The following is a 288358-nucleotide window of genomic DNA, read 5'->3' as shown; positions in this document are numbered from 1 at the left end:
GAATTGTAATGGCATTGCAATAAAAACCTGCTAGCTTCTGAAAATGTGCAAAGCCGTTACAATATTGTAATAAAAAAGAAGACAGTGACCCATAACAAATAAGTGCAACAATCAACCTACAAGTTTTTCCGTACAGATTCCCTCCTGATCAGAACCGAATTACTTTCCTTGCCAGCCAAGCCGCACTTTGAAGCAACTAGTTCATCTTAACTTGCTGCATACAAACAAAAAAGCTCTTCTAGGATGCAAGAATCTGTTGCGTTTCTTGCGCCAGGCGTGCCGAAAGTATCAGACAAGTTCCGGGCGAACGACGCTTATTAACCCATGCTTGTGGGTTGAGGCTCGGGCAAGAAAAACGGGGGCCGCTAGCGAGCGGCACTCTGCTTTTAACACTTAGTGGCACATGCGCCCCTCGCAGAGTGCTCTTATCAACATGAGCGCCAGCCGACAGAACAGAATCGAACTTACTTCAGCGGCTCACCTAAATCGACGCGAGAAATTCATTCATGGCGTGCTAGCGTGCAAGACGGGACGTCATTTATTCTCGTTAAATGCATGACAAGCGGAAAGTGAATGGGGCAGCCGGCGCACAATAAATGGCACCCTGTCAAGCCTCTCCCTCGTGCGCACGGCACATATTGGAACGCGCGCTTCCGCTGCGATGCTGCTGGCTTAATATAATGGTGGATAACACTGCATGGACAAATGCCGTTGCCTCGCTTCAGTTAATTTGCTCGGCGGACCGAGATAAGCTATTACCAGGAATTAAGCATCCAGTCACTCGCAGAACACCTCTCCCTCACAGCCTCTCCGCGCACCGATGTTGCGTCACAAGCTCTTAAACGTGAGCGTGGTACTACTCGTCCTCCTTTTCCTCCTCGTGCCGAAGCAAGCCCGGGAAGTGGTTCCAAAGTGGTGCCGAAATTACCTCCCACCTATGAAAACCGGCATGGCTCCATAACCACATTTTAGAGCGCAGCTCTTTGGCGTCCGTTCCTGGGTTTCGCGTCGGCGTTGTCGTCGGCCTCGTAACCAGCTCCGCCCCCCTTTCATCCCCCCAGCGCTAGCAGCGACCGACTGATACCGCTGGATGCCGCTGACGCCGCTAGAGATTCAAGATAACGTGACTGCATAGAACACCGTCGCCGCCATGCAGAAAGAGGACGAAAGGGTCCCCCCCCCCCCTGTTCTTGTGTGGCGGATAGGGGTTGAGTCACTATCGGCGTCAGCGGCATCAGTCAGTCGCTGCTATCTCTTCCCTCCTCCCTTTATCGTGTTGTCCGCTTGCTGCGCGCGCTTCTGCCCCCATCGTTCGCCGCTGGGTGTACACGCCGCCCCCCTCCCCCCTCTTCCTGCGAGCCTCGGGTTGTGGGAGAATGCGGGAGAACATCCCGTTCCTCTCGCTCGTAACGCGTCCCACGGCTGTGACAACCTCGCGAGGCACTTGTATAGATCTCGTCTTTGAGAATCAGCATTGGTGTACCAAGTCGAACATATATCAGCCTATTTCTCCGACCACAAAGCTTCCTTCATGACTGTCAAGAACTGTTAGTGGAGTCTTTGTTAAAGGAATACGTGTGAAAAATAAAAAAAAAATTCTGTGATAGCGCATACATGTGTTGCTCGATTTCTTTGCCTCAATCTATCGAAAAGGTGAAACAGCTTATTTGCTGCGCTCACATTTCGCATTAGGAAGTAACGTAATCGTCGGTAATTTTTTTATCCTTTCTTTTAATTGGAGGTGACTTCATAGGGGAGCTCCGCCTTTCAGAGTTTTGAATATTCACCATTAATGGCCCTGCTGACCGATATCGGCAGCGTGCTTCTTTGCAAATCGGCGATATTCTTTATTGTATTAAAATTTGTTAAGCGGTATTCACATATTACACTCTGAAGTCAGGGATGCCTCGTTTCCCGCGAAACCCGAAGGAAAAGCGCACATGCGGCGGAAATCGGTATGCTATCAAGAGTAAATCGACAACGTCACAACCCACGCTGAAGAGGACGAGCCTAAGGATGGTCGCCTATGTCTCGTTCAATTACTCATAAGCATCGCAAACTTTATATAAAGCTGCTGTAGCGGCCAGGATGGATTTTGCGAGAAATAGAAATGATGGGTAAATGATGTTACAAGCCATGCCCACGGTGTGTTTAAGGCTCAGTGTTTCGCAATTGATCAATTAAACACGATTTCTAAAAAAAAACTGTTTTTCTTTTATGAATCTACCGATTAAAAGCAGTACCAGCACCTCTAGTAGTGCCTTTTCAATAAGTAAGCTTCGGCAAGAGAAGACCTTGAGTTCGAGCAAAGACACATAGGTTGCCGTGCACTACTAGGCACCAGCCTGCTAGCCTGAGCAAGCGGACGAGGAGAAGCGGGTGAAGAGAAGAGACCAGTGATGTGAGGACAAGATTAGAGGGGTGCTATAGATTGCAGTCATATTAGAATTCAATCAACTGATATTTCAATTCAACTAATATTTCAATAATATTGTTGTTCCCTCAAACGCTGACACAGTGAAAAATATTTGCCAAAGGTTTCATTAATCTAGCAGCATTAACACTTTAAGATTTAAACGCTCGCTTATCGAAGTACAAAGGCAGGTACATATTTTTTATTATTATTTCCTTTTCTTGGAGGGGGGGAGGGGGAGGGAGGGGTATGGTTTAAGTGATAAAACTACGATCTGATTATAAGGCTCGGCGTAGTGGGAGAATTCGCCATCAGTTTGCGCACCTGAGGTTCTTCGACACGCACCTGTATCTAAGTACACGAGTGCTTTTTCAATACAACGACCCATCGAAATACAGCATTGCGAACCTGCGACCTCGAGTAGAATCTCCCAACTCCATAGCCACTAAGCTGCCGCGGTAGGGTTATTCGGTACCTAACTTAAACCTACTGTTTCTATATCATGCCAGAATTATCGGGAAAGGTTATCAAATATAGAATTCGCTGGCACGGCGGTTATGAAACTGAGGGAAAGTTAGAATTTTAAATCTATCATCAGACGCGTAACCACCGGGCAGTGGCCAACGTGAATGGCATTCCGCTTTGAGGATGGCGTAACGCCGGTTTGATTTCTGCCGTTTGATTTCTGCCACTCGTTTAATGATATTACTTCACACGCTCAAAAAACGAAAGTGGGCAAAATTCTTGCGATCCATCCTCTTCTCTGGGGAAAATATTTCTTTGTTAACTTCACGGTTTGCATATTCTGGTTTCAGAGACGTGGCGTTGTTTTGTCAATTAAAACTCGCTCAATGAAATGTCGCTGTGCGCTATTCTCGCAGGCCCACATTGCATAAGGATGCACTGCCAAATACTTTGATCTTAAAGCCGGAGACGGAAATGATGGCAAGAAAAAGTACTCATCGACAACGTCCGTACCAGATGCAACCAGCTCGATATTCATATAACAGCTTTATATCGTGGCATTACTGCCTGGATTCGAACTCCGTAACCTGCTTTGCTTCTTTGTTAACAAGACCCACTGAGCGCGCAAGTATTCATGCATGCAACAGAGGTTTTCCAAAGTAAGTGAATGATAAGTGTATGCGTACGACAAAGGCATAACGAAGCACGTACCACGTCAAAATTGACCATGAGCGTAGGCTTCGACGGAGATTCAGAGAAGCGTTGACAGCGTTTCAATCCACGAGGTAGAGCGAGCTTTGTTCCCGAAGCCACACTTTTCAGGATAATGTCAGAATTTCTTCTAAAGATGCCAAAGATTCCCACAAACAAAGTTTGGCTGTAAGGTAATTGCTTAGGATAGAACTATCCCGAGCCAACACGCATAGAACTTCCATGCAGCGGCAAACCTAATGAAAGTCTTAAGCAAGAACCAGGAATTTATTACTGACCATTTCCAATATTGATGTGCATGCGCTGCTCTTCGACTTACATACACTCAACATTTCTTTCTTCTTTTGCTTCAAACTGTGCTCCAACTTCTTGAACATGGCTGGAAATCAATCTGTGTAGCACAAAAGGCGTCAGATCATGCGCTAAAGCTTATTTTTTTGTTCAGCAAAGAAGCTGCTGTTGAAAATGACCGGCGTTCATTAGGTGCCTTCTATTTTTTTCTTTGTCCTTCAGTCTCCACTAAAGCAGGCGCACTGTATCGATCGACTTGATTTTGAGAAGGAGGAGGCATTTATTCAACTAGGAATCGCCATAGCCCTGCCATGACACAGATAAATAATTAACCCAGAGATGTCCAGTGAAATATCCAGGTTCATATCACATAGGTTCATATCATAAGCTCACAAGCATAGGTTCATATCGTGGTTAAGCTCGGATACGCTTTTCATCCTGCCTTTATTAGTTTTCTGTTGAGTTTCATGCGGCAACCTTTGGCATTAATCGCTTTATGCGTAAACGCATTAGCAACTAAAAATTGTTTACATAAAACGACAGTATTTTTTTAGGTGCCAAAACTTTTTCAATCTGTCGTCATAAGAAGGAGCACTTGAAGATAATAAAAACACTATTATACAAGACAGGCATAGTCATCTTCAGTATTTTGTTAATAAGCGTAAAAAGCATGTTCTGGCACGCTACACGGATAGTAAACATGTAAAAATCTGTTCATGTTCAATGAAAGCTGTTTGAGTGAATTACAGTTTTGTAATAGCGTTTGCTTCGTTTTCACGGAACAGTTTACAGGATTAGGTTTGCATAGTTCACCCTTCACATCAACTGCGTCACTCTGCATTAAAATAAATTTTAGAACAAGATGACAGTACCTATCAGCCACAATATTTCATGCATTCACTTGAATCGAAATTTCACAGATGCCCGAAGAAGTAAAACAGCCAACTTTTCTGATTTTTTTTTAACGCACGACAAATCAAAAATATCTTTTGAGCCGCATTCCTCACATGCTCCTCTCTTCCAAGCAATGTACAATCGGTGTGCTTTTGTTTCCCTAAAAAACCTTTCGCCTCGCACTATACTTGTGTTTTTTTTATCGATATGCATCCCTATGCGATCAACCCTAATGGAAGATGGCATATTGTCCGCTTGCTCTCCTAGGGATACCTTCCCTATGGCATCGAGAAATTCCGTTCAACTGATACATTCACTCGGTGCCGCGCCTTTTCGGACGCTGCTATATTCTGTGCACCCGTGAGGTCAAGGCGCCCTCGTCAATTAATCTTACTGCGCCCCTATATTCTGTCCTGGCCAAATAATGATCCTGGAAGAACGCCCCGCAATGATACTCGGCAGTGACCTGGTTTCATGACCGGAAGTTGAGAACTGCCCTGCTTAAAGACGCCGAAGGCAATCACACTGATGACTATAGAAAAGAAAAAAAAACTGCATTCATGACATAAGGAAAATCTGCCCCTATATACATATATATATACACACATATATATTCAACGCGCGAAATTGCTTACACGACCTTGTGACCCACTTCCATGTCTTTCGCACTTTTAGTTCCATTTCCAATACCATTCTTAGTTTCCTAGCGCCATGGTGAGCATCTCCCGCGTGGTGTCATTTTACATACTGAACGAGAAAAAGTGACGGGGCGGACAAGGGGAGTTTTATTATGCATGGATATAACTGAAATCAATGCTTCTTTCTTGTCGAAGAAAAACGTGAAGGAAAGAGAAAAGCAGAAGTGACGATATACGGGAACTTCAGGAAAAAGAACTGAATTCATGTTGTGCCCTAAAGAGAGGTGGATGGGGATGGAAATAATACTAGAAAAACGTAAAATTGAACAATAGGAGAAGAGAACAAAAAAAAGATAATTAGAGTGGCGGGAAGTCTGAATCACGGAAGTGATCGGTAAATAGAAGGAAGCGTTCCAAGTGCGGTCAAACGTAGAAGGCTGTGACGTGCGAGTGCAATCAGAGGAATTGAGGGGCAAGCCAAAAATGAGTTAGAATAAACAATATCAGCTGCTCGTTTACTGTACTCCTGCTGAAGCAACGTATTATTGATTCATTGATTTCACATAGAAATAAATACAGTAATTTGATATAGTTTACGTTACTGCCCGCTCTACATGCGAATATCTCCAAGGCGACGGGTGAATGCTCCATGGGCATCAACTCTCATCGAGACTTGAGACGTCAGACAGTAGGTTGTTGAGGGCCATCATTTCCTTTATATTACCCTTAACGCAATCGTGCCTTTAACGCTTTCTCTGTTCGATATCTGTGATGAACATTGTTAAATCGGGAACCGATGGAGCTGTCGCAGTCAAGTGTGGTAAGGCTAAAAGCAATCATATAAAGATGAACAATGACAAGCGTCGAGCATTGAGCAAACCACTGCCAAAATCGATGCACACGTATACAGCAATTCCACAGCGTAGCCTAATGATGGCGACGTACAATGTGCGTGGTCTCTTTGATTATCTTGCAGCGAGTGTCCGTAAATATTGTCCTCATAATTATTGCCCTAGCACCCAGCTCGTCAAAAACCCTGCAGGAATAAGCAACGCTTAGTATTTCGCGAGTGTCAGCATTATGCACTAGGTTAGAGCGCAAATATCAGTTCGTAGGTCAAGGACTCATGTGTAGGAGCCGCACACGATATTTTTGGCTTGATTCGCATCTTGGCAAGTGGTTGAGAAAATATATTTTTAGATATTTAGCTTTTAACTATTCCTTGATTGAACCTTACAAATTTTGCTTGCTGGGAATCTGCTTGATCGGCTTCAGGCAGCTAGGCTGCCATGCGATGCTCGGAGATAACATAGGTGCCTTTAAGGAGGCTCTTTATGCACTGCGAGGGCTAGTTCACACCCTTCTAAAATGACTGCTGCACAAATGATGCCGAATTTTTTTTTCTTACTCCGGTTTACATGCGTCCCCCCACCAACCGCTGATATTTATTAGTTTTCCAATGCATTTTCACGTTCCTTCCACCAGCGTTGCCTTCCGCGAAGCGAGCAGTGAGAGCTTCAGATTTGAAATTTTAACGGTACCTTTATTATTACGATTCTCGGTTTACAGTGTTACACGTTATATGCATAGAGTATCTTTTCTGTAAGGCATTTGCTGAAGACGAAAAACATAGTACAAGGGAAAAGCAAACGAACAGTTGCAGAAAAACAAGAACGTAAGCTACTGGAATTCTAAATCTTAGTGAAAAAATAACTGCCCAGTAGTTATGTATCCTTTTGCCGCAGAACTTCCTCGTGCACTTCTAGAAATAGCTTGAATATTTCGTCAAAAAGAGAGCAACACTAACTTCTATACCCCCCTGCCATTCTTCACGATTTCATTTCTCACCATACTGCACGACACCTGGATATTCAGGCGCATACGTAACGCTTCATGTCGGCTTTCGAGTAAGCAACAATTCAGTAGATTCAGCGAGTTAGCATCCATATACAGCGAATTTTTGTGTAGGTACATAGAGTCTAAACACTATTACCCGTACGCACGCGCACACGCACATAAACACAAACACGCAGGCTCGTGCGCACACTAATTATACCTCGAACGCATCACAGTTTCATAGGCGACATGCGCATACGATCGTATGACCGTTCGAATCCTTTCTATACAGAAGAATCATTTACTTCCTCGTTACCAGGTGGCTACGGATGTACGACAGTGAGTTTTCTGAAAATAAAATTGTGGGGCTTTACGTGCCAATACCACGGTCTGATTACAAGTGGAGGTCTGCGGCAATTCGGGCCACCTGCTGTTTTTTAACGTGCACCTAAATCTAAGTACATGGGTGTTTTTGAAACGAGGCGGGGACAAACCGTCACCTAGCCTGCTTGAGTTGCTCGTGTATGCTGTGAATGCTTTTCCTTCTCGCAGTCTTGTACACATCTCTTTAATCCTCTCTATGTACCTTGTAGATAGGCCTGTAATTTTTGTAACGCTTTTTTTTACGTATCTTGCATATCTTGACTGCTGGCTTGCTCTACTTCCGTATTTTTGAACTCGAAGCGCTTCTACAAGTTGTACATCACGTACTGGTCTCGCTGGGTGAATCCCATTGCATTCCATTAGGTGTGGTGAGTGATCTCCAAATTTTTGCTACAGCATGCACAAATGCAGCCTCAAATAGCTGCACGTCCCTTCGTGTTATCGTGCTGATTTTTCCTTCCAATTTCTTTTTTCTTATTCCTCTAAATTTTCATGAAATTTGTCGTTTCCATTCATTGCATCCAATTCGCTGTGTTTGTTTTTCTCACTTCATTTCTGATTACGCCTGGTTGTCCATCTAGACTTTCAATTACCCTGTAATTGGCTGCCAGCTTTCTTGAGCTCTTCCTCCATTCTGTGTTCACACTTTTCAGGTACGGATACTTGTGCACTTTAGACACCTATTTATTTTGATCCACGTTCCCGAGTGTTTCTCCAAACTAATTTTCCTATTCGCGTTTAGGACTTCAAATGGGGCCCAATCCAAGTCCCTTGCACTGCCTCATTTGTGGTTTTCTGTTGGCTCAGAAAGTGAACACGCCCACCGACCTTCGGTTACCTTCCAGCCCAGACAATATATCAGATTTTAGGCGCAGAATGGCATTTGCGAACGTCAGCAGTGAAACCATGACTTGTTTCCAGATTCGATGAACCACCTCATATTTATTGTGACCCAAAGATAGCTATGTTTCATTACTGCTGCATTCCACTTCCATTTTATTTTTAAATCATCCTGGTAGGTGCTTGATTAAGTCTTTCTTTGGTGTATGTATACGCAGACGTACTTATATTGCTTGACTTTTCGTATAACTTGCTGTTGAATCGACATGACGTAGTTACTCGACTCTTCATTACCGAACATAAATTTAAATTTCTCTGCGGTAAATTTAAGGTCTAGAATCGTCGTTACATTTGCCACACATATTGGCCAGTTTCTGGAAATCTCTTGCATTTCCCACTACTAGCACTGCGTCATCCGCGTACATCCGCGCGGGGACTTTGTTGCACCATTTGCCCATTACGCATGCATCATCAAATAAATCCTAATTGACTGTTCTCCAGTTGTCTTTCTATGCCCTTGGCAGATTTCTACTACTTCATTACAATTTCGACCTTCACATACAATTTTTACTCGGTTGTCTCTTAATACTACCTCAGTAGCTCGCCAAAATCGTCATCTATGCCTTCCTGCTTGAGAATATTCCATAACGACTCCCTGTCTACATTGTCGTACGCTCCCTTAGTATCTAGGAATGCTATTCATAAAGGTATAACCTGAGCTACTCAAATCTCTATGCACTAATTTAGAGCAAAAATATTATCCGCTCAGCGTCTGCCTGATCGGAATCCCTTCTGTAGTTCCCCCAGTACATCAAGTGTTTCCGCCCGTTTCGCGGACGTTACGACAGACTAAGTTAGGCCTTAAATCTGCGCCGTGGATGCGTGGAGGCTGGCGCCATCTGGTTGTGCTGGAAGAACGCCGGCGGCTTGCGTGCTCCGCTGCGATTGGTTGGCCTAATCGGCAAGGCAACAGCTAGGCCGCCGCACCCACGGGCACGGTACACAGCATGGTTCGCAAAGAAAAACCTTTTAAAAATGAGGTTAGCACAGGCGTCAGAGCCGAGCTACACGGTTACTGCGGTTTGCAATTGCGAGAACCAAAGCTCCTGAATAATGTAGGTTGAGCAGATGGAATGAAAAGAATTGTAAATTCGAAGAAGAAAGTAAATAAAAAATAGTAGTTACAAGTTTTCTCAGCTAACCACCAACCTTTAAAGAGGGAATATTGATCTACGAGACATCTGTACATTGAACGATGAGCTGAGGACAGCATCCTGAAGGCAAGGCACGCCATATCGACACACGAATAAGTGACTGATCAAGTCATCTAGATATCATACATGCACTGCTTTTTCGTGATGACCGGAATATTGTCGTATCATGTACATCTCACCGACTATCAGTGATACCCCTTGTTTGTTCAGCATACGCAGCTATTTTCAACATTGTTGGCTCTGTTATCACAGCGAGCAAAAAAAGAAGCGCGAGCTGACTTGTAATTTAGAAGTACGCGTCGGGACTTAATCTAAAGTTTTCTGCACTTGAGGTTCTGCTGATCTTTGGTAAGCGTCTGGAGTGTCGCGCACTTGATGAGATCATCACTGGAAGTGCGTCTAAAAGAAAACTTAGTCTAACACCAAATACATCGGCTCACTCTATATGAGTTCTCAAAATGAGTGATTATCGATTTGAAAGTTCAGTCAGACAAAAAGATAATTCCCATTTCTACGGATCGTCTGAACTTTCATAGAGTGTTCGCCATCAAAAAATTTGGCAATAAACGTTTTGTTCTGAGTGCATTTTCACTACCCGGTTACGAACCGATTTCTCATAATGAGGTCTCGGCGAAAGGAAAGTCTATCCTAGCCTATAACTAAGTGCGATCTCTTAGCCAACCTTCGCATGGTATTATCTTCGAAAGCTGAGCACATCAAGAAGCTGATCAATTCACTGCCCAAGCGGTACTCCACATACTTCGAGGGATAATTCACGCTGGTATCTTGGTTGATTCGTCTATTCAGGCTGGTTCTTGCATTCCGTTTTGCAGGCGTGGAAGTAGCGGGCGAAATTCAAACCAGAGATCTCTTCAGTTTAAGATTCTCTTTATAGTTTTGATATTCCTTTCGTTGATAGGAATATTCCTTCAATAACTACTATGTGCGCAAAATATAAAATTAAATTCTGTGCTTTTATATGTGAGAACGATGATCTGATTGGAGGCTCACGCCGTAGTTGGAGACTTCGGAATAATTTTGGCTACCTGGGGTTATTTATTGTGAACTCAACGCATGGTACACGAGCGTTCTTCTCTGCCCCCAACGGCTTGCGACCGTGGCAACGGGAATCGACCCTTCAACCATGAACTCAGCAACGAAATGCCGCATCCACTGCGCTACCACGGTGAGTAAACTGAATGTGAAGCTCACCACATGTGCGCCACGTAAATTTATGAGATCGCACATCTGGCTTTTCGTACTCCGCTACGAGAACGTGTCAGCTCGTGAGAAATTGCAACTTGAATGACACTGCACATTACTTTCACCTGAACTAGTGCTTCAACGTGCTGTTTACGTTTCTTATCGGTACTATATTAACCACCGCGCATTGCAAAGTTAGCTCTTGGAAGGTTCAGTAAGGTCTTGCAGAGGCAATCTGACAAATTGGTGCATTGTGCAATGCCGCGGTGCCATACACATGCACTACGCAAGTGGCTATAGAACGAGTGTCACCAGCAAGCCGTGCGATCTTAGTGATCTTATGCTAGCTGACATTTATAATAAGAATATTCACAAAAACTGCGCGAATTTCTAATCCTACTTTAACAACTATATCTTCTAATAATAGTAACTGTTAATAAATAAAGCAAGAGATTTAGTATTATGAAAAAGAGGAAGACGGACAACCCCGAAGAAACAGTATTTCGTGGTTCACTGGTCGCCCTATCCTCGGATCTAGGATGGAGTTACGCTTCTCGGTTATGCGTGACTTATTCACTTCATTTCTTCCGTTTTATTTTCGGAAAAACCATATATTTGTAAATTTCATGTTATATGGGTAGCAGCGTCCGTGAAAGCAAGCTAGCTAAAGATTGTCATTGATTTCGAGCATGACGTCCTCTTGGCTAAGCAGCGCAATTCCTTCTATTTCGCTGATTTGGCTAAGTAAAAACAAAAAAGCTGAATGTTGGCAGTCTTACAAATAGTTGTTGCTCAGTATCTCTGTACTTTCTTCTTCCTTATTCCTACTTCCACGTTCGCAGTCATTTTCTGATTTCCATATTCTCTGGCTGTATATGTCCAGTTTCCTAGTCCTGCTACTTAAAAAAAGACATTTGCCCAAATATCCGTTCTTAATGCACTATAGAGCATTTTGAGTGTGTTGGCCAACGTGGAGAGGCTTGCGAGCAGAGATCTTCGAGCAGTAGCTTGGATGCCCTCCAGTTAGTCGACCTGAAGTGCTTTGTGTTTTCTTAATTTCAAGCTTTGAGTGAGTGGCCGCATCCTGTCTGGGCAGCCCGGATAAAAATTCGCCAGAAATTGATTGACTCATTGAATAAATGATTGACTTAATTTAACCAGCCAAAACAACATGGTGGCTGAAAGCGACGGTGTAAAGGAAGGGCATGACATCGGCTAAAGATGCGTTGCCAACAAATATGCGGACTAAAAAAATATTTTAATGAACGCTTAACGATGGAGGCACAGTTCTTGGCGCTCTTTTTCATAATTTATGAAGAGACCTCCTACTATAAAAGCAACAAGGTTTATGCTGTCGACACTAAGGTATAAAGGCGATATGCTGCTGCACCTGATTTAAACAGTGGTGGGAAACACCTAATTTGAATATAGCACGCAAAGTAGCGAAGACTCACTCGCCATGACCCTTTCGAGTGCTTTCTCGTTCCTCGCAGAGTACTTCCGTTATAACTTGGATGACTTACGTTTCAGAAGCAGTACATTTACACATATCCAGTGTTAGAAGGAGTTGCTGGGACGAAACGTTGTAGTGGCACTTAAGAGACGTGGAGAAGAGGAGGAGACACACATAGCACCGATGCTCATCGATCACTTATAATTACCACACTCATGTTTTTCCATGCCGCCCTCTCTGAGATGGACACTCCTTACCAAAACCCTCCCATCATGTTCCTGATTATCTATGCATAGCTGCTAGTCTGCTGTTCCGCGCTCCCGTGCCAGCTACTGACACTTCTGCCATTGTGGGTGTTTTAGTTTCACACACGCGGACGCTTTGCGAAAGTAAAAATTAAAGCGTTTCCTGTGGTGAACGAGAGATGACAACGGCATTTAAAATGTGATGTTTGTAGAATTTGCCAGGTGAATACGCTGCATTTACCGTTATTCTCATTTTTCACGTTGCCTATATCGCCTCACACGGAGAAAAGTGAGCGCTGCATATACAAAAGCTCCTCACTCGCACGTGCAACTTACAGAACGCTCTTCTTGTCGACGTCGCGCAAAGCTAACGTCCAGCAGCGTAAACAGTAAGCACAGGCTAATTCATCTGGTAATTGTTAAATGAAAACTGATCTACAGCCATGGCCTTCAAGACAGAGCCATGCATGTAGCTCTTCATTCGCACCGAGCACGCAAGTTTGGGAGCACAGTAAACGAAGTGGTAAGGGATGCGCATAAACGCGTCTGAGCAGACAACAGCTCGACAACCGCGGCCACAAATTTGGCGAGGACACAACAACCAAGGCGAATAAGACGGATGACGTTCCAGATAACGATACCATAAATTCAAAGATGACATTAAAGATGATAGCGAGTTTAGTGCTGCATACGTAAGACGAGCTGGAACTGACAATTCAGAGCCGCTAGCTCAGAGTGGCAATTCTGAAATCTACGTTGTTCGGCAAGGTCTGCGATGCCCACCATCAGCCCTAAGACGTTCCAATACTATGAAGAGCTTATGAGGAAGCTTTAGCTCGGGTGTTCCTATCTATTCCTTTAAAAAAATGAAGCGCACACGGTAACGGCACACAAAGAAGGGACAAAAGACGGGACATGTCTTTTGTTCCTTCTTTGTGTGCCGTTACCGTTGGCGCTTCATTTTCTGAAAGCTATGCCCCAACTAGCCCCACAACGTGTTTTGATCCTATCTAAATACAGGTAAAAGGAGAATTCGTTTTTCTCGGCAACCACTCCACCAAATTTGACAAGGTTTGTTGCATTTAGAAGGAGAACTTCAAATCTAGTGACTGTTGGTTTCAGATTTTTTATTTACCGCGTTCATTTTTAATACAAATTGGCAAATGCCGAAACTATCAAGTTTACAACTCTGTAACTCAGCAACGAAAAATCGTGATACAATTCCGTGAATTGCGCCTAATAGTACATATAAAGCGTACAAAATTCATGTGTTACACATTAATCTCAAAAAATTTAACAATATGAAAATACAGCTTTTGCAGAACCCTTGTAAACAACGTAACAGATTCACGCAAGATATAAAATGACATATTAAATTTGTCCGCTTTCAATGATGTAATGGATGTCGTTTACAGAACCGCGATATCTATTTTTTTTTATGCAGAGCTATGAATCTAAACTTCGTGCTTCTATTCTTTTCGAACTTTCAATCTTTTGCGAATCGTTTTAACAAAATTCAGGCCCTAAATCGAAATCCCACTTCCAACAGTCACTAGAATGTAACTTTATCTCTAAAATGCAATGAATTTCATTAAACTTGGTCCAGGGCTTATCACAGAAAAAGGTTTCTCCGTTTTACATGTATTTGAATAGGCCACGTCGGAGTTGGGCCCGAGCTAAATCTTCCTCTTATAACAGCTCTTACTGGCATGCATGAAAGGTATTGTTGAGTGTACTCAAGGTTGGAGCTCACGTATACAGCGTCCGTCACACTCGGTGTATCGAACCGATTGAGTTCATGGGTTTCTGTGCAAAGTAGTACACGCATTGTACTAGCATTTTTTTCTGGGGAACTGAGCAGGCTATTCAAGATGGTGGTGGTGTAAATATAAACGTCGCTCTAGAGACGTTTTTAGAGCGACATTTACACTTACGCCGCCACCAAACCACGTTTCGCCAATTATATGTGTGCTGGACACTTTCTAGGAAGCTTCGTAGTTCCCGAATCCAATCAACGGCCCTCAGCAGGCTTCACGCCAAGAGTACTCGCGAGCGACCCGCCGGAGATCTCATCAGTTTATGACAACACCGTCCGCGTCGTACGGCTTGGTGGCAGATATCTAACTGGGATGCATTCTATACGGGTTTAGCTCTAGAGAAAACGTGCTCTGCGAACCTTACAGGAAACTAATTGGTTATGCGAAAGGGTTGCACTGAATAGAAGCCCATTACCTGCACTGTCAAAGCCCGTCCATTCATCTCGGACCCTCTGCCCTCCCTATATCCATCTTCGCCCGCGCAGAGCATTCACTGGTAGCGGCGGGAATTTCTCCACCCATCCTCTAGCACTATGGTCGAGTAATACGAACGTGCCTCATAGGGCTGTCCAACGTAAGTTTGCTTCGTTCAACTCCACCACCTTCGTTTTCCAACTATTCTTCAGAAGGCGACAGATATGTGAGGAAAGAGGCATTCTGGCGCCCTGCATCCTAATGGATTGCATCGCGCTCTGTAGGCTTCCCACTTCCCGCTTTCGGCCGAAGGCTTCGAGGTGTAGTGAAATTCTAAGGCCTCCGTCTCTCCATGGAATGGTCGGCTATATATGTTTTAAACCGCGCATATGGGATGCCGGCTCTCGTCTGCAATGTAAAAGACGACTATTTTTACGAGGTACTGATAATGAAGTAGATGAGATGTATTTTTTTAATAAAGAGTAATCAACTGTTTTGTATGTTTCTTTGCTCGAGGAACAGTCAACATATCTGAAGCAGTTCGGTGACTAAAAAGCGAGATTATAATTTTAAAAAATGCTTTGGCATTGCAATAAAGTTTCGTTACTGGCAATAAAGCTTTTATTTGATGCTTTTGTTACCGAGACATATACAAGGACGGCAACAATAAAATCAGAACTATTAAACGCAGCACAGTCTCCGAGTAATACTATAGAAAGAGGGAACTATGTACGTGAGACATATGGTATGGGTCGCCCCAGGGTCGCCCCTCCTTTCTTTAGGAATACGAATATAAAAAAAAGAATTCCTGCAGTCTCCAGGCAGTTTAAGACAACAATGTTCATTTCCACTTTTACTGGCTTTATATCATGGTTCGATAGATATACGACCCTTGAATTCTGAACGCTGTGAAGACTTCTATCTGACTACACTGCTTGCTTGCGTCTCTATCTATGCAGATTGGTACAACTGAAAGCTACTGCTTTTTAAAGACTCAGAGCACCCTAATTTTACTTAAACTGTGCCACAAAATTGAAAACATTACCGAAGTAATCTATGAATGATTTAGATACTTTCAGTGGTAGGCATGCGAATAATTTTGCAGTTTTCATAGTCTGCTGTAATAGAGACAAGCCTCCGTAGCTTCTCTTCTGCATAGACCTGGAACGCTGATGTCTGTTTTGTGTACAGAACGAGCAAATGTAATAGATGAACTTTAGTGGTGCAGCATCTTGTTCTGACCATGACGTGCCAAAAAAGTTTCATTGTGCTGTTTAAGACAAAGATTAGTTATCACGTGTGAAACATATAGGATCTGTCAGCGGTGCTGAAATGACTAAGGCTGATTAAGAATTCCTAATATTTGCGATTTAAGTTGGACAATCTAAAGTAAAAAGGAGAAAGAAATAAAGAAAATGATACTTCAACTTTATACGACACCTGGGGGTAGGTTGACAAGTGCATGAGCATAGCTTCAGCGATTATGTTGGCATGTGACCTACTGTGGAATCATAACGCAGACTGCACTTTGGTTCTTCAAGTGTTAGCAGGTGAGTGCGAGCATGGATACACCTGAAACCCTAAGTCAGAGCAAGGACGCAATCGCCTATCAATCCACCCATTTTTTTAGTTGTATAATAAAAGTTTGAAAAACCAATATTTTCTTCAAGTATCACGGTTAGATGCCAGCGGGTGCTACTCTATGTGCCTGGACAAAGTAACCGTTTCCTCACATTTCTCAAGTTGAGAACTACTTTCCTTTGTCTAAATATAGAGATAAAGATATAAAATTTTGTGTGCTACTAAGCTTAGGTTACGCCTTTAATTTTCATGCAATATTGCGGTATTCCAAATTCACCTCATGACGGCTTTCCGTCGTCGAGGATCATACCAAAGTCTAAAGAAAATTAGCGTTAATTTTATCAAAAGTCCACGGCGGGACTGTTGTTAAATCACATCCAGGCTTTTACGTATGCAGCCGACTTCATATATGGGATGATCATTTTGGAATCCCTTCCGAGTTAAAGTTGAAGAAAAAAAAAGAAATCGAAGCCTAGTGAAAAACAAGAGTCATCGGAGAACTTGGAAAAAAATTGACCATGCAGCTTAAAATTAGGTTTATTTTTCATGTATTTCTGATAAAACTTTTTTTGCAGAGCTCCCAAAGCGAGGTGACGAAGATTACATGCATTACTTCGTCACGAGACTCAGCTCACACGAATAACACCGTTGTTCAAAAGTCGGCAGATTTGTAAGAACGAGAGACAAACTGTGATTGAAGTACAGCTTCATCTCGGTCGAGAATAGCGGAAGACGAATTTATCCTCGAAAGTGTACTTTGTCCTGTCCCCCAGTTCTCCTGGCAGGGTGCCTGTTCCCTTCAGAGATCAACACAACAGCAGCAATCTTGCAAACAATATGCGAAACGTTTGACGTTACCCACATCGTGTGCTACTAACTTTTGACCCAGCATGCCTTTGTGCCTAGCGCATGTCAAATTGTGCTCGCGCGCACATCTTGCAGTGTTATTTGCGCCTTTGTGGGCGTGTTTACATTTGTCAAGGTCTTCCAAGATAATTGTCTTGCTGGAAAGGAAACATCAGCAGCCCTCCCGAAAAATGTGTTCTGTTGGGATCAGGGAATGGTGACGTCTTAACAGCATTGGTTTCTGAGCTTGTCATGTGTTATTCCGCTGTTTTGTTGGAGGAATTGGGACCTGAACAGCCAAAGAAGTCGTGCACAATTACTGCCTTCCTTTGTTTTTTTTTCCTTTCTTTTCCTTTCTTTTTTTTTCTTTCTTTCACTTGGAGACAACCATAGATTCCCTTCGCTGGCTCACTGGACAGGCGGCTTTATTATTCGAGTAATCTCCGGCGTCTGTGGCACTTCTTGCATGGTGGAAAATACAGAAGTTCTGGGGTCCTGTAAACTGTGGTCAACATGAGCGCAGACTACGACACTTGACGGGTGTTTTACTGTCCCCGAACTAAAGGCAAAGAATAAAGTTTGGCTCAGTAGTCAAAGGTAAGACAAATCTAGCGAATACATGTTGCCGGGGTAGTCTCTTCATACTCTAGCAAAACGAAAGGTGTTTTCGATAAACGTCGGTAAGCTTATTTTTTGTAGACTACTCTATTTTGGTATGGAACTGTTATCTATTCCACTGCAGTTACCCGCGGAGCGTTTCTTCATTATTATTCAGTTAATGTTTTCAAGACTTCGGTCACTTTCATTCCCATAACTCGGTGACTTCAAACAGCGCTTGTGAGCATCCGACAACTCCATAAGTCCAGAAAGTGCTTCGTGGTCTTGAAAATTCCAGAAGCCATGGAATACCAGAATAAAAACCTCTCTGTACAAACAAAACACACTCAGAAACAAATAATGTCATCCAAAATCAATGATTTGTACAGCCGCAACATGCAAGAGCAGTGCCAGACATCCCACTTTGAGGCTCCTCCCCACGATCCATTCAACCTAACCAACTTTAACAAAAGGCCTTAATTGCAGACAGCCTTTCGTTTCGCTTCAGGCGGTGCAAAAACTTCGAAATGGAGATGTTCTTCCTGTGCAAATAATGGACAAAAATTATCATTGACCAAGTGAATTCTGCCACAACCAATCGGGCTTAACCAACACATTGTTATAATATGAGAGTTTACCACACGTGTTGATGATTGTGAAAAATAAGTCACGAATATGCTTTAGGCACGAGCAATCACTTCAAAAAGATTGATTCTTAAAAGTAATAGCCAGTAATGTTGTCACAAAGGGTACTATTGAAACACTGAACGGACTAGTAGGACTAGTAGGACTAGTAGGACTAGTAGGACTAGAAGGACTAGTAGTAAGCGAAGCATTTCTGCACGAGTTAAATGGGATAGTGACAGGTGTTCAACGCATCTACAGGATAGCAAGGCCTAACAGGCCAAGAGCAGTCATATTGCTTCTTTCAACTTTTCTATAATAAAAAAAGGCGTGCTGCGCAACGCTGAGGAAACGAGAGGGAACGTACATTAATACTGAGGAAGATTTTTTTTCATTGACGTAAGAAAAAAGGCGAAATCTTTAGATAAGTGAGTTCGACAACAGAAGCAATGAAGAGAGTTCTGCACTTGTTTAGGCCAAAATTTAAATAGTGGCACATATGTTTGAGATGATGTCATGGACGATTTGCTTTTGCGGGCAAAGACACGAATGACAATTCTGCCACCGCCTGTGTACAGGCGCAAGAATAGCATGCGCTCCCAGAGAAATCTCGCTTATTAACGATCGCATTCCGGCGAATAAAACCGCAGATTTAGAACTTGAGCGAGATCCGAAAGGCAAGTCTTTAGTTCACATCACACAGCGAAACTGACAAATCAAGCAGGAATCACTTTGTTTGATATCTACAAATAATTAGGCAAAGTGAAGAGAAGGTGGACTAAAAGTTAACTTACCGCGAGTTGGCGATAACCGAACCAGCACCCTCGGCGATATGAGTGATGTGCTTTACCAATTCAGCTACCATGGTACAAACCCCCCGTTTTCTTGCGCATTTGCGTATGTGTACAAGGCTAGGCCTTGTAGTGTTAGCCAGCGCCATTCACGACGGCATGCAAAAAGGCCAGATACACATATGAAACAGGGTTGACTCGGAACAAATGCTTCATAACGAACATTTATGAGGAACCAAGCCCGGTTGCTATTTAAGAATGCGGTTAGAATGCTTTGGGAGGTGGTTAGTTGGGGTGCCATGTTGCTCTTTAAGTTAAGAGTGGCGCTCCGTTTTCTACCGTCCTTTACCCGTACGCGGGAGCCAAGCGGTACTGCGAGCTGAAGGACCAGTTCGGAAGCCCGTGCAGCGTCTGCGACCACCTCTGGTACCAGCACTTGGGACCAGAGGCACAGCGCCTCAATGACGGCGCCTCAACGACAGCATCTCGAAACACCAGCTGTCACTGGGAAATAATGTGACAAAGCTCCCCTTACCCCTATGCCACCAGTACCACAACTGGCACCAGTGGTGAACATCACATGGTGGCATACCACATGTTCCAGAACGCGGTGCTACAGTATACACCATGCGATTTTTACCGCTATATTAGGCAGCACTGTTTTCGTTATCAGCTCATGAAACTGGTTAGACACGCAAGAAATCTCGGTTAGTTCACAAAGGAAGTTGATTATTAAAAGACTTCCAATAGAGCTATCTCTTTATTACTTGGTTTCCACTCGGCACAATTTTAGAAGTCACATTGATGTTTGATGAATTGGTTCACACTATTTACTGCATAGCTAAACTTCGAGATCAAAGCATAAGAGACGAATTATAGGTGCCCTGCTGTGGTACAAACGCTCACAAGCCTGCGATAGCTTGCTGCTAATTAGGACGAAAAGAGAAAGTTGTGCTGAGCTCGTGCTTCATGCGCACTCTTTTCGCCAAGCGAGGCACCTATTCGAAAACGGAAGACTGCCGCAGAACGAAAAAAATCAGGAATCGCCGTCCTCCTTAACAATAGGCCAGCAGAATCTTGTAATGGCGAGGATATAGCTGCGGTTTATCCTGTTTGATTACCTGCACAAAAGATTCAAAGGAAGGAGACCGTCGTTGAAAAGGGAATCGGTAACCACAAAAAAAAAATGAGGAAGGCGTGCATCCTTCTATCCACACCGAAAGGATTTTTATGTTGCTTTAATTTGTGCAGTTTGCATGGTTCACTCTTAAAAAGGTACCTCACCGGAAGATTTAAGAAATATTTTCTGAAGCAAACAACATCTAGACTTGACAAAAGTAATCATCTTTTCCTTATTCTTCGCCACCAGAGGGTTTCAGACAGCGCCTTACGCCTATGCGGCACAACCTCCTTTCGCCTCTCTACGCTTTAACACGAGGAGTGTAATTTCCCAAACGAAAGTGACACGTCCACTGAGCATGACAATTTTATAGCCTTTATGAGCGCACTTTATTCTGCTAATAAAAAAATCGACAAAGGCCAATGCTAACTCCTTTGTCCCTAGAAACTTCGCTTTCGTAATTACATAATTTGAGTCCACATCCTCGTCCAATTCATACATTTTTACCCACTACGCTATCTCTAATATCTCGGCGCGCGCACCCACGTCATCACATCTTTTCCACTTAGTCATTTATTAGCGACAAAGAGGGGAGATTTAGAGCAGGTCTTACTGTTTACCGGAAATAATAACCGAACCATCCTTGAGCATATGCAGTGCCTGTCTTGATTACAATATTAAAGATAACCTTCGCTCTGTCGGGAGTATCGTGCCCACAACGCTCAACATCGACAAGTGATTATTAGCGAGACCGTTTGGGCATGCGCGTCTGCGCGTGCGTCGTGCCCACTACGCTCAACATCGAAGAACACGGTTTCTCGACAGATGGTTATTAGCGAGGCTGATTGATCATACGTGTGTGCATGTGCTTGTATGTGTGCGTGTGTGTGTGCGTGCATGCGTCAGCTGGTTTTTGTATTTTGAACATTTTCTGTGAACTTCATTTGGTCAGAAAGCTTACAAAATGTGATCTTACCTGTTTACACCGCATTTCGCCAAACATCACTTATACAAACTTGAACAAACTGCAGTCAATACGTTCACCGAAGTGTAGTGCACACAATGTGTGTCCACTGCACCCGTGTGCGTTACCCGTGTGCGTTATGAGTTATATTAGGAGTTATGAGCCTCCAACCCGTATGCCTTCTCAATGGCTACTCCAAAGATTCTTTACATTTACGTGGCAGTTCCGTTAAGTTCTACCGTATACTTGGACCTTGGAGTACAACTGCTATTGTACTGCGCGCTACGAAGGTGCTCTTACACTGTTGCAGAGACACAGACATGGCCCAGCTAATTCAGTTATTACCTTTTGTGCTTGTGTATGTTGTGTGGGCGTGTACTATGTATGAATACGCCATTCAATACGTGAGCTTCGTCATCTGGATGAGTGCTTGCAGCGTATGGCCAGATAGACACCTGAGCTTCTATTAAAAAATGTTTCTCTCTGTGCCCTTCTTTAATTTCTCACAACATCGTATATCACAGACCATGGGAGGAAAATCAGCCCTCTGAAGGGTTAATTTTTGTACACAACTTAAACAAATCAGTGTGGTGTCAGTGTAGCTACGGCAAAGATATGGCTTTCAGTGAAGTAAAAGACAACTTTGATGCAATGTTTTCACAGCTTTCTCGCTTCTATGCTTTTTCCCTTGAATTTCAGCTTTAACTAACACCTTTTTTAGCAATCGCCTGCTGTCAAATAATCGTTGCTTCGGCATTTCGTAGTTCATTATGCTGCTCTGATCATTACGCGCACTTTTCGACCATTTAATTTTACACCTGAATAATGGGTACCTCTTTTCACTTCTCATTTCAGCGCTCAGAAGCTGAGATTCTGGTCTTAAGCTTCTCCTGCTAGAGGAGCAGCTCGTCTGACATTAATGTACTGCTCGGGAGTTCAAGCTCCTTGCGAACCATTTTTCACCTTGTAGAGACTTAGAAAAGTACAAAAAATTAGAACGCAACAACACAAAGCACGAACATAATACTTCACTGCTTTATGTATATTTTCCATTCATTTATTTTTCTAGAGTATTGCTTAGATTCCTGCTTTTAGGTGATGTTATTTATTTTCTTTTTTTTGACGCCATGTTTCCTGTGCCTTGCTGACATTTCCTTGGGAGTTTTATATATGAAAGCTTCGAAAACTAGAACGCACAAGTCCTGATAGATTGGACCGAAACGTCTCCAGTGACTGCTTCGTCGAACGTCATCTGACTTCATTAAATCCTACAAATAGATTTCTTTCCGCCTTTTGTTTCCAATTTTCTTTCTTTCTTTAAGCTGCATCAGCAAATTGATTATGTACCAGAAGAGCTTTGTTAGAGCGAGCAATGTTTTTCTCCAGCTTACGTTCTAATCTCTGAAGTGCTTGTAATGTTATTCAGCATACAATTTATATTTCTTTTACTTCAGTAAAGCAAACCCAATTCATTTCACTGAAGCTAAACAGTATTTATTGAAAGAATTCACCGAAATGAAGAAAGGCAACCTTTACGCGAAGGCAAAGATAATCTTCCTGAGATAAAAGGAATATTCCGCCACTTCAGATCACTTAAAGATACCCTTTCCCAGATCATAACTACTTTTTCATCCATCAATATTTTTTTTTATTCGAGCTATGGCTTTGTGTCGCGCAGCATAGCAATCTCCATCGCTAAGAAGACATCAAGGAAAACTTTCTCATTAACCTCTTACGTTAAATATTAACTAGCCGTGCCTCTAACAGCCCGTCTAAGTAACGCTGCTGTGGCTACAAGAATATGCGGCTACAGTATTCTAAGGGTTAAAAAAGATGCCTTCCACCATGACAAACTATAGTGCTCCAGGGGATCTGGAATGATCAATATCGTTCCCAGTGGTTGCTTAGAACAATAATAACAATAATAATAGTATCAGTTTTCTAGTGGAAGGTTTATAATCAACCTCACTGAAAACCTTCCATGAATCTTTCTGAGAACATAAAACAGCCCCAAATGCCCTTCCCCACAAGCAGAAATTTCTATTCATTGCAATAAGAAATCCTCTTAATTGTATAATTTCACAAGCTTTAAATCTTGAAGCAGAAATAGATTATGCAATTGCCAACAGCCTCTGCATAATACACCATGGCCACGAGTTACCATGGTCTACCCCCTTGCTTGCGTCTCCCAAGACGCAAGCAGGGGTGTGGTATGTGCTTTCGTTTTTACCGTGTGCTTTTTTTTATGTGATACATAGTTACCTGCATTCCGAGAAAAGGCGCTACACTATGAGCAACCAAAATTTATCAGCATATCAACACACGGAAGGTACGTGCAGCATATATAGACTTCAAAGGAAGTCACAATCATGCACACACTACTACCATACCAGCTACTTCAGCCAACTTTAGCCGGAGTTAAATAATATGCAGATGCGCTCTAAGACGACGCGACCAAATGCATGTTGCTCACTTTTGTATGTAGTGTGTCACGCTATCATTAGATAATTATTCAAGATTTTTTAACGAACTTCTGAAGGAACAAAATTAGGAAAAAAATTCAAATTAGAAAGTTGCAGAGTGGTTCGCAAAACGACCGAATAAACAGTTTCTGTCCTTCTATTAGGCATTGGTGTTTTTCAGCTTATTGCGGATGCCCGAGAAATACAAAAGCACACCACGTGACATGCCCGCTTCCGCGTCGCGATTGCAGTGCTCCCATGCGTTCCGCGAACAAACGAACATAGCACTTAGCTGGGTGTGTCTGCTTACCGCTATCATGAACCGCCGCGAGGGAAGCACATCACTGGCGTAAATCGCACAGCCAACGCTTTCGTAACTATCCTGTCGACTTTTAAGCGGCAGCACTGCCTGCTAGATGCTGTGTTCGTTTGTACTGGGACAGTTTGGGGGTGATGCAATCACGGCACGCAAGCGGGTATGTCACGTGGCATTTTTTTTTTATTTCATGGGCATCCACAATAAGCTGAAGAACACGAATACTTGATAGAAAGTTCGAAACTGCCTAATCGAGCGTTTTGCATACCGCTCTACAACTTTCTAATTAGAATATTTTGCCTAACTTCGTTGCTTCAGAAGTTGGTTAATTATACTCTACTAATTATCTAATTAAGCAATATACAAAAAATGTCGGGAGACACTACATACAAAAGTAAGCAAGATGCATTCGGTCACGTCGTCTTAGAGTGCATCAGCACATTTTTTAAACTCTGGCTAAAGTTAGCTGAAACACTCTGTATAGTGCATGATATAGTGTTTACGTGAGTGTTTACAGCGAAGCAACAAATATTATGAAGCAAATACGCATGCGCTTGAAAGATCCGTTTTCGGAATGCGAGTACCTCATTGAAGCGTCAAGAGCTTCGGCAGTCTCCGCTTTGCGTTACTTTGGTTTCCACCGCGTTTTTCAAAGCTTTATATCGACATAAAATATGTTTTCAGTCGTCGAACAGTATTGGAAAGTCACTGAAAGCGTGTTGAAAGCGCGCATATTTCACAGCTGAAATCGTACGCACGCATTCGCTTTGCTCGCCCTTTTATATGCTACGAGCGAAACAAGCAGAACATTCGCGCTGAATAAATCATTCACCGTGCAGCCAGATTTCTGCTCGAAAACAAGTTTTGTATGCAGGTCTGTAAAACCGCATATGTGTATCCCGTGGTTTGCGCTGGTTCTCCGTTGCTGATCACGCATTCAAAAATACGCGCCAACGGGTCGCACGAAAACACGCTAACCGAATGCACTTTTGCAGCCACGTAGAGACGGCGAACGTGCGAGAACGGCGAACGTCCGCCTCCGTGTTAGAATTTTGAAAGGGCTTTTGCTATAGTTTGATTTTGCATGGATGCATGAAAGTTGCATATTTCATTTGTTTGTTTCCTTCTTTGCTTGTTTTTTTCCCTTGTGTTGTTGAACGACTAACCTATTTCCCTTTATTTGTTTTTTTTGTTTTTGTTTTTTGTTTTTGCCGAATCGCTTTCTCCACATGCTCCCCCATTCATTCGAAAGTTGGCTCACGTCAGGGCAAAGCGCTAGTCAAAGCAAACATGTTCCCTTATGCAAGTTCCAACAGTTCGTGTGAACAAAGTTGTTTGGAGATGTTTGGGACGCCGAAATCCTAGACATGAGAACAGTCATTCGGAAATCTTGCGTTTGAGAGATAAAGAAGGTAGGAAGGAAAGGCTTCGAGTTGGCCCGTGAATGTACGCAAAATTGCCACGCGACTGGCCGCTCAAGGCACTTTTCGTGTATTCGCGGGTTTCTTTCACACTCGGAAAAACACTTTTGTGTAGCCCGTATTCAGCAACAGAAAGCTCTATCAGAAGTTTTTGATGTTGCTCTACAATTTTATTAATGTCGCTTTTCATCTAATTGTAATATTTGAGAAGTTTCTTACATAATATAAATGTTGTAATTAGGTGGAATGCAAGAAAGAGTCCTCAGTGTCTCCAAGGGACGGCAAACAACCTGGTTCTGTCCAGCTACGTGGTATTTGAGTATTTTTAAGTCTTGGTGCATGACAGTTGGGACATCCTGTGAAATGCGATTCCAATGCGTAGCACTACTTCCTGACTGGAGTGATGACTCAACAGCCGATAAACGAAACCGCAGCCTGTTCGCTGAACCAAAACATCTTAGCCATTGGACCACAGCCATGCTTCGCACGTTCCCATATAATTCATGAACTTAAGAGTTGACAGAAGCGATCACTGCGCTAGTTTGTTTACTTGCATATTGAAACTGTAAAGGCGCACAAAGACGAGAAGGAAAAGAGTGGACAGGACGAGGGGTTATAAGTGAAACATTTTATTGAAAGAAAACATATATGCAAACAAAAACTGAGTAGGACGGCTGAGCATGCGTGTCAAGGTTCACGAATTAAATCAGTTGAAAGGCATTGTTAAAAGTAAGAAAAATGTAAAAAAAAAGGTCTTGAATTCTTTATCATGCAGCAAGGGTGAGTGGTGGAGGACGCAGTTATCTCTTCTTTTCTTTATGTGGAAGGCCTCTGCCATTTCACGGGTTAGTTGGCTAGTGCTTTTGAAGATAATCTGGGTATGCTCGAAAACCGGATAACAGCCGCAATGCCTACAGTGGGCAGTGGGCGCTGCTACTTTCAATTAAAACTTGGCGTTTTCTTTGTGGTCATCCTCGTATGCGTTTATAACAGCATTGCGAAAATTCCAGAACACCTGATGGCCTACCTAACTAGGGTCTTTCAGCTGCTGATTCGACAGTTATAACAGGATACCTTTAACATCTTAACCTAGTTGACCATTAATTATATTCCAGGGTTTCACGTACCAAAACCACTACCTGTTTATAAGGCACGGCATAGCGGTGAGCTCCGTATTAACTCTGACAACCTCGGGTTCTTTTAATGTGAACCTAAATCTAAGCGCATTAGCTTTTTTGCATTTTGACCCCTTCCTTCATGTCTTCATATAGTTAGAGAAAGGGGTCACTCCTTGTCACATGCACGAGCCATAGAGAGCACCACGATGAACTACGACATAAAACACGTGTGTTCAATACTTTTATCTAAACGCGAACCATCGTGGACAGCTCCACTTAGCATTCCGGACGTGGCGAGAGCATCTTAATTCACTGCATGTATACGAGTTTCAGTAGAGCATAAGCAACAATGTCTGCAAACGTTCCTTTAAACTTAAAGAGCAATGCAGTTTTACGCTTCCTTATTCCCTTCCATTCACCCGGTGACGAAACACCTTCAAGTCGTGGTGTTGTGCCTCACGCCTCTCCAGGGAGCCTAGTCTGATGAGAAAACTTACACCGCAACTGTGAGCCACAGCATGTGGTTGTCTCTGGCACCTTAACGGCGGCGCTCGTTTGAAGTGGCAAGTCGGAGAGGGGTCTCAGTCCATTTGGAAGTCGTCCGATGTGCTCGTCGCGCCACCGCGCTATTCTTTTTTTTTTACGTTTTCTTCTGGAACCACTAGGTGCTTGTGATCGTTTTTTTTTTTTTAGTCACACGACGCCCATTGTTTCCACTAATGGACGAAAGCCTCGTCGCCGGTTATTTTTTTTTTTTTACAATACTGTCTTCTGCTTTCTTTCTTTGCGAGAAACGTTTCTCTTGTGATAGCGTCGTCCTCTAGCATGTATTTTTTCATAAAGCTTTGTCAATCTTGCCGCATTTGCCACGCATTTCAAACGCTTTCAAATTGTCGTCCCCGAAAATGCCTGCGAGGTCACGTATTTAACCGCAGTTTGGGCACATTTCGGCAGCTTGCTTTTGCGATGTCAGAAACTGTGCCCTCTGAACAGGCTGCATGGAAAAAAAAACCTAAGCAATCTTTTTGAAAAGGCCGTGCAGACCTTGCGAAATCCCATTTTGTTCATCCTAGTCCCCTTCGAACGGGAAGTCGACTCAGGGCAGCCGGTAGAGATTGTTAAGCATTCAATGCAGGCGATCAGCAGGTACGATCTCCTTTTAACATCGCCTTACAGAAAACAGCATATATTGCTAAGAAATGCCCACTGAAACTTTTTGGCGGTGGTCATCATTCTCGCTATGTGGGTACGCTACTGGCTAATAAGCTGGATGAGCGCAAAAAAAAAAGAAGGCAATTGTGCAGAACCCTGAAAACCGATATGGGCGAGTACCTAACGTTATTTCTTTCCCATTCTTCATGGTTCTTCGTCCCTTTATCTTTCTCTCCTTGCAGGGTAGCAAACTGGATGTGCGTTGGTCAAACCTTCCTGCTCTTATTTTTTTCTCTCTCTCGAGGGCATTTTCTCATCAGTAGCTGGAAAAATGCGTAACGCCACTGAAAAAAAATTTAATTTCCGTTTGCGTCAAGTTGTTTACTTATTTACAGCCCCACCGAAGGATCAATAGAACAGCACAGCGCTCTGGAAAGAAAACTAGAAAAATTAGCTTTGACCTAAAGACGGCACAACTCAAGCGTGCTGTTTGCCTTCCAAATATTCTTTTTTCCTTGTTCACTTGCAAAAAAAATACATTATATTTTTGGGCCACAAATATTATTCTTCTAGGGTAGAAACTCATTAACACTTTCCTGAACCAAAACGACGCATTACAACATCAGCGCAAAGCGTGCTCGGCCAATATCAGAAGCAAGCCCGTGAAAAAGAGACTCGCCTGCCATAGCCCCGACAGACTCCAAATATTTGAGCTCACTTCCCATATTTTCTGCAATTAATTACGGTTAGCTTGTAGTTCTAAAACAGTTTCTAGCATTACGACACTCTCGGGAACAGACAAATACTGAGACATGGGCCCTAACACTGGATTAGGTTTCACATTTTTATAATGATTTACAAAGTTCTCGAATTCTCAATACTACAGTTCAATTTTACACCATCTAACTGGTTCATTGTACTCGCTGTCTTTAGCTGAGAAGCTTCCAAGAGGGCCATTTACCCATTGTCGGGTAAAACAAGTTCACGGGCAGTGAACCGCAAATCATTTTGATAAAGTTATACATCATTGATACTGATGTATCGTTTTTTACGTTTAATGTCACTTAGTTTAGTGATTGAGTTATTAGAATATCTTCCATGATCCCGAACAGTTTCGCAGCATTCGATGATCCAATGTTGGTCCAGTCATGGCAATCAGCCGAAGAACAGGATGGCTGAACAGGTTCCCAGGCTCCGCATCATTGCGTCAACATGTAAATCTTCAGGTGAAAAACGGCGAAATTACTACAAGATGGTCAATGTTTCATTGCTTACCTGTATTAGATGAGATGCTGGCACGGGAACAGGCAACTTCAAAAAAGCACAGCTCAGTGAAAGCGAAACAATGTGCGTGGACATGCATGCAGAGACGAAGTCGGTCGCCGCGAACCCGTGCGATCGCTGCATGCATTGAAGCTTCGTTCTGTTATGCATGATTTGGTTATGCAGACCACCCACTATATGAACATATTTCGCATAGTTTGCGCTCAGCGATTGCCGACCTTTCCCGCAAGCCGGTTTGAGAGACTCCATCGCGGCGATCGCGCGCAGTAGCTTTCACTGTACGTATTCGGTAAAGAGATGTCTTCTGTAAACCATTGTGATTTCAGTGTGCCCAAGAGAATCGTTTCGACTGTAATAAACTTCCCTCGTTTTGAGAGTACTTACAGAAATGTGTACAAGAGGTCTGCCGCGTGGCGTTCTCATTAAGCGCCGTAAGCGAAACCTATGAGGAGCGTGCCGCGTGATCCCTCATACTACGCAAGGGAGGTGCTTCCGACACATGGCGGCTCCGTAAGTCCTCATCCCCAATAGAAAGAGGAACTAACGTGGCGAGCATTCGTATGCGTATCTTACCTGGACATCGTTATACCGGACCAGGAAATGACCTTAACAGCGGAGCAACTGTTGACGCCGACGACCCTATCAGCAGACGGCACGACATCGATTACGAGTACGCCATCAGAGGTGGAACCAAGGATATAGCCAGAGAAGCCGACTGGCAATACGTTCAAGAATCGCCGACAGTAAGTTCAATCTCTCCGCATGCTTTACTAGGAGCAGCTAGCATTGAGGCAAGATGTTTGAAAGTATTGCTAGTGTTCAATATCCAAGAATAAAACGAGCACATCCAGACGACGTTGATGGAAAGCAAGAACAAACCATGAAGGCAGGTTAATCGGCAACTATAGTACAACCGACCGATCGACCGTGTCTCAAACCGTTTTTCGCCAACTAGTGTCACTGCGTATTTATCACTGGGTACGCGCCGCTCTTGGATCACAAAAAATAAAGAAAATAAAACTAATGTTCCTCTGGTGCTGAGTGAAATCAAACCCGCGACATATGCATTGAGACAATCTTGCCTGATTCTGTATTCAGGCACGCAGTACGCGTAAACTTCGCCGCGGCGCCGCTAGATCGCGCCACCTGTTCAGTGGGAAACCCGAGAGAACAACCGCCCTCATACATGACGCGTCTCGGTAGTGACTGTACTGTGTGACAATACGTTACTTCAGTACCAATTGTATTATAGTCATCATTCCCCGGAATTATTTGTATCACTGTATGATGATCACCGCCGTCGGTAAAAATATATTCTCTGCTGGACACAGGTCTCTCTCAGCGTCGTTAGAGGGAGACTAAAAAGAAATTCTAGTTAATTTTACTCTAATTCGTTGAAACTATTTTATCAAACTAGTATTTTTTCGAAACTATATGCACGGTAATGTCACAGTAAAAGCATGTGTCGTGGATCAGCAAATGAACAAGCTTACATTTCCTGACTTAGAAGGGTTTGGGTGCGAGCTAGTTGGTACGGATGATTCATTTTAAACAGCGCCAAAAAAATACAAGGACAACGAAGAGCAAAGGACCAATAAGAGCACAATAATGGCAGGGAATACATCTACTTAGGGCAGGTAGTGACCACGGATCCGGATCATGCGACTGAAATAACCAGAAGAATAAGAATGGGCTGGGGTGCATTTGGCAGGCATTCTCAAATCATGAACAGCAGGTTGCCACTATCCCTCAAAAGGAAAGTGTATAACAGCTGTGTGTTACCAGTACTCACATATGGGGCAGAAACCTGGAGGCTTACGAAAAGGGTTCTGCTGAAATTGAGGACGACGCAACGAGCAATGGAAAGAAGAATGATCGGTGTAACGTTAAGGGATAAGAAAAGAGCAGATTGGGTGAGGCAACAAACGCGGGTAAATGACATCTTAGTTGAAATCAAGAAAAAGAAATGGGCATCGGACATGTAATGAGGAGGGAAGATAACCGATGGTCATTAAGGGTTACGGACTGGATTCCAAGGGAAGGGAAGCGTAGCAGGGGGCGGCAGAAAGTTAGGTGGGCGGATGACATTAAGACGTTTGCAGGGACAACATGGCCACAATTAGTACATGACTGAGTTGGAGAAGTATGGGAGAGGCCTTTGCCCTGCAGTGGGCGTAACTAGGCTGATGATGATGATGATGAATGGCAGTCAGTGCTGTTCCTGTGATCTTCCTTGTACGTGGTCGGTGAATTTCCGGAATTTCACGCTGGAACCTCAGGTACGATGTACAGTGCTCGCGGAATGAAAAAAAAATATGGGGTTTTACGTGCCAAAGCCACTTTGTGATTATGAGGCACGCCGTAGTGGATGACTCCGGAAATTTTGACTACCTGGGGTTCTTTAACGCGCACCTAAATCTAAGTACACGGGTGTTTTCGCATTTCGCCCCCATCGAAATGCGGCCGCCGTGGCCGGGATTCGATCCCGCGACTTCGTGCTCAGCAGTCCAACACCATAGCCACTGAGCAACCACAGCGGGTGCTCACGGAATGAAACGCGTCAATTTAGGGCAAACTAATGCCCATACTTTCGTTTCCACCGGCTGCAGTTCGTGTCACAACGACACCTGTCGTCATTGCATATCAGCTCTACTTCGAGGGGGAAATACTTTGCCTTTGCTTAAGTTACTCTAAAAAAAAATAATCGCCAATACCTTGGTAATTTATGTATTTATTATTAACTTGGGGACATTTGCTTATATGAAAAGCTTTTAAGGCATCACAATTTATGGCATACCCATTGCTTATGTGTTTGAAAAATCGCACGTAATCGTCGATATTCTTGATCTAATTCAGAGGCTAAATCCAGTCAATATCGAGACAGAGTACGTTCCACTGCGCCTCATGCGGCAAGGCCCGGTAAAGAAATGTGGGGAGAAATTTGAATGATAGCATACCACGGCCAATCGTGACTCTCCCAACATCTGCACATGCTTGCCAGGCAAAGCGTGCCGTATCAATAGCTGCCGCGACTGGCCGAGATATTCAGTTTCCAACTTCCACGCGCTTGTCAGCAGGGGGTGTTTCGGTCTGATATGATAGCTGGGCCGCGTCACCGGCGCTCCCGCGGTGCTCGATTTCGATATTATATAGATTTCCCGTTGAAATTGAATGATTGATACATTTTGCGAATTATTCTTTTGAAGGGCCCACTGTTAGCGGCAAAGTGTGAACATCTCGCCTAGGAACTGCTCCTCAAGAATGCCATGTTCGCTACGCTTAGAGCCTTTTTATAAAAAAATTGTGTTGTCGGAAATGTAGACCCTGTATATGCCAAATATTATGTAACTACGGCTTCCGTCACACAATATAATACTCAATTTCCGAGCGCGCACCGTGAAACGCTGTAATTGCTCTTCTTGGCATATTTTATTGGACCCTTGAAAGATGGCGTGCGCTGCGCTCTAAATTGAAACAAAAGGTAACTGCATAAACTTGGACCACCAACCTCAACGTTCATTTCTCTTACTTCCTGCGCTCTGTCTGCAAGAGACTCAAGTCACAAATGCCTCGCCGGTGAAATCGAAATTAGTCATTCTGTACAGGGCATCAATACAGTACAAGTGTGCCGGCCGTAGGTATTCTACCTATAGATATTAATTATATCTTACGGATGGCAGTGAATCATCTTTTTTTAACTTCTCTAAGTACCTCTCGTATTTCTTCTACGAACTTATTTGCCTTAATGCTCGTGGTATCTTTGTTTCCACGAGGCTAATATTCTGATCGGTGTATTTTCTAAAAAGCTCTTATTTGTGTATGATTTGCGAAGACTAACAGTGCCACTATAAGAATTATTAGCCATTCACCCAAAAGTGTGTGCATTGGGGTGATTAAGCTTGCAGAACATACCGTTCTTTACACGTTTAGCCTTCTCGAGTCCAAAACAATAACATCCCCTCCAAATGTTCGTTTTGAAAACAACAGCGCCTACTACAAAAGATGTCAGAGCGGCTGTCAAATGACAACGTAACGTTCCCCAATTGAATATGATTTTATGCCTCTTTTTCAATATATAAATACTCAAGCAAAAATGCATGTGTAGCTACCCGAACACATACCTGGTTGCAGGTAGAAAACACCAAATCTAAATAAAAAGTGAAATTCTGACTTTTTTACCGATCTCAACACGTACGCTTATATTGCGCTGTAGTGAGGCATCATTTATCTGAAGGATCTTGTAAACTGATTGCGTATTCATACACTTATCGAACTTGAATAGCTGATGCTGCAACCAGCATGCTTAACAAAAGCTCACAAGTTTTTTTCATTTATTTATCACATACATCACCAGGCGTATTGTTTCATGGCGAGTATGGCATCTTAAAAACGCTGAAGTTCATAACAACACCCACCTGCGTGAAGCGATTTTATTGATTATGTTATATGTAATAGAGTCATTGCTAAAATCTAGAAGCAAGCACTTGCGAAGGCTAGCAGATGAGGCAGCAACCGAAACTAGGCACTGTAGCACAGCGTTGGAGTGGTTTATGAAAAAGCACGAGATGCTAGAATGTCCCACGTGCATTTAATTTCGTCTGGTGGTTTTAAACTCTGAGCCGTGCCTGCCTTTCCCGCACATAAACTGATCACCCCCTCCAGAATCTTCCGGAAGTGTAGTGGAAAAGAACGCTACGAGAGTGACTTTTACTCGGGTTAATTGCAGAAACTAATTACGTTCAGTCAACGTGAGCACAATTGTGTCAATGGGCAAGTGCTCCACTCTCTGTTACTCGAACACCATTTCTTGCTTTGTCTTCCCTGCATTTTCATGATTCTCTTTTGTTTACTCGTTCGAAGCTACGCTGTTTAAGGCAAAACAAAGAACTTGAACGCGTAAATGTGCTTCCGTACTTAGCTGTCAGTTACTCCGTGTGACAGCAGGGAAAGAAAACTCATTAGCCAGACGGTTCTCTGCTCTCGAATCGAGCAGCGCGCTCGCATTCAGAAAGCTTCAAAACTGGGCGGGAAATTCTCGAAGCTCCGATTTCCCGGCTTCCGTGTCGACTTTCAGAGGGATCAGCGCTTGAGTTCAGTAAATGAAAAGCTATGCTACTTGCTTAAGGCATGCGCTTCCCGTGCTTGCTTGCGAGTGTGCTTACTCGCTTAATTTCGACACCTTTGAATGGACTACTAGCGAGAAAAGCAAGTTCTCTTTTGTTGCGATCTAATACTGTGACACGCGTCTCGTTACAGTCAGACTGTGTCAGACGAGCATGCGCTGCGAGTCGACAGGTGGGACGCGCTGTTAGAGAAATCTCGAAATTAAGAATCTCATGTTTGCATATTCTTTCGCAGCCTGCAATGCTACTCGCAGACTTTTGAAACTCGTCTGCGTTGTGTTGAACGGGGAAGCCAACGTTTTTCACGGCCGCTGTCAAACATTAAGCCCATCCCGTAGCGTTGTATTGTGCGCGGCCGTAATCTGATAAACAGGAATACTAGTCATAAGATTACTACAAAAAAAAGTACCTTGCTCGGGGTGCCCTGTCACCCTCCCAAGTAAAAAATTTGCCCTGCTCAGCGAATGGGGAAGGTATCCCAAATAGTTTGTTGACATTCCCAAACTGAATTCTGGCAAGAGATTTCTTCAGCTCTTAACCAACAACTTTTTCGCCAGATGCACGTTCAGTCTAAACACGCTAGTGTGTGAACCATATGCGCAATTGCCGCATTCAGCAACGAGCAACGCGATAAATATATCGGAACGCGAACTTTCTCAAAATACAAACAAAATAAAATTGCCTCCAGTTAATGATCATCCTCATCGTTAGCCTATTTCCACCGCAGGGCGAAGGCATCTTCTCGTTGTTTCCAATTAACTCTGCTTCACTCCAGCTGACACCACCTTACGCCTATAAATTTCCCCATTTCATTAAGTCCTAAATTTTTCAAGGAAACGGAACATCAAATGTCGAAATAGCTGTTTCAATGCCGATTTATGCTACACTGTCAGTAAATGCGGCGAACTTACCCGCCGTGGTGGCTTAGCGGCTGCGGTGTTGTACTGCTCAGCAGTGCCGGAAAACGCCCCTGCCCCGTGCGAAACAAAACTAGGGGACACGTCAAAGTCCCCTCGTGGTCAAAACTAATCTGAGGGGGGAGGGAAGAGAAAAGTAGAAGGCAGGGAGGTTAACCAGAAAAACGTTCGGTTGGCTACCCTACACCGGGGGAATGGGAAAGGGGAAAACAAAGATCACAGGGGGAGAGAGGAGGGAAGGAAAGAAGGAAATTGCGGCGAGTTCGCTGACGCGTGTGGTCTTACAGGAATTGCACTAAAAGTCACAGATGGTCACCCAAACCCGTCGTCCTTAAGAAGCACAAAAGCGCCTTCACCGCTTTATGGGCCGACGGGCGATGGGGGTGATGTTCCAGCAGCACTTGCACAGAAAGTGGCCGATTGTCTAGTTTTTGGAAAGCTTTGACAAGTTCTTGTCTCTCTGGGGCATATCTTGGACAGTGGCACAGCAGGTGGTCGATGTTTTCTTCAGTGCCACAGACCTCGCATGCTGCGCTTTCAGTCATTGCAATGAATGTAGAGTATACCTTTGTGAAGGCCACTCCTAACCAAAGGTGGCAGAGAAGCGTAGCTTCACGTCGAGGAAGTCCGACTGGAGGTCGGAGTTGCAGGGAGGGGTTTAGTCGATGCAGTCGCGTAAGTCGTAAGTTTGGCGAGTTCTACTCGGTCACTGTGAGACTGCGTGCCATGTGTCTAAGCTGCCTTGCAGCGTCAGTCCTCGAAAGCGGAATTGGGACGCTGTGCTCTTCTTGATGTGCTGTGCGAGCAGCGTTATCGGCAGAATCATTGCCATTGATGCCCCAGTGATCAGGTACCCATTGAAAAATGACCTCTTGACTTTTTTGTTGGACATCATGGTAAAGTTTCACGACTTCGTATGTCAATTGGTCATGACATCCGTGTCGGAGAACTGACTGCGTGCACTGTAATGCTGGTTTTGAATCACAGAACAACACCCATTTTCTAGGTCTTTCAGAATCAATGAATTCCAGTGCTCGACGCAGGGACGTTAGTTCTGCCACCGTTGAGGTCATGACATGCGATGTCTTGAACCGCAGTGTCATTCCTCGCGTTGGTATAACCACGGCACCAGAAGAACTGCACGACGTAGTCGATCCATCGGTATCGATGTGCACGTGGTTGCTGTACTTTTCATGCAGAAGTAAGTTCAGCTGTTTTAGAGCAGGTGCCGGTAGATCTACCTTCTTCTGTAGTCCCGGAATCATGATATGTACTTGTGGACGGCTCAAACACCACGGAGGAAACGCTAGCTTGGTTGCAGGTGCGTACCCTGAAGTAAGCGACGCACGATGTGCACTGACAATACCACTAAATGTCGAGCAGGGCCTTGCAGCAGTGAGGCTTGCCAAGTGGTGGGAAGGGGTCCTAGCATGATGCCTGCGATGCATACGCATTGTCTCAACGGTAATGTGCGTTGTGATTGGGTAATCTTGCGCAAGGGCAATGGTTTCAGCCGTTGATGCACTGCGTGGTAAGCCAAGACATATCTTAAGGGCTTGGGCTTGAATACTCTGAATCATACGCAGGTTAGTCTTGCAGGTGTTGGATATTGCAGGCAGGCTGTATCGCAGGAATCCAACGAACAACGCCATGTACAGCTGTAACATAGCGTGTATAGATACTCCCCAACTTTTTCCTGCAAGGAACCTGAACAGGTGACAGATGGCAGTCAGCCGCTTTTTCACGTAATTGACGTGCGGAGTCCAAGACAGGTCTCTGTCAATTACGACTCCCAGAATCTGTGACTTCTGCTGTATGGTATAAGTTGTCCGTTAATACATGCGCCGTAACCAGACATTGGCTTCCTCATGAATGCCACCATTGCGCACTTTCCGCATGAAATTTCAGGTCCTTGTTCACGAAGGTAGCAAGATGTCATTGTGGCTGCCTTCTGAAGCCGAGCACGAAGCTGAAGTCGTGTCACTCCTGATGCCCAAATGCAGATGTCGTCCGCATAGATGGAAAGTCGTACGGTGCTTTGCAGGTTGCAAACTAATCCGCTGAGGGTGAGATTGAAAAGAGTCGGGCTAAGCACTCCTCCTTGAGGGACTCCTCGGCTACCGTAATGCTCGGACGTCGGGCCATTTTTTGTGTGCACGTAGAATGGTCTCCTCTGTAAGTAGTTGCGCACCCACATATACATCTTACCACCCAGTCCGACTGCTTCTAACGTGCTAAGGATGGCTAATCTGTAGTCACTCACTACGGCGTGCCTCATGGTCAAATGTTGGTTTTGGCACATAAAAACCCAGAATTTATATGTGTCGAAGTTGTTTAACCTTTTAGGTGACTTATTTTATTTTTATTTTGACCAAGAGCCAACTTGTTTAACTTTCTCTATGGCTTATTTTCAACCTTTACTACATTGAAGCCCCTCCTAAATCTCTTCACTACGCATATATATGTACTTGTCCCTGCCACGAGCGGTACAGTAAGGAAAAAATGAGAAATGCACCATTTTACTTTATTTCAATATCGGCTATTCGGCGAACCAAACCTCTTAACCCAAGAAAGCTTTTCGTGCATCCTTGCGCAATGAAAAGCGGGGTGGGTACGGAGGGGCGCTGTCAGCGTCCACGTGCACCCCTGTCGAGTCAAGTCAATGTCTTCTTCGCTTTTCGAGTCATACTTTCAGTAGCAGTAACAATGACAGGAGTATCATCCTCTTCGCTCGAAGAAGAAAGCTACTGCATCGCTTTCACTCTGACCTTCACTGTCAGAGTCGAGAAGCGGCTTTTTTTTTTTTGCCCACTCGACTCACGTGTGAGCTGTCAGTGGCAGACACCATTGTTCCAAATCTGCCAAAAGGCGTAAAAAGCGCGCAATTTCCTAAACGCGACCTTTAAACGCTGACAAAGTGCTGCCATCTGTGTAGTATAAAACAAAGACTACAATAAACTTACCCCTCCAGAGCTGTCGAAACGGCTGCAATCTATAGTGTATAACACAAAGAGTGCATTGAACGGGCCTTCGAACCGCTGAAAAAGAAGTGCTGACATCTGTGCAGTAATAAAAAAAGCGAAATAACCGCGCATTTCGAACGCTAGCACTGCAACCGCCACTATGTAGTAGAAAAAACACTATTTGGACTTGCTGAGTTTGTCCAAATCGCTTTGAAAAAGGGTACATTGTCGTTGACGACCTGAGCTCATCCAAAGCCTTTAAGGGGTGACTTTTATCGAAAGGAATGCAGACACGAATGAAGATGATGGGGTAACCCTCCGGGCCTATGCAGGGATGTCCTCGTCTTAACGGAGCAGAGTAACTAAATTTTGCATCACTGTTCATTCAGTCATGTCGTGTTTGTTTTAGAACGCACCTCTTAATGGTCCGTTCCTGCATCGAGCGGTGGTGGCTGCGGCGGGGTAACCGAGCGAACGAGCACAACAGCAAAATATGAAAGAGCGAATGCGGAGCGGCAGATGAAAGATGCGGGGCGCGAACGGCTGAGACCAATGCGAGCGGTCCCTTCGTGATGTGCGCGGGCGAAACTGGTTTCGTGCGGACCCGCCAGACCGCTCGATGCGTACTGGTATCTGGTCTCAGCCGGACCGTTCGTTTCGTACTATCGTCTGCTCACGTCAGCTCATGCTCGCTAGTGTTTGGTTTGCTTGGTTTCGTCTAGTTCGCGCTTGTTTCGATTGTCATGGTTTACGATTTTTTTCTAGTATGATTTTATGCGCGACACGAATCCTGTAGTACTATCTGGAAGCCAAGCAGAACCAGTGATTACACTGGAACCTTCGACGAGTCGTGCAGAAAAGCAGATGCCCTTGACCTGCAGATTGAATTTTCGACTATCGTCGCCTCTGGAGCTGGCGATGTAATGAGATAATCGGTGATCTATTTGGATGACAGGGTGGATGCTAAGAGCAAGGAGGCGTATTCTAGGGCTGCGATAATAAGGCTTTGTGACGCAATTGCAAACTTTGCAGACATAGTAGGAGAACTGGCCAACACAGAACGGAGGTATGTGGATATCACTGACAAAGACCTTCGTTCAGCATTGGACAAAAATCGGGGCAAAGGAGTGCTTATTTGAGCTAGTTGGCTGATAATCTATATGCTGATGAATCTGACGTTTTCTGGTGCAAGGGCCAAGTATGATCAAATAGCGCTAGGTCAATGTTAATTAGTTGGCAATGGAGCAATGAATTACTAGAGGTAGATGTGACGTGGCTGTAAAGGGACCTAAAAAGTCGTTGTAAACTGCATAAAGTAAGTTTGTAGTAAGAGAGTGACAATTAATGGTAAGGCGTAACAAGAGCATAAAACATGTGCTTTGAAAGGATGATATACTAAGAAAGACAGTGGCACTACTGCCGCATCAAGCCCTAGAATGCGAAGGCCTGGAGACACGTGCTCTACTAGGTGTACCTAACGCAGTAGCAGCCTTTGGTAAGAGGCTGTCGTACGTAACGTTTGGACTGATAATTTTCACTAACGATGTCATTGATTAAATTGAATTGGTAAAACGTTTATTTGAGCCGGCAGTAAAACGCGCGTTTGTGCGGATAATGTGATTGAAAAAAAATTTAACATTACACCCAGCACAGTGTCTTGGCACAAAGCCATTATCCAACTCCAAATCTGTCAATGTAATTGAAAAAGAAATTACGAGGAAGCTTTAGCTCGGGCCCAACTCTGACGCGGCCTATTCAAGTACATGTAAAACGCAAAAACGTTTTTCTGAGATAACCCCTGGACCAATTTTAATAAAATTTGTTGTATTTGAGAGGGAAAGTTAAAATCTAGTGACTGTTGGAAGCAGAATTTTGATTTAGGGCTTGAATTTTGTTAAAAAGATTTTCAAATATTCGATCGTGTGAAAAAAATAGAAGCACGAAGTTTACAAATTCATAGCTCTGCATCAAAAACAGATATCGCGGTTCTGTGAACGGCATCCATTAATTCATTCAAAGCGGACAAATTCGATATGTCCTTTTACATCTTACGTGAATTTGTTACGTTGATTACAAGGGTTCTGAAAAAGCTGTGTTTACATATTACTTTATCTTTATATTCATGTGTAACACATCAATTTTGTTCGCTTTATATGTACTATTAGATGCCATTCACATAATTGTATTATTATTTTTTGTTGTTGAGTTACAGAGTTGCAAAATTGATAGTCTCGTTTCTTGAAAATTTTTGGCTATTGGCAATTTTTAATGAAATATTGACAACCTAACTCAAAAATTCGAAACCAACAGTCACCAGATTTTAAGTTTTTCTTTTAAATGCAATAAACTTCGTCAGATTTAGTGCAGTAGTTGCCGAGAAAAACGAATTCTTCTTTTACATATATTTATATAGGAGCACCGGAGCTAAAGCTTCCGCTTAACAGATTTGGTGTCGAATAATGGCTTTGTGCCAAGAAACTGTGCTTGGTGTAATAAGATGCGTGTAATAAATGCTAAAGGAAATGGTTTTTTACTCTCGATTTCTGCTTCGCGACACTCCACAAGGACGTGGACGATGGTCAGCCTTTCACCACATCTGCCATATGTGGGAGGTTGATCACTAGTCAACAAGAAGTTTTGTGTACTGTATGTGTGCCCTATTCTTAGTCTACATAACAGCACATTGGTTTGCCGTGATTTTATTACTGAAGGGAAAGTGCTTATCTGTGGCTTAATAAAATTAAGTTTATTCGAAGTTTGGGCGTCCCACAAATATTGCCAATAGCGTCTTAATTTTTTTTAATGAGATGTTACGGCGGGAACAGTTATGGAAGAGTTGAACCATTTCATTGTTGTGCATGTGGCGATTTAGTCGGCGAATATATTACCCTCGATTCCCCGTGCCCAGACACCCAGCATATTATGAATCGTTGCTTACATGCATAAACAGAGCACATGAGTGTATAAAGGTGAATAATTCCAAAATGTTTATGCTTTTCGGCGACACTAAAGCATTGACAGCGCTTAGAAAGTCTGTAAATATAATTGCCTTTTGTTGCTTTAATGGTTTGATGTGTTTCACAGCCGATAAATGTGCACAGGATTCGGCCGTAGAAATATTTGTTCGCGCATGCTGAATCCTGGACTCCGAAAAGGATGGGCCGAATAATGCATAAGAGAACGTCTACGGGTTCAACAATGAGCGCAGACAAACAGGGCTTACCTAAGACAACATGTCGCTCATATGCAGCGTTCTTGTTGCAGTCTTCCGTAAGCAAAATTGGAGCGAAACATGATGACGAAGAAAGAAGCATGATTTTTAAACCGTTGACAAGGCCGATCAAGCAAGGAAGAGGTAGGTCTAAGTGTTTCTGCATTTGCACAAGAAATCGTGATAGTGACGTGAACACCACAACTACGCCGGCGCAGTTCACAACTTAGGTTGTTTGTTTGACTCACGCCTCCAACATCACCCCAAATACCGGCACATCGACTACTAAAATAAAAATTTTCTCCGCACATCTTTTTTTTTCATCTGTGAGCGGCCACTCACTAAGTTTTTAGCCACCTAACTCAGCTACATATCTTGAAACACCTTCAACCAACAACACAAGCGCAACACCCATGATTTCAGAGAAAACGTGAACGTTAAAAAAAAGCTGCAGAGACAGCACGTCAGCAACATAATCTGAACTCCACAAGTAATCTCCTTTGCGATAAACACCATTGAATCTTAGCGTTGAAGCCTCGATCCTGACACGACAGGTTGAACTGATCGGTCGTTATGAATTGTAGGCTGCTAGCGTGAAAATAAAGGGTCTACGTAACAAAAAAAAATTAAATTATGGGGTTTTACGTGCCAAAACCACTTTCTGATTATGAGGCACGCCGTAGTGGGAGACTCCGGACATTTCGACTACCTGGGGTTCTTTAACGTGCACCTAAATCTAAGTACACGGGTGTTTTCGCATTTCGCACCCATCGATATGCGGCCGCCGTGGCCGGGATTCAATCCCGCGACCTCGTGCTCAGCAGCCTAACACTATAGCCACTGAGCAACTACGGCGGGTGGGTCTACGTAACAGAGTGGAACAAAAGCCTGTTTTTCTTTATGCAAATCTTAGCTTTCTTTATATCAAATAGAGGGACGATTCACTCTGTAGTTAGAGACCAGCTCGCCAGCGATCACGTAACAGTTGTAAGCGCTTAACAAGTTCACTTATTGTTTGTACCTTGAAGCGGACACAATTAGCTTCTTAGTAACAAATTACCACGCAATTTTTAATTTGGTAGAGTACGCGTTCATCAAATGTCGACCTACTGTGGTGCCTTAGCGGCAATGGCGTCTTACTTCGGAGCACAGAACATATGCACCCCCGCACAAGTCACTACCTAGAGAGCAGGAGCGCTTGCTCCGAGCTCTACAGGTTAATACATTCCCCCACCCAACCAGATATCACCTCATGACCCGTACACAATTCTCTCCGCAATGCCACCTCTGCGCAGAGCCCAGGTGCCTCGGGTACCTAGTAGGGGACTGCAGAGCGGCACCATTAAATCCTCCGAACCCTTACCGCACCAACGAGCTTTGGGAAAGAGCCTTGGCCAGCTCCGACCTCGAGGATCAGCAACGGCTGATTGTGAGAGCCCAGGACGCGGCCCGAGTTCAAGGCATGCTGGAATGAGGACGCCTCTCCAAAGCTGTTCACCCAATAAAAAATTTTTATTCTCCCTCTCTCGGAGCACAGGCTTTGACTCTCCGTTGCGAAGAGCGCATTCTAATGGAGGCGCGAGAGTGACCGGAACCCCTAGCCAGAGCCTCTCTTACAGCGTGTAGTTGTATTGACACGCTAAACCTTACTGTTTATTTATTTATTCCTAATGAATTTCAACCCTGCCGAGTAAATAGAATATCAGCATGATTTAAAGAGACCGACAACCGACTTTATAGAATTCCCATTTTGTTGGAGCAATGGAAAGCCTAATATGCATGTATACCCGTAGCTGTTCACTTGGGAAGCCTCTGGAAATAGTAAAACATAATTTTCAGATGTGCAAAATTTATTCTACCTACTGCGTACGGCCGCTACAAACTGTGATAAGTGTGGACGACGGCGAACTTACGTGACAGAAGCTGAGCGACTCGAAACACGTGCGGAACAGAAAATCTGTTCTATCAAACTCTGCGATTGCGGCCTGAGGAAAAGGCGGAACAGCTTTTTTTATAGTGTAGTTAACTGAAGGACGTTTTTCTGCTTAGCTAGATTCTCTATCTGCCGGCAAGAGCATGAGACCGGCCGATGCATCAGTGGACGACCATGAAACTGCGTGACACCAGCGGAGAGATGTGGCCAGCCCCTCCCCCCCTCCACCCCTTAGGCCAGGCCGTCTCATACACTTCACCGCCGGCGATGAGATAAAAATCGGCTATTTGTAAGAACTTGTCTTCTCAAAAAAAAAAAAATTCCGATGGCACCACAGTACTTTTTTTTAAGTTGTGAATGCGAAAGCGTTAATGGAAAATCTGTTGGGCTGCTGAGCACGAGGTCGCGGGATCGAATCCTGGCCACGGCGGCCGCATTTCGATGGGGGCGAAATGCGAAAACACCCGTGTGCTTCGATTTAGGTGCACGTTAAAGAACCCCAGGTGGTCAAAATTTCCGGAGTCCCCCACTACGGCGTGCCTCATAATCAGAAAGTGGTTTTGGAACGTAAAACCCCATATATTAATGGCAAATCTAGCGCCGCTGAGTGGTCCTTCGAGTTTTGCGCAGCGCGCACCTTCATAGCGGTACGCGCTGCCCGAGCCAGCAAGCCTGCGGGGCCATCGCCGCGTGCCAACGACGCTGCGATGGCCTCTCCCCTAACACAAGACCTGTCGCGCAACTGAGGCAGCAGGTGTTCCCTTTCGCCCACGCTGCTCCGTCGAGGCGCGCGTGTTGTGACGTCGCAGCCAATGGGATTTTAGGTGCAGTTTTGCTGCTACACACGCCCGATTTTACAGCGTAAGCTGTCATGGGCTCATCCTAATCGCTGTTTGCGTTGGCGATGGTGTCCGCCGCCACCAGTTCCCGTAGGAGCTATCACCGGGATTGAGGAAAAAATTCCCAGGTCCCGCGGGAATCGAAAACGGGCCCACTGCGCGGGATTCAGTCTACCTCTGAGCCACGCCAGCTGGTAGCTGAAGAAATGCCCTACACACGCGTCCTAGCGCACCAGGAGACACGCGATGTGAGATGCACGCCGCCTGGCGTCGACGCGTGCACGCCTTATGTTGCAGTTGCAAATATATTACACCAGGTGGCCCGCTATGTAGCAGTTGCACAGGTAGCGGTACAAAGTAGATGGATAAGTCTTTACGAAGAAAAAGAGTAAGGACATGTATAAAAGTTCTAGAGTAAGAAACGTGAATCGCATACCTGAATAAATCAAGCAGGCCAGGCATGTGTTTATCCCCACCCCGTTCCAAAGGGGATGCCAATAAATCATCATCATTAGCATCATTTCATGTCACTCGTCAAAACCTTGTTTCTGCACGCCGCATAGCTTCGATGCGTGCGAATTTTGCATTGTAGTTGCGTTATATTCCACCAAATTTCCCGACATGTAGCAGTTGCATGTTGCGTGTAGCTGGACCTGGTCGTCTCCAGCAGGCAAGTTGACTATTTGTCACTTCCTCATTTCGAAAAGGATACAAATGAGTGATCTTCATCATCAGCAGCAGGATCATGTCGTGCCACGGGTCAAGAGATATTACATGTGCACCGCATAGTCTCGATACATGTATTGACTCTTCGATACATATTGTGGCACCTCCCCACAAGTTACGAACCCTCTAGTGTGTGCTGCAGAAAATGAAGCCCCTACGGAGGCGCTCATCCAGCTTACGTTGCCACCGTGCTGCGTGTGCCGCACAGGTCTGCGAGTTTTTTCGCTGAATGAGCCATTTGATGCTTTCGCATCAAAAATAATTGCAGTTGGTTTAAATCCTGGTGTGAAGTGAGTCTTTAGTGACGAGCCACGTCCCCTGAACCGTTCCAGCGCAAACACGAGATGCCGATACAAGTTTAACTCGAAACCAGCGTCACGACGTAGTAATGCGCTGTGAGGCCGCTTGCCGCGAATAGCGCCGCTGATTTCAGCTTGTTTTGTTCTTGTGTTTTTTACCTTAAAATTATGGCGAAAAGACGGTCAAGCAATCTCAAAAACATTTTGTGACCACCAGCAGTTGTTTTCGAAGCGTACTCCACTAGGTTTCCAAAACGAAATACTAAGGGCACCGTCGGTACCAAGACAGCCGGCAAAAGAAACCGTGCCTACAACTTGTTGTGCAGACAAAATATTGACCACTCCCGTAAACTGTTGTCTAGACTGTGCCTTTACCGAAATGTGACTACTATCAAATACGTCACACGAACTGAAGCTACGATACGGGCTCGGCTCTACGCAGAACCAGCATGCGACCGCTGTTGAACTGCAAACAGCGTTGCTGCGGGTTCGGCGCGAATATAAGCCTATGTTTCATTTGTACATGAAATTGTGACAAGGAGTAAGTCAAGCGATGTGAAATGCAAGCATTTTGTGGTCAGGAGCGGTTGTTGACACACCGTTAGCTACGGCTTGGCGGTACAGGTTTAGCGGGGCCTTCGCCAATGAGTGATGGAGTCCACTGTGGTGGTGCTCGTTGCACCGCCGATGTGCTCTTTCCGAAAACTCGCTGCAGGCTGGCGTGCAGACACGCGGCAAGACATTGGGGTAATGTTGGTAAAGTGGCTGCTTTTGTGGCTGCGGACAGCTTGCGATGCGGCGGCGCTCCGTCAATTAACGTCCACGCTTCCTTGCGCGCAGCCAGCGCCATTTCTTCAATAAATATATTTACAGATTACAAATAGATCGATAAATTGACCTAATTTGCAATATATAAAAAGAAAAAAATATGAATTTATAGCTATAGTATTTGAAGCTAAAAGATGTCGTCATATTTATTTAGAATTGCACGCGGTTTTCAGAGGCTCTGTGACGAGGTTTACCGCAGGGTCACCCTGCGTCATTTTTGCATGAGTTTCAATGTCGATAAAAAGGTATATCTTGCGACTTAAGGTATAAAAGCTCGCTTCTTGCTATCAATTTTAGTCACGATCTTTCGAGCACCGCGGTAGCCTCAAGACGAATTCTGGACATTGGTCGGACCCTTTAACGTAATGAACTCGGTAGGAGATTCACAATCACTGCATGAAACAGGGGCATGTAATTTACGAGAACATTGAAAAAGTTGGACCGGGCGTGCTGCCAGTCCTTTTCAATGCACTGGCATGTTTATTGACTGCTTTGAGCCTGAGTTCCCACTACAGTTCGCGAACGCGACGTCTAACTGTTCTACTGGTTGCTCTAAGCAAATTATGTGCAAAAGCGAACAAATGTATACGTGTAATAATTCCAAACTGTTCAAGACAAGCAATAGCCAGAAGCGTTTCTGTATTCTAAGATTTCCCTATTAGGGTAGTAATATAAATCCAGCTTTCATAATTTTATGTTTTCAACAGCCATTTCTCGTTCCCGAAGTCGCCGTTTCCCAGTATTTGTCGACTATTACCGTACCTCGTCTGCCATGTAACACAAATTTATTCGGTGCCCCGCTTTCTTTGCAGATTTTAGCGGTCGACCCAGCGTTCGTCGTAAACGGCCTGCCACACATCCTACACGCGATACGCTTCAATTAGTGCTCTGTAGAGTCTCTGTCGTTTTCCGTGCCATCGCCACTGCACTTTTTCTTTCCTGGCACTTTCGCCAAGAAGCTTTCGTTGAACGCGAGTCGCCATAAAAACTCTCGCTCCCGCCCAATGACCACGCGCCCAGAACATCGTGAAAGCGAAGCTCATCGCTGGCGCGAATGACGACCCACTTCTACGGCGGCCCACAAGCTTTTTGTTTGCATTTCCGGAGCTCATTCCCTCTCCAGCTCTCAGAATGCGCGGAAGTGTCGCATCCGCTGCTGTTAGATGCTTATGGGCCGCTAACATCATATCAAGCTAAGCGCATGCGACCAAACAAAAACGATACACTGTATCTTCAGTTTGCCTAGACTGTTACGCACTGCTATTTTGACTGGATGGGTTTGACGCTGGTGTTCAGTTCTGTTTTATGGTCGACTCTGTCTCAGTTATGACTTTCCTTTACAGTGAATCTGTTGTGCTACGATACATTTGATCGAAAACAGTATACTCCTGTTTTCATGGTGTCATGGACAAACGAAATATTTCAACAAGTATATATGTAAAGAAAATGTAGGACATCTCGCGAATGATTTACAGGGTAATTTTGAAGTGTGTGGAGTAATTAACGACTAAAAACATTCCTATATAAGTGTATTTACGAACCACATAGGAACATTGCTGAATAGAGATAGAGAGATAGATGTAAAAGGAAGGCAGGGATGTTAACCAGCCAAGAGTTCGCTTGGCTACCCTACGCTGGGCGAACATGAATAGAAGTAAGGGAGAGAGAAAGAGGCAGATGGGGGGGGGGGGGGGTCCGGAAAGAAGTAAACCGATGAACTGACATTTCAAGGGAAGGAGGGAAATATTATCAAAAAGCATGTGTGCAATGTTTCCGGCGCATCTGTTAGATATGGGCTTTGCAAAAATCTTTAGGCAAGTGCTCACACGTGCCATACGGTCATCAGTCGCAATATTTCCCAAAATTCTAAGAAAAATGTAGGTGACTTGGAATTGATATTCGGTGTTATTAGCTAAGGCTGAGTGTGGAGAAAGTTCTGGCCTAATTACAACCGTTATACATAATTATTCAACACCTCCTTGCTGCCTATTCGTATGCGCGTCACACAATGAAAGTAGGTAAACTAAATGACGGGCCTTGTTTATATTGGTCTATATAGTCGATGAAAATAAAGGAAACGTTGTGGGTTATATGTAGACAAAGTTAAAGATGTGGGGCTTAAATAGAAAATTTGCGACAAGCGACATATCTAGTTCTTCGGCGAGTTCTTCGAGGAGTAAAGGCGCAGAATTCATCCTGCAGTCTTATCAGTGCTATAACTGTTACTGGTTAACTATGACGGCCAAAATGCTTGTAAATAAACTACAGCCTTTGTAAAGAATTCCTTCAGCGAGTGCTCGAAAGCCTTACACGACCGCTTTCAACTACGATAACAGTGTTCAGGGAAAACCAGATCACACCAAGTTTTGAATTTGGTTAAAGGGAGCGGTGTTTTAATTGTAATGTATCGCGAAAAGTTTCGAGCTTGGCAAATATTTAGTGGACCCTCGTTTTCCACCTATTTTCATGAGTTAAACGATGTGCCCGTGGCATTTTCGGTGAACTAAACAAGCCGGCTAGTTTATAAGTCACTGAAATACGAAGCAGGTTGTAAGTGATGTGAATGTCGGCTAAGGCGAAAGTGTGTAGGTAAATTATGGCCTGTGTACTGAAGTACGCGGCCAAACTTTCCAGAGTGTTATAAATATGTTTCATAGGATGACGTAGAATTTAGCCATAGCAGTACTAGAATGCCCCGAGATCAAATTTCTTAAAAAAAGGGAGAAGCGAGGAGGGGAGGTAACCTTGTGACTTATGTACATGTAAGCTGAGATGTTTGTATGAATTTAAAAAAAATTAAAACAAGTGTTTAAAGGACTTATAATAGGAAATTTTCAAACAGGTTAGTCACATGCGGGAAACGTCTTAAAGTATGTGTAGCTTATTTTACCGGCAAAGTAAAATTATTCATAGGATTACGTTTAAACAGAGTATCACTCAAAATAGGGCTGCGGCTCTCCAAGATCCAATAAGAGTCCTGTCTTTCGCTCCCAAAGTTTCAACAGCGCATCGTCATTTCTTGTACCGGCGTTGTCTATATATTCTAGGCACGGAGAGGTATTGAAACGTCATTAGTTCTGTTATGCCTCTATCGAAGAAATAGTGCCCCTAACCAAAATGCACTGCAGAAAAGTCGCTCCGCAACTTGTATTGCTTGCGTTTCATTTGTTAGATTTCTATTTGGCCATTCGGCTTGCGTGTACTATGGGAACCCGCGAACACGTAGGAAATAGCTTCGCGCAAGATGAACAAGAGTGCCAACTCTCCTTATAAAGCCATCCAAGTCACGTTCTGGTAATCGAAGCTTCTTGGAAGAACATCTCGCTTTGAAATTTCATAACACCTTCAGCAATAACTCCAGCGCGGTGCTCATTCCCTCTCCCTACACCAACAAGGACGCGACCCCTCGATTTTTTTTTTTTTTTTGCAACTAGAGATAACGATCTGACACGGTATACCATGACATGTGTTTCACGCAGCCATTGCCACGTTTCGCGACGTCAGCACGGTCCATTTGACCCATTGGTATCGCATAGAGGTACCATTCCTTCTCGCGTCCGAAAAATATTTTACTCCTGCTGCTATGTCCATACGGTGCCTCGCACATTTAGCGAAAACAGCTAGCAAAATGAGGAAAAGGCGAGAGCACATTTTAAAGCCGGGAAGTAGAGAGAAGGTGAGCACTGCCAAAGAGCACTGTGAAAAGTTATACTTCGTACAGTCGAAAGCAAAAATTTGGGGACCAGAGTTTTTTTTTTCTGAGCAGCCTAGGTATAAAATCTGAAATCAAGTGGTAAACTACGTGCGCATGTTTGACCAACGACATGCATTAATACAATTTTACGTCGCACGGCTGTGCCTCATATCTTTCTTTTTTAAAGGTGCCGTGGTCTGTAGACTTTTGCTCTCGACTGTACATATCTGATGTATTAGTTTTTCGCCGTCAAATGCATTCCGAGATAGCTATGGTATTCCTTCCTACTACGCGTCATGGCGTGCCAGTGAAGAAGCCGTGCAGCCAAAAATTAAAGTTGAGGGAGACCACGGCTTGGTTAAGCGGACCACCGGCACACGCTGCAGCTGCCTTTCAAGAACTGGCCACCACGAAGCGAACCCACCACGATGTGCTGCCATGTTTCATGGACACTCCATGGTTTGCGTTTAAGGTAATGAAAGGCGATCTTGAAAACATGGACACAAGTAGCACAAACCGGAGGTATTAAAAGTCACGTTTGTGTTCATGTTTCGGTGAAGAACCAATCGTTGACTTCCATATGTTGCACCACGATGTTCGAGGAAGGAGTTGAGTCAAAGGTTGCCATTTGGTAGGGTTGCGCACGGCACACTGAAGCGAGCCATCAATCAGCGCGCCTACTACGTTTAGCGAGAAAAACGCGTAGAAAATAAAGTGGGGCAAAGGGGGTTTCTGCAAGCGAGCCACCTGCTAGTAAGAAAATCCATCGAGTCTGATTAGCTGAACAGCTTACGCAAGCTCGGCCCATTAAAGGCGGTGATAACGTATCTCGGGATCACACGCCGCTATCGTTTCGGTAAATTGTCTGGGCAGTCCGAGAAGGCTGATGGCAGAGCGCTCAGATCCAAATGTGTATATTTGATGGTGGTAACGGCATCACTGGTACATTCGTGCTTTGATTTGCGCAAAGCAGCGCCCTCATGGAAGTCAAGTTGTTGAGCACGAGACAAGTAAAACTACATAGGCGCATTTCGGTTCAAACATTACATTGTTTCGCTTAGAAGGCGCACAAAAAGGAAACGTGAGTCAAATAAAACTGAAGGCTAGTTAAATTTGTGAGGGCCTTCGCTAGAACGTGGCATAAGTAGGTCTGGCAAGCACATACACACGAGAGAACACAATAGACATCTTCAGCGTCTAACAGGCAGCATGACTGTGAGCGGAGTAACGCAAGCTGTCGACATAAGCTGTAAACAACGTTTCCGAACAACTGTAGACTGAATATGTCTCGCCGAGAAAAATTAGCATGGCGAGAGGACCACTCACCCTTGAATTGCTGGGTCACCGGTCACGCCGACATGGGAATGCGTTAACGCAGTTCTTTCGTTGGCTCTCTTTTCGTGGTAACCAGCGCACTTTCACTTTGGTCACTCCAATGTAATTTACGTCACACCACGGCACACAGCACGTACTGGACGTTATTAGCACTTCCACAACTCACCCTTAGCGCTTACGGATGGCGCTAGACGAGCATGTAAATTAGAGAGGCACGGGCAAACAGGGGCGATTGTCGAGGCCACGCTGGCACACAGCAGGCTCATTGCGTTGCGTAACTTCATTTGCCCTGGCTGCCAGACGTATACTGTCGAAAGTACCCGGCCAGGATCGCAAACGCGATACGCTCGACTTCCCAGTTAAGATATATGCTACTCGAATGCCGCAAGATGGCAGTTTTGACATGACAAACCGTCAAACTACGCAAATCGAGAAGTCAAGTCATTTCAGAAGCTACGGCGCGCTGAGGCTTGCTTGCTAAACGCGCCATATGAACTGTCTGGCCTTCGCCACGTCATTAATCTGGCGGTCACTGCGGTCACACCCTGCCGCATAAGGCTGCTCGCGGGAAAGTAGGAACGCGCAAGCAACGGGTTATCTGTGTTAACGGTGTTTCTTCAGTGACCAAGAATGCCGAGGCCAACTAAAACGACAACGCAGTGCTAATCATCATGCCGGCTTCTCTCAGCGACTTCTAGCGTTTTTAAAGGATTAAAAATTAAATTATGGGGTTTTACGTACCAAAACCACTTTCTTATTATGAGGCACGCCGTAGTGGGGGACTCCGGAAATTTAGACCACCTCGGGTTTTTTAACCTGCACCTAAAACGAAGTACACGGGTGTTTTTACATTTCGCCCCCATCGAAATGCGGCCGCCGTGGCCGGGATTTGATCCCGCGACCTCGTGCTTAGCAGCCGAACACCATAGCCGCTAAGCAACCACAGCGGGTTTTCAAAGGATTGCGCAACATTACTTGGAAAGAGGAGTCTTCATACAAACGCTCAAGCGTTGTGTGTAAGCGTGCCTACGAAGGTTTCCTAAGTTGGAACGGCTGACTGGGCTGCCTGCAATGTGATGCTGCGACGAAACCATTGACCTCCTATTGTGCCCCGCTCCTCATGTTAGTATACAAAGACACTTTGAAACTCATTGTGACGACCGGACGAAAGGCCGCTGTCCATGAATGCCTGACTGGAATACCCTTCCCCACGTTCGTCGGCCCAGAACTGGATCATACGGCGTTATTTGTCTGAAAACGTCGTCGAGGTCCCTTAGTGGCCCTTATTTATATTTTACTCGACAGAAAAATTTCCTTTAAGAAATGCAAAGTATTTCCCCTCTACAATCACTTAATGGGAGTAGATATGGAGCGAATAACAGCTGAATAAGAGAAGGGTGCAATTTACCTTAGTCTCTCAGGAATTAAGGAAAAATGAGACAGCCACCCAAATGTAGCAATTGCTACAAGGGAAGCCAATACGGGCTCCTGGAAAGAAAAGCCTCGCAAATGCAAGGCTTTTCTTTCGAGCAATTCGTATGGGTTTCCTTTGTAGCAATTGCTTCGAGTGGGTGGATGTCCCAATTTTCCTTTATTGTTTACTTCTCTGCACCTTGCGGGTTTCCGCAGAACTATTACGTCAAAACACCTGCCTTTGCTTCGAGTTCCTGATAAGTTCGACTTCGCCCTATCATCTGCTAGCCGCCTGGTTAGCTCAGATGGCACAGCGGTTACCCCGGAAAGGCAGTGGTCCCGGTCTCGAGTCCCGAACCAGGGCGAATTTTTCTTCAACTGCGAGGCTTTTCTTTCGAGGAACCCGTATGGGTTTCCTTTGTTGCAGTTGCTACGATTGGCTGGATATCTCATTTTCCCTTTATTAATTACTTCTCTACATCTTGCGGGTTTCCCCGGAACTATTCCGTCAAATCTCTTAAGAATTGTCGGATAGACGCTGCCGGAGTTAATAGAAGCAAAATAAAGATTTCTTGTGAATAATGTGGACACATGACAGAACAACCTACGGCCACAACAGCCTCTACCTTACTGGCACCTTATATTTTAGAGCGGCTTTAATCATCTTTAAAAAAATTCTGGGGCTTTACGTGCCAAACCCACGAACTGATTATGAGGTACGCCATAGTTGGGGGCTGCGGAATAATTGACCACTTCGAGTTCTTTAGCGTGCACTTAAATCTAAGTACACGGGTGTTCTCGCATTTCTCCCCCATCGAAATACGGTCCCCGTGGCCGAGATTCGATCCCGCGACCTCATGCTTAGCAGCCCAACACTGCAGCCACTAAGCAATCACGGCGCATAACGTCTTCTTTGGTGTCTCCGTATTGTTTTGTATATTGCTTTCAGGTATGTTTTTATGGTGCCTAGTAGTACAACCAGAAAACGGCTTCACGACGTAGTTGGTGCTTTCTGACAGACATCATTGCCGCAAATAGGGCATAAACAAGAAAAGTAGACACGTAGGCAATGACACGGGCGCTGGTATCATCACCTATGTGTCTACATTTTTGTCTTATCTGTCTACATATATGTCTTATTTTCTATGTCTACTTTCATCTATGTGTAGTAATAAATGATTACTCATTGGTTCATAATGTACTGTTCTATACCTCGGAATTCTCATCTCGGCGTTCTAAGTGCGGGCCCCTTGACCTTTCCGTTAAAGACGCAAGGCAATGCCCAAGGCGTCCAGCTTCGGGGACTGCCTCAAATCGGGAGCTTTTTTGATTCTGCTTAAGAGATCACTTGTTTCCAATGATCCAATATTTAAACGGTCGGTCGGTTGGTCGGTCGGTTACTGAGAGTGAGTGCTAACAACATGTGGTACTAGCATAGCGAATCAGCTTATATTGTTACAGATGCTGCCCCTACAAATGTTTCTTACACCGAGAAAGACGCAAAACGCCAGGGAAGAGACAGGCGAAAAGAAAGGGTGCCATGTTGTTTCAACAAATATGCCGGTGACAGACTCTAGTGCCAGCAGCAGGAGGCAGAATGCTGAACAGAATCCACCACCGAGCTGACTGGGCGGAGCGCCTGCGGTGTCGTTTTTGCAGGCAAACGCACTGGGCGTTTCGGTAGACCATCTAATCCTGCGCGTGCTTTTGCCATGCGCCGTCGACAGCGGCACAACGCGACGACGTCAACGGAACGAAAAGCGATATTATGGCTCTGTAAAGTGCACTTAATAATTTATATAAAGCGGACAAAATTGATGCATTGTTAAACACTCTGGAACAGTGAAATTAATTTGTGAGTAAAACTGCCATAAACAATGTAACAATTTTACGTACGCCGGAAATTGAATGCCAAATTTCTCCTCCTTACATTCTATAGGGTGTCCCAGCTAATGTCAACCAAGTGGTTCAATGAAAAAAAAATGCAATTAAGAAAACACTGTGCAAGATACAATTGTAGGACCTGCGGTGTACGGTCTTCAGAAGTGTGACGACCGAACACCGTCTGACGATCCGAACGCAGTCTTGTCCGACACGCTGAGTCATCCTGTGGCGCAGCCGCGAAACGCAAACGTGGAGCTTGTACGAACATACATTCAGAAACGTTTGTCTGGATATCTATGACTCGAGTTCTATTCCCCCCAAGCACCGAAAGAATCTGAAATGCTTTATTATTCTTTTTTTTGACGTTAAGTAGTGGCACATGCTAAGTGGTAGAGTCAACAGCAAAATTCAAAAGACTAGCGCAATATAGCAGGGACAAAGACAGAGAAGACGACTGGACGATAGATAGATAGATAGATAGATAGATAGATAGATAGATAGATAGATAGATAGATAGATAGATAGATAGATAGATAGATAGATAGATAGATAGATAGATAGATAGATAGATAGATAGATAGATAGATAGATAGATAGATAGATAGATAGATAGATAGATAGATAGATAGATAGATAGATAGATAGATAGATAGATAGATAGATAGATAGATAGATAGATAGATAGATAGATAGATAGATAGATAGATAGATAGATAGATAGATAGATAGATAGATAGATAGATAGATAGATAGATAGATAGATAGATAGATAGATAGATAGATAGATAGATAGATAGATAGATAGATAGATAGATAGATAGATAGATAGATAGATAGATAGATAGATAGATAGATAGATAGATAGATCCCAAAAGTGGGTGAAATATCCGGCGCGCAAGGAGGAAGCGCGGAAACATGGACGTTTGCAGTCTGGGAGGGACGCGCATGCGTGAAGGCGTCGGTCTCGACACCAGGGGTCTCCGCTAGAAGGGGAGGAGGGTCGCTTTGCCACGCGCTCGCGCATCCCGCAAACTTTTCCTGTCGACTGTACATACCCAGTGACTTGGCGACAAAGAGGTTCATTCAAGACCGGCGCATACTCATTGGGACACACCCAGTGATCCAAGTTGGCATTAAGGAGCCTCACTAAAGAGTGTCAAATAAGCAGTGGCACATACGCAGCAACACAAGTTGGCGTGGAACGGGTTAACTGATAAGCAGCACATACCAAGTGACCCAAGATACCTGGGCGGTTGGTTTCGAACCCGGTCCCTCAACACAACAGCCGGATGCTCTACACTCTTCCCAGATACCCAAGTTAGCGGGAAAATGATTTAGATAGATAGATAGATAGATAGATAGATAGATAGATAGATAGATAGATAGATAGATAGATAGATAGATAGATAGATAGATAGATAGATAGATAGATAGATAGATAGATAGATAGATAGATAGATAGATAGATAGATAGATAGATAGATAGATAGATAGATAGATAGATAGATAGATAGATAGATAGATAGATAGATAGATAGATAGATAGATAGATAGATAGATAGATAGATAGATAGATAGATAGATAGATAGATAGATAGATAGATAGATAGATAGATAGATAGATAGATAGATAGATAGATCCCGAAAAGTGGGTGAAATATCCTATGAACGGTAATAGCATTAAAACGTAGTGATTTCTTCCCGGAGCTGCATTGAGCGTGCACTGAGCTTTTTTAGATGCTGCTATTTTTTCTCACGGGAAAACAAGGTCACGTACGAAGAATGCCATCCGATGAAGGGGTCACGCACAGTTTGAAAGCTCTGACTTTTACATAAAACTAAAGCACTACTCGTGAGAAATGTCCAAACCAGAGTGCAGGAGGAGGGAGGGAGGGATAGAGATAAGAATGCAAATGCAAAATAGCACTGCTACTTCTCTGTTCATGTTACGGAAGCCGTGTAAAGCTGAATGGTTCTATTCTAGGCCACATGCGCTTCTTTTAGTTCTATTCACTCGGCATCATTACCTGTTACAGAAGTAAGCCAGCATCCTTCGCTCCCGTATCCACTCCACGTTTAATGCAATGAATCGTCCCTCCCTATTTACTTCAAACGCTCTTTACGAACGTTACGTCATGTTTTCAAATACCCTAGAACAAAACTCGATCGTACTTCCCTCTTTGATTATCCAGCCAACACTAATGGACAGGAAACGGCAGGTGGCGGTGTAATTGTATTACCCGAGTCATCAGCAGGGGTAAACCCTCTAGGAGCCTTCGCGGCTGGCTGACAGGCCAAGCCGGCTGGCATGCTTCGGCACTTAGCTTACCTACTGCGGAACGAAACTTTTTGTGCGGAGAAATGGGATCAGTCGGGCGTGCGGGTAGTCCTTTACAATGCGAACTAAGAGCGATCCAAGTTTTCGAGTTTCCTGCCTATTAGTGGTCTAAATAAATAAACAGTCGTTTGTAGTCCTTCGCTTTTGTCACTTACGAAAATGATTTTAGACAATATAGGCTCTTTACCTATGCTTGCTGTCTTTTTTTTTTCAGCATAAAAATATGCAGGTTTGCCTGCAAAAAAAAAAAAAGTTGACAATTTCTTCAAGTCAGTTTCCAGCCTATAGACTGCCTGTAGAAAAGGGGGCTAAATAATGTACGTTTACTATATAGACAGTTTACGGAGAAAAATTGATGAGGTGTTCTGTTGTTTTAGTCTACTCCTTTTCTATCCGCAGTCTATAGACTGCAGTTTTACGTGCTATATCCACTATCTGATTATGAGGCAAGCCGTAGTGGGCGACTCCGGGCTAATTTCGACCACCTGGGGTTCTTCAACGAGCACCCAAATGCACGGCACACGGGCGTTTTTGCTCCCTCGCGCCCTTCGAAATGTGGTCACTGCGGCCGGGATTCGATTGCCCGACCCCGAGGCATCCGCTACTGCTGCCACATCACTCATTCAAAAAAGCACGTCTTTAGATTTCAAGATGATATTCGAATCTTCTGTATATCTTTCGTAGTGCTTGCACGGCTATCACGATGGTGGCTAATGTGTTACTTAACTCACTCTTTGTTTAAGTTGGCACCCAATATAAGCATAATTGCTGAACATTGCATGATACGCCGGAGATCCCTTGTCGAGGTATTGCTTCGAGCTTCCATTGAAAATTATTATTATTATTATTATTATTATTATTATTATTATTATTATTATTATTATTATTATTATTATTATTATTATTATTATTATTATTATTATTATTATTATTATTATTATTATTATTATTATTATTATTATAAAGTTTCCACACATGGTAAGAGTCTTCAATACTTTATATTAATCAGCTGCAATTACGGTCCTCCATGTCTTCCTTCCCCTCGTGTTCTACACCTTTTTGTCTTTGTTGTCTATTCAGGCAGGATCACTACAATTATTATTGTACCATAAGAACGCGCACCTGCGAAAACACAAATAATGAGCAATAACGAATATGGTAGAGCACGTTCACAATACACACGCGCATATTATTCAAGTAACCCAAGTACGCCTCAAAACAATAAGGATAAAGACTTATTCAGTACCGGTATCAAAGCACTAGCCTCAATCCAGCGCCACATAAACTGTAGTACTGTAGGGACCCACACAGAGAAAAAAAATTTGTCGTAGACCCAAACGCGCGGATTTTTCTCGCCACCTGCCGTAAATAAAACGAAGCGGTGAGCACGCAGCATAGCCTCCAAGACTGCCATTTTAAGGTCTCGGAGGCTGTGTCTAAGAAACGTGACACCAGATCGGCGCCAGTAGATGGCGTCACCAATGCTACCAGCTAGGTGATTCGCGAACGTCAGGCTTCGGGCACTGGTTTTCGGTCACCTTGTGCTATCAGAATTCAAACGTAGTAGTCAACCGTTCAGCCGTTTGCAAACGCTCTTGAATGACAGAGCACAACCTTGGCTTGAGCTACTTGGTGGGTCATGTTGAGGGAAATTTATGGAGCAAACTAGACGAGGACAATGAACACAACCACAGGACGGACGCCATCATGACGTGTTCTTTGTCCTCGTCTAGATTGCGCCCGGTAATGTTCTGCGAAACGCTGACCTGCTTCGAGACTGTTCGTACACATCACATCGCTATTCGGTAGTTTCTGCACACGTTTTGATGACGAAAAGCAGCTTTAGAGAGCTGCCTTTCGCCGACTAGACTCCAGAGTGTTCATAGAAGAAAATATATGGAGACCATCGACTCGACCGTCACCTGCAGAAAAAGCTGCCACTCACCTGCTGCATATTTTAAAGAGTATTTGCAATGTGCGACTGCCTTTGATTGAACACTCAATGGCCTTACGTGTGCGTGCATGCGTGCGTCACTTTTCATCCTCTTTTTTTTTCGCCCAGCACCTCCCTCCATTAATGTAAGGCAGCAAATTTAGTCCTCCTCACTCATGTGGAGAATGTAAGGTCATCAGACAGGATGACCCGTTAGGCAAGGTTGTTTCCCAGTCAATAGAGAGTAGGCTAAACGATCTCTACATTTGCCTCGATTTACCACCACTGAGATGGGTACTTTTACGGTGACCTCGTGGCAATATAAATTGGACCGTAGTTACCGACTATCCCTCAAGACATTGTCAGAAACACCAGATCACATTGAAATATTACAAACCGCAAGATTTATTGCCGAGAGTGACGACAGATGACAATGAATGGTATATCCCGACTCTAAATTAAGGAACACTACGGAAGTGATTAAAATATTTTATCTTCATGCAGGTGACTCTTCAATCTGTGAAACTATTTTAAAAATTAAAGCAGAATCCCCTGATAGAGTTATCTGAGTGATGCGTAAGCATTCCGAAGTACTGACGCCGCGGTTCGTGGTATAGTACGCTGCTGTATTTCGTATAATTGCGAGAAAGACCGCGAAAGAATCGCGAAACGGAGGAGCGTGGTTGCAACACCGAAGTGTTAAGTCACACCTGCACGAGACGACGTAGAAGAGGCGAGTAGACACAATACTCACTGGTGATATAGATAGCCCGCAGCGGATGTGCACGTGGGATGAAATTACGAGGGAGATGTAGCAACTGAAGGAAATATATGCAACATTTATTAGGTACAGTGAACCGTGATGAGCTGGTATCAACCGTGCTCCGGCGGCGTCTACGTTTGGCGCGGCTGCGCGGCCCGTATGTTGAAAACGATGCGCGATGCCGACAGAGTGTGCCGACTGCTGATGTGTTCGCGCTCTGTATTCTCGCCACTTATACTTCGCATTGAAGAGAGACGCGCAGGCCCGTATCTTGAAAGCGATCTGCGAAAGTGGCAGTGCTGAGGGCTCCGTGAGAGTTGTGTTCGAGCCCGCTTCGGTGGCGCTGAAGCGAGAAGCACGCAGGTGAATTCGGTCGCTCGCTCGCTGCTTCGGGCGCCATGTTGAAAGCGATCGTCTTACGGGACGGACGGACGCACGTCTTTTTTTTTTCGTTAGCTAAACATGGAAATGCTTACAAATTTAAAACATTGAGATTCGCATCTCTTTCTCATCATGTGGTTCGTTTTATGTGTCTATCAAACCACGCTGGAATTGCAAGAAATGAGATTAGAGAGAGAGATGAGCTGCTGCGGCACACACAGAATGTCGACATTTGTGCCTGTGCCTTCCATTTCTTTCTTTTTTCTTTTTTTTTGTAATACGCCGAGAATATTCTTCGCACCCTGCAGCACCAGCCCCGCAAAGACACATAATCCGACGAACAGGCCGAGTCTTCCCTCCTGTATGGAGTTGACCCGTTACTGCGGTTTTCACTGAAACAAAGAGGTTATCGCTTCTTCGAAACGCTGCTCCATCGTTGCTAGACGTAACCCACACGTCTCACATCCTGTGTCGCTATAAAAAAAATAATGTCCCACATCGTAGTTACTACGGTAATCTCGACACTTCAGTGGAGCGCATTATTATAGAATGTCCTCGATATTATCAAAAGCAGGTTTGCCTTCGACACCGTTTGAACATTCTTGGCAAACGTTCATTCCCAGTGAGCGAAGTGTTTGGACCGTAGTGATGTCCTGCTAAGCCGTGGGCGCTCTTGGCAATATTTAGTGGACGCTAACATTACAGACTGCCTATAAGACACACTACGCGCTTTGTCTTTATGTTTTGCTTCTTTTTAACGATACTGACTTCGCGCCCATGTTGTCTTGATATACACTCTTTAAACTGTTGCACCCTTTGGGGTGTAAATTTGTCTCACAACAATAATCGTCATCTGCTTTGCTTGCGTTTCCTTTCCTGAAAACTCGGCGCTCGCTACTTTCCTGTCGAGAATGCTGCGTCACACTGATAACGCGCATGCCGTTCGTGACTGGGAAGTACCGGGCTTGCCGCATTAGAGAAAGGAAACGCGGGCAAGACGGATGACGATTATTGTTTTGGGACAAGATAAGCCCCAAAGGGTGTAAATTTTTCTAAGAGTGTAAGTATACACACTCTTAAAACAGTTGCACCCTTTGGGGCGCAAGTTTGTCCCACAACGATAATCGTCATCTGCCTCGCTTGCATTTCCTTTCTTGAAAACGCTGCGCTCGCTACTTTCCTGTCGAGAATGCTGCGTCAAGCTGATAACGCGCAAGCCGTTCGTGACTAGGAAGTACTGGGCTCGTAGCGTTAAAGAAAGAAAATGCGGGCAAGACAGATGACGAATATTGTTTGGAGACAAAGTACAATAAGGGTGTAAACTTTTTTTTAGAGTGTGACGATTATTGTTGTGGGACGAGATAAGCCCCAGAGGGTGTAAATATTTTAAAGAGTTCGTGAAAGGACTTGTGTAGACTATTTCACACCTATGTGATGGGTGACTGTACCATAACTACCATAAGCCACCATGGTTGATTGGTGGCTTTGACGTTGTGCTCTTAAGCCCGAGGGAGCGGTACGATATCGCGGAGACGCGCACTGGGCCAACCTCACCTTGGGCAGTGTAACAGATGGCCTCCGACCCAGTGGAGGACAAGACGCGAAATCGCGTGTAAGTGATGGTATACGCGAAAGCGATAGCTCGAGGATCCCTGCTCGCAGCGATCACATCGCCCACCGGCGACATTGATGAGTTGGCGTTGTGCGATCACAAGATATGAAAAGGAGGTTATCGGATACGTCTCATACGCATAAGATTTCCTGCCGACCTGCTTGGGCTTCGGTTTCAGAAAGCTTGTTGTGGCTGATGGTGCTTCTCATTTTGACCCTAAGGAGCTGGGGACGCGGCTGGCGCATGAAAATGCACGCCGTTTGTGACCTGCGAAACGTTTCACACGAAAAGCAACATTGGTCGCAATCATGAGAGCAATAAGCCAGCGTACGTGTGTCTAATATACCGAGTGCAATCATTGTATTCTTAGATCAACGGCCTGCAGTTCGAACACATATCGGTTTCGAGCTGCCACCTAAGCATACGATGGAGAGACGGAGCGAACACGGGCTAGCTGCAAAGCCTTCATTAACTGCAGAAAAAGGAGACATATACATACGCGCGATATGTGAAAAGGAGCGCCACCAGAGAAAGACGAACCAAAAATGTACCGCAATGTGTGAATGAGCGTCTACAACTTGCGTGGAACACGATGCAGATAACATGCACGCATGAGAGCGTGGCGCGCTGATCACCGCCGCGAAGAAGCCATCAGGGGACACACACACACAAAGGCGTCGAACGGTTCACCACGGCTCCTATCACACCGCTTCGAAATGCGGAAAGGAGCGTTAGCGCCTAAAAAGGTAACGCTAGAAGTAAGGAAATCCGAAGATGACCGTAGACAGCTGGCTGAGCGAGGTAAATTTAAGTCCTCAAGCGCCCGCGTTGCAATCCGTGAAGTCCCCGCAAAGATGGCGGCGAGCACCCATCGCCGCTTTTAGTCGTCTGCTAGCCAGAGAACTGCCATAGAGCAGCCAGACCAAAATTGTCCTGGCAGGTTCTGGCCGCCCGCGGGTAGCCAAAAGTGGAAAAATCGAAGAAGCCCACTGAAGGGGCCGCTCTCATTGGTCTCCGACGTTCGCTGCTCGCGTCTGTCATCTCGATCATGCTCCGCGTACGCTTTTTCATCTAGCGCTAAGCGGTTCGCTCGGTCACGCCACCAACACCGACGCTCGCCGCGGGAACGGGCGCCCAAGAGCTGCGCTTTAAAACAAGCTGCAGCTTATTTCTATGTCGCCATGAGCGGCGACAGAAGTGATCGCCTCGGCTGGTTGATGGGTCCGACGAGTTACCGGCACTAGGAGAACGCCTGCTGTGTAGGCCCGTACAGTCGCCCAAATCTTTAACTGGTGTGCGGGAGCGGCGACTTTTCCGGGCGTCGGTGCCGTATGACGCGGCGAGGCTGGAAACAGCCTAGTAGACGATGGGCCCAGCTGAGCGCGCTTTGTCCGCATGCGCTTAGCCTCAGACTGTTTCCAGCCTCGCCCCGTCAAACGGCGCTGACGCACGGAAAAGTCGCCGCTCCCGCACACCAGTTAAAGATTTGGGCGACTGTACATTTTAAGCTGTTGGTCATGGCAGTCCGATCTCCCCAACTCTTTACCAACACTGTACATTTCATTTCGCGCGCGGAAATTAGTTAACAGGTTTTCAGGCACGTTTATGTCTGCAAATACGCAGCTGTACGTCACTGTGCTGCGTGCGTATATATGAACGTGTGATAGGATATCTACCCTGCAGGTGGCCGAATTCCTTGAGATAAAAATTAATTTCAATGCGATGCGCTCTGAGGTGCCACTGCTCGCTAGACGTGCATTCAAGGCTAATGCTAATGTAGTTTTCCCACAGTGCGGAAAGAAATTGTAATGCTATTAATGCTATTAATTGCTACATGGTATTAATGATCCTAAGATCCTAAGTTGACTAATCCACGCCACGCAAAATAACAGAGAAGCAGATCTGTTATGAAATGTATTGCGCATAATGGACGATCTAGTATCCGAATCCAACTTTCGCTTTTTACCGCGGGGGCCCATTGCCTTCAACCGTTTTCATCAATAAGAAACCTACGAAAACTTGACCTTGCATATTTCGGCGCAACGCAGCTGGTCGGCATACTGCGTTTCCTTCGCTCCAACACACCACAGAATAAGGATCCCACACATAGAACCGCACACGCACCCGCAAAACTCAGCAGCTGCTGCGCCTGCCTCAGTACGCTATGTTTCAGGAAGAGTTGCGCCTAAGAAAGAACGAACACAGGAAAAAATGAGGTAGACGAAAAGAGCGCAAATTATCAAATGGGTTCATTTGTGTCGAAGATATAGGCTGTGTTCACACGTGACAAAAAAATGTCACACAAGCTGCGCAGTAAATCGTGTTCAGCGTGATATAAGGCAACAGAAGTATCACTTACGCAGTCATCGCCCGTTTCCTTGTTGTGAAAAGCTTGTAAAAGCTCACGGGCTGTTTTATACTTGCTTCTGCCTAGCATCTTAATTTTGTTCAACAGTGGTCTACATCCTTTGCATGCGATGCAATGAGGGGGCAAGTGTGCTCCTTTTCTTTTCCTAATTGATAATGCATGGTCCCCTGCGCGTTCATTCACGCAGCTCCCTGTTTGGCCCACATATACTCGTCCACATTTGAGCGGGATTTGATATACCACCCCCGTGGCACACTTCACGAAAGTTTCGGCATGCTTTATTCCGCAACCGCTTCGTCGGGTTCCTTCTCCGAATATCCTCGTACATAACCCACATTTCTTTCCTCGTGTTTGTTCTTTCTTAGGCGCAACTCTTCCTGAAACATAGCCATGCACCAACTCGCCCAGCAATAAAGTTATTCTAAGCTGAGTACGCTACTCGGCGGCGGACACCTGCCATGCGAAATTTACTTCCCACGACGGCGTCGCCGCATTTTATTGACGTAGCGCCGTGGTGTAGTTCTATAAACGCGTCCTAGCGCGAGAGGAGACACGTGATTTGACATGCCCGCCACGTAGCGTCTATACGTGAGCCCTTTGCATTGCAGTTGCATATTATTACATCAGGTGACGTGCCAAGTAGAAGTTGCACAGGTAGCGGTATAGGGTACATAGAGAAGTCTCAAGAAAGAAAGGGATGGTTATGGAGGAATACAAAAATTGCCAGAATGAAAAACATGTATGGCATACCTGATTAAACCAAGCAGGCTAGGTGACTGTTTGTCACCGCCCCGTTTCACAGGGGAGACCAGTAAATTCTCATCATCATCAACAACAGCATCGTATCGGGCCACGGGTCAAGGGGTGTGACAGGTGCGCCGCGTACTCTGTACACCTGTGTTTACTTTTAGGTATTCACGTTACGGCGCCTCCTTGCAAGGCGCGGACTATGGCTGAAGCAGCGAATCGTAGAACTACGCACGCGGCTACAACAAGGAAACACCGGGCTCAGAACGCTGCGCAGAGAGAAGCGTAAGCCACAGCTCACCATCGACACCGCACGGACAGTTGATATCATTCTCCTGAGAAAATGCGAAGATCCTTTAGTGCGTGCTGCCGGAAATGGCGGCAGCAGGCGGCCGTCGTGAGGTACTAGCGGCGCGTCAGCGACATGCTGGCAAACGGCGCCGCGAAGTGAACGGCAGAAGTCAGAGTACCGGCATGCACAGCAGAACTAGGAGCGAAGGCGTTCACGGTGCTTCCAGGGATTCCGTACTGCGGGCTTTAAGGCCTGACGTACAGGAAAACGCAATTTCAGGAGTCTGCTCTTGAGAAATGAATCTTCAAGCTTGTACGAAGCAGGCCACATTTCTAGCACAAGGTAATATATAAAGTAGAAAACTAGTGCAAATTGCGATGCAAGTGCACGCCCCCAACAGAGCTTACCGCTGTGAATAAAGACGTAGAGCTCCAGCATTTATATACCAGATGTTATTTTTCTGTGCACGTTAACATTGTGGCGCACTTAGTCATGTGAATAGGAGAAGACAAAAAAAAATAATTCCCCGGTGATGGAACAAAAATGTATAAAATACATAAATCTGGGTGGTATGTAGCCCACGGGGCCGGTGGGTTTGTGCCCCTGTGGCTGTACCCCAGGGGCCAAAAGCCATCTGCTGCTCTTCCATGGACGTTTTTTGACGTCAACTTGTGCCACCGCAAGTATCACATCACCCCACGTAATTTGATTTTCCTAGCAAGTGATGGTCGGCGTCATGTTCATTATTTAGGAGCTGAAAAACGGCGCTCTTGCCAAATTTGACCTTCAACATTGATTTTGTGCTCTTTAAGGGTTTTGCATGGGAAATCTTGAGCTAATAGACTTTTGCTGCTAATGAAGCAGTTTATAAAAACAATCTATTTTTTTTCGTTAACCATACAATGAGAATGTGATTGTCAGAATAATACAAATATTGGCAGAGTGACTGCAGTGGTTAGGAAAGACAGCACCTAGGCTTTTCTCTGGATTACTTGGCTTTAGTGGTAGTATCATGGTTGTATGGTATGTTAGCACACCCTGGTGCTCCATGTTTGAAGCGAAGCTTGTATTGGATCACAAATGTGCTCATGGTCACGCAAAAGAAACGAAAAACACCTCCTAGTAGAGCAGCTGCGGGAAAGGGCTGTTTGATGAGTTGACAGCTGTGCCGGAGCAGGAGTGTGAGTAATTAGAAAGGATTCCAGCTGCATAGGCGGTCACGGTGCACGCGCTGCGCGAGCTTCGTTACGATCAGTTCAGTGTCGGAAAACGAATGGAACGGCCACGCATTGTGTGTTCCCCCGAGGAACGGGCCACGTTCGACGAGCGCCGGCGAGAACTCGCCCATGAAAGGGCTCGCCATCGGTGCACCGACCCAGCCTTTAGAGCCGCCCGAGCCCAGGCAATTCGACAGCAACAAGAAGGTCCCGAGCATAAGGAGTGGGAAGCTGAAGCGATGCGGTACCTTAACCTATGGGATACGTAACTGTGACGAAGGTCAGGTGCACGCCGGACAAGCTCCGCTTACCCCCATTTTCCGGTAGGGGAAGGGATCGTCAGTTTTTTTTGTTTTTTTTTTCTCTATTGAACCCCTGACCAGGACCGTTGGATAAAAAGAAAAAAAATGTGCGGTCTGCCACGTCAGGCGTGCTGCAATAGAAGCGAATGTCTCAGCCATAGTTGCATATTCACCCGCTTGGCTGGGCCAAACGGTGCTAGCTCTCGGGGACGGCACACGTCGCCGCCATGAACGGCGCTAGCACTCAGGCACGGGGCGCATCGGTTTCCACGGGCGACGGCGTTCGAAGCGCATCCTCACGCATTTTCTATGCCCATCCCAGGCAACAGTCTCCGTCTGATGGCGCCGGGGCGGATCACAGCATTTTCGATGCACGCGGCAGGCCGTGTCTTTTACAGCGAAGCTGTATACCTGTACCGTCCAAGGCAATTTCCGTATCATAAGCAAGAAACTCCCCATACGTGGGCCGATCCCGAAAATAGTGCAATGCCGAGCCGACCCGCGGTGGAGGAGGGGCAGGCGTTAAGCACTCCCCCTGCGTGGGCCGATCCCAAAGATGCTGTAATACCGGCCCGACCCGCAGCGGAGGCGAAGCAGGCGTTAAGCACTCCCCATACGTGGGCCGATCCCGAAGCTACTGCAATACCGGCTCGGCATTGCGGTATATCTGACAAGCTGCGGCGCGGCAACGAGCATGTTGCTACGGAATGTATTATCGTCTACAAAGCCGAGTGATGCGAGACTCGCCGCCATCCTCGCGGCCCCCAGTACTCACTTCAAGACCAAAGTTTCCCAAGTAGTCGCAAGCCTCAAGTTTCTTTTTCAAGGAAAAGACAGGAAGGCGAGGCCGTCATTCACTACGTCGCTGCACTTAACAAGCCAGGAGATTATTGCAAGTTTGGCTCAGTGCGTGAACGGATGATGCGCGATCACATTGTGTGTGGAATTAACGACTCCGGAATGCAGACCCGCCTTTTGTAAAGCGCTGAATTGGACTTGAAAGCTTCGAAAAAGCTTTTTCTGCGGATTCTACGGATTCGGTGCAGTCGGCAAACTTCGCGCAACGACCACCAAAGGTGGTAACCAAAAAAATGTGCGTTCGTTGCAGTGGGAAGCACCAGATGTCATTTTCTTTCATTGTATGATATCGCTGGACGCGCTCTCCCCGTGCCATCGGTGTACAGACGACGGCGCGCCACTCTGGCGCCATCTCGTAGCGGTCTTCGCCGCAGAGCCCGTCTTGTGTTCCACTGCGCTTTTCTCCTCCGCTTTCCGCCTCGTGGTTCCGCTGCACCCTCCTTCTCCGCTTTTCTCCTCGCGCTTTCTTTGCTATCGCCGCATTTCATGCGCCTCGCGTTCGGTCTTTAATCCTTGGCTGTGCTCCTTCGCTCGGTTACACGGACGCCGACGCTCATCGCAGAAACTGGTTTAATAGCTGCGCTCTAAAAATATGGTCAGAAAAAGGAGACGTACGTGTTCCTTTTTTTGTTTCTTGAGCTGTTTCCCTGATCGCACGTGTGTCGGTAAGTTCCCGTTCTTGGCCCGATCTAATTATTTTTATTTGCGCAATGCTTCGTCATTCTTAATGTCTTATGAACTAGCCCATCTTCGGTCATGATCGATTTCATGGTCCATCATGGTCCAGTGTGAACACAACCGTGCGCTTGCGTTCGCCATCGATGCACAGCAAACAGTCATGTGCCGGACGCAAGTAGAGTTGAGAAGCGCAAGGAAGTAAAATATACCCTAAGCGCAAGAATGCATTGTTAAGACGCAAAAATGGCGACTACAAATCTGAGTGTTCGGCGTCGTAGCCCAAGCTCCAGAGCCGTTACAGCTGCGGAGGCGAAGACAGGCATGTTCCATGTAACAGGAAGCTCTTGGATATGGATAGTTCCTTTAATATTGTTAGAACTACTAGACCATAGCAAAGCAGCGTCGGAAGTGCATAGTGCCCATCAATTGAAACGCAATACTCAGAGCACGCGACTGTCAACGTCTTTTTTTGTTGTTGTTACGCCACCGCCGAGCTCTAGGTGAGCACCGAGGGATCAGATGCAGTCGCAGAGCATCACAAAGGTTCTCGCTTTCACTGTTTACCAAGATGCATCAGCTCAGTGGCCCCAGCGCTTACAGTCGGTGCAAAAAGCGCCGGTCACCATGCGTTTCGAGTATCGCGTTTTGATTGCTGAGCACTGCATTACATATACTGTTGCTTATAGACCACGCGTACCCAATATTTCCGCCGTTCCATCTGGTGAAGCTGAGATGAAAAATAATTAAAGCGAATGGCCTAACCAGCTTCAGTCTTGTTTCAGTAATTGTTCGTGCACCTAAAAAGGCAACATGTTTGACCACATTTCGTTTCATCCGGTATTTCAGCAACGCAAAACAGGAAACACTCCGGAGAATATTAAATGAATGTAGCTGGCGGCGGCGTCTGCTGAGCCCGGCTGTCGCATGCCATCACATTCGTGGCGCCGTCACATGGAGGCACAACCCGTGCAAACTCATCCCGCGTACGCTGCCTATGGAGCCACTCCTCCGGCTTACGCTGTGACTGTGATGCGTGTGCCGCGCAGTCCTGTCACTGATTTTTTAAGGAGGAATAAACAATTAGGCGGCTCTTTCTTTAATGCCGGTGCTTCATTACTCCGAGAAAATGATTCTGCAGCTTCTGCCTCGAAGATGTGCTCTGCACTTTGAAGATTCTGTTCAAGTTTCCTTGCGAGCCTCGACTATGTGATTCAGCAACCTGGATGTTCAATCCGCAATCCAGGAATTGTTCATTGAGTACACGTAGTTAACCTACTAAACTTGTCTCCTTTTTATGTTCTTCTTTGTGTCCCCCCGCCGTCCCCCTGCCTCGCCTGCACCGCAGGCATTTGCTTTCGATTCTTGCTACCTGTAATTCGCACCGGATAACATGCAATTTCCCCTTTCTGCATGCTTTACTTCTTTTTAGGTAATGAAGTTAACTCGCTGGTATTGTTATGAATATACGATTCGATTCTTGACGATCCCAATTGTGGGTACGAGCCGTGCGTTATATCCACAACAAAACAAGCGAACCTTGCGAAATGTGAGCGCAACCGAAGCTGACGACAAAGTTGCACAACCATCTTCTTACGCACATTTTTCTATAACCGTTTTCAGTTTAACCGGCGGGTTCTTGTCCAATCCCCCGTAGCTGGTATGCGCCATGGTATAGCAAGCAATCAAGCAAGCAAGCAAGCTTCCACATTGGGTAAAGCCACTAGAATGTTTGAACTGTTATGAAAAACTTCATCCGTGATTCCAAGGGCTGCCTTCCTTAACCAGTCAATTATAATAAATGATTAGAACACCGAGTGGAACACATATGCCCCTATTTTCTTTTTATTCGGCTAAGCTTTCTTCTTCTTCTTCTTCTTATTATTATTATTATTATTATTATTATTATTATTATTATTTATTTGTTTTGCTTTTGAATGTGTATAAATTATTATTATTATTAGTAGTATTAGAATTAGTATTCTCTCCAAACAGCCCAATTCTTGGCCGATCCCCCACCGTGAGTATCTGCCATTTGTGCAGAGGACGATCATCATCCTCATCATCATCATCGTGCTGGGCATTTGCAAGCGTGCTCCTCGCGCTCCTCCCGCTCCTCGGGCGCCAGCCGCATCAACAACGGTCAAGTGGATTCCTGAGCAGGACCCGAGCAACATCTGCCCCCTAACCCGCCTCCGTGCCGACAACCCCTGTCACCGCGGTACACGATGGCCGGCAAGGAAAGTGCGGCTCAGTCCGGAAAGCCCTCGGTGGCGCCGTCGGCTGCAAACGCGGAGATGGCTGCGGCGACTGCGGAGGCCGTCCGTGTGCCCGTCGGCGCGGCACCCGTCGTGCCGGCCTACGTGGCTCCAGCGAAGCAGTACGACGATGACGACGATGACGACGCTGATGATGCCGGGGGAAAGCCCCAGCACAGGTCCCTCTTGATGAAGGAGGCAAGTACAGAGCGTCCCTTAAGCCGACACTATGGTGTTTCTGGCATGCATTAGACAGTATGATGTTGCTGTAGACTCGAAAAAGAAAGTGCTGTCGAGTCAGAGGTGGTCCAAGTGCCAAGGCCGCGATTTATTGGTGAGGCACCTGAAGCCGCGAGCAAAACGGTTACTCAGGCGCAGTGTTACTTTTTTAAAAAATATACAACCTTTAGGGCTTATCTTGTACAGGAACAATTAATGTCCTCAATCTTGCATGCACTTGCTCTCTTGAAGACTGCACTCGCGATTTTACTGCCATGAAGGCTGGCTTATCTTGTACAGGAAGAATTAGTGTCCTCAATCTTGCATGCATCTGCTCTTTTGAAGACTGCACTCGCAATTTTACTGTCATGAAGGCTGTTTCACGATCAGTCGCTGATGCGGATGCTGTTAATTACCTGAAAGTTCTGCGCATAGAGCGTTAGTAGAAATAAAACGCACATGAGATAGACGACGATTGTGGTTTTGAGAAAAAAATGTCTCTTAAATATGGCTGCTCTTTTTGCACTACCTCTCGAAAGTGTTGTGTGCGAAACCACACCGTTTCTCATCGTGCAAATGCAGCGTGGCCCCTGCGGGCGTCATGACCCTCGCAGATCGAGGAGATAAGTGCAGTAACGAAATAGCTCTGCCGTATGCAGCAGGTGATTAAGCTTTCAAGAAAAGCGCACGTAGCAGATGGCATTTGGTTTTCGTTGGCGAAGAATGGCTAGCCCGGTAGTTCTATGCCTGTGGAGCCGAATGGCAGCCATGAATGCTATTTTTTTTTTGTCAGAAGAAGCGTTCCCGCAGGAAACCGTACGATCAAAAGCAATTTTCTGTACATGACAAACCTTTACAAAGCCATTCAGGCCTTTAACTTATATTTCACATCTATACACCAGTTACAAAGTAACTGCTGTAACCATTGCGAAAGACGTTTACGTCCGCAAACCTTGAATCAACTAGCCCTATCTCCAGGTCTTCAGCTACTGGGAGCTTATATGGCCCTTGCACTTCCTCTTCCTAGGTAGCAAGTGCAAGACTACCGTGAACATGTGCTCAAGCCGTATTGCACGATGTACAAAGGAAGAGCATGGTACAGGCGGCAGCGCATTGAGCTCTATAATCAAGTACAAAACAACTGAACTCCGTAAACTTACAGCAAATGATTAAGAGGCCAGGACAAGGCACCGCCGGACCGCTCCGCGGCTGTCTTCTTTCTTTCTTTTTTAGGGACAGAATTACATCATTAAAGCTCGAAGTACTGGCAAAGGCACTCTGAAGTGTAACGACAAACATTGGTATGGCATAATAGCAAGGACAAGTCCCACAATCTTTCCCTGTCAAATAACCGTTCAGCCTCGTATCGCATAATCGCACAGTAACAAATTGGCGCCCCATATAAAAACCCGTATGTTTCCATTTTTCATACCAGCGTGGTCCCATATCCAATTTGATACATGCTTCCATATATCATATGGAACATGCTCTCGTATGATATATGGGAAAATACGGGTGGGAACCGAACCCACGATCTTTGTGTTACTTAAGCACAGGTAATTAGGATAGAGTTTAATAAGGTACTCGAACCCACAGTTCAAGCCTACAGAGTCAAGCCTATGACCATCACTGTTAAGGCAATGTTAATTAAGGCACTAGAACCCTCGACCTTTGGTGGGACCACAATTCAATGGCACCAAAATTGTTGGTGCCACCATTGATGCTTGAACCCATGACCTTTGGTGGTAATTAAGGCAAAGTTAATTAATGTGCTCGAACGCACGACCTCTGATGGGAGTAGAACCCTCGACCTTTGGGGGGGACCAAAATTCAACGACACCAGAATCAATGGTGCCACCATTGATGGTGGAACCCAAGACGTTTGGCGTTAGTAAAGACGAAGTTATTTGAGAGATAGTTCATTAAGATGCAGTTAAATAAGGCACTCGAACCCTCTGCCTTTGGTGGGAGAAAACAATAGAAAGTAACAACGCATTCGAATGAGAATGTCAAGTAATTTAATTAACGTCTCGCGAGCGCATAGGCTTTCTCCTTCAGCCTGTTTAGCGTAGGCTAAAGTGACTCAACTTTTGTTATTGCTGGGCTGTCCCATGTTATCCCCTTGCGCCCGCTGTTGTTCAGTGCGTATAAAAGATCAAGAATCACTGCGACGTTACAACAGCATGCGGCGTGTTTAGTAATTGAGCCCACGGCAACTGCGCTCCTGCTAGCAGTTTCACGTAGATGGCGTAATAAAGCCTTCATTAATAAATATTCTGGAGCGCTAAGTTGCATCCAGCAAAACCTGCCGGTCGCGCCTCAAGGACAAATTCTTTTTGAAGTTGTGCACGGTTCTGTAGTGAAAAGTTGACGATCTTACCCGCTCGCATTTAGGGACAAGCTGTTGCATTGTAGTGAAATAGCTGTCTCCAGAGCCCTCCCCTTAAGAATACCTCATACCAGCCCTATAGGAGCACGGCATGCATTCTTCACCGCTTTTGCCATACGGAGCACCGCAGGATCTCTGCTTTACGAGCGATGCTGGAGCGCTTCTGAACGGTGTATTGCTGAGGTTTCTAACCTCACTTGACTTCCCTGAAAGCACAGCATCAACAAGATCGACACGAAATTTGTGACCAGATGACAGTTTATGATAGAATTGGTACTACACGCTCCATTTTCCCCGGCAAAAAATATCTTGAGACCGGTAAAGCGTGTTACCATGAATCGCGCGCATATGTAAGTGCTCCAGTCTGAATTGCTTACGCCAAGGGTTCCTGTACGCTTTGCGTTCGCGCAGGCGAGCACCCCCGGCCCCAACCCCGCCTGCATCTTCAGCGTGGCGCTGGTGGTCATCACGCTGTCCGCGGTGGCCAGCTTCTACGCCCTGGAGGCGATCAACAACTCGTCCGAGTCGCCGGCCGACACATCGAGCACAGTTCAGGGTGCGGCCAACGTGACCACCGATAATCCGGCGAGGCTGGACGACGCGGAGCCAGAGACCAGCAGTGGCGCTGACTTCCTCGACGAGCAGGAAACCATCGTCCCCGCAGGGACAACCTGACCATTCAATGCCGCGTGCACGGGGCATCAATGTTATCTTTTGTTCTTCTATTTTAACAACGTATGAACTGTGTTTTATGTCCGTAAATTCCTAAGTACCGTATTCTCTGGTTTCATTTGTCCAGGACGAGGGACGTTTCTACGCACAAACATGCGTTCTTGTAGCGCAAGAGTTATTACCAAAGTGGTGCATTCAGTGTGAAATGCGCACGACAGATTAAGGTCATCATCATCATCATCATCATCATCATCATCATCATCATCATCATCATCATAAACCTGGTTATGCCAAGTGCAGGTCAAAGGCCTCTCCCATACTTCTCCAACAACCCCGGTCATGTGCTAATTGAGGCCATGTTGTCCCTGCAAACTTATTAATCTCATCCGCCCACCTAACTTTCTGCCGCACCCTGCTACGCTTCCCTTCCCTTGGAATCCAGTCCGCAACCCTTAATGATCATCCGTTATCTTCCCTCCTCATTACATGTCCTGCCCATGCCCATTTATTTTTCTTGATTTCAACTAAGATGTCATTAACTCGGGTTTGTTCCCTCACCCAATCTGCTCTTTTCTTATCCCTTAACGTTACATTCTTTCCATAAATCGTTGCGTCGTCCTCAAGTAGAACCCTTTTCGTAAGCCTCCAGGTTTCTGCCCCGTACGTGAGTACTGGTAAGACACAGCAGTTATACACTTTTCTCTTGAGGGATAATGGCAACACGCTGTTCAGATTAAGGTAGCGCATCGTAAACGTGAGAGGGGGATCATCGTGTTCGCATTATTACCATGAAAGTTACTTACCTAACGAGAGAACGTTCAGGAAGCATACGAAGCTTATCCTGTCTGTTTTCAGGGCCATAGAAATAATTTCAGTTCTTCTCAATTTCCGGCCACACATTTAGTCACGCTGGCTTATTGCGATAGAATACCTTCAAGGCTCGCAATACAGTGTGGATGGACGTGACTCGCAGAGAGAGAGAGAGAGAGAGAAAAAAGATTCAGTTGCACCATCGAGGTCGTTGCTCTTGAGGTCGATTGGGTGGTGTCCTCATTCCAGGACACCACTGGCCATGGCTGCTCGACGTACTTCCTGGACGAGAGCTTCTTGTCCCGCTAGGGTATCGCCAGTCAGCTGTATCTACCACCGCTCAAATCACGTGCTAGGCGTCTTTAAGTGTTGAGGTTTGCCCCCGCACCCCCACGATATCTGAGAGTGGAGGGCATGTGTCGCCGCACCAGGGGCAGGTGCCGCGATATGCATGTGGGAACGTTTTGCTGTATCGGTGTAGGTTGAGGAATGTGGTGGTCTGAATTAGTCTGAGAGCTACTGCCTCTTCAGTGGTGAGCTTTCTGTGAGGGGGAGGATAAATCCTGTGGTTGAGTCGCTGAATCTCGAGTCGGTCGCAGTAATTGGATGGCAGGGGCACGAAAGCAAAGGATGGGGATTGATGAGAAGATTGGTTTTGCGCAGATCCACATAACGCTGAAGCAATTGCAAAGGGTGCGAAATCGAGCATCTCTGTCTGAGTAAACGCGTCTAGAGAAGGCATGATGTGAAAAGAGCGCCAAAAAAGACAAGGGCTAAAAAGAAAGTTTTAATCACCAACGTACGAGCCTGCGTGCGTACGTGCGTATTATGTTTATACGCTATATCCTGCTCACAAACTAGGCCGAAATCCAAGCACAAAATCAGCCGGATGCACAATGTGAGACAACGAAACAACGATGATTGAGCAAGCATAAGGGCGTCACTACTGCGGCATCACCGCGATGGCATGACAACGACTCTATGAAGACTTGTAAGCTTTAATCGTCATCTAGTCGTCACACAAATGACGATGGAATGACGGCATGATTACGTTGGCGTGGTGCCGACCGCACAATGAAGAAGGCATGATGAATTTCATGACAGCTTTCTGTGCGCATCAGAAAACGCGACTGGGTCAACATTAAATAGGGTAAAGCAAAGCCTTCGCTCTGGCTTTCCAACAAAGAAATTACTTACCCGGAAAAGAGCGCGCTCTGAAAGTGTGCATACCAGATCATGCCTTTCATATTAGCGCATGTCCTGTTTCAAAATAAATGAGTTGTAAGCAGCGATTCTTGTGTCTTGTACTCCCTCTCTTTCTCCACGTCTTCTAGCACAAGGAGCATGTCACAATGCATAACCAAATCATCCAAATCACCACTCTCACTGCTTTCACTGTGGGATATTTCACAGTACCTGTGTAGCTTTCCAACTTGGACGTCATTAGTTTAACCTTAACTATCATGAGGTGCGTAGCGGCAGAGCCGAAAGCGCAGTTTCTTTTAAAATGTTCAGTCGCAAATACCTGCAGTACGCAAAGCGATAGCGACGAGGTCACATAATTTCGAGATGCGAGGGAGCGAAAATGCTGCCGTACTTTCTTCTCCGATGACGTGTGACTTATTCCGTGAGTTCATGTTAGCGGTCAGCGCTTCCGCTACTTCTGCAATATATTTGTAACAATTAAACTTATTGTATCTAATTATTAAGCACGCTAGTGATGACAACGTGTTTCAACAATACTATTATGCATATTTTCACAGGCCACAAATTTTGCTAATCCAGTCGCTTCAGATCAGTAAGTTGCTGTTACATTCATTGGCTCGTGAACAATAGGTTATGTAAGCATGTTACATGAGATGGACTTCCACGATTTCATAAAAGATATCCGAAGCATATGGCCGAGGGAGAGATTATTAAAGAGAAAAATCGGTCACATGGTAAGTTTGCAAGAATAAAAAAGAGGACACAGAAGTTTGTGAGACATTGCATTCTAGAGGGAACATAGAGCAATGCTTCGCATCATGTGCAGACGAGGAAAGACACCAAGAAAAACGCGGCCCCTCAGTATTTCACGGTGAAGCTGTTAGCCTCTATAGTTAGCCGGGATTTGTCGTGGTCTACTCACCCAAAATACGGCAGCTGGAAAAGGTGCTTGTGTTTCAGTTTCCGCGTAATAGAATCACGTTGTCTCGTACATTCGAATTACAATCTTATGCAATCATGTCTGCAGGTTATGTTTAGGTCGTACTTTACGAATTTTCTGGCGCACTTTACTTTGAGTACTTCGATAAGTTTAATAATGTACTTGCGCTAGGCGGAAAGCCTACAAGCGCGAGGATGTATGCTGCGCTAACGGTACCGCCACCTAGCGACCGCGGCTGCGTCATCAAACGGCAGCTGGTAAAGGCTCTGTCTTTCACTTTCCGCGTAACAGATTTATGTTTTCTCGTATATTCGAAAAATGCGAAGCTATCATCTCTGCAGCTTGTGCACAGGTCGTACCTTACGCATTTTCTGACTCAATTCACTTTTAAACATGGATTTAGTTCAATAAGGTGCTTCAGCTTGGCAAATGGCCTAGAAGAAAGAGGATGTATGCTGCACCACCACATACGTGCGTGCGTGCGTTAAGTACGTCGCTTGTGGTGGTGGTGCTTGTGTAACTTCGTCTGACGTGGTACTTGTGTGACGTCCGCACCAGCTTCGCTGTACATTCACTTTCGCAGGACGGCATAAAGCTCGATTTTTTTTTTCTTTTTCGCACGAAATTCTAGTTTCAAGATTACTTCTATTGTTACTCATCGCACCTATGTGCCTCTCAAATTTTGAATTTGCTTTACCTTACTTTACTTATTTTTATACGCTTCAAATATCTATATTTATGTTTTATTACAAACTTTACCTTCAAGCAGATGTAGATGTAGATCCTTGTCATATACTGGCAAGTACCCACTCTGGGAGATCGGCCTAGAATAGGGTAGGTCAAAGTGCAAACTAAGAGATCCAAATTTTCTAATACCTAGGTTGGGATAGAAAGACAGAGATTGGACAGCCTGCATGATTTTATGAAAATGGAAATTCTACCAAGAGCATAAAAATAAAACAAGTCAATGGTGAAAGAAAAGTAGCCTTACAATTTTGCGTTGACAGTTTAAATTTCATTGATCCTAAGAGAAAATCCTAGATGGCAGCGCTAAATTTCCTGTAGCTATGTCCAAGTGTAGAGGGACGCAAAGATAGTTCATTTTGAACAGTTAAATATAATCCAAGAAGGTGGCGTGCTGTTTCTAAAGTTCGTTTTCTTAAGCTAATAAATCGTCGACAAGAAATTTAAGAAAGTTCTATAGTCTCATCTTCTCTACACCTATCACGGGAAGAGTGCTAGACCATTCCTGTATAAATAAAAATTTAAAGAAGGTAAACGACAGCGAAGCCTACTAGTGGTTACTTCAATTTTTCTAGATTGACATGAATTACTTTTCTAGGGGTACAATAACTGTGTAAAATTGGAGAAATTTGTTGTATATTGAAATGAGAATTCTCGCAGCACCATTTGCCACCGAAATCTTGCAGCCATGATCAAGGCTGATGTAGGGAGAATTTGAGTGACTGGGCCAACTATCAACGCCTTCATAGCGAATCTGCTGTTTCATTGAGACCAGGCGTGTATGCCCAGATATCCACACTAAATAGATGTTAGTTAAGTGTTGAGGTACGAATGAGTTAAACGCTTGCAAAACCCGAAATTCATTTAGGTGCTATGAGGGAAGTACACAAGGGCAAATAATCAGTTACAAAGACTACATATTCTATTGATGGCCTTAATTCATGAAGGGTCGGGACTAACATATTTCAAGCGGACAAGAAAGATTTGTACAAATTCCGGAAGCCGCAAGGAAAATCACTAATTGATGATAAGGCTAAATATACCAATACCATATTTTTCTTCGTTATTTGTTCTTCGTTGCACCAGTCGTTATGACCACATTTGTTTATTATTTCTATAAATAATCTGGTAGAGTAACACTTAACATGCGGTAACGTAGGTATTTTGCCTTACTTGGAGAAATATCGTCAAATTGTATGCGAAGAGAATTTTCCTCGTCGCAAATGCGCTTTACATCTCCTATTGTATCTTTAAACAGATCGACGAGAGTTTGTACAAAATTAACTTAAGGTGTAAGAAATCTGGCATAATTTATCTTCTCTTTCTTTTCTTTAGTGGTTTGACTGGCTTTTATTTACTCACTCATTCTTGTAGCATTGTAAACGTACCGCCAGATTCTTGGCCATTCCTCGCTGCGGGTATGTGCCTTAGTATGGAAATAATCCTCATCATCTACATACCACATGATTCTTGGCCTCTCCGCCATAGTGGATTGCACCCACTGATCTGTGCCCTTAAAGTAGAGATCAGTGTTTGCACCATTCGACCAAGGAGCAACCAACTAGCCCTTGCACCAGGTCAATGCAGGCACAGGACCCTCCGGCTGACGGCGCGATGCCGGACGGAGTGCGTGTGCAAGACATACGCGTCCAGGAGGCTGACCATGCCGAGGTTGTTCTGCAGGTGCCGAACCAGCAGGTGAGAGTAGCAAGCACTGCGCTGCCTTCTAATTTACCACATGTTGTTTGCAATGCTTTTAAACTCCCTGCCTATCTCACCCCATTTCTCTCTCTTTAATTTGCGATGCGTTTACCCATGATAATGTTTCTTGATTAAATCGAAGCTTTCTTTGCCTCCTCCTTCGACTTTCCCACTGCTGCTGCTGCTGCTGTGGTTGCTACTGTCTCATACACAGCGTCGGGAGGTGGTTCAGAGCGTGAGTATACATGGCATGAGCGAATCAGAGAGGAAAGGCGACGCGAGAAACTCGTTTGGACGCTACTGCGTCGAATATGCACAATGCCCTGTGGAGCACCTTGGGCGTCGCCCCATTAGCCTCTTGACAGCTGTAATTATCCGTGACTCCCTTCAAAGGCACTGCAGAAACTGCAGCGCTTTCCTTTCTGATAAAGTGCGAGTCCAGAGGGGACGTAGATAGATCTGTAGAGAGGAGGGAGGAGAAGAGGCAGTTCCCGTACAAGAGGGGTGGGAGGGAGGTGACGCGAGAAAGCAAGGAAATCCTACTACTATACGACAGCGGTTGCTGTGAAACTGGATAAGCTTAAGTTCAAGGTACGTTACAGTATGACCCTGGTAGTTCTGACAATGAAACGTTATGCAAATATTTCAAGCGGACAAATTACGCAGGGTGTGCAGAAGCAGAAGCCTCGGTAGCCTTTCGGCTTTGACATTGCTAGAGGTCGTGGATTTGATCCCAATCGCGGCAGCTGCATTTCGACGGGGATGAAATAGAAAACGCACGTGGACTTAGATTTTGGGACACATTAAAGAATATCACAGTTTCAAAATTAGTCCGGAGTGCGCCACTAGAGCGTGCGTTACAATCCAAAAGTGGTTTGAGCACGTATAGCCCCGTCATCCAATTCAAGCTTAAGGCTCGTACCGCGATGTCATGTGCCATGTGAGGCAATTACAATGCCCAGCCCTCTCAGAGGTCATGAAATATGGCGCACAACAACGCGTCAAGCAAACACCTCTCTCTGTGTGTTGTGTGTACTACGCAGACAAAGAGCAGGGCTGCATCAAGACGGCAAGTTGGACCAGTTGGTTAGGATTCATTGTAAGGTTTGTTATAGCGCAACACAAGACACGGACGAAAGGAAGGTACTATAAAGCGCCGTGCCGTCATTTCATACATTCCTTTTGTACGTGTCTTGCCTTGCGCTGTAACGAACCTTACTATGAACAGCAGTGCTGTACACAAGGTAAGGTTTAACATCAACTCATCACTCTCGCACTACACTAAACGTTAAAGAAATTAAGCTTTTGCCGTCAGCATCACCACTAATTATCATCAATCAAAGCAACCAGCACAAGAAACTTCGCTTACATCGATTCGCAACGTACGTGGGATCAGCATAATTATTTATGCTTAGGTTAAACATATAAGAAACGAAAGCATGACAAAATTGTGAGCACTCATCGCGAAGTTTAGTATGTGTTTGTGCTAAAGAAATACAGGCGGCGGAATGACTCTACAGATGCCGAGTTTATAAAGTGAAGGATTCAGTGAACATTCACGCTGCTTCTAAGCACAACCAACTTTTCCAGCTAAAATAGCGGGAATAAGTGTTTATCCTGACATAAAACGGGCAGCCACCCAACAATACGAAAATGAAGACGACAGATTATATATAGTTCTGACCAAGAAATGCAGATTCAATATAATGCATTTCAGTGCTCTTCAAGGTTGCATTCAGCACCCAGCTCCCTGCAATGAAAAGCGAAGCGTTTGTCCATATAATCGTTCTTGTTGATGACATCTTTGTCGTTCGCAAGTATGAAATGAACAATATATCGCGCTCGTTCACTGTAGCCGTTGACAGGTAACACATTTGCTTCTTCAAAGATGATGCGTGGGATTCACGTAGGAATTACACAGACTTTACACTTATAGGGCAACTCCGGCGTCTTTTTTAGCCATATTAAGATATTGTCGTTTTCAAATGGCATTGACAGTCCTGTCACCAGCAGTACGTTTCAATTTTCTGAGAAATTCATCCATAATTTTGAATAACTAATAAACGAGATACCGAAACCGAAACACGTAGCTGCTTCTTGTGAAGTCAGGATAAGTTGCTCACGTGAGATCCTACACTACCATATTGTAAACACGCAGAACGCATGCTAAACACGCTGTACACTTGACGCTAATGCCAAAAAAGGGACGCTGATGATGTCTCCTGACGACACAGGGAGCTTTTACAGATATTCCGAACTAGACAGCGGCGATTTCAGCGACGATTTCAGCGACAGTGGCGGTATAGTCTCCAACGTCACAAACACAGGGTGGTCAGTAAAAAGTAAGGAGTCGGGAACGCAACCAATCTTTGAACTTAATTTTCAGCAATATAAATGACTTGCAGCCATATTGTTTGGCGCAAATAGAGTGCAAAAGAGAACGTATATTCACAATTTTATTAAGATTACTGGACATCGAAAATTCGCTGGAGTCGTCCTTTAAAGGCTTCCTATACCGTAATATGAATTTCCCGTTCTGAGCCTATCTTTCACTCCCATAAATTTTGCATGGCACATATTGAACGGCTTAAATCACGTCCTTCAGAAAAATGCTGTCCATGTACAAATTAAAGCGTCTATTTAACTGGCCTATCTTTATTTGGTGCACAAGAAAGTTTTAGTTTACCCGCCATGGTAGCTCAGTGGCTATGATGCTGGACTGCTGAGCACAAGTTCGCGGGATCGAATCCCGGCCACGGCGGCCGCATTTCGATGGGGGCGAATGCGGAAACACCCGTGTACTTAGATTTAGGTGCATGTTAAAGAACGACAGGTGGTCGAAATTTCCGGAGCCCTCCACTACGTCGTGCCTCATAATCAGAAAGTGGTTTTGGCACGTAAAATCTGATAATTTAAAGTTTTAGTTCGATAACCGCGCATAGAACTTGCGCGCTGAGCAGTTGAAATTATCCGACACGTAATAGGTTTACAATCAGGAACTTAAGCTGAACCAGACAGTGGCACAGTAGTTTGGTCCTAATCAAGCTTTGTTCTCTGTAGACTCAAGGAATCTTGTAAGACAGGCATTTTAAACTGTATGACACGAATGGCTATTTCTTTACATGACTTTGCTTAGTACGCACACAATTCACAAAATCAAAGCTGTATTACTCACTTCCAAGGTACTTTAGAAAAGATCTCGTTAGTATTGTATGTTTGCTAAGGCGGCGCGTTAAGACAAATGTAAGCTCGACATGATACAGACAGTGAAAACACATGTCATAGAGATAAGTTCGGAGGCAGCTTGATGCAACGATACAGCACCGAACGTGATTGTGTACTAACAAATAAGCTACACACTTCGCGCGTCCAGTTTCTTCGTTCGTACTCAATGCAGACGCTTCGTATAGGCTACACACTATGCGTGACCTGTTTGCGCCGAGCCGGGATCAGTGCTGTATCACATCACACTACGCGAACCCATCCAAACGTAAACTGTGTTTAAAAGCAGCTGTAACTGTTACATCCTTCATATTCTTTCATTTAGCGCTATGGTTTCTTGACATTGTTTGAAACGCAGCACCTGCGCAGCTGCGCCCTAAAACGCAGCACACGCACAGTCAAGCTCTCAAAAAATGAAGTGCTGCCCATTATTTATGCCGGAATAACTGCTTGTCTGCGTGGAGCGTCGGCGACCTTTGGCTTAACTGCGCGAACGCGCTCGTGCCACTGCTCACGCATTCATGCCACTGCTCACCACCGATGGCTTCAATGCCGCTCATTGTGCCAGTGTTTCCATATGCCAGTGTTCCCATACTGCCCTTCGCGCTGGTGGCACTGCTCGCGCGTTCGTCATCGTCGTATTCCACAGCTGGCTATGATGCCGCTCATCACGCTAACGCTCCCATGCTGCCCCTCCCCCTGGGAATTAAGGCGCTGACGGCACTGGTCCACTGACAGCCGGATTTACGTGTCAAATTAGGCGCCTCAATATATCGTGAAATGAAAACACGTATCGAGCTACGCTGAAATTTCGCATTCGGGAGTATTGTAGCCATCGGACACTTTTTTGATCACACTCATACGACAAAATTTTATACATTTACTCTGGTTGTGTCCAATCATAACGATTGTACTTTGCATAATGCATAAAGGAATTATAACGCTCAACTTGTTCTGCGGTTTTGGGCAGAACCAACTTACATATTCAAAATATCATTGCCTCGTTAAATATAATTTTATTATCAAGAAATTTGCTGATAAAAGGACGAGGAAGCCTCTCCGGTGGATGCAATTCACGGGATGGAAACAGCGCCAAACTTATGGAATACAGCGAAGGAAAGGTGTGCATCTATCTTGGCTGCCACAGTTCATCTTGCGTGCCCTAATTTTTTAATATTTCATTTATGCTTTGTGGTTCACGTCAAATGTACGTCGCAAAACTGTGACTGACGCTCGGCGCACACACATTCATTACCTGACATTTTTTTTTGCAATGGGGCCTACTTCTCATACTACCACCTAACGTTATTACAGCCCCATAGTAGCTTTTCGGAACAGCGCCTGGGTTGTTCTTATTTATCGCGTAATTCCTTCAGTCAACCTATACTATAGCACTAGAAATTATACAGATATTTACATCCTTTCACAAGCACACATTGGACTGCTGACTGTTTATTCTAGCGCACTATTTGAAATATACGACAAGGAATTAAACTAGTAGTATTAAGGAGTGCGACGGGTCTAAGATGTTCCAGTGGCCACAGGCGATCTCTGTAAGCCGATACAGGACATAACCTGCAGAGATAACTGCACTGCGTTGCAAGGTCGCTGAAAGCAATTAATATCCAGTGTAGATGCCACTTGTTCTGACTGCAGATTAATTGCATTCTGTCGATGCCGCCTTCGCTGGAAACATTTATTCCCAGCAGCGCTCCCCGAGCGAAACGAGCCTGCGCGCTCGGTCCTCCAAGCTCTCAATTCTTGTTTGAAATGTTTGTTGCGTGCAGCGCCTTCCCCACCGGTTCAAGAGGAAGCTTGTCGTGTGCGTCATGTTCCTGGCCATCGTCGCAGCCGCCACGCTCACGCTGCACTCGTTCCCCGAGCGCGCGGAGCACACCGTGCACCACGCAGGCTCCTCCGACTCGGCAGCCACGCCGCAGACCGCGAGTAACGCCGAGCGTCACACCGACGCCGCCGTCGTTCCCGGTGCCGGTGCTGTGGTCGCGGCGGACAATGCTCCCGAGTCCGACGTGGTCACGCAGGGCCCGTTCGAGTGGCCTCCACTTCTACAGCCTCTCTGAGTGAACAGCTGCGCGAACAGCCTCTCTTCGTGCACGATGTGTCGTTACTTGTTCTGCTTCCGTGGCGTTCACTCCTCCGGTTTAAGTCTGTGGCTGTCTCGAATTTCTGTGTGTTATTGTCTTCGGTATTATTCCTAAAGAGCCGGTGATTGCCACCCAAATAACTGCCGTGGCTAATCATTCGATGAGAGGTCTGAAAGAAAGTATTTGAAGAATCGTACTCATGATTCTGCAAAAAAAAATATATAACAACCGAGGACACTTAAGCACTTCTTGTGAGCTGTGAAAGCGAAAGCATTAATTTTAAGTTGAACGCCGCTGAGCGCTCCTTCGAGACATGCACTTCTCGCGGGAGGTGAACGCATTGAGACGTTTTACCAACGCCTCCTAGATAGCACAAGGCCGGTGCATTTCAATACGTGACGTCATGCTGCCTTGCCCGACTGCCATAGAATCTAATAGGGACGCTCCCGAGTAAGCCTTGGTTATTTTGAAGCCGCCGCTTTCGTTACAAGGAGCTTGGAAATGGAATTTTCGGTCCAAGTAGCATGATGTCATGAAGCAGAGCGCACACGCCTGCTGTCTAGGAGACACTGGTTTAGCCAACGTTACTAGACTAGCTTAGTAACGTTGGGTTTAGCCCAGTGGGTGAGGCACTCGGTTCCTGAGCGTAGGACACAGGTTCAAAATTCACTAGCACCAACGTTTTACCTTTCGAATTTACTCCGTCTCTTTTTATACGTCATTTCTTGATAGCGATTGCCGAGGCGAAGTTACAGCGCAGGCGAGACCTTGCACGGACTAAGAACGCGAGTATAACAGAGGCTTCAGAGAATGACGGTCACGTGGCATAGCTGCGATGCTCTTTTCCCCGATGCACAACCCCTGGCGCTGGAGCACTTGTTTCCTTTGGCCTGCTCTGCACCGTCGAAGCGCACACGTGCCCTGGCGTCGCAGCCAGTGGCACTTTGGATGCCGTTTCGCTTGTACAGACGTCGGCTTTTTCGCTGAATGGGACGTTTGATGCTTTCACCTGAAGAACCGCTGCACTCAGTGCCATGGTTTATGCATGCTTTAGGCGTGCATAGTTTAGGTAACTTACCGCTGCGTTTCGTTAGGAGTTTGTGGACATTTAAAGGAAGACTGAAATGTTGGTGGTGTTCGCGACATATTTCTTTATGGTGCAATATTAGACGCGGTCTGGCAAGCACGGAAAACCATTTCATGGTTGGTGGGTGGGTTAGGCAGACGCAGATTTGTATTTTGCGCAAGCTCGTGCAGGCATAGCGCACTATTATAGCTATATCAAAGCTTCGCAGCAGATTTAGTATGTCAAAAATGGTATACCTTTATTGGACGCTGCGCTGCAACTCTTAACATGCGATGCCACTGTACAAATAAATACCCGCCGTGGCAGTCGCATTTCTATCGGGGCGAAATGCAAAAACGCCCCTGTCCTGCGCATTATGGGCACACTGAAGATCCCCTGGCGGTCAAAATTAATCCGGAATCCCTCACTGTGGCGTGCCTCCTAACGAAATAGTGGTTTTGGCACGTAAAAACCCAAGAATTCAGTTCACTTTACGAACACTACCCGCACTACAAACAATATGGGCACAAGCTTATTGGCAATATGGCTTAATAACTCAAACGGATGCAATGACAAAGAAGTGATTAAGGTACTAGCTAAAAATTGCACGCCTGATACTCGTGTCAAATTTAAATACGCCCGCGCATTTTCGTATATCTCTCATTTTAAAACATTTCTTACAATTCCGGTAATAACTTGAACATTTTAGCTCACTTTGATGTAGCTCTACTATCCTTGACACGATTATTCACACTTCCTTCACTGCCATCAATAAAGGACAAAATTAAAGGGGCCCTGAACCACTTTTCATCGAAGTGGTGAAAGACATTTGAAGTAAAGATAGGCTATTTCAGAACCACTTTGCCGCAAAAAGTACTTAAATGCGTTCAGCAGAAGCTCACTTTAATGCAGCTCTACTATACTTGACACGATTATTTAACACTACCTTCACTGCCATCAATAAAGGGTAAAATTAAAGGGGCCCTGAACCACTTTTTATCGAAGTGGTGAAAGACATTTGAAGTGAGCATAGGCTATTTCAGAACCACTTTGCCGCAAAAAGTACTTAAATGAGTTCAGCAGAAGCAGAGTTATCGGCGATCAAAGACGGGCTCAGCTGTGCTTCCCTCCTCCTCCAATGCCTTGCACTGCGAAGGCTGGAGACGTCACCGTGGCGCGCTGTTCAAATTTCGTCTTTGGTGCCTATGCCGCGCTAAACGTAAGCCAAACGCAGCTGTCCTCAGAGAGCTGCAGTGCGCTTAGCCAATGGACTCGTGGCGGCACCTCGCGGCGGCCGCGGTGTAGCCGAGCGCAGCGACCAATAGCAGCCGCGTATTGGAGTGTGCTTTATGAGGAAATAAAGCACACAGAAAAGAGCGAGGAGCATGGGATTTTTGAGACGACGGCGTTTGAGAAAAAGGTGACTTCACGCTCCGCTTGCGAGCTCCACGGACCGCGTACGACAGTAGAAGTTGGCTGAGATGTTCACAACAGCGTATGCTACCCGCGGACTATGTTATTTCACAAGCCCGAGGGCTTGTTCAGGGCCCCCTTAAGAGCCACGCAAGCCCGTTTTCATTGAACCGATGTGATCTTCTTACAAATACCCACTCACAATATGCTAAGTTGACTTCATGTAGTGGTTGATGTTCCACTAGAGAAAAAAATAACTCCGTCCTCAAGATGAATACATTGTATGATACTGAATCTCGCTGTAGCAAATCACCAAGAGCAAACATTCTGATTCCTTGCCCCGTTTATTACTCTAAAATTAAAAGAACTGGGCTATACTTGAACCAGCAAAGGTGAACCAAACTAAGCATTGTATTTTTAAATACAATGAAGTCAAAATTAGTATAATTAAGTGTTAACACTCAGTCATGATGGGTCACGGACGCGAGATCTTCGACGCCACGGTTCCGGGTCGCCGATCACCGAGCTGGTGTCGTTCCCTTGCGCGTTGTCGTCTGTGGAAGATAACATGCGAGCATCGAGAGTGTTGACGTGAGTTCCCCCGGTCACAGCTTCGGCGCCGCTCTCTGAAGTTTCGAGCGCCATCGCGGCACGGCTTCCCAACAGAGAGCCGAACAACAGCGAGGCCACGATGGACGAGACCATCAGGAACATCACTACCGCCGCCGGTACCAGGATGAGTCTGGACTGCGCAAAGCAAATAACATCACATAGGGAACCAGCGCTGAAACTTGGCTTGCCAACCTGATGATAATGATTATGTTTATTGGCATCTCCTTTAAAATGAGGCGACGACAAATAGTGACCTAGCCTGCTTGGTTTATTCAGGTTTCACTGCATCTATCGCGTCTAGTCGTTGGCATAACTGATCCAGATCTTTCGTGTTTCATATTTAAAAGATCTATATGACACCAAAATCAAAGAACAAATATTTATCAGGGAAACCGGGCTCTGAGTGAGATCACTCAACTGGAAGAAAAAACTGGTCGCGGGACGCATGGAAGTAGCTATTCCTGCAAAAATTACAGTTGCGAATACAAATTCTTCCGCGGCTCTGTTTATCGCCTACGGTGTCAGGTCATTACCCAGAAAGCACTAAAACAGGATACCAATGTGGTCACATGTTGGACCTACACTGGCTCTGATTCCTGCGGTGCTAGTGGGGGCGTGCATGGCTTGCTTCCCACGTATTTGCTATACGCAAGAGATGCCTTATGGTGAGTGTGTTGGTGCCGAACGAAAACAAAAACGAAAGAACAAAACAACATTTCTGACCGGAACGATAACATAACGGAAACGTCATTCATTATTCTGTTTCGGAGTGAAACCGAAATATTATTTTACTGGTTTTCAGTTCAATGGGAAAGTCGGCTATTCGAAATCACCGAAGTCAGGCTAAGTGAGTACTATAGCGTGTACCTCAGGGGTCCGAATGAGCGCGTATCTCAGGCAGGGATAGCCCGAGCGATAGCCGGCCGAACGCTCCTCTAAAGCAGGAGACACACGGTACGATTCGGCGTCCGATCCGACGTGCGGCGCCTCATGCTCCGACGTGCGGCATACGATGACTCGGGACACACGGGGCGTGCATCCGAAAAATTGAGCGGCGCGTAAGCTCCGCGCAGATCCAGCCCTCCAGCTTGACTTCAGAGCCACGTCGAGAAACGCAATAGAAACAACTCTGCACAACACTGCGTCGCTTTACGCGAACACTGCCAATAACGTTATGCCCCTGCGAGTGACAGAACACTTCACGACGGCGCGTCGTCCCCGCTAACAGCCAGCGATAGGGCCGGTAGGCCTAGCTAGGCAGACGCCGCGGCCGACGGCGCTTACGATCCAACCCGAGCTCGTTGAAGGGCGCTTATGTTTGCCAAAACAATTAACACTGTACACTTAGGTGGCCCGTAATTAAATACAATTGCTTTACTCGACGTAGTCGTTGCGAAGGGCAATCGTGCAAGCAAAGCGAGCAGCCTCGCTCAGACGGTCGGTGTGTGCTGTCTGCCCGCGAAATGCCCTCGCGTCGCGTTTCCTGATCTCGCCAGTAGATTAGTCCTAGTGTACTAGGCGTTGCTTTGAATAACAGGCACACGTCGAGATAATTTTACTGAACTGGTAACTATTTCGTGTCGGAAACGAACTGCAGCAGGCAAGGAAAAAAAAAAACACTGCGAGAAACCGGCCAGCCAGCGCCGCCTCCGTAGAGGGAACGTCACATGCCAGCCGCGCTGTCATTGGCTGCGGCCAGACGACGGTGCGGTTGTCGGACGCGTCGGAAGATGAAAATCTGCCCGGTTTGTCGCACGCCGGACGTCTGATCCGGCGCTTCGGCTCGGCAAAACACCTCGATTCCGGCTGCCGTTCCGGCGCGTCGGACGCCGGATCGGACACCAAATCGGACCGTGTGTCTCCCGCTTAAGCCTGTCGCTCGGTGCACTAGCAGATCGGCATCGTAGAAAAACCCAGGGCTTGCGCACTGAAGAGCTTATCTTTTCGTTTTCTACGGGTACATCGCTTTGCTACATAAGTTTTATCGTTCAATTGAGTTTGTTTTATCGGAACAGCCGACTCATATTTTGGCGAGTACACTCGATAAGGTGCTGCTTATCAGATCATCACCCGTACCTTGATTCGAGGCAATGAGCATCATCTCTGAATTCTCAATTCACTTATTGAGAAACATAACTACTATCTTTTTATTGTTGCTTTGCTTCGAAAATTTTTGCATGCGAAAGAAACCGTTATGAACCGTTACGGATCCTTTTTTTTTTCGTTCTGGAGCAGCACCCTAACGGAACTTTTTCAGTGGAACGAAACTAAAACAAGAACGAAAAGAAAAACATTTCGTTCCGACACGCTGCTAGTGGCACCGTTGTCGATAGTCCTAGTTCTGGCCTAAGATCTGCATATTTTGGGCTTTACAGACACCTCTGCTATACAAGGCAAGCATGTGACACTAATTACCGGAAATACTCTAGCATGGCGCCACTGATCGCACGCGTCCCATAATTGCTGTCGCATACCTGACGCCCTGGACGGTCTCGAGCTGCGTCACTTTCCGTGCGAGTTGGCAAGGCCTCGGCGCTAATGGGAAGCATCCCAGTCCAAGAATCCCAGGGGGGAGACCAACCGGAAGAAGTCGAAAACATTTGCCGGGAGTGTGTGCCCTCGGATGGACTCCGTACGAGAGGCCTTCCGCCTATGACGACAGGCCACAGTAGCGCGTTATTAAAAAAAAAAAATGATGGGGTTTTACGCGCCAAAACCACTTTCTGATTATGAGGCACACCGTAGAGGGGGACTCCAGAAATTTCGACCTCCAGGGGTTCGTTAACGTGCACCTAAATATAAACACACGGGCGTTTTGGCCCCCATCGATATGCTGCCGCCGTGGCCGGGACTCGATCCCGCGACCTCGTGCTCAGCAGCCCAACACCATAGCCACTGAGCAACCCCGGCGGGTAGCAGCGGGTTATGGAAATGTAAAACAGAAACTGGCGAAGCCCTAAAAGCCGAAAGCTTGCGCGTTCGGCAAAATGTGTAGTGAGTTATTCAAGGAAAGAAAGTAACGATGAGCAAGGAAATCAGTCATACAGGGGCCCACTCTTCAAAAAATTCAGTGTTTCCGCCATAAAAAAAAAATCCCCTTTACACACATCTCTGATAGCAGTATGTGGATCTGCGTCTCCTTATCCGCACATTCACAAATGTAAATCTAGTAATGAAATTTCTGAATACTTTGATGAAAGCCGAATTCCAATGCCAATGCGGCAACCTGAAAGGTGCTGGCCATGGGTGGCTATGGGCTATGGCCAAAGCTTTGTTTCTTGAAACTTTGATTTGGGCGAGTTGTATCACAGCTATTTAAAAGGCGCAGCGCGACTGAGACGCCGACAAAAAAAAAAAAAACCGTCGACGCTTGTGATGTTGTTTGTGTTTCTTTGTCTCTGTGCAAAACGCGCTGCACCTTTTGAATAGCTTTGTCTCATGGTCATCATCCTAGCCCTGTCAGAAAAAATTCGATAGTTGATGGTGTAAAATGAAACTTTTGGTGACATTTTGTGGCAAATAAAAATGACGACACGAAAACATTGCGAAACAGTAAACAGACGGCCCAGAAAACTGCGTTAAATAAACTTTCATATCTATCACTGTTGAACTCTCGCTTCAGATATTTCGGTACGCACCACCTGGTCAGAATTATTACACGGTTTTCAACTGTGCTTTCTATAATCACAGGTAGCTTGCTGTCGTGTGCAGCAAAAGGAAATAGAGCCTCAAATGTATGGCTGTTAGCAATAGGGGACAATTCCGCATTTAGAAGGCGCAAAATGTTTTTTCTGAGTAGTCTCAATCAAGAAATTTTCCCACACAGCCATCGAACGTTTGCCGTGCATTATGTTTCCCGCACGCAAACCGCTCTAAACTAGCCTACTTTTACGAGGAGTTCAGACTTTCTGCGGTTGTACCTTGTATTTCGCAGTCACGTGAAATCAGCATTCCGCCAACGTGGCCGAGGCTGCGTTGCCTACATAGCGAAACGACAATTTCGTGCACCACTGAAAATTGCGCCCGGAACAATTTCTGGTGCACTGCATTGCCTGGAGGCACATATATCATGCGTGAACGTTAGCGAATGCTCAGTGTGCTTACAGGATGCTATGCTGCAAAACTCGTACGACTATAAAATAGAATTTGAGTGACTTACTTTGCCGGTTGTTACTGAAATCCATATTCAGGCTGCAGGCGATCCAGGCAACACACAAGGAACGAGCGCTTCTTCTTCTTCTCGTCGAATTCATTCTCAACATGTGGTACCCCCATGTTTCACACCTAGCCAGAAGCACACAGTTTATGTTTTCTATGATGGCTTATTGAAACCTTTACTGGCGTTCCGCACGTGTTGACTGAAAAATTAACACCTTGGCTCTTAGTAAAAAATGGTAATAATAATTACCTTCTCTTCTACAAATGCCAGAGTATTCACAAACTTTTTTTTAAGAATAAACATTATGGACGTTTGCAATTTCGCTAACTTAGTCATAATTTTAACAATAATATTTCATACGCTCGGGTTTGGATTCCCATCAAGAGAGAAGCAGAGGACACGATAGCACGCACATATCTGTAGTGAAATGAATAAAAATATTAACTGTAAATACCTTTAACTTTATTAACAGCACCTAAAGAACCTACTTAAGAGTGAAAACACTATAGGCTTTATGCCAAAGGTTTATTACGATGCTGTACTAAAAGGTTACGATAATATCATAAAAGTAATGGTAATGTTTTGCAAAGTACTTAATGAAAAATATACTCGTAGCCTCAGGCTAACCGTTTTTGCAGCAAATGGATGTCGAACATGGATTAGCGCTAATCCCACTTATCGGACACGACGAAATTTAAGTGCAGGGCCTGATGAGTCGGCCTTCGCTTGCGCAGTGGGGTTTAATTACCCTCCCGAAACGATAGGGTTATTGGGGAAGCCGCAGTGGAGCGCTCCGGTTCAATTTTGACCAGTGACGTGATGTTCTTAAATCTGCATCTATATCTATGTATACCAGCGCTTTTGCATTCTAACCCTGTCGGAATCGATCCTGTGCACTGGGGAATTAAGTCTGCGACCTCGTGTGTTTGTGTGAGCGTGTGTACGGGGGTGGGAGTGGGGCGAATGCAAACATTCTCTTACGCTTACATTTCAGTGCACGATAAAGGCTCCTGGGTGGTCGAAATTATTCAGGAGTTCCCCACTACCACGCTTTACACCACCCGAGCCTGATGCAAAAAAAAAGGTTAGGAAGCATTCAAACGCCTATATGCACACGCGCGCTTAGGCGTGCGTATGAAGATTCCCTAAAAAAACATGGGAGTGCCGCGACATCTGTCCTAAGAGCGGAGAAACACTGATTCACAGAGAAGAAGAGCGGTGTTTCTCACATTTTGTTTGTCGAGACGGCTCTACACTTAGGGGAAGCCTGGTATTGGTATTGAATACAAGGTAGCCTGTACATTTTTTTTTTCTCTTTTAATGGTGAAAGTGTCTGCTGTGATGCCTATCGCATGTGTGTATTATTGAAATAATCACCTTTTCTTCTTCGTACTAAAACAAGGCTTCTATGAGTGCTTACATACCAGAAAAATGTTTTCTTGAATAAACGCGGCAGAGCCTCCATGTCGAATGTGACAAAGGAGGTCAATTAGATAGCAAGAACACACCCCTGCCAATCTTCAGCAGGTCTTATCATTCAGGTCTCATGCCAACATAATGACATACTGCTTAGCACTCATCTTCAAGAGAGAATTCAGCCAAGGCTCAAAGATGGCTTAATTTTAAGACCTAGTTCGACCCACTCTATTTAGATATGAGATAAACTTCACTGTTCTTTCGACTGCTTTAATTACACTGTCTTTCTGGTCAGGCTCCGTTTAATTTATGGAAGCATGAATATTGACACGTGTACTTATCTTTATCGGGCAACCACGTTTCGCCGCTTAACAACTGTAATCGCAGAGCGAGGGACGCGCCTGCATGTATCCGACGTTTCTGGAAAGTTATCGACGCTTCTATCCGCGTGTCTGTTGTCGCCGAACCTTGTGTTATCAGATTTCATCGCGTGACACGAATGGTGTAGAACTTTGTGGAAGACACGCGGGTCCCATCAGTTAATCTGGAACATTCGACGACTGATCTATAAAAGCCGACGCGCTTGACCCGCTGATCAGTTTTTCGACGATCGCCGAGCGTGTTCGCCGCTATCGTTGTGCTGTAAGTGTAGCCTGTTTTGTGGGCACAGGTTCGCCCAATAAAGGTTAGATTTGTCGTTCACAGTATTGCTACTGTGTTATTCAACGTCACCACCACGTGACAATATATTGTTCGAAGGATTAATGGTGCTCTGGACAGATTGCCTATGGGTGCACTTGGCAATTGGAGAAGTGTCAACTCTCCAATTTAACGATTATTAACGATTATTAACGATTTAACGATTATTAGTTTTAACGATTATTATCGTTAAAAGAAACAGTGTGTTTACCGTGCCTCCGTATAAATGGCCCCTTTTCACGCGCTGTGCTGGCGAAGAACATACGAAGATGTGCTTCAACATGAGTGCCTGCCGTGAAACGTGCCATGCTATGAGGACCGCCACAACTGGCCGTTAAAGGGTTCAAACTTGTCTGCTAGGCATCTTACGAGGACAGGTCGAAGCATAACACAAACGAAACACCAGTGTTTTGACCCCAGTGTTCTGGATCACCCTGCTGCTTTTACCTGTGGTAGCTTTGATGCGACGCCTTCGCTCGACACTCTGTATAAGTCCGGAAAAGCAAGAAATAAAAATGTCTGTGGTTCTCGTTTTTCTTTCATAACACTCGCAAGTATATCAATGCCCTCAGTGCTCTTGATCTCGTCCTTTAAAAGGATGATCTTTTCCCGCAACAAACGTACGCGCACAGACGACTGCTGAGGGAGTCTGCAGTTTATTGTCAGGGACGATTAAATGACTCTACAGCATGTTTTCTTGCTACGTCAAGATAAGAAACTTGTTATAATGCGCTAGCTATGTTTTCACCATCTGCGTTTCGTTTACATGTGCTGCGTGGCGACGAATATCCAGCAGTTCGCTTAAGCCGCAGAACACGGGTTACATGTCGCAATTGTGTCGTAAGAAAAGTAGAGGGCGAAAGTAAAAAAAAATATGCAAAATAAATAGCCAGTTCTGGAGACCAAGTATACGATTAATACAGTGACGAAAGCAAATTCTCGCAGTGCTTCGCTTTTTCACCTGTTGAACTTCTTAGACCATGGAAATGATTGTTTTTTTTTTCTTGTAGCCATCCGTTTATATTATAGTTATAGTCGTAATGGTCATTGGTTATACTTTCACGGCAAGTAGTTCTAAAAACATTAAGAATACCATTGCATTACCATTTGTGGTATTCTTAATTGTATTTGTCCCCTATATATGACCCACGTGCTCTGATCCCGTTGAGTCTGGCACTATATTGAAATAAGTAAATAAATAAATAAATAAATAAATAAATAAATAAATAAATAAATAAATAAATGAATTCAGCATAGTCACGGACTAGCCAAAGAGCGTACGCTTTCTCGCTCATTGTTCTCTCCCAATCATCCCACTGGTTACAGTGCACAGCAAAATCAGTTTTCACATGGAATAGTTGTTGATTGGGTATTCGAGAACCCAGAAAAAAATTGGCACTTTATAAATGCGTGCTTGCGAGATATTCTTTTATTATTAGCTCACGCGTGCTTCTGTTGTGGCTTCACAGTGTAACCAGCCGAAATGCCAGCTCGTTACTTGTTGCAGTCGAAAAGGCCATCTTACTTTCACCACGAACTTCTCAGTGATGAAACGGTGTCAAATTCCTACGGGAGCTATCTGTACGGTGGTGCTGTCTGAATGTTATCGGTTTCCTCAACTGCGTACCTCAGGCAGTGTTAAAAGTATTTGAATGGTCTTACTCCTCCAACAATCCCGCTCCTCCCTTCTCCCCAATAACAATTTTCATAATTAGAGAAATAACCGGCCATCGTGATCGGTTTTCTGTAGCAAATTGTGTCATTACTTGACACCAACCATCCAACCAACTGAAACGTGCATGCGTTTCGAGTCCCTACGCAACAATTCAGCGCAGAATATTACTCTGTCAGCGTTCTACAAATATTTCCCAACATTTTCTCTCTTTATCTACAATTTGTCTATTAAAGGATCATTCAATGCGAAGAAAAATACCGTCACACTAAAAATGAGCTGCAGCATGGTGACCGTTATCGTAGGTATACGAAAATTTGTAGAAGCAAACACTGTTCGACTTAGTGGTACTTAGTGAACCAATTTTTTGTCGGCGGCATCGTTCAGCCTTTTAGCCCTTCCGTCTATGGGCGCCGTTTTAACGCGATTGCGTTAAGGAGCTCGTGTCGCAGAAAAGCCGGTGTCGTCGGCGTCGGGTGTCGGCGTTTGCGGCGTTGACCGTGAGCGATAAATCACGGCAGGCGCTTCATAAATAAAAAGCAACTTCCAAGATTGGCCCGGTGGGAATCGAACCAGGGTCTCCGGAGTGTGAGACGGAGACGCTACCACTCAGCCAAGAGTTCGACGCTTCAAAGCGGTGCAAACGCGCCTCTAGTGAATGCGGTGTTGCCTTCGAAACGAGCCGTGGAAAGTTATACTGCTGTGTATATCGGTAATTATGAACATGTAACGTACAGAAGTCACAATTACACGAGTTGCGAAGTGCGTTTCCGCTGCATTTCTTCTGCGCTTTCCGCACACGCAGAGCCATCTTGCGGCAAACACAGAAGACCCCCTCCTCTCAATGTACGGCGCGGCCCCGACAGGAGGCGCGCCGCGCGCGCATTGGGACCGCTGCCAGGCGCGTCGCGGGACTCCCTCTCCCCTGACGACACTTCGCCGTGCTTCGCCGTGCTTAGATTACTATCTATCTCTCTGCCCGTGCCGATCACGACGTTTGGCTGGCGTAGATCGTTTCCCCTCCGAGACACCGAGTTCTTTGGTTCGTTCCGTTCGCTCAGGCGCACGTTTCGTTGCCGCGCCGAACGCTGCGTTGCTCACCGCGTGATAGGTGGGCGCTACGTCCGATGCGGGGCGCATCGTAAGTGATCGCTGTGCCGTAGCGCATTGTCTTATACCCCTTGGCGGGTCGACGGGAACGCTGTCGCGTCCCACTCTTGAAGGCGAAGCTTAAGCGTCCTCCAATTTTTGTAACTCGCATTGAACCCGATTGCACGTGTTGGAGGCTGTCATAGCTTGGGTGGTTAACTTGTGAGGCAAGTAGAAAAATTTCGCACCTGCCCTTCCGATAACCACTCGGCGACATTCGCGGCCTCTGTAGTTAGTGGCGATCGGGTGCAGCAACAGTTTTCTGTTCACACATGAAGATGGCGCTACATGGCTGACTTCGCTATTTTCCGAAACGATATTTTTTTCGCTTGACATGCGAAGACATCCGAGATTTCTTGCATGACACACTGGGGCGCCGCATTAATGGATGCCACAATCTCGACGGACATTAAAACGTTCACAAGCTGTCGCCGGAATTCCGTAGGCGGTGTGAGATAGAAAACTCGTTAACGAGCCTACATTAATTAGCTTCCTATTAGGTCGGGTGCGTTCTCCAGTTACTAGCATGCATAGCATATATTTCGCAACAGCTTGCAACTAAAATGAAAAGAGGCGGCACTGAGCTGTGGGTCACATATCACGTAGCCTAAGTGCTCCGTAAGCTTGGGAAGATGGACCACTGCATTATATTCAAGCAGTTATTGCAAGAGCTGTCAGTACTTGGAGAACGCGATGCTATGAGAAAAACACCGTAACGTTGCACTCTCTATTTAAGAAGTAGTAAATACAAATGGGCAAAGGTAAACTTTACACAATCTATTGTAACTTCAAACAAATGAAATTTCACTACGATGTACAAATCAAAATGCCTCAGGGTAGAGAGATCGCGTTTGTTTTGCTACACACAATAGGAGAGAAAGAAGTGTTAATACCGTTATGTATTACTTTGTGTGACCCATGACATCCGGCTAGTTCATTGTGACGTGTTAATTGTGAGAAAGTTGGACGCAGGTAAAATCATACATAACTTTTACAGATTACTGGCTCAACAGACAGCGGCAAGCAGGCGCCATCTACGTCTACCCACGATCAAACGTTCTCCAAGTCTTTGCCTTCCTACACATAGGTGCCGCTACGTGTTCGTCTGCCTCTGAGAATAAGGCCGTGGAACTGCCGTCGTGACGTCAAGGGGTGGCGGCGAACGCGCGGCAGGAATTTGGCGCCGTGCTGGAGAAACTACATGCATTTACCGTCGCAGTAACTTTGCTTAAAAAAGCATTTAGATTTCTTGATGTGAATAAATTTGTGGTGAAGGTTACTTCTAGAAAATTACAAAAGGACCGTGGAAGCGCATGGACGGCGTTACCATTTTTGTTTTCAGCAGGTGAGCTTTCGCGAGGGTAAATATTGCACAGATATTTAAACAAATGCAACGCAACATCTTCATTGCTAATGTTTTTTGGTAGTGCATGTTTTGTTTTTAATTTCCAGCTTTCTTGCCTTAGATTTAGCAGTGGCATTTAGAGTTCTTTGAATGTAACCTCCGAATTTCTTTTATTTATTTTTTACTGCGATGGAATATTTTAGCCAAGGGGCGTCATTTTCTGCCATGTGCAGAAAGATGAGACGCTTGTTGCTCTCAGCAGTGAGCCAGAATTTCGAATCCTTGCCTGTGTAGAAGAGAGCTAGGTCAGCGATGCACATAACCTCGTCTGCTTCATAGCACTCATTTTTTGGAGATCAGCTGCTTGTAACCGTGTTCGTCTCTATTCTGGGCTCTCTCTTTGAATGTGCATCGATGACAAGTACAGAGCCCAGCCCGGGAATATCGATGGAACTGCTTCAAGACGAATACGCGGACAGGGCAACGATGCAGTTACCATGCGCCCTCTTGACTTATCAATGCAATACCTCCTTGAATGATGTCCCCGGGAGCGAAGCGATGTTCGACAACAAGTCAGCACGTATGTAATGATTTCGTAAGAGTGTGCCTCTTCCGTACATCACACAGCCACAAAAAATTATTACTCTTCGAAAGCGAACATTTTGCCACAGATGACAAACATTTTCACGGGGCAGAAATGATGCTTGGCTTAAATGACTGGCCTTCGAACAAAAAAATTGTATTCCGTTGTCGTGAAGGTACTCTTGTGCGCCCAATTTATACTGTAGCTTTAAACGATATACAGGGTCTGTCCTGAAAGTAATGTCAGTGAATTTATTGTGACGTGACTGTACGTCGGAGGGTGGTCTAATCGGTTGAAACTGGTAGTGGGGAACTCAGCTAAGCAGCGCTCCGTCGCTCAGTGCGCTCCGTGCATCGGAGAGTTTAGGACGGGCCTGTCCGTGAGAGTTGTTTTTTATTCTTGTGCAAGTGAAAATGCAGCGCTCGTTGGAACAAAGATTTGTGATCAAGTTTTGCGTGAAACTTGGCAAGACCGCTGCGGAAACTGTTACTATGCTCAAGACTGCTGACAAAAAACGTATACCCTGTCAGATCGGCAAGTGTTTCGGTGGCACAAGGCCTTCTTGGAAGTACGGGAAGAGGTCGTTGACGACGACCATGCCGGACGGTTATCCACGACCACCACGGCTGACAATGTGAGGCGAGTGAAGGAACTGTTGAACTCAGACCGACGATTAAGTGTTCGTTTAATGGCCGACACGTTAAACATTCCGACAACTGAAGTTCATGAGATCGTTACAAACGATATCGGCATGCCGAAGGTGTGCGCAAAAATGGTTCCAAAAGTGCTCACTGATGATAAAAAGTCACGCCGCGTTAAAACGTGCCAAGAAAAGCTCGACATGTGCAAACGTGTTCAAAACTTTTTGGACACGACAGGTGTCGAGACTTGGGTATCTGAATATGACCCAGAGACCAAAAGGCAATCATCTGAGTGGCACACGAACTCGTCTCATCACCAGAAGAAAGCCAGGATGAGCAAATCAAAGATCAAAATCATGCTAATCGTTTTTTTTTACATCGATGGACTGGTGTATCACAAATTTGTAGAACCTGGAACCACTGTGAACACCAAATTTTATGTGGAAGTCCTCAAAAGACGGAAACGCAAGGTTCAATGCATTCGGCCGGACATTGCAGACAACTGGAAGTTGCACCACGATAATACGCCGGCCCATAGTGCCTTCATCGTCACCGACTACCTAGTTAAAGCAGCGGTGCCAAAGATCCCCCAGACCCCGCAGAGCCCGGACTTGGCTCCCCGCGACTTTCTTTCTCTTTCCATTCCTCAGCACACCCCTGAAAGGCAAGCATTTCGGGACAGTGGGCTGGATCAAAGCAGCTTGCACCGCAGCGTTAGAGACCACTGCGGAGGAGGACTATACCGCAACGCATTCGAGAGCTAGAAGTCTCGCTGAAGCCGGTGTATCGACGCAAAAGTAGAGCATTTTGACGATTTTTAAACACTTCTAACAATGAATTCAATAAATGATTTTTAATGGCTTTACTGGCATTACTTTCAGGACAGACCCTGTACAAGATGAACTTCATATATAGCTATCAGTCATACCCATCACTGCATCTCGGTGGAGCCGCACCAAGTGGCAGCGCCTAAATTCAGATCCCGGAGGAATGCAGGAACCCGTGTTACCGTGCTTTAGGAGCACGGTACGATAGCCCACGTGGTCAAAATTAACTCGGAGCCTTTCCCTAGTGTCCCCCATAAGCCGCAGTGCAGCTCAGGGACGTTGGACACCGCAGTCGTCGCTACGACATTTTGGCCGTGCGATCGTGGTCAATATCTCGTTTTCATCCGGTTGTCGTCATACAGTCGTCTTCACATCATTGTCGTCATCTCACGGTCCTCGTGTTGTCCTCGTCACGTTGTGCTCGTTATACCATCGTCATAATTTAAGGACTGATATGTCATTGTCGTCATCGTTCTACGCCTTTGCCGTTCCACGATATCATTCCTCCTTCCTTATTCTGTTGTCACTGTGTCAATGCCATACAGTTGTCGAAGTGCCTCCAAGCTCAGGGGTGACCTTAGCAAGCGAGTGCCATGGCAAAGTCTGATGATATCGGAGTATATAGCCTATAGCCGATTAAACGAAAGTCCCTGGATTAACACTGTACGCGTCAAATAAGCAGGACATCAGGGATATGGTCTGCCGCTACATTACTGCATTGCTATTCGCATTACCGTCGACAGCCATCATGAGACGTATTCTGCCACATTGTCTTTAAATTTTTCTTATTTTTCTCTCAACTTTCGCCCCCTTTCCCTGTTCTCCGGTACAGGTAGCCAACCGGAGATGTTCTCTGGTTATAACCTCCCTGCCTTTCCTTTGTCTTTCTCTCTCTCGCTCTTCCTCCTGGGGAAGCTCCCCTAGAGGGAGCACTTAACCACCAGAGGCCTCATCTGTCCAGTTTCCATGTGATGGGATTATTGACAAAAATACTGAAAGATATCTATAGCGCCTCCACAGCCACCGTAGTCCTCCATAAAGCAAGCAACAAAATCCCAGTAAAGAAAGGCGTCAGGCAGGGAGATACGATCTCTCCAATGCTATTCACAGCGTGTTTACACGAGGTATTCAGAGACCTGGATTGGAAAGAATTGGGGATAAAAGTTAATGGAGAATACCTTAGTAACTTGCGATTCGCTGATGATATCGCCTTGCTTAGTAACTCAGGGGACCAATTGCAATGCATGCTCACTGACCTGGAGAGGCAAAGCAGAAGAGTGGGTCTAAAATTAATCTGCAGAAAACTAAAGTAATGTTTAACAGCCTCGGAAAGGAGCAGCAATTTACAATAGGCAGCGAGGCACTGGAAGTCGTAAGGGAATACATCTACTTAGGGCAGGTAGTGACGGCGCATCCGAATCATGAGACGGAAATAATCAGAAAAATAAGAATGGGCTGGGGTGCGTTTGGCAGGCATTCTCAGATCATGAACAGCAGGTTGCCATTATCCCTCAAGAGAAAAGTATATAATAGCTGTGTCTTACCAGTACTCACCTACGGGGCTGAAACCTGGAGGCTTACGAAAAGGGTTCTACTCAAACTGAGGACGACGCAACGAGCTATGGAAAGAAGAATGATAGGTGTAACGTTAAGGGATAAGAGCAGATTGGATGAGGGAACAAACGCGAGTTAATGACATCTTAGTTGAAATCAAGAAAAAGAAATGGGCATGGGCAGGACATGTAATGAGGAGGAAAGATAACCGATGGTCTTTAAGGGTTACGGAGTGGATACCAAGGGAAGGGAAGCGTAGCAGGGGGCGGCAGAAAGTTAGGTGGGCGGATAAGATTAAGAAGTTTGCAGGGACGGCATGGCCACAATTACTACATGACCGGGATTGTTGGAGAAGTATGGGAGAGGCCTTTGCCCTCCAGTGGGCGTAACCAGGCTGATGATGATGATGATGACGGAGGACCAGTCTGTCTCATTTTGCCGAAAGTCGTGGGGGGGGGGACATTATTATTCATTTTGTAGGGGTGCAGGATCAAAATCAGAATGACATTTTATTACTCTAGCTATATAGAGTTATTACAAAACCCAATATACAAGGGGAGGCTCTAGAGTACGTCGGATACTCAATTGGGACCTCCTGTACATGGTTGGTATACACGTAAACAAAAGCAAACTTAGTTATAACACTGAAAGTGAAAATAAAACAATAACTATAAAACGATGTTTAAAGGGAGCAATCATAAAAAAACATGCTATAACACGAATTAAAACATTTAGGTGATGAAAATAATCAGCAACATATAGAAATATGGACAAACTGAACAGAAAATCGGCATGTTTAAACAGTTTCACACACGATTAATAAACACGACATAATAAGCTGTAGCATTTACCAATGAAAATGAAAATGCATGCATTACGTAGAATATTAGTACGTTACAGGGCAAAAAATCAATTCGAAAGCACAGAACTTATATATACCATAATGATTTACCAACCGCAGTGGACGATGTGTTGAGCAACGCTATCGGCTTCATACAGGAGGCTAATGCAGACATAGCATAGTGATTTTAAGCATAATAGAGTGTATATGAGGGAAAAAATCACGGTGGCTGACGCGAATACTCGTATGTTATAACTTTTGATGCTAAGATGTTTCGGGATTGCATTGGCTTGGGCGCACACGATCACTTGTGTTTTATTTCCCACGCAAAGCGATCAAATATCGAGTTACAATTCACGCAGGAAATTCACAGGCGCTGGTTCTCTTCATCGAGTGAAAACCGATGCAGCCAAAAATAGTTCACGGCACATACATACACTATGGCTGATGATGCACGTTGCATGTTTTCGTTGCCAAGAGAAATTTCCGCGTACTGTAGTTACTGCTGCACCGACCTTTTATGAACTAACATCACCTAAGTTTCACGGACAGCAAGCTAAAGCATCTCCAAGTCATTCCTCAGCACGCGACGGCAACACATTCGAGCAGCGCCACGGCGGCTCGCACAAGCCAGAGAGGTGGAAAGGCTCGCCGCCAACGCCCTTGTCGCCGGCCGCCCTTTCCTCCTCCCCCATGAGTATGTGAATGTAAAGAGCCGCACTTGGCTAGGCAGGGTGAGTTTTGCCCACTATCATGGGATTCCAGGCACACGCCCGTGGCGCGCTAGGGACATCAACCCGGTTAAACAGTCGCAACCCGATGCCTTGGCCCAATATTGTGAAGGTTCTGCTGTCTGCTTCCCTTGATAATAATTACTAACACTGTTGTCCATTAGCCTTGATCATTATTATCCACGATCAAGACAAATACTAAATTGAGCAGAGGAAAACATTACGCCATGGTTGAAGCTGTATGCCTCAGTAATGCTCTCTAGAGTCCTGAAGTCGGAATTAGACTAACGCCTTGTGGTTCATTTGAGGCGATCAGAAACGTTTTCTCGAGGCATCGGTAGACAAAAAGAATAGGAATGACTGCAGCTAAGTCGGCACGTAAGTCGCAATTATGTTGGAAACGCTCCCCTGATTGAACTCGAAGGAAGAGCGATGCCCTCTTGCAAACGTACCGTTGCGGCACATCTGTGGGCCAAGAAGAGAACAAAATAAGTGCCCAAAGCTGAGTCCGTCTCCTACTCAAGCACGCGTACATCCCGAGTGGCAACTCGGCAGGCACTTCGTTTCGTCTCGCTGCAACAAACTAATTTCCCTTCCTCTCTTGGGCCAAGTAGGGTAAACTCGTCCGTAATTAGACAGAATCCTTGTTTTCCCAGTCCCGACAGATTCGGTAGCAAAGAAATGCCCCGGCGCATTCTGAGAACACAGCTGCGTCCTTGACTCCTGACGCATAGTGCCCGCACGAAGACGTTCGGCTCTATCTTTGATTACTCGAGAGAAGCAATTAGAACGTCCACGCCCCCGCCATACGTGGAACAGCACGATGAACTTTCTAACGGCTGACGTCAGCCAATACCCGTCCGGAGAGGTACACAAAAGGCGAGGAAAAAAAGTAATTATGTGGGTGTTAGCTCGGGAATTGGTTAGTTCTGGCTAATCGCTGCTTAATGCCGAGAAGTCGGTAGAAACTAATTTCGAGCTCTCAGGGCTGCTTGTAAGTAACAGCCACTGGTTACTATAGGCTGTCAGAACATTGTAAGCGCAAATAACACGAGCGTATCGCTTGTGGACATTTGCTATTGGCATTTAATTGAAGAGCGAGGAAAAGAACAGAGACAGTCAGCAGCTCAAACAAGGGCCGTTTACTAAAGACTGCATGAGATGAATGATGGGAATGACAGATGGCGAGATAGAATAGGTTATAATTAGACGAAAGAAGGTTATTGCCGAAGTATTTGAGTTCTGAAGCGACCGGACCACAACCGGATGTTGACCTTATCCAGTGCGTAGATTGTGCCAAAAGGCACAATCTACGCACTGGATAAGGTCAACATCCGGTTGTGGCGGTCGCGTTCCGGTATAGGGATCAAACGCATAAACGCTTATGTATTTAGATTACCGTCCACGTTAAAACGCCCATGGCCACCATTATATTATGTTTTTACCTATTCAATTAATTTTAATTTGCATAATGAGGGAAATTAATCTGGATTCTCCAAATATGGGGCGTCTCATCAATAGATCGTGGTTTTGGTATACAAAACCTCAAAATTCAATTTTAGTTAGGGCATTGAAACACGTTAAGGCTACTCTATAGTAAATAATGCTCAAAGACGATGGTATATAGAGGTGTGCAATAGGTGGCGTATGAGTGACGTTACCGATGTTAGCAGGAAACGCCCGAAAGACGTAGCGATAAAGCCGTTTAGCGCTAAAAATGTTGCTTAGCGCAAGATTTGATGATCAAAACAGATGGCAAGGAAGAACAGTAGGCGTCTGGGATGTTGGTTTCAGGAACGGACGTGTTCAACTGGAACGCTCCATAAAATTGCAGTAAGAGGCTTCATGACCGAGGTAACACAACACTTGCGCTTCTCAGCCTACGAACGCGCTTGGCGGATATCTTGTACGATGTCTTGGCTCCTGATCTCCGTGCTCCTGATGCATAGTCCCCACACGAAGCTTTCATTACCCGAGAGAAGCAATAAGAACGTCCCCGCGCGCGCGCCATACGCGCAACAGGAGGATGGTACGGCACCGTGAAGGCAGTGACCAAGATTTACGAAACATTTGGAAGGAAACAGAGGGCGGAGTTTAAAAACAAATGATATTGCGTTAAAAATGAGCGAGCGAGATAAACTCGACGCGGAAATAATATAATAAATAAGAAAGAAAAGGCTTTCGTAGATATATTTTCAACGAGGTACAGATTATGGCCGAGCCTGCGCTTAATCTGGTTTTCTTTTTTAAATAGAATTATGGGGTTTTACGTGCCAAACCGCGAGTTCATTATGAGACACAGCGTAGTGGGGGACTCCGGAACAATTTGGACCATCTGGCGTTCTTTAACGTGCACCTAAATCTAAATACACGGGTGCCTTCGCATTTCACACCCATCGAAATGAGGCCGCCATGGCCAGGATTCAATCGCGCGACCTCCTTCAAAGCAGCCCAACACCATGACCACTAAGCAACCACGGTGGGTAACTAAATAATTAAGCAGCAGTAAGCACACGTTTGTAATACTGAAATTGGAATGATTAATTCAGTCAGCGAAACAGCAATCATTAGCGCTTCTTGTAAGGCTATTTAACTCCGTTTCGCTCACCCATATGCAGATTTACACAAACAAGACAATAACTGGCATGAAAGTTAATACCTATCGGTTCGCTACTATGATGCAACTCGTTTTATTGCGACAGCACTTATGCAGACGCTCGAGGCTTATTCCCACAGCCGGTGGTGCCGCCTTTGTGCTGCCCTACTATCGCCGGCGCGCGGCGGGTTAGGGGGCCTTGACAGTTGCTGATTTAGTTTCGCACTGGAAACGATGAGACGAAGTGTGCGCACCGTCAACGCTCCGCTCAGTCGGTTCGGTGGCGGAGCCAGGACAGGTTCTGCCAAGGTTCTGCTACTGGCGTGTTTATATAAAAGCACTTATGATGTCACTGCCAGGATTTGGCTTCATTGGTCTGCTCACCATCGATGCTGTTGGATAACGTCTAGCCACGCCGTCTTTGTGCTTGGTCTGCCACGATGTATCGGATGCACACTACACTGTGCAGGAAGCGAACGAAATAGATATCTGTGACTTTCACGATGCTATGCGACAGGGTGCGTCGCAGCTTTGTGAAAAACAGAACGGGAAACGAGTGTTTTCAAGGAAGCTTTCATGCCATAACAGTTATTTTTAAGGAGTAAAACAACATTATGTTTGATGCCGTCAATGCAAATCACGGCCCACAACAATGACCGAATAAGTTTTGTTGCACACGAACAAAGCAGGTATAGGAAAATGCTTAGCGGGCATAGTGCCCCCCAACTCCCTAAGATGTGTGTGCGTGTTTCGGGGGGGGGGGGGGGGGCTCTCTTCAACAAAGCTGCTGAAGGGATTGTGTTGCTCTGCGTAAACTGTGTGTTGATGTGTTGAAACACCGGTAACCTAAGCTTAGGCGAAAGCGATGATGATGGTGAATGTAGATGTTTTGTGGCGCAAGGGCCAAGTATGATCAAAGAGCGCCAGGCGAACTACAAGAACACCAGCCCACGCAACTATGTGATGACCGTGGCTAATATATGTTTCAAGAAATGTCAAAGAAGGCCACGGTTTCGGCAATAAGATAATCGCGAGCACGTGATGTTGGAGACAACTTTGTACAGTGAGCTCGCTGTGCGACTAACCTTTCCACTTGCATTTTTTTACACCCGCAATGGTAGCGGCTGCGGCATTCTGGAAGTGAGATCAAGTGCACAGGGAATCTGACTCTACGCTACATACACCCTTCGTGTCAGATGTAAAAGCCATTACGGCTGTTCAGATGTTATGGCGCTGTGCTGTCAATCGGGAGATCGCGGTCATGCAAAACGCGTTTCGGCTGGTGCGGAATGCGATAAACGCGTGTAGTTAGTTACGCGCTTGTATCAAAATCAATCCTGGTTATCAAAATCAATCTATTGCTCTGAAATATCGTCACAAATTCTTATTTTATTACAGCCGTAACGCAACTCCTCTTATTCAATATACAGTGAACTATATCACAATGGGAATTTGCTTTATTAAAGAGGAGAGGGTGTCTCGCCATAAACCTCAGTGCCGCAATTTTTTTTTTTTTTGTAATCAGAAGAAAACGGTTAACGTTCCGCGTTTCCACACTCTAGTTTCTTTAAATGTGCTGGTCACCACACGACCGCGACAAAAGATTGAATGGGAGGTTTTACACATCACTTCATTCCTATGGGCCGCAGGTGCACGTACGTCCTTCTCCGCAGACGCGCCGCATGCGAAGGCCGCCCACAGCGGGAGCTTTGCCCGACGAGTGGTGAGAAGGGTCCTCGTCTCGACGGCCAATACACGAGTCTAAGCTGTTCGGAGAAAGGAGAAACAGAGCCGGGCGAGAACGAGCTCCGCGAGGATGCTGGGGGAGGGAGAAGTGCGAGCGAAACCTGTCCAGCGGCGACGTGACCCAAATACACGAGCGCGGCAAAGGAGTCGGCCTCTCCCTTTTGGGGGTCAGCCCGCGCCGTCGTTTCCGCCCTGGCGGTCGCCCACGTCTCGGCTTCCCCCCGGCGCCACACGGAACGCGAAAGGCAAATCGGCCGCAACACAACACGACGGCGATGCCGAGCCAACGCAGGGAATCCACTCATCTGCCCCCGTCGACTCACGCTCGAGGAGACCCGAGCCGCCTCGGCAGCCACAACAATTCGGCCTCCGCGAGACCAGACCGGTCGTGACAGCCTGCTCGCAAACGACACCGTGCGCGAAAGAAAAAGGGCCAGGTGGCTGCTGGTGACAGTGTGGTCAACGCGACGGTTCAGTGCCACGTCGGGGCTTCGAAAGCGCGCGCACAAGCAGCAACAGCAGCCAGAGTAGCGACGAAGCTGGAGCGCCGCTGTGTTTTGCTGCATACTCGCCTGAATCCGAAAGCAGTAGGCGACTGCTTGGCGAAGAGATTGCGCGTGTTTCTCAGTGTGCTGATTGCAACAAGTGGCCTTGGGCAACGTGCGGCAAACACTGACGACACGCAGGCAAGCCGGTGTTAGATGTGTTTCCGTGTGTGAAGTCAAGACGCCATCGAAAGGTGTGGTTAGTGCAAAGCTTGTGAGTCCTTTTTTGTGTGTGACGGCGCCACGGCCAGATAATACCATTTGCGTGAAACACGATGGGTACTTGATGTAGGCTGTGTTGAGTGTGGCTTTCAGCGAAAGGATGCTTGCTTCAGGTACGTGACGTTTAACGAGGTTTTCTGGAAGCCTGCGTTGTACGCTGCAGTATAAGCGTCACATCATTGCGAAAGTGATTGCTAGTGAAACAGCAAGTGTGCCTTGGTGATTTTCGGGACATAAGGTGCATTTGAGGATCCTGCCATTGACAACTGTAACCGGTCTCTCATAAAGGATTAGCATCCGCTCAATGTTTGTGATCAAGAAGCAGTGAGCTACGTGGAGGAGCTTGCTACTAGACCAACGTTCTTGAAGGTGAGCATATTTTGGTACAAGTCCTATTGGCAAATACTTTGTTGCCTTTATGTTCGTTTTAGTGAACGGTACGTTGTTCAGTACCCCTAGTGTCTTCTTTGCGAAAGCGTAATACTAAGAGCATAGCAAAGTTTGACCAATACCGTAAAAATATAGTTGTGTATAAATTCTGTGGCAACCAAGGCAACGAAAGGCATAGAGAAAGCAGCAAATGCTGAAATATTGTAATTTCTAGTATACTAACAATTACAAATATGCATGCTGTTACTTGTAACGCACTCCAATGACCCTCCTTTTTTGTCGTTCTTTTAGTTATTTCTCAGAAGAGCTGAGATACATTGTACTAATGTTAAGTGTTACATAAAATTGCAATAGGAAGTTGTGCACTGGCGAATGAAGTTTATGACGTTCTACTTTCCATGCACTCATACAGTTCTCCCAGCTGGATTGTTGCTAGTTCAAATCTTCCTGTGTAGCTTGTTTTGTGTTTTTGTTACCTGAAGCGTTGGTAACTGAACAATTTTTTTTCCAATATTTCTCGCGCCTTCCTACTTATCGGGAGACCACGTTAACCCAGTGTGTTCTAATATTGCGTCGTCGTGAGCGTTGGAAAAAATCTCCCAGTTTCCAAAACCCCTTCGGGAAGTTATCGTGGTACCGCGGATGACGTGTTCTTTCATGTAAGACCTGTCAAACGGTCTGATCATGCCTTCGGTATAGCTATTTATTTTTTATCTTCCGACTTCCGCGACCGCAACACTATCGAAAAAAAAAAAGAAGCATGAACTGGCCCCGAGAATGAATTAAGAAACCGCGTGCCTTTCTGTGAAATTCTATCCCGAAACGCTGAGTCGACGGCAAGAAAAAATGATTCTGCCAATATACCGGAAAGCGAATCCCTTTTCCTCCCCAACGCGTCCGCAGAGTTCTGCGAAAGCTTGGCTTTCCCGCGGGCGGATTTCGGAGAACTCAGGTGCGTCCGGCGCCGAATAACACGCTCCGAATGAAACGCAAGAGCTCCAGCTTCTTCATAATAGCCCCGCGGCTTTTGCTTCGGCGAATCTCCGAAGGTACCTGGAAGCAAGAATATCGCCGTGCTCGCGGCACTGGTATAATTTCTTCGTTTTCTTAGCGTGCTGCTCCACGTTGGAGAATCCAACTGATAACCAAGACAGAGTGCTGCAGAAAGGCGAAGGCCACAAGTGAAGCCGTTTTCTTTTAAACTCCTTTGGACGGGTGAATGGATGTTTCGAGAATGCCGTTTCCACTAAAACGAGGCGCCAACCTTTCGCGGATTTTCGCCTAGTGGGAGCCGAGTCGCAGGGGGACCGCAACGCCGCATATACCCGGCTCTGCAACAAACCCCGTGCACTGTCGCCGCCCATCAACTTTCCTCGTTTCTTTTTTTCAATTTTTGGAAGGGCGTCTTTCGTGGCACGTTCCAGCTTTCGAAGCAACTCTAAAAAGGGATAAGACCTTACTGCAACTCCATCGTCCTCGTCAATCAAAATTTACACGCCGTGTCATGTTTAAAACAGGTTGACCCCTCCCAGTCTCAGCCAAAACGACCGCCTCCTACCTTTCGAAGCCCAACTGCATGTCAAAGAGAAAGTGAGGGAAATGAAGTGGGAGGTGGAAGGTAGGGGGTAGGGGTGCGGAAACCGGGTTGCAAACAAGCTTAGCGTGTCCTGTTTGAGTCGGCCTCCTGAGAAGAGCCAAGCAGGCACGCTGGTGAGCAGAGGCCACATTTTGAAGCGGAGACATAAAAAAAAAAGAAAGAAAACGTGCCCATGGAAAGCGATATACTAGTTTAGCGCCTTTCTCTGACATCTATTACTGACACATATTATTCATACGGCAAAGTTTCTCAGTTATTTGTACGTACTGCACCCCAAAACGGCTATAGCAGGCGTGGACAGAAAATACGCAGACAAAATAAGAATACATATGCCGTAACTTAGGGTAGTCAAGAAGGCGAAAGTTAGGCTGACGGCCTGTTAAATTATGTCAGCGCTGAAATGCTGACATTGCTCTAAGGCATTGTTCCCCACACTGCGGGTCATGGCCCCAAAATGGGTCACGAGTCCTTTTAGCAGGGTCAGGGAGGGTCCAATTATATTCAAAAGGCTTATGAAAGTGCCTATTCGTGCGTGTGGTGGTGGGGGGGGGGGGGGAGGTGAGGGGGTGTCATGGTTGGTTTGGCGCTACAGTAAAAGTGAAATGTGGGAAACATTGTTCTGGGAGCCGGAGGCGACAAGAATTTTCATGTCCATATCATTAATAAGAGGTTGCTCGACAGTCTATGCTTCCTGCTTATTCAGTTTAGTCATACTAACAGGCATAATACACTCAAAGAGAAGTTTACACCATTTGGAGTGCATATCTGCCACACAACGATAATCGTCATCTGTCTTGCTCGCACTTCCTTTCTTGAAAACGCTGCGCTCCTTACTTTCCTGTCGGGAGTGCTACGTCATGCTGATAACGCGCATGCCGTTAGTTACTGGAAAGCACCGGGCTCGCCGCGTTAAGGATAGGAAATGCGGGCAAGACAGATGACGATTATTGTTGTGTGCAAATATACGCCCTAAAGGGTGCAACTGTTTTATGCGAAGCATATTACTAGAGCTCAACCCAGCTCCTCAGGCGCGGCGGTGTCGCCTTCAATACCACGTGACACCGTGACGTCACGACAGAGGAGAAACGGGGCTCCAACTCGCGCCGTCGCTCGCGGCGTCGCCTTCAAGGCTGACCACGTGACACCGTGACGTCACGACAGAGGAGAAATGGGGCTCCAACTCGCGCCGTCGCTCGCGGCGTCGCGGCGGTATATAAGCAGCTGCGCTTGCCTCTGCTAGACACTCGCGAGATGAGATGCCTCCTGGAGACAGAGCCGCTCGTTGGAATGAGAAGCGAAGGTTGCGGCGTGCTACAGAGACTGTTTCTAGGTGGCTTTGCTACGGCGCAGCGACTACGCGCCCCGCATCGGACGCGGTGAGCGTCGAGCAACGCAGCGTTCGGCGCGACAACGAAATGTGCGCCTGAGCAAGCGCCGCACGCCTGAGCCGACGCCGACGACACCGGCTTTTCTGCGACACGAGCTCCTTAACGCTGTCGCGTTAAAATAAAGGCTAGTATGCTTCGCATCCTGGTCTTAACCTTAGCTAAGCCACAGCCATTTTTTTAGACTGTACATAGCTCAATGATTCAGTGTGTGAGTATAAGGTCTCAGATTATAACCTCAACTATTACGGGGACCACATAAAGATGGCCTACAGTTTTACTTACGCGTGCAATAAAAGTTTGTTTACTGTTCAACCACATCTTCAGTCCACAAACTAGCTTTCACGCTTTCCATCCCCATCAGAATGCGGGCACTGCGGCAGGGAAGCCCACTCTCTTAAAGGCCACTGACCGATATATTTTGAAGTTGTCGATAACATACCGCATGGTTCTTTGACGTAAAAACACATACACACACTTGGCGAACATGAAGGCAGTGAAAGGCTTATACGTTAATTAGGTATTAAGGTTCGTCACGAAGTGCCATGTAGGCATCATCGACAATATCGTGACGTCATGATATTAATGTGGTGTTGAAGTTTGTCTCCAGGCATCATATACATAATCATGACACATGGCAAAACTTTCTCACGCCGTGTAGCAATAAGCCTAGGTATGATGTCGTTGCTCATGCTGAAGTAAACGAGAGTTCCCTGCCCGCACGCTTTTTGGCTGAGATCACCTGTGTCAGTGCGGCCATCGCAGGAACGGAGCGAGACAAGGTATCGTGACGTCAAGGCCCCTTCACCTCCTTTGTGCTGAAACCGAAACTGGTTCAAAGAAACAAGTATTGTAGTAAATTATTTAGGAGGCTGTGATGACCCGTACTGGTTTTTCCTTCTATAGACCTTTCCATCGGGCGAGGAGGAAAGGGAGCGCGGCGTGCCTTTCCTTCTCTCTGGCTTGGGCGATCCGGCGCGGCGCTGCTTGAAAGTATTGCTGTCGCGTGCTGCGGAACGATTTCTAGATGTTTTAAATCGTACTGAGTGAAATTTACGCAATGTCCGTTCATATACGATTGTCAGGAAAGCCTTTCTATGTATCTTACCGATGCATAGTACGCGGAAATATCTCTTGGAGGCGCAAACATGTGACGTGCATTATGAGCATTATCAGCCGCGGTGTGTATGTGTCGTGAACCTTCTTGTTTATATCGATTTTAATTCAACTAAGAGAACCAGTGTCTCGGTATTACCAGCATGAACTGGTAAATCTGCTCACTATCTAATCGCTTGGTGTAGGGGCTAAAACATGAAACATAAGAGCGCATGCTAGTGTATGGCTAACCTAAGGCAACTACGAAACATCTAAGTGGCAGGCGCTATCAAATATTTTTTATACACCGGCATCGTTGTCACACATTGCAAGTCTAGTAGGCCTGAAATCACTATATGTCTACGCTAGCCTTCCTGCTTGAGGCCGATGGCGCTGCTCAACCCAGCGATCACTGTGGTTAGTGGACCAGCACGATACATATATATGCCATGTGATTCGCCATTGCCTTTTTGTCCTGTAAAGCCCTAATGTATGAGATGGATCGCATAAAAAGGATGTGATGGCTATTTTTGAAAACAAAATTTCCGTGATGCGTGAGTGCTTAGAAGAGAACCGCACGAACATAACCAAAAAGAAAATTCGGTTATCATACTCTTTCTCGAAAAAGAAGGAGAAAATGGGCTAACACTGCAATACGAGCTCGCATAGTCATGTCGCACAACGTTTATAGATCTATAAACGTTGATGCCGCATGCTTGGACCATGCGCTATATAGAACAAATATATCTGTAATCAAGAACCTACCACTGCTTAGGACGTAAACGGTCGCTTTGCTGGCCAAGTATAGTTCACACTGTAAGGTATGCCGTTTTTACTAACCAAAACTATTTTATTCATGGGTGGAAACGTCATCCACCGAACCAAGTAGTAATACAATGTAATCGGCAGCTAACAGTTTGAACGCTTGTAAAAGTATAACCGCACAGCTCATATCGTAGCAGAACGGTACCCACGCTGTTATGATCGTCGCGTATGTTTCATTGCTCCTAAACCACAGCTTAGAACTAGACGATAATACTGCGATAAGGTCACACTAAACATTCAAAAATGCAGACTTGATATACTGATTGTAGGCTCAAACATTCGCGCGCATATCGCGCTGCATGCTCCGTCCGCCTCAACGCCAGCAGAAACTTCGGCCATACCAACTTAAACCACTTCAGCAGGTCTCACAGAAGCGTTTACCACGTAGAAGATACACGACATACGAAATGGACCGCACGAGCGCGAAAAGAAACGTCATAAACTACCGCCGAACGCCATGCAAGACGGAGCGCTCGCCCAAGCCAGCATGCCGACTGCCCATAGGTGGCGCCACTGCGTAGCAATATGGTGGCGCCCAGGTGCACGTTAAAGAATCCTAGGCGGTCTGAATTTGCGCAGTCCCCCACTACGGCGTGTCTCATAATCAGATCGGGGTTTTGGCACGTAAAACCCCACAGTTATTTCTTCTTAATATTTGTCAATAGCGCCAACCGAGCTTGCTTGGCGGTAATAACGCTTTTCTTGTCCTTTTCTTTCCCGTCTACGTCCAGACGGCATTCAGGGAAAACGCCACTGGCGCTCGTTTTACTCGCGAAGCTTTAAGAACTAAAATTAAAAAAAAATGTAATAGGGTTCCGCATGACTTTATCCCTCAGTGCAGAGTGGCTGCTTTTATTTTACAGGGTATTTACATGAGCGGCAGAGACGGGACGCATTGTAGATAGCGCGCCACGTGCAAACAGCCATATGACCAGAAACTGTCGCCAACGCAGTGATGAAGCCTTTGGTATTTCTTTATGCATATTTACCACGGGTGTCGATGCCAACGAATCGTGCAATGACTCTAGATCCTTTTGACTACGCGACCATGCTCAGTGGAAACGACAGGGTGCAATGCGAGGAGAAGGTATACGCCACGCAGTAATCGACCCCTTCGTGCTGCGCGCAGGCGACTGCGTTAAGAACGCTAATGTTGCACCGCCTAAGACATTTACGAATTCCTCGTTATGAGAACAATATTTTTTTTTTTTTTGACGAAGAAGAACTAGTTGAAGTCGTGGAAAGTACTGGAGAGACGCAGCTTCCTGAGAAGCGGCTCGTTACGTGAGCCATGGTTGAATCAAGTATTAGCCGACGCCGACACCGTCGTCTTTCATGTAGACATGCAGTTTTCGAATTCGTGATTTTTTTTTCTTAACAACTTAAGCCGGTGTTTTTTTTATTGTGCTTTTTTATAATTTGGCTACCCACTACGGAATCTTTAACCGTTGCTGAGAGTTTTACGGCGCGTGCATTCAGCGCATACCACATGTGTCGTGACGGAGCGCATAGCCAAGTCACAGTTGATTCACGTACCTGGTAAGGAGTGCCGATAATTAATTTAAAATTTAGACTCTCATGAAGTCTGACTGGGCAAACCACGATGTGACGGAGGCACGGCGTATTGGTTGGGGGGCTGTGAATTAATGTTCAACAGCTGGAGTTTGTTAACGTGCACCTGAAATAAGTACACCAGCGTTTTCGCATTTCACGTGCCGAGCATGAACCCTTATTTACCTAAGTTCACAGCCGACCCGCACCTTCTGACAAGGGAGATCCAGTCGCATCGTCACCTTTCGCAAAGTTCCGCTTTTATCACATTCGAGTGCGCGCCCCTTGGCAACTAAAAAAAAAGAACACGTTTCTGCCGCTTCGTTTTCAGCTTATTAATGCGACAGCGTTAAGTGCCCCGTGAGGCCGAAAATCCGGTGTCGGCGGAATTATCCGTCACCAAGAAATGCCGTTTGTATTTAGGTATATGTATGCGCCACGCCTTGGTATATGACATGCGGTATATGCGGCTTATACTGTCACACCATTCTATCGCTGCAGTAGCTGACACCTTGCATTACATTCCTGAAAACGTACTCCTCACAGCCGAGAATCGAATGTTATGAAACAAAACAGCGACAGCGCATGTCTTTTAGTTGAATCTTCTTAGACTTGAGTGTTAAAAATGCGAAACAATACCAGAAACCTGAAAATTATGCAATTATGTTTTTGGCCCGGCTCTGCACTACCTCCGGGATCGGCCCACGCAAGAGGCCGCGTTTATACCAGAAAGCGCGCCTTCGTGATCAGCGTTCGCCGAAACCGTTTCCCTGTAAACGTTATACGGTTACATAACCTGCAGTTGGCGGGAAGCGTTTCTCTCTTAAAGGCGAAGCTCAGGCGTCCTCCAAATTTTTTTTCTTCGCTTCGGAACGATTGCTGCAACCCATGAGAGCGCATTAGAAAATTTATTCCACCTGCAGCTACAGCAGCACGTGGCCCTCTTCGCTGCGGAACGCACCAGAAAGACGCGCTACCAACAATTTGAGTAGGATTGTTGCCGCTCGTGCATACAATGATATGAAAGATTACCAAGTAAGATTGCTCAGATGTCATGTGCGCCCTCTGGCTGTTCTCACAGGCCCTTCTGGATGGACTATGCTTGCCTTTTGATTGCTAGTAAGGAACAAACGTTGCTGACATCAAAAGATTTACGCCTATAATGCAACCAATAAATTAACGTTTTAAGGCTATTTCAAATACTAGAATCTCTGCAGATATGGGGACGGTTATGGTGTAGGCGTCAGGTCGTGAAAGTACTTAAAAAATAAAGACATACTGCCGACATCCATCAGTTGTGCAGAAACCCTTAACCATGGTTTCATTTGACTGTTACACTTATCGCCTGATGACTTCCCGATGCCGAAATCGTTTTTATGTGCGGTTCATGGATGAAGGCGCAATTATGGGCTGAAACAACTCTATTTAAACAACAAATTTTCCTTCGTAGGTATTCCACGTTGTTGCGAGGCAAAGCTTACGTCACAAGAAACTGTCCTAAAATGGAGAAATCAGTCCAACTTGCTCAAGTATTCGATTATTAGGCCCCCTTACCAAGAAGCACAGCTTTCAAAGCACATCATTAAGCTTAATCTCTGCGGACTTCCTTTAGAAATAGCATCATGTATGCGATATTTGCTCTGGAAGCACAGCAAGGAATTTTTCTTTGAGAGAAAAGTACATAAAAATATTCCATTTTGCTTATAACCTTACTCACTGTCATGAACTTCTCGTAACTTTTGCATGCTATAGTGCCCGTCAACAACCTGTATTTAGGCAGGCGTCTATCAGGCGGCGCCGAAGTCGAAAGCATTACGCCACTAGATGAGCTCCCGCATTTTTAATCTCATGGCGTACGTATCACGGCTCAACACCGGACAAGCAAAATCCATTTTGCAGCCGTCAATCACGTATTATAGAGAGGCTGCCCGGCCGCCCCCCCCCCCCCCCCCCCTCCCCCTTTCGGAAGATCTGATCCTACAGCTTCCAATACACGAAAGCAAACGCTCAGAGTAATAGGAAAGAACATATCATATGTATAAAAAAAGAACAGAACAGGATAAGAAGGCGTGAGTAATGCAAACGAAAAGAAGAGTCTCTGCCTATGCGCCATTTTTGCAGGTTGTTGGCCTGCCGTCCCTTTCTTTACTTCCTACCTTGTACTTCCTTGTGGTCGTGAATTTTTTTTTCATCGTTTTTGAATGCGCGTACTAATCGAGGGTGCCGCCATGGAGGAGCTGACAGACTCGGTCATGGTGGGCTTCCCGACACCTGCCGGCGCGAGACACGGAGCAGTCGTGGTAGCCCCTCCACGCCCCCCCCCCCCCCCACCCGTTCCTCTCCCCACCCGGTTCAATGGCACTGCCTTGCTTCTCCACTCCATGCTCGCTTTTCGCTGCAATGTCTTGAGATGCTGGCCGCCGAGCGGCTTCCATTGGCGTCTCTTGTCCGCCTGGCTTGTCATTAGACGAGCGGGGTGGCACAGCGGCGGGGGGGAAAACGGATTGCGCATGCTCGGCCAGGGCATTAGCGTGATGAATGAGGCTGCCTGCCGGGAGCGGGACGTAACCCTGCACTGGCGCGCGTTCTCCTGCGTGCCACGCTAAGGCGAGCGTGAAGCATGAAGCCGCCCGACGACCTTCCTCGGAGGCTAGGTGCCGGCCGGAGGGGAGGGTGGAGGAGGTTCGGGTGCCGTAAGATGCGGCGACCCTGATGCGGTGGGGGGCGCGGGACACAACGCGCGGGGAAACGCAACAAGGTAAACGTCCTCCCCCCTTCCCCGGCCGTATACCGTCATCTCCTTCCGTCCTCTGGCCCCGTTTATCATCGCGACACCAGCCAAGCACCCGTGCATTTTCGTCGGCTAGCGTCGAGGCTCCTGCACCTCACGGGGAAGAAATATTCTCCAGTTGACTAATGTCGCACAGGGTATAGTTTCAAAGATGCACAAAAGAAATTACGTACAGGGTGTTTCGGCGAAAACTTTCACAAAATTTGCTAAGGTTGCTTGCGGCAGATAGCACAACTCTAGTTCATGAGCCGGTCAGCTCGAAGAGGCGGACATTACTTGCACAAAAATATTGAGTTGCATAATCGACTAAATTACAAGAAATCAATAATTAGGTTCTTAACTAATTACCTTATGGCCCATGTTGCAATTTACGAATTCTAGCAGTGGTGTTCCCAAGGCAGATCCTCTTAGAACTAATTCTTGGGATGACACCATTTTAGAGATATTAATTACCAAACTTTGCGGAAAAACGCATTGGCGTTCCAGTTACTTTTGTGGTTCAATGCATAAAACGATGTTTTGTTAAGAAAGTAACTAATAACGCCGATGCACAAAGTTGTTATTTTTTTTCTTGATGGAATTGCAGTGGCGTAAATTTTTTGCAACACTTTGTCGACGTTCGATCGTCGACAAAAGCAAACTTCTTTGAATATGAAAATTGCTGCGGCGCTTTTTTACGCGTCACCCAGTATGTCTAAATTTACCAACTGTGCAAAAAAGAAAATATTAGGAATGCTCCTACTAGTATTGCACAGCGCAGTGAAACATTGTGATTGATATATATCTCAACTTAATCTATCTCTTACCTTTTCCTCGCAGGTTTTCTTCAGAGCAGCGCCCAAAATGAGAGCTCTGCTGGTCATGTGCTTTTTCGTGGCGGCCTCATTTGCTGAGGCCCGCCCGAAGTGCCCAAGCGGAAACACTCAAATTTACCCGTGCAAGTGCGCTAGAAGCGAGGACGTTGGACTTCATATCGCATGCGACGGCGTGAACTTAGCCATGATGTCACGGGGTTTGGGCAACGTGCAGCACCCTGTAGCTAATCTTACTATCACCGGATCCTCGTTCAAAAGGTTGTTCGGAGACGTCTTCAGCGGATTGCAAGTCATAAACCTTACCGTAGCGCATGGATCTCTTGCCTCGGTTGCCACCGATGTTATGGACCACTTCAACGAATCGCTGAAGTTGCTCAGCTTTGAAGACAATGCCCTCACTGAGATTCCCGTCGAACTGATAAACAAGTTTAGGAACTTGACGACTTTGAATCTTGCGCATAACCGAATCGAGGTTATCCCGGCGAACGCATTCGGTGCCTTGAACATCCTGTTCGAATTGCGCCTTGATCACAACCTCATTTTTAAGGTCCACCCCTCTGCGTTCACAGGACTCAATAGGCTTGAAAGGCTAGAGATGCACCATAATAAGATGGAGAAGATAGAACGAAACACTTTCCGATTTGCTCGAAAAATCAAATACTTAGATTTGTCCTACAACAATTTCACGGCGTTCCAGAAGATTGACTTCAACCAGCTTACGAATATGTGGTTTTTAAACATATCAAATAACCGAGTGAAGACGTTTCCACGAGGCATGTTCGTCGCCAATGCCATCCTTCGTGTTATCAACATGTCTTACAATGAACTTCCTGAAGTTGATGCCAACACTGTGAAAGGCGTAAGGTTCCTTCGAGATGTTTACTTCAGAGGAAACAGGATAACAAAGGTACACAAGCAAGCATTCGTGTCTTCTAAACATATTCGTACTATTGATTTAGCCTATAACCTGATGGAAGATGTCGGTTATGAACAGTTCAAAGATTTTCAGTGGCTTGAAAAACTGGATCTGAGCTACAACAAGATTTCTAAGATTGCTAGCTCAGCCTTTTTAAAGATGTACCAAGTTCACATTGATTTGAGTCACAATAACATCAGCTTCATCGGAGACATGGCCTTCCAAGAGTTGTCTAATGTTACCTTGTTTGATCTCTCACATAACAACATTACCACCCTTCCAAAAAATGCATTCTACTTATCTGACGTCACTGTTCTTCTTCTCAACCACAACAACATAAGTGATTTTAATATGGTCCCGGTCGCTAACATTACTGGAATCAAGGTTCTTAACATGACTTTCAACAAGATCAACGAGCTAAATCGAAAGGCGTTCACGAAGAAGAGGTTGTACGAGCTGCACACCGTCGATTTCAGCTACAACAACATTAGTGAAATCTCTGGATCCGTTTTTGAGAAGTTGGCCGGCGTGCGATTTATAAACCTCAGTCACAATGTCATAAAGAAGATTGGCTACAGCACTTTTGGGTCGATTCCAACGTTGCTCGAACTGGATATAAGCCACAACAATATCAGTGACGTTAGCCACGGTGGGCTTTCGGCCATGGTCAGTGTTCGCCTGATAAAAGTAAATGACAACAAGATTAAGCGAATGTTCAATCTTCCAATAGCGCTGAATGAACTTCACCTACAAAACAACCAAATCTCTCATTTCGGCCCTGGAACATTCAGGTCGATGAATTCCTTGCTAAGGCTTTACCTAGATAGCAATAATCTCACTCGACTAGAAAGGGGATCCTTCTCTAATCTACTCACACTGCAAACGCTCTCTCTTTCCAACAACAGCATAGACCGGATACCTTGGGAAGCACTGCAAGATCTTAGTTCTCTTCAGTACTTATACCTGAATGACAATAAGATCAAAGCGCTCCCGAAGAAGGCGTTAGGACGCCTTCCTGTCGTGTTCGAGCTCCTGCTCCAGAACAATCAGATCAACAACGTCACTGAATACGCTTTTGAAGGCATGCTGCAACTCATTCGTCTCAACCTGAGCTACAACAACATCTCCTTCATCCCGCCAGAGGCGTTCAAGGGGCTCGTTTCGCTGCAGTATCTTGACCTCTCGCACAACTTGCTCAACAAACTTGAAAACAAAACCCACGGCCTGCTGGACGATCTACTGTCGCTTTCCTCCATCAACGTCTCTCACAACGAGGTTGCTTTCGTGACGGAAAAGACATTTCCTCGATCGCCTTACATTCCGTACAAGATTAAGCACGTCGATCTCAGCCACAACTTCATTTCGGTTCTTACGAACAGCTTCGACGACGGCCTTGGAAGAGCGGAGTATCTCGACTTACGCCATAATCTCATCAATGAAGTTTACCCCAACGTTTTGAGAAATCTTACCAGCCTAAAACATCTCGACATGTCGCATAATGACCTGAGACACATTGCTAATGGTGCTCTCGTACTGCCAGAGAACGTCAGCTGGGCAGACTTCAGCCATAACAAGATCTTCTCAGTTGACCTGCGGGACTTTCTGGCGTCTCAGCAGCTCAAGCACCTTGACCTGCGGTTCAACAACGTGACAATGTTTGAAGAGGAATACATGGCGAGAATCAAGAATGGCCTCCGCCTTTATTACGAAGGTGAGAATTACTAATGATTGAGCAGTTCCCTCAAATTGGTTGCCTTAAACGGGCCTTAAAGAGAGACAGTAAATTAGTTCAAACTTAATGTTTCAATTTTTTTTCAAAACTCTGTTCGTAAATTTTGTGGGGACAGGTTTACTACAAGTTGGAAAAAGTTTGAATAAACTTTATTTTTGTAAGTTTCGCGAAGAAACCCCGGCGCTGGAACTTCAGTGTGGCTTCACAGATTTCCATACATCTTTCCTTATGTGGGATGTGGCGGTGCAGTAGAAATTTTCACTACTTTATTATTCTAGTCTTTTGCTCCTTCTCAATACAATGAAGTCCATAGTCAAAAAAGCAAAAAAATCTAGACCCAAGCAAACACCGCCAAATTTATGACGTCAAGGCGAACTGGCGCGTAAATTTCAAGGCGGCGTCACTACCCGTCATTAGTTGCTGCGCCTTTTCTGGCTTATCAAGTCTTCTCCCTTAGTAAGAAGTCTTCTTTGGTATCTCAAATATGTAATATACTAATGCAGCTCAACTGAATTTCCAATTACACGTCAATTTAAGGAATACAATTTGTGGTCTCTTCCCCACTCTCTAGGTTAAGCTGGTTGGCTTAGCTGTACTAGCCCCTAAACAAACTTCGAGAAGGCGCTATATTGAGAATCAAGAGATGTCAGTTTGCAAAATATCGTCGAAGGTTTGCATAAACTTCCAACTAATAATGCTGTCGTTTGGTTCTCCTTTGTATGCTTTATTTACTGAATAGAGTCATGTGAGTCAATGAAAGATAAGGCCAAGAAAAACGTTCAGCCTAGTCAAGTTAACAACTACAGCAAAAAAAAAAACACTGCTTACAAAAGCATTGCGCATTGGAAGGTACGCTTAGTGATCAGCGGGCATGAAGGCGAAATAAATAGGAGAAAAACATAAGAGTGTTACTGTCAGCATTGCATGCTGTTTATTGTCATTTATAAACACCTCGATAGTTGAAAAAAATAACTGCTTTCCCATTGATTATCTGTTCTTTTATTTGTCTTGCTGCGCACTTGTTATAGTAAAAGCAGCACCAAAAATACCTTACTGTACCGCTTTATAAGCATACAATTAGGAATTTGAACATATTGTTCGAATAACGGACATTATGTTGTTCGTCGTTTAGCAAAATTCAATTTGCTTTGCTTATTCACTCTCCCTCATCACGCGTCGAGGTTCTGAGATGGAGTAATTGCAGTGCGCAATTCACTTTTAATTGCTCATTTATGAAGAAATGGTACATCAGAGCGTGGTCCTACGCATGCTTAGTGGCCACAGATAGGAAGATTATTAAAAATAGACTGTCACTTTACCGTGTACCGCCATAACTATGTGGTTTTGTATATGTTCACAATCGTGTGAATGATGAAATGTCAATGGCTTAATTTTAGTGCTAAATTACATCCTCAAAACAATGCCAAGGTCATTAGAGAAGCTATGTCAAACAAATGTAAGATTACAGCGTCGCATGTACGGAGGAGTTCAAAAAGGAACAGGCATAGTCATTGGGTTTCGTCATGCTATCAGAACAGATTGGAGCACAATGAAAACGTGTGTTCACATGCGCTGGATCAATCAATTGGATATACCTAGCGAGCATTGAATTATTTTGGGCTGTACTTTACGCGTCTGTCTTATGATAGGTGCACCATCGAACAGGTTTTAGTGCAGCAAGCTAGTAGACATGGCTTTTCTTTACCAGGTGTCAAAAATTGCGATTCGCTTGCAGGAAACCCACTGAACTGTGACTGTCGCGTCAAGTACCTGCGCCAGTGGCTGGGCCACAACCCTCAAGCGACCGAGTGGAACGACGTCGTCTGCCACTCTCCTCACCACTTACACAAGCGCCACCTTACGGACGTCAGCCCCGATGTCCTCGAATGTCTTACCGACGAGGAGCGTGCAATAAAGGGCGAGGAAGATGAGTCATTAGTCGACCTGAAATTCAGGCTTGTGGATTCACCATCCAAGAGAACCATACGGTTCGCCTGGTACGTGGCCACGAAGGAGGACGTGTCTGGTTTCCGGGCTATAGTGAGTGACGTGTCTACAAGCAGCCTCATGAGCGAAACGGACATTCCTTATCGGTACAGAGAGTACACTATCGATGGTCTCGAGTCGTCAGTGGAATACAGGCTATGCTTAGTCGCCCTAGACTCTACAGGAGAAGCCCGCGTTCTTCCCATGCGCCAGTGCAGGACAGTTACGCCAGTCGGTGCCGCAACACGGACAGTGAAAATTGTGCCTGTGTTGATTGTTCTACTTGCTGCAGTCGCCACTGCCATGTGTTCAGAGCTCTGGATCTCGAGCACATGAGCGCACGGGTTTTGGGGACATTGCCAGAGGGTTTATGTTTCACATTAGCTATGTCTCCACGTGTGGTACCTGGGACGTCATCAACTCAGTGGTTCAATGCATGCATGTGTAGCGAAAAACACTGCCACATTGCATGTCAAGGCGGATGAGCACAGAAATTTCAGGATGACTTACCACATTTTCGTGCGCATCGTCTTATGCACGAAACCTCACACTAACGTTACAGGACAAAAAAAGCCCACAAGATACCTTAACCCACATTACCGGGGTAACCCAAATGAAATATACTATCAAATACGTAAAAATGGTGTTGTGCAGCAAACGCATAATACTCACAACAGTTCACTGAGCATTCGCAAAATTTGCCAATATTTTGCAGTGTTAACTTCCATAAAATCTAATCAGAGATCGTCGTGGTAAGTGCCTTGTACGTGTGCTGGGGATGTTTTCTCATTCTTATCATCTCCACCACCATTGTCACGCTGTGTTCACATTGTCGAATTTTGATGTATATTTTGGAGGCATCATTGCCCTTGTGCGTTTCATCACCAACGTCATGTTAAGGGTGCTCTGGCTAGAACATGTTATCTTGTTGGCAACTGTTATCGTGGGCAAATAGTACATGGGCTTGACTCAGATTGGTAAAACAAAGAAAGAAATGTAACTTCGTTGAAAGTTTAAAAGTTTATTTGTCATCAATAAGCGTTAGTCTTACCCGCATGTAATCTAAGGGCTGAATGTGACTGTCGTCCCTGTATAGTTTAACATAAATGTTGAGATGATAAACTCCTATATACGGTGCGCAGGAAGAAACGAATGGTAACCATCGCCACACTTTCATCTACACATGAGAGCTAAATTCACCCTTGCTTCCCCAAGTTTCTTTCATTTAGCAAGACTACGTGTTAAGCTAGTCGGTATTTTAATCTTGTTCTCCCACTGGTAACTAAGCACGAAGTGGCTCAACCCCTAATCAGTTTATAGAACTGTTTTTCATTTTTATTTCAAAGCAAACGAGAATGCTAAACAAAGCAAAAGCGTCCGTTCGTCAAAATCTTCATCGGAATTGTTTATTTCACATCCATGACATACGCGAAAGTTTACGTCGGCCCGAGAGAGCAATGCGTTAATGACCGCATGAAGGAGCTGGCTCTTTAAGAGGAGTGTGAACACTTGTTTGTGCACGTTACTGGTTTTGCACGTTAAAGTTGTGAACTCTGTGAAGGACGTTACGGGAGACAAAGAGTTAAGGCAAGAGCAAAAATAGTGCGTCTCCGCTGGTCCAGGAGGCATATTTTTATCAACCTCGTGTCTGGGGGCATCAGCGAAGCGTCCACTATAGCCAGCACAATACCGGTTATGATTCTACAAACGCCGCTCTTTGACACGTGCAATTTTTCCGGCTCTGTTTGTTTGCGCAGTGATGTCGTGATGCATGCGCACAATATAGTACTTATGTGGGTGTTTTCATAAGAATAAAGAGTTTATATAAGCACTTGCCCTTCTCCGCTTTCTGTTTTTGTTTGTTTGTGTCCATTACATTGCCGTGACTTACCATTGTCACAATTCCTTAATTTATGCATGAACTTTCGTAACAGACTTAAAGTTCGGTAGAACGGCATTATCAGTGTTGCCTCCTCAATGATCAACATTTATATGGCCCGTTTGACGGAAGAAGACTGCAGTACTTGTCTACAGTGATGAAGCGCTGAAGTGAGACAACATTAGGGAACAAGCGGGAAAACACTGGTGCTACGATTATACTGTACTTCGGTCACTCTTAATTGTTTTTTTATTTATTTATTTAGTTGGTGAGTTATTTATTAAATACCTCAAGGACGCTCTATACACGAGCCATAACATGAGGGAGTGGGCAAGATATGTAGGGCAGCAGTACTTAGGTAGGATGACTTGAGCAATGGGTTTTTTCACTGGTTCTCCTGAAGCGAGAACCATTAGAGATAAGAACGGTATTGTATTTAGGGCATTCAAATCCTCGGTTGTGCGTAGGAAACAAGAAATTGTTTGTATGATGTACACACCTGAGCCGGTACACATTTGGTTAATTGCATGCTGCGTGATATAGAATGTGCTCTTAGATGACCTGTAAATATGAACTCAATGAAGAAAAAAAACCCAAGAGAAAGGCAGAGCCGGGCCCATTTAGGGCAAGAACCAAAGTTAGAAAGACAAAATTGTTCTTTTAATTCCGAGATTCTATTATTATATCAATAGTCATGAAGAGAGGCCACTCTGCTTTATCGCTTATGGCTAGGGGTGGCATTCGCGAAATCTTACTCATTTCGCATTGGAATGGCCGACAACGCTTTCGGCAATGCCTGTCTTTGCGAGGAGACGCCAGAACACATTCTGTGCGACTGTCCTGAATATGATGTTCAGCGAAAGTCCCTGACGTCCGTTCTAGCGCACCTGGACAATAGACCATTCTTACTTGAAACGATTTTATCATGTCGCCGACAAAAGACATCGCAGGTGAAGGCGACAAAACGACTACTTCGGTTTTTGAGAGAGACCGGATCGGACAAACGGCTGTGACAGTGATGTCACATACAACGCATAAGTGATGGACTCACTCATAACTGACGATGTGTGTGCTGTGCTATGTGCTCTCTCTCTTTCCTTTCCCCATCTTTCATCCCTCCCATCCCGCTCTCATGTGTAGGGTAGCAAACCGGTTGAGCTAAACTGGTTAACCTCCCTGCCTTTCGTTCTCCAATTTTTCGTTCCTTCCCTTGCACAGAAGAGCCGTTGCACAGTAAGGACGATCATCAACCGCCTCGTTCAGCCGACAACGCTGTCAGTACTGGCATCGGCGTTTCGGAGATAAAACTATGCGTTCTCTAAATGAACGATAATACGCGCAAATTCTTAATCGGTGTCTACATTATGAAACATATTTTGGGTATGAAGAGAATGCCAAGAGTGGCAAGCAGGCAGCATAACAAGGCTACTATACTGCGGTCTCCCGCTCGCTGTTTTCGAAGGTAAGCGATCGCTCATACCAGCGCGGTTCACACTGTAAAATAATTTACACCCCAAAAAGTGAAAAAGGGTGTAAATGTGTCTATAACTCACACCCTTCGGGTGTTATCTATATAACGGACACCCTAAGGGTGCGAGTTATAGACACATTTACACCCTTTTCCACTTTTTAGGGTGTGAATTATTTTACAGTGCAGAGTGATGCAACGGTGCTTACATGAACAAAATCTGTCCATCTTGATACGTTCTGGCTTTAATTGATGACAACGATGAGCGGCTACTGTAATGTATCTCAAGCGAACGACGAGTGGTAGTTGCACCTGCCGATGAAAAAAAATGCATGGCTCGGTGCTTTGTACTGTCAGTGGTGTTCTTGTGGGATACAAATGCGGAAAGTCTTACTCCGCATCTTGCATGCGAAGCGCTTCTCTGAGAAGTAGCAAAACACCTAAAATAGCAAGCAACACGTATAAAATCAATTGTTAGGGCTAGCCTTAGCCTTATGTTGTAGCACGATATGTAGCGCATGGGTGCTAGCTCCCGTGGTGGCGGGTCGTATGGGAATGGTGATTCGTGGATACTGAATTCGTGAGACTGATAACTGTCAATATTTGGCAGATCCGAAGAACTGGTGCACCTGACATTGTCCCGCGAAGAACCGGTGCGGACACTAATCGGCTGAATCTGCTCGTAGTCGGTTTCGTTCGCCCAACGGGTTAGACCGGCATGCCATGCGCGCCTTCCCCGTTGGAGACACTCGTAATGCCACACGAAGAGGTTCGCTCGGCTGCTTGGTCAGGTTTCGGCTTCATTATTGCGCTCTTTTTGCTTATTTAAAATTATTTTTCAACTGGAGGAACAATTATACTATCAGACGTGGGACATTGGGGTCTCGGGAACCTAAATATTCCTTTACCTTGACATGGTAAAAAAAATCGCCGGAGTTTAATTCCCTTTAAGTGGCACATGGTTGGTGTGAAAAAAAAAGAAAGCCCAAATTAGACAATTACCAGCCCCGCCTCTGTGCCAATATTACTATGATAGCATATGTGCTACTCATCAATAACCAACTGAGCCTAACTGAAATTTTGTTGCAGCTGGACTTTCCATTGGATATAAAGCGCCAGTTGGTTTTCAGTAGTTCGAAGCGATCTCGACACCCGCTCAGGCAGGACGGTGTGGGTGACACAACTGTCTACAGCCGCGCATTCAATGGCGGAAGTTTTCCGCAGGCAACCAGATGTAGGTATCATCAGGCAGGCACTGAACACTGAGTTGAGTTTTATGCTTGCTCTCACGGCTAATTAGCCTGACAATCAGCTGCATAAAATCGGTATGCCCCAAGCTCAAGCGGTGGCATTGCTTACTTTGGTGTGCGTCTCTATCCGTTTCTAACTGCTATAAACTTACTGCGAGCGCTCTCTATTCGGAACACACATTATACACCATTTTCACGTTCTTAACTCTCATGAATATATGATCAGCTTCAGTCGACTGCGGCGTTTCACTTAAGCTTGTAGGCGACATGTGTTCTCAGTTCACTCACATGGCTTATGGCACATGTGCATTGTATTAGGTTATATAAACGCGCGGTATTCGTCGTCACGGAGTCTTTCGGCAGTAGCAAGAGCAGTTGAGCTTCGCTACTGACCGGTGCTATGGGTGACGCGATGCATACGTTGAGATTCGGTGAATATATAGATCACCAGCTCAACAGTGGAATTAATACCTAAAATTTAATTATGTGTTCTTCCGCGCCAAAACCATCATGTGATTATGGGGCCCTCCATAGTGGAGCACTCCGGATTAATTTTGATCCCGAGGGTTTCTTTAGCGTGCATCCGATGCGTGGTACACCAGCATTCTTGCATTTCGTTCCAACAGAAGTGCGGCCGCCGTGGTCGGGATTCGATCTTGCAACCTCGGGCTTAGCTGCGCAACATTAAAGCCAGTGCGCCCGCCACCACGGTGGTTACACCCTCTCAAACACAACCAGCATAGCAAATGAGGTGGGCATGACACCGCAACGGTGCAGTATTTGCAGCGTATAGGAAAGCAATGCTAGTATTACTAATAAGTGCATCCATAGTCTAAACACTGTTATTAAGAAAATTGCTAGTCACACTGAAGGAGACCAGTGACGATTATGTCGGAGTCCCGGAAGGTAAAGAATAAAAGAAAACGCTGAAAATTAGGAAGCAGGTGCTCTAATCGAATTAAACGGCAAAATCAGTGCTGTTCTTTAGGAACTGAGACGTAAAATAGTGAAACGTCATCGATTTCGATGTTCTTGCACAATTACCCAACGACACTTCAATTTTTTTTAAGGAAAAGAGAGATACAGCCAAGATCAGCGTTTTGGTGTCTGCCTTTTCGTACATACCCACCTAATCAATTCGATCCTATTGTGTATGTAAAACATCAGGGCTAAAGATTAACTCTTTTTGATTGTTTGCGGTGTTTCTAATATATTGTTTCTTGAACGAGAACACTCAATCGACAATGATTGAAGCAGTAGTTTCTACAAAGTCTTAAAACAACAAGGATACGGAAATACTAGCCACAGTAGGCAGATATGGAACTGACGCAGTCGCTTACATGCCACAAAGACATGGGGAGCTGTACGTTGTACCGTTTTGCAAGCGTTTCATTGATGTTTTCAATGTCTAACTTTAAGAGCTGAAAGCAAAAAGAATTAAAAAGAACGTTCGTGCTTTTTTTTTCCATATACCGAAATCAAACTAAACGGAACATTTGGCGCGTTGTTTAGAAAAAGTCCTTCTTGCGCACGACTCCGCACTGAACAGAATAACAAATAAAAAGAAAGAATAAAATAAATGATAACGACGTGCACTTTGCACCGGATGTGAGAATAGAATCAGGCAATGTCCATTAATACGTTTTCTTCCCAACGTTCCATATGCAAGCGCCCTTAGACTGCCGTCATACGAAACGAGAAATGAATGCTTGCCAAACACGTTTTAAGCCTTGCGTCGCACTTAAAGAGCTGCAGTGCTGCTCACAGGTGTAACTGAAAGACTCGACATGCGCGAATGCGTACGGATTCCTTGTCAGCGAGGCAGGAACGAGACAACAGTGAACGTGCCCGCTCTTACGTTCGAACGAATAAGGCTAAATTTGTTCTTACTACAAACGAGTGTGACGACTGAAGGAGCTTTCTATAAGAGGAACGTGCAAATTTAAAAATACTTGATCCCCTTTTCGACGATACCTAACCCTTTGTCAAAGAAAGTTAAGTGTATTTAGGATGCAGATACGTCAGATACTCCGTGTAATATGTCGATTCCTCAATGATCAATCAACGACAACTATAGGCGAAGGGCAGCACAGATTAAGCTAGTTGCACTCTTATCAATTTTGCCTACGCACTAACCGTAGAAACATTGTGCTTGTGCTCAAATAATCCTTCACTAAAATTCAAGGCTGATCCACGAAGCTGACACCAGGTCGATGCATTGTCTCTCAACGGTACAGAAAACACACACACACACACACACACACACACACACACACACACACACACACACACACACACACACACACACACACACACACACACACACACACACACACACACACACACACACACACACACACACACACACACACACACACACACACACACACACACACACACACACACACACACACACACACACACACACACACACACACACACACACACACACACACACACACACACACACACACACACACACACACACACACACACACACACACACACACACACACACACACACACACACACACACACACACACACACACACACACACACACACACACACACACACACACACACACACACACACACACACACACACACACACACACACACACACACACACACACACACACACACACACACACACACACACACACACACACACACACACACACACACACACACACACACACACACACACACACACACACACACACACACACACACACACACACACACACACACACACACACACACACACACACACACACACACACACACACACACACACACACACACACACACACACACACACACACACACACACACACACACACACACACACACACACACACACACACACACACACACACACACACACACACACACACACACACACACACACACACACACACACACACACACACACACACACACACACACACACACACACACACACACACACACACACACACACACACACACACACACACACACACACACACACACACACACACACACACACACACACACACACACACACACACACACACACACACACACACACACACACACACACACACACACACAAACGCGCGCGCGCGCGCGCGCGCGCGAAGAAACGCACGCATTTTCACACAACTGCGGCTCTGCTTATCCAATTGCGAAAACATTACTGATTGACAAGTGTAGCGAAAGATCCTCAAAGGCTTTTATTGTCGACTGAGCTGAACCCACTCAGATTCTGGGCCAATGGCCCTAACTATTTGCCAGATTTAAGATTACTTCACAGATTTTACTCACTTTCCTTATTCTTCAACACCGACATCTTGCAGCAACACAAATGAAGAAACTAACAAAAGATGCTTGTTGGAATGTACTGGCAGTGCTAATAAGAATTAATGAGTGCGATACGAAGGCGAGTCCCTCAGTAAAAAGAAGTAGACATTGTGCTAATGTGGTCATCGACTTCTTTTAATCCTCATTATTTTTTAACAGCACAATATAAACCAACAATTCCAGGAATTACTAATCTTGACTTACAGTATGTTTCAAATGTGGTCTTAGTAAAGCTAGGAGGTGGAGGAAAGTGGCAAGGTCGTAATTGTGCTGATTTAATTATTTATATACAAAATCTGCTGTAATATATGCGGCAGTTCGATAAAGCATTGCCCGGTACGGCAGATGAAAGGCTTTTTCTAAAGTGTCAATTTGAACGTGAAATACATTTGTGGCAAGTTTGGCGCTGCATATCATGAGATTTAAGCTAGACTTGAAATATTGTATATCCGGACATGTTTAGTATGTAATGACCGGCTTAAATTCAGGAGATATGGCATGCATCTAGAACAATGTAATAAAAGTTTATTAGTGAGATGTACTCAATCAAAACAACGTTGGAATGATTATGGATCTTAAAAATTCAAGGTTCCGGATGCCAACGATGTCTTGAAACTTGGCAAAACAAAATTTGCCTTTTGCCTGAAATTCATTACACGTACATAATGACTAGAGACGGTCATCGCTTAAGGAATCGACAAACCTCAATTGATCTGCTTAGACACTCTCTGTCGGGATGACGGCAGTTAGTCGACAAGATAGCCGAGTGGCTATGATATTAAGCTGCTGTACCCAAAGTCAAGGATTCAACTGAACAACACGTGGGCACTGTACCGCATATGTTTTGAGTGAGCGCTGTCCACCAAGCACAAAGGTGAACAGCGTCAAAATGGTGGACGTTGAAGGATTGAAAAAAAAAAAGGCGGACAGAGGTGGAATCATTGAAATTCTATCACTAATATTTGCCGTAACCCATTTTACCACTTGTACCTATTCAAAAAAAGTTTGGTTTCAAACCCCGTCTCCTCAGCAAAGCTGCCCGATGCTCTTCTCATTAGACCTCGAACTTTCCAGTAACCCAGGTTGGTGGGAAAATGGTTGAAGAGACAGAATGTTAGAATGCTGGTCTGATAGAGACAGCCCCTGCAAAGGGGGTGAACTACCCTGAGCAAGCTAGTCGCAATAAAATAGCAAGTCAAAGCAAAATTTTCGGCGTCACACAAATGAACTAAAAGCTGTGCAACGAACACGAAGGGCCTCGATGAAAGCATTATAATTATGATGATAGTGTCGACTATTGTATGTCTTGCCACACGTTGCTTACACATGATTGAATCTCAAATGGTGACAAGTGAAACTCTCTGCCCCCCCCCCCCTTCTCTCCCCCTACTTCACCTTAAAATTATTTACCTTACCTATGACAAAATTCATGAAACTCACTAGATATACAATCTTTTTGATAGAATGAAAATAAATAGAATAGCATCTCAACTAATAAAAGAACAATAGATTTATTGTTCGGTTTACGGTTACCACTGACTTGCATGGCCGCATAGAGCTCAGAAATGTGAGTCTTATTTATATCCTGAACACTGAATCGAACGTATCTGTTCATTGCGCTTATGGGCCGCACTAAATGCTGGAAACGAAAATGTACCAAGTTGTTCGTTAGAAACGAAATTTTAATCAGTTTCTTCGTTTTTTCATGATGTGCTCCCCAATGTCCAAATATAGATCCCATCCCAGGCAGCTCTATATTTGTGCATCGCTAAGCATTGCGCCTACGTGCTTTCATTTTAGGTCGCCTATGCTTCAAGTATTGATGACCGCTGCGAGCCGATTTCTTTTCTCTGAGCACGTAGGTACGACTCACTTAACGAAATGACCCGTCCTCCGTAAAAAAACTGGGGAAAAAAGAGTTAAATTACAACTCTGCGGGCAATGCAGGAACAAGAGGAATTGATGGGATTCGGCTTAGTATTCAGTAATCAAGGATAAAGCGGTTCCACCCAAATTATAGCTTTCTATTCTTATCTCAAAAGGAGCCGATAGAAAGGGCTTCCTGAAGAAGCTCCTTTTTTTTTTTACAACGTCGCTTTTAGATTTCTAGAGAGCGCGGAAGTTTTATACATAGTTTCGTTTTCTTTTCCCGTTCCCAACACCAGCACGTTACGCGTTGTGTTCTGGTTGTCGCTTCCTCAAACCGAGTTCTATTGACTTTGCAATCGCTTTGCTGCTTGCAAAACGAGGCTGCTGAAGAGCGAGAGGAACCGGCAAACAAAGAAACACAAGCTGAACGAATAAAGCGATCTCGTTTTACTTCTTTCTAATTCTTATTGAAGTTTGTCTTCCTTTATTTTTCTTGTTATGATTTTTTTTCAACTAGGTAAAGGGAGAGGGAGCCGCGACTACGCAACCCGACCTCTCTTCTCATACCTTAGCATCGGCTTGGCTTGGGCCGACTTTGCTTGTTCGGGAGGCAGCAGCCGCGATATAAATGACTTTTTTTCGCCTCCCGCCCCGACCGTGTTTCCGCCGACATGATTCGTCGTTCCCTCTTTCTCTCTCTTTTTTTTTCTTTCTCACTTTCTCTCTAATGCAGTAGAATATATTGGCGAAGGTATAATGAACTCCAGGCACCGTGTCTTTCGCCCCACGTGCATTGACTAATTCAGCTCGCTCGATCTGTTTTCATCCGGGAACCAAGAGCTTGTCACCGACGCGCAGATCTAAATGCATTCCGGTGCTTGCTTATTTTGTTTCCATGGACGATTGGTTTTTTTTTTTCTTCAGCAAAAGGATAGTATAGCTGGCTCAACGATAAAAAAAAGAAGAAGAAAACTTGTAAAACACGCTGTATATTGATGCTGCGTGGCAGTTCAGGCTTTTTGCATGTGTTGAATGGAAGACATGAAAGTATCTCACAAAAGCTAAATATTACGCGTAACACCCGGATTCATGCTGCTTGCGTTATATGTCATCTCGAGTTCACTATCTTCGTGGTAGTATAAATGCAGAATGACATTGGATTTCAACTACATAACTATATACGTTCAATTGAAGTCAGGTCGCATTGTACTTAGGGTGTATGATAGCTTCGAGATATAAGCTAATCTGTTTTGGAGCTTAATCTAAGACAAATAAAGGCATAATTCGTGAAGTCTGCACAAAGGTACGTGCAGATCAGTCAACAGTTCTTCATTTGCGATTTTCTTCTTTGTTTTCTTTTCTTTTAGTGCCGAGACGCTGCGCAATGCTGAATTGTCAAATGAAATGAGCGAATACCACGGAAACTTTTTTCCCTTTATTGGTTCTTATGTCATATGCTGAAGAAACAACGCGATACCATTAACTCAGCTGGCAGAAATTGTGTTTCTGCACACAGGACTGCAGTACATGGCGCTTGATAACTTTGAAATTGGGCTGAACAGAAAACCTGTTTAATCACTGTCTTCGTGGTCCCTTTAAGCATTATAAGCTCTTTCTAGCTAATTTCCGATTTCTGCAGCGCTCATTTTTCTAATAGTTGTTTTTTTGAAATGCTAATAAAAGAAGGAGATGTAATCACCCAGTAATGATGACAGCTACTCCCTTTCACATGAATACACACACACACACACACACACACACACAAACACACACACACACACACACACACACTCACGCACTCTCACCCACACTCACATATATATATATATATATATATATATATATATATATATATATATATATATATATATATATATATATATATATATATATATATATATATATATATATATATATATGAGGAGCACGCAAGTCGCGCCGCTTTAAGTTAATAAATACAGTCTGCAATTAGCTGGCAATCAGATGAACAGATGAGAAATATACACTCATGAAATAATTCACGTACCAAGATATGACAGTCAAAGTGAGCTTCTTCATTCACTCATTCATTGTTGACTCATTCTTTTTAGTAGTCGTTGCGTATTATTTTATTTTTCATCACAATCATAATAGCGTGCCGCTGTGCCAACTTCTCTAGGATTCAATAAAGAACCATTTATCTCCCTCTCACTACTACGGTTAACCCATTGAGGGTCGAAGCCGTAAATATACGGCGCCGCGAACAGGTCCGAAAATGGTCGACGCCGTATATTTACGGCGCCGTCTGTACGTTTAAAACGCGCGCTAATTTCCTAACTTTTTCTTGCCTGGCATGTGGTGCTACTATGTGGGAATACATGAAATTTTTTTCTCGCGTCTCTCTCTTTCAGTTTTCGTTCTATACTTTTTTCTTGCTCCGGCGCGTCTGCTACCGCTCGCGCATTGGCGCGCTCGCGGGCGCGCGGCGGTTAGTTTCGGTTTTGTTCCGCACGCCGTTTCGGCTTCTTTTGCTCGCAAAACTGATGGCTATTTCGTTCTTGTCACTCAAAGGGTGACCGCCTGTTACCCGCTCGGTTGTTGCTCACAGGGGTCAGCATACGAAGGATGCCGCCGTGCATGCGTTTCCTTTTTTGGCCCTTTATTCCGAAGTTGCCTCCCACGTCTGCTGAGGGAAGCAGTACCCAGAGGAGGTGCCATGTCTGCGCCAACACCACTCGGCAGCAAAAACAGCGCGAGGACAGACTGATCCCTCAGGACCTAAATAAAGTCCTTCATACCATACAAGGTACATGCGCGCTGAGTGCAACAAACCGCTCTGCGTGGAGCCATGCTTCAAGAAATACCACACGCTGAAGAAGTATTAGTGCAAAAGGAACATTTGAGACTTGCAAAAAATTTTCGTGTGCGCATTCTTCTTGTGTATTTTTCTCGTGTGCACATTGTGTATAACAATGCGCCAATTTTTTGAAAATCTTATAACTTTATTTGCTATTTTTATTGTTTTTCTTGAATAAACAGTCCATATATGCCAACGCCAAACATTTTTTTCTCACTTAACGGTCACCCTAGAAAAATTACAGTAATTTTTTTCGAAATAGCTCCCTCTGAAGAATTTAAATGTGCAATAAAAAAAATCGACCCTGAGTGGTCGCATGTGGCGAAAAAAATCGACCCTCAAAGGGTTAAGTATCTGCTGTCGTCGACTAAACTTCGCTTTCTATAGCACCTATTCTGCTATCCTAGTAAACCATCGGTTATCTGCATGTCCCACTACATGGCATGCCCCACTACGCATTTTGATCGCAACCGTATAGTATGAGGTGCAGGCGCTTGGTCTTCAATGCATAATGTTTCCCAACCCTTCTGCTATTCTACAAATTTCGTCCACATATGATAGGGCTGGCTGAATGCATTGGCTATAGACTACTTTCCAGTAATTAGGGCCACGCATCGACAGGCCTAGTAATAGGCCGAGGTGGTCCTGCTTCAGCATTCGGTTATTCTGGTATTCTTCGTGCGGTATAATGAGGAGGAAATAGCGTCCGGAAGTGGGAAAGGAGATCTCCTGGCCATGGTGCCACCACAACTCTCTCGCTCAAGGCAGACACGTGATCTAGTACACAGAAGCTATAGCCTACACGTGCCCGTGATGGGGCTTGCGCAGGGTTCTAAGCCACCGGTTCGAGCTGCTTGAGAACTCTGGTTCATTATTTCATAATAGTTTTCAGTGGAATGCCGGCGAAAGGAGTGCAGCTGTAGAACTTGTCTAAGAATTATAGTCTATTACATCTTTGAGTGGAGGAAATGAGAATCTAAGAAAATATCTCGTTTACTTGCTGCGAGATTTGAAATTGCGGTTGAACAACCCGGCGCAACTATACTTTAGGGCATGGGATTTCTAAGCCCAGCAAACTGTCGAGATGCAAGGAGTAGGTAGCTCTCTGTGAAATTCTCACTTGTCTCGAGCTACACATACATGACATTCCGACGTAGAATCTGCAATATACCGGGAAGCTAAGGTTCGCTTTGTCTAAGGGTTTTGACACAACAGTGTAAGGATGCATGAAAGAGATAAACGTAGGCTTCTATTCCATGTAAATATTCGTCTAGTTGCAACATGCGCCACATAATGCTGAGTTAACTTTGCAGTGAATAAAGGCGGTGACCTGCTGCAAAGTGCTAGCTAGTGTCACCTAGCAACGACGTGATTAAGTTTTCATCAGTGCCTTCTCTGCTGGCACCGCCTTTTACCTTTTTTTTCATTTTTTTTTTCTCTTGACAATACAACACTGAAAGTGGGCAGTAGTGTCAGCATTTTTTCTAAAGGATGCAATAAGAGAGCATTTAATATCAAGGATGTATGAAAGAAATAGAAAAACGAAGGCTTCTATAAATATTTTTCTAATTGCAACAGCCGTCACAAAGCGTTGAGCTAACTTTGTAGTGAATGAAGAGGGTGACTTGCATTGACAAAGTGCCAGCTAGTGTCACCTGGCGCCGACGTGATTAAGGTTTCATCAATGCCTTTTCTGCTGCGTCCAGATTTTACCTTTTCTTTCTTTTCTTTCTTTAACAGTACAACTGCTTGCTAGCCGAAGCGGGCCGTAGTGTCAGCATTTTTTCTAAAGCATGCAATAAAAGAACATTTACTGTTAAGGAGACGAGGACCTGTGTAATTAGAAGCAACGTTAAAGCAGTACAGACGCAACATTTCGAAGACTAGTTAACGTGTGATATCGATTTATGTTGGCACACATACATCGTCTGCAAAGTATCAGCGGCGTATGTAACTTCGAACATATTTAAAATCAGTTTTAAAGTACGTGCGCGCAGCTAACCGCGAAGCGCAGCACCTCGCTACATCGACATCAAGAATGTATTGTAAAAAACCGGGAAAACACTTCGTCACGAGTTTGCGCTGCCATCCAACGTTACTAGATTCTAAAAGTATCTAGTAGCGATGCTGCCATCGGGGCGGGCAATGCGAGCAAGTTGCTCGCAGCTCCGATCAGCCCGGTGTTTTTTTTTTTGTTTTTCGCCGCTGACGGCCGCACAATAATCAGTTAAAATTTCTTTCTGGCATGAAATAACTCATAAAATGATATCGAAAGTGTGCGTGTTATAAAATGTTGCGCGAAATAGTAAATCGTTGGGGTGATTTCGACTCGGAAGCACTCAGCGCAGCTGCCGCTGCAATCGTCTCTTCGAAGCGGCTCGCCTGGCTAACGTGTTTTCTCATTGCTACCAACGGCGCCGGGAAAACTAATTGTATTGTCACTTATGGGTGACATAAATCTGCATACCTTGATTGTGTTGACGAATATAGGTGCTTTATTGTGAGCTGCGAACTGATCGCAAGGCCTGTCGGCCTCGGACATGACTGCAAGCGAACGATAGGCCTATACCGTTTCCCAGCGATTGCCAGCTCACCTGGCTTGCTCGTTCGCTACCGTTGGCATCGATAAGCGGCAGAATTGGTCCGAGTTTGTGCACGCCGCTGGACGCTTATATAGAATGGACCCCGCTCAAGAGCAGCCACATTTGCTCGTTTCATTTCGAGCTCGCTTGGTACAAACAAAACCCGGCGAGCTTAGAGCAGTCCGATTATCTCCCATCAAGACTACATACCCCGCAGCCTGATGCTGTACCGACTTTTAACCCGCCTTGTTTTCTGCTCCGGAATATGCTTCATTCCTAAAGCGCCCTCGACGAACGGTTCGTACTTCTTGTAGCGGTGCGCATCATGAGATTATAGAGGAGGTCGTGGTACGTATATTGATAGCTGTCACTGGCTGAACTTTGCGAGTCGCTGCTTTATAGTGGATCCATTCAAAAGTGGTTGGCTACATCTAAATACGGCGGCGACTCCCGCCTGGTGGAAACAGTCGCCGCTGATGGACGAAAACGAGGACGACGATGATGGCGAGGCCATCGCAAAGCACGCGCAGGCATAGCAGACGAACTAGCAACACGAAGCTCGCGTGCCGGCGAGAGCGCTGGCGTGCGCAAGTCACAGTATTGTGCGATCACGTGCCGCGCCATGTTTACATACCTTCTTTTTTCCCATATCGTTGCTCTCTAAAACGGAAACTAAGACTGGTTGCTACAAACAAGACTCCATATAATTACATGTCGCACTCTGCAGCGAATGATGTTTCGGGCCACGATCACTGGGCCACTAGTTACTTATTGCAGCAGAACGAGCAAGATCGAAAACTTTTGTGTCAGTACTCCTTTAAAGCCACAAAAACTTACAAAGGACAAATTCATACAGCCGTGTAAGATTTTCCCGGTTCTTTCCTGTCATGGTGTTCACTTTATTTTGCCTCCCGTTACGTCACAATAATGACCAAGGATAGTTGCAGCGGACAAGTCCTTTTATTGTGCTCGAGGAAAGTATGCTTTCGCATACTTTCCGTATCGAAACACTAACATCTCTCGCGTTCTTGCGTACTGAACACAGAAAACGACTGCACGAAAGTGGCGGGTGTTTGGAGCATCTACTGCTTCCCCTTCTTCCTTTTCTTTGTCCACAGTGAACGACAGACCGGGATAGGCCGAACAAGGGGTGGGGTCGGCAGGTCAATACCGGTAGGCGCCGAAGGAACAAGTCGGCCGGAAGAGGCGATTGAAATCTCCACGCACGCAATCACACAAATTCAAACTGGCACGCGCGAAAGCACGAGCCTAAACAATAAACTGAACTCCAAAACCGGACGGGAAGAAAGTACGCCCTGTTGAAAGCGAATCCCGAAGAACGACGAGGATGGAAAGAAGAGGGAAGCGAAAGGAAAATGGAATCCCATTCATGGGAGCTCATAACCCATTTGAGCCGCGGCTCGCGCCTTCCCCTCACACGCGAGCCGGATAAGGAACCCTTCGCCTCTCTCCTAACCCCCTTCTCAATTTCCTCGGCTGGCTCGAACGACCGGCCAGGGAGAGAGCACGCCAACCAAGGCGCTGCTCAAAGTCGGTAAAAGGAAAAAAAAAAAAACGGAAAGCTCAAAAGAAAATAAGGAACTACGCACATCGAATCAGCAAGTACACGAAATAAAACCTGCCCGCACAAGCCTAAGTCTTGAGCCAAGCCGAACAACGAACATAAGCGGCGAAAAAAGTAAAAAAAAAACATTAAGCTCGGGAGCTAAGACAGGAAAAGGTCGAATGGAACGGAAGCATGCGAACGCTATGGGAAGGGGGGGCGCATGTGAGCGGGGGAAGAAGGCGGGGGAGGGAAGGGTGGAACGAAGCTAAAGAAAGTAGAAAGAAAAGCGGCAAGAGGGAGGGGAGGGTCGACGACGATATCTGGGAGTTGAACGGGCGATGAAAGGGTCCAGATATTATACGAATTACGCTGAGGGAGAACAATGCGAACGCCACCATGGACGCTGTCCGACCCAAGCGGCGCGGTGGTCCTGCTACGCTATATACTACGGCAGCTCGAAGAGCCCTCCTCTCCCTCGTCTCCCCTCTTCTCCCCGCCGCCCTTCGGCATCCAGTCGCGGAGTAGGGCCCCTTCACATAGTGAAGGCTCTCAGTTCTGCTTTTGTGCGAGAGGGTCCCGTGTGTTTACGACGTGCCCGAGAGAAAGCGCCGTCGGCGATGGCCAGTCAGCGGGGAGGCAGGCGCTTGTCAACGACAAGGTGTATACGTCGGAGTGCTGCCACCGGAAGGAAAGCGAGACACAGATCGAATCCAGCTGGTCAACGCACAACGCGGAACCGATATTGAAAGTACAGTGACGGCTCGGGGCAGGTAGAAGAAACGAGTCGGGATACCTTAAGGGGATGCTATATTTAGCTTTCCGTATACAGAAACATTTACTACAATTCGCTTACATGTTTTCCGCACTGTGCTTATGGAATTTGACGTTCAACTCGTACGTTAGGCTTGAGAATAATTTTATTATGTTACGGCGCCCATATAGAAATGGAGGACGCCAAATTAAGGAAACATTTCAGCAATAATAATTTTACGTATTATATATATATATATATATCTGTGCGTGTGTGTGTGTGTGTCTGCGTGTCGAATTTCGTTAATTCGAAATGCTTCATTTTAACTTTCCGTTTATTAGAACTGATGCTGCGGTCCCGTCAAAGTTATGCGTATTCCAATGGGCGAAAACACCGGCTAATTTGAACGCGCAAGCATTTGTGACGGTTAATTCGAGTATACTGCACCCCGACAATATTCTCAGCAGCGCTCCAAATAACGCGGCGGCGCCACGGGCCATCAGATCCACTGGCACCCATAACCACACCGCGGCAACGATAGGCTTAGCTACTTGGGCGTTCGTTTCCACGCTTCTCGTTGTTCGGTGCCGTGTTTTTCATTCAAACAAATCGCCGCTGTTAGCAATGACGCCGACTCCGTCATTGTATTACTCGCCGATGGTTCTGGAGCGCGAAAAGTATGACGCGTTGCATTATTCCGATTTTTGAAAGTTGGCTTCACCCCAATACAATTTTGTGACGCGGTGAAGCGTACAAAAAGTTCGACGGGGCAATGGTCACGGGACATATGTTTCCTTTAACTATGCACGCGTGTACCCGCCGTCTCCTATCACAGTACAAGCGCCGATACGCCTAATGAGTGTACTGACAGACCTTTAGAGCTATTTCGGACGTGCCTGTGGCAATTTGAGCCCTTGGGGGCAGTAAAAGGCACTCATTCTCCCGGCGCCGCACACATCGGCTCGTGTAGATCATATGAAGAAGATTAAACCTATTTTCGCTCGAACAGAACGATTCAAATACTCACCTTTGATCCTGGCTATCGAAGAGTGGAATTCGCTTCCTTCTAGCATTGCGGCTATCGCTGAAACATCATCATTTCAGACAGCTCTTTGGTCATACTTAGAAAATTCCAACGTAAAATGATGTGCGTCGTTGTTTTATTCCTTTGTTTTTTTTTCTTTTTTTGTGCGTGCCGGCCGTATTGTTGCGTGAAATGTTGGATGCCATGTTTTAGAACTTCTGAAGGTGCTTTTTGTTCTTTTTCTTTTTTTTAGAATTTGCTACATGTGCAATTTTCCAGTTCCTGTTCCTAGCCATTGTTTCTTTCTTAATAACTTGTACCTGGCTTCTTAACTCGTTTATTTCAGTATTCAGCCATTTATAACCTGTGTTGTATATTTATAAGTTTTCTTTGATGAATCCCCCCCTATGTAATGCCCGCATTGGGCCTTTAGGGTATTGAAATAAATAAAATAAATAAATAAAATAAATTAAGTTTTTTCGGTCTTCCAGCTTTTCACACGCTTTCGCGGCCCCTATGGAGTCCGAAAAATCGAACATTGACTGTAATATGTAAACACATGCTAATAAATTTTCTAGAATTTTTCACTCATGTGTTCGCTACGTGGAGGTGCGTCACTGCAGGTAAGTATTCCTTTGAATTAGCTTTCTTTGATTCGAACTTCTTTTAAGTCGGACAATTTTTGGGCCCCTTCGACTTCGAATTACCGAGATTCGACTGCAAATATGTAAAAATCATAACGATGAATAAGGAGAACAGTAAAACAGAGCTAAAAAGATATGCAGGTCGCACGGCATTTTAAATCTATGTTATGAGAAAGAATATTAGTCACTGCACAAACGATATATATGCGTTTCCACGTTTCACCTGTATTTAGTGCTTCCATAACTCTGTTTTGAAACGTTTTCTTCATGTTTACACGCGGTGTTTTTTTTTGTATATATTTACTCACGCTTTCTTCATTGAGTCTCACGTTAGCGATGGTATCTAGCCCTCACCCTCCGCATGTTCATTACATATACATATGCGTGTTGTATATGCATAACGCATTAGCAGTAATACGCATGTGTGATGCGTACATCAAGGTACCTTTATCACATCTCCGCAGAATGCACCATGTGAATGCGCAATTCGTATATCGTTTCGCCGATCAATCCGTCCCTGCGGCGTAGTAGATATGAAGTTGCGATTCTAAGCACCGCGGGGTTGTTGGACAGACGGCACACCGATCGGCAGGCTGAGGTAAGTTTTGCTATAACGCAGAGAAACTACGCTTCACGAAAACCAAAACTATACCTGCACCATTTTTCCTAGCTGGGTTCTCTAACGTACAGTCATCGAGCTCGACTTCCCGAATATCTCGCTAACATAATTGCTTACATTTATGAATACACATTGAAATCTGAGTTTCCACATCTGTTTCAATTCACTCTGTTCGTGCATTTGCCTACTAGATTTGTTGCCACAGTCTCGCAACGCAATGTAAACGCTGCCCATATATCGCTGATCAGCTAAATTATCGAGGTTGGAAAGTATCGTAAACATGGGAAACCCGTTACAACCAGAACTACTGTCAAAAGCGTTAATGCGAAATAATTTATCACGTGTGAAAATTCGCAGCAAGTGCACAGAAGTTTGAATCACGCACTTTGTTCCCGCCCCTGGTTATAAGCGGCTTCAATTACCTCTCCTGAATAATGGTTCCTATGGATCTTATGAAGAAAAAGTACCGTAGTGTTTTCCGCGACACAATGCCGTCACGCCATTCGTAACCTGTCTCACTGTACTGTGTACACTTAGTTGTAAAGAAGTGCTGCCCGCATTTTGTGTATCGCAGTGTCGACGAACATGTGAACATACGGGAGTCTGGCCACTCGAACTCTGTTACATATCGGCCGCATATGGAATAGTGTAGAAAGTTAGAAGAGTGGGTAAGAGGGATCGTTTCGTATCGTATGACCTCGAAAATTCTTCAAAGTACTATGTGAACGTCGTCATCCCGGCACAGAAAAAGCTCGGTGGAACTTGTACTTGGGAAGAAAGGTTTCCAGCAAAAATCAGTGTCATGTACCGAAGGGAAGACACACCAGCGGTATGCCGTCTTCCCTTCAGTCCTTGCCAGGGTTTATTTATTTATTTTTTGGGAGGTGGGGGGATCTATCTAGATACATGTTCAACCAACGAGCTCAGGCGAGTTTTCTCAAGAAACTTGTTCTCTAGCTCAAAGGTACCCAAGCAGAAAACAACTTGGATAGCCGGGTTGTACGTTTAAACACGTCCTTAGCTTTGTTGCTTGCGTTAAAATCTGATAAAACAGGACTAGGTTATATGCGCCAAAGTATGAGTAATCCAGACTGACTGCTGTTTGAGCAACCATTATTGTAAACTGCAGATGTTGTTATCTGGCTTAGAACTTTCGCCACTGCGGGTGCAGCCATACCTTGGAAGACACTTGGAGAAATTCAGGGAGATAACGGAAGCCTCCTCATACATAGGCAGGGCGTCGCGTACGTGAGTCAAAATTCTCTAAATTTGCCGGACAACAAGACGGCTAGCTTAAACAAGCGATAACTTGTTGCACATTATCAGTTTTCGGCATGATTGTGGTTCTTGCTCGTGTTTGCGCTGCTGCTCGACGTTCGACCTTTATTATTTAAGCGCCCGCTAAGCAATTTGGTCGTCGTCCATAACTGGTTAAAACCTTTATTCGAAATTTTGACTTTTTACCTACGCTATGAACAACAGGGTGTGAGACCAGTCAAACATGCTGTATAAATTATTTGTGCCTTCTAGTAAACCTTGGGTTGAAGCCATACGCTCATCTTGTGCGTTTCCTCGTTGTTTCCACGCCCGTTTTTGGAATGTGTGTCAGGATCTAGCCCTGGGCCAACATGGTCAACTTGCCCGGTTTTCCTGTAATATTTTACTTGTAGTTTGTTGCTCCTCCATGGAAATTTGCCTTCCGTGTGTAATGCAGGCCAGTCTAGGCCAGCCTTCACCTTTTGTGCACATTCTTTCCGGTTTTCGCTTACCACTGTATGCAGCAAATTATGAGGTCCTACCAACTCGAACAGCTTTGCTGTTCCGCGGGATCTCCCTACCCACACGGTGTCGTGTTCTCCGTTTGCATGCGAGGGCTTATGAAAAGATGTGCTGTTTTCAACACTGGCGAATGGCTGCTGGAGCAGCAACCTCGACCTGGCACGCCTCTGATCCCGAATCTCACCACGCCCATTGCATGCAGGAACTGACGGCCGCACATTTTGGAGGCGCTAACGTCACGTAGCTCCGAGAGTAGAGCTGTGGCGAGCCCTTGAGTTTTGGGTTCGCCACACTGCCTACGCCCCTCGTAGCTCGAGGGCTGGGTTGCAAATGCCGTCAATCTTGGAAACTGTTTCCGGAACCCGGAAGTGAAGAGGCCCTTTTGTGGCTCCCATTAAGGGAGGCCTGCTCGCTTGCCGAAACGCCGCAGAGCGCAGGCGCACGAGAGCGAGAATGTGGAATTGTGTTTGTGCTATTCCGGCAGCCGCACTTCCTGCCGGCCGAAAGAGATCTCATAAGACCGGCGACAAAAGAGCGCCGGTTGATGTCAACGACTTCCGACCATCGACCGCCGTTGGGGCAGCCCCTGCAGGAGTACGCCGTCGCTGCGCCCTCATATTTACAAGCGCCGTCGGCGAGCAAAGCCCACTATCATCCTCGCGCCGGAAACGCCCAGAGCTGGAAGGGCTCATGTGGAACCTCACCCGCTGGAAACTCGGTGGTTCCTCGCGCTCCAGTGCCACACGTACTAAGTGACGCTTGCGGCTCAAAGCGTGACGCCCGAAGCTGTTTTCACTCATGCACCGGATAAGAATGTGTGGGAAACGCCCTTAAATTACATGGAGGGGAAAGTTTACCTCCGACAAGGCCGGTGCCATATCGCGCGAATTGTCCGTCTTGCTCGAAGATCCGGCGCAGTGATCTTTAAAAAAAAAGAAAAAGAAACAATGCCTCGCAGTTAAAAACGTCACAGCATCATTTTGCTCACAAAATTCATTGTCTCATTTTCCATACACGCGGCCGCCACCTAGCAGATATTCTCAGTAGCGATATTGGTTTAGGGTTACCCGGTTTAGGCCTTTTAAGTGGTTCCCTGTTTAAGCGGTTTGCAAGAACAGTTCGCAACAAACTGTCGGCAGACGAAAAATAACCACACGTTCATCATGCCACCACGCAAAAGTCGTGGAGTATAGACCTCTCCCTGATTTCAAACAGCGTGACGTAACTGGGAGTGCCCCTCCTATATGAGGCACCTCCGAAATGGGCGCTGGTTGGCAAAAAAACATTTAGCCGAGTGGTTCTTTGCATGGAAGGGCTGCCTGTAACTAAACGGCTGTGATCTGCAGCTTCGCGCTCGTGGCGAACGATAGGCGTCACGTTCTCATTGAAGGGGGGTGCAGTGTTAAAGTAGACGCAGGATGAGGTCGCAAGCGGCGGCTTTTGGCCAGCTCGAAGGGGTGGCTTTCCTTGAAAATGACATCGATGGTGCAAACGTTGTTGTGTATCAAAAGGTTGAATGCGCCTCCACGACCCCTTTGAGGGCATGGCCATCTTTGCCAACCTCGGCAATTTTCTCGTCGACTTAGCGACAAAGAGCGAGCTCATCTTGCATGTACGAGACATACGATTCAGTGGAAGACTGCACTCTGACAGCAAGCTCTTTTCCTGCAACCAGTTGGCGACCGGTCAGGTTTCCAGAGAAGTCACGAAGCTTCTCCTTGAAAGCACACCAGTGAGATAGCTCGTGGTCGTGTGTCCGGAACCAGACAGACACGCGGTGTTCCGCCCAAGTAGAATATGACATTTTCTAGCATTATGGTAATGTCCCAGTGGTTGTTTTAGCTGACGCACTCGTACATGCTCAGCCAGTACTCAAGGACTACATTATCTTGACCGGAGAATACGCCAGGATCATGCGGATTGGGAACCCTGACGTACGTTGTTATTCGAGTCACAGGTGTAGATGCAAACGCAGTGTCGTCACCGGGAGCCATGGTGGAAAGCTGGATGGCGCGGCTGCTGTGGAGCTCCGGGGCGAGGACGGAAAGTCCAACCTCCACAAGAATGTTACGCGAATGAAGGGTGAAAGACTGAATACAATTTACAATTTATATTTACAAAAACAACTGCAGCGCTGGCCAGTTCAGCCAACAGCTCGAGGCCCAGGAGCAGTTTGTCTTTTTCGTCTGGGCGCCCGCACGCATCGTCCAAAAGCAACAACGCAATATGCGCGTAGCAATATCACGAGTGAATAGGTATCGAAGAGCCACTGGTGCGCAGCGATATAGATCAAAAACAGATGTTATTGCTACATTATTGACGTATAAAGACGTGATGCAAAACTGAAGCTGTAGCAACTTTTATGGCTTTCGAAATGTTGTTTCCGAAATCCGAAAAAGGAATGTAATCAAGGCTCCGCTTGGGATTCGCTGCATGTTCAATTTTGAGCGGAAGCTAGGCAACCGTGACGAGGTATGATTGATCTTCCTTGCAATCTGCGTAGCCCGATTCCTGGGATTGCTCCATGCCAGCCGGAGATTGGAGACATTTTTCTTCTCTCAAGGACTCAGCGAAGGTCGCGTGCGATATGCATATTTGTCCAACTCCATGTCGTTTATATCCGCTATGATAACTCTTTGGCGTGCATTCCAAACATTGAAAATGTCACTCGGAGATTGCTTCAGTATACAACGTTTGATTCACCATAAGGCCCAGTGTTTTTCTTAAAAAACCTCGGCTCAGGTGCAAGCAAACGACGGAAAATATTTATTTCAGCGTAATTCAATGCAAAAAACTGCACTTAAGAAATAGTAGATGTTGTCAAGCACACGTTGCCTACGTAATTTTTTTTTCATGAATCTTCGCATACATTATTCTAAAACGGTGCGCTCGTCGTAGATTTGTGGAAAAAGGAAAACCAAAAATAATGTACGCGTAACAATATTAAAAATGCTTGAAGGAAGGAGAGTTTTCATGGTACTCATTTTTTTAGTTCAATGAAAAACTTACCGGTCACAGTGCCTATAGCGCGGAAAAGACCATGGAAAATTTTTTATCAGAATTTTTCGATCTGGAGTGAGGATGTACTTCATTGGAAACATGCTGCAAACGGTGATAGGTGAGCGTACGCCGACATTAGTGGGAGGCAGACAAGCGTGGCCATGCTGTAACAAAGTACGATATTGTTTATCAAGTCTATGCTCCTTTGATTCATGTTTTACGAACTGTTAAATAATTTCTGCGATAATAGCTACGCGTTTTCGTGGTTCTTGTCCAACTGCTTTGGTGTTTAAGCTGCCAAAACAAAACAAATCGGATCTCAAACGAAACGACGCCCTTACACGTGTTACGAAGTTCAGCGTGTCGCCGTAGCCACCCCTGCGTTTTCGATTTCTGAAGCATAGAATAATATACCAACTGAAATTTTAAGCAATAATTATGATGTACTTAATAACAGTCTACTTACGTACGGTAACCTGAAAGAATACATACGAAGTACCAAGATTGTGGTCTCTCCTCTTACTGGTTTTTATGCGAAGCATATTAACGTAGGTGTCGGGCCTTCGCGCGACGCCCGGCGGTGGCCACCATTGACCCTGAAGTGGGGTCACGTGACATGACGTCACGTGATGACGTCACACTGGTTGCAGATGGGGCCTCGTATCGCGCCGTCGGTCGCCTCCCGGCGGTGGCCACCATTGACCCTGAAGTGAGATTACATGATGTGACGTCACGTGATGACTTCACACCGGCTGCAGATGGGGCCTCATATCGCGCCGTCGGACGTCGCCTGGCGGAGGCCTCCACGCTTCGGTTCGCGCCGTCGCGCGCGACGCGGCGGCGGCGCCACCATCGCTGCATCACGTGATATGTGACGTCACGCCAGGCATGAAGCGGCGCGCGCCCGCTGTCGCGTCAGTCTCTGTGCCCGCAACCGCGCCAGCGTCTTTGCGCCACGCGTGTATGTGGTCAAGATGCCTCCAAACGCTAAGGATACGCTAAGGTTAAGCCCAGTGGATGCGAAGAAGCCTCCAATTTTTTAGAGTTTTTTTCCAATTTAAAATTATAATTCTTACTTAAATCGCGAACAGCGTGTTGGATTCTATATCACTATAAATCATGGTCATTTCATTTCCATCAAGGTCTCACAACACATTCTGGCCAGTTGTCAGTCCCTTTAAGAATGCGCATATTCATGTTTCGGGATTACGCCTTAGGCAAGAAGGCTGAAAGCATGCTGGGCAGTACGCCTTCATAATGTTTTCAGTGTTCAGTTTATAAACTTGTCAGTACAGTTATAGCGGTTTTTAAACTCGAGGATTTGTCGCAAGGCATAAAAATCAATGCAAGGTACATAAAAGCTTCCAACTCTGTATTCGCACCCAACTACACGAATTAAGGTTCATAGTTTCATTACAGTAAACGTTCGCTTACCAATTACATTAAGAAACATGTTGTCACGCAGGCACGGACAAACGTGAACTGTTATTCAAGGGCCGCGAACACTCCCTATCACAGCGCTGGCGTGGTGAAAAGGGCCGCGCTCGGAGAGTGAACATTTATTCATGCTGCGTATCTATTCAACCCGTATCCGAAGCGTGAGATTACACGACCTCAAACAACTGGCGCGCGGGAAGACAGTGCACATGAAGTGATCAGCCGTCTCGGCTTGATCCTATAAACCCGCCGTGGTTGCTCAGTGGCCATGGTGTTGGGCTGCTGAGCACGAGGTCGCGGGATCGAATCCCGGCCACGGCGGCCGCATTTCGATGGGGGCGAAATGCGAAAACACCCGTGTACTTAGATTTGGGTGCACGTTAAAGAACCCCAGGTGGTCGAAATTTCCGGAGTCCTATACTACGGCGTGCCTCATAATCAGAAAGTGGTTTTGGCACGTAAAACCCCATAATTAAATTAATTAATAATTGATCCTATAAGCACGAACTATTGGTTACCTCTAAGATGGAGTGCGCGGGTCGCGCATGCGCTCAGCAACGCGGACAGCTATATAGGTAGTCACGGCTAGGATAAAGGAAGAGACGCGAGCTCACCTGCCACCATAGCGCGCGCTTGGTCAGGTTACCATGCGCTCACGGCGACGCCGACAGCAGAAATACGCCTGAAGTGCCCATGTAATTGTTATCGCAATAAAATCTTACAGCAACGCCACTTCGAACTTGCTTTCAACTTTTATCGAACACGAAGCTAAATGACATCTACAGGCAATTTAACCGATTCTGTACAATTGTGATTGCGTAAGAACAAGGGCGCGTTTTCCTACCGGAATGAATAGGACAAGCAGCCATTGACGTTAAAGCTTTCCGGGAGCTGAAGTTACCGCAGTGAAGAGAGTAGGGCATGTTTGAAAAGCGAGAAAAAAAGAGAAATAAACGCTTTCCTTTGAGCTTTCGGAGTTCAGGAAACGAGATCGCCATTATGCCCTGGTAGCAGTGGCGCTGTGTTTAGGCGACCTTTTCAGCCGCTCATCAGGGGAAGGAAAGGAAGCGTCGCCTGTGTTACTTTCGCTTCGACAACACTGCAACACGATGGGCGTCGTAATAAAGCGCTGGGCAAAGTAGACGCGCGCACCTATTGACACGTACAACGCAAGCGGACTGCCCGAGCTATCGGTCGCGTGATCGTCATTATTCACGAACGACCCCGCAGCAGGCCCTCCTTGCCTTCCTCCCGCGCCATAGGCGTAAGAGCAGCTGTCACCAACACCACCTAGCGACGAAGTGAAGACCGACTGTAATTGTCCCCCGTACTCGCGCGGGCGGAGGGGGCTTTCGGCGTCAGTCTCCTATGTATTTAGTTCCATTATTTTCTCGGCAGAACCCGCGGGCCTCGACAGCAGGATAGGCGCGGGGAGAAAGATTACCGCTTCCACTCAGCGGACAACAGGAAGACGCGGCTAATGACGGTAATCAGGAGTGATACGTTTCCCAATTACGATAAAGAAAGTGCGCAAATCTGGGTCCAGAAAAAAAAAAAGGCAGGAGAGGTCTACCGAAAGTGCATAACGGTACAGGGCGCGTACGTTACTTCGCCAAGCCTAAGGGAATCAAGAAAACTATGGGAAGCTCGGTCGATAGTTACGGAAGGACAGCGCTCGTTTGAAAGGCAAAACCGAAATAAAAGAGGGCTCAGTCACACTGTACGAGCCGATCAAGTCATCTAGCCACCTGCAACGAAGCAAAAAGTGGTGCCCGCGTTCCCTCTATGGCCTAAAGATGAAATTAAAGGTCCCCTTCCCATTTTCGCTTTGGCTCAAACTCCGCTTTTTTTTTCTTTTTATGTCAATTACTTTCCGTTGCTACCCTCTATTTTTTACCTTTAGCCGGAAGTCTCGAATTGCACCCCACTTTAATGATTCCTACCGCGCTCGGCAGAAAACTGAATTCTAATGAAGTTTAATGACTTAAGTTCGCAAATTGGGGCTTTTATTCTTTTTTTTTCCGTGCGGAAAAGGCTTCTATTTTTATTTTTGCGCACGATCGCTTTGTGAGAATTACGTACCACTCGAGTGTCTCCCTAAGAATTATAACTTATACTCGTGTGACGAAACTTGTCAACTGCTCAAGTTTCATCTGAATGGTTATTTGTTCTGGGCAGTTGAACGCGGGTGGTGGAGAACCTGGCATTTTATTACGTATTTCTTGCAAATAATAATTAAGGGCGGCAAAAGCTTTGGTACAGACGTCACCTCCTTCCACTGTAGTTTCTTTGAATGCTTCGGCCGTTGTGTTTCTTCGTAGGAAGTAGGAAAGAAAGCTGCCTCATTATATTATGCAGTTGCATAACCTGCATTGAATTAACTCGTTGGGTATATAGCTTTGCAAGACTTCGGAAAGGTGGCCATTTTACGAACGACCTAACGTTGCTAACGTTAGTGATTCTATTAACAAAGTCTCTAACGATATCTCAGTTTTCTTTCCTAAATGCTTTCTTCTATCGCACATCGTGTCAAGCATTAAAAGTAGGCTCAAGGGAGTTTATGCATGATTCATTTTTGTGGGGTTTAATAGAGGGAGAAATAAGAAAATAAAGAGGCAGGGAAGCTAACTATGTGAGTTTCTCGAGTTCTACCCAGCACTGGTGTGGGAAAAATAGTAGTTGGAAAGTGTACAACGAAAAATGAAAAAAAAAGAAAGAAACGAGAGGATCACACTCATTTGAAGCGTTCCCACAGGCCGGTAAATCGCAATGATCCCTGTAATACCCCTGTCACACTGGGAGTTTTAGTTTCATTTGAATCGAATGGCATTCGGTGCAAGGAATGTCATTCGCCCGTGGAGGTGCTACGCTCGAAAAACTAATGTCATTCGGTGGCGATATCAATGGCGATAATTCCGAAAAAAAATACGCGGCAACTAAAGTAGAACAAGGTAGGTATAAAGTGCTTGCATAAGCAATCCATATATATAAGTATACTGTTGGGACGTCACTTCACTAAAAGAAATATTTTAGTAATGCATATAAAAGAAAAGTTGTCCTATTTCATACTATGTGGCCACTATAAGCCAAAACAAGGCTTAGCCACCTGAGTAGCCGATAAATTGAAAACAAACAAAATGGCTGACATGGCGACGCTGGAGGACGACGCTAAGCTGCAGGAGGTGAAGCGATTAGTTGCTGCGTACTTTGCATTACAAGCAAGGCGTAATAATCTGTGGAAGCGATTAGACGTTCTATGGCCGACGAGCAGAGTGGCGGCGGCATGGGCGGCTGCCAGCCGCTGCTGAGCTGGAGAGTAACAACCTTTTGCGACAGCCTACCGCACAGATTTTGTCTCCTAAAGTAACAAGTCCATTAAAACACGCAAACGTTTTTATTTCTATACGAGTACGGTTTTCAATTTGCAAATGCTCCGTCCTGTTTTGCTTTGTTTCTGCGGTTGAGAGTGCACATAAGCTCCAAGTGCGAAGCCGAATGAGTTTCTCGAACTCATTCGATTGCACAAGTCATTCGGTGCTAATGACATTAAATATCGCTGTGTAGCAATTGAGTAATGTCATTCGATGCTAATGCCATTCGGTTCGAATGACATTAAAACGCCCAGTGTGACAGGGGTATAAGATTTACACTGCCTTCTGACGCGGTAATTCTCGTCGATGCTGTCAGACTTTCTTCCGACCGAGGCCGGTGATCAAACCAGTCAAGCACATCGCAGAGGGACTCTTTCTCTACATTGTGCTATCAGCACTGGCACAGAACATGACACATTGTTTCCTAGTCGCCGCAGCGCTCACAGGCTGCGGAGTCGTAAGTACCTATAAGGAAAGCGTAGGCATTGATAAACGCGACGCCGGGCCATAACCTCTACACCAGAGGGTCGCGTTTCTTCGGGGATGTCTTGGCGGAAACGAAAGGCTTCATGTTTAAAGTCACCAAGCAACACTGGGATTGCGAGAAATGCCGTATGTAGTGAAGTGTTCCGGTTCAACTTTATCCACGTGGTGTTCCTTAATTTCCATCAAAATATGTGTGGAGGAGAGCTTTCGCTTTCCACGTCAAATCTAAATGCAGCCGCTGCGTTTGAGAATGACAGCCGCGACCCCGTGTTAAGCAGCATAACTCAAGAGCCCCTCATCCAACGAGGCGCGTGGCACATTCCCGGCTTTTCCATACGCGCAATAGCGTTTTCTCGCTGACCACGTTTCCACCCCTTAGAACGTCGTAAACAGTAACGTCGGGCCAAGAAAAGGGTTCAAAGAACGCCGTCTGCAGATTTGTTTCAGACAAGTTCACCGACGTGTCACTGCGGTGGATATTCGTAACTTATTCCTCGCTCAAAGGCGGCTGTTCTCGCTCGCATTGCGCGCGAAAAAAAAAAATGCTCACTGGGGTGCAGCGAGTAGAAACACGCAAGTCGGGCCATTCTTTTCTCTTCCCGTCCTGCCCCACGCCCACGCTCCATTCGTCGGCAAGGCCGACGCGTACGCAAGCTGGCCGTTATTTCGCAAACGGCGGAACGCGTGGCGTGCCCGCCCGAGGCTGGTGTTCGCACCGCCGGCTCCAACCGCGCGCGCGCTCTCACGCACGGGTGAGTCGTTCACGTGACGTGTTTTCTCTAACGAGAATGGCGCCGCCGGGGGACGTAACACGTCGCGCACGTTTCGTTGCCCCGGCCGAAACGCGCTGCCTACAGGCATGCCAACGGTGCAGCTGCCGGGGTGGCGCAGCGCTTCCGCTGCTGCCAAGAAAAGGCAGCCCGTTCCCCGTCTTCGTCCGGGGAAGAAGACACGTCCGTCGAATCATTCGCTCGTTCGTTGGCTCCTCGTTCGCGCCGATTCCGATTCCCACGAAAAAAAAAGAAAGAAAAGAAAAAGAAGAACACAACACAAAGAGGGAGATATAGAAAGAAAGCGACTGCACGCAGGGAGCGCAGAAGTAGAGGAACGTGCTTCGAATGGCGGCCGCACCGCGCTCGGGGCTTTGCGAGGCCACAATCTTCACGATGGACTTATTCGATCCTCGAAGAAGCGGCACCTTGCGTTCTCTCTAGAAGCGCTTGCGATGTGTGTACAGATCTTGCGATTGCGCCCGACGCCCTTTGCTGCCGAATTTTGGCGTCCACGCACAGCTTCGCCGTTCACGCCGTCTCCCGTCTTATCGAGGAGCTCCTCGGTGCCCGCTCGGTTCCCCCTGGCCTTGTTAAGACTGCTTTGCCTCATTGGGCAGCAGGAGGATGCCGTCATTTCCCACGCTCAGAAGTTCGTCGACAAGTTTTCCTGCGTCCCTTTCTTCTGACTTCCTGCACTGCCTTATTTTTTGGGTTTTCTTTGTTTGAAAACAAAATTTGGATGGATGGCATGTTTTTGTGTGTGCGGGGGGATAAAGAATTCGTGGAGCTCGGCAATTGCAGGCCCGCAATTGTTTTGGCGAGGCTCATTACATTTTCTACAATGGTGGCGTCAACTTGAAGCTTCGACACCCATAGCAGTGAGTCATTATTCACGGCCTCGTTAGAAGCGAAGCTTCGTTTCAATACTAAGGTCTGCCTGACCGCCTACAACACTTAGTCTTCTTTTTTTCGTTTTCTCTTTAAGAGGAAATTAGGGTCGTGGGAATTAGGCTCTTAAACACTTTGCACACCTCAAGTTGCTACCACAGAACAAAAGCAAGAAGACGTTCACATATCTTATCGTTAAGAAACAAGAAAATTTATATTTATGCCATCCAATTGACGCTCTTGCACGCACTGGATGTTGTGTGAAGAGCTAATCGCCAAGCAGAGAACTAGCTTGCGAACTAGCCGTGGCCTTTGAGATAAGGGCACCTCGGATGTTTCGGAGGCTACGTTTCCCCCAATTAACCAATACTGAAGCACGGAATGTTTGGCAGCAGGAGTACATCAACAGAATTACCAAAAACAGCACAAATGCATTCCTACTTTCCCACCGAATAAATTCTCTTAAACTTGTATCGAATTAATAGGTAATTGAATTCGTCATTCCTTCTATACAATACTTCTTAGGCTAGGGGCAGACCAAAAGTATGGTGCGCATAAGACAACACGCCTTCGCTTCTCTTTCACGCAGAAACGAATTAATCTGCGTCGCAGCCATTACTGGCTCGCTAATAATTTTAATTATGGAAGTTCCTGTTGTAATTAAAGTTATTGTCAGCGCACAGTCTCAACTAACTACTTAGAATAAATCAACTTGGACGGGTTGTACTCTATACGCCTTGGATCAAGATTCAACTGTATTAGGAACGTTAAGATGATTGTACCAAACAAAGCTGTGTCCAGGTCTCCGCGTGTATTGGCGTCGCGTAGTTTACGCCTTCTTGCAGCGCACAGATGACCGTGGGTGGGTATACAGTGAGACGTACAGCTGCCCGCGTGTTTGGCCGCCCACACTGCCCACCATCCTTCATGGTGCATTCAATATTTTGAACTAAAATGTGACCCACGTCATCAAATGAAACACAATTATACTTTTGTTCCCAACCCCGCGAATGCCTCCTAGCCGCGTTCAGTCACCCGCCACCCACCCGAACCACGAGAAAATGTTTCTCGCCGACATAGAATTTTGTGTATCGCGTTTTTAACTCACGGTGCATCCGGGAGACACCAAGGCTGAAAAAAACACGGTGCTGCAGGTTCACAAGATTTACGTTTGTATTTCTTGGAAATGAAGAAAGGCTAACCAATTGAATTTATCCGCAAGTTTCGTGCTGCTTATATACGTATAAACAGGGAGACATTGTCGAAGCATTTCTTGAACCTTCACTGCCTCATACCACGCATCATGCTAACAAGTGATTCTAAAAAAAAGCTCTCTGCCACTCGTATAGGCGCTATGGAACGTCAAAGGACCTCGTGGCGCTTGTCCTGTGCGTATGCGCCCTGTCCAATGAGCATCGCCTAAGACTGCGCCTTCCGTCCTTGTGCAAGCCGTACGGTAACTACGCTGCTATCAAACCTCGCTGTGACCCGCCGTGGTTGCTCAGTGGCTATAGCCTCGTTTACATGAATGCGACAGTGGCGCATCGCATTTCCAAGCGCATTTGGGAAAGGTGATGCGACGCCGCTTACATGCAGCGCCTTAACTCTCGCGAGAACGTAGCATCACATGGTGTCGTATAAGGGAAGTGCAACCGACTTCCGGTGTAACTGGTTTCTGATAGTAGGCCGAGTGCACGTTGGTGGTTGAGTGCCGAGAAATAGAGAGTTTTAGTTTAGCGTACGCAACTTATAGCGTACGCTATACGCTATAGTGTAGCGGACGCAAAGCCGCGCACGTGTTTTGCAGCTTTAGTTGGCCAGCGAGATTTTCGGATCTCAGAGGCCATATGCCGTCGTTGCGGCTATTTTCCGACTCCAGTGATAGGTAGCGCTGACATTTCGAATGTTCCTTTCGTTAGGCTTCGACTCGTTCGAAACGAGAAGCGATCTCGAAAACACCACAAGGGTATCCATAATACTCTGTCGTCGAAGCGGCCTGAGACTAAGCGAAAGCCGTTTACACAATCATTAGCTGCGAACGAAGTACATTTTACAAAAGCAACGCCAAATTCAATTCGAAGCGGGCAGCCGGGACCGCCGCCATGTTGATGGCTAATTCCTTCCCATCATTCCTAATGCGACGATGCTGCGTTTACATGCTCCGCGAGAGTCGACTCGCGCCCGTAAATCTACCCTCGCCTGGCGCATTAATGCGATGCGCCTTCCTAGCGCATTACTGCTGTTTACATGAATGTGATGCGCTAGAAATGTGATGCGATGCGAGACTGTCGCATTCATGTAAACGCGGATAGTGTTGGGCTGCTGAGCACGAGTTTGAGTGATCAAATCCCGGCCATGGCGGCCGCATTTCGAGGGGGGTGAAATGCAAAAACACCGTGTACTTTGTTTAGGTGCACGTTAAAGAACCCGAGGCGGTCGAAATTTCCGGAGTCCTCCACTACGGCACACCTCATAATCACAAATGATTTTGGCAAGTAAAACCCCATAATTTAATTTTTAACCTCGCTGTGTTATACGTATAACAGAGTTTACGATTTAATCGCCAACTACCACGTGGGACACAGTTCGGGGGGTATGACAACGCTGTTTTGTGCCGCGTAAATTGCCGCTTTCTGAAGTGCAGGGTGCACCACTATGTCAACACGCCAAGAACCCGTCCTATACGCAGTTGCCATTTACATTAGAACTCTCTGTTGAAAATACTAAAGTAATATTTTATAGCATATTAAATTTTCTAAAGGATGTTGCTTTAGTCAAGACGAGCCGAAACATTGTTCTCCAGTTGTTCGAATAGCGAATGAAGTACATGTCCTCGTAGCGTCATCTAACCACGCATTTTTATAGACTTGCAACAAATCGCATCCTGTTATCGAAAAAAAGTGATCGTTACGAATTAATTTAAACAGTGTTGCACTGTGTGTATCTGCTTTAGGCTGAAAATCTAATCCTCATGGACGAAAAAGAAAATATTACCGCTTCTAAATATTTTTGATTTTATAAAGAAAACGACGTTCGATTGGCTCAGCAGAAAGTGAAAGTTTTCCAGAATAAATTATAGTTTGGCTAGTTGGCAAAGATTCTTCGTGGCGCATTAAGTGCCTAAATGTGTGACGCAAAAGCTATTGTCCGTCTTCATTCTGTGTGCTCTTGTTTGGGGCCACGTACACGAAGACGAACATATCCAGACTCTTTCGGTATAAAAAATCAACTTAGCATTTCTATGGTTCAGCTCAAAAAGGAAGGAATTAACTAAGCAGGCAGTTCGTAACAAATCCGCCGGGCGGAGCTTCATTTATCGACTTTCCCACGCATGTGTTAATTATCAGGGGACTTAAGCAAAGGAAGGCGCTCCAAAATGATGGCTGAACTAGCACGCGGAACAGTCGTGATAATTAGGTGGTGCTGTTCATACCCACCTTAATTACTCCGCATTGTGAAGCACCGACGGGATAATGGGAAAATAATAGACTAGGCCAGGTGCTTTGCTATTCAGTTAATGAATAAGCTTAAAGAACACAAAAAAAAGTCAGCGTTGTCGGCAGAACGTTAATTACTTCATAAATATTATCTAAAGGAGAACACTATATTCTAAGAACTTTTTGTGCTGCATCACATGTCTTGTAGGAAGATAAATGAAGCACACAAAAGAATATTAGCCGTAGAAAGGTTATTGAGCGAAAAACGTAGGCAAAGTGGCGTGCCATCTCTGTGAATGCGCTTGAAGTTTTCTTTGAATGCTATAGTAAGCACCATTTAAGACCACATCGGGTCATTCTAATGCTAGCCCGGTGACGTCATAACGCCTAGATTTTAATGACTAGCACTCCACCGCTTATACTAAGTTAGTCATTGCATTGCGTTATAACACAAAAGCAATTCTATTCCACTAAAAAAAAAAAAAAAACTAACTGATTCGCGCACCCGCCGTGGTTGCTCAGTGGCTATGGTGTTGGGCTGCCGAGCACGAGGTCGCGGGATTGAATCCCGACCACGGCGGCCGCATTTAGATGGGGTGAAATGCGAAAACACCCGTGTTCTTAGATTTAGGTGCACGGTAAAGAACCCCAGGTGGTCAAAATTTCCGGAGTCCTCCGCGACGGCGTGCCTCATAATCAGAAAGTGGTTTTGGCACGTAAAACCCCAAATATTATTATTATAACTGATTCGCGCTACCCTTGACAATGAAGTGCTCAGAAGTTTAGTGTTCGACCCTTTTCACTCAGTCCACTTTTCCCTTTCTATAACATATTGCAATAAAGGCTTGCTTTAAGGCAGAACATATAGTTTGTATTATATGCATGCTTACTCAAGTTTGGTATCGGAGTTACCGCACAGTGCTGTTCTTACTTTTACAGCGCAGCTCTTATAAGGCGTCCGTTCCTGCGGCGAGCGTCACCGAACGAACGAGCGCAGCGAAAGATGAAAGATGCGAGACGCGAACGGCGGAGACGAGTTCGGTCACGGACGCGGCAGGAAACTGTTGTCACGTGGACCCGCCCAAACGCTCGATGCGTACTCGTATCTGGTCTCAGCCGGACCGCTCGTTTCGTACTATCGTCTGCCCAGGTCAGCTCTCGCTCGTCGCGCTTGTTTCGATTGTCATGGTTTGCGATCGTTTTGTAATCTGATTGCATGCGCGACGCGAATTGCGTAGTACGGTAACACTTTCAGGTAGCCACGCAGCACCAGCGATTGCACTGGAACTTTTGACGAGTCACAGATAAAAGCTGCACCCGCAGATGAGATTTTCGGCGATCGCCGACTGTGCGACATGTCTCTCTCAAATTCTTTGCCTCAATATATCGCGAAACGAAAACACGTATAGAGTTGCGCTCAAATTTGGCATTAGGGAGTACCGTAATCGTCGGTGAATTTTCTGGCTCGCGCAGCTCATACTAGGAAGGCACGCGCATGCACGATATCCAGGTGACGGCAACAAGCAACTCGAGAAACCCACACACGTCGCGCTGTCGCATCGGGGTGTGGGGACACCACATGGGTGCGACACCACGAAACAATGTAGCGACAAATGTTTGCTATTGTTCGAATAAATGCTGTCGTACGCCGGTGAAAAAAAAAATACGAACCGGCTGCGGGAGGCCATAGTTTTAACCAGAGGGTACGAGATGTAGTTTTAATGCGCCACAGTCGCCAGTAAAAAATTCATTCCATGTCGCCAGCGCAAAATTCTATGACGCCCCACCTCGTAGCTGCAAATGCAAGCGCTTTCGCGACTCTCGGTGGCGTCTCAGGCCATCAAAACGTCAGAACGTCGCCCATACTTTGCTCTCTGTGTGAGACGACAAAGGAAGGAAGGATTTCACCATTAATTTCTTGCGGCCATGTTGGAAAGCAAGTAGCAGGATTAAATGCAGACTGAAGCGGGCGGGCTGTTTGATGCCATGTCCCTGCGCAATCATGTGGTAACCGCTGAAAGTACACCGCAGAAGATACCGCGTCCATGTGATGGTTTGGGATGCTGTCGGTTCTGTCTTCGCTCGGCTTCTTGCTGTGCTTTCGCATTTTAGTAAGAAAACGTAGCGTGGGCTCTAGGGCACATTCTTACTTCCCGACATCAGTAATGGGCAATGGTGACGTCTGCGACATGACGCCGGCTAGCTCGTGGCGCATGATTTGAATGGTGCTTAAGGAATTCGGCCCTTTTAGTTGCGATTGACTCTGCGGCTAAGTTATTTCTTGGCACAGAAGAAGTGCAGCGAAGTTTCTGCAACGGTATTTTAAGAGTCATTGCTGACATAACACTTTCCTTTAGTATCTCTTCAAGCACTCGCGCTTTACAAAAACATAAGAAATCGTGCGCCAACAGCGTGAACATGGACGCTTTAATATTCGTCGCTAAAGCGGATTGCTATCGTATATTTGGCGGCCTTACCACACTTTGCAGTTAGTATATTGCCTTGCTGTATGAAAACAGCACGCTTTGTCAAACATTAACGAATCCAACGATGTACCCGGTGGAATCGGGATGGCAAGACTAACTAGAGAGCGCAATAAATTAAGTCAGCGAGAGTACCCCTATTAGAGCAGGCACGTGCCGCACCAATGATAAAAGAGGGCCTCTGAGTACTCGTCAAATTAATAGCGGGATGGTCGGTCAAAGCTCCACAGCAAAAGTGCGGCTTTCGCTCCGATCCCCCAGTATGTAACTGCGTAGTTTCGAACGCATTAGGCATTCAATCTCAACCTTCTCCAGTTCCGCAAAATCCTACGTCCACTCGTTTTCCTTCAATAAAGGACGACGTTACTTCTCTCCTCGGATTTCGTATATTATTTGTCGTTACGCTTCACCGGGTCCTTCTATCTTTTTTTTGTACACTCACATGGGGAAGACCATTCTTTTTCTCGCTTTCATTTTTATATCTCGCTCTATAAAGGATTAAAAGCTTAGAGCCCGAGCCCCCGCGAGAGCGAGAAAATGCCAAAATGTAGAAAAGACAAGATAATATAAAACACTGAAGGACGAGCTGGGGAAATAGATAAGTGGAAAGCGGCTCGTTGACGAGTAAGGGGAGGCCTCGATTAAACCGATAAAAAATGTCCAAGAGTCTCCCTCGAGAAAAAGTAATTCTTTCTTTTTTTTGCGCGGCAAAAAAGAAAACGAAGAGTAAGAGTTGACAAAAATGAACAAACAGATATAGAATACGAGAAATAAAAGTGAAATCACGGGAGCGCACAAAAGAGCACAGTCGCGAAAACTACCGCGTCTCTCACGTTGAAAGGAAGCGCGGAAGTAGAAGGTGAGGGTAGGTTTCGAGGAAGGCGTTCGGGCAAGCCAAAATCGCCAACCGCGCGTGAACAAGCCCACAGCGACGACTGAAGGTGCTTGCAAGCTGAATCAGCATGCAGTAGCGCAAAGAGGCTGAGAGAGAAGAAATATTACGCTCGAAAGTTATGGTGCGTTTTGTTGCGGGCTTATTCAAGAGGAGACTATCGGGCGTGGCACAAAAAAGCGGTTTCTCTTGACCCTTTCAACACGTTCTTAATAGTTCTCCCCGATGCCTGACATAATCTAAATTCGAAAGTAGGAAAACACTTGGCACTGCTGGTTTGAAAGGCTAAAATTCTATGCATAGCGAAATATGTGGCTTTATTCTGGCTGTCCTTAGCGCGAGAACGAAGCTCCACCTCGCACCGCCTGCTACCGCATCACGATGCGCACGCTTCGCGCCCTACACTACACGCGAGTAAAAAAGCACTTGACTATGGTGGTTTGCAGGCTAAATTTATATGCAGAGCACAACACGTGGCTTTATTCGGGCTGTCCTTAGCGTGAGAACGAAGCTCCACCTCACACCGCCTGCTACCACATCATGATGCGCACGCTTCGCGCCCTACACTACTCGCAAGTAAAAAAGTACTTGACTATAGTGGTTTGCAGGCTAAACTTGTATGCAGAGCACAACACATGGCTTTATTCGGGTTGTCGTTATCGCGAGAACGAAGCTGCAGCTCGCACCGCCTGCTAAAAAAATTATGGGGTTTTACGGGCCAAAACGACTATCTGATTATGAAGCACGCCTTAGTGGAGGACTCCGAAAATTTTTACCACCTGGGGTTCTTTAACGTGCACCTAAATCTAAGTACAGGCGCCCAAATCTTTAACTGGTGTGCGGGAGCGGCGACTTTTCCGTGCGTCAGCGCCGTTTGACGGGGCGAGGCTGGAAACAGTCTGAGGCTAAGCGCATGCGGACAAAGCGCGCTCAGCTGGGCCCATCGTCTACTAGGCTGTTTCCAGCCTCGCCGCGTCATACGGCGCTGACGCCCGGAAAAGTCGCCGCTCCCGCACACCAGTTAAAGATATGGGCGCCTGTACATGGGTGTTTTCGCGTGTCGCCCCCATCGAAATGCGTCCGCCGCACCCGGGATTCGATCCAGCGACCTCGTGGCACCACCTGCTACCACATCATGATGCGCACGCTGCGCGCATTGTATACTACACGCAAGTAAAGAAAGCACTTGAAATGGTGGCCTGCTGGCTAACCTTGTAAGCAAAGCATATTATATGACTTTATTCAGGCTGTTGTTAGCACGAGAACAAAGCTCTGCCTAACACCGTCTGCTACTACATCATCATGCTCACGTAGCATACATTTCAGCACGCAGTCTTATGCCTATATTTCCCGATAATTCCTATGGTTCTCTATTACGTGCAGTGAGTACAGCTGCCGTACAATTAATTTTACTGAATTTTTCAGATTTCCATACTAGAAAGACATTTATTTTAAAGGTGCATCAGTTAACAATGGGCTTCCATGCTCGCCGCACCATGCAATCTAAATTCAGAAAATTTTAACAAAGTGTAAAGTAGGTTGCCAGGTTTTGACCGTTGGGTGCAGCTTAACGTCTCAATGTAACCACTGCATAATGACTAGCACGCCATAGTGAAAATAGTCCTCTATTACTTTTAACACTTAATTTTCATCAACGCTAAGCAAAATACGAGCACATGGATCTCTTTGCAATCCGCTCACACTGCAATGAAGCCTTCAAAGGCTAGAATGGACTCCATGGTCTTGACCGAAAGAAATGAAAAGCCAGGGTGGCTGGTTGCTAGCTATGTTTTCTGTTTCGTACGAATTAGATAACTGGATGGACCGGCACATTTTTAGTATATTTACTGACAGTAAAGTACTTGAAAAAGTTCGCATTTTCGCGAGCATTAAACATAAACGCAATATACAGTGTGGCCCGGCTAACTTTAGCCAGAGTTGAAAAATATGCAAATTCCCCGTAGCTAGACAGAACAAACATGGTGTTTTTTCGTGTGGCCTGGAATTACTCAAACTAATCTTTTCATTCTGCCCAACTAGATAATTACCTCTAATTATTTATCGTCTTCTCAAATATTATAATTAGATGAAAAGTGTCAATTAGAATATTGTAGAGCGACATGAAAAAATCCCGATACAGCTTTCTGTTCTTCAATTCGCGTTACGTAAAAGAGGTTTTCTGAGCACGAAAGAAGCCCGCGAATACAGGCAAAGTGCCTAGAGCGTACAGTCGCGCGACAATTTTGCGTGCATTTGCGGGCTTCTTTCATGCTCGGAAAAACACTTTTATGTAGCACCTATTGAGCGACAGAAAGGTGTATCGGAAGTTTTTCATGTCGCTCTGAAATTTTCTCATCGAAACTTTTGGTCGAATGAAAATATCTGATAAGTTGGATAATTAATTAAGACTCATTATCTAATTAGGCGGAATGAAAAAAAAATAGTTTGAGTATCTCCAATCGACGGCAAACAGCATTACTTCGGTTCTGTCCAGCTACGTGGCTTTGGCATGCTTTTAAACTCTAACAAGAGTTAGCAGGGATACCGTGTGTCACCAAGTAGGCAAAATCGCATAAAGTGCTATGAGCTGCCGAGGCCCCTTGGTGCAGAATTATAAAAGCTTGAGGAACACAATGCCAAAATTCCATCATGTTGCAATAATACCTATGCGGGAATAATAGGTTATGCCAATCAAACCAATTAAAGGCAGTAATGCAAGCAGACAATTCTTAAGATGTCTCTGGCCATGCACAATTGTTTAAACGTGGCTATACCGCATGCTAACGCAAGGCGATTATCCCGAACAATTACTTACTCCTCTTAAATGACAGCGTCTAAAGAACGATACTAAAACAGCCCATATATTTTTCGGCATTACTTGGCTATAGGCAGGCATACACTACGCTGAGTCCATATATTTTGCGGCATTACACTATGGCAGGCATACACTATGCTTCAAATGCCTCTACATACGCAAAGGATGCGCAGACACTTGAGCATGTTACCCTCTCCCACGTGCGCATTATTCACGCGCGCAACTCTAAAGCGGTATTCTCATTTACACAAGCGGCGCGGCGCCAACCGCGACGCAACTGCTAAGCGCCAACTACCGCGCGCACTCGCTATCGGCCATCGAGCGTTTCCCCAAGTTCCCACCACCGCCGGCGACGCACGGGGCCCCTCAGCGCAACAAGAACAGCGGGATATAACAGGCGTGGCCCCCTCCGTCGCCCCGGGCGGCGAGAACGCAGAAATTTATGGCCGGTTCGCGAGCGAGAGAAAATTTCGCGTGGCTCGGCGGGGGTGGTTTCCAGCTAAAACAGATGCCTTTTTTACCGGCACCAGCGCGGTTCCCCAAGCTCCCCAGGCTCAAACCGCTACAAACGGGAAGGAGCGAAAGGGTGCACGCGCCCCGATGCGATAGATGGCTCGATTCCGAGGATAAAATGATGGCAGAGACGCGAGGTGGCTTGGCGCTGCGCTCAAAGGTAGAAGGACCCCCAACCCCACCGCCAGGCAACCAAAATATTTGCATCCAAATGAGTCCGCTCCTCCCCAAAAGTGGAAGTGGCCGACGGTTTGTCTCCCTGTGCGCTTTGGCCGGAAGGAAACAACGGGGAAGGTTACGCTGCGGGTTGTAGAAAAAAAAATAAACGCAGAAACTCTTTCTCTGGAAGGAAACGGGGAGCCGAAAAAAAGTTTTTTTCTTCGATCGCCCAGTCGAGTTATATTTCGCCCACTCTTCGGGCGAGCTCTCCTTGAGCGCTCGTTCGTGGGAATCTCTCCGTTTCATTCTTTTCTTTTGCGCGCCGAGCATTATCAACGAACCGGCAGTGTCCGGGAATTAGCCCCAGGCACGCGAGCTGCTTCTATATCGCTCGTGTTTACGACGCCGCATCTGGAGTGCTGCTGCCGCCGCGGTTTGTTGTACGCAGTACATGCGCCATCCTTTTCTCGGAAAGAAGCACCGTCGACGGTTCGCCGCATTAGTTTGCCCGATCAGGTGCCCGTTGCGGCGCATTTGAAGAGCCCGGCTGCTTGCGACGTGGATAAACGAACGATATTATAGAGAAGGCGCGGAAACGGATGACGAAAAAAAAAAAGAAAAACACCCCAGTGCTACGGAATGGGGTGAATTCGCTGCCTAGCGTGTGATTTCGAGGAAATGGTTTTCCGGCCCGCACTGGCGGGCCTTTCTTGGAGTGTTCTCGCTAAGCAAATTATGTTGCGCCGACTGAGCGTCGAAAATGAGCCGTAATGTGAAGTTTCTGAATGATACAGAGACGGCCTGCAGATGCCCTGAATGCTCGAGCACGGTATCCTAGACTTCACCGTTTCATCTTTTTTTTGCGTAGGTGCATGACGAAAACAATGAGTTCAGCGAAGCTCCTTTCGAAAAGTTGATTACAGCAGTGCGTGCCAGCTAAGCGTTCAACGAAGGACGATGATTTTTCTGATGCTGCTACGCATCCTTAAAATAAGCATCAACCAGTCTCTTGTTCTCGTATATGGTGATCGCTGAAGTCTTCAAAGCGGAGCTACTCAGACAGTCTTCAAAGCGGATCTTTGTCAAGTTTATATGCTGCTCTTTCGTTCTGTAGCCATTGTATCTCACGTTTTTTTCCCCTTCGCTATGGACAAAGCAAAAACAAACGAAAGAAGTACTTGCAGTTGTTTGCAACACCATACTCCACTCCTCCGACATATCGTAGATAATTGCGCTATAGGCAGATGCAAAAGATAATAATTAAATGTCGATTTCCTCTTTCGGTTTCTCACCTTTCTCGTGGTGCATGAAAATCAGCACAATACCCCTTAGCATCACGCGTCATGATCGATGGCTTCAATTATCTTGCGCACACCCTGCTTCGGAGGTAATTAACTGTTAATCAACCTCGTACATGAGGTTCTTTACTATAAACTCCCTTACACTTGATGGCCTATCCAGACTTTGATGGTAAAAGAGCGCTTTCAATAAAAATATTGATATCATGAAAAGTAAACTGCTCACTACCACGTACACTCGACGGAGAAGCTGGAATGTTTGGGGGAAGAAATTGCGTGAAGGGTAAGGCTCTCATTATGAATTATGTACGCGATGGATAGGAAGAAAGTGATGGACAGGTGATAGGACGAGTAAGGTGGCGTGAAGATTGGATATGCACAAAAGCTGATTAAAGAAAAGGACGACAGAGACGTTAGCCAGGTGCACGTCCGGTTTTCTACCCTACAAAAAGAAAAGGTAAAGGAATCGAATAAGCAAAAGTACTCGGGGAGAACACCAACTGTGCGCTAATCCGCCGCTGTATGTCACTTCTACACGAGGAAACCGCAGTGCCCGTATTGTTTCCTGAGCTAGCGACGAATGCCACTACACTACCAGCACCTTCGTTATCGAAAATAATATCCAGTGCAGGTGATCTATATACCACATCTCGAGTAGATGTCGTTGGCCGTTCAATTGCGAGACTGAACAGCGCGAATAATGAAAATGCGAGAGAAAACATGCAGTGTACGAGAGCTGTAGCCCAAACGAAACACCCCGCTGAACTAAACATTGTGCTTCGATGGAAGAAAAGGTGCTCTATTGTCACACGTGCATCACTGCCGGCAACTGCCTATCCTTCGACGTTCAAACCCGTGCCAGCAGCTTGGACGATGAGCCGCTCTCAGCGGCAAATAACCTGGTAACTTGGCCGAAGAGTTGTCACATACGAATTTTCGCAAAATGCCCCCCATTGTGCTTGTTGAAGGCGATTGGGGAGCGTGAACGTCTGTGACTGTCAGTGAACATTCATTGCCGATCGTGCAATACAGAGGCGACCGTCTCTGTATTATTTTTAGAGCAAAGCTCTTAACCCGTTCCTGCGTTGAGCGTCGGTGTGCCTCAGCGTCATTCTTCGGCGTAGCCGAGCGAACGAGCCCAGCTAAATATGAAAGTGAACGCGAAGTGCAGCGGGAGATTGAAGAAGGGTGCGTGCGGAGGAAAATGGAGGAGGAGACTATGGCGAAAAGGTGAGGAGGAAAGCACAGTGCCGCACGAGACTACGACATGGCGCCATAGTAATCTGATTGCATGCCAGACGCGAATTGTGTAGTACTTTCTGGAAGCCACGTGATTAGAGTGGAATTTTCGACGAGTCATGCATAAAAGCATGACCCGCAGTTCAGATTTTCGACGATCACCGACTATGCTCGCCGCCATCCTTGTGCTTGAGTGTTACTTATTTTGTTGCAACGCTTCACTCCGTCTCCCAACGTACGAAACCCGCCAGTCTTATAATCGTTTCATGAACGGTTATTTTTAAATGTTATCTATCTTTAAACAGCTTGGCGAAGGTTAGCTAAGACATCCTATAAACGTAGTGTTTTCCCGAAATGTAAACAATTTTCGTGTGATGGTATTATTGTTTTAAACAAAAACGCATCAAGCATAACTATTGTTGGCTTTATTCAGCTCTGCTGAGAGTATCGAAATTATCGATCAAAACTGATGTAGGCACTGGTGTGGGCGTATCCTAATTTAAGGTCAGCATTCCGACTGCCGAACACTATACTTTTGAAACAGGCATAAATATGGTTCAAGAACAACACAACGTTTGACCCTCCATTACTTCAAGAAGATAAATACCATTGGCGTAAGCAACATATAGACAGGTATACATTCTTCGTCGACGCCACCAAATCGGCAGCGAAGACATGTTTGCAATCTCGGTCGTTGACGCACGTGGAGCACTTATCAGCACCGCGTCAATCTACACTAAACACGCAAACGGGGCGGAGCAAACCGCGATAGCCTTGGCTCTTCAAGCCACAAAAGGTCCGACGACCATTTTCTCCGACTCGCGCACAGCGGTCAGGGCTTTCTCGTCCACTCTAGTTTTTAAGCACGCAGCCGGCATTGTCAACAGGTCCTTTCGTAATACTACGGGCGAAGAAACAGGAGGTGGGTCCCGGCCCACGTGAACGATATAACTAACCAAGCGGCTTGTGACTCTAGCGAGTGGGCCAACTGCCTGGCACGTGAATTTGTCCCTTCAAACATCCTCTTACCACCTATCATGAAATTACATCAGATTACAGACAAAGCAGGAGGTAATCCCCTTCCCCCAGCCCGAAACTGAACAAGGCTCAGGCCGTCATTTTCAGGCTCCTACAGACGAAATCGTATCTCACTCCCAGAGTGCTTAGCTGGATAGACCTCAACTTCCCGTAGTCGGGCTTCAAATACGGTCACGCATGCTGCTCCTTCGACTACTTGCTCTAGCTGTGCCCGTACAACGCCCGCTCTGACTTTCAATGCAAGTCCAAGTGGGACGCCTTGCTGAAGAGTTCGGAATTCACACACCAACTGCAGGCCGTCCAAAGGGCCCGCGACGTCGCAGAGTCACCACCTCCCGATCCCGTCGTGGGCGGAGCCATTTCAATTCAACAAAGTTCTTGTCAATTGTCGATTTCGAATGCTGATTAGGCAGGCACCCGGGGATCACTGACTCTTTCCAGAACATTCTTTCTTAACAGCACAACCATACACTTGGAGGTTTCCCACTTACCGAAAAAGCAATCGTAAAGTACCGCTCCAGGACCAAACTTCTTTCAAACGGGCAGTTTCTGTTGTAAGGAACGCCTTTTTTTCATAGCAATGTGCTAATGCGAAGTGGAAGGCAACTTTTCCCTTCAGAATTGCTAAGACCGCGCATCGGCAGCATGTGACGCTACACATTGCTTCAGTTCAGACCACAGCGCGTGTAACGCCCTGTAATCGGCACACATGGGTTGCCTCCGCATTTCTGCATATGCATATCGGCACAAAGGAAATAAGAAGCTGACCACGTGCCCCTCTTTACGGCCCAGGCTCTTGCCGCGTTAAGCGGTGGGCAGCTCCGGGAACGGGCAGCGGAGGAAAAGGGGGCGATCCCGCGACTCCAACGCAGCGCGGAGCTCAGAACTGCGAAGGGGCCTCAGCTGCGGTCGCTCGCGCGGGAGGAATGCTTTATGGCGCTGTATCGCTGACGCGACAATGTTCTCCTACGCTTGGCCGGCGCGGGTCGACGCGTAAACGCGTACAGAGTGCGTGGTGAGGGCGGGAGCGGGGACTCCGAAAGAAGCACGGGCTTCTGCCAGCCGACGTATCGGATGCGATACGCTCGCTTTGGAGGAACGGCCCAGTGCACTCGATTGCACCCATTCGGTATGCTCTCCCTCAGCGCCTCTTTGCGTGCGGCTGGCCGCGCGGTTTCCTCCGGTGAAGTAAGAGTCTCGAACGCGCGTCGCATTCGCCCCGGTGCGGCGTCTTTCTGACCATTTCGCATCCACTCTCTTCTGAAACAGCTCCTTCTTCGTATCGGTTATAACGCTGGAAATGCATTCTGCTATCGCTTCCAGAAAAGAGTGCGCCAAGCGATCGAACGGGACTGCCTCAGACCCGATTATTTTTTTTTTTCTCTGTTGAGCCTGAGGCCGGAGCGCCGACGACTCTTTCGCTAGGAACTTTGACTCGCATTCCCTGACTAAAGGAAAGGTCCATTTTGAAAGCAAGAATTTTACTTGCTGGGAGTTAGTAGCAACTAGAGCGAACACATCAAACACGCCTACCCGAATGGGAATTGAAGGCAATCATGCGAACGAATTCGGCATGGATACAACAACTGACCCAGTTGCTGCATGAATAATATGGCGAGAGTCATGTACACGTCTCGCTACTTAGCTGAACTGCAAGAATTAATGCTCCGACACTTGTTATGTTCTGTTGATGCCACCTTATGCATCTTTATTGCAGCATTGCGTGTCATGCTTTTCGAGCTTTCTTCTTGATATATTTTTGTATTTGTGATCGCCACGCCAACTGGAGGGGCACTTCGCATGTATAGGGAGCCCTGGCTCTTTATGGAGTACTGTGCTTCTGGTGTAGCGTCGTTACTCTCATGATATTAAAGCGAAGTTTTCTTGCTGAGTTCCGGGCGCTTTCAGCCGCAAGCGTGCATGCCCCGTCTGTGAAATGAGCGAGATTATCGATGTGAATGAGCGAAAATGAAGCGAATGCCGGAGAAGGACGGCGCCAGTAGGGGGTGGGGGTAGAAAATCACGCGCCGGGAAAAGTACTGTGGAGCGCGCAGAGCACGCGGCAGAGCAACGCCACCTATAGAGGAAGATCTAGGTGGTGTTGAGCGAAGCGGAGAGAAAGAAGGGAGGCGAAGCGTCGTGGAGGAGGAGAGTAGGCGGAGGCGCGCTGGGTTGACCTCCCCTCGCCGTTGCTACGGGTTCTGTGTGCGCTCTTCACGCGCTGGGTTCGACTTGTGATTGAGAAGCCAAACCAGAAGCAAGGAGCAGCGACGCAAGTGGCGGCAGGCCAAGCGCGAGTCGACCGACCCCGAAGTCATCGCCACGCCCAGAGCCCTAACTGAACAAGTCCGGCAGAAGGCTCGGGCTAGGCATGCCCAGGAGACTCCAGAAGAAGAATAAGGGGAAAATGAATACTTTGAGTAGTACATTACCAAATCGCTTGAAATAATAAAGAATGTGCATTTCCTTTACAGTGCCTTACCACGTTTCCTAATGGTATTTTACAGTTTGTAAGAATCTAAAAACGGTCATCTTTTTTTCGAGAGTTTGTCCAACGGCATAAAACATCCGAAATGAAAAATAAACCTTGAAAGAACCGCTGCACTTACACAGAATGAAAGCATTTTTAAAACACACCACGCGCAATGCACAAAAAGGGAGTAGCACCCATAACGCTTGCGCATGAGCCTCGTTCACGAAGTCAGACGTCACAGTAAGATTTTTCCTCTCCTATGGCGTTTTGTTGTGCGTTCGTGTTTAGTTTACAATACTTAACTGCACCGTAGTTTCTGAAGGCTGTGGCTTCCTCTGCGAGTTACAAACTCCATTCCGTATGGGGCGAACCTCTCTCGTGGCCTGATCCCGGAGACAGTGAACGGAGAACGTGAACTAAATAAATAAATAAATAAACTGATTTGAAAGGTAGGGCAGCTTAAAGAAAGACGGTATTCCTACTCCTCTCACACGCGGGCTGACGCGAAAGATTGTTGCGCGCAGTGATTCCGCCTTGATGACGCAGAGGAGCGCAACATCAAGCTCGCGCCGGGGAAATTTCAGTACAGTGAGCCAGCGGCATTGAATAATATCGGCGTTCGCTTGCACGCTGCTCGCCTTCGAATCCCATGCCATGCCCGCCGAAGCGCAATTTGAAGAACAAAAGGAAAAGCGTGTAGAAGATGCCAGAAGTTGCTACAGAGTAGCTAACAAAAACAAAATGTTGGAAAGCGACCATGGCTCTCACAATAAATGATGCGCATTATACAGGCCGTTCTCAGCCCGAACTTGCTCAGAAAGACATTGTCTTTACCTTCAAATATACATTTGATTGCCTTGCATATGTTTCTTTAATTGCAGTTAGAAATAACACTAGCCGCCTTATTTTATAAATCCGCGTCTCCCTTTCTCACTACATCCTCCAAAACTGTGACGTCCTTAGTAATAATACCCTGTACAAGAATCCGTGGGGGGCTCTTGAGGAAGGTTTGGAAGCTGACACTTTTCGTAGAGTACACACGCTGCAGTTGAGTACCGTTTCGTAGTTAGTAACCCACAGCCTTGGCACACGAGTTCTGAGAAGATTTAACATTTATACGTTTAAAAATTCTTACTTAATGCATTGTTACTCTGTTACAGTGCCATGAAATTGTATACATGGTAATAAATCAATTGAGGCGTCATTTTGAGTTTTATATTCGAATTTTCTCTTAGTTTCAGTGAAAAAATAAAGACGCTGCTCATACGACACAAGCTTTCGCCTCAGTCATTTGCTCTCGTGATAGCGTACCCTGAAAAACGCGGAAGTAGTCAAATTATCCTAAAAAAAATTGCCTTCGCAACCCGGATCAGCGTGTTAATTACTTGAGCCTAGTTTGTTCCCGTTGGCGCAGAGGACTGCATACTACAGCTAAGCGCACATCCAACTCTGGTCCCTGCACTTTGGTACCACTACAAAACTTGAACCAGACAACTGCAAAACTCCTCGCGCTGCTGACGTCAGTGAAATCCTCCAAGCGGCGAAGCGATTGACACTGACTAGTCTTAAAAAGGCCCGAAAGATCAAAAGTGACAGCATTTATAACACGAGCACAAAAAAAAGTAGACGAAAAAAGGAGTCCCGTGGAGTTCCAAAAAGAGCGGGCGCTCCGAAACTAACACAATTCCAGAGTGGCAGGAAAAATAGAACTAAACACCGAAAAAAACATAAGAACAATAAATACAGGAAACGCGATGTACGAGAAATGCCGCAGAAAGACGGACTGTCACGCGGGTAGGAAAGAAGCCCGAGCAAGCAACGAACATCGTAAAAAAGAATCGTCGGTGCCCACGAAATGTTGCAGCCCGCGATCAAGTCACGGCGTCGTGCAGTAAAGCGGGGAGTGAACGAGGAGCGTACGCGTCAGAGCAGAAGCGCAGTGGCAAGCAGAAACTTAGCATGAAGGCAGCCGGGCAAGAAGTGTGTGTGGGGGAGGGGAGGGGGCGGGAGTGACGTGGACGGAGGGGGTGAGGTCCCTTGGGCGTCGTCCGAGCGCGCCAAGTTGCGCCACTCCAGAGCTCCCGCGGGAGAACAAGCGGCTACGCGCTCCACTGAGGCCGCCACCGCATTGTCATGCTAATGCCGTCAAAAAGTCGAGACCCAATCACAAAGACACGCTGTCCGCTTTGAGGCCTTGTTCGTTGTTGGGCGAACACACATACACACGCGGGCGCACACACACAGCGTGGGCGCGCTCCCATATACGAGTTTTCCAGAGCATCTTTCTTTTTTTTTTTGGTGGCGACTGCACGACGCCAATGATTTCAAGTCGTTTCGCGCTGTCAGAGGCGTGACTTGAGCGAAGAGTGCGGCGCCTCTTCGGTTACTGCTTCACGGCCATTTAGGACATGGGGTATTGTGCGAGCCTGTTCTGGCATGCCGGTTTGTGTAGTATGGTTAAAGATGAAATATGAGATATATAGCCCAGCAATGTGCTCCATATCAGATTGATGATAGGGATTATCTGATAACAGATGTGTCTTGTGGAAATGCTACATCATGTTTAATTTTGCGCTCTTAAAATGCTTCTAGATCTCTGCATGTAAGAAATGATTTGTCATTTGCATCGCTTCTGCACCTTCGAAATTACAGAATATTACAGATGCCGTGGGGGAACACGGGTATAGCGGGGGGGAGGGGGGGAGAGGTATATTCATTGTACACAATCTGCGAGGCAGCGGCGGCTTCGCCAGGCAAGCCGCGCCATATTACCCGTCGCGTCATTCGCGCAGCGTCGGGAAAATACTGGATGTCTCGCAAGCTGCTTATTGTTATAGTTGAAACCGCTGCGCAGGCTTGTTCAATAGCCGATACACTAGAACGCATGCTTGAGAGCTTCGTGCGTGGGGCCATGGGTGCTTGTTTATTTAGCAGAAAGTCTTGTACAGTGTATACCTGCCTGTACGGAGATAATACATGTGCCCTGGTTCTGCGTCAAAAGAGTAGGCGTTATGGTGAACTATGCTTTGTTTGGCTCCAACCGTCACACGAGAAAGAAGCCCGGTGTTCAGAGGTTAGACTATGCTCAGGTTAGACTACTCTTTCTCGATACCTTTCTCGATCCTTGTAGCATTGGGTATAGTCTGTGCACGAGTATTTTGTGGGTGTAAGTGTTACTCTGTAGCCTTCTGACTGAGGAACTTTCTTCTTTGGTGAGCTTTGGGTGAGGTGGTGGGTACACCCTGCGTTCCATGCTGTGATGTTGAAGGATCGCTGAGTAGGTGATGAGTACGGTCTCTGCCCTTGCTGACGCAGACCGGGCATCTCGAGAATAGGAAGCGTTGGCCCGGCACGCATGGCCTTGGGCTGCGGCGTGTGCCGCTTCGTTCCCCTCCAGCCCGTCATGCCCAGGAACCCAAGTCACGCAGGTGTAGGGGATCGGAGTGCTGCGGTGCTTCAATATCTTCAGTGCTTCTGTCGACACGCGACCCTTAGCGTAGTTCCTGACAGCTACTTGACAGCTTCGTCCAAGCACGTGGTAGTTGCTAGGGCGATCGCCGTCTCTTCTGCAGTCTCAGGGTTTTGAGCACGTACTGTGGCAGACACTAGCTCTCGGCCCTGAGAATGTACGACGCTCAGGGCGTGAGCGTTTCTTTGCGGGTATTTGGCTGCGTCGGTGTATCTTGCGTCCGGATCTTGCCTGTGTCTTCGCCGTAGAGCATCCACTCGGGCTTGTCTTCTTTCCTTGCAGTACGTGGGGTGCATGTGGCGTGGAATTGGGGCTATGCAAAGAGATTTGCGGTGGTTTGAAGGATTTCTTTCTTTTCGGTCCGTGGTGGCTATACAGGTTTCATCGTAGCTCAGCAGTTGCAGCACTGGTGTTCCAGTGGGCGTGGGCTTCGGTAGTTCTAATTGACTGGCTTTATGAGCTTCAGCTAATTCTTTCCAGGTGTTGTGTACGCACATCTTGAGAAATCTGGTAGTCCAAGACGCTGATGGTAGGCCCAGGGCGATTTTGATGGCTTAGCGTATTTGAATGTTAATTTTTTGTACCTTTACATTTTTCAGTGCGTAGTAGGGCGGGCCTTATGTTATTCGGCTGGTGAGGAGTGCTTGCATCACGCGTAGCGTGATTTGTTCTTCAAGTTCACTTCTATGGCTTGCAACTCTCCTGACGAGAAGCGTGAGCTGTTATAGCATTCGCTCTAGTCGCGGGATGGAGGCCGCCATAGACCCATCTTTGTGTATGTGTAGCCCTAGAACTCGTAGGGTTTCCACTTTTGGAATGGGCGTTCCATTGAGGGTGACGTTGGGATTGGGTTCATCGTAGCTAGGTGGTCTGCCTTTCGTTCTTGACTTGAGAACGAGGTGTTCCGGCTTCTCGGGAGCACAGCGGAGGCTGCATTTGTGCAAGTAGCTCTCGATGGTATCTACTGCTTTCTGTAGGCGTGTTTCATGTGCTCCAGAGTTTGAGGCCCTTGTCTATAACGTGATATCATCAGCATAAAAAGCGTATCTTCGGTCTGGTATCGCGTCGAGGAGGCTGTGTAGTTTGATCACTGTGACGTTAAAGAGCAACGGCGATATGACCGAACCCTGCGGGTTGCCTTTGCTCGGTAGTCGGAAGCTGTCGCTGCGCAGGTTGTATATTCCAACTGTGGCCGTGCGGCGCGTGAGGAAATTTCTGACATGGTCGGTTTCTGGTGACAGCCCAGGTCTTTGAGGTTGCAGAGGATAGCTTTACGTCCATGGCTAAAATCGATGATTTGCTTCTGGTACTCAGGTAGTCGATGAAGTCTTCCTTGAGTAGAAGGAAGTCATCTTGCGTTGACAGGTTCTGCGTGAAACCGAACATAGTGTTTGGAAAATATCCATTGTCTTCCAGGTACGAGGTTAGCCGGTTGTGTATGATATTCTCGAAAAGTTTCCCTACGCACGAGGTACGGGAAACTGGGCGCAAGTTCTCGATGCTGAGCTGTTTATTTGGTTCGGGGATTATGGTGATCTCCAAGTGATTCCAGCAGCCGGTAGCTCTCCTTTCTCCCAGCATGCATTGAAGCATTGGAGCAGGGCTGCGGCAGCCTGCTGCGAAAGGTTCCGGAGATGCTTGTTGAGGATCCAATCTTTGGCTGGCTGGCGTTTGTCGTGAGCGTCGATAGTGCTGCAGAGAGTTCAGCATACGTAAAGCGTTGGTCAAGTTCGGGGTTTGGTTTCCCACCGTAGACTTTGTCATGTGCCATCGTATTAACGGGTGGGTCGCCCCACAGCTTCTTCTGAATTTCTCGGAGGAGGTTCTCTTCCGATCCGGCGTGGTTGTGCACGAGCCTACAGAGGTGCTGCCGCTGCTGCGTCTTCGTAGGGCCGTTGTCGAGAAGGGTTCGCAGGAGATGCCACGTCGTCTTTGTGCTCAGTGTTCCCAGTAGTTTGTCGCAAAATGCGTGCCAGTTCTGTCTTCCTAATCTTTCCGCGTATGCCTGTGCTTGCTCGGTGAGGAGAGCAAATCGCTTCTTTAATTTCTTGTTTAGCTTCTGTCTCTTCCATTTCTTGAGGAGAGCTCTCCTGACTTACCGGAGGTAGAGGATGTGCGTGTCGACGGCTGGCACTACTTCATTCAGCTGTATTATTTTGGTGTGGCGTTCTGCCATGTCGAGGACATTCTTCAGCCAGTCATCTGTGTTCTCGTTGGTGGTCTCGACATTTATCACGTGACCCGGGCCGTTCAAAGCCTAGCCGGCTTGCGAGTGTGAGCCACGGTTAGTTGGTGGACGTGGTGATTGCTGCCCAGGGTTTCTGGGAGTCGACTCCATTCTGCCGAAGGTATTTTTTTTGCTGCTGTGGTTCCACATCTATAGTTTGTTTGACTTTAACAGTCACTTGATTTCATGATGAAGGTTCACGTGCACCACCATGTTGTCAAAATAGCGCATAGATACGCGAAGACCTTTCTATATATATATATATATATATATATATATATATATATATATATATATAGTACTGATAATATGACAATTTATGCAGTTATCTTTATGTACGTGGCTACTACGCTGTATAAAAGTAAGAAAACCTTAAAGAAAAAAAAAGAACTATAGCGTAAGAGTGCGAGAATATAACTGTCGAACCGTTATCCCTCTTTCTGAGTGGTCTCCGATTATTAGAGTGCAGGATGGCAACGAAGACGTCAATAAACGAGCTGTGGCTTTTACGAAAGAGAGGCTCACTAACTTCAGCGAAGCAGCCGTAACAGTATGCCGCGTTGCCAAATCTAGAGTTCCAATTGTACGCCTACACATTGCATTGCGTCACTGAGAACTTAAACACGGTGGTCTATTTGCATTTGCTTTGCTGGAAGGTCCTGGTTTAATCCTCCGCATGTAAAGGCGGGAGCTCTCTCGTGTGCATGGGCGCCCTCTAACTAGTTGCAACTTGCGGTAACTGCAGGCATGACGTGGTTAGCTTGATTAGTGAGTACGACAATTGCATGCAGTATCCATGTCCAGAAGTCCTGGAAACAAGACGAAAAGGGCAAGCCCGGTAGCATGGAAAGAAGGAGAAGGAGGTAAGGGGGTTACAACCAATGCAAACTTGAAGGCTCAAAACAAAGAATAGACGCAAAATAAAAAAAGTAAAGAGAGATTGCTGAAAAAAAAGTAACAAGAGCGCTTTGCGCGATAGACCAGTACGCTTTCCCCATAAACTCATCGCTGGGATCTTCGAGCAGCGGAATGGACGATCCTTTCCCGTCGAGCTCCCTCAATAAACCTCGTTACACACTAATCCCCTCAATGTGGCACTTTAGCCCACGAAATGGCGTCGTCACGCACCACCCCGCGACACCTCTGGAAGCCAGGCAATTGTGTGGCAAAAATACGATAAAAAATGCCTTTGTGGTAAGCGCTCCCGAGGCAAGAACTATGAGGTTCTGGAGAAAACCGACCGCTTTGCAATCCGAGCACGCGGCAGGGTCCGACAGCCCCAACCCAGTAAAGCGCGGGACGTATGGGAACGGATGGGATAAAAACAAAATGATCGGAAAGCAAACTAACGATAGCATAAGGGTGTAACTGCGAGCCCGAAGAACACTCGGCGGGGAGAAGACGCTGCCCTGCGTCTCCTTGCAGCGCACAGGCGACGCCACCCGGCGCAGTCTCGGGCCCAACCATTGTTCCACCTCGCGCGCCTCGAAGACCGGCCCGCCGATATATACAAGGCATTGAAGCGTGCTACAGAAGAAGCAGGAATTTTTTTATCCTTCCCGCATTTTCCTCCGTACTCCCGCTTCTTTCCCTCTTCCGTGAGACCGACAACCGAGATGGCTTTTTCCCTTGTACCTTATCTCCCTTTCCTTTCGCTCGAGGCTGCATTGTTTCAAGGCTGGGGGAAGCCTACTCCAGAAATCCTTAAGTATCCCTCTTTTCACCGCTACTTCGGCGCAGGTTCGACGCTGAAGAAAAAATTAAGAAGCAAAAGCCTTTACAAGAGAAAAGAAAAATAAATCAGGCGACGACATAGCGTAGAAACATTGCCTGCTTCGGTGTGGGACGATGATGGAGGGCGAGAGGCCCGAGGATGGCTGCCTCAGAAAAGGAACACTCCAAGCCGGTGCAGGAGGCGCGCGTGGAACGGACGCTTAGTGTAACGAGAAAGGAAGAAAAGAAGAAATGTAACGAAGAGACGTTAATACGGAGGTAATCAGTAGGCATCAAAGCAAGAAAGAAAGCTATTTCGTAAGCCGAGCTTTTCTTTTTACGTTCTCGGCATGGGAAACTAAGTGTGAAACAAGAGCGCGTCACGCCGCACGCCTCGAGCGCGCGTAAAGTAGGCAGGCAACACGAAAAACGTCTCGTTATATATAAATCCGTGAAAACCCCACGGGTAGGAGGCGACGTCTTTTGGGGGCTTTTGTTCGGCGTTTGTCGCTCTTGTTACTTTTCTTGCCGTTTCGCGACACCAAGGTGGCAAAGAAGAAAAGATCGTAATACGCATACGCATTCCCAAGGCACAAAATGGGCGGAGCCTCGGGAAACTTTCCTTTTTCTTCCCTTTTTAAACACTTCTTGTCCTTTTCATTTCAGGCGAGAACAGATTCGTCTTGCGTGGGCCCCCACGCAAGAGCCCGTTTAAAATTGAATCGTCCGTGTGACACGGCCGCTTTGAGGGCGCTGGCCCGGGGGGGGGGGGGGGGGGGGGAGTCTTCGCTTGTGATGCAATTACCGTCAACAGAAGTGAACGCGCTGCCCGCGGAAGTAAACCGCGGGCGCTAGCTGCGGCGCGAAGCTATGAGCAAGAACGAATAAAAGCAGACACTCTCAAATGAACGCAAAAAGGCCGAGAGTTGTACTTTCCAACAATGGGAGCGAAACACGGCACTGTCCAGCTACAGAGGCGCGAACAAAAGCTGGTTTCTGCTGACGAATGGTCGCTTCGGGAACGTCAGCAGTCAGAAAGACCTCTGTGTTTTCTTCCCTCTTTTTGTGTTCTTTATTCCTCCCAATAGTGGGAATCGGTAGAGGCTGGCTCATGCAATATGCAAGTTGTAAAGACGAGGTTCCGGAATAAAAAGAAATGCTCTTTGTTTTGTTGTTAGGTGTACGGTGACTTTGAACAATTTGGGCAGATATCTGAGAGTTGAACAAGGCAGTGAAAACAGGAGTGAGCACGTGAACGGTGACTCCTGCGACAATTGATTTTGCGCGAAGTCCAAAACTTACATCTTCTTCACCGTCGGCCAATGTAGTCCGTTTTGTCAAATGGGGACAAGTTAGTTTGCATGAACTTCGGGCCCACGCGAAGATCAATGGGCGTCGGCAGCTGCGTGCATCTCTAGAAAATTTCTGTGCTTTTGGTTTTGACTTTGATTTTGGTTGCACGTACAGGGAAGCTCGTCATTCGTTCCCAACCTTTCAATTTTTTTTTTCATCGACAAAGATTCAGAATTCTCGGTTATTTAACGCTTGCTGATTCAGAATATCATATATGCACTCGCTGACTTCGTTTTATAGCCTTGCGCAATCGTACGCAAGTGAAAAAGAAAAGATTATCGACTTTCATTCCTGAGAGATATGCCTCGATAGCCGTGTTCAATGCCCGTCTTGGCTTACCAAGTTTCTATTTATTGCGGCGGAATCTCTCCACCCATTATATTGTTTCGATCCGGCAAGCGTGTTCGTATTAACACACTTGCCGGATCACGCTTGTCGTTCACGCTTGCTTGACGTATGGCAAGCGTGAACGTAGTGCACATTAAAAGGAAATTAAATTATGATTCTTAACTTTCCATTGGCAACCCACGTTGAAAGTGTGAACATGTAAGGGGGGGGGGATGCGCTGCGGGTTGATTTCTATCATCTGAGGTCCTTTAGTACGCATCGAAATCACGGTTCACAAGCGCTTTCTAATTCCGCCCCTAACTCTATGCGCGGCTTCCGCGGAAGGAAGTTGAAGCCGCGCCCTCGATTGAGTGGCAGGATGGGACAGCCGGCTCGTCACCACAGCTGCTCCTATGGTGTAAATGCCCCAGCATACCCTTTATTTAGGTTTAGTTAAGCGGCACATTTTATTTCGCAAAAGTACATAGTAAATCATAGCCGCAGTTGACTAAGTTTGAAGGCGTCAAATGAGCTAGGAATAGTGGGTTGAGATGCACTACATTCGAAGATTCTGGATTGTTGATGCGTGAACACTGACTTCACGAAAAGTTGGCAGGACATACAACACATTTTGTTGGGCTAATTGGTGAGAGAGGGCAAGTACGTGAAGCGCTAGCTGAGACGAAATGCGAGGATGAGACGCAATGCGCACCGTCTAATTTTTTTGCCTCTGTCTCCTTGTCCGCGCTATGTGTTCACGCTTGGAATGCTTGAGTAGGATAGGAATAATTCTTTAAATCAGGAGACCGGGTATTGCCCCAAACCTTAATAGACATGTGTTTGACAGGTCAAGAGACTTACGTAGAATGTGTGAGCCGCATGATTTGGACTGCGCTGGGGACATCTGGCGATGACAGGAGAAGTCCGGTTTATAATTGCAATTTGTTCACGCTGGAAATCCAGGTTCACATCTTGGGCTAGATTTACGAGACGCCGTGTCTTCTCTCACTTTGCTGGTCGCCTAAAGCTAGGACAGCAGCATTGTCCATTCTAGACAATTGTATTGACCTCTGTACTTACGGTGAGTCGCAATTTATTGTTGTTTTTATTTTTCAGAACCTCAGATGTTCGATTTCTTTATTTAGTAGCTTGGCCAGCCTGTGGCTTTTTAAAACGCCGCCTCTTGTTTCTTGTGGTGATAATATTTACACAAAAATATATTTCTATTGTATATGCTTAGTTAAGTGTCCTTTATTACCTGTTACCTTTAGTTAGGTTTTGGAGTGATGTGATTGCCTTTTTGGCATGAGAGAAATGTTCACCCTCATTCGCAACTCATACTGGTGCCATAGCAACCATAATAAATACGATACGGAAGCTTATATTGTACCAACTATATATAAGCATTGTTTTACATTGTTATTCCATCACTTTGACTTGTTTAAGTGTACTTTCTGTGGTTCGTGTGATGTACGATGGGATACATTTGCATACTTACACACACACACACACACACACACACACACACACCCATGTATGTATATATACATATATATATATATATATATATATATATATATATATATATATATATATATATATATATATATATATATATATAATTATATATATGAAAGCCAACAAACAAAGACACCAAGAACACCGGGAAACTTAATTGTACTGACTAACTAAAATAAAAAAAGATAAATTAATAGACTTTAAAGTGCCTGAAAAAACCACTTGCCGCAGGTGGGGAACGATCCAACATCTTCGCATTACGCGTGCGTAGCTCCACCAATTGAGCTACCACAGTGCCGTCTTCCCATCTGCTTTCTGGGGTATTTATGTGTTGCTACTAGAACTAACCCTGGGAGTGTTATCCAGCACCTCCACTCACAAACCTTATCGGTGGATGTCGAACATCCTCTCTGCCGTAGGCGTCACGAGTACGTTATCTTATTGGGTTAAATCAACCGGTTAATAAACCCACACGTGCTACCTGAAGGCGTCAATGTTGCCGGATTCGAGACCCTCGTTATGTAATGAACGAGAAGAAAGGGGTTAACCAGGGGCCCCATTTGTATTAATCATTTCATAAGGATCCAGCAAACAACGACAACAAGGACAATACAGGGGACATTACTTCTACTCACTAATTGAAATACAGAAATCATAAGTTAAGGGAATTGAAAGCGGATGCAAAAACAATATATATATCATTTCTTATTGCTACGTGCCGCTAGTGGTCATGTTCTAGGAAACATAGGTCCGCCCAGCTCCTCCCATTTGCCACTGGTTTTCTTGTGTAGTGTATCTTGTATAGTTTGCATATTATACGAAACATAAGGCATTGCATTGCAGTCAGCTAGATTCATTCTTTCTATAAGAGCGGAATTTCACTCCTTACCTTCTCTCCCGTAATGAGTGGAAATTTTGAACTTCGCGATCCAGTTTGGAGCCGTTAAGAAATCGGCGGTGGATATTGGGCATGTGCTTTGTGCATGGTACGTGCTATTTGAGTCTACAATTATTAGGAAGCATGCGTTGTCTACGGCCATGCCGAACCAACTGGCGGCCGATTGTGGAGCGGGTTTGTGCTACTTGATGATAGGCGCCAAGAGGCATGCTGAAACGTTATTATTCCACCGCCTGGCCGCTCCACTGCCGCCTTGTATTTTGCATTCCCTTTGTGCGTGACGTGAGATATCGCGCGCAACGCACACATACGGGTGCACGGACAAATGTAGGCACGCACGTACGCGCGCCCAAAGACCCGACAGACAAACACACACACTCGCACGCACGTGCAAGCTCTGTCAGCCTGGAATGTCCCGGTCTCCCCTATCCCCCAAGCCACGCTTAATATTTATCAAACCAAATAACTTCAGTCTTCTTCTGATCTTATCGCCGTATTTTCTTTACGCGTCATCCTGAATATATATTTTACTTCGCGCAATATATATATTTTTGCCTCTCTCCTTTCGTGCCGACTCTCCTATTCTGCGAGTTTATTCTGGTACGAGCCTTCCTGCCCCCACCCCTCCTCCCCCTCCTTCCAGGGCATTTATCACTTACACAGTGATCCTCCCGGGCGCAAGTGCTGTTCTCGAGTCTGCCGGCGATGCGCTAGGAGCAGAAGAGCGCGAAGAAAGGACGCTATACGCCAGGAGGAGGCCGCACACTTTCGCACCATGCCGGTTTATTGCGCTGCTTTCGGCTCCTCCACGGGGTCCCGCGGTGCGGTGAGTGAGGAGGAGGAGAAGAGGGGGGGGGGGATTCTCCCTCTGGCGCCGCGATAAGAGGCCCGTTTAAAGAGACCGTGGGGCCGCGGCAGCAACCGCCATTATCCGCAAGCGCGCGCTGAAATTTGTTTTATTTCGGCATGCAAAAACGTCTACCCCCGCGCTTTTAAAACCTCACTGTGGTATCCGGTACGAGCAACCGTCGGAGCAGAGGGGCCTAGTCAGGAGGCTAGAATGTTTTCGGGAGGCCGTCAGTATTGCCAACTCAAGGGTTACTTTCTAAGCTGTGGCTGGGGTATTAAGAACGAAAGCACGAGATGAATAGAAGTAAATATTTGTTGAATTTTTTTTTCTCCTAGAGCCCGCTATACGCGGGAATCTAGCGGCACCACGGATCGTCGGTGGCCAGGCTATTTCTGAAATAAGAATGGCTTCGCAGTTCGGTTCTTTCAAGCCTGGAATGCACGTAAGAAAGAGAGGGAAATTAATTTTTACAATTCGTATAATTAGAAAAGAAATAGGAGAGCGATAAATAATGCATAAAATAGAAAAGTCATTTTCTCATTTTTTATATTGTGCAGCATATTTTATGCTTGACATAAACAATTCATTCCTTTTCGTATTTAAAACAGCCTGCCTAAGGACCGATTTGTAGACTGCTACCACGCAATGATAAGTAAAAGTTGCAGTTCCAATAAGTGGGGGGCTTAGATGGTGAAGAAAGAGCCAAGGTAGGGCGCTACATATTGAGACGTAGGATAGTCTGTGTAGATGTATGTCGGTGTAGATATATTTCCTTCAGTCTTCTTTTCTATATTTGTGAACTTTACTTTTCATACTAGACCATATTTAAAGCCCCCCCCCCCCCCCAACTTCCCCCAACCTTCTTGCAGATCTCGTGATGTGATTTTGTTGAGAGAACATTCTGCTTTTGTTTACCTGCTCACCTGCTCCATGTGAGTCAGTGACCCAACCATACCCAGATATCCTAAACTGGACTCAAGGACCATATTTCCGCTCTTTTTCTATCTTGATTTGTGAAAAAGGTGTTCAAAATTACATACACATGGAAAAGTAGTTGGCGCTGAAAAGCAAACGTGAAAAGAACTTTCCTACATTTGGTACAGACTCCCGATGGTCACCTGAAAGACAAAAATTATTACGGTGAAGGTGTGTAAGCTCCACGAATGAAAGTAAGTGGAATAACCTTTAATATTAGAATAGCTTTTATTTTTATATCAGACTGTTGGGAAGCTTCTGTTTCTGAGTAGTATCATATTGCACATTATGCTGCTCAGGTGCATTAATCTAGTAATAACCTGCTTTGAGAAAAACAAAACAATAACAAACCAAAAGCTGAATGTAGACAAAATCAAAACCTTGCACACAATTCCACACGGTGATGTCTCGTGTTTGTATCGAGTCTTTGTTCACATTTTTCCTGGGGTCTGCTTTGCGTGCTTCCTAATTACATCACAAATAATAGGCAACCGCTATAATCATTTAAGCACACATGGTTACTTAATCAGCATGTAAGTTGTAGTATAGAAATTAGTGCACCATGAGATGAGATGTTTTTGTAAAAAAGAAATGCTAACGACAACTGCCACCTTAACGGGATATATATATATATATATATATATATATATATATATATATATATATATATATATATATATATATATATATATATATATATATATATATATATATATATATATATATTCATGGAGCCCGACCATGACCATGCCATGTGCGCCTTTATTCTCATAGCGAGAGAGAAAAAACAAGGAGAGGAAAAGCAGGGAGATACATTATACAAGTGCCTGGTTTGCTACCCTACACCGGGAGAAAGGAAAGCGGGAATGTCAAGAGGAGAGAGCGAGAGAGTTAACAGTGAATGCGAACCCTGCACTGCGTGTAGCGAAGCGCCGTGATATTTTAACACCAAGCTGTGGAGCAGAAAACGTTCAGTCAACATTTCAAATAACTGCCGTTCACCGAGTGCACATACTTTCCTACGGCCATTTGATAATGGTGGGATACGGGAATAGCCGTGTCATTACCATTCCGTGGTGCTACTTCGTCATCAACGACAGTCAGGTTCGTAACTGCCACGCAATACCAACTCAGGCGGCTTCAGATGGGCGCTAATGCTGATGCGCAGCGAATATGCGCAAGAAAATTATATCGATTATCGCAAAACACGTGTGGAGCAGCGCTGCCAATCACAAATTTTCTGTCACTTTTTTTTTTTCTTGCCGGGTTGATGTGCTCAAACGATGGGTTACGCCGCAATGAAACTAACGCCTACTTTCCCGTGACTCGTTTATTTCTTGAGGATAGGATAGGTAAACAACCCACGAATGCCTTCTCCAGTAAAAAAAAAAATAAATCTCATGGGATCACTTTGCCACATGCCACTCAAAGGGAAAATGAAAGCAAATGAGCACGTGCAAGCTCGTTTCTTGTCGGGAACGCGAGCGGTCAGCAATATGCCGCACAAGACAACACAAAGCGAGAGCGCAGTCGAGCGTCGCCGACAAACGGGTGCTCATCAGACAGCCTTCGAAGCCCTCGAAATCGTGCAAAAGCATCGCAGTGTATGTAGACGTATATACATATATAAATATACGCTTCCTCACCCGGCGAGATGCTCTCGTTTTCAAGAACTGGCGCTCGCCATACTTGGCGCGTGAAAAATACACTGCGCTCCTCGCATATCGACGCGCCTCGGAACAACGTGGCGGGCGAAGTGATCGGCGTCGAGCCTGCCCGAGCAAGGACCCGGCTTGAAATCGCTGCTTGCGTTGGGAAGGGGGGGGGGGGGGGCAGGAAAGCCGCGTAATGAGGGTTCGTTAAGGCCTCCCCTCTCTGCCACCGTCTCCTGTTCTTCCAAGATGATGAGTCGCGATAAATGGCGTCGTTATACACGCGCCCCGCGCCTAGCTGCACCCAGAATTTACGCATTGTGTGTGCGCCGCGCCCACCCGTACCACGATGACGACGAAGACGACACGAGGACGATGAAAACGCCGCTAAAGATGTTACACTCTCCAAAATAGCACCCCATTTTCGTCGTCCCTCGGCGTCCTGACTATATACGGGACACCGAAAACTCGGGCCGAGAAGTGGTGATGGCGGTAGAAGGGAGGCTTCTCCTCATGGCACCGCCATCAGCCGTATCTTTTCGACAGGAGCCGGAAAAAGCAGCCTCTTCCCCCTCCCTCTCCTGCCCGACCCCTTTCTCGCCGAGCTGCTCCCTTCTGTCCAGAAAGCAGCGGCGAGGCATGTGGGTCGTACAGCGCCAGCCGAAGCTTGTCGTCTGAACCAGGAGCATTGCGAACGCGTGAACTATACAAGGTGGCTCAACGCGTACACCCACGGTCACGCAAACGTTCAGATGAATAGAGTCATGCTATGTGTTTTGCTCGCGAGGGAATATTGATTGAAATATCTATTGACGAAGACAGATGAAATAAGAAATCTAGAATACCTTCACGACATGTGTTGGGCAAACAGTGGGAAAACTCACTCCAAACTGAAAAAAAAAAGGAAGACATATGTAGTCCTCAGTTTTTGCGCCGTTGTCGCACATCGGGCTATCCCATATAGCCTACCTAACCTTTGCTTCTAATAACTGCGCTCGTGTGTGTTTCTTTCTCAGCCCTTGTCTGTTCTTGCTTAGTTTATGCAGTAAACGTGCGCCACATAGCCATAGCTTTCTTTTTTTTCTCAAACTCCAGTGGAGCTCTGCACGAAGTTTTCTGCAATGGTGAACGGAGGCGCAATGGTTTGCAAGCCGAATATCTGTCATCTGATCCAACAAACAACTTCGAATAATTATGACAAAGCTTCACGAGGGTCGACGTACTAGAGGTGACGGCGTTTGCGTAACGGGAGTTGTCGGCAAAACCAGTTATCCAGGAATGTTTCTGCGCATGATTACACCGTGAAGAGGATGTCCGTTTCCTAAGCGAAAGCGCACGGCCTTCGCAGGACAATGTTGGGGGGTAAAGCCGATCACCTCAGCGTCGAGTCTCTATACCACAGATGAACGTAGAAAGCGCACGGATGAGAAATTTGTGCAACTGCTCAAGCAAGTAAGCGTCATCAGGCGGCTCAGATACACCGCTGAAAAGAAAGAAAAGAAAAAAAAAAAGGATAAGAATTCAAATGCTTCGGCAAGGAACTGCTTGGGCTAAAAGCAAGCATACCGCTCCTTCTCAATGATCCTGCGGAAAGGCCCCCAGTCCCAGAGAGTTCGACGAGCTGCGAAGCCACGTCTGGCTCGGGGGCGCAGATGAATGGCAAGCCAAGCGAGAGGCCGGACCCAGAACAAGAGCTGAGGGCGGTCGGTGGACGCGATGAAAACAAAACCGGTCGCTGATGAAAAGAACGAGGGACGGACACCGGAACGAAGACGACGTGCAGAGAAAGAAACAAACGAATAAAACGAAAACACATGCGCGAAGGGTTGGGGAGAAAGCTCCGGCAACGAAATCGCGGGGGAACAGCAGGGCTCCGACTGGCGGAGGCAGCGTTCGTCTCCCCGATCTTCCTGATAGAAGTTGTTCGATGTCTGCAGATCGATGCGAACGTGCCGCGAAAAGAGAAGCGATTGGGAAGCGCACGGTCCCGCCCCGCGTTGTCAGCCCTCTTTGGTTTCTTGCCGCCCTTTGATAGATCTCGACTCGAGCTGCAGCTCCCAAAACCGCGCCTTCTCCCGAGGTGCACGGGGAGCGGCGGGACGATGTCTGGGCGCGCCCTTCACTTGTCTACGACTTTCCCGTTCGAGCGGAAGGCGTGCACACCACTTTTTTCTTTTAATTTTCTTTTTCTCGACGGATACAGTCTGCTGATCTAGAAATCACGAAGCCCTGGTCGACAGTGGTGTTGTTGTTCATGTTTACGATGACCAATGTATCGCAAGTCCCGGCAGCTTTGGTTGGCCGGTCGTAACCTCGAACAAAACCGGCAGTTTGTTCTATAACATTTGGTGCTACGAAAGTAACTGCGTTTCAGCAGTTTCCAGCCAATCAGTTCGACAAGCGTTGGTGCTATGAATAGCCAGATAACCAAGAGTAAGCAAACATGGGTAAGCGATGGTGGGTATACATAAAAGAATTCGCAGTTCCGTCGGAAAGGCGAATAGCCGATTACGATAGCAAATTAGTAGATAGCTGTACGAATTAAGTATAGTAGATTTATCGGCCATATAAAGTTGTAAACATTCGCTTACGAACTAAATTAACAATGATAGAATGTGTAAGCGTGACTCAACGAGGACGTAGAAAGAAACAGACACATGGAGACAGCGCTGTCTTTGTGTGTCTGCTTCTTTCTACGTCCTTGTTCAATCGCGCTTACACATTCTATCATGGGTTCAAACCAACTAGCCCATCAACGTATTTAAGTAAATTAACCAGCACGGTGTAACGCGCACCCAGGTAAACATAAACACACATCACTCGATGGCAGCGGAAACTGCCTGTGAGAACGCTGGAGATGGGATTCGCGGCAGCAGCTGCGAGCCAATTGACCTCCCTGCATCTGTCGATTCAACGCGTACAAAACGTCGAACGCACAACGCGTATACGAAGCTACCGGCACTACGCGCACTCTGCAAACATTTCAGGTTGCTTTGAAGATGAGGCATGCGCGGCCACGTACTTAAGCCACGTCGCAGACCGCTTTCAAGACAAACGAGCGCCGGCAACGCGTTCCTACGGCGTCCGCCCTAGGCGTCTACTACGGCGTCCGCTATTCGCGTGGCTTACGCCGTAGTAGACGCCGCGGTTTGTCTCCACTCTGTGCGGAGCGTTGAGGACATCGAGGCACTGTAGCAGCCGCCGGAGAAGAACACCCCTGCTCCCTCGTCTGACCACCTGACCTCCCTGCCTCGCGCGCTACAGGAGAGGGCACGCATACGGGCAGCGTTCCTCGCTCGCGCACGCGAAAACCGCGTTCACCGGCTCACCCTCACAAGCTTTTACTCATACGGAAATTCACGGCGACTCGGACGGCGACGGCAGGAATGCGCCTTGAGCGTCCATATAATTGCTTTCGCAATAAAAAACAAACTACTTTTATAGGTTAGTGAACCTCATCTCGGGGGTCGAAAGCGTGATATGTCAAACTAATATTCACTATAGAGAAAGGTACAAGCTTTAATGATGTGCTGGAGATGTTAGTCTGGCTGACAGCTTGGCACGCTACACCAGGGGCTGTGTGATAATTATGATACGCACAGTGACCCCATAAACCCATAAACGCACACACATACAGGCACACAACAGACATACTTAGGAAGTTGAGTTAAGGCTTGTGGGCCGCAAGAAAATCAGCAACGCTTTGGTGGCAAGAAGATTACCTATAGAACGTAGACCCCCTGAGCTTCGGAAGCCCTCCTTTTGACTGCCAATCATTATGATTAAAATGTAGGGCTGAAGAGCTTGTTCGCAGCCAGAAAGGCGAGTACAAAGTAATAAAAACATGAACACCGTCATGACTCGTAACATTCAGATATTGTGTTCAGCGTATCAACTCATCAACAAACACATGAACAAAATCACATCAGCAGAACTCTATATTTCTATGAGGATGCCACTCCAAAATTGCTTTCCTACAACTTTTTGTTCCTTATTTCACAAAATGGGAGGCTTTTTGCGACAATATTAGGAGAAAAATTAATAATTTTGTTAGCACACTTTGGAGACAGGAATCTTAGAACTATGAGTCTAACAGTTTCTGCTGGATGGATGTAGGTTTATTTCTGGCTGTTTTAAGCAGGCCTCCTCAAGAAAATAATTAAAAAAATAATTGGTTCCCTTTGTTTCACCAGATTATAGATTAGTCATTTGCATGCAAATAGTGTCAGCCTCATCATATGATCTGAGTTATGAGCCACAACGGCGCTATCCGCCAAAGCTGGATTTCAAAAAGTCCGTTCGAAAAATAAAGTATCATGGTGTAGGCAAATACATCCGTTAAAAAAGTGTATACCTCGTTCCTTCTCTCTATTGTTTCAGTAATGGTGTTCGTCTTGATTATGTTGTTGCTACAAGTGGGCTTAGCCTGGTACTACTTCCTCCTGGGCATTATTGTCTAGACCAAAAGCTCGCTAAGACTGTTCGAATACTTCACACTACATATTATCTAACAAAAACTCTTAACAACCCTTGCAAGTTTTAATTTATTCGCCGTAAGCTCCATGACGACATATCGCAGCTGCTGCTATCCTAGCAATGCTTCAGTTTACGACAGCACATGCAATGCAACCAGCTCGTTCCGACACGCCATTTTTTATGCCTTATTAAGGTCCCCAAAATATCACCTCATCGTTATGCTCTTGCTCTGATTGTGCTCATGCATTCAACCTCCTAGACCCTTGTCGGTGTATTAAGAAAGCTTTCACTGACGCGTTTTTGTTACGCTGTATATCTTATTTATTTCAGCACTGCGGCAACGGCAGAGACAGTGTCACCTAAAATGTCCGAAAGTTCTTTATTTTTTCGAAGTTTAGGAGTGTTCTATGACGACGAGTTAACAAACGTTAGCTTAATACTTCTCCAACATCCACTTCCTACCAGCAAGTGAGAATGCGCCCTTATCTTGTTTATTGGAGGAAGTTTGGAATATGTGGATGTGCTGTCGTGTTTTCCATCGCATGCATATAACTTCATCGTCCCAAACACGCTGGATCAGCGGACAGCTCTAAATTCGCCATCTGTATGACTTCTTGGCTATAGCACGTGGCGACGCAAGAGGGCTTCGTATGTCTGAGCCCAGCACGTCCGAGTGACGAAAATGCGTGGCCTAGTTAGGTTATTGGAACTCGCTTTGGTTTCGTGTGCGAAAGCTGTAGATGTTATTTATATATATATATATATATATATATATATATATATATATATATATATAGTGGAGCTCTGCTCTGGGCTCCCATTCAAAGTATTTAGTCTTCGTTTCTTCCATTCACATTAACATAACACGCCGAAGCGTTTCAGGCTCTATCTGTTCTTTTTTTTTTGTAAGTATGGCGAGTAAATATTCACGAAGTTCGCTGACTACAGTTTAGTGTTTTCTACTTGCTCCTCAGAAGTCATCAGTAATTATCGCAATTTCACTACAAGCGCCGTGCTTGCTACACAAGTGCTGCTCGTACAGGTGAATTGTGCGCTTTGGCAGACACATTTCTTGTGAGCAAGTAGCCTCATATTTAACCAGAATTTGCTAAATGATTTTTCATCTTGGGGTTACAACACATGGTCTTTTTTCAAAGGAAGTTGAAGATAATCTCTGCAAATTTTTGTGCTCTACTGACTCTCAGTTGAGTATTCTGCGAAGGAACGCGTACAAGAGAAAGACAAGATAAGGCAGCAAGGCCAAAATGAGGATCGCGCATACGTACCATAGATGGCGTGGTTACAAATATAATTGCAATGATTGATACAAATAAAGCAAGTAACAAAAAAGGACGGAAACTGATCTCAAACATACGTGCCGTTTATTGCACTGTCCGCCTCCACCATGTTTTTCAGCTCAATTGGTATGTGTATTTAAAAGCAAAATATATACTCGCGAAAAAAGGGATTATGGGATTCTAGCACGTGTCTTGTATCATTTATTATTATTATGTTTGCTTGTACTTACGTATGCTTGTTTTTCTACAAGTGCTACGTTAAGAATCAGAATAAGGCGCAATATTTGTTACCCTTTGACATAAATAGCCGAGAGTTTAAAATAAACTCAGGGTAGCACGATATTCATCACGAATATGGAAACATTTTCGTATGCCTAACCATAAAAAAAGCATGTTTTGTGTCAACGAAACTCTGCTTGGAGGGATGCTTGAATCAACATAGGTGTCTGAAACCTTTTTTTTTATTCGTGCAGGTATCTATTAGGACAACAGAATTTTTACAGAGAATATCTTTGACGCTTGCCCTAAAGCAACTGCGATACAAGACGCCGCAAAAGCGCTGATGTACCTTTTTTTTTTTTAATCAGGAACATGAGCGACTTCTTGAACTAAACGATAAATGCTTAAGCTGTGCGTACATGCCAGCACTGACTTTTCTTCCCCGCATATACTCATTTTTTCTATACAAGTCGAACTCTTTACCAGTAGAGGGTAGCCAACTGATAAACTTAACTACCCTTTCGGATATTCATGGTAATGGTTGTAACAGCGCACCCAAGACAAGGACAACGCATTGAACCTTTCTGGGTTTGCTTTCTGTTTTCGCGTTTCGCACTACGGTGAAACACATCACCGAGAAAAATTTCTCCATTCCCAAGAATGTTAAATCCAAGCTACAATTATGATATACTGGTCATTACGTAGCTTCAAAAAAGCCTATCGCTCGATCTAAATGAAAGCAAGTGCCAGACTTCTCCAAATTACTTTCTTCAATATTTTCGATTTTCTCGTGCATACAGTTCAAACTCCTTCTCAACCGTTATGTCCAACATGTGTACTATCGTACTGCCCGTTTCAAAAATTGTTTCTACAAGTGCGCGTGCACGCGTGTGCGCGTGCAGACACAAGAACAATTCATCGTTCTATACCCGGCACTCCGGCTATTGTTAGCTGCGCAAATCAAAGTAGCGGCTACAGCCGGTCACAATTAAAGGAGGCTCCATCGCAATCGTATAGGGCCCGTCTCTCTCACGCGTAGCGGAGAGAGGGTTGGAGGAGTGTAGAAACAAGCTCACACTGCAAACTGTCCGGTGCTTTATTGAGGCCTCGCGTGCGTGATAACTGCATCTGGCATGTTTCCACCCTGTCTGGAAGGGGGATCTCGCGGTGGGCGACAATCTCACTGGGTGAATGGGGGGGGGGGGGGGGGGCGCCCAGTCAGCATCTGTCTGGGAGGAGCGGCGACTGCGAAATTTGCTGGCTCAAGATAACGCTGAGCCCACGCGCACGCTTCGCCACTAAAATGAGCTCTGCTCTTGACGACGACGGCGAGAGCGCGAGTGAGCGCGCACGAGGGAGAGAGAGCTCCGGAAACCGGGAGAGCTGGGGAGGGGGTGAGGGGGGGAGAGGGGAGTTGAAGACTCTGAACGCCACGCACCTTTTAATTACGAAGTTAGTTACGATGGAAATGCGCCCCCATCAGCCCTCTTCACACTCGCGCTCTCATTTCGTTTCCAGGCTCGTTGTGTTCGCTTCGGGACGGCGTCGTCCTTTCATTCCTTCGTGTTTCGCGGCGTTTTTTTTTAAAGCGCACTCGTAGCCTTCTCCATTGAGTCGGGCTCAATTTCCCATCTCCAACAGCTTTGCCTTGAGGCTCAAACAGATTGCAACCGTTTGTGTACACATACGTTTGCTGGGGGAGCGCCAGTGTAAAGCGACGGGGAGGTGGAGCAGGCGGCTGAGAAAGGTCGACACTGAGGAAACTGTGACTTCTCGCGCCTTGAGGAACGAAAGTGGAAGGTGAGAGAGAACGCTAGATAGAAAAAGACAAGTGGACGGAGAAGACGCGATAAAGCGGAAGGAGAAGTGGAGAGGGGCCGGCGTGCAGTGGGAGGTGGCAGAAGAAAAGGCTGCGCAGCAGGGGTACCAGGCGTCAGTTCCCGCTCCTGATTAAACTTGTAAATTGAGCGCAACTCAAGCCCACTCTCGCACGCGCTCGGTGCGAACGCGCGCGCGCGCGCTCCGCGTGTGAGGCACTTAGACGCCGGGACGCGCGTGGGGCAGGCTCTGGCAGGTTGTTTGCCGAGCAAGTCTCGCATCTTTCTTCGGCATTTTTTTTTTCTCCTTCTTCGAGACTCCCTTTACCTATGTATTTTCAGTCTCCTGCCACACACTTGTTCGCGTTTTCGTTTTCTCCTCTGCTGAGAAAAGTCCCGGCTTCCCTGTCCCGTCACTGGCGCAAATCCTGACGGCTTGCCCTTGCTGAGCGCATCACAGCGAAATGGTGCGAAGCCTTCACCGAGAAACAAACAGACCTGCAAGCGAAGGAAAGAAATGCATGCAGTACATTCTGTCACCTTGCCAGTAACGAACTCCATCGCCGTATACCGCGCCTGACTCATTATGTTTCCCCAATAGACAGCTGCGTTTTTTTTTTCTTTTCTCCTTGAGACCATTCATTCAGTGGCAGTGATGACTGTCACGACGCAAGAGACTTGTGTTGCACAATAGGCAGTCTGAAGATAATATAAAACAAAACAGGGTCGTGTTGAGAAGCACTTTTGTCGCATAAGATGGTAAGTCATTCACCTCGGACAGCCCCACTTTCCTAAGTTCGCGTCTAAGGCTAGATAAAAAAATTATCGGTATATTTTTCGCTTAGTCGACAATTTCTTCGCAACACCACTTGTACGTGCAACTACTGTGGGGACTGAAAGTAGTAATTTTGGAGTGAGGTCATTTGAAATTATTCCAATAAGCCTATCATAACCGGCGGAAGTTTCTTCTTAGATTTTATTTTTTGTGTCCGTGTATTTTACTTTTTTTTTGCTTAACCTTGAACAACTGAAGCATGAAAAAGTAACTAACGTGCAAAGCAGTCACTGCATTTACTGTTTCAAGCGACTAAACTTGCAAACGCATCATCATTGCAATAGTTTGGTCCCTTCACTGGCTATACATTAGTTATTCCTGGCACTAATCATTTTGACTATGTATTGTTTTTTTTTGTGAAAGGGTATTCGCTATATTCATATGCATTTGCTTATGTCGCCTCTCATGACCGTTTGCTCTGTCCATAAGTGAAAATCGATAGAGCATATTCTGTTCTAAATTACGTTGGGATAAGAACCTTGACAAATAAACCAGACGTGATAAAATAAAGTCACATATGTGAAAGAATGATGTAAAAGAAATGCAACCCATGCGCTGTTTGTTGTCTGTGCAACAGCAATTCACGTTAAGGAATGTTTTCCGCGTTCTTGTGAATCTGAATACCTTTAATGCTTCAAATTTCAATATTTATTTTTCACACGATACTCAAAACGTTCCGCCTCCACAAAACTATTCGCCATTCTTCCTGACAGGGTACTATGCAGGAAAGCTGAAGTATAACAAAGTTAGGGATCCCGGCGACCTCTGGCGACGACCTCGAATGAATGAGTTAAATGGCATCAAGACATTACATTCGAACCTCGGCATGCTTCCAATTTCATTGGCTTATCAATATTCACTGCAGTGCTATCATCCCTACAGCGTTACCTCGTGGGCGGCCGAAAAACAGGAATCACGTAGTCAAACCGGTATCAGTGCCTTTGATTTGTTTATTAAGGTGAAAGCCTTAAGTTGCTCGTTGCAATGGCTCATAGTAAAAAAATGTGGCGTCTTGTCCAGTGAGACAAAAAATATCATCATCCTCAGGAATGGCTCATACCCACGTAAGCAGGCAACCTTGCAATGGCTGAATATGAATGACGAAGTGAAAGAAAGAAAGAAGGAAGGAAAGGAAGACGGAGCGAAAGAAGGAACGAAACAACAGAAGAATGAACGAAAGAAAGCAGGAACGAATGAATGAAAGAACAAAGAAAGAAAGAGGGAAAGAAAGAGAGAACTAAAGAAAGAACGAAATAACCTTTAGGCAGCGCATTAGGCGCTCGCATGTGTCGTTGAGGGGGTCGAGCTACAGCGCCATACGGTTACTTCTCTGCGGCATGTTATGTCGTTCAGGAAGTCTGACCCCTCCGATGGTATAACTATGCATTACCACGTGTGCAATGGGCTTTCGCCTTCACGGGTTACAGGAGTGTAACATGCTGCCGAATTTTTACAGTGGAGCTGTGCATAGCCACCCTCCGGTGGTGGTCGATGTCCGTCCGTCTACGCGTCGCGTCAACATGAAAAAATGTTTGTCTGCAGTTTCTCGCGAATGCTCTGTGGCTCTCAATCTAATCTACGTGCCTTGCAAAAAATTATACTGAAATTGTCCTCTAAGACGATTCTATCATTACGTCGAGTTTCACCTTCTTGTCATAATTAGTTAGTTCACAGTAAACTTATAAACGTTACAGAATTCCCGCCTGGTGTCAGCACATGGCCTTCTACGGAGGGAGTATGGTTTCAAAAGCGGCTGCAACTCTACTTTTATCAAAATTATCTCGAAACAAGTTATATGACAGTTAGCCGCTACGACGACTCTAGCATTACGCCAACTTTCATCTACTTTTGTAGCATACGTCGTTCACCGGGAAGTTGTCAATATTGTATAATTCCCGTCTGCCAAGCGGTGGTACTTGCACACGTCACTACTTCATAAAAGAATAATAAATCACTCAAGAGTCAAAAGATGTATTCGTTGGCCGTGTCCTTTAACAACAACTTTAACAACAACAACAACAACAACAACAACAACAATAATAATAATAATAATAATAATAATAATAATAATAATAATAATAATAATAATAATAATAATAATAATGTTATTATTCTTATACTGGACTGCAAACATTACCAAATAATATATATATATATATATATATATATATATATATATATATATATATATATATATATATATATATATATATATATATATATATATATATATATATATATATATATGTGTCGAGTGAGGTAAAACACAGCACAGCTTCGCTGCTCGTCCTTCTCCACAAAGTAGAAGGGCTGAGGCAATTTTTTATTCCACCCAATGCGTTACCTGACCAATTAAATTATAGACTAAAAATGTTGTATTTTAAGGTGTTCGTAAGAAGGGAAAGGTTTGTAGTCCGAATGCAGCATGTTTGCACTGTTTGCATTTGATGGTGCATAAGAAAACCGTAGCAAGCAGCGTGCGCCGAACGTGTAGATAGATAGCGCGGCAGCTTCGGTATAGCGATATTGATTTGATAACGATAAGCGACGTGAGCTAGGATCACTCGCGTTAACATGCGTGGCTTTATTTGCGCATTCTGTAGTCTCCGGCTTTGGCACGTTCCGCGACATGTCTGTTCACCGACTGTCATAGAGCAAACTCACGCGAGCGAGACACTCGAGGCATCGTTCATCACACCCCAGCTTTAGTTTTCCTTGGAACCTGCCAGTGGTGACGCTGCCGACGCCGTATACGATCCTAGCGACATTTATGTGCGATTACAGTTTGTTTCGGGAAAGGAAATGTACAGATCAGGGACACTCGTCTGGAGAGCACCGCCGAAACCATACTAGTCGGATTCTTTTATGGGGCGCTATACACTCATACACACCTTTTCATTTGCCCAGACTTGCACAGTTCACATTTCCTGATCTCAGAAACTTGCAGGAATAAAGTGATATGAATATACGCGAAGGAAGAACATGTCCAGTGTGGCCGACCTTCAAGCGAGGAGCGATTAAATCGCCTTGAAAACAATACATGGCTTCGAAGCGGTCAACATCGATGATGAGATCACCAAGTTCTGCGCGCCACGGTGGCGTAGCGGCTGTTGCGCTGCTATGCACAAGGTTGCGGATCGAATCCCGGCCGCGTGCGGCCGCTTTTCGGTGGAGGCGAATTGCAAAAACACTCGCGGCCTGTGCATTTGGGGCACGTTAAAGATCTCCTGGTGGTCAAAATCAATTCGCATTCCAGAACTACGGTGCGCCTCGTAATCAAATCGTGGTTTTGGCACGTAAATCCCCAGGATTCAAGTCAATTCACACCGGTTGTTGCAGGTTTCGTTCACTCCCATAGCGGCTTCGTTCCACTACCGGTTTCATCGTACATTTTCGTCCCCATCATTGGCAATGCCGGTGATGGTGACATGCTCATGATGTATCAGATAAATCTTAAACCAAACCGAACGCTTATCTTTATGAAAACGTGATATGCGCCCTGTCTTAAACGGCCATGGCGGCCGCCTCTCAATGGGGGCGAAATGCAAAACACCCGTGTACTTAGATTTAGGTGCCTGTTAACGAACCCCAGGTGGTCGAAATTTTCGGAGTCCTCCACTACGGCCTGTCTCATATTCAGAAAGTGGTTATGGCACGTATAACCCCATAATTTAATAAAATTTTAAAATAGTTTTCCGACTTTTTTAACTTAGCGAACAGCAGTTTCGACGCATCATGGCCCGTCTGTGTGACTTTGAAGAATCATTATTCAAATGAATGCGAAATGCTCTGAGTTACTAACCAAGGAGGTACACCAAAGCTTGCCAAGCTGCGTCACGTGTTAACCGTGCTACTTTGTTCTTGCGACACGTGATTCTAACGTGACGTTTCTGCTGCATCCACCTTCATCGAGCCTTGCATTGAATAACCCAGTTCATTATTCTTGTTCTTGTGATGGCTTATTGTTTCTTGTGATGTCCTTATTGTTTCGTAGAGGAAGTAAGCTACACCTGCACAATATTTAATTTCTACATCAAAATTATAGTGCATAGTAGCAGAATTTCAAATTATTCTTAGACTTTTTACAAGTTCTTATACACGCGCATGCAACATTTTGTTAGTTTGTTTTTCTGCTTTGTCCTCTCTAATTGTCTCAAGCAATGGCAATCTCCTGCATTATTGTCTTAGCACGTTTCAGATAGTATGAAAAGCTCAATCTTTTATTTTTCATAAGGCCCTATTGTTTTAGTCTCACCCTGATCAATGTGGTCCTCGTTCTGAGCGTTAATTTGACATTTGCTAGTCGCTCCTGCAGTCACCCCCCCCCCCTAATTATTGGTAATGCTTACAGTGTATTCTGCAAATTACACCCAACAGACTTGAAGTTCCTCTCGAGCTTCTCAATTATCTTGCAAGGATATTTTAAAATGTCCGTATTGGCAAAATTTTATTTTAGCAAATTAGGCAATTTTCAGAATATATATATGTATACATATTTTTGTTTGCACACGAAAAGTAGCACCTGCCACGTTTTGCAAATTTTTGTTCTCACCCAACCGCAAGTTCTCCACCAATTAATGAGGATGCTTGATGGCCATTAGAACGTAAACAAACAAGGTACCTCGTTCACAACAAACAAACAAACAAACAAACAAACAAACAAACAAACAAACAAACAAACAAACAAGCAAGCTAACAAACAAACAAACAAACAAACAAGCAAGCTAACAAACAAACAAACAAAAAAGCAAACAAACAAACAAACAAACGAACGAACGAACGAACGAACGAACGAACGAACCAACGAACCAACGAACCAACGAACCAACGAACCAACGAACGAACGAACGAACGAGCGAACGAGCGAACGAACGAACGAACGAACGAACGAACGAACGAACGAACGAACGAACGAACGAACGAACGAACGAACGAACGAACGAACGAACGAACGAACGAACGAACGAACGAACGAACGAACGAACGAACGCACGCACGCACGCACGCACGCACGCACTCCATCTGCTAGCTAATCGGGACTGTTGAGTGCAAAAAATATTGTATTGCCCCTCTTTATTGAGCCTGGCGCGATATTGTGTGCATAGCGACCAGTGCTTTCCTCACTGTTTACCACCAAAGCTGCCATGATGTCTGTTCTGTTATTGTGGCGCACGTCCTTGATTCGACTCAGTATGGCGCGAAGACACTAATTGTTTGTTTTTGATAGCAAACCGCACGTAACTCGCTGAACTCTCATTCCTCTCTCTTTTTCCCTTTCTCATTACCTTCCTGTTTTCCGTGGGCTTTCCTTCACTAGTGTGCTTCGCAGTCTCTGGGGCGAACATGGTCGGGATCGCCGCATCTTTCTTTTCATCTAGTGCAAGTGTGGCAACTCCTAAACACACGTCCGCTCGCTTCCGGTTTCCAACAGAGGGAGTCAACTGCCGCTTTGCCACAACAACCACTTGCGCAAGGAGAAGCACGCTTTCGGTGATCGCGTTCAAAAGTAAAACTGAACGCAAAACCTAACAAGGTTAAGGAAGCTGTCGCTTTATATCTGAAAGTCGGATTCGCAGATAGTGCAATGTCGATCCCTTGTTGTCCGCACAAGGAAAGAATAACTACAATCTCCTTTGTTCATCTGGATGGTTCCTCTTGTGTTCTGCGTGGAATCCTATTGCTGTAGATGATGAGAAAGGAGAAAAAAGCTCGTACTGAGCACCTTGTTCTATTTTACATAACGACGTAATACGACACCACAGTGCCGTCATTAATGGCTCCCGCCTTTCCTGTGTGCCAAATTATGTGTAAGCCAGAAGGGCTTGATCCTACGTTATTTCCAAAAGTTAATGATAATTAACCACCTTTCCTTATATAAAGTGAATACTGAATCGCCTTAAGCACTTTATTCCCGACGCGTCCCGTCGTTGGGGCTTGTTCGCGCACAGGCCTCCGACGACGATAAAGCGCTTTATGGACGGCAAAGTCTGAACAACGTGCAGCGTAATGGGCGGCTGGCGAACTTATGATGAAGAAGTGTACGCGCAATTTGTGTGGCGACTGCTGTAGTCTATGGCACCAAGGAACCTTATGTAGGTTTGATGACCATCCCGAAGTCGTCAGCGAATAAATGTTGTCTTTTCTCGGCATGCGCGCTAAGCGACGACTAGCCTATTGCAGGAGTGATGATGGCACCACGACACTTCGACTAGTTCACGGTGTGGGCAAGAGATGGCATGCGTGAAACTAGCGATGCTTTGCGGGAAATGTTTGCGTAAGGGGGGGGGGGGGGAGGGGGTGCAGGGGGCATTAGTAAGGCGCTGAACCTAATTTTGAGCAATTTTGAGTTGGGCCCGTGAGCTCTTAAAGGGAAGCTGAAGAGTCTGTCGAATTCAATAAGACGCTCATATACGCATGCGGGAACCTTATAAACCATGTAGGTAAAATTTGGGGGCTTCCTTTCAATTAGGAGCGAAGTAATCGTCGGTTGAAATTGCGCTGTAGCTTCACCCCCCGTCAAGTGAGCGAGCGGAGCGGAGACCGTAAACCGCTGTGTTGTGACGTCAACTCTAGTGTTTCGTTCCTTCGCAGCGTCCGCGACCGTGCCTGACCACGCTTGTTTCTGCGTGCGTGCCATCGTAATCTGCTTCGATCGACCCTGCATTCCTTTGTTGGTGCGTCTGCGTGTATGTAGAGTGGTAGTCAACGTGCGTGGTAGTCAACGTGAGTGGTAATCAATGTGAATGGTAGTCAACGTGAGTGGTAGTCAACAGATGAAGGTCACTACACGTACTGCATGAACCGCGAAACTTTTCACGCGTTTAAACCGTCTTTGTAGATTGCTGACAGCTTTGGACAGCGCACAAATGCCCACGATCGCATCCCCGCTTACGTTCCACGAGGAGGCATGCAGGAACACAACACTACAGTTGTTTGACCGGAAACGAGCTCACTAGATCGGCGAAAGATCGGTGAGATCACTAGATCGCTTTGCAAAAAACATACTCACCAAAGAGCATTTCCAACACGAGGAGATCCCAAGACTTTGCTTTCCTTCGCGTCGAAAGCACTGCTCGCACCAGCATCGTTTGCTTCTTCGAGAGGCCTGCTCTTCGCAATCGGCTCGTACATGTAGGTTGTAACGCCGAACTCCTCAGAAAAACGCAGTCTCTCTGAATTTTCCATTACCGTCTCAGAAAAACAGCAGCAAACTACCTGGCACCGCACTTCATGTGTAGCGGCAGCGGTCGGTTACTAGAGTTGACGTCACGAGGCGCACTGGGCGCAGCTGGGCGTGTCCGCTGCTGCACTTTTCGTCGAAATAAAACATATTTGCGCTTTCTTTTGCTCAATTTCGATACGATATTCGAATACGGAGGGTTCGAAAACCATTATGTACAGATGTTCACTCATTTTTTCTGGAAAACCTTTTAGCTTCCCTTTAAATTGATACCTAGCTATGCCGGATTTTGGCTCAAAAATAGAATTCTGCTGTCACGACAGCTTTGACAATATAGTTACACGTCTACTTAGACAAAAAATAATCTGCAAGACCGAGCTCTGCATTCTTTCCGGGTGAGTTTACGGGAGCACTTCATGATATAAATTATGCTCGATACATTACGCCCTTGGTTACAGACAAAAAGAAACAAATATTCAGGTTCTTCCGGTAGCTGCAATGCGAGCGTTCTCCAGGGTATGTGTAATAGTGTTACTGTTGCGTAAATAAATATCCAGTTGTTTTCACCAAGTCTCACCAAGGAGCAAGGGAAATTGGCTTGTGATATTTAAGAGGAATGGGAGATTCATGCAAAGTACAATAATATTACTAATTCTAATTGGATCTCGTCCCTGTGGCATGTGGCAGATGCGCTCGAAGCGGAGAGCAACCATAACAGATGCGCCACTTCCACTGTTTTCGCACATAATTTCTCAAGTGATAACCAACACAAGAAGAGAGTGCTGATGCATCTGTCCATGATCACAAACATCGCCAGCAAAAAAGAAACACACAAAAAGAAATACTTCCACATGATTGCACCGGAGCGACTCTCGGAGCTAAGTTTAAATTCTGAGTCTACAAGGCCGTAACTGATTTCTTCCGCGACATCCCAGCGTTTTAATTTGCGGAAGGGAAATTTCCCATCAAGCCAAGCCTCTAATCACAGCCTATAGGAGAAAAAAAAAAACATATCCTTTCGAGAAGTATGACAAACGGGATCGGACTTACCGCCTTCTGTCTAGCACATGTAGGGCTAGGTCTCGTACACACGCACAAATATACAAGACAGTGGACGGCGGGACAGCCCTCGCTGTAAAACAATAGGTGATGTCCAAACCTTGTGTACGCGATGTTTTTTGGCTCTTCAATCAGTTCTGGCACGTGCAGTCAGCAAAAACATAGTTTTTGAGGTTAACCGCTGTTACTCGGTGGGAGCAGGCGTAGTGTCCCTGTACATGCCCCCAAAGGAGCAGAGTTGCGTCTACCTTTTCCTTTCGCCGCTCGAGCCGCTACCCGCAGAACATCGCCTTGTGGTGAAAAATGACGTGGAATGTACCGCCGCGCTGGAGGGAAGCTAACTTAACCTACGCTACAAGTTTCCTTTACGTTCACCGCCATCAACATCGCAATCCGCTGCTTCCGTAACGGGCGTGAGATGGCATGACACGACATGTCACGAATAGCATGACGTGACATGAATGACGTGTGTGCATGACATGAATGACGTCACATGCATGACATTAAATAATGAATGGGATGTACGTCATGACAAGAGGAGTATGCATGTATGAAATGATGAATGACATGTCATCACACGACATACAAGACACTAATGACATCCAGGCACCACATGCATGACGTGGATTACTTGCTGGTATTGTTATAAAATCTATTCTATGGCATGCATGCACGTCCCGACATGTCATACATGTCATGCATGCATGTCATTTATATCTTGATATGATACAGCGAAAGAAATAACCACTATTGCATCATGAAGCCGTGAGATAGATAGATAGATAGATAGATAGATAGATAGATAGATAGATAGATAGATAGATAGATAGATAGATAGATAGATAGATAGATAGATAGATAGATAGATAGATAGATAGATAGATAGATAGATAGATAGATAGATAGATAGATAGATAGATAGATAGATAGATAGATAGATAGATAGATAGATAGATAGATAGATAGATAGATAGATAGATAGATAGATAGATAGATAGATAGATAGATAGATAGATAGATAGATAGATAGATAGATAGATAGATAGATAGATAGATAGATAGATAGATAGATAGATAGATAGATAGATAGATAGATAGATAGATAGATAGATAGATAGATAGATAGATAGATAGATAGATTTCATTAGAATAAACATATATATACATACTTAGACAGAAGACAAATAATCATCACTATCATTATCATGATCAGCCTCTCGTTATGTCTGCCGTAGGACGAAGGCCTCTCCCTACCTCTTGCGCTTCAGCGTCTCCAAGCTGTTCCAAGCTCCTACACACGCTGTTCCAAGTTCCGCTCCTGCTCGTGCGATGAGTTGATTTATTGCAGTGCATCAGAACAAAATGGCGGAAGTATACACAAGTCTGCCGGATATTAGAGGTGTGAGTCGAGGTATGCTTGAGAGGGCTGGACAATGGTCGCTAGAAGCGCAAGAGCGGTGCTTGAAAGCAGAAATAAATTGATTCTGGACGCGTTCGATGAAGGCGGAGTTAGATATGCACGTTCCGACGTAAAGTCCAAAGGCATACATACATACATACATACATACATACATACATACATACATACATACATACATACATACATACATACATACATACATACATACATACAAAAATACTACTACTAATAATAATATTAATAATAACAATAATAATAATAACAAATTCGAGGACACCTAAGCACTTGTGATAATTTGTGAATGCGAAAGCATTAATGTCCAATTGAGCGCCGCTGAGTGGTCCTTCATGTTATGGACTCTTCGCGGACAAGTGAGAGTGTTAAGACGTTTAGTGCGTTTTGATTTGGCATCACCGAGGCGCAGTTAGAACGCAGGCTAGAGCTTGCGCGGAAAAGGAAAGCGTGGATAACACAGGCTTCCGAGAGCGAAAGCGACGGGGACGTGGCGATGGCCTCTCTCCTCACGCAAAACCTGGCGTGCAATCGCGGCGGCAGGTGTTCCGTGTCGCCTCCTCTGCTCCGTGGGAGCTGCGCGAGGGATCATCAACCGCGTAGATACCGGGCAGCGTGATGCCGGGGGTACTGACAATCGGGACTCTCTTTCCTCGTACACCGAAATTACCAAGCACTTTTACTTGGCTCGGAAGATCTACCCCCTCCCACATTGCAAAATCAATAGACCTCAGGCTTTGACACTAAGGCTTCTACAGACGGGGGCATACCCAAACCCCCTACTTCTTCACAAGATGCACCCAGAAATTCAGACGACAAATGCATGTGCACTATGCAATGACTTGGAAAACTTACCTAACATGCTCTGGCGACGCCCCGCGTTACGCAGTGATGAAAGTAACACTTCACGCTGGGATGCTGTCCTACACAGCCCCAACCTCGAAGAACAGTTATGGGCTGTCCAACGGGCCCGCGACGCAGCGGAGAGGCTCGGCCTCTCTGTCCCGACGTGGGAGCGGCCCGCTGCGCGCTAGGGCGCACCCTAAAGGACCCAAATAAAGTTTTTCATCCATCCATCCATCCATCCTCTGCTCCGTGGAGGCCCGATCCAGCAAACGCGAGCCAGTTTCACGAGTGCTCGTGACGTAGTGCCGCAGCCAGTTGGAAGTTAGGTGCCGTTTCGCTGCAGCTACAGAGGCCTCTAACTTTTTCGCTCAATGGGACATTTGACGCCTTCACATCAAAAGAAAATGCGATTGCAAAAGTTTGCTGCTGGCCCGCCACTGCGCGTCAGGTAGGCCGGTGCTGAGGCCCATATTCGTAGAAGAGAGTGACGAGGCGCTTGTACACTTCTTAATCACATTAGCTATGGCAAACAGCTATAGTACCTACTCGTATTAGCTTGTGTTCACTGGACTCTAGACCATACTCGGAAATGAAGATCCTTGGAACATGGTTGTGCACGTAGCTAGCACACAAAGACACGAAAGCGTTATTGCAGTCTGTCAAGTCGACAGGTCTTGGCGACCGTTTTTAGACTTGGCGTGCTCCTTCAAGTGTGCGCGTCACTAGGGCTCTCTCTCTTCCCTTCTCTCTTCCAGCCCCTTTATCTCCTTCCACCAGTTCAAGGTGATAAGCCTTGTTGACCTCTATGCCTTTTCTTGCCTGTGCTTTTTTTTTGTCTCCTGTGTCGACAACTCCGCCCGCGTGTTTATGCAGGGCGGCTCTCTGCCATTTTTCCTTAGCTCCCTAATTTCTATTTTTGTCCCCAATATAGGCAAGAAGACCTAAATTTCTACTCTGGTTCACTTCCGTGCCTCTCTCCATCTTGTTTCTTCTTATTCTTTTTGCAAAGTGCGCCAGTGTTTTAGTACAATTTGTAAATGAGCCTGAATCAACGGCACAAGTTGTCTAAATTCCGTTCATTTCGAATGACACAACCACTTATATGCCTCTCCTAGAACTAGAAGTGTTCTTGCAACAAGAATCGTTAGGCAATCTTTGAAGGAATACAGCTTCGCCTGGCGCTACTCTTGTACGGTACACGAAAGCTGCTGCTAGATGAGGGGAAAGAACTTCGCGTTTCCTGCTGCTTGATGCTTCAACAATTTTAGTCATAAATATACCTATATTAAGCAATCTGAACTATGCAAACCAACAATTTTCTGCCTTCTATACTTTAGTCCTGGCTTCCCGTCGTAGTTTCTGTACCCTCCTTGCCTTTTTCACACCAAAATCAGCAGTCAGTAGTTTGAAGTTTGAAGTTTATTTCCTTTCTTGAACGAATTAGTTCATAAATAGAACCTTCATTCTTGTCTGTCTGCAATCTAACTTATACTGTCAGCAACTACGATAAAAAACCTATGCAACTGTGGAAAGATTACTTCTGTGGGTGCTTTATGCGTTTTGGCTGACAAAATTTTCGCGAAAGAATGCCCAAATATTAATAAAGAACAATAATAGTAAATAACATCTTACGTTTCGCAACTATAATGTTTATATAATACGCTCAATACAACTGCGTTATGTTTGAGTCTTTCAAGGCATTTTATTTATGAGATATTCGTAATAAAATTTCACACCTGTACACAAATTTCTTATTCATTGGCAGCAAAACTCGATACAAAATTTTTACCCCCGTCACCATCACTCGAATTCTGATGATTGGTCTTGTTTTCGCCCGTCGACAGCCGGAACGGAGCTGTTATCAGCTCGGTCCAACTTCTAGACTAGCCACACATGAGGAATCAGCTACGTCACATGGAGATTGATTTATTTGTTGAGGCTGGGGTCTGTGAATTTCGAAATTAGTGGATTTAGTGTAAAATTTGAAAGCAGATATCTCGGAACAGAAGTGATCTGTAAGCGTCAAATTAGGGTGCCCTTCAAACACGCTTGCCTTCAATATATTTATATGTAACTTCAACCATATTCTCAAAACTATTATCGTTTCTTAACCCATTTTTTTAACATCATATATATTTGTTCACTGTACTGGTTCAACAAAAATGTGTCTGCCAAAGTGAAAAAAAAAAGCCCGCGAAAGCAACATTTGATTTTGGTAGAGTTACTAATAGTGCAATCTTAAAGGCCTTCTACATGTAGCGCTAGACATCGCTTCAAGTTGATAATGTCTTTCGTCTGCTTCCACAAAAAAAATGAGAGAAAAAGAAACAAAATTGCAGGAGATTCATTGCTTCATCTTGCCTGGTAATAGCCTAGTATAAGTTACAATGAATATACTAGCACGCAAGAGGCCCATTTAATTTTTCGAGGCAGAGCGTCTTGCAATATTAATTGCGGGCACACACGCAGCAATAACATGTAGAGAAATGTAATTTAGATGTTTTGCCGTTTACTTCGGCAATCAGCAGCAAGAAAGGGTGCATAACAACAGGGGAACTCCCCTTGTCCCTTTTCTTTATTTTCACGAGAAGTCTTACGCGTGAGAAATATTAGCCCTTAGCACAGCTGACCAAACCTAAACCACCGCGCCCAGAAGAAGGTCTGGTATGCGGTAGAACATGATGGCCCCCCTTCTGGTGTGCCGTTTCTTCGCGAAGAACAAGAAGCACCGATAGAAATCTAATCATGAATGGTGTCAATATTGAGTGTGCCTTGCTCCATCCAGGCCTCTGTTATCCTCTCTATTTCGCTCGTCTCGTCTCCGTTTGATGGCTGTTCCCGTGTATGTGTATGTGTGGAGGTATGTATGTGTAGATGTACGTTTATATATACCTCCATTGGAAGCCACATCTCTTTCATGGACGGGTGTTCGGAGCGAGACCCTCATAAAGGATCGACGTCATAAAAGAGCACCAATTCTTCTAATCCCGCAAGCTCCCGGACTGACGTATGAGGCGTCGAGATTATTACGAAGGGTGTCGCACTTTCTTCGGTATTGGCAGAAATAAAATACGCAGAGATAGAGGCCGTGTCCAAATTGCACACAAATCGCCCCCAACCAGACGACGTTTCCCATACGCTACACTTCATCCTTCAGATTATCTCTTTGTGCCGTCAGATTCCATTTTAAAGTCGAAATAGGCTGTTTTGCTGCGTTTGCTGTCTTTGAAACGCCTGAATAAAACGATGAAATCTTAGTACTGCTTTTCGGAACACACTGTAGCGGGTGTAGTTGCTTATCGGCATTTTCAGGGAAACGTTTCTTGGTAGAACTTATTTCTTTACACATTGGCAAAAAAAAAAAAGACGCCCACTCTACATGGGTGGCTTTTGTTTAAGATTAGAAAAAGAAACTTTGTCAAGGCAAGCCTAACTACACTTGTGATTCAGTCTGTATACTTGGTACCGACAACGCTGTGACAAGGGACGCTAGGATTATTTTCCGCCTAATAAACAAACTGACCGACATTTCAGAAACTAGCGATTTCACATCATAATTTTAGTTAGAACAAACGAATGGTTGAATACATTTACGCAAGAATAGTGATAGCAGTGAAAGCATGGTCTTTAGATTGTATATATGCAGTAGACCACAAAAGTTTACGAATCACGTGATCTCAGCATAAGCTGAATATCTGCGCAGCGTCACAACGTAGCCCGGTATCCGCATTTCCTGCCTCTACTTGGGAACAACATTGTGATGTGCGGTTCTACTAGCTGTAGTTACAGGCTGCTATAGGAAATTGAACACTTCGTGAGGTCCCGTGGTCTATAAACTTTAGGGGGTTGACTGTACAAGAAGGGCAGAAGAACCACACATTGAAAAAAGCAATCAATATTGCAAACAAGAATTATATATCGGCACTAGCGAAAGTTTTTTTTTCTTTACAGAGACAAGAGTGACGTGCATTCAATTAAGCTGCACACCGACAACGCCCACCGGACGCCCAATTATAGTTCCCCCCCCCCCAACATAATTGCTCGACAGAAGTAGGGCGCTGCCATTGCTCCGCTACCAAGACGATGCTGGTCATTACACGAACTTGCCTGGCTTTCGTGCTCATAGCTGCAAACGCTCCTGCAGCGTTATTTACTACGCTGTATGTGCTTACAGCCCATCGCAGTTGGCGTCGTTCATTTCTCCGACGCCCTCCCAGCTTCTCGTGCGCGAGCCATACACATGCCCAGCATGGCGGCAACGACATGCAACGGCTTGAAAATAATTACTCGACTGAAGTGGGGCGCTTCACGATTGTATCGCTGCCTTCCATTTCACATCTACCTTTCGCCTTATATAAGGTATCCGTCAATAAAATTTGGTTGACAGTCAGCGCTTGTGTCTCGTCCTTGTTACGTTGTGGATGCATGTGAGCGCTGTTATAATTTTCAAATCATGTATGCCACAACTCACCCAGAAAGAAGCTTTAATGACACATAACGGCAAGAGGCACATCGAGCATTCGTGTTGTCGCTGTCGTAATAAAAACTTCTTTGGCGAGTTATTGCTAAATGCGAGAGAAATGCATTAGCGTTACGCTGCACATCTTCGACGTACACCATCCATGATTTAAAACGTGTTCACCCCATTGCTAAGTGTGGTTCAGGAGCTCACTCGTCCTCGACACTCGTCCTGCCGCTTCAAGCAGGGATGTCGAACTAGCGGTGGTCCGGAGCAGACCACCATCAGTTCCAACACACACACACACACACACACACACACACACACACACACACACACACACACACACACACACACACACACACACACACACACACACACACACACACACACACACACACACACACACACACACACACACACACACACACACACACACACACACACACACACACACACACACACACACACACACACACACACACACACACACACACACACACACACACACACACACACACACACACACACACACACACACACACACACACACACACACACACACACACACACACACACACACACACACACACACACACACACACATATATATATATATATCCATATAATAAGCAGCCAACAAACACTGACACCAAGGACAACATAGGGAAAATTACTTGTGCTTAATAAATGACACAAAGAAACGGTACATAAATGGAAATTAAAGTGGAAGGAGAAACGGTGCCGCGGTAGCTAAATTGGTAGAGCATCGCACGCGAAATGCGAAGCTTGTGGGTTCGGTTCCCACCTGCGGCAAGTTGTTTTTTCATCCACTTTAATTTCCACTATTTATCATTGCTTTATTTCATTTATTAAGCACAACCAATTTCCCCTATGTTGTCCTTGGTCTCAGTATTCGGTGGCTTCTTATGATATGACTAATAAAAATCGAGCCCCTCGGTTAACCCCCTTTCTTCTCGTTTATGTATTTATATATATCTTCGCATGTCTTCGCTTCACCTGAATCGTGATAGACCGATCTGTTCCGCGGAATCTCCTGAAATAAACAGGATAGGGTAAGGTTTATGAAAGAGGGAAGCTTATGTCATGCAAGAAAACAGGCAGTTGGTGTGAATCTGATCATAATTTGAGCATTACTGTTGCTTTTGTAGGCGAGAGCGTGTGCACTTCGTATCTTGGTACAGGGCCTTGGGTGATCGACGTGATAGGCTACATTAAAGCCACTTCCATTATATTCCTTAACATTGTTACGTGAACGAAGGACTGAGGCTGGAGACTATTCACAATGTATATTTACAAGGAGTAGCTGCAGCGCTGGCCAGTTCAGCCGACAGCTCGACAGCCAGATAGCGTTCGTCGTCTCCGTCGGGGCGCCCGCGTGCGTCGGCCACAAGAACCACGCAATATGCATGCATAATTATCCCCGGCGGCGGAATCACCGTCCCGGTGCATCTAAACATCGGTGATAACAGGAGAGTAATATGGTTTCAGGCATGCGACATGGACAACGTCAGTGGAATTCGGGGCAAATGCGGCACTGGTACTGACTGGGGCGATTTCATACCTAACTGGAGTCCCGGCACGCAGAACTCGATATGGGCCTGCGTACCGACACAATATAGTAATTAGCAGACTTGCCAAGCTTCGCCGCTTTTGAGAGAAAGAAAGAGAATAAACTTTATTTCATAATTCCCTTTCTGGTTTACTGGAGCGTCGTCAGTTAAAATAAAGTGGTTCTTTGCGCACAAAATGCTGCACGTATAGCCCACACAGCGGACAACTACACGAACAGGAGCGAGGTTTCTACATACTATTCCAACGCCTGCAAAATGTCAAGCATTGGAAACCGCACTTGACTTTATGAACAAGACTGAGCGCCTGCATTTTGTGCGGCATGAGCAAAGGTACTACAGTTCGACTTTGGGCCAGTTTGTTATCTTTATAACGAAGTGTGTTGAGCGCGCACGAAACCAAACAAAGAAATGCCCCGTATGGCACCACAGCGTGTGCCCCAGGTGTAATTGTTGAACCACAGGGTGTAGTTTTCGCACAGATAATACACTGACTGGCGAAATCTCCGTTGGCACTTATGAATCCTGTTTTTCATTTCATGTCCTGCTCATATTTTCCTCCATAAAATTAGAAGCTCTTGGGTGTGTGTGTGCATGTGCTCTTTCTGTATTCCTTCACATGCGTTCAACATAGTTCGTTATGGGCAACGTAGGTTTTTTGTTCAGATAAATAACAATTGTGTATTATTCTTGGTGGTGTGGTGGTGGTGGCATACGTGTATTTGCCTTTGTCTGTGTTGGTTTTCTTACGCTTTGTAACCCTCAAAAGCGTGTGATTAGTTGTCAACGTCGTTAGAATTCCCAAAAAATCGTATTTTACGGGAGGTGTGCATTGCAACGAGTGCACTGTAGGACGGATTCAGTGCAAATTGAGAGGCATGTTCATATGCGAAGGATGTAATGAACCAGAGATGGCTTTATTAGACAACGAAATGAGATGCAGGGCAAAAACTATCTGACGAAATAAGCGAAGCAACAAAGGCGCTGGAGGACCGGGTTAGGCGGAGAGAGAAGTGTGGACGTTAAGAGGACAGCAACGAAGCCGGTTATCAATAAGACGCACCGTCAATGTAACAAAGCAAATGTCAAGGAAAACGGCAAGTAAGAAGTATTAAGTCAGGAACTGTGGCGATGATGAAGAGGACGAAACAGTGAAAGTGAAAACGCTTCACAAGACGAGAGCGATGGCCACCAAGACGGAAGAAGGCTTCGGAAATGGCCAAGACACGGAACGAGAGAGCAAGAAAGACATGGAAACGCCCGGGATCACCACCACTACCAGGAAAGAGAGCTGGAACAGTCCACGAGACGACTGGAGAAGAAAGGGGTGCCAAGTCTTCCCTCCTTCCAAGTAAGCCTCGCTTTTTATTTTTGTCACATGGGGAGAAACGGATAGCCATAAAAACAGGTTCAAATTGAATGTAGCGGAGACGAGAAGCGCAGTTAAAGTGCGGAAAAAGAAAAAGAGAGTATACCAGACAAAGGTGGACACGATGAAATGAAAACGAGACTCAGCAGAATCGGTGCACTGGGGACAGAAAGGGAACAGAAATGGCGCGGGAGCACTAAAGTGTACCAAGCAGAAAGAACGCCCGGTGGCTCGGGCCATTCGAAGTGAAGGGGCGAGCAGGAGGGGAAGAGAACGGGAGGACCAAATGGAGAAGAGGGAACTGCTATACGAGACAACATGCCGGGGAAGGGCTGCGGGGAACGCTATGGTATGAAAGGGGACATTGGGGGGAAATTAGGGAAGGAATGGGTTGAAGAGAGGCTGTGGGGAATCTGAAGGGGATACGAAGGAAGAAATGGTGGAAAGCAGCGAAGAAAGCGAAGGGAATCGGTTAGGATGAAGAACAGGGAAAACGGGGGAGGGGGAATAAAGGCAAGCGCCAGGGAGAAATGAAAAGAAGACGCCCTCCTCACCCTCGGCTCCTGCTAGAAGCCCGAAAAAAAATGAAACGACGGCGGGAAGCGTAGGAGGGAGGGGTGGGGGGGGGGAACGCACCCCCCGTCGACCCCGGCTGCAGCAGCAGCCGCCGTTCGGCGGCATCGGCATCGGCGAAAGTTGTAGGGGGGCGCTCGGCGGCCGATGGTGTCGCTGGTGGCACCAGCCGGAGCCGCGCGGCGCCCAGACCCGCGCTTCGCTCCGGATGCTGCGCGACGACGAGCGGCGGTTGAGGCGGCGGCGGTGGTGGCGGGTCGAGAAGCGGCGCTGAGAGGAGAGAAGCGGCGGCCGCGAATTCCGTGCCCGGACGCCCAGAGTTCAACTCGACAGTCTTGCGAAGCGCGCAGCGAAAGGCGCACTGCTAGACTCTTCTTTCTAGCTCGAGTTCTCCTCTTCCCTATTACCTTTCCCGCGTTCCTTTTCCCGACGCCAGGCACTTCAATCAACATAAGAGTGTTGGCACAACTAAACTTTCTGGTCCCTGTTCATCTGTCCCAACTTCCCAAAAAGGTGTCGTCCAGGGGAATTGGAGCTGCTGTGTGCTCGCTCCCAGGCCCTCCCTGTTTCGCGCCAGCGTTCCAACTTGAGGCTCAGCAACGAAGGCTGTGCTACTTGGGATAAATGCATCGATCGAGTTCAGTGAACTTCGGGTGAAGTTTCCGAAGCCAGTCGTGCGCATTTTTGGTACAACCGACCGAAAGGTATCGTGACTTACCCTAACCGTGAGCTTCCTCTCGTGATTTCTTGGAGGATAAGCAAAGACTGGACTGCAATACTTGCCCAAGAGGAATTTCAACAGTTTCCGAGGGATCGCTTCTGAGCACCACTTTCGAGGCACTTTTTCTTCCCAGAGGTTAAAGGGTGAGTTTCTGAGGCCTGGTATTTGTAGTTATCTCCCCTCTTGGGGCACCTCAAGTTTCGATGTAAATATTGCAAGTACGATGGTAACGTGATGTTTTTAGTGAACCAAGGCGACTTCTGTCATTTTCTGCAACTACATCTGTGTAAAACGTAGAAAAGACAGAGTAAAGGAATTGCATTCTGCGAGCAACTTACTCTAGTGATATTTGCAAATTACCCACAATTTTCAAAACAAGAAAAATGATAAAAATTGTTATAAGGAGAAACTTGCGAAGTTAACTATACCAGCGTTCAACCAACGCCCCAGCTGCCTCTCCAAAATTACTATCCGCAATTGATTGCATGTTTCAGCATGCCCGGCACTTGAAAAAGAAAACATAGCCTTTATAAAGACCAAAAATAATAGGTAATATTTAGTCAGTAATAACATCAGAGCCGATAGCTTATTACGGTTTATTTTGTCTCACAGTGAATTGTATCGGGAGACAACATGAAACCGTGGATACCAAACTATTTATTTTTTTTTAAATAAGGCTTATGAGCAGTCTATAGCGTAAGTAAAAACAGAAAAACAACAAATACGAAAACTGCTGGCCTTGTGGACAGGTGGCGCCATTAGAGTAAAACTAATTTGGCATAGCCTGTCGCTTAGGCGGAGTGAACGCTATAATAAAGAAAAACGATGCCGCTGTGAAGAACGTGAGTCGGCCACTAAATACGAAGCCTGATAGATACATGACGAAGTTTAGTTCTGAAGTAAAGGTAGCACTTTCTTATGTATAATAGTGGCTTGAAGGCAATAGGTAGTTTCTTTATGCTTGTTTTGTACTCTTCTTTTACAAAATAAGCTTCAGCCTTAATCACATCTGAGAAAATTGGTTCACGCACTCATTTGTGACGTAGAAGTTCTAACCATTCTCCTTGTGCAAGCCAAGGGCATTTATTAAGACTCAATGGCCGGTTGTGGATGGCGAATTGCTCAAAGAAAAGTGCGAAACTTGCACAAAGCCTTTATTTGTCATAAACAAAACTTCTGTATAGCAGCATTGGATACCGAATAGCGACTGAGTACGTAGTCACGAGCACTTTGCAGAGTAACAACCTTCGGTGCATTGTTTTTGTTTAAATACAGCATTTGAGCAGCAAGGCCTAATAGACCCTTAGAGCGCACACCCAGCACCAGTTGTCATCCATGCTACTCGCTTCTTCGTGTTCCTCGCTTCTTTGTTTCTTCCTTGTGCTAATATAACAATGTTTTGCTTGGTGTACATCACTTTCCGAGCAAAAAGAAAAAAAACGATATTACTGAGAAATATTTCACAGTTGTGAAATAAAAACTTACTATGGTGGAAAGCGACTAAAAACCTTCTATCTCTAGGAACATGTCATGCTTTCTTTTCAAGTTTTGGTCAGTGATGTACGCACATTTGTAACACTAAATATGAAATTTCAATGATTTTGCATCGCAAACCAAAGCTTTATCGTACAATTTTCTTGCTGTGTATGACTGCAGAATATTTGCGAAATCAGGAATCACTTGCTAATAGCAGCGGTACGCACTGGTATTTGGTGGTGAAGACATAAACATATGTGAAATTAACTTGGAGTGAGAGGATTTGAAGAGGAACTACAAACACTCCTTTAGAAGACTGATATATATATATATATATATATATATATATATATATATATATATATATATATATATATATATATATATATATATATATATATATATATATATATATATATAGATATATATATATATATATATGTTGGAACTCTACACTTCAGAACTGTTTGTGAGCTAGAACTTTTCTTTGAAGGATCACGCGATGTTTTAGTGCGCAAGTAGCATCTATGGGGCACAAACACGCACCGCAAACGTACGATATAAACGAAATTTACTGGTTCAAGCACGCCTCACCTACGAGGTATCATTAAATTACTTGGGATATCAAGGTTGGTTACGGTAATCAAATGCAGTTGTAGCCCACAATATTGATCGGTATGCTATCTCATATTTTCATACGAAGCAAAATATTGCGTTATATATATTGGTAATTATTCCCAAGCAAAGATAACTCTTCAGATGAGAAAGGTTGCTATAGTGAACATCATATTCTTTTCACCATTTGGCAAAGCAGCCAGTCATTCAGTCCTTAAGATGCTTAGTTTTCCGGTCCACACTTTATACGGCCATACCAATTACGGACGATATCGTTTAGCAACAATTGTTTATATCCCGTGCAGTTATTCACACATGTACGGGCCGAGTTCGCGCAGTTCTTCTCTGCTAGTTTCTGTCAGGGAGAACATTTGGTTCAAGTTCCCTCAAAGTATTCGTATTACGCTGCAAAACCACCCGCATTGCGTGGTCAATTTCGGGTTGTGGGCACAGCAGTACTTTTCCTATTTCACCGTTGATCGCGACTCAATGGAAAGAAATAGGCAAATTGCACGTATTAAGTCAAACTGTAGTCTTAGAGTCAAAAAACGCATGATGAGTGTGTTTTCTAGCGACGTTAAAGAGAGGCAAGCGTACTGGGTGAAACTGTTTGCGGCTCCAGGATGTTTTGTATGAACACTAACCAGCTTGTTATTTTTTCACTGATCCACATCAACACACATGCGTATAAACATCTTTTAAAGACCATGAAGAAGAATAAAAGTGGAGCTCGCAGACTGAACACCAGAGAATGCGATGGGATGGAGACGCTCCCCGGCAACGGATGGCGCCACCACCCTTACTGCGCGACGACGGCATAGGGGCCTCCGTTGCTTCGCTCTCGCTGCATGCAGCGACAAACTAAGCAAAATAGAACGGATAAAACACGCGCATTCTGTTATCGTGCATCGTGCTGGAAAAACTCCAAATATCGGTGCAGCTTCAAATGGACTGAGGTAATCGGCGCACGCACTTATTCATGATATTTTTCAGCAGCGCTCAAATGACTAGCATTTCAAATAATGCCGCAAACTGTCCAATGGTTGATCACTGTTCGTTGTGGTTGTTATGACGCTGGTCACCCATTATTGCTCTTTCTTTTTTTTTTTACATGACAACAGTTTCGCGCCTGAACTTGAATGCGCTGCGTCTGCCGGTCCACCCATTTCGTTACGGCTATGATAACGACGTTGTTGTCAGTCCGCCTGCGAATGCTCACTCTCGTCTCCAGCGCTCGCAAAAAAAAAAAGAAAAACGAAACTTCGTGCACCACCACCATTGGAATTTGAACTGGCCACGTGACTGCGGTAATGTGCCACTAGGAGGTGTGCGCGCTAACTTCCGCGCTTGGTCATTTTTGCTGCGTATTGCACCTCATGTAGACTGAGAGCCGCGTCGCCTGCGCTAGTGTATCAGAGCCCAACAACAGGCGGACGATATAATGGTGTGTACATCGCAAAAGAAAAATAAGAATGGGCTGGAGTGCGTTTGGCAGGCATTCTCAGATCATGAACAGAAGGTTGCCATTATCCTTCAAGAGAAAAGTGTATAAGAGCTGTGTCTCACCAGTACTAACACACGGGGACGGGGCAGAAACCTGGAGGCTTACGAGAAGGGTTCTACTTCAATTGAGGACGACGCAACGAGCTATGGAAAGAAGAATGGTGGCTGTAATGTTAAGGGATAAGAAAAGAGCAGATTGGGTGAGGGAACAAACGCGAGTTAATGACATCTCAGTTGAAATCAAGAAAAAGAAACGGGCATGGGCAGGACATTTATGTAATGAGGAGGGAAGATAACCGATGGTCATTAGCGGTTACGTACTGGATTCCAAGGGAAGGAAAGCGGATGAGATTAGGAGGTTTGCAGGAACAACATGGCCACAATTAGTACATGACCGGGGTAGTCAGAGAAGTATGGGAGAGGCCTTTGCTCTACAGTGGACGTAACCAGGCTGCTGCTGCTGCTGCTGCTGCTGATGATGATGATGATATCATCGCAAAGATACTGCTTACGAAAAAATGGTGATTTCCACTGTAACAGCGTTATGCTACTCTTCTTTTTTGTTCTCCCTCGAACACTTCTTATTGCTGATCACTTTTTTTTACCATCCAAATGTACAATTCAAGCTGATGCTTCGAACCCGAAGGCAACCACCATTCTTGCCACGGCGGCCGCATTTCGATGGGGGCGAAATGCTAGAACACCCGTGTGCTTAGATTTAGGTGCACGTTAAGGAACCCCAGGTGGTCAAAATTTCCGGAGTCCTCTACTACGGCGTGCCTCATAATCAGAAAGTGGTTTTGGCACGTAAAACCCCAAATATTAAAAAAAATTATTAACCACCAGCGCAGTATGAAAGGCTTACGCAGAGTTTGACGGGGAGACACATCTTAGATGACATCGGAACAACCTACGAAGCACAGCACGGAGTGCGGAGAGACATCCCAAGGAAAATAAGGGAACATCCATCAATACCCCCACTCCCCAGAAACATGCACCCGGAGTTTCACCAAGATCGAAGAAACGCACGAGCGAGAGCTCTCCACAAAAGATTCCGTGATGCCAGGGACGTGGTCTATGTGGACGCGGCGGAGTACGCAAATGGACAGAGTATGTCGATAGTTGCTACGAGTCTAGAGGGTGACTGCAGAGTTAGTGGGACGGTGAAAACATGGAAGGCAGAGGTGGCGGAGGAAGCTGCCTTAGCACTGGCAATAGCCTCCACGGAAGGCAACACCGTAGTAAGCGACTGCAAGACAGCAGTCAAGAACTATGCAAAAGGAAGAATCTCGCCGGAAGCACTCAGAATTTTAAACAACTTTCGTGAAGATGGCGACATTCACATTATATGGGCACCCGCACACTCCTCCCTTCCCGGGAACGAAATAGCGCACAACCTGGCTCGAGAACTGACAGGCCGAGCAGGTGACACGCAACAAATACTGGGAACGGAGAGAGACCGGATGACCAGCTTTAACGAGATCACCAAACACTATAAATTGGGAAGGGCCCATTTCCCCCCGGCACACTCCTCGTTAAATAGACGGCAAGCGACGGCATGGCGCCTCTTACAAACAGATACATATCCGAACCCGGTGGCCTACCACCGCTACTACCCGGACCTTTACACGGATAGATGTAGATTCTGTGAAGAAAGGGCGGACCTACAACACATGGTATGGGCTTGTCCTCGTACACCCATACAGAATAAAATAATTAAAACCAGAGAGCAGTGGGAGACCGCATTGCTCAGCTGTGCACCGGAGGACCCACGCAAGGCAATCCAGCAGGCCGAAGATGCCGCCAGGGCCCAAGGGCTCGAGGCCGTCATTTAGGTAGAGGCCTAGGTCTCAAATCTGCTGTGCACAAATAAAGTTTATTCCTCCTCCTCCTCCTCCACCATTCTTTGCAAGAAAATGAGCAAGCCGCAATTATATTTACCTTTGGTAGCGTTGCAGTCTGCATAATATGACATGGTGGTTAAAAAGTCAGCTTCCCTGCTCAGCACTGAAACTACCACGACGAAGTGAAGCTGCTAGCGAATAGCAGCGTCAGCTCTACGTGAAAAAAAAAAATCACAGTTACTCCGGTAGGGCGAAGTACTGACCGCGATATTTCTCGCACCGCGTCCCTAAACTATCCTCGAGTAGGACTAACGCGGACGTGACATACGCGGGTGCACCAAAATTTCTGGCATCTTTAAGTGTTTTAAATCACTGCGTAAGGCATGTAATGGTATGGGGCAGGCGCTACTACGCTGCCCGTAAAGAGCAGCGCCAGTAAAATTACATCACTTCCAGGTTCTTTTTTTTTCTTTTAACGTTAATTGTCTGAAAAAATTTTAGATAAAGGGCTTGCGCTGTGAATCACGACATTTGCTGGTGGGCTGCCATTATCAACATTCTGAGGAACAATTTAATCAAGAACGTAAAACCTGGTATGAGAAACCTTATTGACTGAAGAGCGTAGCAACATAACTAGCATATACGACATCTATAAACGTATAACATACAGATACCTAAAAACAGAGCATCTCACCGAACACTTTCGCAAATTTTTAAAAGCTGTATGTGGCCGATAGCACAATTCTAATTCATGGATGAATGAATGAATGAATGAATGAATGAATGAATGAATGAATGAATGAATGAATGAATTTATTTCCCTAAATATTCAAGTTTATGGAGAATACAAGTCAAAAGTTGCAAAAGAGTAACTTGACTAGTCCTTAAACCCTCTTGTGAGCTGGTCTACTCAAATAGGCGGGCATTACTCGCACAAAAAATTTAAATGCATATTCGACGAATTAATAAGAATTAGCTGTTTAACTTTTAACTGCTTTATGGCCCATTATGCAATTTGTAAATTCTAGCCGCGGAGGTTGCAAGGGGAATGGATTCACTTGAACGAATTCTCAGGATGACACCTGTTTCGAGATAATAATTCTCGAAATTTGCTGAAAAATGCAATTGCATTCCAATTACTTTTGTGCTGCAGTGCATAAAACGACGTTTTGTTATGAAATTCACTGGAACGCCAAGACATTTCTCCGCAGAGTTCAGTAAATAATATATCGTAATTGGTGTCAACCTGTGAATTCGTTCCAAGTGAATCACCCCCCTTGCGAACTCCGCGGCTAGAAATTGTAAATTGCAATATGGGCCATAAGGAAACTAGTTGGAACTAATTAGTGTATTTTTGTTAATTAGTCGATTATGCATTCCAATTTTTATTGCAAGTAACGTCCACTTCTTCGAGTAGACCAGCTCATGAAGTAGGATTGTTCTGTCTGCTACAGGCAACCTTAAAAAAATTGTTTGGAAGTGTTCGCTGAAACATCCGATACATGCAGTGCCTTACGGCGACGTCGAAAATTCGTTTGGAGTTTCCATATGCTTGCTATCGGAGTGAAAGGGATGCAAAACAAAGCTATCTACCGGCGCTGCGGGATTATAGGCGAGATAATGGAATGCTAGCGACCACTCTGGGAGAAAGCAACTAGTTGTCCCTTATTACTGACGTACTCAAAAACGTACCCGTGCAGTCACGAAAGTATTGTAGAAGTAGCGTTCATGCTGTTGAAGTTGTTAATGGTGTTCGTAGTATGGAGGGCGAACAAATGCATTGAAAAGTAACTTTGTGGCGATTGCCAGCCAACACTCGAGTTCAACACAGAGGAAGAAAAAATCAAGCACAGCCGGTGCATTTTGTTCACTGCCACAGAGAAATAGGAAGTACGCCTATTTATAAACGTCATGAATTTGTTGCGAGCACCAAAACCGGAAATATGCAGATGCTAACTCATGGCAGGGAAAATATATAGGTCTCCGGTTTCCCTTTAAAGGTTGCTGCATTTCGCTGCTTAGGCCTGTTGTCCTATCGAATAATGGAGTTTGAGTGCAGGTCAATTAAGGGCGCGAAAATTGTGTTGGTGATTGTGATTCTTGTTTAGCAATATCTTTAGTTGTTAACCTGCGTATATATATATATATATATATATATATATATATATATATATATATATATATATGTATATTGATGGCCACTTTTGTTCGCTGATCCGACAACACCGCATTTCTCAGGTCTTACTTACGGATGTTGTTTGAATTCATAAACTGCTTCAGGATGGATACCATGAAGGGCAGATACTGTAGTCGCGTTCTTAGAGGCAACAACGTTTATGTAACGGTGTTCTAGGGCAGAAACCCACTGGGTACGACATCATCTTGAAAAATAGGGAAGCTGAAACTGGCGAGTTCTTATCTGCATTATATTTTATAGGGCAGTACAGGTTCTAGCACAACGCTGCGCAGCCAGAATGCGTAGGCTCAACGACACGCAAGGAAAAACCGTGGAGCTAAAAAATGCACAAAAATATAGCACGCGCAACATCACTTTGTCTCACTCACTCGCTCACAAGTAACCGTTCTCGCTAGACTGAACCGCATCGAATATTTGCCGCGCAGCCCTCGTGGTTTATATTCCGGAAAACCCTTCATCTCATTTTTCCAAAAACAAAAGCGATCGCTTCCAAACCACTCCTGACTGCGCTGCACATTTGCGGCGCGAACACGATTACAGCGTTATACCCAACGAGCATGCAGCGACCATCCAACCGCCCCTCTACCCAAATATTCCGGAGTAAACGAAAGTGCTACTCAGACTCACATAATCAGTTCACGCTTTATTGTCGCACTCCCCGCTCCGCTCTTTCCCATTCTTCCTTTTCTTTCTCGTCACATCTCGTCCCTATCATCACACTTCAAGGCGCTCGAAAGCCGTGCCGCCTCTCTTCGCAAGGCAGCGGCGCGGCCGCGCCGCTATCATAAGCTTCCGCCGTACTTCGGTGTAATAATTTGCACCCTCCGGCGGAATCCCGTCTCGCCAGACAAACTGGAGTGGTACTTCGAGAGAGAGAGAGAGAGATAGAGAGAGGGAGAGAGAGAGAGAGAGAGAGAGAGAGCCGCCGACGGGACGTGGAGTTCCCGGCGGCAGCCGAGGCGCGCCGTCTCGAAGCATATACGTACGCTATCGTTGTCAGCCTTTCGCACTCTCCGAATGTCCGCGATATAGGAATGCGCTAAAGCCTAGCCGGAGCGAGAAATAGGGAGCGAAAGAAAGGAAAAGGCGAAGGGGATGTGACGCGACACCCGCTTAAAAGGGGGAGAGAAGCTGAAGAAGAAACTCGGGAGACAGGCGACGCGCGAAGGGAAGGTGGCCCAGCCGGAGTCACCCAGGCCTCTTACCTTTTTCTCACTCTCAAGCGCATCCCGGCCGGCCGCCTAACGATGCGGCGCACCGCCAACGGCGCTGATTAACAGGACGCAGATGCCACTCGCCCGCTGTCCTTATGCCTCACTCGAAGAGCGCCAGCAAACGACGACGGGCCGCTGCTAATAGAGGAGCCCAGATTGCGCGCCGACGTCGCCTTCGAGCGCGGAGGCCCAATCGAGAACCACCCCCCCTCCGTCGTCCGCCTCGCGCGATGAACCAGCGAGCACACAGACCGAGAGTGAGCGCAAACACGGAGGAGCCACACTGCCCTTGATAGACAGAAATGGGGAGAGCCGTTTCGGCGACAGGCGCGGGCGAGTTTGCGGATTCGCTGCCCAAACAAGATCCTGTGGTTAGAGCACTCGGTGAGAGCTGGGCGAGACACTGCGACGAAAATGGTAATCGCTAGCGTAGGCAAAGTTAGACGAAAGAAAACAAAGAAAAAAAACCCCATATGAAACAGCTTTTAAAGAAAATTATCACGTGACAGAACGCGCAGGAAAAGTAACATTTTAAAATAGCCTTCCCGCGTGTACAACCGCCACAAGAGAAAAAAAAAGAGAAAAGGAAGCTTCCCGTCTAGAAACAGCACCCTTCAGAAAGCCGCAATAATTTTTATGCGATAACACAGGCGCGAGGATTCGCAATGCAAAAGGCCGAAGGGAGATACGTTTGCACGAATGTCGTTTTGTTTTTTTATTTTTGCGTGTCCGCGTTGGACAATAGTATAATCTTACTCGCGTCACCAGGCGGCTGCGGTAAGATGTCACCGACCGGACATGGTTGGTCAGAGTCAGGGGAAACATGAACTGCGGCAGTTCCTCCTTCTGCGGAAAAAGCTAACAAATCTGCCGAGCCAGTAAACGCGCCTGTCTACATAGTACAAGTCTTGTACGGCCAAAAATACGAAAATGTTGAATAACAGGGAGCATTGATTATCAGTCCTTATAAGACAAGGAAACTGAGTGAATACTTTGGCTTGACCTATACATATATTCGAGCGTATGTCTACCATACCACAGTAAATAAAGCAAAGAATTATTATGGGAAGAATTTAAATGGCACAACAAGAACAAAACCTTTCGCTCCCTTCTCCCAGTGTATTGTGCACTGCATGTTACTAAATTAGGTATTATGGGGAGTGATCATGGCAGTTCCCTTTTACAGATGCCTTGCAAGTACTTTTGTGATAGCTGAGGAGGCTGAAAAACAGGAAATCACAAATAATTTTTCCTTGTACAGGAAAGTTCCTTTGTACAAATTATTATCGATGAAAGATAAACTGAATTGAATTGAATTGAATTGAATTGAAAGGTCAATGAGAAACGGCAAGCCATAAGTGTTTTGGCGCGTTAACATTGTCTTAAACTTGTGTCTAACGTGATCCTAAGAAAAAAAAAGACAAATAAGAGCACCACCTTTCGTCGCATTCTTTGCAGCTTTTACGCATTAGCAGGTGCTCTTGGGCCGATTTATTTTCTACACTTCTGAGAGTATACATACGTTAGTGTATGCTAAGCGAACATATGAATGCATTTCATGTAACGAAGGAACTTCTAACCTTCCTTAAGAACTCTCGCCTCAAATGCGATACTTAGCTTGTTGAGGGTTCAGGTGTGTCTTGTCTATGTTGATTATGTGGGACGTCATTTTTTTTTGGTCATTTTAGCCGTCCGGTGTAGCATGCTATTTACATGCCGCCAGGCAAACCTCTCAAGGCTTACGTAAAACGACCCACCCCCTCCGGCTTCCCTCTCTCTCTCTCTTTCTGTCTCTCTCTTGAGTTGCCACGGAGAAATTAATCACAAACCTGGGGCCGCGCTCACGGCCATTTCCTAAATAAATGTCTCCCCGTACATCTCTCACAAAGGACTTATGGGCTACATGACAAATACAAATGTTCGCATCCGTGGTATTTCAACTTCTTTCGGATACACTTCTAACTTAACCTTGCTGTAAAACGAGCTACAACATACTTATCTTTCTGCTTTAATAAAGTTCACTTGTTTTCCCAATGACAACTCAGCAAATGCGTAGCTGCCGAAAATAGAGGGACAGTACGTAAATATTGGCCACCTGCTCACACGTTTAGCGGGAGGCACGCCGACAGAGTCTTGCCTAAAGTGCCTACGCTCACGAAATTCGATAGCAATATTTCCATCTTATCGTAGAGCGTATTCCCAATTCGCCATTCCTGCGGCGGCTTAGCTAAGCCTACGGTGTAGCGCTGCTAAGCACGAGGTCGCGGTATCAAATCCCGGTGGTGGCGGCTGCATTTCGATGGGGGCGAAATGCAGAAAGGCCCGTGTCCCATGCGTTCGGGGCACGGTAAGTATTCTCCGGTTGTCAACATTAATCAGGAATTCCCCACTATGGTGTGTCTCATAATCAAATTATCATGTTGGCACGTAAAACCCCCGAATTCAAGTATCCCGAATAGGCTAAACACGTAAGCAAGTCAGATAACAAACATATGAGAGGTACGCTTGTTTCTCTCTTTTTTTCAGCACAGCCTTCATAAACGTGAAACTGGTCAATAGGCGTCATAAACCGCTGGTTGCACAAATTTAGCAACAGTCGCTGGATTCGAACGGAACAGTGATCCTAAACTCTCACACACTACCTAAGACAAAGCGCCGTACTATGTAATATATATATATATACATATATATATATATATATATATATATATTTATATATATATATATATTCCTAGCAAGCTCCGTTTCCAAAATGTGAAGTATCGTTTTCTCCTTCAAGACCTCGAATAGAACTGACTAATTCGCCCCATTGTTATTTTACTTAAACGCAGTCCCTCGGTGAAATAGAAGAACTGCAGCTATTTTTGCAGCTTCGGAGTACAAAAAAGTAGAAGGCTCCTGAAAAATGGTTTCCAACTTAGGGTATTCCATTTTGGACCGAAATCAAATTCGGTGAGAAGAAATGGCTCCGAGTTTTATTCACCCTATTCAAATGAAGATCAATGGAGCCATGTGCGAAGCAGTTCCCACAGGGACAGGTTTAGCAGAGGCAATGGATACTTCAATAAATCTGTTGTACGCAAAGAATCAGAAGAGCCGTAATACTGAAAAGAAAAAAAAAAGGAAGCAAGGGCAAACGTTGGTTATCTTCGGGCGCAAACACGGCTACAGTTTTACTAGCCCGCTGGCTGACGACGTTTGGCCATAAATCGATTAGTTTCCGAGCCGCCTGCCATCTTTTCTTTATTCGTAATGGAAAGCCAATAATCGAATTTTCTTTGTAATGATCCAGCCAGCGATCTCGGTTAGGTTTCGCGAACTGGAATGTCTATGCAAAGTTCCACCCTTTGCTAAATTTTGCTTCTTTACCCATTGAAGAATGAAACGCCAACACCTCTTTATGTATCCGATTTTGCTTCCCTATTGTTGTGAAAAGATGCAGCGGAAGGAAGGTGAAGGAAATGTAAATTTTAATGGAGCACCTTAATGAACCAACATATACAGCGGTCTAAGGCAAGCGAACAGGGTAACAATTCCAATGCAACATCGCCGTCAAAAAAAAAAAAAATGATGCTCCAGATGAATCAGAAGAAAATCTGCCAGCTCGTGCGTTCCCTTCCTGGAGTTTTGCACGAAAGGCGCTTTCGAATTCAGCCGCCTCCTTGTTGTCTTTCATTTTATTAAGTTCATCCAAGCCATCAATCCTCATTTGCATACCTAACCTTAATATCTACGAATCTACTTACTCATGTAGATAAATATTTTTTCGCAACACTCCGTCACAATGTGATGCCAGCGCTAGCGGCAAAGTTGACATCGTATTAGAAGCGAATGACAAACAGTGGGCGTACGTGCCGATGTAAACAAACGCGCAGCTCTGGTAAATCGTTATTCAAACTTGAAATAAATGTAGCCCTATAGTGTTTCTTGAAGCGAATGTGCGGAGTGCCTTTTCGAGAGCGGGTAAAGCCAATAAAAAAAATGAGCAGCACTTGTAGAAATTAGCCTCGATGTTTCCCGACGGCCGCGTAGGCGCAAGGATAGGGCCGCCGTGTCGTTGCAGTGTGCCAACAAAATTATCCGACCGTCTGCAGACTTCTCCCCTGCCGCAACAACAACAACAACAACAACAACAACAACAACAACAACAACAACAACAACAACAACAACAACAACAACAACAACAACAACAACAACAACAACAACAACAACAACAACAACAACAACAACAACAACAACAACAATGACGACGACGACGACAACAACAACAACAACAACAACAACAACAACAACAAAGAGCCGCTTCAGCAAAATTGTTAGATTCTTGTCAAAATGCATACACAAGACAGAAGAGCACTCATAACCGCATGTCGTGTGTAGTCTGTCAAACAGGGACGTGTTAGAGTTAAAGGTTTCTGAAAGCTCTGATATCAAGCTTTCCATCAAAGTTCTTCCACTGTGGTGGCGCTAGCGGAACAGGAGGACAAAATTATTCGGAGTTCGCGCTATTGTATTTAACGCGTCTACTATCACCTACTTCTCCCCTGCCGCCGTGGGCGGACCGTTTGCAGACTGTTGGCGTCGGCACACTGCACTAAAGATGCCGACGCTAATACGATCGCTGTCGCGCGAAGTCGCCGCACCAGAATCGTCGTCGTGGTCGCCTTGCTCTATGCGGGCCTTCGCAGATCTGCGGCACCGCTAAGCGCTGAAAATCTTTGTGCTCGCACATCTTGCTGCACTCGGAAAGTGCTCTGCTGCCGGAACTTGCATATTTGTCATTTTGTCATGCTAGCTATACGATGCTGCGTACCCTACCGATCAATTATCTAAGTTGGTTGTCGTTAAGGAAAGACACGTGCTACGTACAATATACCTGTCTTGTTCAAAGCAAACACCGGCACGCTTTTGCGGAAGAAATTAGGCCAGGTTGGGCCACATGTTGTTTAACCTCAAAGATGGAACATAAGATGTAATGCTTGTAATGTAATGTTTAGTTGTATGGTCCTCCGTTTATTTTGATGCGAATAGCATTCCTGGAATTAACAGACGAGATTTATTTTTTACGGCTATCTAGCTACCCCATTAAAAATGTTACCATTCTTAATTTTTAGTGGATGATAGTTGGGACACCCTGTATATTAAGTTGATAGTCTCGATCATGCGAAGGACCTGTAGTTTTGCCAGAATCCAATACCATTATTTGTGAACATTTGTTTGTTGGAACCATTGGTTCGTATGTGCAAGCAATCGTCAGACAGATCCTTTACGCGTGAAAACGCCTGCCTACGGCAAAGTGTAATCATCACCTATACTGGCTGCTAAGCTCGGGACCCACACCTCGTCGTTAACCGACATTCATTGACACCGCCTGCCATTTACGCTTGCGTACTGCACTCCGCAGAATGCGAGAACTTAGTTTTTTTTCATTTAAGGAAGAGTTTCCGGACGCAGTCACTGGGAAGTCGGTCATAATCCTGCCGTTGAAGGACACTTCGTTCCTTTCGGATTAGATAGAACAGCGCGAATTCTGGAACAGCGTGAAAGCTAGCGCTTTGAAATCCTTGCGGAAATGTCGCCTCACAGCCACAATTTAGTAATAAATGTGTAGGAGTGCCACATTGCTTTCTACCATGCGACACATAGCCCTTTCAGGCACCATGTGGCACTAGGGAGCTTAGATTTGTTGTCCCGGACTGCCCAGAACCGCCCGAGACGCTGCATAAGCAACGCTCGTTGCCCGAAAGTACCGCTCTGTACGTGAGGGACGGATAATCGAAAATGCCCACTGAGCCACATTATCGTTACAGGGTGTGAAGCCAAACTGAGGGTGAGATATTTCTTGAAAAATGTGGAGTGCGTTTCCATTTACAGTGATGACCAACTACCAGGAAAGCTGTTACCTTTCGTAATAGCTCAGACCTGTAGGATGCCACCTAAAGCTGTGCGCGCCCTTCAAGGGACAAGTTTACAGTATTTAAGAACAATTCAGGGTGATTATCTTGGATAGGCTATTTTTGAGGCACTCTCACTTATGTCGGGCTCTATGCCTCACTGGAATGATTGGCAGTGCAGATCAGAGCTGGTTTTACACTGGCTAAACTTCCTGTCTGTTTCTTGGCTATGTGAGCGAGCTGCAGATCTTTGCACGAGAAGGATTTCTATTGCCTACGTCTCATTGGCTTCCACTGCCTTAGTTGTCGCTGTCTAGGTTATTTCTTCTACGAAGAGCACCTTTTACCCACAGCATCATCAAATCAATTTGATGGAAAATAAACGTCTTCATCATCTTTATTATTATTACCAAGCGGTAATGCGGCATTCATCTTGATGTATGATGATTTAGCTGATGTTCACGTAACCACGGGACAATGAATGAACTTGGAAAATGGCGTCCGTGAAAAATTGGTTCATAATGCTCTAGCCCAACTGAATTCTCACGTTCAGATTCTTCGGCCAAAAGAGGATATTGTTTTGGCCAACTTATTTCAGCGTTCAGTTTTCAGCAGCGCCAGCTTTTGGATTGAAAAGTAGTTAGGGATGACTGTGTCCATTGCAAAAGTACAAGGAATCCTTATGCTACTTCGGCGGGAGTCCGCAAAAGCGATAACACAATTCTCATATGTGCAAAGCAATTTTGCGCCTTCTTTTCTTCTTCTTGTATGTCCCGGCTCAAATGCCTACAAAGACAGCACGAATGAAGAACATATATTATTTTAAGAAATTCTCGAAAACGTCGACTCCGCGACGTGCTTTCAAGGCAATGTCATTGCACCGAAAGTGCGGAAACTGATTCTACGCTCCGGTCAGCTAAAAACGGCGTAAGCAAAAATGTACGCACGCCTCTATTGTGGCTGAATAATTACGCAGTAATTGAAAGTCAGTGTGCGTGGCGTGCAAGGTAAGGCCACATCTTTTTATAGGTTGCAGCGTTGACGAAGTGATGGGTCAACTGCTCCATCGAATGCATGACACATACCTTAATAAATTATGCGTTGGTCAGCAATGTGCAGCAGTTAAAATTTGCTGAAGTCACTTACCTGCACAGCTTACAAGTTCCATGAAGCTGCCAACGCCCGTCTGACCTGCAGACGCATAAAAAACGGGAAATAAAATCCCTCATGTGATGTGGCGTAAAACTGAGGCGTAAATCCCCGACGAAAGGAGAGCGTATGGTAAACGTGCATAGAACGGAGGATTAGTTGAGAAACGAAGGGCCTTGTGGTGTTTTGGGTTAGACCTAATACTGCACTGATAATCTCTGACAGAGAAACAATAAAAGGGTGAGCATGAACTAACCGATGTTCGAACGTGAGGGAAACGGCTTCTAATTACTTGGCTAAACACAAAACACAAGCACCACGATTTGCCAGCTTGGATTGATTATACATTGGTGCCGTGCAGCGCTCTCCTAGCGAAGCTGTTAATCAGCCAGCAACGCAACCTGCATCAGGGACCTCAACTGTTGCTCTGAAGTGTAACTATCAGTGATTATAAAATAAGTAACCAAGTGTATAGTGCGAGCTTCATTAGCCAGTGATTTTTATTCAGCCGCCTACGGCTGTATATTGAGCCCGTGTCTGTCAGAAATAGAAGCAGCTTGCAAACTCCTTCACGTGTAATCTCATCGCGAGCAACGTAAAGGCAAAAACGTGGACCACCCAATGGGCTATGAATGCCCAAAATAGAGCGCTGCTAATGTACACAGTGTAATAAGGCTATTCTTAATTCGACCGAAAAAGATTGCTGTCTTTTCAGGCTGTGAACGAAATATTTAAGTAGGCAAAATCCACCATGTTGAAGAAGTGCAACACAATCTCTGAAATCCTGAATAAAAAAAAAAAATGTAGTGCAGGGTAGTCAGCTGGGCGCAGTCTGATTAAACTCCTTGTCCTTCCTCCTCCCCCGACCCCCCTCCCTGCGTAGCACCGTATTTGAGGTTGGCATAACCCTCGTGCCTGCGCTAATGAAGAGTTCTCAGATACAGAATGATTAGGGCTTACGGTAACGCACACCTGCTCATGAGCGAACATTTGCATATAATATGGTTGATAACGTAAGTTGAACCAACCAATTTTTTTTTCTTTGCTTGCAACTACTGTACGCAGTAAAGACGAGTGTCGCTATTGACATAAACGGCAATACTACCCTAGACAGAAATGCGAATTACGGCCGAACTTATCGCTTCTACTTGCTTTTTCTGACGTTGTCCTGTGGTACCGGGTGCTCTCGACAACATTTCGAGACTCGGAATGTCACAAGAACCTTTCGTGGGCAATTCGACGAAGCCGAGGGGCTCACGTACGAGAGGCTTTTCTCTTCTTGCCAGTTATAAGCAAATAAGACGCGATCATCGCGGGCAAAGACAAGGAACGCGATGGAAACGGCCCGGGCACGCTTTCATATTCAGTGCGCGGCCCCCTCAAAGCCGTCACGAGAAATCTCTTCTTTGTATGCCGCGCGCAAACGCATTCACGTTTATGCGTTCCTGTATCGGAACCCTTTTGCTGGCGCTTGGGAGCTGCGGAATTTCAGCGTGAATGCGTGGCTTATCGCGCAGCAAGACACCCTTCACATGTAAAACACGAAGCGTGGGAGCCGTGCGTCTTCAAGCGTCCGTGACTGGGATCGGTCTTCGCCCCTACACCCCGCCCCCTCATCTCGCCCCCTGTCCTTTTCTCCTTGTCCATTTTGCTGCGAAAGAGGATCAAGCTGACGTCGCGCGGAAATGTATATTACCGTCGAATGAACGCCTCCGAATATCGACGGCGATGTATACCGCCCGGCTGCGGCGGAGTGGTTGCTATAGACGACTGTGCTGCTCCAGTCGTCTTATACATTCGTGGCAAAAAGAAAAAAAAGACATTTACGCAAAGAGTAGCCAAAACACGTGCATCTTAGTGAGCTTCCTTTTCAGCTTGAGCTAAAGGGAAAAAAATAAAGTAGTAATACTTGCTTCTCAGCTTTCTGGCAACGAAGTTGCGATTCTTGGCGCTGTCTGGGTCGCGCTTCGAAGACGTGGTACGTTGCTATCGTCTGTGTCTTTTTTTTTATACTGCATTGCGTGCAGACTGCGCATCATTAGGAGAAGCGAGGCGACTTAGGAATATCCTTCCTGGCGTCGGAAAAATGCTTCCTACTTTGACATCTCTTGTCACTGTATTCTAGCGCTATCTCGCGACTCTCTTCTCGATCTAAAGATTGTGCTTTATATCTCTTTTCTCTTTCTTTATTTGGCTTTTCAAGCGAAAGTGATATTGCCTACAGAGCTTTTCTCTCTCCTTTTCAGCTTGGGTGCAAAGTTCTTTTTTTTTAATCAATATCATTCCGGCTGACCCCCGAGTTCTTTTGTCACTTCGTACACGTCCTTCGGATGACCGGCAAGCCGTCGGCGGAAACGCGTTACGTTCACGTCGGCTATGATGGATGGCTCGATGCTATGCTGAACCCGAAACCGTGACGGAACTAGAAGCTCGGAATGCTGCTGCTTTTGTGATGGTGTCAAAAGCTCTTTTCTATTTCAGCGATTTCTCTTTAGAAGACTTCCCTCGGTCGCCTTTTTTCGGCGCGTTTTTCCTCGCGCTACAGAGAGGAGCAGTTCCGTAACTAAGCCGTCGAGTCGGGAGTATGTGCAGTCGCAGCCAGCGAGCAGCGAAACTAATGCCTCTCCACCAATTGCAAAAAAAAACCAATTCATAAAATTCTGCTGGTGTTGCCATTCAGTCAGGTGCATTCTTCCCTTACGACTTTCAGTGAGGTCCCCTGTGTCCGCGATTACGCGGCGCACTTTCAATTTACCATTCATTGTCACCTGCAGCTATTTAAACTCCTGTCATGAAACAGTCGCAGCGCATATATACGATGATATCAGCCGCCTTTCTTGCAGTCGATGCGCATGACGGAAATGTTATTTTACTGTCTCCTTTTTTTCATATTTTTTGTCTATTGCTCTCTCGTACTGGCCTTGTGTACCATTGATATTTCCAATGCGCATCGCCAAGAATGGGTGATACATCTGCCACTGCTGGCATCCAGTGAGTTGTTTCTTGAGGAACCTTAGCAGGACATAAATATATGCCCGCAACTTTGCATTACCGCGTTAATAACGCAAGCTTCCTGGGCGTCGCTGTAATTACTTCTCTATTGTATTATTTATGGGTGAGTGCCCTACATAAGCCCTGCAGAATCTGCAGTGCATGCCTTTTCACTCACGCGCCATAGTAAAAAAAGATTTGCTCGCTCCCCAAAAGAAAAGGCCAATAGCTCATTTTAAGGAAGGATGTAACTATTATGCTCTTTTCCTTACCGTTGCCTCAGTTGCGCTGTCGCCCTGAGCAAAGTATACGCAACTATCGGTGCTTGCTTCCCATGAGTGGGGTCTTACCCTACGGGCAGTCGATAAGCGCTAAAGGCACAGAGAATACCTGCAAAGGTAAGAGAGGAACGTTGGGCAGTGCAAGGACTAGTTAGTTAGCCTACATTGAGATAATGATGTAGGCACCCTTACATTGCCCTTACACCCTTTCTGATGAAGAAACAGAAATAGTTGGGAACAGTGCAGAAGTGGACACTGAAACTTTTTTATGCATTTTGTTCTTATTCTTGCGTGACATGTTGCTTATCATGTTTACTCCTCCGTGCGCTTCATCAAAGTATGTGAGCTAAGAGGATTGTTTCGCACCGTCACAAGCAAGTTCACTGAGCAGAGTTGCTCATATGAGGTTTCGTTATACTTATTTACTTGGTATGCCAGTTATTCTATTCCATCATCTTCTGAAGCCTCGTAATGAGCTTTGCTGAACTTCGCTGACATAGTGACGGTTTAGCAGTATCATACAACGTGAAGTGAACGCGTGCTCTCGTAGCTTATTCTGAGACACTTAGTTGTTGTTTTCTTCTTTCTTTCCTTTTATTTTTGTTGCAGTAGTTTTGACCAACATGCCCTTGAATTGCTGTTATACATGTTACTATGCTCTCCAGAAAACGCTTAGGCGTAGGCACAGTAATTAGCCGCTCAGGGGAAATTTCTCCAGGGTCCTTCCACCCCCTGTAATATTAGCGCAAGATATCATCCAGAGCACGCCTATTGCGAACTTTGGGTATTGACAGTGAGATGTTTCAATTTTGGGTAAACATGTGGCGAATTTCGAGAAAGAAAAGTCTGTTTCCATTGTGGGAAAAGACTAAAAATAATAAAGAAACATCTTTACTATGCGGCTTAAAATCGACAAAAATAAAGTTCTGTTTGGCGTCTTTCCCTTTCAGCGCGCTCGCACGATCGTTCCAGGCCCTTTCTGAGGCTGCGCGCAGCGGAGCGTCAGCCGCCGTTCCCCGCGCCGAGACTCGTATACACGCACAATAACGCAACGGCCGCCATATTTTCTTTCCCCGGGAAAGCACATCAATGTGTCGATCTGGCGAGAGCGGATGGGGATACGGCCTGATTGTAGTTGCCACGGCAACGCCATATATATACATGGATCGCCACCCGCCTCGCCTTCCGCCCCCCTTTCCGTCCGCTGCACCAGCCGTTTAGGGACTCGAAAGGGGGCGCCTCCGGGCTGCGACCCCGTGGCCCCCCTTCTCGGTGCCGGTAAATGGTGCCTGTCCGGGGTGCGCGCTCGGCGCTCGGAATGTCGACCTCCAGCCGACTCGCTCCTTCTTCTTCTTCTTCATCTTTCTTTTGTTTATCTTACGCCCGCGTAGACTACCGCGTCTCACTCCCTCACCATAGAGAGGAGGGAAGGCGTTGCCTACTTCACGGTTGTCGCCGACCAAAGAACCGACTCGCCTCGGGTGCAACAGCCGTAGGAAACAACTATACTGTGATGGACAGCGTAGGCATCCCCTCGGCAATGACAACACGGGACGCCCGGGAGAGGGGGCGAACGGGAGGAGTTCGGGAGGTGAAGTAGTAACGCGTCCCGGGGTCTCGTTGGCCCTCGTCCGAGGAAGAACCTCCGTTCCCTCTCCTCTCACCGGGTCGCGTCAGCGCGTGGCAGCGCGCCACGACGGCCGGGAGCCGTTAGCCACACGGTTGGCTTCGCACGGCACCCATTCGCATTCCTCGCGTTTCCAAGCCCCGCGCCACGGTCGCGCGTTCGGCTTGGCTGGCACCCGCTCGTCGTCGTCGTCACCGGCTGAGGCTCTATACCCGCCGCCCCTTATCGTCGGGCTTCACGGCGAGCCCCGCGCTTACCCCATCGGGCCGGGCAAAACGTCTCAATGCGAGATCCTGTCGCTCTTTCTTCTTCTCCTCCTAGGCCTGGTCGTTCTGGATAAGCCCTGCCCTTTCGTGCGTCGTTCTTTCTTTTTTCTATCTGGTGCCTTTTGCCTAAGCGGGTCGGGTCTCTGTCTCCTTTTACTGCTCCTCCGCTAGGCCTTCCGTCCTTGCTCTTTTGTCTTCGACCGTCTTCGATTTGCGGTAATGGGTCTAGGGGTAAAATGGTTGCCCGAGAGCCGATCTCCTCTCTGTCCCCCCGTTCCTCTCTTGGCGACGTTTTCCACTAGGCTGAAATCAGGAGCTTCCCTCGTGGATCGCGTTATCTGGTTACACCCTTTGTGCTTTTTACCCGTGTTTCTGCCTATCTTGTTCGCGCGTAGCGTCGGACGTCTTGCGCATCGTCTGTCCGTTTGTTGGAACGCCTCCAAATTGGCAAAAGAATGCGGCACTTTCGGATGCCCTACCTATTATGTGTATTAGTGCTCGTCTTTGGATGATGGGTTTTTGGCCATTCGTATTTACATGAATCCAGAGTGAAAGGGAGGTACTGATTGACGCTAGTGTAAATGAAGTTCTCGTTTATTTTATTTTAAGTTTATCAATGAAATGTGCCAAGTAACTGTTTATATAGAGAAGAGGTGATAAACTGCTGAACAAACGCGGTACAAGCGTCTTGATAACTGGCCGAATTTTGTCACGTTGATTACATATATATCATGACCTAACAAAATACAAAGCACGGTGAACTGCAAACTGAGCCTTCAACAAGTAGGTCTGGAGCTAACGCTGTATCTCCTGACTCATTTAAGAGCGTGTTGCTTTTCAACGCTTTCTTAAAAGAAGCTAACATATTCTCAAATAATTAGACACAAAGTCTGCCTGAAAATTTATTTTGATCAACTTGCAATTGGGGTGTGAAGAAAAGCACCCATTCAAATGAATACCGATAACCTTATTTGTACAGTTTTGGCTAACCAGAGACGCTTTGAAAGGAAGCAATATATATTACCCACATTTGAAGAACGCTTAAGCTTCGCTTTTAAGAGTGGAACGCGATAGCAATCAAAGATCTCTGACTGCTTGTCGCGCTTCCCGGCAACCACAGCTTTCTTGCGGATGCGTGGAGGCGGGCACAATCTGGATGGTGTTGTTGCAAGGAACCGAGCGGGTCGCGCCCCTCTATGAATGGTAGAAGCGCTGGAAAAGGGGTTTGTGTTTTAGTTCCCGCGTAACAGAATTATGTTTTCTGGCGTATTCAAATTACAATCCGATGCTATCATGTCTGTATACTGTGTGTAGGTCGTACTTTACAACTTTTCTGACGCATTTTACTTTGAAGAATTCAATCAGTTCAGTCATGCCTCAGCACCATGCATTGGAGGGACTGCGTGCTTCTGGTCCGTAATGATTTTTCGCGAAACGACGTCCGATGCCGACACCGGAGTTCTTACGACGAGGAGCCCTAATGCTATCGCGTTAATAGTTTTAAGTTCTAAGTAACATGTTGTTACACCGAGTAACTTACGACACGATTACAAGATGAAAATGTTGGGGTTACAAAATAGTGTATGAAGGCTAACGTTGGCTAAAGTATGTGACATTTCTACGTATCTACAATGCATATAACCAGTGCCGATAAATAAATTATTGTTTAGCGCTGCAACACACTGAACTTCAACCAGACACAGCTTCGCGGATGCCACTAGGAGACTGAAAGCGATGCACCTGGAAAACCAAATTGCCAAGCACATGCATGGTCATTCATGCACATTGCATGAACAGGCGCACAAACATATGCACGTACAACGCCAGAAAATAATAAAGTTGAAGGTTGTGGCCAACGCTTAATAATAAAGAAGTGGTTGGAAGTGTTGTATCTGAGACCGCGAGCCTTGTTTGGGATGTAGCAGTGGCTTAAACTACTTATTCAACGAGAAAAAAGAACGAGTGTTGAAGCCACTCGAGCTTCATTCCTCACCGGTGGCTAGGCTTTGTAGTGGAGAAGCCGAGCTGGAGCTATCGAGCTTATCATTGTGTGCAGAGCTCCATACTGTTTCGGCCGTGTGTGAAGCAACCTTTACAAAACTTATGATCTTTTTTTTCCTTCCGCGTATTCTTTGAAATTAACAAGCTGAACCACGCAAAATCCTGTTTGTCATTGGTAGCCTGAAAAACTTCGGGCACAAGGTAGTGAACATTCACTATAATCTAATCAAAATGGCATTGTGCCAGACACAAAAAATTTTCGCCCATTCTCGTTGCTCAGGGTTCGCATGACATGGGGCACCAGGGAAACGATACAGTGGTGTCACGCTCGCTATAACCACGTAATGTTCTCTAATAACGTCGGCCTGACCTAGTGTTTTGCGAGGACTGATGCAAAGCTCTTAAGAAGATTTAGTTCGAGTTCACTGTTGCACCCAGGAATTCACAACTTCAAAAAATCATTGGATAGAAAATTAGCAGATCGATAGAACTTCTAGCAGACTTCCCTGCTTTGGATGCTGTTTGACATGGAACTATGCAATGGTACTGCGCCGTCTATAGTCAATAATTAAAGAGCTATTTGCAAAATTGCGTTACAGTACATTTTGTGGTTATCGCATAAATTGCGATGTCCACTGTAACTGCGAATATTGGACTGTTAGAGGCGGTAATTATTGTTTTTGAGTTTTTATAATCTCATACAATCGTCGCACAAACACATGATATAGACTTGCAAGTTTTCAAAGTCACAGAGGCGGATGTCTATTTTCCCTTAACCCTGCAGATGTGCCCGTAACCCGTCGTTGCAGGTGCACCAACTTTTCTTATCGTATTAACCAATTTCTCGCACCAAGACCTGCGGTCTATGCCGCGGATTATCGCTGTGATAGCCTGTAGCAAAAAGAACGCCAGGTGCTTTTCCTCCTATACACAGATTAGGAGGAAAAGCACCTGACGTTCTTTTTGCTACAGGCTATCACCGCGATAATCCGCGGCATAGACCGCCAGGTGCTTTTCCTCCTATACACAGATTAACACCAACTTCCGGTGGCAGTTGCCAGCCTGCTCCTCGCTTTCCCTTTCCTGATACCTGTGTATATGTGTATATGTGTTCAAAACAAATAATAATAATAATAACACCAACAGGCTCTCAGGGCTAGTATTTCCAAACAGGAATTCCTTGAAGAAACATCAGTACGAACGTCTCTCAAGGTCACACTTAGTGGCATCATCTGGCAATATTAACAGCGTGCGTGTTTATATACAGGGTGATCAATTTTAATTGCTATGGAATTTAAAGAAGAAAGACTGTTCCAGTTACCATAGTTCTAGTCCCTGAGTTGGATTATTCAGCGAGGCGAATTTTACTTGCACGAGAAATGAAAACACCTATTCAACAAACTGGCAAAAATGCATTAATTATCTTTAATTAATTACTTTAAGGCACATATTGTCATTTACGAATTGTAGCCGAATTTTAGAATTAATTTCCAGGGAGACGCCAGTTTGGAGATATGCGCCATCAAACTTGCCGTAAAAATTCACCGTTGTTCCTCTTATGTTTCTAACACAAACGTTCTTTCAGGCATTGAAGCACAAAAGTAAGTGTAACGCCCATGTATTTCGTTCCACAATTTGGGAAACAATATCTACAAACTGATGTCCTCCTGGAAACTCATTTCCGGCGGATACGTCCTTCAAGCTGACCGTTGGAAATTCGTAAATTGCAATATGTGCTGTAAATAATGAATTACGAAGTGAATTAGTAAATTTTCTAAATTAGTTGAATATATGCTTTGATTTCTCGCGCTAGTGATGTCGGCCTCTTCGAATAATCTAGCTCGACGACAAGAATTATGATATCTACCACAGGCGATATTTAAAAATTTCATGAAACGAGTAAATGATCTCCTGCACGTCAAATTATTGTGAAGGAAGCATGTGTTGTACTGTGTAGTGTCAAGAGTTAGTGTGAGTGTGCTATATAAGACTCAGACAGTTGGGCAACCTCTGTTAAGAGCTCCGTTTGCTATACCCAAAGCTTCTGGAAGAACTCGTAATTTCTTTTTTCCAATATAGCAAAAACAATTGTGGCTACAAAACGCGATGATTGTTTCAAGGCTCGCTTGATGGGCACCTTCTTTCAGTGTACGCTTCAGGTTACCCAATAGCCCGAAGTATACCTTACTCCATTTAGTCGCTTACGTCGGAGCTACTATTCCCACAACGGCGCGCACTCGCTGCCATTAAGCCTTGCGTTTCAAGTCTGATGACGGTTTCCTAGCGGTCTCCCCCCCCCCCCCCCGCCCCCCAAAATAAAAGAAAGGTTTGCTATTGCAGTTCTACCAACGCGTTGCTCAGCAAGCGGTTCAGAGATCTTTCCTTTCCTGTTTCCGCGTTCGTGTTCTCACGTAACCCTTCCGACACGTGGAAAGAGCAAATCCACGATTAATTGCAGCCGGTGAGGCGCATTCGCGGGATCTGTGTGGCCCACTGTCAAGAAGGCCCTCTCTCGAAAAGCAGCAACAAAACGGCCATAACTTGGTCTATCGCGCGTTCTGAACAGAGCGAGATTCCACTCGGCTCAGTCCCTGTTCATTACAGCGCCGTCAAATAGGAACATTCATCTCCTCTGCCTGTTGGCGTCTGCACCGCTGCAGAGACGACGATTAAAGGCCAGCGGCGCAAGTGTTTTGTTCGGCTGCGCTTTCCGTGATCCTTTCAGATTGCGTGACCACACGGGACTCCGGATTACGTCTGGGGATTACCGCTGTACCAGCCACGGCGTTGAGGCGGCCGGCACGCGCGCAGGAAAGTGTCCGCGCTATTGTTTTTGATTGCACTATCTTTTCCTCTTTGATGCTTTTTTTTTGTGCGTGCCTCCTTCTTCGGGTCTCTCTTACCCCGGCATTTATCACAGTCGCTTTTCCCTTGCACTTTTGGACAGTACTTTTTAATCCGTCAGTTGTTTTTGTACCTTCTCCTTTAGACGAGATTGCGTGCTTCTCGGTTTAGCTCGAGTTACCGGGCTTTTTTCGACGACTCGAGGCATTCTTTCTGTAGTAACATGTCATCAACAGCTGCTCTGTCTGGCTTAGCTCTTTAGATGGTTGTCTCTGAGCGGGTAGCTTTGCTGCCATTTGCGAGTCGGGGTACTTAATCACTCGGCTAAAGCTGTAATTACCACTCTACGCAGCGCAGACATAATACTGTTATTCTTGGTGCGAAAACTTCTAGAGGAATGCCGTTTTCGAGACTAGTTCTGAAAAATGTTACTTCAAACAGAAAAAAATAATACAACAACAAAATGTTGAAAGTATGAGAAACTAGGTTTTGTTAATGACATGCGTTAAAAGATTTCATTCTGCATGCAAGCCATATTTGCTACACGTGTTGTTTCGAAACTGCTAGAAAGAGATACTCGTAGTAATGAAAATAAAGCATGCATCGTCCACAGTCGTCTTATAAATTTTATGAGAGGACTCAGCTTCACCCCACGTGAATTTTTCCTTCCTACAGAAACCATGTACGCAAGTTCTTAGTGTAATGCGCGTTTATACTGGAAATAAGTTGTGCTAGTTGTGCTAGCACAAGTTCTGCTAGTTGTGCTAGTTGTGCTAGTTACATTTAACATTGACATGAGAGAGGTAGAATATTATACCAAAAGTATAAGCTTTCGTTATTCATACGCGCCTGTATCATCTCCTTAGCCTGCGGTGTGCGACACTCGAGGAATGTTTATACCCCAGTGGCTGTGCATCTAAACGTGATCAGGCCCATCGCGCCCTACTAACCTTTATAGAACTAACTAACTTAGGTTCACGTTTGTAGCATGAACATTGAACATTCTGTAGTAGCGTGACCTTCACTGACCGGCCCTACTGTATGTGATCAGTACTGAACCCTAACGCTTCTTCCTTCGAAGACGGGAGGTGGCGGGTTCAAACACCTTATAGTGTATATTGTGAACCGACTAACGGTGAAACGGTGAATACGTGCAGCTTTACTTGGCGTCTCATCGTGGAGAACACAATTAGCCGCATAGCGAACTAGCCATGGATGTGGTTGATAATTGTGGAGGCTGTTCGACGTGGCGTCACTTTAATTCCGGCTGCAGAGTTCTACTTTTGTCTTTAGATTTGTGCTGTTGCAGTGTCCTGTTGCTCTCCTTTCCTCTTTCCTTTTTCCTCCCTTCCTTCCTATCTTCTATTTCTGTGTTGCTGTCGCCTCCCTTCAGAAGAGTAGGCAGGCGTTGTGCCCCTTCCGGTGGCAGTTGCCAGCCTGCTCCTCGCTTTCCCTTTTCTAATACCTGTGTATATGTGTATATGTGTTCAAATAATAATAATATCAAATTTCGGCTGATTGACAGTTGACTCTCTTGCCTTATTGATGTCTATGGAGCTGGGATTAAGAATAGGTGAAAACAGATACCTAAAGGTATATATCTACAGATGAACTGTTAATTCACAACCACCTCACATGTATGGTAACCTGCGTTTTTATTATTTAAATAAAGATATTACGTTTACCGCCATCTTGCTTTCGCACAACAATTCACTAAACACCACTGCTCGCTTAGTGTGCCCGGACATTTATTTGCCGAGACCACGACAGGTCTTTGAAGCAGATCTCTTCTTCCAAAAGGCGATGCGTGTGAAACGGTGCTCTTTTGCTTTTATTTTTGGACAAACGAAGCTATCAAAGACATGAAGTATCTTTTTCTTATTTTTTTAACAATCTGGGCGAAAAAGCTATCATCTCGTGACGTAATTGAAGCGAGAAGAAATTATTCGACAGCGCAATTTCTTTTTAAAAGCTTGTAAGAACAAATGTGCTCGGTTACTCTAAGTGTCCTTCTAATGGAGCCCACAGTTACTTCGTTTAACGCAAAGCAAGAAAACTTACCAGTTGAATAAATGAAAACAAATTGTCACGAGGAGACAGACGGTGGCTCACTACTGCCATGCGAGATGCTACTTCAACGTTGCACGCACTCACGACACACATGTGTATCTTTCGAAACTAGACCATGTAAGAGCTTAAAACCACACATTTATTCCTCTCGACCGCCAAGCGCGGTGATCAAAACATCTTCGTTCTAGCTATTTCACGCGTTTGGAGAGCAGAGGAACCCTTTCAAAACAACCTTGCGGTAAAGATTCAGTCACGAGAAGAAGAGCCTATTGTAGTTGCGCCTAATCAATGCCTTATGGTATTCAGTATCTCCGAAAATAGATTAGAAATATAAAAGAAATGTAATAAGACGGTGATCACCGCGCTATTTTTTTATGGTTAATGACAGAACACTGCGTACACCTACCCAGCACTTCCCATCTCCGCTTCTCGCCTCTCCCTGTGTCCACACTCACCCAATTTTCCGGCCACTCAATATACCGCTCAAAGCCAGCCAGTACAGTTGCATCATGGAAGTTTCAGGTGCTCCCTTCGATTTGCCTGTTGTAAATCACAGGATATCGGTAGAATTAACCAGCGTTTTCTAATGTCTTCTGTGTTTAACATATAACTGTGAGGTTACGTAGACCTCTATGCCTCATTGTTTTAACGTTATGCTACAACGCTGAGGCGTAGCTGGGAAGAGCATCGTTTAGTGGCGATATAATGTGAGGCCTTGCTGAACAAAAGTTTCGAAGACTGCAATTATATTCTTACTATTCTATCACATTAAGTACATCAGCAGCGATAAATTGTTTACAATTGTTTTATGCTATTGGTTGCGCAAAGATGAACTGGAAAACAGAGGAATGTTTTCAAAGCATTGAAGCTGCAGACCGCTGCATCATACGGTATTGCCACCAGTTCCTCTATACGAGGAGAAAAGCGTTGATGACATACTACGCCATGGCCACTTCCTTTGATGCAGGGGCAACCTTTGCTTTGGCACAGGTGTAACGTATCAATGCGAGCCCATCGTATGGCACGCGCGACTTCTGCGGGTTAAAGCCACTTGGTGTCTCGCAAAAGATACCACTCATCCGTAAATGCTGGCTCCGGAATACCGGAGAATCGAGCAAGCCTCATTTTGTTTCATCGCAGTAAGGTTATCTGACGAATAGAAGAGCAGCTAGGGGCGAATTCGAGACCGCTAACAGGGGCAGCCAAAAGAGGAGAGGGTGAATGGGGGGGGGGGGGGCACTGTGGCCTCCCAACGATCGGGACGTGAAGGTGCAGAAGATATCAAAGGAGACAGTCTGGGGGAAAAAATGACGGCAGATGGGGCATAGGCGGCTCGTGTGTCGCGTATACTAGAGCATCGCCGCGAGGCTCTAGATCATCATTGAAAGCGACGCCGGCTCTACGAGGAAGGAAGCCGGCAGCGGCGGCAACGAACTGTGGAGTGCGAGCATCCTGGAATGGGACGCTGCGGCAATAATGACCACTTTGGGGCACACTCGATGCTTCTTCGGAGCGCCTCCGCGAGGACGCTGATGGCATAGTCTCCAATGCATGAGGAGTCAGCTCTATGTACCGCTGCTCTTCGCTTGACGACACGTTATAGGTTGTTCCCAAAGGTGAACGCCATTTGTGTATTGAAATTTGTAACAAATATCTGTCATGAACGAAGCAAATCTAGTTTCCTCAGACTGAAGTCAAAGCTCTCACTTGATATACTCGAATATCACGCCTCCGATATCCTTTCGCTATTGCAAATGTGCTGCACAAAAGCTGCTGTAGCCCATGCAGTGACTAAGAACAGGCTTTTGATTCAGACAGAGCGAGAGAGAAAAGAAGAGATGAAATCCCACAGAAGGTTAATATATTAAGTGTCCGGTTGGCTACTTTGCATAGGAGGATGGGGTAAGGGTAGAAAAAATGAGAACACAAGATAAAAAATAAAAGAACGCATCTGTTTGCTCACGTAGGAATACTGACTTTCGCGTTAAGCACGTCTGCGCGAACGTAAAGAAACTAAGAATTTAAAGCGCAGGAATGTGTAATAGGTGCATTGAATAGTCATCTGAGAAGTCACATGCACACTTCTGGGCGTGCTGGTTGAAGTGAAGTGTACATGGATAATATTTCTAGAAAGCAATAACATAATCCTGAAAAATGTCTGACGCCTGTTCGTTCCGTTTCGACATGAGTATGAAGTCTCGGATGTGCTGCGAAAAAAAAAAAGAAAAAAGAATGGTATCAAGCACACTGCCACGGCTGGGAACGTGAAACGCCTTGTGGGTGCTGCACATAGATTATGGGCACTAGTGTACAGAAATGACGTAACCAAATACCCGTGTTACACTTATTCACGCATTAGAAAGTTTTCATGCCTAACTATGATTACACCCAGTGACGCTCTTATGGTAAAATTGTGCGATCATGCTAATTTCCTATTTGTCGTGGGCCCGTTTATGTTGTGGGGGATATTCGGGCCTGTGTGGTAAAGAAATCGCCCTCCGGCTGATGACCCCCGAAAATGCATTGCGCTGCTCGAGCCCACCGTACTCGTACATGATTGGGGCTCCTGTGCTTGCCTCAATCTCCTGGCTTGCGCCGCCTATGAAAACGCACACGCTCCGCGGTGGTCAAAGGTGTTGTTTATTCCTCTGGCTTGCTGCCCCAGTATCTCCCCGCAATTCCGGGGCCGCACATGTCAAGCGCAGGGAGCTATATAGGCGAGCAAGCGTGAAATTTCTGCAACAACTTGCCCACTTGCAGGCCTTATAACTCCGGATGAGCACCACTTTGAGCTTGATAAACTATACCTAGTCAGCTCTCTCAAACGCGATCATTCCTGCACGGATAGACAAACGTACTGCCGAGCTATGCCCCCTGAACACCGCACGCGAGGATAAATTTAGCACCGATTGCGCCATGCTTGGCGCGACAACAGCGCCATCTGTGCACACGACACATGCAGGATCAAGTAGTGGCTACTTTCCTCTACATAACAATACAAAAGTAAAGCTCACGGCTTGCACGATTTAAAATATTCAAGTGATAATGATATAGCTTGTTTTCTTTACACGCGGTTTTTGAGAACGGCCCTGTCGGACCGATTTTAAACACGTTTCGTGTCAAAATGTGGAAGTAATCTAAACGCTTCTGGAATAGAGGGGTCACCGGACTTAACCGCCAGGCTAAACACACCCTTCCTGACACCACCACCACCATCTCGTGAAGGAAATGGTCGCATGTAGTTCCATAACGATTACGCGCTGTCGGCCGCTGAACAAGCGCAATTATTATGACTAGCGTAAGCTTTGGGAAAAAAGTAAACGTGTTGGAGCCCGGTTAAGCAGTTCGACATTCAGTCCAGTTAAGTGTTCGAACGCAGTTAAGTACGAGTTAAGTGCAAGTGACCGTTAATGCTATTGTTTCTATCGAACAACGTCTCATACACATGTTTACACCAAGGTAAATGTTTTATGCACTTTTTCGTGTCTTGGAAAACTTTGCACGCCTTGAAGACACTCTGTGGCACCCTCGAGAACATCTATAATGGGCGTAAAATGCTGCGCATCAGGCAACAAACACTGAACCCAATAGGAGCCTCTCGGGATGCGTCAATCGTAGCTGCGCGTGTTAATAAGCGACGCCGCAGTGGAGGGCACCGGATTAATTACTATCTGGTGCTCTTCAGGATGCGCCTGAATCTAAGTGTATATAAGAGTGTTCTGGCATTTTGATCTTAACAATACGCGACTTCCACTGACCGGAATTGAGCCCGCGACCTTTTTCTCAGCATTGGAACGACACAGCAACTGTGACACAGCGGCGGATCGTGGACTTCAGTTATTTGCCGGAGTGGTGACGGGACAGGTCCCTTCTTTGTGGCCAAGATGGCGGTACGAGAAGAACATGCAATGAGCCTTTCTTGATACATCACCATAAAGGGATATCGCAAATTTCTTTCATTACGTTGATTCCCGTACAGGATGTTCCGACGGTCATATTCTACGCTAGAAATAGAGACAGTCCACTTGAAGAGTGGATAGCCCTTCAGAATCGGTCAGCAGTGACCACTGCCTGTCCGGACAGATGCTAAGCTCAAAGCCAGAGGGCAGGCACATCATCATCATCATCATCATCATCATCATCATCATCATCATCATCATCATCATCATCATCATCACCACCACCACCACCATCATCATCATCATCATCATCATCACCACCATCATCATCATCATCATCATCATCATCAGCCTGGTTACGCCAACTGCAGGGCAAAGGCCTCTCCCATATTTCTCCAACAACCCCGGTCATGCACTAATTGTGGCCATGCCGTCCCTACAAACTTCTTAATCTCATCTGCCCACCTAACTTTCTGCCACCCCCTGCTACGCTTCCCTCCCCTTGGGATCCAGTCCGTAACCCTTAATGACCATCGGTTATCTTCCCTCCTCATTACATGTCCTGCCCATGCCCATTTCTTTTTCTTGATTTCAACTTAAGATGTCATTAACTCGCGTTTGTTCCCTGGCACAGTGGGCGTCCTATTCTGTTTAGTTGAGTAACGCGAACAGAAGGTGTTTTTTTACCAGCATCCTAATTGGAGATAGCACATGAATATGGTAGCGTCAATGCCGAAGGCGTATCTGAGCATGCTTTGAAGCTACCTTCTTTGTCGGTTTTTTTTTTTTTACTCGCTGGGCAAGGCAATGATGAATTGCTGCTGCGTCAAGCGTGCCGAGATAGTACGCTCGGCAGGCTCAACCGGGACACGTCCCCCCCCCGTCCCCCCCCGTCCCCCCCCCCCCCCCGCAGTTTTCACTCTGCACGCACATTTTACGCGCAGTAGGAACAACAATCAAATAAACAGATACGCTTATGCCTGACTGACAGGTTTGTTATGGCTGCTGCACACGCTTCACAGCTCGTGTAGCAGCCGGCGTCACTATGCGATCCAAACATCTTTGTACATACATAGGCGTTCGCTCATGCGTTGAAACTCTCGGGGTTCTGCATTCGCTCATGCTCAAGTCAGCGCACCATATGTGTCTCGATCCGAGCACTAAAGTGCGCCAGAGCCACATGCGAGGGAAGTTTTACAGTTTCGTTAGGAAGGACGTTTGTAAGTCAGTGCGTATGTGTGTGAGGTTAGCCATAAAGAAAACGTGTCGCTGGGACAAATCCTTCCATTTCAGACGTCACCACTGCAACGCGCCAAGTTTAATGATGCAACAGAAACTTCATGTCCACCCAATTTTACGCTTATTATGTTGTATACAAGACGACAGCCTGAGACAGCATCTGAGCACTGAGAATGGAAAACGAGTACAAGCAGTCAGCTGTGGTCATATGATAATCAGCCGATGAGGAAATATCAGAAAGGAAATCCTTTTCTCTTCAAAATTTTCGAGCATTCAAGCACTACCTTTCCTGTTTAATGTTTTCAATACTGGTTTACGAAATGCATTGCGTTGTCAAGGAAGGCGGTAGTGAAGCAAGCCGATAATGATCGATCGCTAGTTGAGGTTATCGATCGGCAGTGCGATAGAAATACGGTCCTGATCTTTACCACACACAGACACAAAACCACAAGAACAATTTTCATTAGTGTTTTCGATAAACACCTCTCCAGATTAATCTCGCTTGTTTCTAATGATCAAATACCTTGGAGAACTTGGATACACAGTGTCCATTTCTGTGCTTCCTTTTAAACAGTCCGAAGGGAAATGGGCCATTAGGACAAACTGGTCACTGAACTCGACCAATGTCGTCTGCCTGGGGAGCCGCAGATGGAAAATTGGCTGTCATCGTCGAAAGAGCGGGGATGTTTGACAAACGACTGGTGGCCCAGAATGACGACTAGCTCGGGACACGCCAGCATGTGACCGCAAGCCAAATAAAATGTCGATTCACTCAAGAAAGAGGGCAGACTGAGGAAACACGGCACAGTAGATTAAGACAAAGCCAACATGGGTGACAGTGATCCACTCGAGGAAAAAAAGAAATAGAATACCAGTGGACGTCCCAAAACCATCACCGCAGCTCCCAAGATGGGCCAGCTGCGGTGAAAGCCGAGGCGTTTGCCCAAAGCAATAGCTCTGGCGAACTTAGCGCCAGAGAGCAACGGGGAAGGGCGGGTAATTGGAAACTTGGGGATTAATTCTCCCTCTAGAATGGAGCAAACGGGAACAGCAAAGAAAGCCCTCCGCGTTATTTGCGAAGCAAGACTAGAGAGAACGAACAAACTTTTGTTCTCCTTTTTTTTATCCCTTAGCTCAGCCACCCTTTCTACTTCAGCAACTTTTTACCCGGTTTGAACAGACAACTAGCCGTGGGGTATGTTTACTTGCAGTAATGTTCTTGAAGGGAAAAAAGAACAAGAAAAATGGGAATGCCATCAGGTCTCTTAATGCGCGCAATAACATTAGATATTAAAGTGCGTAAAACCTAATGTGCGTAATATATTTGGTTGCTAACGGCATATTCTAATGAATTAGCAAAATTTCCGTAATCTATTTCACTTCTAGTTGCATAAAGCTGACCAAGCAAAAAACAAACGAATGTACAGTATGATCTCCTCTTAAAAGGAACGCCGATATAGCGGATGAAAACTTGAAGTTGGGGCGAGTTGGTACCACCGTAGTATTCAACCAGTATATGGTAATAACACTTACGATGCAGTATTCAGTGTCACTTTACTTGAGGTCATTTGCGCTTTAAAGAATGAGCTGTAGATAGCATGCAATAAAAAGGCATCAATCGATAAAATATGAGTGTGGTCCCCTTCAGTAACCTTACCAGCAATCAGTACTGGTATTCTGAATAATCGTTGCTTTTAACAGTGAACCTTGCTTTACATCAGACATGCATCGAGATGAGAACAACGAAACCTTTGTTTCGCTTGCATATTCGCCCTAAAGAGCGGACCGCTTGCGCCTGATACTGACGTGCCATAGAATATTAAAAGAAACAACTAGCTGGTTATCTAAAAACGTATTCACTGTACGCTTAAGGAAAGATTGGTGTTACTTTTGTGGTAAAATATAACGTTGGTTGATTCCTGGTGGAACCTGGATTACCGGGCATTGATCGTATGTCCATTGGCGTAAACTGAGAACTACTGACCAAACACAGGATTTTTTTTAAAATATATATTCTTTACAAAAACGTAATCAGCGCAGTGAATGCGGCGTCTGTGCGGATGACTTCCTTGCCGAGGCGCACCTACTGTACCGCTAAAGACGTGAGCTTCAGAATACTAATAACAAGAATATATAATAAACTTTTTTTATTGAGGTCTTGGGGGCCGTTGTCTAAATGGAGGATTTCGGGGCAGTTACTTTTCTGCGCATACCCCAATGGTAGCGAAGCTTTCACAGAAGCCGACATGTCAAGAAAATGGGCTCACTGTAACCGTCGCCATCTGCGTATCGTGAGGACAACAGGAAGCAAAAAAAATTTTAAAATTAGAAAAGTGATGTCACAACCGGAAATGGCAGTTACGGCAAAATCCTACGCTGCTTAGCGCGAATGTTCGAATTTGTTTAGCGTCCAGCATTACGGCCGCTACGACAGCAGTTGTTTTTCTTTTGAGGCTGAAGCGAGCTTGCGACTCGGGTCAGCTTAAACAGCAGCGTGTCCTTTAACTATTAGGAGTGGCGTATGTCTTAATGTAAACGTAATTAGGCTGTTATTGACGGGAACGGCTGCAGTAGCTTCCTTAGGAAGGCGAGCGAATAGGATGCAAATAAATGACACTGCCAAAGAGCTTTCAAAATCGACTTCCCATTTATTCGTCTTCAATAATGCAACCAATATAACTGACTAAATAAAACATGTTACAGTGATGAAAAGTACTATGACCAGCACACAGCCGTAATGCATAGCAACCTACGCGAGAACTTTTCACAGAATCATTCATAATTCCTTCCGACACCATGTATTCATACCCAACAACTATCAGACAACATTGCTCCACATTATAATTTAGAAAACATTCCACTTACTAATTTTGTTGGTCCTTGGACACTCAGACCCTGTGTTACGGAGAGTAAACAAACATAGCGCAATGGTTTCTTCACGAGGCGTTCCGCATTTATCGTCACGACGAGACAAGCGCATCGGGTGCTCCAGCGTTAACTTGCACAAAAAAAAAACTGCACTCACACCTTTCGCCAACGAATGCAGTACGCTCGGTCACGCAAAGTTTGAAGTGAAGCGCACGCCGCACTTTGAAGAAACACGCATGGAAACAAAACAAAAAAATTGGATGAAACCGCCGCGTTCAAGTGAATAACGCCATTCCTCACGACATAATAGCTGGCTTGCACAGCCTTGCCAAGCCTTACGCCAGAATCACTGGTTGGTAGGGGTCGCCAAGAAAGAACTAATAAATTGTGAAATTTAAAAAAAAATTAACATTTGCTCTTTTAGTTCAGGAAGAATATCTGAAACTGAAAAGTTAATCTTCTGACAGCATTCTGATTGAACATTCTAGAGCATTTTTTTTTTTGCACACAGGTTTTCTAGTTTCAGTGCTCGCAGTGTGACGTCCGCAATGGTGTGAGAGGTTAAGGTGAGCGCCAGGAAGGCGCCGCCGTTAACTACTGTTCCTCCTCGGGTGCATAATGAAGGTCAAGCACGTCTAGCTATAATACTACTACTACTACTACTACTACTACTACTACTACTACTACTACTACTACTACTACTACTACTACTACTAATAATAATAATAATAATAATAATAATAATAATAATAATAATGAGTGCCCATACCAAGGAAACAACATACGGCCTCTATAATGTCCTCTTCAGCCGGGCGCGAATCGTGTTTTTGTGGATCTCCCTACGGCGAGAAAAGCCTTTGTCTTTCCGGTACAGAAGTTTTAATTGTTTCTTGGGACGTAGTCCTAGCCTTTCATGCAGCCTCGCGTGTATAGTAGCGGGAAAGTATAGTATAGTAGCGGGAATTTTTTTTTCTCTTTCAAATCCGCTTTCACAGCGCGTTGAACCATACATCGTGAGGCGGTGCTGTTAATGAGGGAAAAGCGGTGACCCGAAAGAAAGGGCGCCCCGCCAAGGCTCTCAGTACACTCACAGCTTTCTTTGTTCGCACTGCGAGCAGCAGTAACGAGTGCCGCTGCCATTTACCGACTAAACGACCGCTAACGAACGTGTTTCTGGTAAATGAACATGTACACTCGACAAAGCAGAAAGAAGCTACTTAGGGACTGCGTTCGCTTTGCCAGCAGGGGAGGCCCAGAATTCTTAACCTTCCGTTTTCCTTGCCACCTACGTTTACCACAAGAACGATATAAAGATAAAGAATAACGAAGAAGCTGTGAAATAATGCCTGACAGAATATCACGCGAGTGAACTGCTTGATCATTTAAAAAAATTCCGAGGAGAACTGAGCACTTCTATCAGTTGGGAATGCGAAAGTATTAATGTCTAATTGAACCCCGCTGAGTGGTACTTCTAGTTAACTCCTCGCCGGCAAGCGAGCGCGTTTTGATTAGGCCTTAACGACGGGTACTTTTTATGTCTCTAGACCATCGTATGGATTGGCAAAGGGCATCTACATGTAGCGCTCAACGAGAGAAAAGGCGAGAATTAGTCGCTAAGTAAACTTAATGGTAGATGTGTAATTAGAGTAAATAAAGTGAAACGTTAACCACAATGCGCCATGGACTGCACTATCTCCGGGATCGGCCCACCTTTGCTCTTCTTCTAAATCGAAAGGGTGAACCAAGTGTTCACGCTAAAGAAGACAAGGTCGACGTCACACACGATACGAATAAGACACGAATTCCGTGAATAATGAACACGGAAACGAAACAGGAAAAGACAGAGTATGGTGACATAATCAACATTTCATCATTGGATCACTTTTACCAGTTTTATTGATTTTACTGTGGGGTATGAGGCGGAGAGCTAAAAATACTTTTCGCGACTTGACATTCTCTCTATGGAAGAAATATAAGCGCACAGACATTGTCGCACACAACGACGCGTCCGAAGGTGGTTGCCGCGGAGAGTAATTAAACCGTCGACATCTATCTCAGTGCAGATCACCGCCGTCACTGAGTCAATGGCACCTTCTGAGGTCCTTTGTGTTTAAGCAAAATGCTATTGCCCTGAAGCTTCATTTAAGCACCCCATTAGCAGTGTGCTCTGACTGAATACAGAATAATGAGTAGATTTAGAAACCCATTCTTTCTACAAATAATCCAGCGTAAGGATTCTGAGTAGAGGTCGGTAACATTGCGGGACATGAGCCTGTCATCGTGAACATGCAGGTCATGCAATTTTGCAGTGTTTGTTCGTTCCTTCTTCTTTATTTGTACTCAACGACAAATACGAATAGCTTCTTTTTCGCGTTTGTTTTCGCGTTTTTTCGCGTTTCGCACATTGTCTTTATTTTATTTAGCTGCCTTCTCTCGATTTGTGTGGCCTTGTGGAAACTAAATTTATTTCATTTCAACGGTTGCTCACGCTGACGTTGACGGCGATGTAGTCCAGTGAAAACATGAACGTGTCTGCTTCTCCTCACACAGAAAAAAAAAAGTTATGCGGATCTAGTGCTCAACATGGAATGTGTGTGAAACGAAGCTTTCGTGAAGAGGTTAATGAAGTGCTATAAGTTTACCCGTTTTACGCCTGTGTCTTTGCCGTAAAGAAAACTGAGGCACGTGCATGTGCTCTGACACGCCCATACTACGCAAATATGATACAGACTGCGATCCTCTCAATAAAGCAAGTTGCTGTTCGCACAATAGAACTAAAAGCGGCCAGAACAGTCTCTGTTCGCTATGTAAATGCTTAGGCACGTATGTTTTGTATTCGCAATAGATACTACGAAAGAAAAATAAAAACAAATGCGATTTTGGCCTAATGGTCAGTGAATCGGGCTGCTGTACTGGGGCACTGAGGTTTGGTGCCACCATCAGGCATGTCATTCCTTTTTTTCTTTTTTTGTTGAGTGCGAGTTATTTGGCAGTGCAGCAGCAGCACCCAACAACCACAGTTGGGAAAGTCTGGTACGGTTTGCGAAGAAGCCTTCGTTTTAAAAAGATGCTCTTCACCATGGTGCGTCTGTTGAACGTGCTGAGAAAAGCACATTTCTAGTGCCAAAGATTTGATGTTAGGTCTAGTATTATTGACCTCGAAGGGCCAAGACAAAAAAAAAGTCAAAGATAAGCGATAAAAGTAAACATGTAAAACGGCCAATTCAAGGCCAAGGACGCGCAAAAGAAACGGTTAAGAGCAAATAATAAAGCCGATGTAATTGAGTATATTAGCCCAGATGTCATATACGCATAATGTCGGACTATTCAGTTTTGTTTGGACAACTGCGCTACACTTTTCTATTCTTATCTACTATATTTAGGAATGTTTTATTCGCGGGTCATAATTAAAGCAATCGGTGGTTAAGGATAGCAAGCTCCATTGCCTAAGTGCAGGTGTAATGTAAACGCATCCCCTGGACTTTCTTTTTCGCCGAACACTACTTCGCCACACTACCAGCTTTAAGTGCGCTATTTACCGCCAAAAATGTGTAATAAAATCAGCACAAATACGGAATCGTAAACACAACCGCGAGCCCACACATGGGGTTTCAGAGCTCCATGCATTTTTGTGCCGCATGCTCAAATGTGTTTGTACGTAACATAAAGTATCCATCCCTCTCAAGCATAACATCCACAAAAAGAAAAATGGGGTTACTTCCACGGCTTCGAAGCGCCTTCCGCATTTTCGCAGGAACCACTATTTCCTGAAATTTCTTTTTCTTGCCCCCGCTGAGCTGTATCGTGTTTTCCCCTAGCTCACAGAGACAGACGAAAACGAGAATAACTGCGCTTCTGCTTGCATGCGGTTTTGGAAAAGCAGAACGGTTTGAAACAAAGGATGGTCAGATTGATGTACGTCGGCACAGCGAAAGCCACCCGTCTCTTCTCGGCGTGGCAGCCGCGCGTCCTATCTCAGAAATGGATTTATTGATTGCCCCGCTTTCCTCGCATCCCATCGCTCTTCTTGTTCCGCCTTTTATCTGCGTAGAGCGCAGGCATTTTTGTACGTGACGCTCAGCAAAGCGTGGCCCTCCAGCGTATCTTCTAACGCACCTCTTTGTTCATGTGGAGACCGGGTAACTTCTCGTTCGTACGTACGGAGATGTTCGCTACGTGGTGACGAGCATTTTTTTTTCTCTATAACGGCACCTATAGGTGTAAAAGAGATATGCCAGCGTTGTTCTTTTTCTATTCTGTTGCTGATTTCCAGCAAGCCTCAAAGCGTCTTTTCGTTCCTACTGTTCGTATAATACAGTATGTATTTATGGGTACCACCGGCAGAAATACAAAACGCGATTAGAGAATAGCTGATCAAAAAGACCGTTACGTGCAATTATACGGAAGTGCACGCGCCGGGGTATCTCCTTCGCTATGGCATTCTGTTGTTGAGCTCGGGGACGCAGTTTCAATTGCCGTTGGGGCGTCCGCACTGGGACGGAAGTGAAATGCGAGACAGAACTTGTGTACTTAGATTTGGGTGTAAGCTAAATATACCCAGGTGGTCAAAGCTTATCTGGAGTGCTCCAGAACGGCGTTCCTTGCAAGCTAGGAGCTGCTTTAGAACGCTCAACCAAACCAAATCAAGATCAAAATCAATCAATCAATCAATCAATCAATCAATCAATCAATCAATCAATCAATCAATCAATCAATCAATCAATCAATCAATCAATCAATCAATCAATCAATCAATCAATCAATCAATTACCAAGTGTGACGTGTAATAATAACTCAGTAGCCGGATTTTTCACATGATGTAGTCCCAAGTATAAGTCTCGGTGTCTGAAACCACTTTAAGCCATCTGGAAGCCACCCGGAAGCAAAACAACGCGTTCAAGTAGTTTTCCAATTGTTCGCGCTTCATGGTGGTGGTGGTGGTGAATTGTAGCAACAGGCGGGTTTAGCCTGGCGAACAAGGCCGGCAATTGCTCCGCCCGAGCGTCTCGCACAATATCGCTGAAGGGTTTCACCATGTGTCCTTCAAACCAGTCTCTCTTAAAAACTCGATGAGGAGACGTGAAGTTTCTTTTCGGGCTATAACTGATCCCGCGGGAAATATAAGGTGTTGCAGGCGCGCATGCGGAAGGTTCTTGCTTTGCAGATTCTTCAGGAGAGTGTCTCTTTCATCTTGGAATTGCTGGCAGGACCACAAAAAGTGCTCAATGTCTCCTGTCTCGTTGCATGCCGAACAGTTCGGAGAATTGATTCGCCCCGTTTTAAATAACCAGGCCGGTGTATTTGCAGATCCTGTCCTTATTCGATATAGAAGTGTGGCTTCCTCTCGGTGCAATCGCTTGGTTACGCAGGGCATATGCGGTGGAACCCAAAGCGACGCAAAGTGATTTCGAATGTCAGATTTTTGCACTTGATTACTCTTTGGGGCTTTGATTTTGGGAGGATGATAGAGCGCGGCGTATGCAAGCGCATCAGCTTTTTCGTTTCCTGAGATACCAATGTGGGAAGGAATCCATTGAAACTTTACTGTGAAGCCTTTGTTGTTGAGCTCTTTCACGATGGCTAGTGATTTGCGTGGGAACTTGAGGGATGGCAAACCACGGTATATTTGTTGTAATGCGGCCTTTGAGTCCGTAAGGACAACCACATTCTGCGGAGGCAAAGTCTTTAATTTGCGCAGAGCAGAAGCTATTGCTGCGCCTTCCACAACTGTCGACGAGGCTATACAGTCCAGACGGCCAGACCACGTATATCTTAGAGAGGGAATATAGAATGCAGCTGCACAGCGGTCTTCGTCTGCCTTGACAGAGCCATCTGTGTACACTTGTAGGTGACTCGGGTAAATCGTGTTCAAGTGTTCCAGGACTAATGACTTGGCTTCTGCAGATGGAATACAGCTCTTTGATTGCAATCGTGGTACACTTAAGTTGCATATGATGTCCTCGAATGTCCAGGGTGGTTCTATCCTTTCCCTTTGTCTCGAGCAGCGCAATCCTAATACGCGAAGCGTGTTCAATGCTGCATAAAAATGTGAGCGCGGCCTGTTACCTATACGTCGTAAGAGCGCTCTACCGGGCGTAGACTCACTCAATCGTAGGAGCTGGATCATCAGAGCCTGGGAAGCCTGAAGTCGTAGAGGGCGTGACTCAGCTTCGTAGAGCACTTTCTTGTTTGACGCTGGCTGAGGGACTCCAAGGCAAAGTCGGATACCTTTCCTGTGGATGGCTTCTAAGCGCTCGTATTGGCTGTCTGAGGGTGACATCAGAGGTAGCTGATACAGGATTCGACTTGTAACCAACGCTGTATGTAGCCGTAGCATGGACGTCGGGTGGTTGCCCCAGCGTATGCCAGCGACTCGCTTGAGCACATGTAGCCTGGGTGACGATGACGCCACAACGTGGTCAACACCGCGGCGCCAGAGTAGCCTGTGGTCTAAGGTAACGCCCAGAAATCGGACGTTGGTGACTTGTCGAATCTGGTATCCGTCCAAATTCAGCGTCAAACGTGTAGATTTTCTTTTCACTCCAGGAAATAGTACGAATGATGATTTTTCTGCTGATAGTGATAATCCAATCGTTGCCAAGTGGCCCTGAATGGCTTTTACTGCTCCCTGGGCTATTCGTGCAAGGCGGCGATGCTGGTAGCCGGAGACCCATATGCAGATATCATCGGCATATATAGATATCTTCACTGGTGTTCGATGGTTTAGTACTGTTGGGAGGCTACTCATGGCAATGTTAAATAATAAGGGAGATAAAACACTCCCCTGTGGCACACCACGAAATATACGTATTTCATCGCTCAACGTGTCGCCAAGACGAACTCTGATGCGACGATCATTGAGGAACGTATGTATGAAGTGCAAGAGATGACCTGTGACGCCTATAACTTGCAACTGGCTGATGATGGCTCTTTGAGACACGTAGTCGTAAGCCTTAGAAACATCCATGAAAACAGCAAGTGTCGACAGGCCATCCGCACTGTAATGCTCTATGTGGCTTAGAAGGTCCAGTACATTGTCTTGAGCGCTTAGACGCTGCCGAAACCCAGTCATGCACGATGGTAGTTTTCGACCCTCCTCGACATACCAAGTGAGTCTTGTGCACGCCATCTTCTCCATTAGCTTCGCTGCACACGAGGTCAGTGATACCGGTCTGTATGAGTCCAGAGCTGCAGGATTCTTTCCAGGCTTCAGAACCGGTACCACCCATGCTACCTTCCATAAATGTGGGATAGCCCCACTGGCCCAGACTTGGTTAAAAAATGCCAGCAAATCACGCCGTCTCTCAACCGGTAGGTTAGTCAGCATCTGATTACTGATGAGGTCAGGTCCCACCGCACAGCGACGTCGGAGGCTGCTCATAGCTAGTTCCAGCTCTCTGAGTGTGAAAGGAGCATCCATTATAGACGACGATAGCGGCGGTGGCGGGTTGGTTGTGCCAGCTGACCTTCCGGAAGAGTATATTTCAGCGTAGTCATTCGCAAGGCAAGCGAGTGTCTTGCCTAACTTCAATGCTAGGGCTTCAAATGGCTTGTTTGGTCGAAAGTTTCCAGCAAGGTTATTAACGACCCACCATATCCGTGGAACTGGCGTGAAGACCGATAGGCTTGCACAAAATGATGCCCATTGATCTCTTCTTAGTTTCCTTGTATAACGTCGAATTACTGCGTTAATCCTGTTATATATAGTCTTCATTGATGGGTTGCCTTTCGTCCTCATCAGTCTCCGTTCCGCTCTTCTACGGGCAGCGCATAGATTTTTGAGCTTTAGATCGGGAGCGGGGAAGTGGTCGGGTAGCTTCAGCTCAGTGGTAGCCAATCTCTTGCTACGTAGCATGTCCGCGAACAGGTTTCCAGATGATTCGCTTAGGCCGTCCCTGTATGTATCCCAATGCGTCACAGGACAGGATCTTCGGCCGTTGATTCGATATCCAGCAATGTTAACGAAGACAGGAAAATGATCACTGCCCATTCTATCTTTACTAGTCGTTGACGATGCGAGGATGTCCGTTGAGTGTAACGTCAAGTCAATGACACTGTAAGAGGCTGGTGGTCGAAAAAACGTTGGCTGTTTGTCATTTGCCACGCAGAGTCCCTCGGTGTTTAAAGCTCTAACAATTTGCTTTCCACGTGCATCAGTCGCCTTGTCGCCCCAGAGAGTATGGTGCGCGTTGAAGTCGCCACATATAATCCTAGGAGCTGGGCAGCGGCTGCAGAGGTCTCTGATAATTTCTCCCATCGAGATCTTCAGGCGAGAGCTCACATACACAGAGGCCACGCTGAGGCTTCGATTTCCCAGCCGCACTTGTACAGCAGTGACTTCCAAAGCACTGCTGCAAAGGTCTTGAACTGGAAGAACGTAATGTGGTATTTCACGTCTCACATATAGCATGGCGCTTCCGTTCGGAAATGTTGGAATACCTTGGTTTCCATGTGCGACGTAACCAGCAATTGTTCTGGAACCTGGAAGACCAGCCTCGGACAGGGCCAATATTGGCACAGGCATGTTGCGTAAGAAAAGCGACAGTTCAGGTAAATGGCACGCAAGACCCGCACAGTTCCATTGCATAATAAGTGGCACCTGTGGACGAGATGGTGAACATTGTGTCCTGACCGCATCCATATTGTTAGGTGCTTTAAGAAGAGGTAGAGCTGAGAATCACTGACTCGAGAGCGAGGACTACTTCGAGCATTTCCTTCATCGAGCTAGCCGGCATCTTCTCTATGTGTGATCGCAAGGCCTTGAAGAGAGCACGTAGTACCTGCTGACAGTTCTCCTGTGGTGTGTTTTCATCGCAACGCGATTGGGGTCGCTGCAGTACAGACACATAACTTCGCTGTTCCGGTTGTTCAGCAGTCTTCTCTTCTACGGGGCCTCTGTTCATTGATTTGACTGTTTTAGCCTGTCCGCTGCGCGATGGCACCACTGTGTCCTGGATTCCTGGAGAAGGCTTCAGGCTTGGAAAATCAGTTTCACTCTTTGAGCTCAATTTCATTGCCTCTGACTCTCTGTGTCTTTCTGTCGTTTTCTTCGTCGTATTTTTCTCATCGTTCCCTGTTGGCCCCAAGATAAACGTTTTCTTACGCTTTATTGCTGCTGCCCGCGTAGGACACTTGCTATAGCTAGCTGGATGACCACCACTACAGTTTGCACATAGAACGTTCTCTCTGCACGCGCATGTTTTGAAATCGTGCGGTCCTCCACATCTCTTACACCGCTGCTCAATACGGCAGTACTTGGCCACATGTCCATAGCGCTGACACTTGAAGCACCGAGGTGGTGTCTCAACGTAGTCAATGGTCTCGTGTCTTGTGAAGCCCAAGTTGATCTTCTCTGGACGGTCTGTATTTGGAGCGAACGTAAGAACCACGGAGCTGGTTCGCCTGGACTCCCAATCGGTTTCGGAAATTTGGACGCGTCGCATGACTCTCCTTGCATGGTAAACTCCTTGTGGTTTAAGGTATAGCAACAGTTCCTCGTCAGTGTACCACTTCGGTACTCCTCTAATAATGCACGTGTTTTGCAGGTACGAATTGGGCACGCGTGCTGAGATTGCAGTCCCTGAGATCGACTTGCTGCTGAGAAGGGAATTCACATGCTCTTCTGTCTGTACATCTAGAAGCAGGGCTCCTTGAGCAGTAAATCGGCTCCTAACTGGCGATGCGCCAAGACTTTTTTTCAATATCCGTAGACAGAACAATGGGATTTACTTTTTTCAGGTCGGCTCCTTCTGTGGCAGGCGTAACAATCACTGGGATTCCGATGGTCCTCTTCTTGCGGTGACGCACAAGCCTGAAGCCTTCATCGTCCAGATCTGTGATGTCAGCTATGTCACAAGCGTCAATAAGCGTAGACTCGTCGTCTGTTTCTGTAGTCTTGTATCGTTTACAGTCACGGTTGCTCTCAGGGTCAGTCGGTGGCCTCTGCCCCGGTGTCAGGTCAGGCGTAGTCATGACGGGGCGCTCGCCGCTACCAGATCGGGCTCTTCTGCAGGCTCCTATCGAAGCGACGGGAGGCGAAGGCCCCCCCGGCCTCCGGTAGGGAAGGTACCTTGGCGAGTCGTCCGACGTCTTCGACAAATCTATTTGACAAAACGTCGAAAAAATTCAAAAACACTAGGGAGCGAGACAGCAGTGCGACTGTGCCGAACCAAACTTCTTCTTCTTCCCCTTCGCGCTTCAATCAACGTAAATTCGCGCTTCAATTTACGTTGATAGTATGATAATACGTGTGTATGTACACCCGCGAGCAAAAGTGTACGGACCACGGGTGCGCGTGACAGACTGCGTCGATGCGCCACCTTCCGGAGTGGCGCCTGCCGTCGAGAGTGGCCCTGGAGCGTCGGTGCGCATGCGCGTTGTATCTGATAGCGTGTCACGCTGCTTCCCTTGACGACGTACGCCCCTTGCTGACAAAGCGTTTAACGGGCAGCCACCCGTGCCACTTCTGCTCCGTCATATCTGCGCCGCCGTCTCACCGAGTGGGTGCTGAAGAGCTGGCTCCTGCATCCGCCGCGCATTGCAATTTCTTCGGTTACTGCGCAGCCTAATGCCTAGTCTCACGCATTACGATGACTCGGCCAGAATGCCGTTTCTTACTGTGGTGTTATGTTACCGAAAACATTTGGAATGTTTGCTGCCGACTTCCTGCTGCTACTTTCACAAACAGTATGGCCAAACTATTCCGAACCATTTGTGCGACAAATGACATCGATTTCAAAACCATGCTTGAATAAGCGGCAGCTAATATTGGAAGCGCTTCCGATAGCATAAGGCCGCAGTAAGAAGCAAGGCGCTCTGCTCGAGTCGAAAAAAAGCGGTAGAGTAAGGCCCGTATTCAGAAACAGAACTTAAGTAGGGCGTCAATAAGTGCGGGAAAAGTACAAGTGTTAGGAAAGTTTTAGGCGAGTTCTTCAAAAACGACGCTTAAGTATCACTTTCGAAAGTAACACTTTTCGAGTCAAGTATGTCGTCTGGTGTCGAGGATACGTAAATATTTCACGTGTACGATAGGTTCAATCGCAAAAAAATAATAATTTTTGCAGCAGAGTAATGTGGATATAACTGTTGCAGTGCTTGCTCGCGCATTCTTCTGAGTAAAATACCAAGAACGGTTTGGTTTTAGCGCTTTACTCAAACTCGTCTGGCCACAAGTTCACGTTGGCTCTCGCAGCTACTGCGGTTCTGCGTGTCGCGGTCCCGACTTTTTTTTTTTGTTTTGCTGCTGAAAACTTGCGGTGTTCTTGCGCAGAGAGTGTGTGTGCGTTGCGTGTTTTCAATCCGCGCGGACGATGGAAAAAAGGAAAACAATCTTTTCCGAGGAAGAACGCGCCGTGCTCTTTGAGTTCGTTTCGCGCCATCGCAGCCTTTCGACAGTGAAAAACCTCCGCGTCATCTCCTCCGGGACTACTGATGGGTACATGAGTGCGGTCAATGAACCCGCTCACACCAGGAAACCGTGCGATGGCGTAGAACTCCTTCATTACTGATGCCAAATCATTACCATTTCGCAACTTCACGAGCTGCGGGAACAAAGTCTCGGCAATCATTCTTGACATTCGTGCAATGATTCGAGACACAGTTGCTTGCGAAACATTAACGAGGTTCCCGGTGACAACCTCAAATGTTCCGGCGCCGTAGAGTCGCAGCACGATTAGAAGCTGGAGCAGTGGCGGTACGGGGTGACCGCGTTCATTGTCTGTGGGGACCAGTGGCAGCATTTCCAAAAGCCGTAGCACCACTTGCTTGGAAAAGTGGTACCGCCACGAGAATCCCGCGTCGTTGTATGCTTCCATGGGATTCTGTCGATCCTTAAGCCGTGGCCGTAATGGCGACACTTATCGGTATGCCTCATCCTTCGTAATATTGCGCTCACGTCCGGCAAAATCAGCAAAGTCGTCGAGGCTGCCGTAGTAGGCGGCCTTCTTGCTCGCTGGCGAGAGTAGCGAAAGTCACACTTAAGGTTGCCAATGACCGTACTTTACTTTCCTGCACTCAAGTGTCGATATAAGTTCACTTTAGGTACAAGATTTGTCTATGAAAGACGTTAAGCATCGACCGGCTACTTAAGTCATAAGTTAAGGGTAAGTTCCGTTTGTGAATACAGGCCTAAGAAGCAGGCCTCATGAATAACCGATGGAACGAGATGTGCGACGTATACGCGCAAGCCAGCTTCGCTGCAGTCACTCAGTTAAGCAGCGGCGCAGAAGTGACGGAGCAGAGGAAACGCCAGAGACGGCTGCCCATTGAATGTTTAGTCAACAGGCAACGTAGGCACGTACAGGCAGGTAGGCCTGATGAAATGCGCATGCGCGCCTTCGTTCGAGCGCTAGTCTCAACAGCAAGCGCTGCGCCATTAGGTGGCGCGTCGATGCAGGTTGGCACGAGCTCCCATGGTCCGAATGAGCTTTGTTCCGTTTGATCTATCGTATCAGCAATCAAGGTGGCATTGCGTGATCAAGTCGGATAATGGCGACGGACTGTTTAGGGATTGCGCAACGTAAATTGACTAGCCCAACGCTCAGCGTAGGGTAGATCACTCGGGCTCTTAGCTGTTTTCCATAATACGTCAAACCGCCGTTGGCTCCTCGTGGGGGGCGCACCGAAAACGGAAACAACACGACAGCAAGCTTGCCCTGATTCAACCAATAATGTTGCTCGCAGACAATGAGAGAGTTGCTTCTCGAGGGTAGATGAAGTCTGGAACAAAGACCCCTGTTCATCAGCCCTTCTTGAGTGACAACGAAGTTTAATCTCTCTCTCTTTCTCTCTCTACGATGGCCTCGCTTCGACAGCTCTATCTGCAATGCTCGGCGAAGGCTGCGCAAAAGTGCGCAGAGAGGACAAGGGCGTGTGATCCTGTCGCGGGACCAAGCAGCCGAACAAGGACAGTGACAGCGCTGTTGGAGCGCGGGAGCTTCGGGTTACACTCGCGACAACAATCTGGCTCCGGCTCTGGTCAATTGTTAGAACAGCAAAGCATGACACAACGGGGTGGGCCGGAAGGGGGTGACGGAGGAGGTCCTGCCCATCGTGTCCCGCAGTCTGCAATCGGAGAAACGACCGTCTAGCACAGATTGCTGCCTGTCTCCTCTGCCCTCGGCTAACGCCGCCCGACCGGCGGGTAACGCGAGACGCGCACTGGGAGCATTGTCGCGTAGTCGCCGCTACTTGTATATACTGGGTGCCGCCCCGCGCCATCGCATTTCGTCGCTAATGGAAACGAATGTGCGGGTGCGGGGTCGAAGGGGACAGGGTCTTTGTTTGGGGAACGCTTCGTCGCTGGACTCCGGTTCTCGGTCGCCGGCCCTGCCAGCTTTACTTCCAGTTGTACTGAGACTACGGTATACAACAGCCCGGTAAGCAACCGGATACGTTTCTGCCGCAGTTTGCCACCCAGGTCCGCATAGTCCAAGTCGACATCTAGTCCCACCGATTTGGTTATCTGCTTCATGGATTACTATTTTGTTTGTAAGCGCACATTTTAATTCTGCCAGTGCCCATTCAGTGCCCTTTTTCATGTTTTCCCACGTGTTTGACAGGAAGACTCGAAGTCTGTGATTTTTGTTAGAAAGCATGTTTAAATCAATTTCCTTTGGTGTCAAGTAAGGGTATTTACTGCTTCCCGAATTTAACGCAGCGTGATTTCTCTCTGAGCGAGAGAGGGGGGGGGGAGGGAAGAAAAAGAAATAATTTTTTGTAGAACTAGTCACCATTTCATGACTAGAACACCAAACCGGGACAAAGTTTGCTAAGCAAATTAGAGGCATAGCAATTAGAGATTAGGGGCATAATTCACAAAAGCTCTCCTTTAGCCACATTCACTATGTCCAACATCAGTATCGGCTGAAAATTTATCTTACAAACCATTCTAGCATAAGTTCTTTTTGTGAATCCGGACCACGATTCCGCCGCAGAAACATCCTGTAGGTGACCTAACGTATATGATGCTTTCTGACTGTCAAATTTAGGTGTTTCTTTTTAACTTCATGTGATATAGTCACACTGATACAAACATCTGTAAGGTATCTAAGAAATCTTGGCTTGTCATAGAGCGTTTACATCCAGAAAGCAAGGCCATTTTTCGCATAATACCTCTCTTCTCGAGTCGTCATTAAATTATGCATTTGGCACTGCCGGATCTAGGCATTTCCTGTAATTAATCATATGTACGACAATATTGAGAAAGCGAGATAAGGAAAGGCAGGACAGGAAAGTGTACCATAGAATTTCACTGGTTACGCCATATACTAGGGAAAAAGAAGAACGGGAAAGATGAGAGAAAAGTAGGACAAAGATAAAAGTAACAACAATGTGTAAGAATATCTGTGAGACTGCTGTCGTGCACAGTCCGTTAAAGTGTCATATACAGACATAAAGCGTTACGCAGTGTAGCAAGCTCACACAGCCTCACTGACAATCCGGTCATCTTTAGATATGTTGCAGCGCCTCTAAAGTTGCTCGCGCTAAATAGCAGTCGAGGTCAGTGATCAAGAACTTACAACATTGGTCCATACATCATGTTTTTTGTTTGGAAATATAAAAAAAAATGTACGAAGTCCTAAATGCTTTTGATGTTGTTATCTCCTCTGCAAAGAAAGCTTAATCGTTCAACCTTTTTCCATAATTTGTGTAAAATTGTTGCGTAATATCCGGGCAGGCATATATTTCAAGCGAATCATATATGGTCTCATAGTTATCATGCACGTGAACTTCAATCAGTCGACGCAAGAAAAAAGTAGGTTCCGAACTCACCCATTGTGCTCGAACGGCCGAGTGGAACACAGGAACACCAAGCATAATCACGACAAGGCACCCATCTTTCTTTTGATCAGCTGTTCTAATTATTGTTTTGATATATGGGCATAAAAATCTCATTTAGCATACAAGACGCACAAACAGGGGAGGGATGTAATTCGCGAGAAAAAAAAAGAGAAGAGAGGATAGATCAGCAGAAGCTCAAAACATCTGGGACTGATCGTTGTAGAAGACTAAGGCAGCACTGCAAAAGTTCATGAGGTCATTGTAGAGGCGCTTCAAATACGAGGTTCATACGGCTCTAAACTTCACAATAATTCACAATACAGCCCAACAATCCTCGTTGGATCCCATGTTCGAAACATAGCTCGAATGCCGCCTGTGACTTTTTAACTCGACCAGATTGTTCTGCATCGACCAGTCGAAGAATCTATCAGAGGGGGTGCGACATAGTAAGCGCTATTCAGCGGCTCTAGAAGGTGTAGCGCAAGCCTCAAACATGTCGGCCGGCCTACAGCAACCCTGCTGTGGCATGAAGGCGACGATCGCTGAAAGGCATCGCTCTTTGAAGCGGCCTTTCGCTATCGTGTACGGTAAGGGAAGCCAGTCCGCTGAGAAAGGAGGCCGGGGGCGGGATATTCTTCTATTCCGCGTGTCTTCGTCGTCTACTCTACCTTCCATCGAGGGGCACCCTCCTTCTATCTCGCACACCGTGGCGCTTCAGCCGAATGCTGCCACTTGAGAGAGAGAGAGAGAGAAAAGAAAGAATATGAAAGGACGGAGCACGTAGAGCGCCGTGGAGCACAGCGAATGCCAAGTCCGGTGTCCCGAGCCGTCCGTCTTGCACGCGCCGTCGAAACGCCAGGCGCAGCCGTTCGTTCGCACCGATAGCGTGATTTATCGCTGCCCTCTAAGACCATGGCACGCTCCCATTGCTATCCCTTCGGCCACTCTCCCTCGACGTATTTGTCTCTTTCTGTCTCTCTCCGCCTTTCTCTCTCTCTCTCTCTCTCTCTGGCCTTTTCTCTTCACCTTTTCGTTCCTTTACTTTTGGACCAGCCACTCCTGACACGAGGCTTTACTCTCTAACGCCCACTGTGTCAGACGCACGCAAGTATACCACGAGCGCGAAAGACATCGGGAGAGGCTTCGATGCCATTTAGCGAACGGTCGCAGTGCGACCCTCAGAAATGAGGAATCTTGGCAATCCGTCTGCCCCTTTCTTATCGCGGCCGCACTGAAAGCATCCGAACCGCGTTAAACCTCATTCCATCAGCACATCGTTCGCTGTTCCCGTAGTGCTCGTGCAAGCTGCACTGTTCATGAAATGAAGATAACGCCTATTGTAACTGTTATTTCTTCCCGTTTCTTTTTCGTTTTGTTTTTTCTTGGCGCAAGATAATTAAGCGCAGCCGTACCTTCTCCGCCGACCTGGGAGCCGCTGGGTGGGCTGCAGTGCCATCGTGGATTGCGACACCGTGTGGCCTTAATTAAAGATGCGAAGAATTAATGAAGGCCGCAATAAATACTGATATGATTGAAATATTCTCCTTCGCGAAATGACGGACCTTAATCGTAGTACATCGATTCTTACTCTGACCATTTTATGCCACAAATTAAATTTGCAGGGTGCTGAACGATTCGTTGACGGATGACGCAACAGTGGCGAGAACGTCTTTCTTGAGTCCTGTTTCATCGAAACTCAAGTGGCAAACCACGCTTTACCAGGGTGTCAAGGGTGTCAACTGATATCACGGCCGATCACTTTATTTAACAGCGCAGCTCTTTGGCGCCCGTTCCTGCCTTGAGCGTCTGTGTCCTCGACGTAATCGAGCGAAGGAGCACAGCGAAGGAGCGCCGCGGGGAATGAAAAATGGCGACAGCGAAGAAAGCGCGAGGAGGTAAGTGGAGGAGGAGGGCGCAGCGGAACCATGGGACAGAAAGCGGAGTAGGAAGGCATGGCGAAAGCGTTAGAAGAAAAGCGTAGTCCCGCGCAAGGCGGTGCTCTGGGGTGACGATCGCTACGAGATGGCGCCAGAGTAGCACGCGTCGTCCGTTCACCGATGACGTCATCGATGAGGCATGCGGCGAACGTGTCCACCGATACCATTTATGGAAACAAAGCGCTGCATGAGCGGAGGTCTGTCTGCGGCGGCTGCTGTGAATTGCGACCATGCGTCACCCCGGCGCTGCCTCTCGCGATCTCCCGATTAGCGAGACAGTCGCGCCAAACTTCGCTTCGTTTGCAACGTGCCGCACGAGACAGATTGTCCGCGCCAGCCAATACATGGCGAAATGAAAACAAAGTATGGAGCTGCGCTCAAATATGGGATTATGAAGTGTCGTAATCGTCGGTAATTTTTTATTTTTTCGTTTTGGCGGGAGCGACCATAAAGGTAGGGTTGCAGCGTTACCTAATCAACGAGAGGTGTATGTGCTCATTCTAGCCGGCAGCTACGTCCAGAACGCATCGATTATCATGGCACACTTGTGCAATGCACTGTAACGATGCTCAGTATTTTGCATTTTTGTTTCGGAATCTTATGAAGAGCAAATAAAAGCCGCGTCTGCCCGTCATAAACTTGCAATTTTACCGTAAACTCGCATAAAATATGGTTTATCTCGCGCAATCTTCCCGGCTACCGTTATATGGTTAAGGCCCAAACTTTCACTTCTCACAAACGATAGCCTCGATGAAATTAGCATTGCGTCACGCTGTTCTCGCGTGTGCGCCTAAAATATTGCGTGGGCCACGCCGGGTGAAATTTGCATCGCTTGCTGTCATCAGGTGGGCGACCATAAAACTGGGGGATAAAAATTGCCTATTTTGTTGTCTATTTATTTCCACCGGTACTTTTCATCTTGTTTTTTTTAGCATCTGTCACAGACTGAATGGCGAAAATTTAAGGTTGCATCATTTAGCCTGGCAGCCGGCGCAGCAGATATAAGAACAAAAAAACTGTGCTCAGAGTGGCGTTGCTGAAAAGTCTCGGGTAGACGGCGCCATTATCTGCCATGCCCGACGTTTCTGCCCTGGCACTTCCCTCTATTACACCCTCGCGCGGCGCCAGGATTTCGCCATCCATAAGTCTGGCAGTGAATTGCAGGCTTCACAAGCAACGATGCACAGCATGCACAAAAATAGACGCGCTTCTGCACTGGGCCAAGACCACGGTGTGTCTTCGTGACGCGCATCTCAACTCTACCCCGTTGTTAAAAGCGATTTTGTTGGAATTTATCTTCGTGTAGTTTCGTGGCTTCCTCCTCGCATTAAATTTCTTCATTAAATTTTTATTCCATGCGATCTGTCTCTTGAAGTCAGGTAAAGAAGGGTGTGCTAGAAGAAGCAACTACTCAGTAGTAAGTTGCCCACAAAAATTTTCTTACTTCCTTTATTTATTGACTTCCCCTCCCTCCCTCCCTCCCTCCCTCCCTCCCTCCCTCCCTCCCTCCCTCCCTCCCTCTTTCCCTCCCTCCCTCCCTCCCTCTCTCTTTTCCTTCTTCCTTTCTTTCTTTCTTTCTGTCTTTCTTTCTTTCTTTCTTTCTTTCTTCGGGATACGGTAGCTGTACTCCTGAGGATTTTCAACGCGCGATAACGATACGAGTAAGGTCATAATATCTTGATTCGCGCTACGTATTTCGGAATGAAGAGCTTCATGTTGGGCACGTTTTCAATTTTTGGGATCTACAGAAAATCACAAAAATAATTTCTACAGCTCGTTATCGTTAGAATATCTCTCTCTAAGGTCACCAGGAGGCATACAACTGTCCGTATAAAAATATAGGGAGTTTGTTCTAAGCCAGCATTCTGTTATTATTATTATTATTTGTTTTGAACACATATACACATATACACACGTATTAGGAAAGGGAAAGGGAGGGGCAGGCTGGCAACTGCCACCTGAAGGGGCACAACGCCTGCCTACTCTTCTGAAGGGAGGTGACAGCAACACAGAAATAGAGGATAGGAAGGAGGGGAGGAAAACGGAAAGAGGAAAGGAGAGCAACAGGACACTGCAACAGGACAAATCTAAAGACTAAAGTAGAACTCAGCATCCGGAATTAAAGTGACGCCGCGTCGAACAGCCTCCACAATTATCAACCACATCCATGGCTAGTTCGCTATGCGGCTAATTGTGTTCTCCACGATGAGACGCCAAGTAAAGCTGCACGTAATCACCGTTTCACCGTTAGTCGGTTCACAATATGCACTATAAGGTGTTTGAACCCGCCACCTCCCATCTTCGAAGGAAGAAGCCTTAGAACACAGTACAGATCACACACAGTAGGGCCGGTCACTGAAGGTCACGCTACTACAGAATGTTCAATGTTCATGCTACAAACGTGAACCTAAGTTAGTTACTTCTATAAAGGTTAGTAGGGCGCGATGGGCCTGATCACGTTTAGATGCACAGCCACTGGGGTATAAACATTCCTCGAGTGTCGCACACCGCAGGCCAAGGAGATGATAGTTTCTCACTAGTGACATGCGCTGCGCACTGAAAGCGGGACACTCAAGTATAAGGTGCTGAAGTGTCTCGTAGCAGCCACAAGACGTACACAATGGACTTTCCGCACGCCCTTGTCTGTGTAAACGTTCGTGCACGTTCACGCAACCAACCCTTAGCTTGAGCAGTTGTGCTCTAGCGCGACGAGGCAAGCCTCGACCACGAACACGGGGCGGGAACGTTCCATTTGCGACGCGCTGATCTGGATGCTGCTTGAGTAGGTGGCGACGAATCAGCAGACGAGCGTCATCAAGCTTGCACAAAATTTCTGGGCAGTCACAGTTGTTATGAACGCAACTTGAAGCGAGCCGATCAGCCTCTTCATTTCCGGTGATTCCTACGTGTGAAGGTATCCATTGAGCAACGAGAGATACCCCACGTGATGTAATTTTGCTCGCAGAGTCATTAATACTGCGCACAAGTGGACAATCAAGCTCACTGCGTTGTAACTTGCTAAGGGCAGCACGGGAGTCCGTTAAGATGACGACCTTCGACGTAATTAACTCCTCTAGCACGTATTTCAATGCAACACTAATCGCTGCTAGTTCCGCAGTTGTTGACGAAGTTGGATGAGGTATCTGAAAGATACGTCGTACTTGAGTTGAAGGGCAGTAAAAAGCTGCAGAGGCGCCTTGACCGCCGTTGTGTACAGATGCATCTGTGAAAACTTGAAGATGATCTGGAAACTTTTCGAACAAGTGTGATTGAGCCAATTGGAATATTGCCGAAACAGCCATATCAGACTTTTTGTGCATGCCAGGGATTCTGAGGAAAATGGGGAATACATGTGTCGTGATACCTTTTGTAGGCGGAGACGTATCTGAAGCAGCATGATCAGAAATGGTAGTGATATCCATAAATAATGCCGCCGTTTTTCCCATGCGAGATAATAGGCGGTGTATCAGACGATCAAGGAGCGCTTGACCATTCGATGCGCGGTGCAGACGCTCAATATGATATAGAGCTCTCTGATCTGCTTGCAGCCTCAGCGGTAACTGATGCGCTTCAGTAAGTAATGCAATAGACTGCGCCTCACGAGGTAAGCCAAGCATTAGTCGAAGGGCAACGCGATGATCTCGCTCCAGTTGGGCCATCAAACTAGGTGGTATGTTCAAAAGTGGTAATGCGTACAGTATGCCTGAGAGTACAGATGACTGGTACACCTGAAGAGCCGTTGTTTGGTCGCAACCAGCACCTCGAGCAGTCAAGGCGGCCACATACTTGAGAAGGGAGTGCGATTTGCGTCGTACAGATTTAACGGCAGGACGCCAAGAGATGCGATCATCCACAATTAGCCCCAAATAACGGTGTTGTCGCACCCAGTTTATAGGCGTTTCGTCAAGATACAGTCGGCTCATTGTTCGACGAGCGCGTTGTTTAGGGTGATATGCTATTGCAGCCGACTTAGCAGGTGATATGAGCAGGCCAACTTCACCCAAGTACTCCGAAGTAGCGTTGAGAGCTCTTTGCAAGCTTGCACGAAGCCGCGAACCAAGGTGCGAAGGGCCGCTTATCCACAGAGCAATGTCATCTGCGTAGACAGCTATGCTCACAGGGAAGTCAGTGTCTCGAGGCAAACGACTTGGAAGCGCCGCGAGTACCACGTTAAACAAAAGCGGCGATAATACGCTGCCCTGTAGAACACCGCACTTCACATTTCGGTATTCACTGGTTACTCCTCCGACACGCACTTTCATCCGGCGCTCCGATAGAAAATTATGCACAAACTGGAGTAGACGACCCGAAATTCCCGCGGTTGCAAGTGCGGAAATAATCGCCTTATGCGGAACTGAATCGAAAGCTTGCTGTATGTCTAGGAAGAGCATGTAGGCGGAATGCTTGTTTTCTTTAGCAAATTCGAGTGCTGAGACAAGGTCTGATATGCTGTCCAGAGCCGAACGGCGGCGACGAAAGCCACTCATGACATCAGGGAAAAAATTCAGCTCCTCGAGCCTGACATCTAAGCGAAACAAGACCATTCGCTCCATTAACTTGACGATGTTTGAAGTTAGGGATATTGGTCGGTAGGACTTGAGGTGTCTTGCCGGACGCCCGGGCTTTAAAACTGGTATTACAACGGACGATTTCCACTCAGCAGGGATTACACCGGTTCTCCATACTTCATTGTACTCGTCCAATATACGTTCATGGAAACTCTTATCAATGTTCCGCAATGCTTGGTACGTCACACCATCTGCGCCTGGAGCAGTGCGGTGTTTGAAGAGGCTCAGCGCGTGTCGCAGCTCCTCAAGGGTGAAATCTGCCTCGTCCATCTGGCAAGCTGGACCATAGGAAGCGGTTACGGTGCTGTGAGTTGTCAAAGAAGGAATATCGCTAATTGTGGTGTCTCTGGACGCAGGAGAGACGAAAATGTCTGCAAATGCCTCTGCTATTACCTTTGGTGACTGGCCAGTCGCTATGCTCAATGTAGCCGTTGGATTCTTGCAGATTTCAGGAGTGCGGAGAGCCTTCAGTATGCGCCATACATTTCCAAAACCACTTCCAGTATGCAACGAACTACACAAAGCTTCCCAGCTCTTGCGACGAAGCTGTTTTGTATGCTGCCGTGTGGCTGCATCAAGGCGATTGTACATAGTCCAGTGGGTGCGTCGTTTAGAGCGCTGCGCCCGTCTATAAGCGCGCCGTCGACATGCGCGGAGCCGCAAAAGCTTTAGATCGGGGTTTGGTTTGCCGATATGCCGTCTTCGTTGTACTGTAGCTTTTTGTAAGCACTCACTCATAAATTTAAATAGGCTGTCTTGAGATGGTGCCTCTGAGATGAGCTGTCGGAACTTGTCCCAGTTAGTAACCGTATAAACGACATCCTGGCGACCCGCAGTATGTGTTGGTGTTAACCAAATGGGTAGGTGATCTGAGCCCCACGGGTCGGGTTCACATGACCAGGCTAAGCACACATCTCTCGTTGTTATCGCAAGGTCTATAGTGGAATGCTCCTTTCCTCTACCAATAAATGTAGGTGAACCGTCATTCAGTATTTGGAGATCGTTCTTGATAATGAACTCGTTAATCTCTTCCCCACGATTGTCTTGGGGACGGCTACACCATCGTGGATGGTGGGCATTAAAGTCTCCGCATAACACAAACGATGCACCACACCGAGACACTAAGCCCTCAAGTAGCGAGGTATCGGAAGAACGTGTAGGCCTGTTGTATATGCTTGCCACCGTCGTACACACACCTCTGAGGCTCACAGTAACAGCTACACACTCAAACTCATCGTCACAGAGGCCGTCTGTGTCAATAACCGCGAAGTCCAAGTCAGCACGAACGTACACTGATGCTTTTGAAGCATTGCGAGTATGCGCCGCCTCCACACACTGGAAAGAGCCACAAGCTGGTTCCGCGCATCGAGTGTTACTGTGGACACCCACGAAGCCTGGCAATCGATATTCGTCTTTCCTTACGTTAGTTTCCTGAAGCGCTATAACGTCCGGAGGAGTCTTCATAGCGACTAGTCGAAGGACTAAATCAGCGTGCCGTGGTCGCATCGACCTGACATTCCATTCCTGTCCATTCCTGACATTCAGACCTGACAGGCGGTCTGAATAATACAACGTTTATCGCAGAAGCCTTGGTTCATCTCAGAAGGCAGCTTATGACAAAAAAAATATGTTTGTCTTGACGTGAAATAGATTATTATCACTTCTCCCTATTTTTTGTCCAGTTTGACGTAAAATACATTCAGCATTTCAATTAGGCCTCCTCCACTCATACTGCCCGAAACAGCAGCCAATAAAGTCTAGTAAACTTAGCGCGGCTATAGCTTAGAAAAAGCATTGCCGCAAACTTTATCAGATTCATTGCCTGAGAGTAATACGCCGAAGACGACTGACGTAATCGTTTAAGCAATAGTTAAAAAAAATAATGTGGGGACACTAAAAAGTGGGTTCATCGATTGTTCTTTTTTGTGTGTCGCGAAAGTTATAGCCATGTAAGTCAATAAAAGTAAGAAAACCAGAAGATTCTTAAAAGAAGAAAAGTACTACAGAACTTCATTCTAGTTTAGTGAAATCGTAAACCTATCGTAAATCGTAAATCAATCTGTAACATGATCTTCAGTATGAAATAACTAAATAAAAACAAAACGAAGAGTGGTGTTGAAACCGAGGAAAACATAAAGGAAGCTAGCTAGCTTGCTGGAATTGTAAATTAGACTTGAACTGTTATTACAGAGAATAAAGGAGGAGCTTCCCCTCACATTTCGCGATAAAGGGATTGAAACTGATATAGGAATGACATCCTGCCATGGCGGTAACCAGTTCCAATGCCTGTGAATGATGCTTATGCGTGGTATTGCGATTAACATTACGGCAGCGACTGTCTCCTCTTCTGTTCTCTTTTTTGTTCTTTTCTTTTCTGATTTACTAGCGCGTTTACTTTCTGCTGTTCCACTTAAGCATCACAGTCCTGTATTCTTGCAGTGTTCTTCCTAATCAACGTGAGATGGCTTTCTCAGCAATGACGCAAGTGATTTCTCTCAAGAATTCTTAGAATCTCAAGATAAGCGAAGCTGTGCGAGATCTGACATGATTCCAGAAGGAAGTGCGCTCCAACGTAGCGCAAGAATAAAACGGTTCGAAATAGCTTCCGTGACTCATTCAGACTTGATAAACTTGCTCAATGCTTTTTCCTCTGCATGAAAGATGTCAGTAGCGACTAGGTCTGGAAATGCAAAAACTAGTCTGATTGAAATATGGACCTAAACTTTCGTTTGGAGTGCAGCAATTTTAAATACCGGCATGAGAAGGTTAGAGCATTCCTTCCGCTGCCCAGCAGTGACTTGTACTTTAATTTTCCACTGTACTTGAAAGGAAAAAAAAACTTATTTGCGTTTATCGTCTTCAATAACCTTCGACTCAAAAGCGCAGAATGCAACATTGTCAAACTGTATGGCTAGAATTAGCAGGAATATAAAAAAAAGAACGGTTTGCAATGGCAGTTGTTTGTCTGCTATTGCCAGCGACCTAATTTTCTACTAATAATTATACCCTTCCAAAACCAAACAATTTGTTTTATTCATTGAAACAATAAACTAATCAGTCATTTGTATAGTGTTTACGTTTCAAATCTCCCAGTGTATTAAAAAATGATCTTATATTCGTTTAGCAATGAGTTTTTTTTTTTTTTTGCAATGCAGTGCAATGCGATGAAGCGTACCCAACGTATCGCTGTGAAGGGAAATTAGAATTTGCAGATACATAAACTTACATTACTTAATCGGATTTGGCAGTGCCACCAGGACACCAGAGAGGCAAGAGTGAAAAAACTCTAAAGTTGTCATACAAGATTTAACATGAAGTTACTCGAAAAGGTTTGAACTTTAAAGGTTTTTTTTATTCTTTTGTTCTGGAATCCGTAGATGTTTCCGTTGCAGCATTACGGTGCATTTGGGCAGACTGAAACATTTCCTATTACGAATCTGTCTCTGCACTACGGAGTCATGCAGTACTCATTTGCTTAACACTTTCATCGTGAATACGTAGTATGACCTTGTTGCAATACGTTACCCAGGCGACTAGCTGTGCAATGCGTCACTGCACTAATACAGGAATAAACAAGCAAAGCATTGCGAAATATGTCAAGAAAGGAACAATGTGACACGCAGAGCCACTGGCCACAGGTACGACGGATTTTCACTATGAGGTTGCTTTTGACACTACAAACATAGAGAAAAGTAAAATCAGCAATAAGGTAATTTTTTTACTTATATTCAATAACCCACGTTCACTGGGTGCGTACTTCGAGTAGATTTTTTTTTTCAGAGGTTACGCATTTCTCTCACATATCAAAAATTAAAACACGTAGATACCCATTCTTCTTGCACGCGTAGCCTTCTACCGGACAAAAGATGGAAACAAACAGCACGAAGAATCACGTTCAATGTTCACACGTGCGAACTAAAAATAGTGGATGCCACATTTTTATTTGCGAACACACCGACTACGAGCGCATAGACGTGAGGAAAGAGGCGTTTGTTTAATGAGCAAAGCACAGCGGAAGTGCAAATAACGGAAATCGAGTTAGGAAGAAAGAAACTTCGCGGAGACGTAAGGGAACACCAAGGAAGGACGTGCGAGAAAGACAAAACAAAATGAGGGAGGAAAACAGGAAAGGTTGCGGTATATAGGTGCGCATGCACTGCGGCGCAACTGGGGGGGTCAAAGGGTGCCGCGCAGGCACCGGGCCAACTGGCACCCCTGGAACGCGCTTGCAGTGCAGGCGGCCCACACGCGTCTGGGTTCGGGGCGCTGTTGCAAGCCTCCGTTCATCTAATCAGGGTTGTGGAAAAGCTCGCCCTGGGGAAGCTGCTCGGCCACGCACCTCCCCAGTTTTGCGGGGAAGCGGCGCCTTCTTGCGGCACCAGGCGGCGAAAGCTCGGAAGCAATTTCTCACTTGGCTGCTTCGGCATCGGCTGCCTTGAAGGACGGAGCCAGCAATCGGTGGCTGCAGTATCACGCTTGGTCAGAGACGACGGCGAGCAGGGGAGCGGGACGCAGCTGGCCGAGATCGAGTAATAAAAAGGGTTCGAAAGAGACAGCAACACCACACCTTTGGTTCTGGCACAGAGGCGATGTGCAGTGTGAGCAAGGCTACCGAATCTCGCTGGCTTCCCTGCAGTGAGAGAGTTTCCTTCGTGTACGCTGGCTGTCTCTATAGTCGCGGCACTGCGTTTGTTTCACTAGCGATGGTCTCAATAAAAGACGGCATATCCGCCGGTACTGTAGAGTGTTGCCCCATTTAGATCAGAAATTACCTGTTATGATGTAGTCTGTTCAATCAGCCGCGCGACTGTTTACTTCCAGGTAGATTTTTATGAGAAGATGACAAGCAATTGAATTCAGACGGAGATCAAGCCATTCAAGCGTCACTTGCTGAAAGATTGTTCTTTCTGGGGGGCCCAAACCACCTTGCGTACCTCGGCATGCTCTCTTAAAACAGCGATTTGATTACGGGGCAGAGAGAATAAGCAGAGGTCAGAACACGCGGACGATGCTGATGGATAAACGTTTCCTATTAAAGCTAAGCGGTGGCTTGCGGTTGTCTTGTTGACGCTAGTGCCGCTTTCGTAATTATATATCGCGCATTTTGCCTGCGGTCACATTTGTTAAAAAGAAGGAAGAAGTGGGAGAAGGGGGGGGGGGGGGGGACTACACTCTACAGTGCCCATAGCGTTGGCGTAGCTTAACCACAGATCGTGTTATCAATGTTGACTTTTACACACGCTGAAAAAAGGAAGGGTTTAGTGAACAGCAAACCTACCCTTATTTAATCCGGCTGTCGTCATGGCACGACAGTCATCAACCACAAAACAATTTTTTCAGAGTGGCAGAAAAGTCTGCTGTGCAATCCGAGCATTGCATGATTTAATTCCCAAGCCGTATGGCTTTATTCACATCCTGACTTTGCCTATCTTCTCCACCAGGTGATTACGTCTTCTGAGAGGTTGCAAGTTCGCGGCCTCGGAACGATGTTATTGACGGCTCCACTAGAGCCCAAACTCGGACTCAACTGCATATAGCATAGTTGGAGAAGGCTCCATTGTAATTAAAAGTGGATCTGCAATCAATGCTAGTTCAGCGGCTATTATTTATACTCCAGCGCATGGCCGACGGGAATGTTATCTGTAACACAACACGTCAACCACACTTCCGGAACAACCAAAAGTTCTCCATGCTGTGGCATTTGTGGACGAAACTGTGCACCACACATAATGTTTTACTCGAAAGCAGCCTTCGAGGCACTAAGGCATTGTGTTCTTCAATCTAACTCTTCCTTTATATATTGCGGTGCTACTAAGACTTTAGCTATTGTGACTTTTGTGGCTATGAGTTTGATTTACCGTGGGTTTCAAGAGAGACCGAGAAAAGGATGCATATAAAGACTATTTGATATGAAACCTTGAACCTTGTACGATGTGTGACGGAACCACTCAAGAGATGAGGAGTAGCCGGCGCCTTAAATTGTGCGCCAACATCTCCTTATATCATATCAATAAAAAAAAAGGCAGGGAGGTTAACCAGAGGTAGTTCCGGTAGGCTACTCTGGACGAGTCCGTGGCGTATTGGGCTTTGTATGCTCTGAAGGGCTGCCTTGAAGTCAATAAAGACAGTACATTGTTGTAATGGTTCCTGATCAATAAAGCCAAGTGCAGCACGGAGAGCCGCAAGTTCTGCACCCGTCGACGTGGTCACACAGGAAGCTTTCAATTTGATTTCTTCAGATTGAAGACTGAAGATTGAAGACTTCATCCTCTTCAGATTGAAGAGGATGAAGACTGCAGCAGTAGAGCTGTTGAGTTGAACCGAACCATCTGTGCAGACATGTTGCCGGTATCTGTGCACGTTGGGAATGTGTTCCAAAGTTGCTTGCTTCAGAGCTTGCCACGGCGCTACAGCTTTCTTTCTGATGCCTGGAATTGTCCATTGAACTTGCGGCTGGTGCAGACACCACAATGCGTTTGATAATTGTGTAGCAGGTGTAAATTGTATTGGCAAGTAGGAGTGATGTCTGACAATGCTTTGGCAAGAGTTTATTGCGGCCTCTTAGCTGGCAAGCAAGCAAGATGGTGTGATGGAATCCGAGTCATATGTCGGATGTGTTTTCTCAGGACATCTTTATCAATGTAGACTGTCAAAGGTGCGTCTCTGGCAATCGTCACTGTCGCAACCGATGACGCAGTTTTTGGGATACCAGAACAATTTTTGAGTGGTTGTGCTTGCTCACTCTGAAGTTTGCGGATATTTGTAGTGCAAGGATTTCCTAGTACAGGTATGGCTTCCAAGATATGTTGGGATAGTAGGCAATGATGCAGCAGATAAACTGGCAGCTGTCGAACATACCACACAATCATTGACACCTATTGCCTTCTTCCTCCAGCGTCACCCTCTCCATACACCATCAAAGCGACAGGACTCAAAACGATTTTGAAATGGTAAGATCCTTGAACCGTGACCGTGCGTGTCACAGACACAGAAAGCAATGAATGCGTTGTTCCACCATTTTAAGTCTACACGTTTCTGCGACTGTTTGTAGACTTGGTGGGCGCGACCTAGTGCTCTCTCTCTCCCCTTTCTTCTTTCTGTTCATCCCTTTATCCCCTTCCCCCCACGCAGGTTAGCAAAATGTACGTGCGTCTGGCTAACCTCTCTGATTTTTATTGCTTTTTTTTCTCTCTCTCTCTACTGCCTTCTCACCGTCAGATGCTGAGTGTCTGCTTTGCAGTCTGTGAAACAAGTGTTGACGGATGACATGGTTTGATGATAGTGCGAAGCTATCTTTAATATCTAATATTGGGGCTCTGCTCCGCATGTCTATAAACCTTTTCTCCCGATCACTCACAAGGCACATACCTACCCCACGTACGCCTCAAGTTAGCTAGCGTCTGCTTCTTACGTCTTGCCTCACCATCAAAAGACGGACATCATCTGAGTCTACGCACTTGTAGCACAACGAAAACTTTGGATTAGCTCTGTCTATGTGAGTGCCGACAACTTTACCACCCCCTGACATATTTTTCGAAGACGCCTGAGCTCGCTACAGGCACCATTTTTTTTTAAGGAAATGCTTGGGTCTTGGTCTTTCCCCAACAATCAGGGATTGGCTCTCAAGGATCTACTACGAGATCTTCTAGTAGGTAGTGAAATGATGCATTCATTGTTTACTATAGTCAAGGTGTCATTTTATTTCCTGCATGTCCACACGACCTCTCCACGATTTTGCTTTTCTTGTGTTCTTGTAACTTCTTTTTTTTCTTTGCTCCGTTGTACTCGCACTTGCTCTGATAGTGTTCTGCATTTCCATTATCTTTTTTGTCTTTGTGGCTTTTGCTACTTATAACTTAGAGATAGCTGGCCTTATGTACGGACCGTTTAATATTTTGCATTTCCTAAAAAGAAAAAGAAAGATGACGGAAACGAAGATCAACTTTTCGTCAGCACAAAGTTCAAGTTACAGCTGCGTGTATATATGTTGCGAAATGCATCTCCCGTTAGCCAGTGTTTTGCTGAACGCATTCCAACTTATTACATACTACATATTAAACTGGCTTTTTTTGAGTTGCAACGCAATATTTGCCTAATGTTTATGTTTCTATATTGTGCCTTTCAAGAACAAGCAGCCAAATGGATCGTGCTGCTCGGCGCCTAGAAAGGGCGGCAGCCCTGAGCGGGACAGGTCGCTAACACTCACATAATAAATGCCGAGATTTTGACTTCTGTGGTTATCTGAAGATTATCAAACATCGTTTCAGCTCACAAATAAACAAGGACGAGCAGAGAAGGACAACAATCGGTGTTCTTGTTGTCCTTCTCTGCTCGTCCGCAATTTGTCCGCTGGAACGATGTTTCATAATGCTATTCACAACCACCTTCCCGTATTCAGAGTTGTTTTAGCAGCAGGCGAGAAACCGTCTAAACGCAAATAGCATATAAACAATGTTAAACTAGTGTGGGAAAAAACTTTCTGTTGCCTGAGCTCATTCAGAAAAGCTGAGGAAGTAAGTGTTGTATTTTTTGGGTGGCAGGATACACTTCAGAGGCAATTCATTTGCGAGAATACTGCTGCAGTGATGCACAGCGACGCTCAATGCTCCATTTTGTGTGTTCACGAGATTTTTGCAGAAAATAAAGTACGAGAGACGCAGAAAATAATAAGAAAGCAGTGAGAAAATGTAATTCCTAGATCTCGCCTTTGTTCATACAGGCAATGAAGACCACTTACAAATTTTAGAGCGCAGCTCTTAAGTGCCCGTTCCGGTGGCGAGCATCGGCGTCAGCCTCAGCATCGGCGTAACAGAGCAAACGAGCACAGCGAAATAAGAAAGCGAAGGCTGAGCGCAGTCAGGGGATGAAAATTGTGAGGAGGAAAGCAGAGAGGAGGATGGAGCGCTACCAGGAGGCGGAAAGCGGCGGAGGCTATGGCGAAAAGGGTGGGGAGGAAAGCGGAGTGCCAGCACGACCAAAGTGCTGGCGGAGGCTTCGGACCCACCGCGCATGCGCTATTTCGCCTGAGACGCCGCCGACGCCAGAGAATGCGCTCCGCGTGAGCCACGCGTTCCAGTGTTCACTCTTTCTGAACAATGAAGGATGAAACCGGTAGAAATGCTTCGTCTGCTGCTGCTGCTGAACGGGCTGACACGAGCAAAGGCTCAACGCCGCTGCTGAGAACACCTGGTGCTTCAGATAAACATTTGTTGCCATAATATATCGCGATTTCAAAACACCTAAACAGCTGCGCTCGATATTCGCATTAGGGAGCAGCGTGATCATCGTGGGTCATTTTTTTTTTCATTTGGAGGTAGCTAAACGAATTTCACAAACTCGTTGAAATCCAGCAAACCCTTGTTGTATAGAAAGATTTCTGCAAAATGTCTATGGTGTCACTTGCGTGAGAACTTAAATGGCGAGTGTAACCATATACACGCCTTTATAAGCAGCGCCGCGAAAGCACATCCGCCCTAGACTCCTCATGCGGCCACAAAAGGAATGACAGCGAGTTCCGTAACATTTCAGCACTTCCATCTCTTCGCAACCGGGGCCCGAAAGAACGGCGCCAAAGAATTTACGCCAGCACTTCTACACTACATAAATCTAGGCCGATAACGGCTCTTTACTGCCGGCTTCCACGGCTATATTAAGAAGTTGACGACGATGCTTTCTCGAACCGCACTGAATCATGATATATCGCTTATGGCCGTCAATGCGAGACGCAAGCGGGGAGTTGGAGAAATGTGTCCGCGAGCGGCAGTCCCGTTTTACTGCTCGATTCAGAAGAAACTTTACGGCAAGCTTTCTCTTCTGTTGGCCAGCATTCCCTTATTTTTTCCTCACAGGCGATAGCGCACTTTGAGGTCTTGAAATAGAAAGTGTAGACTCCTGTATTGCGATCATTGTTTTATACTAAAGGCATGGCATAAAATTTGTTGCCATTTTAGTGCTTTTTTTTGAAGTGTAGGCTACCGTTTACACTCATCATTGTGTTGGTTCAACGTTGTGTCTCGCAATGTCTCGCGCTTGCTAGAGTGTATCGTGGGAGATTTGGTGCTTGCTAACGCTGAAACTTTTTTAGAGTTATCACAGACTTATAAAGGAAAGACTTTCATATCAACATTGTTTTCTTTATTTTTTTGAATTAGAATATACTGCCACATTTAGCAGACTACAACAGCACCTTTAGACTCTCACATCCGAAGAAAAACGGATAATATTGTAATGACGGGAATAATTACAGAGGGAGGCGAGGCATAGACGTTGGTGTTATGTTATCGGCATCTAAACATCAAAAGGCTTCTATTTTACATTTGTTGTTTTATGCCGGAGCTTTAAGCGAACATCAGCTGCACTCAGGCTCGAAACGAGGATCGCATGACCGTCTCCATGTAAGCTGGTGGACCCCATATAAAATGGAGAAAGGATAATGAACGAGATGCATATTTGCAGGTTTCAAACGTGAAAAGCAGGGAACACATTCCTGGACAACGATGGCTTCAGTGCAGCATTATGCGCTTGACGAAATTTTCTTTTTGCCCATTTGTCGATTGCCCTAGGCAAACAGGAGCTTCATTCAGCTCGTGAAACACGGGAAGTTATTGAAAGGATGGGGTCCACGTGCAACTTTGACAACTCCGTTGAACTGTCTGCTCGTCACTGGCGCCAAATCCCCCACGGTATGTCACCGTGCTTGTTACTATCATGTTTTGTTTTTCAGTGAAAAATGCAGCAGAGCAATTTTACTCATGAATATGAATTATACGTTCTGCGTGTACGACAGTTACGTATTATTATTAAATTCATTCGAAGAACATCGTCAAACATTCATGCCGGCAAGACCAAAGATCTTTCCTTCGCTCCAACCTCGTTCCTGAGGTGTAAACAAAAAAGAAAGACAGGAAAGGAAACCGAAGAAAAACAAGAAGCATCCGCAGTTCTCGAAAATAACAGTAAGAAAAGCATAGTGTCTCGAGTGACGCGCATTTTTTTACACTTCTTTCCTGGCCTTCAGCACAAAATTCTCATCACAAGATAACAAATACAATGATGAAAAGTAACACAAATATCATCAACAGTATACTTTGTATAAAGGAAGTGCTTGTTCTTCACATCGAAGTGGGGCTCTCTGGTTTTGACCTCAAATTACAAATTGAACGGTGGTCTCCGAACAACTTCTTTGCTCAAGAAACTGCGTAGAAGACATGAAGATAAAGAGATGAGGCAAACAAACTTAGAATGAGAGTGCTCAAGGACGACGTCCGTTGCGAGATCCGTGTGCCATGCTGCCAGAGGGAACCGCCTATGGTTTCCAACTCCGCCCCAAGTGTGCCGCTTTCTTTCCCATCGCCTTCTTCCAGCTCTGTGCTTACCATTTATTTTCTGCGGCTCACGCAGCTTGCCAGCCACCGTCAGTCGACTGCAGTTTGCGGGCAGAGACCGAATAATGCCGGGGCCAGGCGAATAAGTCGATGCTGACGAGAAGAACATGACGCGACCGTTCCCGAGATACTCCTTGTTTACCGCGAATTTTTCCGACCCTCTCGTTGCTTCCTCAAGGCTCCTGCTTCTTTCTGCTTTGCCCGCAGGATGTGGTCGGCGGGGTTTTGCTCACTGCGCCGGCGCATAGGCATGTGCACCAGGGCGCACACATCGGGGACCTTGTTCGATGACCAGAAGCTTCGCTGACTGTGAGGCTTCGATGCAGATGCAATTGCGGGGGCGCGGCTTTGAGGGACACGTCGAAAGGCGAAGGCGGCACCAAATGAGCCTTTGAAGGAGAGATTCCTGGGGGCAGTTAGCTGCCGTTGTGCGCTCTCTCCGCATCGTGATCGCTTTCGTATCGGCAACCACGCGCCGACGAGCATTAACCTTTCTTCGCGGGCATTGCTCGGACAGGCGCACCATCGTCGTCTTGCCCTTTTGTGTATCCTGCTTTTGCTGCACCAAATTAATGCTGAACTCGGAAAGACAAAACAGTGAGTTGGAGCTTCGTGAAAGAGATGAGTCGAGCTGTATATTGTGGTTGCGTCGGGGGTACCTACTTCGGGTGAAGTTTTGTATAAGTCTGTTTTAGGCTGGAGACCGCTAGGCACTTTCTGTTAGTCAACTACCATCCCATTGACTTTGCTATATCGCTATACCTTCGTGCTCTTTTCGTAAGACAGATTTTTGCATTTCGTTAGTAGTATGTTCGGCATACAAAGAGAAACATGTGTGCTAGGTACCGTCAAAACATAACAAAAGGGATGCCAGCTGCACATACTAGGAATAGACCGACATTACAAAATACCCTTCGTCAAATGTCGCGCATCGTTCTATATTACAAACACAAAAATAATAATCACCCGCTGTTTCTGCAAACCGCTGCGTGCTATTGCAGAGCCGCTATGTGCAATTCAGTGGAATACCAGAGTCTTGAGCCTAAACTCCCAAAGAAATAAGCCACATGAAGCACACGGGGTAAACTACATCTTCTATCGCGTACACCTACTTGATCAGCCCAACTAAGCGCAGTTAGCTGAATCGATGCTTCTTACGTATACCTCAGTGCGTTAAGCTGCGCCATGATCCTAACGCGGTTTGTGTTTCGGATTACTTACCTTTATGTTTGGCGCGATGGGCGAATTTGACCCAAGCTGAACGAGATGCTTTTGTACCGCAAAAAAGAAAGAAAACTGGGTAAAGAAAGGTTCGAAAGAACAGAAAGAACGGAAAGGAAGACGGAGCTACACTACGCCGTCTTTCCTTATCTTCTTTCTGTTCTTTATAATCTTTCTTTTTCCAGTTTCATTGTGCTACATCAATATGTCGTTTAGCAAATATCAATTTGCCCGAGAAAAAGTTATTACAGAGTTTTAGAATTGAGGACCCAATACTCTGGATCCCCAAGCCGCGCTGCGTAAGCTGCTCTCGGGTTTAGAGGAGCAGCAGAGTTTACGAGTTGGGTCAAACGCAGACAGTGATGGGTCGAAGGCTCAGGCCGCCGCAGTGGGGAAAATAGAAAGACGCTTGAAAGTAAAAAAAAAGCTTTTCGTACAAGTGAAAAGAAACAGAATGCATTTTTGAGCCAGAAGAGCAAACTATACGATGTAATAAATGTAGTTACTGTATTAGTACTACGAGCTGAGTATGCTGTTTTAAGACCCAAGCCAGCTTGGGCACCAGTGCTAGTTTTCGATTTTTGTGTCTTCAGTCAACGCGAACTCAAGAATCCAAGACTGGCTTGGATTCTGCGCATGCGCACTTGCGGTCCGCAATTTCCTTGGGTCATAAAGCCGCTTGGGTCCTCAATTCCAAAAAATCGACCCATGCGTTACGCGGATCCCTCTTGGCAGATGTGTTAAAGTTTCACACATAATAAGCTTATATTTCTTTTCGCCACCAACTTTCGCCGGTAACGTAGCGTTTGTCGTGAATATTGACGACCAAGTAACGAAAACAACCTTTTCGTGATTTCTCGCTTTGCGGCACTCGCTCCACTGAACTATCTCTCCCCCTTCCGCTTAATTAAAGGGAACAAAATAAAGATAAGTATATCTAGAGTAAAAAAAAAAAAACTAGGCTTCTGCAATAATGAAGTCATCATTCATAGCGAGGATAGTGCTTTTACAAGACATTCAATGGCGAAATTGAAAAATTAGAATGGCGCTACTTATTTCGTACTATGATACTTCTCAGGTGACGTCAGCACTGGCTGATTCACAAAGAACGGCAGAGAGGGTGGTAGCCTAGACATTACGTTGACTCTTCGGTTTTGGCGCGGAAGATTCAAATAGAGGAGCACCACTAGGACCTTCGGAGGATATTTTCTACGCAACAAGGTCATATACTGGCACACAGACAACCATGATAGCCTGATAGCCAAATAACGTACCAACCTAATCTGGCAATTTTTTTTTCTTTAGCGTGTTTTTAAATGCATCTTTTTCGAAAGTCCTCAACGCAAAGCAATCCGTGCGAGATCAGTATGCGCTTTCATTATTTTGTACCCTGGAGATGCGGGTCTGAAAAGATGCGCCACTTTTCTCAGCGTTGAGCCCAGAGGGTGCAGCGGTCGCCGTTATGTGTGGTTAATCGCAGTGTCGTGCTTTTCGCTTCATGGTCACGTGTTAGCTACCGTAAGAAGACATTGTGCGCGAATGGTTCAAATAAACGGTAAATAGGCAGCATAAAATTGAATTATCTCCTTTAGTATTAACTGACAATGCCTGCCGCTTCAAACAAATAAAAAAGGCTGCTTGCCCTTGATAAAATTGTAAGGTAAGTTTCAAAGGGAATGATCTGTGTGCGTCAACGCGTAGTCCGGAAGCACGTATGTTGCCACGAGTTATAGATATATTGCTTTCATACAGTGCGGCATTGGCAGGATTTGGTGAATCTGTGTATGATGGCAAATTTTTGGTTACATTGTTCTACTGAAATTTACAATTTACGCGTTCTTTCCAACGCTTCTTTCTCTAGGGTCCTGTTCATATTGTCCTGCCATGCTTCCTTGGATCCATCATGATTCGTTGCAGCCTGCTTGCCAAAGCAGCTTATGTCTTTCTACATGACCCGTGACAAACTAGCTCTCTTCTCCCTCCGCAATGTCGTCCGTGTAATCAACTTTGACCCTTCATTCAAAGTTTTGTTGTCGAAACACAAGAGCCATGTACGTCGTGTCGAAGTAAACGATCGCAACACGAGAAAACATATTTACGCAAGAAAGACACTGCATTTGACTACCAATGCAAGAACACGCTTTGCAGAACAAGACACGACAGCGGTCCCAGCGGGAGTAGCACGACGCCGGGAGCGGTCGATCGTTGGCGCAACGGGGGCAAGAACACGCGGTGCCAGACCCGGGAGGCAGTGGCGTTATTGAAAACGCGCGCTCAGCGTTCTCGCTATGCGAATACCGCGGCCCCGGTTTCACACGCCTTCGGCACTGATAAATTAAGGCAGAGCGCAGATCGAAGAAGGTGCCTTGCAAGCCGGTGGCTGTTCCTGCAGGACAGGTGCAGTTTTTCACAAGCCAGGCACGTAGTGCCGGTGAGCTGTAGGCCTTGCACAGTAACCGGCTGTCTTCATTTCCTCGTTTCAGCCGCCTATATATGCTGCAGGCTGGCTACGTCTGCCGTAGAGACGCAGTATGCTATTTAGGTAGCCGTTGTTAGCGGCAGCCGTTTCGGGTACCACTATAGGTTGGCGTAGCTGACCGGGATTAAAGACCGGGAATGAAAATAATTCCACTAGCTTCGGTGCTGCTGTTTCTTTAACAAAATAACAAGGAGCACCATGCGCAATTCTGCTTTGTTTAAGTTTGCTTCTCGCTGCAGATTTCTGGTACTCGTACTTTACTAGAACGATAAGACAGACTGCTTGGCTAGTTGGCGCACGTTTTATAACCAGGATTGTGACGCAGCAAGAGACCAGGACGACAGAACCAGCATAAACAGGCGCACACTTCCAACTAATTTAGTTCTCGAAGAATTAAACCATGTATACGAATTAGAGCACGTAGGTATAATATAATGATATAATTTGACGTCAAAGAAAATGTGCTTCCGGAATCACGTTTCGCTGTTCGCTTTCCCAGTTTCTCGAATGTCTGGTTAGCGCAACAGTTTGGCCACTATACACTCTAAAAAAACGTTTACACCCTTTAGGGTGTATATTTCCCACACAACGATAATCGTCACCTGTCTTGCTCGCATTTGCTTTCTTGAAAACGCTGCGCTCGTTACTTTCCTGCCGAGAATGCTCTCTCATGCTGATAACGCGCATGCCATTCGTGACTTGGAAGTACCGGGCTCGCAGCGTTAAAGAAAGGAAATGCGGGCCACACAGGTGACGATTATTGTTGTGCGGCAAACATACACCCCAAACGGTGCAACTGTTTTTAGAGTGTAGGAATATCCGGCACGTCGGGCGAACGATAGAACTCGGGTCGTTTTCGTTTGACGGCGGCTGGCCATATTTCGACGAATACGGACCCTCATCGAAAAACGAGGCAACAAGCCGCTAACACAACGCAGAAAAGAACGCATGGGATGAATAACTAGCACCTGTTGGTGACCTAAGTAATGAGGAACAATACCTTAATGTGAACCAATCAGGCGCCTCCTTGGCGTCAAGAAATCGCAAGATAGTTGTGCTCGTTGTACAATGACGCTGCGCAATGTTTGCTCGCGCTAGCCGCACCACCGATCAGCGGAAATATACGGCATCACATTCGCTGAAGACGAATATATTTTTTCTGGTTGTTTTTAGCTTCCCTCCATATTTTGATGTTGTCGTGCAAGATACTGACGTGGCTCTTTTGGCTTGTTGGTATGCACACGATTCAAGCTTTGGGCGCATGGCAAGATGGGGAAGGGAAGTAGACATGAAACACGCGTTCGCTGTGTGGTTTGCGTGTACTTCTCCTTCTCGTCTTCTGCGCAAAAAAAGTTTCCATCATGGGACCCATGGCGCGGATAACGTAACCCAGCCGATAGTATGCACCGAAGCCTTGCCACTCATACCGCGCTCGCCTAATTTACGCGCCGCTTTCGCTTTAGTGGTCGGAGGCACAAGATCAACTTCTTTCTCTATGTCTATATCGACCAGCGCGCGAAAATTCTCGCTCGTTCCAAGGCGGCGGTGAACGAGTGCAGCCGTGCAGATAAATATATTAGGCACGGGTACCTCGTTGGGACTTCATTCACGTCGTGTGTCAAACGACCGGTGCGCGTTTATGTATACACGGCCGAGAACGGAAATCGAATTCGCAATGTTCGAGCTCCCGACGCTCCCGCGGTGGCTGTTTAATTTGCAATATCGCGTGCTGGGCACCGCATAATGCACAGGCTGGCACAGCCCCTCCTCTTTTTGCCCCAGGGGCCCTTTCAATCAAGGTCTCTGCCGCAGGATAATATTTGGGAAGCCTTTCTCTTTTCTTTTTACCATGGAAGTTCGAAAAATCCGCAAACATGATACAAAAAGTTCACTCGAGACGGGTTAATTTAGTTGTCACAAAAAGAAATTGTTTCTTATACTTCTCGCGTTTACTTTTCGTCTCGCTTTTTCTTTCTTTCCTTCATTTTTTTTTGGGCATTGCACTCGCCGTGAACGCACCTTATTTGCTTAAACGGATCTTATTTTTATTATTTCTTTATTTTACCTTTACGCAAAGACGAGGTTTGTGCACGACTGGTCGAAGGCAAGTGCTTTGCAGAAGACGCAAGTTGGCTTTTAATAAAGAAGGCGAAATTGCCCAGACAGTTGAGCAGGAAGGCAAGAATTCAAAGAAACTTTTGCGATACAATATAAATCGACGCACACAGCGAAAAAGAGAAAGAGAGATAACTACTTCATCTTTTAAAGCTATGAAAAATAAGGATGATAACGCGCTTTATAAGATCTGCTGTTCCTTTTGTCCCC

At 45.9% G+C, this 288358-nt stretch overlaps 3 protein-coding genes and 1 long non-coding RNA gene across 4 annotated transcripts; 3 read left to right on the top strand and 1 right to left on the bottom strand.

The window, feature by feature from the left end:
- The first annotated feature begins 69831 nt into the window (after positions 1-69831).
- Positions 69832-73388, top strand: LOC135901189 (uncharacterized). Its single transcript, XM_065430877.2, has 2 exons — positions 69832-70201; positions 73023-73388. Exons 1-2 carry the CDS (start codon positions 69974-69976, stop codon positions 73284-73286), a joined length of 492 nt encoding a protein of 163 aa, XP_065286949.1. The 5' UTR covers positions 69832-69973; the 3' UTR covers positions 73287-73388.
- A 5061-nt stretch (positions 73389-78449) lies between these two features.
- LOC135901190 (uncharacterized) lies at positions 78450-84248 on the top strand. The gene is made up of 2 exons (XM_065430878.2): positions 78450-78681; positions 83694-84248. Exons 1-2 carry the CDS (start codon positions 78565-78567, stop codon positions 83985-83987), a joined length of 411 nt encoding a protein of 136 aa, XP_065286950.1. The 5' UTR covers positions 78450-78564; the 3' UTR covers positions 83988-84248.
- A 2567-nt stretch (positions 84249-86815) lies between these two features.
- On the bottom strand, positions 86816-249824 carry LOC135901191 (uncharacterized). Its single transcript, XR_010564036.2, has 6 exons — positions 249661-249824; positions 232841-232958; positions 229575-229619; positions 91262-91386; positions 89577-89752; positions 86816-87237 (listed from the first exon to the last, which is right to left on the bottom strand). It is a non-coding gene; the product is annotated as an uncharacterized lncRNA (long non-coding RNA).
- Positions 107189-124742, top strand: LOC135901157 (chaoptin-like). Its single transcript, XM_065430815.2, has 3 exons — positions 107189-108197; positions 118282-120904; positions 122661-124742. Exons 2-3 carry the CDS (start codon positions 118306-118308, stop codon positions 123245-123247), a joined length of 3186 nt encoding a protein of 1061 aa, XP_065286887.1. The 5' UTR covers positions 107189-108197; positions 118282-118305; the 3' UTR covers positions 123248-124742.
- Positions 249825-288358: the final 38534 nt, after the last annotated feature.

Source organism: Dermacentor albipictus, chromosome 4 (assembly GCF_038994185.2).
Source record: "Dermacentor albipictus isolate Rhodes 1998 colony chromosome 4, USDA_Dalb.pri_finalv2, whole genome shotgun sequence".
NCBI lineage: Eukaryota > Metazoa > Arthropoda > Arachnida > Ixodida > Ixodidae > Dermacentor > Dermacentor albipictus.
This window is presented reverse-complemented; position numbering and strand designations above follow the sequence as displayed.

Bases quoted from the DNA above. Each gene is read 5' to 3' on its own strand.
- LOC135901189 (XM_065430877.2), top strand. From the start codon at position 69,974: ATGGCCGGCAAGGAAAGTGCGGCTCAGTCCGGAAAGCCCTCGGTGGCG. The intron at 70,202-73,022 runs GCAAGTACAGAG...GCGTTCGCGCAG, and splicing joins GGTCCCTCTTGATGAAGGAG to GCGAGCACCCCCGGCCCCAA.
- LOC135901190 (XM_065430878.2), top strand. From the start codon at position 78,565: ATGCAGGCACAGGACCCTCCGGCTGACGGCGCGATGCCGGACGGAGTG. The intron at 78,682-83,693 runs GTGAGAGTAGCA...TGTTGCGTGCAG, and splicing joins TGCAGGTGCCGAACCAGCAG to CGCCTTCCCCACCGGTTCAA.
- LOC135901157 (XM_065430815.2), top strand. From the start codon at position 118,306: ATGAGAGCTCTGCTGGTCATGTGCTTTTTCGTGGCGGCCTCATTTGCT. The intron at 120,905-122,660 runs GTGAGAATTACT...ATTCGCTTGCAG, and splicing joins CCTCCGCCTTTATTACGAAG to GAAACCCACTGAACTGTGAC.